At 35.9% G+C, this 288,358-nt stretch overlaps 5 protein-coding genes and 1 pseudogene across 6 annotated transcripts; 4 read left to right on the forward strand and 2 right to left on the reverse strand.

Moving 5' to 3' along the window:
- Positions 1–449: 449 nt before the first annotated feature.
- NIT2 (nitrilase family member 2) lies at positions 450–29,508 on the forward strand. The gene is made up of 10 exons (XM_051985190.1): positions 450–576; positions 3,198–3,316; positions 5,662–5,782; positions 7,870–7,958; positions 10,767–10,860; positions 12,348–12,422; positions 13,830–13,908; positions 27,405–27,503; positions 28,235–28,290; positions 28,933–29,508. The coding sequence occupies exons 1-10, from the start codon at positions 549–551 to the stop codon at positions 29,022–29,024; spliced, it is 852 nt and encodes a 283-aa protein (XP_051841150.1). The 5' UTR covers positions 450–548; the 3' UTR covers positions 29,025–29,508.
- A 3,234-nt stretch (positions 29,509–32,742) lies between these two features.
- Positions 32,743–67,710, reverse strand: TOMM70 (translocase of outer mitochondrial membrane 70). Its single transcript, XM_051985189.1, has 12 exons — positions 66,998–67,710; positions 54,409–54,582; positions 54,065–54,191; positions 52,815–52,924; positions 48,457–48,605; positions 47,584–47,791; positions 44,595–44,729; positions 43,094–43,201; positions 41,452–41,568; positions 38,067–38,164; positions 36,498–36,620; positions 32,743–35,041 (listed from the first exon to the last, which is right to left on the reverse strand). Exons 1-12 carry the CDS (start codon positions 67,331–67,333, stop codon positions 34,888–34,890), a joined length of 1,839 nt encoding a protein of 612 aa, XP_051841149.1. The 5' UTR covers positions 67,334–67,710; the 3' UTR covers positions 32,743–34,887.
- A 33,037-nt stretch (positions 67,711–100,747) lies between these two features.
- LNP1 (leukemia NUP98 fusion partner 1) lies at positions 100,748–124,157 on the forward strand. Its single transcript, XM_051991194.1, has 3 exons — positions 100,748–101,133; positions 121,274–121,531; positions 123,757–124,157. The coding sequence occupies exons 1-3, from the start codon at positions 100,978–100,980 to the stop codon at positions 123,904–123,906; spliced, it is 564 nt and encodes a 187-aa protein (XP_051847154.1). The 5' UTR covers positions 100,748–100,977; the 3' UTR covers positions 123,907–124,157.
- A 3,494-nt stretch (positions 124,158–127,651) lies between these two features.
- LOC127557176 (ADP-ribosylation factor 1-like) lies at positions 127,652–137,977 on the reverse strand (annotated as a pseudogene).
- A 13,012-nt stretch (positions 137,978–150,989) lies between these two features.
- On the forward strand, positions 150,990–231,007 carry TMEM45A (transmembrane protein 45A). 2 transcript variants are annotated; one of them, XM_051985191.1, is made up of 6 exons: positions 150,990–151,343; positions 204,013–204,223; positions 208,693–208,905; positions 213,073–213,257; positions 228,067–228,212; positions 230,065–231,007. In XM_051985191.1, the coding sequence occupies exons 2-6, from the start codon at positions 204,034–204,036 to the stop codon at positions 230,156–230,158; spliced, it is 828 nt and encodes a 275-aa protein (XP_051841151.1). In that variant the 5' UTR covers positions 150,990–151,343; positions 204,013–204,033; the 3' UTR covers positions 230,159–231,007. The 2 variants fall into 2 exon arrangements, with proteins under 2 accessions (XP_051841151.1, XP_051841152.1); XM_051985192.1 differs by lacking the exon at positions 150,990–151,343 and adding an exon at positions 194,219–194,323.
- A 21,598-nt stretch (positions 231,008–252,605) lies between these two features.
- LOC127557924 (E3 ubiquitin-protein ligase arkadia-A-like) lies at positions 252,606–255,616 on the forward strand. Its single transcript, XM_051991195.1, has 2 exons — positions 252,606–252,659; positions 253,324–255,616. Exons 1-2 carry the CDS (start codon positions 252,629–252,631, stop codon positions 254,370–254,372), a joined length of 1,080 nt encoding a protein of 359 aa, XP_051847155.1. The 5' UTR covers positions 252,606–252,628; the 3' UTR covers positions 254,373–255,616.
- The last annotated feature ends 32,742 nt before the right edge of the window (positions 255,617–288,358 follow it).

Here is a 288,358-nt window from a genome sequence, read left to right on the forward strand (position 1 = left end):
TTGAGTTGGGAGCACGAGCATTTAGTAAGCACCTATTCGCAGTTCGAGGGGCTCTAGGGAGCCCACAAAAACGACTAGACTGCCCGCAAGGGGCTTACAGGTTGGCGAGAAAAATTCCGGGAAAATCTAGTCTGTCGAGAGGAGCGAGAACAGCCCGGGCAGTCCTCGGAAACCCCTGCGGGGAGCGGGCAAAGCCTGGGCCGTATTGGGGTCACTCGCAGCAACGAGCCGCAGCGAGCCCGTGGGAGGGTCCTGGAGGGAGACAGCCGATACCGAAACCGCAGCGGCTCCGCCTGCAGGGCCGGGAAGGCTGGCGAATCCTGGGGAGCCCGAGGCTGTCGTGGCCACGCCTAAAGGGAGAAAGTGAGCTCCGCCTCTCCTCCGTCCCGGCTCCCCTCTCTCCCCTCCTCGCTGTGGGCGGAGCCATCGCTTCCTGCTTCCGTTTAAGAGCTCGTGCGTCCTTCACGCTCAGGCTTCGTGCGTCAACCCTTCTGCACCTTCTGTGCGTCTCGCCGCCTCCCCTTCCTACGTGCGGGTGCATTTCTTTCATGGAACCTGGGTCGAAAATGATGGCTCGTAAGTGCGGGGACGGAATCACCCCGCCCTTGTCCCCCGGAGCGGGTCCCCGAGCCCTGGAGCGGGTCCCCGAGCCCTGGAGCAAGCGGGCTCTCGGGCAGCGGGAGCTGTCCAGAAGCCGGGACCGGGGTCGGGGTTGAGAGGCTGCTCCCGAGCCAGCCCGAGTTAGCGGGGCTGGGCCGCCCGCTCTTCTTGTCCCGCATCTCGTGCCCTAGCGTTGGGGAGAGAAAGCTCAGGAAGTGGAGCCAAGAAGATCTGGTTCAAATCCCGCTTCCCACACATATCCAATCACGTGATCCTCGGCAAACCACTTACCCTCTGGAACTCAGTTTGTGAGAAATGACGGACTTGAGCTAAAGAATCGCTCAAGTCCCTTCCAGCTTCAGAGCCGGGATTTATCCGGAATGTCAGTACTGTGGGGATCTAAGGAGAGGCGTTCGAGAATTGGGGACTGAGCCTGCGAATCCCGCCCCTCATCTTGTACAGAAGTTCCAAATCTGTGGTCCGAGGTTTTTTAAAAAGCATTTGAATAACTCAGTTATTCAGTTGCTCAGAATTGCTTTTCCTAATAATTCAGCATTTTACATTTTATCCATTGGAAAGCATTCTGAGAAGAGACCCCCCCAAGGCATCCAGGACGCCAGATTTTATCTAAAAAGGGAGACAGGTTTTTAAAGAGATCATTTATAGAAATCATTAATCTCTCTTGAGTGGGAATACAGTTTGCCCATCGGAAGTTCTCCTGAGCAGGAGACTTTCTCCTGTTTCAGGAAAGATAGAGATTTTATACCAAAATTATCAATGGGAAGGGAGGGGGAAAATGCAATCATTTTCAGGATTTGATTAAATTCCTATGACAAGCCCACAAATGCGGCACAATATGGGTGTTCTTCAATCCTGTGGGAAGGGTTCTTTCAAATCACTGGATTCTTAAGTTGGTGGGGGAACAGGCCAGAGTTCTATGACATTCTACAATCTTTGATTCACTTTACCTAACATATATGGGAGAGCTGATTTCAAACATTTATCGATGATTTCAAGCTGTTCTGTGATTTCTGATCCCAAGCCAGAAAAGGCAGCTTTGAGAGATCTAGATTTTTAATATATTCATTACACACATCATCTTGATAATTATGAAAATCAAAATTTTTCTTTAATATGTAATCCTTAATCCTAATTATTCGTTGTTTTAAGCTGCTAATTGATAACATTCCTGTCATTTCTGGATTTTGTGTTCTTTAGAAAATAATTGGAGAATCTGTCTCACTCTTCCATTTTTTCTTTCCCTCCCCCCCCACCTTAAAAACTTCCAGTTTCCCTAAAGTACTCTTTGATAGATGATGTATTTTTTGTCAAAACCTGAAGATGTGGGGAGCTTTGTGTTCTGAACTGTGTATTTTGGGAGGATATAACTAAGCTCATGCTATCACTACTTTACTATGATTCTTTTAGGCCAGATTTTCTCTCAGTTATCATTTATAGATTTGTTTGAGGGATACATTTTAAAATGATTTACAATTGTGTTCTTCAGAAAAAAATGTCTAAAAAATCAACAGTCAACTAAAAATAAATGTACACACATACTCTTAAATTTAATCTACGTTATCAACACTTAAGTTTAACAATCAACAAAACAAAACAAGAATATAGCTCAAGCTGCTTGAGGACTTGATACCCCAACTGCTAGTGTCTTCCATCTCAAACTACTTTGTATTTTTCATTACTTTTGTATATACTTGTATATACACATACAAGTTATTTTATTTATATAAACTATATAACATATATAAATATATTTTTATATATTTATAAAGATATTTGTGTATCTTCCCCATTAGAATGTAAACTCCTTGCAAGGAGCAATTGTTTCATTCTATATTGATAGATCTTCAGTATCTTGCACAGGGCCTGATGCAAAGTAGGTACTTCATAAATTCAAACTGGACCTTTGCTAATCTTTTACAAAAGGCATTGTTGTGTAATGTTAAGACTTGGAGCTGAACTTTAGGAGATCTGAATGCTAGTCTTGACTGCTGATAATTTAATTCGGAGTAGTTTCCTGTATGTAGAATCAGGGTCTGGGTTCAAGTGGTAGTACTTCTGTTTACTATCTGTATGATTTGAAGCAAATCACTTAATATCTTTGACATCACTTGGTTTTTTTAGAAACTTTTTTTTTCAATGATCAGAAATCTGTTTTCTTTCCCTTCTGTCCTCTGGTTCTTGAAAAATGAAAGCTGAAAGTAAAGCCTTTGTAACTCATAGGCATGGTCAGACAAAACAAGTTCCTGCATTGACCATGTTCAAAAAAATAGGGCTTGTTTGCATTCTGAGTCTTTCAGTTCTCTGTCAGGTAGTAGGTAGGATGCTTTATCATAAGGCAATTGAAATTATGGTTGAGCTACATTAATCAGAATTTTAAAATCTTTCAAAGTTGTTTGTCTTACAATGTTGTTATATAAATTGTTTTTCTGAGGGTGAGGAAGGGAAGTTGTCCCACAGTTTTTCAGAGCACTTGATGTTTATGCCCTCCACTTCTATCTAGAAGTTTTTTGTATGCTTTACATGTATAGTAAATGTTGCCTTCCTTAGTATTCATTTTCCTTTACCTGTGTTCTTAGAATTTCGTTTGGCCCTCATCCAGCTTCGTGTGTCTTCTGTCAAGGCAGATAATCTCACTCGAGCTGCTGAGTTTATCAAGAAGGCTGCAAGTCAAGGAGCCAAAATTATAAGTCTTCCTGTAAGTATAAAGGGAACATACCTAATCAAATTCTGACTCTCATCACACAATTCAGCTCCAGTCCTAGAAGACCTAGGGGAAGGGTATCAGAATATTATTTAGATTGATTCTGCTTATTCACCAGTATTATCCTATATCTTTTACAAGTTATTCACTTAAAAAATTCTTTTATAAAATCTCATTGCCCCTCTAGTGATCAAATCCAGTGGCTTTTTCTCTTCACCTTGACCACTGTAGGCTACCCCTTGACACAGATAATTTTTTTTTTTTTGGCCACTACTACACTTACTTAATTCTTTTTAACTTTCCTGTCTCTTCCTAGACCTTCAATGTGATTGTTCCCCAAAAGTTTATCTGTGTTCTTATTTTTACAATCTCTCCTTTGCTTATCACCTTTGTAAATTTAACCCCCTGCCATTAATTTCCAAATCTGTTTTCAGCCTTAAGATTTCCATTCCCTACAGACCTGTTCTTATTTTCCCCTACTCCTTACTCTCTCCTCCCCCTTCCCTCCAGCCTCTAGATCTGGGCCTTCTTATTTTAGGCTCAGTCATTCACCCTATCTTTCATGTTCACACATCAAGTTTAATACATCCCTTTTTGACATTTCTCATAAACAATCCATTGCCAAGTGCTGATGCTTCTGCCTCCTCACCTTGAGCACATCTGACTTTTTCCTTCTGTTGCTGCTCTCACATTTGTAAAGCAGGCCACATTCACCACCTTTTATGTTACTGTTACAGCCTCTGAAGAGGTTTTTTTATTTCTACCTTTTCATTTACTATTTACCTCTCAAGTTGCCAGGAAAATCTTTCTCACTCATACAATCTGGTTATACCCCTTCTTTGCTCAAAGATCTTCCATGTCCTTTTTATCTGTCAAGCACTCCTTTTTTTTTTTCCTTGACAAAGCCCTTTACATTAAAGAGTTATCTCTCTCTCCTTACTAGCCCATAAGCTTCCTGAAGCAGGAGATGTTTTAGCTACACTGGTATCTGAATTACTTGGAATAAAAAAAGGCAAAAAATCAAGTCAGCAAGTCTTTAATAAACTCTTAAATGTGCCACACCTACACTGTATTAAATGCTAGACAAATTATGAATTTGTTAATTAATGCAATAAATCTTTTTTTTTAATTAAAGCTTTTTATTTTCAAAATATACACATGGATAATTTTTAGCATTTATTGATACAAAATTTTGAATTCTAAATTTTTTCCCTCTCTTCTCTCCACACCCTCCCCTAGACAGCAATTAATTCAATATATGTTAAGTATGTTATATGTTAAACATGTAAATCTTACAACTTTTTATATTTTTAAGAAACTTTAATATACAGTATATCCTTTGGCTACAGTCACTTATTTTACGTGATTTGGCATTGACAAGATCTGATACGTGTTAATTCTTATTTATTAAGTCACACTTTTATCACATTGGATATTAAGTGTACCTTGCACAATCAATTTTTTTTGTTTTTTTTTTTTTTGAAGTCTAGTCCTTATAGCAAAAAATACTTTGCATGATACTGTTCAGTCCTGTCCCTCTGTAGTCACTCAGCAAATGCTTGGCAAAAAAAAAAAAAAAATTCTTCTCGAGACAAGTTTAGAACATGCCTGATTTTTAAGAACAGATCATTGAAGACTGGCTCTTAGTTGTGAAAGGAAAAAAAAAAAAGACATGAGGTAAATTCTCAGCACTGTTCCATCTCCCTCTCTTAGAGTTATGTCATATTTATATAGATATTTGCCTATGTCAGTATTTATGTAAGCAGCTGTGGAAAAGAACAGATAGAAGGGAATTTTCAGCAAATTATGAGAGTAGTTTTTATTTCTAGAAACATAAAATCACAGATGTTCACTCTGTTCTAAAGATCACCTAGTTCAATTTTCTCATTTTTTTAGATCACCAGAAAGAAGAACAAAGAGGTGGCTTATGGTATAGTTAGTTGTTCAATCTTTTGTACTTCTTTATAATCCTGGGTATCTCAGTCCATATGTGTGGAGACTGTAATGTCCTAAGTCCCAAAGATTGATGATATCAGCAACAAGTCTGTAAACCTCTCTTAGACCCCTATGGCTTTCCTTTAAGATAGAACTCTGATGAGATAGGAGCTGAATCTGTCTCTTGGTCAGCAAGGTAAGGCCTGGGCCCATAAGGCTCGCCTCATTGGGAATGGGTGGCATCCTCTGTTTCAGGGCTGCTGTGGCCCTGAAGGGCCATGTGGGAGCCGACCCTGTTCTAGAAGACACTGTTCTCTTCAAGTGTTCCAGAAGAAGGCTTTTAACATCTTCCCCCTTCTCCCCTCTCCTCCCCCCCCCCCCCCCCTTTTCTCCTTCACTTCTAGGAGTGTTTTAATTCTCCTTATGGCGCAAACTTCTTTCCTGAATATGCAGAGCCAATCCCGGGTGAATGCACAAGAAGACTTTCTGATTTAGCCAAAGAATGTCAAGTTTATCTCATTGGAGGTAGCTTTCTGGGGCCCCAGAGTTATATATTTTTGTAAAAATTTGTTTGGTGGGATTCAAGTTCATGTCCATGTGGGTGTGCCACACCTGGAAGTAGTTCTTATGGGACATTTGCTTTTAATCATTTTTGTTTTCTGGTGTTAAAAATTTTTTTCTGATTTGGAATTTTTCCTGTCCTCCCCTATTGTCAACAAACTAATGTTGAAGACATACTTTTCCATACTGTAGGTTTTCTCAATAAACATTTTCCTAAGCAATACAAAAATGATTTTCTGAAAATGTTTGCTATTTGGCATATTTATCAGAAAGAGATGAAATATAAATCATATCAACATGTGTTCAGTATATTTGTATTGTGGGGTCTCTAATGTGAGGGGTAAAGAAACTTCTCTCTTGGAGACACATAAGTAAGCTCAACATTAACTTAGGTTAATTTAGGGAGATTCTTTTGAAAGAAATTTTTTAAAAATTATATTTATTGTGATAAAAGCTTTTGCCACTCCCTTGTGAATGTGTTATTGTATAGTTCTATTGTTTGATGTTGTGTATATTATATTTGTTACATATGATGAAAGTAGCTCAAGAAAGACAAATATGGATATATTGTAATTTGCATATGGGAGGGAATTCCCACTTTTATGAGTCACAAATTCATCTGAATGTGTGACATGTAGATACCTTCATTTTGCAGGTAAGGAAACTGACTCCTAAGGAGGTTAAACAATTTACCTAAATTTACACAAAATGTGGCAGAGCCAAAACTGGTATAAAAAATCCCATTGCTTTTTTCCATTTTATCATTATAACATACTGATCTACTTTGCTTTAAAAATTAGAATAAGCAGTTAAGATTAAATCCAACAGTTTTAAAAAAATGCTTTGTTTTGCTCAGTTAAGCTTAAGAGGCAGAAATGAGAGAAAAGCATGGAAACACAGTGCTGGTGATTATATGGAGGAATAGGTACATTTATTTATTAGTGGCAAAATAACAAATTTGCACAATTTTTTTTGGAGAGCAGTCTGGCAGTAAAAGTTACAAAAACAGTAGTACCCTTTGATTAACCTTTCACTGTTGGCAGTGTGCCCTGATGTGTTATTTAAAAAACAACAGAAAATTTATCTGTTGAAAAATTTTCATAGCATTATATGTGTGTATGTGTGTGTAACTGGAAAAAAAAAACTGGTAATGATATAAATTCCCCACACTGGGGTTAAAGAAATTGTGGTTATGGAAAATAATACTATCAACATTGATGAGGAATGCAAAAAAATCTTAGGATCATATATTTAGTGTTGAAGAATAGAAGCAAAACAAATCTGGAAAAACCTTTATGAAAGTTATGCCAGGTTTTAAAAAATGGTAGAACCAGAAGACTGAAATTTATACTAACTATAACCTTACACTAAAAGTGAATGAGAATAAACAAAAGATTTCTTATAGGAACTTTAAAAAAGTAAGTAAAAAATTGTTAGGCTTTATAGGTTGAAATTAATTTAAGTAAAATAAGTTAATAGAAAATTTTAACTAGTTGTATTGACATTCAAAATTTAAAAAAAAATTTCACTTAAAAAAAAAAAGAAGTAGAGATGGAAAATAAACTCTGGAAATCAGACTTTTGTCACATTGCCATCTTGTGGTCTTTTGGGATATTGCTACCAAAAACTTAAAAATTTTGTTTCATTTGAAGACTTCAAGACCTCAATGAAAATAATTTCTCTTTATGTTTGTCCTATAAGCCAAATGAAAATTGAGAGCTGGAGGTTTTCTATCTCTGATATAAAGTTATAGATTAGTGTCTAATTGCTTAAGGGTAATATTTACATTAGGGAACATTTGGATTCTTTTAAACCTGTTTTTGTTATTTGCCTTAATACTATTTCTCATACAAATGGGAACTTATTTCTAGAAGTATATATAGTGAGAAATAACACTTTGGAAAGTATGTGATCAAATAGTCTTATTTTGGGCACATCAGAAAACATTGATAAACCATTAAATCACTTTACACATGAGAATTGAAGTCTGATATGCTGCATTCAGAAAAATATTGATGTTATATGTGTTTTTTTTTCCCTTTTAATGAAAGGTTCCATTCCTGAAGAAGATAATGGAAAATTTTACAATACTTGTACTGTGTTTGGTCCTGATGGAGCTCTCCTGACAAAGCACAGAAAGGTAAAGGATGTGATTAAGTCTCATTTGTCCTTTTTGGTGGACTTCCTCCATTTTTGTCTTTGTGTGTTCCATCCCTTGCACCTAGAAGATTCTTAATAAATGGTGATTAAGTTTAATTTAAATACCTATAGGTAAAGATATCTAGTAGTCAGTGAAGTGGGATTGGAGTTCAAGAGAGAGAGGTAAAAGGTAAATTTGGGAGTAATCTTTTTGGATGTGTTATATAAATCTATGGAAGAAAGAGAGATCATTGATGGAGAAAGTATAAAGAAAGAAGAACTTCTGGAATAGATTATCCTTACTTAAAGGGATGAGAGAACAATGATGATTTGTCAGGGAGATTGAGCAGGAATGGTCAGAGAGACAGCAAGGAGATCTGGAAAAAAACCTACTACAGAAGTCAAGGCAGGACAGATCTCTAGGAAGAGAGGAAGTCAAGAACAGGAAGAGCTGAGGATTTAGCAAGGAAGGGAAGATTTCAGAATTTTGGGAAGATAAGTGCCAGAGGTTAGAAGACAGCTTAGAAGCCAGCAGTTGATAGTTGCCAGTATCTTAGTTTGACAAGAAAATTTAGTTCAATTTATTAAGTGTCTTTGTCATATTAAGTTGAAGGGCTATAAAGATAAAAGAATGATGGTTCTTGTCTCCTCTAGGTATTTACCTTGTACTAGGACCAATTAAATATAGGAAATATACAAAATAATTACAAAGTATATAGGGAGCTGGGGTTAACAAGAGATAGTGAGGAGAGGGAGAACATTTCAGGCATTGAGGCAAGCATTTTAGAAAGGGCTGTAAGTTCCAAACAGGAGTTTGCATTTTATTTTAGAGTGAGGAGAAAGTTACTAAAGTTTCTTCAGCAGGCAAATGAAACATTTAGGCCATTGCTTTAGAATTCTTAGTTGACTAGGTCTTTGGAGAATAGATGTGGAGAGGAGGAATTGAAAACAAGGAGATCAGTCTCTTAAACTTGAATTGTACTGGGGGAAAAAATCCAATATAAAAAGATATGCCTGGAAACAGCTAAGATAATAAAAAATGTGTGTGATGGATGGGTGTGGAAGTGGTAGAATTCAGATGAGCGAAAAGTGTAAATAATTGAGAATGCCTGCCTGAAAAAGATGGAGTGTTTCAAATATGTTTCATTTCCTTAGAAAGGAGAAGCAACATGTCAGGGAGTTGTATCAGCAAAGCTGAGGATCCATTTTGTGGATTTTGTTTAGTGCTGGACTAAGAAGTTTTTATTCCAGAGTCATTAGGAAGATGCTGAAAGTTGTTGAGCAGAAGAGTCCTAGATGGAGATTGTTTTGGCAGCCAGGGAGAGGAGAGCTTGGAAAGGGTATCTGAGCTATGTGGTGAAAGAAGAGGAGGACACGAGATGTTAGTGTAGAGGAAGCAAGAATGAGACTTGAAGGTGAGGACAAAAAAATTGACCAGGTCACAAAATTTGAGAGTAGGAAGAGGTTATCTATTGAACCCTCATACACAAGGATTCTCCATTCTAACATACCTGAGAAGTGTCATTGCCCTCGTTTTAAACATAGAGCTCATTGCTTTTCTAGGCATCCCATTCCACTTTTGGTCAGCTTTGATGACCAGGAAGCTTTTTCTCACCTTCTACCTAAATTTGTTTCTTTCCAACTTCCACCAGATTTTCCAGATTTTGACCTGTGGGATCAAATAGAATAGTCTAATTCCTCCTTCACATGATTGACCTTCAAATAATTGTAGACAGCTGTTATGTCTTGTGAATTTTCTACAAGTTAAACACCACAACTTCCTTCAACCAATTCTTATTTGGCCTGGACTCATGGGTTCAAAATTCAGGGGCTAGGGAGGATGGTGATGATCTAAAGGGAAGAGTAAGTTTAGGAGGATTAATAGGGATATAATTCAGGAAGGGCATTGAGGGTGGACATATAAATTTGAGACCAATTTGTGTAAAGACATTACTCAAACTCAGCATTGGTGATAAGATCATGGAAGAGGAGAATGGAGAGAAAAGTGAAGAGGGGTGGAGTATGTGGTGTATACATACAGGCTTGAGGAATGGTGATAGCTGATGGTCACACAATGGATCTAAGAAATGGTTTAAAAAGTAGGAGTCTTCCCAGGAGAGAATAATTTCATAGAAGCAAAGGTAAGAAAGAATGAAGAGTTGACCACATCAGGGTTATTAGAAAGATCAAGGCGGAAAAGGACCGAGTAGAAATCATCAGGTTTAGCAGTTTAAAAAGATTTTGGTAACTTTGGATAAGGTATTTTCAATTAAGGATCCTCTGTATGGTGAGGGGTTGAGAAATGGGTGAGATGCAAAAATAGAAATGAAACAGTTTCTGCCCCAAGGAAGCATATTTTCTACTAGGAAGGGATGGGGGGAACAGTACAATATATGTACAAATAAATAGGAAGTTTTATCTAAAGTGATGCAAAGTAGTTTTTTTTTTTTCTCCCATTGCAAAGTAATTTCTAGAGAGTAAGAGTAAGACTGAGAGTGAGAGTTGTGTGAATGTAAATCTGTGGACAGTTCAAAGTGATCAGCAAAATCTCTGGGTCATACCAGGCACTAGGATTGTACTTTGAAATGAAGGCTATAGGAGCCGAGGGAAAGAAGAAAGAAGATTCCCAACATGGGATGGCTACTGATACCTTCAAGGCATCAGAGTCAGAGATTCAGTGCTCAGGGAAAGCTACCAGATCTATTAGACAAGAACAAGAAATAGAACTGGGAAGGGGGATGTGTAAAATACTAATTTTTGAGGACTTGTGAACATTATTTGGTAACCATATCAATTATTTTTGAGACAGCTTCACTTGTTTGACATTGATATTCCTGGAAGGATTCGATTCCAAGAATCAGAAACGTTGAGTGCTGGTGACAGTCTCTCCATTTTTGAAACCCGTATGTACCAGAATTAAGTGTGGCCTTATGGCCTTGATCTTTGGGTTGCTTCTTTCTCACCCACTTGCCAATGAAGAATAGCAGGCTTTCCCCCTACCTGGGTTTAGTTTTGATGTGACTCAGTGCTTCTTTTACTTAGTCAGCTAATTTTCCCAACCCTACCCTGAACTGTAAGAGCTTAGAGTTAGCCTAGTCCAATGCCTTCATTTTACCAATGAGATCCCCAGACCTAGAAAAAGCGATTTTCCCAGAATTACAAAGCTAATAGAGTTATCAACATTTTAACCTAGATCTTCTTACTCCAAATCTAATCAGATTTTTCCTTACACCAAAGCAATTTATTTTGCAAAACTTGTTATAGGTATGTGGCTAGCACAGGCAACCCAGGATAGTAGTGAGAGAACTGGTCTGAGAAGCAGGCAGGCCTGGGTTCAGCTCCTGCCTTTACATATACTGCTTTGTGACCCCAGGCAAGTCTCCTGGGGCCTCAGGGTACCTTAAAAATATGAATGAACCAACAGCTGCTTTCTGGTTTACATTAGGATTTTCTTCTACCAGTGAAATCACAAGAGTGGAACAAAAATATCCCAAAAGTCCCATCTGCTTCTCCCTTAGAAGGGCTGGCCCATATTAATAAGTACTTATTGACCAACCATCTGACATACCCTGGGTAATAGAATAAGTATGGAATGAAAAAATTCCTCAGAGGAACTGGACACTGAGTTGCTTGTTTGCCTGCTGTTTACTTCAATCTTCCCTCCAGCCAGGTCCTCCCTCCAGAAAGGTATAATTTAGGAAAAATGAGGAGAGCAAAATTAAAATCATTTTGCTCTTTATGTACCATCTCCATTTTTTTTAAACTAAAACAGCTAAATATTTTCAGATTCTAGCATAGTTCTTGGGAATCTGAAGGCTATTTTGTGTCCTTATCCATATCCATATTCTAAATTGAATGGATCAGTTAAGAAGCATTTATTCAATTTTTACTAATGTGCTAAGAATCTTATTAGATATTGAGATGACAAATTTAGAAATGAAATAGCGCTTGTACCCTCTGCACTTATGTTCTTTCAGAAGATTTAGGTTGTCCAGGATTCTGTAGACTAGGGGTTCTTAACTTTTTTTGTAGCCTGAACCCCTTTGGCACTTTGCTGAAGGCTCTGGGCCTTCTCAGCAATGATTTTAAGTGCATAAAATAAAATGAAATCATCATAGAGTAAAATCAGTTATATTGAAATGCAATCATCAAAAGATTAAAAAAAAAAAAAAAACCACCTAGGCTATAGGCTGTAGTTAAAAACCCTCACTGTAAGCCAAGCTGGGCTATATCTGGGTTAAGGAGGGCCTGAACCTGGGCTCCAAGTCCTCTTCTCTTACTGAAAACTCAAAAAAACTCCCTCTCAATGTCACTGTTGTGTTTATTGTTACATTTTCCTTTGCTTAATGACACTGACTTTTTGTCTGTATCTCATTTTTCCGAGAAACAGCTTACTGCAAAGTGGGCGTGGGGATTTGCTATGACATTCGCTTTGCTGAACTTGCACAAATCTACTCTCAGAGAGGTGAGGACATTTTGTTATGACTATTAAACTACTTAAAAAGCCTTGAGTTTTGGCTTTGGAGTTGGTTAAGCCTGAGTAAGTCCCTGGTCAGTTAATAAGTAGAGGGAAAGCACTGGATCATTTTGACATTGGGGAATGGAAATGCATAAGAATCAAGTCATCAAGCACTTATTCAGTATCACCATGTGCTGGCCATTGTGCTGAGTTCTGGGGATAAAAGGTGAAAAACAAACCTTTTCCTGCTATCGGGGAGCTCACAGTCTAATGAGGGAGAAAACAAGCAGATAGCATGTACAAACAATAGATTGAACAATTTGGAGATAATCACCTTTGTAGCATGCTGGACATATTCATCTAATCTTTGCCTGAAGGTGTTCATCAGCCAAACCACTGCCTCCTTAGGCAGCACCTTCCACTCTTGGACATGGCATATTCATGGCAAATTCATGGGGCATACCTTCAGAATTGGTCTTCCCAGAAGCCTGGTTCCCTCCACTCAAAAATACCTTTACTCTTCAAAATTTCCCTTGAGCACTTAGTCCAGCTCTCTCTTTTATTACTCAGTTGTGCTGACCTGTTTTTATAGTGAACATTCCTGGTAAGTTCCTTGAGGACAAGTCTTTTTTCATTTCTTTTATTCCTACTACCAATTAGGGAGTCTAAACAAAGACCCTTAAAAACTACATTTAATTGGGATGGGAAAGGGAATAAACATTTACTGTGTCAGGCACTCTGCTAAGGATTTACAGTTATTATCTCATTTGATCCTCACAGTGACCCTGGGAGATAGGTGCTGTTATTATCACCATTTTACAGTTGAGGAAACTGAGGCAAGTGATTCTTTTCAGGGTCACACAATTGGTAGGGGTCTGAGGCTGGAGTTGAACGTAGGTCTTCTTGACACTAGACCCTCTATCCCCTGAGCCACCAGCTGCCTCAAAAATTGGCATGCATTTATTGAATTTATTATGTATTTATTGAATGTCTATTATGTGTTCAATGCTGTGAACTTTTGGCAAAAATAGTGGTAACTGGGTAATTCTTAATGTCCTCCATGAACTTGTCAGGAGTCACAACCTCATATCATGAAGCAATAGAAAATGATGAATTTCTTGCCCACAAGCAATTTACAATTAACATTCAGATTGAAATCCATCATTTAGAGTTGAGAGAGTTTGGCTTAAATTGCAAATGGTTCCCTTCACTTTTCTGTGGAGCATCAAACTGTAGGTGGTGATTACAAAAATAGGGGATTTGCTTTTGAAGAGTTTTGTGTCCACTGCTTGTGTGCTGACCCAATTGGTGTTTTCTCAAGGTTTGGGACTGTGAGGTGTGCCTGGTGAGGAGCAATGACTTGTTCCGCACTGACCTCAGACCAATACCAGCTCTCATATCTCTCTCTTTAAGGTTGCCAGTTACTGGTGTACCCTGGTGCTTTTAATCTGACCACTGGACCAGCACATTGGGAGCTGCTTCAGCGAGGCCGGTAAGATCAGACTCTTTTTAAGAGCTTTTTCCTCCTGAAAAAATTTCCATCTTGGTAGATCGCTGACCCATCAGGATGACACCAAGGAACCCCCACCCTGAGTTTGGTTGCAGGGGGCAGATCCAGCAGGGAATGTTCCTCCTTGTTGGTCCCTATGTGACTGCTCCACTTCCCCCCTGCTGTGATGCTGCGATGCTGCCTGGGCTTGGGACTGGCATCCAGGATCTAGTTTCTTAAGGCATCATGGCCTGTGGGGCATTGGCCTTGGAATATCTGCATTCAAATCCCACCGCAGAACATCTACTGTGACTTGGGCAAGTCCTTTAACTTCGGTCTGCTTTAGCTTCCTTATCTGTAAAATTGTGGCAATAACAGTACCTGCTTCACAGGGTCATTGTGAACTTCAGGTGAGATAACATACATAAACTATTTAGCATAATTTAGCATAAACATAATTTAGCAAACTTTAAATTATTAGAAAAATTTCAGCTATTTTAAAGTCTGTTTTTGTTCTTTGGAGAAAATGGATAAAATGCTTTGTCCCCTGTCTTCTATCCACATATTTATTCGTGGTTGGAGAACTGATAACCAACTCTCATTCTTATAATGATAATGCTTTAAAATGTATTAATAACCATATTTTTTTTAAATTAGAAATTTGTGGTTTCAATGGTGTTGGAAACTTTTGGTGAGAAAATTCTCTCTTTCCCAATGCCCTGGAACTGAGTTTGAATGAGTTGCTAGACATAGAAAAATTAACTGACTTGCCCCAGCGTTATACAGCTGGTGTGGGGAGCACAGGACTCATACCCAGAGCTTTAGGGTTCGAAGGACTCGGAGGCCAGCTCTATAACACTCATGCAGTGCTGCTTTCAGTAACTATAATAATTAGATTTTCTTTTTTTTATACTTTGCATTTTTAATGGCATTTCAGTTTTCCAAATACATGTAAAGTTTTCAATATTACCCTTCACAAAACCTTGTGTTCGAAATTCCCTCCACAGACAGTAAGCTGTCTGATAAGAGATTAAATGTGTTCAGTTGTTCTAAATATATTTCCATATTCATCTTGCTGAAATTTTTTTTTAAATCAGATCAAAAGGGAAAAAAACACAAAAAAACAAGTAAAACAAACAACAACAAATAGGGTGAAAATACTGTATTTTGATCCATATTCAATCTCCATCATTCTCCCTTTGAATGCAAATGATACTTTCCATCCCAAGTCTATTGGAATTGCCTTGAATCACTGGATTTCATTAATTCCCTTGAAATTCTTGACCTTTTTGTCTTCCAAATTCGTCCAAATTGGAGTATTTGGTCTAATAATTTTATTATTTTTTTCTACCTCTATAAAGTAATTTCTTGACAGTTTGATATAGTATTACTAAGTAGATTAATTTAGGTAGAATTGTCATTTTTGTTATATAGCTCAGCCTACCCATGATCATATTATAGTATTCTCTTGGATGAAATTATCAATTGTTTCTATGATTTTGTTTTACCCACTTATTCTTTTAGGATTAGATTATTTAGTTTCCAATTAATTTTTGGTCTATTTTTCAATGGCCCTTTTTTACACTTAATTTTTATTCCATCATGATCTGAAAAGAATGCATTTACTATTTCTGCCTTTCTGCATTTTATTGTGAGGTCTTTATGCCCTAATACATGGTCATTTTTTATGTGCATGCAGTGTACCTCAGAAAAAAATGTATATTCCTTTCTATCCCCATTCAAATTTCTCCAAAGGTCTATCATACTTAACTTTTCTAAAACTCTCTTCATCTCCTTAACTTCTTTCTTGTTTACTTTGTGGTTAGATTTATCTAATTCTGATAAAGGGAGGTTGAGATCTCCCACTAGTATAGTTTTGCTGTCCATTTCTCCTTGCAACTCACGTAACTTCTCTAGGAATTTGGATGCTATATTACTTGGTGCATATATGTTTAGTATGGTATCTTTTAGCAAGATGTAGTCTCCTTCCTACTCTCTTTTAATTATTTTGCTTTTGCTCGATTTTGAGATCAGGATTGCTATCCTGCTTTTTTTTACTTTAGGTGAATTATAATAAATTCTGCTCTAGCCTTTTATTTGTACTTGGTAGATGTACTCTGCTTCAAATGTGTTTCTTGTAACCAATATATTGTAGGATTCTGGCTTTTAATTCATTCGGTTATCCACTTCCATTTTATGGAGAGTTCATCCCATTCACATTCACAGTTAAGATTACTAACTGTATTTCTTGCCATTCTATTTTTTCGATGTTATATTTTTTTCTCTCCTTTCACCCTTTCCCTCCTCACCAGTCTATTGCTTATAACCATCACATCCTTCAGTTTGCCCTCCCTTTTTCCATCCCCACTCTTCTTATTCCTTTCTCCTTCTACTTCTGCTCTCACCCCCTTTTCTTTTCCTTTTCCTTTCCTATTATCCTATAGGGTGAGAAAAGTTTCTATACCAAATTAAGTATGTATATTATTCCCTCTTTGAGCCAAATCTGATGAGATTAAGATTCAAACAAGGTTTGCCTCCCTCCCTTCTTTCCTTCATTTGTAACAGGTCTTTTGTATCTCTTCATGTGATGTAATTTACCCCAGTGATCTCCCCTTTCCTCTTCTCCAGTACAGTCTGTTTTCTACCTGTAATTTCTTCTTTTATATCATCACATTAAAATCAACTTATACCTACGCCTTCCAAGTATACCTCTCCTAACTGCCCTGACAAAGATAGTTTTCAAGAGTTACATGTATCATCTTACCCTGTAGGAATGTAAATATTTTAATCTTTAAAAAAACAATTTTTTTCCCTTTTTTTTTTTTTTTTTTGCCTTATGCTTCTTTTGAGTCTTATGATTGGGGTTCAAATTTTCTGTTCAGATCTGGTCTTTTCATCAAAAATGATTGAAAATCCTTATTTCATTGAATGTCCATATTTTCCTCTGAAAGATAATGCTTCTTTGCTGGATAGTTGATTCTTGATTGTATTCCAAGTTCCTTTGCCTTTCAGAATATCATATACCAGGCCCTTCAATCCTTTTAAGTGGGAGCTACTAGGTCTTGGGTGATCCTGATTGTGGCTACTTGATATTTGAATTGTTTCTTCCTGGCTACTTGGAGTATTTTCTCCTTCATCTGATAATTCTGGAATTTAGTGACAATATTTCTTGGAGTTTTCATTTGGAGATTTCTTTCAGGGGGTGATTGTTGGATTCTTTCAATGACTTTTTTTACCATCTAGTTCTAGGATGTCAAGGAAGTTTTCCTTGATAATTTCTTGAAAGACATTATCTAAGCTTTATTTTTCATTGTGGCTTTCAAGTATTCCAATAATTCTTAGATTCTTTCTTGTGGATCTGTTTTCCAGGTCAGTTTTTTCAATGAGATCTTTTACATTTTCTTCTATTTTTTCATTTTTTTGATTTTGTTTGACTGATTCTTGATGTCTCATTGAGTCATTCATTTCCATTTGTCCAAATCTAATTTTTAGTGAATTATTTACCTCCTTTTTGCATTTGGCCAATTGTACTTTTAAAGGAATTGTTTTGTTTATTGGATTTTTCACCAATTATATTTTTTAAGAAATTATTTTCTTTTTCCATTTTCACTAAATTTATTTTTGACATTTTATTTCAGTATATATTTTTCCATTTCATTAAATTTATTTTTAAAGTTATTCTCTTCAGTCAATTTTGTGTGCTTCCTTTTCTAAGATGTTGGCTTCTCCCCACAAAAAAAACCTTTTATAACGCTTCTGTAAAGCTCTCATTTCCCCACCCCCCGCCCCCATTTTTCTTCCATCTCTCTTTTAAAGATCCCTTTTGAATTCTTCCTAAAGAGGCTGTGAAGCCAGTTCATATCCTTCTTTGAGGTTTTACCTGAAAACATTTTGCCTTTGCTGTCCTCTTCTGGTTTTGTGTTCTGATCTTCTTCTCCGTTTCCATAGTAGCTCTCTATAGTCAGAGCTCTTTTTGCATTTTTGTCTACTTTTAAAGGTTAAGGTTTGCTTTTAGGATCCAAGAGAGATTGTCCCTAGTTTCCTCTGCAGGATTACAGGGGTTTCTTACTGACTGCGCTATGGCCAATGGTGCAGCAAGCTTCTCTCCTGAGGTAGGTGGGCCCAGTCAAATTCTGCCTGTTATGTTTCTGAAGTTGTGTTGGATATCTCAGTTGTTCTGCTGATCCACTGGCCTTCGGTGTATTTGGCTAAGAGCCTTCCGTTAGAATCCCTACATTGGGCTTCCTTGTGTTGGGCTGTGTCCCCCCTTGCCCAACAGACTTTCCTGAAGTCTTTCCAAGATATCTTAAACTGAAAAACTATTACACTCCCAATGTTTGTGGGTTCTATCGCTCCAAAATCTGTTCAGAGGCTTGATCCTGAGGAAAGCTGTGGAGTGCTCAAGCAATGTCTTGTCTACTCTCACCTGTCATCTAATCAGAGACCTCAGTCCATCTCTCCTAACCTGATTATTTTACAGATGAGGAAGCTAAGGCCCAAATTTGCCTGTAGATACATTGTTGATTCCTACATTCCTAAGTTCCTTTTGCCAGTTTATGAGCATGGGGTTAGAAAGAGAGATAGTGGGAATTGTGGATGGTTGGTGTGTGATGGGTCTGGATGGCAAAGACTGCTAGAGGAGCAAAAAAGTGTCAGCTCCTGAAGGGCAGGATCTGTTTTACATTTTGTCTTCATACCCCTAGGGCCTTCTGTAGTAAGTACTTATTACAATATTTTGGGGTAAAACTTCTTAAATTGTTTTGTGAGCCCTTCTGGGGTCTTAGAACTGAATGTGGGAGTCATGAAATTATGATTTATTTTCAGTAAATGCTTGATATGTATACATATTTTATATATCCACATAATGTAAACATTTCTTGGGAGAAAAGGGGTCATGCATGGAAAAAGTTTAAGAAGCTTTGAGCTAGGGGATCTTTGGTCTCATACAGGAGAATTTCTCTCAAACTTCACATATCTAAACTGATCCAGGACTGTATGCCTTGTGAAATGTTCATCTCTACTAATAAGGGGTGAGAGAGAGATGCCCACTTAATAAACTGGTATCTTTTCTTAGGTTTTCTTGAAATCACGAGGAATGACTGACTACAGAAATAGGGGGTTGTGAAATCCGGGTTAGCTCCTTGGAGGCCTCAGAATCAGCCGGAATCAGGATAAGCAAAAGTTCTTGGTCTTTAGGGGGAGAAGTGAAGGGGATCGACAAAACTGCCACAAGCTCTCCACCAACCTCCCTTCTCCTAGTTCCCCTCTAAAGTGAGTCTGGCTTGTCTCACTCCACTCTCTAATCCCTCCTACGATTATCTGTATATGCCAAAAGATCGAGTCAGCATGGAATAATGAGAAGGGCCATTTTTCCAAGCATATGCTAATAGAGTTACTGTCCAATAGGTGATTTAGCCTTAAGTGCTCGATTGTCTGATTCCAGTGCACCTATTCAGAGTTTCAGCCCTTTATATCCCACTTTCTTTTGTTTTAGAACACAGGTGGTCATGCCATTCCTGACTTCTCAGGGAGGTGAGAACCCCAAAAAGGAGGGGATCACGCCCCCCACTGACATCTCAGGAAGGGAGATGAAAAGCACCAAAGAGAAGTGGGGGTTGCTAGTGGGTTTCTGGGCTGATAGGTCTTATTTGAAACAGGTATGCACAAACCCATCAGAATGGGAGGTATTACACAAGCACACAGCAATAACACAGAGGCTATTAGTGGTGACTTTCCCCACAGTCAGTACAGACTCAATGTGGTGCAACAGACATGAATTGTATATGCAAGTAGTGATATAACAAATAATATAAATCAATATGGTATTATAAGAGATTTCCAGAAGTTCATACACCTTCTTCAACAGCCAAGAAATAGTCCAAAACCAATCTATTGTCCATTGCTTCATGTGTCAGGGAATCCAATAATCTCTGCAAATTTTTGAAGTCCTGCAACAGTCTTTTTATGTGTTAGGGAATCCAATGATTCCTGTAGATTTTGAAGTCCTGCAACAGTTTTATCATTTCTCAGAAAATCCAATGATTCCTGAGGGTTTTCAAGTCCAACAATTTTTGATGTCCATGAGTCAAACCCCATATGCTCTTTCAATGGTGGGCACAGTCAGCAATGGAACCAACCAATGTTTTTTGGGTCTTGTCCTTTGTTTCAAGGGTCTGCTCCATCTCTCTCTGATGGACAAGACGAATACAGCTCATTGGCACCCATCTGATTCCTTCTCCATCTGTAGAGATACAAGCAAACCTTCTCCCCCAAAGCAGTTAACTTCTCTGGTCCCTTCCATTCACCACTTTCTGGGTATCTCCACATCACCAGGCGATTATCTAAAGATAATGAAGCCACTCGTACTGGACACTGCCCTTCCGGTGGGTTATAAAACCTGTCTGCCGGAGCCAGTGCATCATTGTCAAAAATCAAGAAGCTAATAGTATAAAGAGCTAAATTTAGAAGTTCTCTAGGGTTACCTGTGGCTCCCCCTTTCTTTTGTTTTTGGAGGAGCATCTTGTCTCTGTTTCTCCTCTCTACTATTGCCTGTCCTTGAGGATTAAAGAGTATGCCAGTGGTGTGTAAAATCTTATACTGTGCACAAAAGTGTGCATAATGTTTAGAAGTATATGCAGGTCCATTGTCTGTTTTTATGGCCTGTGGCACACCCATAATTGCAAATGCTTGGATAAGGAATTCAGTGACCACTTGGGCTGTCTCTTTTGCTGCTGGTATTGCAAAAGTGAATCCTGAAAAGGTGTCTACCACAACATGGATAAAAGACAGATGACCAAAAGATTTATAATAGGTCACATCCATTTGCCAAATTTCATTGGCAAATTATGTGGTCTTAAACCACAAGGGTTCTTCCCTGGAGGCAGTGTAGGAGCATGGAAAGGAAGGCAAGCTGTACAGCCTTTTACTATGCTCCTAGCTTTCTCTCTTGTTATTCCAAAGTGCAAATGTAAAGCTTGAACAGTCTGATGATATTTAAAATGAGATTCTTGGACTTCTTGAAATAAAGGAGTATTGGCCAGCATAGTTAGAAGGCTATCTGCCTTTGAATTACCATCAAAAATAGGACCTGGAAGTCCACTATGAGAGTGGACATGCAAGCTATAAATCTTACCTGGATGCTTTCTTACTTGCTCTTGAAGTTCCTTAAAGAGCTGATATATATTGGAAGCTACAAATTTTATTTGGGCTGTGGCGATTCTTTGTACCACACCTACTGAATAGGCTGAATCAGATATTATATTTATGTCTCCTGGATAATGAGTTAAGAACTAGAATGATTGCATATAATTCATTCTGCTGAGTGGACTGAAAAGGAGTTTTGACTACTCTCTTTATCGTTAAGTCACAAGAGTATACAGCACAAATGTTATGTTTGGATGCATCTGTAAAGATAGTTGGTTCTTTAAGAGGAACTTTAGAAACCTTTTCTTCAAGAATCCATGGCCAATTATGTAATAGTCAAGTTATCTTTAATGGAGACTCATGTGTAAAATTTGCCACTCTGGGATGGTTTCACAGTATACATTAATTTGTGCATTAGTATAAACAGTGTATATCTTGTCAGGTCTTATCCCAGATAATTGTACTGCTCACTTAATGGCCTTTAATAAAATTCTAGCCACAAGCACTGGGTAAGGAGTAAAGCTTTGTTCTGGTTGTGCTGGGAAGTTCACCCACTCTATCATACTGTCTCCTTGATGAAGGACTGCTGTAGGTGCCTCTTTTGTAGCAAAAACTGATATTTCCAAGGATTTTTGAGTGTTTTTTCAACTTCATTGGATAAAGCCAGTTCAAGCCTCTTGAGTTCTTTTATAAGCTGGCATAGTGAGTTTAAAGCACTCTCTCCCCTTAAAATGTCATATAATGGTTGCAATTGATAGGTAGTCAAGCCTAACACTGGTCGCATCCATTGGATATCTCCTATCAATTTCTGAAAATCATTTAAGGTGTTTAACATCTCTGTTCTTTTTTTTTTTAAATAACTTTTTATTGATAGAACTCATGCCAGGGTAATTTTTACAGCATTATCCCTTGCATTCACTTCTGTTCCGATTTTTCCCCTCCCTCCCTCCACCCCCTCTCCCAGATGGCAAGCAGTCCTTTACATGTTGAATAGGTTACAGTATATCCTAGATACGATATATGTGTGCAGAACCGAACAGTTTTCTTGCTGCACAGGGAGAATTGAATTCAGAAGGTATAAATAATCCGGGAAGAAAAACAAAAATGCAAACAGTTTATATTCATTTCCCAGTGTTCTTTCTTTGGGTGTAGCTGCTTCTGCCTATCTTTGATCAATTGAAACTGAATTGGATTTTCTCTTTGTTGAAGAGATCCACTTCCATCAGAATACATCCTCAAACAGTATCATTGTTGAGGTATATAATGATCTCCTGGTTCTGCTCATTTCACTTAGCATCAGTTCATGTAAGTCTTGCCAGTCCTCTCTGTATTCATCCTGCTGGTCATTCCTTACAGAACAATAATATCCCATAACGTTCATATACCACAATTTACCCAGCCATTCTCCAATTGATGGGCATCCCTTCATTTTCCAGCTTCTAGCCACTACAAACAGGGCTGCTACAAACATTTTGGCACATACAGGTCCCTTTCCTTTCTTTAGTATCTCTTTGAGGTATAAGCCCAGTAGAAAAACTGCTGGATCAAAGGGTATACACAGTTTGATAACTTTTTGAGCATAGCTCCAAATTGCTCTCCAGAATGACTGGATGTGTTCACAATTCCACCAACGATGTATCAGTGTCCCTGTTTTCCCACATCCCCTCCAGCATTCCACATTATCTTTCCCTGTCTTTCTAGCCAATCTGACAGGTGTGTAGTGGTATCTCAGAGTTGTCTTAATTTGCATTTCTCTGATTAATAATGATTTGGAGCATATTTTCATATGTCTATAAATAGTTTCAATTTCTTCGTCTGAGAATCATTGTCTGTTCATATCCTTTGACCATTTATCAATTGGAGAATGGTTTGATTTCTTATAAATTAGAGTCAATTCTCTATATATTTTGGAAATGAGGCCTTTATCAGAACCTTTGATTGTAAAAATGTTTTCCCAGTTTATTGTTTCCTTTCTAATCTTGTCTGCATTTGTTTTGTTTGCACAAAAACTTTTCAATTTGATATAATCAAAATTTTCTATTTTGTGGTCAATAGTGACCTCTAATTCTTCTTTGGTCATAAATTCCTCCCTCTTCCACAGGTCTGAGAGGTAAACTATCCTATGCTCTTCCAATTTATTTATAATCTCATTCTTTATGCCTAGGTCATGAACCCATTTAGACCTTATCTTGGTGTACGGTATTAAGTGTGGGTCAATGCCTAGTTTCTGCCATACTAATTTCCAGTTTTCCCAGTTCAGTAAGAAATGACCAACAGGATGATTTCAGAAAGGCCTGGAGAGAGTTACACGAACTGATGCTGAGTGAAACGAGCAGGGCCAGGAGATCATTATATATTTCAACAATACTATATGATGACCAATCCTGATCGACCTGGCCATCCTCAGAGTTCGATTCTTTTTGTACAGCAAAATAATGGTTTGGTCATGTATACTTATTGTGTATCTAATTTATATTTTAATATATTTAACATCTACTGGTCATCCTGCCATCTGGGGGAAGGGAGGAGATGGGAGGAAGGAGGGGAAAAATTGGAACAAGAGGTTTGGCAATTGTCAATGCTGTAAAGTTACCCATACATATAACCTGTAAATAAAAGGCTATTAAAATAAAAGGGAAAAAAAGGAAAACAAATTTTAAAAAATAATTATAACTTTTTATTGACAGAATCCATGCCTGGGTAATTTTTTTTTACAACATTATCCCTTGCACTCATTTCTGTTCCGATTTTTCCCCTTCCTCCCTCTCTCCCTCCACCCCCTCCCCCAGATGGCAAGCAGTCCCAATATATGGGTCCCAATATATGTCCCAATATATCCTAGATACAATATATGTGTGCAGAACCGAACAGTTCTCTTGTTGTTGTAGGAAGAATTTAATTCAGAAGGTAAAAATAACCCATCTTCCCCACAGATTGATGGGGATTTTTTCAACTATAAAAGGAGTAAAAACTACTCTTTTGCCTTCAAAAGTTCATCTCAAAGGGGTAGCACTAATGTCAGCTGCTATTGATCCTCCTATGCCAGACATGTAGGTGTCTGCTTTAATTTTGTCCAGTGACCGGGCACCTCTAATGACTGTACGATCTGCACCAGTGTCTGCTAATCCTTATAATTGTATGCCATTTATATAGATAGTGAGTATGGGTCAATCAGCTGTCACAGCTGCTGTCCAGTATTTTCTTGGATTTTGTTGCTTAGAGTCAGAATCTGGGCGACTATCACCAGGTTGCTTATTAGGAGTCTGGATCAGTAAATCTGATGCTACTACTTCTCCTGGTTGATAAGTCACACATTGTCTACCCGTATTAGTGACTGGGATATTATCTACACATTCCCCAGTTTCCCACATCAGTGTGTAGATGGACACTGTTTTGTACGTACTCTCAGGAGGTGAAATGGTCAAGCCTACTATGCCTGGAGGCAAGGGATCCATAGGCTGGAGAGGAACAGATTTCACCTCTTCAGAGGATATCTCAGTAGTTCCAGCTGCATACAACTCTATTCTCCCCAATTGTAATCCCTTTCTCCCATCAGGTTGCTTCCTAACTGATTGGTCATGTCTGGGTACTAGACTTCTAGGCACCCTCTGGGTATAGCATTGGCTGCCATCATGCCCCAAGTATTCTTTGCCTGGGGCCCTGGAGCTGGGCCCCTCATCCCATTTCTCCAAGTCAGTCTACATTCTAAGGCTTAGGAAGCCTCTGTTGCATTTTGGACATGGGGTATTGGGTCTTCTCCCACCTTGTTTTCTCACTCTGTCTCTGTGCCAACATTGAGCTTTCAGATGCACTACTTTACCACATTGAAAGCATTGACAAGTCTCTCTGGAAGTCTCTTGCCAAAAGGGACCCTGTCTTCCTATGTTTGGATCTTGGGAAGTCTGCATCATAGCCTGGATATAAAAGGCATTTGTGCCCACTGTGGCACAATATTTGATCTCCTCTAAAAGAGCATCCTTGCGTAGTCCTAGTATAATTCTTCTACGAACCTCATTAGCATTTTCTTTAGCAAGTTGCCTTATCATAATTTCTGTTACTGCGTTTTCACTAATAGTTCATATGACAGTGTCTGCAGATGGCCCATAAAATCAGTAAAAGGTTCATTTGGCCCTTGTGCTATTTTTGTGAAGGGCTCTCTGTCCTGTTCACCTGGGATAAAACCCCATACTTTGACAGCAGCAGCAGTAATTTGCTCATATGCTGCTATGGGGTAATTACTCTGTACTGAAATGTCTGCATAAGAACCTACACCTGTTAGTTGGCCACAAGTGATTGGAGGATTAACTCCACTTTGACTATTTTGTTGGGTTTGTATCCTACAGAGCTCAATATATTCAGAAAGCCACAAGTTTTGTCCAGGTTCTAACCATGTCTCTGCTATAGATTTCCAGTCCCTAGGAGTTAAGCCTTCATAAGCCAAATTCTGTAATAACATCTTAACATAAGCTGATATAGCCCCATAAAGAGTGCCACCCTTTTTCAGGTCTTTGAGGATTTCTAGATCAAAAGGAGCATATCTTCTACTTTCTCGACCTGAAGAGTTAAACTGTTGAATCACAGGATACATTTCTATTCTCATATCAGCTATATTCTCCTCTTCTGTGGCTTTAAGTAGTACCTTCTGCAATCTAGTCATAGGAGGGGGTGATTGCTGGGTGGGGAGGTGCTGGTGATATCACTGCCCCTCCTACTTCTCCTCCCTTTACCCCAAAAGGTGAAGTTGATGGGGGGACATCAAGAGTCAGCTCTGGTATAGGCAGGGTTGAAGCTAGGTTGTGAGAGTGAGAATCACCACACTCTTCAAGTTCACTTAAGCCCTCATACCCTCTGGTGATACTGCCATTAATCTGTCCTTTGTCTTCCTCTTTCTCCTCACACTTCCTCATCTGGCTTTTCTTAAAACTTTTTTTTCTAAAACTTGCAGGATTCTTTAAGGCCAGTTGTATTATGTTGTATACATAGAATATTTCCTTGGAAATTGAATCAGGATCTTTATCATTATAGTAGTCATATAGTTGATCTCCTACTAGTTTCCAGTTATCTACCTCCATTTCTTCTTCCTTGAAGAACCAAGGGGATGTGCGGTCTAATGTACCCAAGAGTCCACTGATCTCCTCCCAAGTTATAAGCAAACCCTGTCTCTTGAGCAACTTAAGTATGCTTTCTATAGCTCCCTCTCTGGGAGGGGATGGGGATGGAGCTGAGGATGGGGGAGAATTTTTTCCTAACATCTACTCTATTTCAGTTAGAAAAGGTTACTAGCTTAGCCTTTAACAAAGTAAGTTCCCTGTTTGTCTATTAAAATATTCACCCTATTCCCTGGTCACTGGGGACTTCTTCAGTGAAATTAGGGTCCTTGGTTCACACGTTGGGCACCAAAATGTGAAGTCCGGATCAGCTCCCTGGAGCCTCAGAATCAGCCAGAGTCAGGATAAACAAAAGTCCTTGGTCTTTAGGGGGAGAAGTGAAGAGGATGGACAAAACTGCCACATGCTCTCCACCAACCTTCCTTCTCCTCTTCCTCCTCCAAAGTGACTCTGGCTTTTCTTACTCCACCCCTCTAATCCCTCCTATAATTCTCTGTATACACAAAAAGATCGAGCCAGCACAGAATAGTGAGAAGGGCCATTTTTCCAAGCATATGCTAATAGAGTTATTATCCAATAGGTGATTTAGCCTTAAGTGCTCAGTTGTCTGATTCCAGTGTACCTATTCAGCCCTTTACAGGTAATGTGCCCCAACAATCAGAGACTAAAAATAAGCTTGAGAGACACAAATATAGCCTGGCATCGTACTATTGCTCCTGCCCAAAGTCTTATTCATACGTGGAGGCTTGCTTTCCCAAAATCCTGTTTTATTCAATATTATTCAAAGTCTAGTCATGGAAGCCATGTCTGTCTTCACAAGCAAAGGAAAAGTGGCTGTGGCAAGGCCAGGCCATTTACACTTGTTCCCCAGGTGACTGTCAGTGATTATGGGCCATATTGTGGATGTCTGGAATTGTATCAGTTTGTCCTTGCCTTCAGTTCTTCCACATTTTCTTTGGCTAACTAGTCTCTTGATATTTTGTCCCTGAGAAACTCTTCCATCTTGTTCAGCCAAAAAGGTACTTGCTGGAGTGTCCTCTCTTGGAGGAGTATTGGAAAGTATTAGCAGTCATTCAACATTTATTAAGTGCTGCTAAGCATTGGTGAGAGACAAAAGATAGTTCCTGCTGTCAACAAGCTTACAGTCTAGAGGAAAGACAATACATATAAGCATCTGGGGCAGGAAGTTTGCAATATGATGAGATTTCTCATGATGGGACTACTTTTTTTCTCATCTTTTCATTCTAGTGCTGTAGACAACCAAGTGTTTGTAGCCACCGCCTCCCCAGCCAGGGATGTGGAGTCCTCCTATGTTGCCTGGGGACATAGCACTGTGGTGAGTCCTTGGTAAGTGTCTTTTGTTCTGAGTCCTCTGACACTAGTTTATTGTACTTGTGTTCAGAACACCCAACAGGAAAGATGCAAGGGAGATCTCATAAACTGATGAGGGAAGAGCAATGATTTTGGAGTCAGAGAATCTGAGGTCAAATCCATCTTTTAAATTCTCTGGGCTTCAGATTGCCTTCTTTATAAAATAAGGTACGATGAGATGATTTTTAAGACCTCTTCCATTTTTAAATATAGCATTCTATTTGTTCTTTTGTGATATAATCTCGGGCCAAGAATCCCTTTCAAGTTTTCTCTAGCATTTTGCCAGTTTTATCTGTGCATGGTGGGTGTTTTTTTTTACAGAAGGGGCCTGGGGAGCTCATGTACATAGCAGAGTAGTAAGCTTCAGAGGTAGGATTTGAATCCAGATTCTCTCACTTCAGACTCCCATCAGCCCAGTGGCAGAACAGTTAAGTGGAATTTTAATTTTCCTTTTTCTATAATTCTTCCTTTCCAAACAGTGAACTAGAGTTCTAGGAGACATTTTAGGGTATGTATGTTTAGGTGTGTTTGGGTTATAATGTAAATCTGATTTTTTTAGTCAGGTCAGATGTGCAGGATGTGCATTTTGTCCAATTTGTCTACAAAACACAGCTAAGGAGATTTCAGATCTGTGCTCTTGCTCTTTCAGCTGCACCACCAGTACGGCTACTAAACACATCTTTTTCCTGTGTTGGCTCCTTTTACAGGGGAGAAATCCTGGCCCAAGCTGACACTGATGAAAGCATTGTGTATGCAAACATAGGTGAGACTTACTAACTTGCACGGCTACATTACTTTGCTTTTCCAAACTGTGACTCACCAATTATGACTTCATTATAGTGGTGATGTGCTGCCTCCTAGGAAAGAGCTGGTAACCAGGGGATAGAAGCCTAGAGGGTGAGAAACTGAAACCATCCAGCTCTACCAACCCACAAAAGGGACCACCAGCCTTAGTAACAAATGGTGATCAAGATATCAATTATTTCTCTTAGGAAGTATTTTCCTGACATCCATCTTGGTACCTTGCACCCATTGCTCTTGGTTCTGCCCTTCTTCTCCATGACAACATTTCAGTTTTCACATGATACCGAGGCGTATCTCCTCCCAGTTGAGCAGATTGCGGCATGCATTCAGAAAAGGCCAGTCTGCTGGTTTGTTTCTGGATTGTTTCACTTGACTATTTATTAAAAGGAGTAGGGCAGGATCTTTGGGAAGTGACAGTAACATAATAAAAATAATCAACAAAACCCTTAAATACCAACTAACCATCTCCTTGAAAGACTGGAATATGGCACCTCTTGGCTTCTGACCCTGGGACTTCCTCCAGGAGCCTCCTGTAATGAGATGTTGCTCCCAGAAAAGCCCAGAGGCTGAATTTTAGTAACAGAACTTGCTCTTTTTGCAGACCTGAAGAAGTTGCTTGAAGTTCGCCAACAAATCCCTGTTCTCAGCCAGAAGAGGGCAGATCTTTATGCTGTGGAGTGGAAAAAGGTCTGAGGGACCAGGGTTGCTGCAAAAGAGGGGCTTCAATATCCAGATCTTTGAATCCTTTTAGATTTCAACCTTTTTCTAGTGGTGAAGGGTAAAGAAATTAATGTAACAATTGACCACACACATTTGAGTCCTAAAGAAGATTTTTGTCATCAGTCATTGATCTTGCTATGCAGACCAATCAGAATAACAACAAAGTAGCAAAATAAAGTCTCAAGATTCTGATGATTAGGGGCAAAATTCACATAAGATCAAGGTGCCTATGGGCACCACTTCATTTCATGGAATTGAAAGTTTTTTATCCAAAAAGCTGTTTTATTATATTGCCCCACAAGTGCCTAAGATTTCAGATCTGGCTAATGTTTTGAATTATTTTGCTTGATTATACTTGTATATTAAAAAGGAGAATTTTTTATCTTGTGGCAAAAGGGGCTGGGTGTTGTTGCTGCCTAATGATGAAATGGGGGAAAAAATAAAGTTTAGAAATGGGGCAGTTTTGTGATGGGTTAAATTTATTATGTTTCTTTTTTAAATGTTTATGTTAAGTATTTAATTAAAAAAAACTTTTTAAAGATACTTAACAAACATTACATTTCCATTAAAATTAAGAATTCCCCAACCCCTTCCTTATCTCATCTAATTACTTCTCCTTTATGAGCAGAATTGTTTTCACCAATCAAATCTCTCAGATTATCAGTGAATCTACATATCAGGCTATTTCCTATTAATCTCTCTGACAGTTTAAGTTACCTTCCACAATGTAAGTGAAAATGACAAACTTTAAGAGCCTTCCTTGCAGCCTAACATCTGGAGAGGGAGTTTCTATACAATGTAAATGTGAGCACTTCTTTGCTTAATTAAAAAGTGTGAATTAGCAGTATTACACAAAATTCCAACCTCAACTTTTTAAAAACATTTTAAGAACCCCAAAGTGACTTTCTTCCCACGTGTTGCTGGGATTACCTGTCTCGTTTTACCTTTTGTTTTTCGCAAGGAAAAACAAAAGGTATCATTTCTTTTCCCATATATTTTAAGTATTGACTTTACAAGAAGCTGCCTTAACTTCAGGTAATAAGTAAAAACAAGGCAAAACAAAAACTTACTCCATACCTTTACACCATCTTTTTCTGGAACTTTTCAAGGAACTCATATGGACTCATTACAAGATCCCCGAATCTATCTTCCCTCTAATAATATTTTTCCCCTCTTTCCACCTGTATCACAGTTAAAAGCATCCCAATATCAAACTAATTACATGTATATATTCATATGTGTATGTATATATACACACACACCAGTTTAGATGCAATGTAATTCAAGTCACATTCTCTCCTTTCATATTTATATGTATTTGCATGCCTATATGCGATTGCCCATTCCCTTCCTTCCCAACCTTTCCTTCTTAAAGGATTGCCAATACAACAAAACTCTAGGTCTTAGGTTTCATTTGACTACAGCTGACCTTGAATATTAAGATTCTGTAAAAACCCTTTTTATCACCCTCCACTAGAATAAACATTTCATCCATGATAGATTTAATTGTTCACCTGTATATGTCTCTTTAATTTTTCTCGACTCTCCTATTTTTAAAAAAATCCTATTTTACTGAAGTAATTTCTTCCTTGTAGAATTACACTCAATTTTACAAGTTACTCGAGACTGATACTTGCCTTTGAAAAATTTGATTCTATATCTCTTTTAAAATGATAGTTGCTAAAGAGCCTGATTTCCTCATTCTTTTGAGTTTTTTTTTTTTTTAATCTGGAAACTATTCAAACAATTACATTCTTAGGAGTTTCCATTTTGAGGTTTCTATCAGGTGATTGATAAATTCTTCCTATTTTCACATTGCCTTCTTGTTTAATATATTTGAGCACGTTTCTTGATAGAACCAGTTCCCCCAGCTGGGGGATGGGAGTTCCCTCACCTGGGGAATGGAGAGATAAATTATTTTTATTAACTTTCCTTGTTTCCCAGGATTGGTTGTTTTTGGTGAACCATCATTTATTTTTGTCCATTTTTTTGATTTTAATAATTCATGTCTTGTGGAATCATAAACTTTTATTTGGTTCATTCTGATTTTTATGGATCTTATTACCGATAGTTTTGTGCCTTGTGTTCTTTCTTTTTCCCTTTCTTCCATTTCCTTTAATGTCACTTTAAATCTCATGAATCATTTCAAAAATTCTAATTATTATTTATTATGGGCTGCCCAACCAACCACCTTTGGAATTTTGTGCCAAGTTTGTGTCTTAGAAGAGTCTTTTAAAAAATCTTTCTATTCATTTTTGTTGCTGAGGCCTTAGTTGAGTTCTAGGTTCTTTGAGAGCAGGGCAAACTGAGGACTCCAAAGAACTTTCTTTAAATGGACTCCCCCTTTCCTCATGAGTGAAAATGAGTTAGGGCTAATTCTTTTTGGTCCATGCTTATTTTTCTTCACTATAGATGTCAAAACCATCTCTTCTTTTTGTGTCAGGACTTAGACTTTCCTTGGAAAAGGCAGAGAGGATTTTCCTCTTCTGGTAAAACAGACTTAGTTTAAAGGCCTTTTAGGAGAAGGAAAGAAAACTTATTTTTAATTACCTCATTAAGTTGAGACACATTTTTTCCAGAACTGGCTATGGCCCACTTCACCCCTTCTTTCCTCTAAAAGCAACAGGTGTTATTTGCCAAGATCTTTCTACTGAAATCTTTCACTGTCATTCGTCCCTGGGTTTGTTTCTTCACTATAAAGTCTTTCACTTAGACCTTCTAAGAGATCCACTTATCTTAGAAGTGTGCAGTGATGAGGGAAAGCTGTTTATGATTTATCTAGTATAGTGAAACACTTATTGAATTTCAATTTTCAGGATATCATAGTAGCAAAACTTGGTTTCAGATATGAAATTTAAAAGTCTTTGATTTTTAAATCATTTGAATGATGCTCTAAAAATAAAGGTGGTTTGCTAGTTTTTGCAGGGTCAACAGTTCTATTGAAGTTTTTTTTTTTTTTTTAAAGGAAATGTTGGGGGGTTTGGCGGAGGAAGAAAAACTGGGCTAGGAACTGGAATTATTCTAAGGAAGTAACCAAAACTCCCTACCTTTTCAGAAGACCAATAATGGGCAAATGCCTTAAAAACCATTAATGATAAAAATCCTCATATATTTATAACAATGCTTTTCAAAAGTAGCATAAAACTAAGAACAAAGCAGAAACCACCCAAATGAAGTTATGATGAAACAAATAGAATTTGAATGTGATGTAAGAATTGAATAGTGATGACAAATGAAGGCAAAATGGAGCAGTAAGTTGAATGAGGAAACACTATACGTGAAAAGAAAAAAAAATGTTTCCTAACATCAAATGTTCAAATAACACATCCAAATAAAATAATTTACTTTGTTTCCTATTCTCATCACCCTATACTATTAAAGAAACAAAACTACTGATGATTACTATAGTTTGTCACTCTCCACAATGTCAGTTGCTATATTGTTTCACATAATTTCTTCTACTCTTCTCATAGGATCCATGGGTTTAAGTGTTATGTTAAAAGCCAGTTTGCTGACCTCTGCTTTTAAAGAAACATTTTTGGCTTATTTTATCCTTCTGTATAGATCATTTTGTTCTAATACCTAAAACTGCTGACATTTTCTAACAACTACCATTACTTGTATAGCAGTAGGCTGCTACTATTTGGTAATCCCTTATCTACTGTTCTAGCTTTAAAAAATGAAGTTAAGATAAACTTGAATGTAATATTTATTTGGTGAATTTACATGTGAATTCATTTACAAAAGAAAAGTTACAGACAAATGTAGCTTTCAGTGCAGTTTCAAATATTTTAAGAACAGGCAACAGTCCGTGAAGATTTGGAATGATAATATTGAACGGCACATGCGTCATTTTCCTTTGTGTGGTTTTTTCCTACCGCTCCTCAGGGGGGAGGAAGGGAGAAGAGTAGAAGAAAATGTCAGTGTCTGTGAAAATAAGGCCATGCAAATAAAAACCCTTTTAAAGAATCAGAAGAATTTTAAGTTGGGGATAAGCAACCCCTCCTGAAGTCAGCAGTGGTTGTCTTGGAAGGTACATAATTTAAAGACTAAAAATGGAGAGAGAGCCCTTAGATCTGAATTGTCATTATCCTGGTTGTCAAAAAATTTTCACTTCCCAATTTGCTACCTTTAGACCCATGATCTCCTAAAGTCAGAAGTTACCCCTACTGTGAAAGAGGAACCAATCTTACAGGTACTAAAAAGGTAGTGTTCACACCTACAAAGTTTATTTGGTTTCAGAAATATAAGCACCCAGTGAACGCTGACCCTTTGGATAAGCAGTCCCCTTACCCCAGGCCCTGTACACTAACAAGATTTTATTTTCCCAAAAGGATGGCAGAAGGCCCTATCATACTGTGGCATGTATTTTCTAAAGCTCAAATTTAGTGAGACACTATGTGATGGCCCACTGCTTAAAAAACAAAAACAAAAACAAAACCCACACAACAAAACAGGACACTCTGCTAGTTAAATTAGGATTATAACCACCCCCCCCCCCAAAAAAAACCCAATCTGAATAAAATAACTAGAAATTAAATATGAGTTGCAGATTAAATGAGGATAAAAATGTAAACAGATGGTCAGGTTTCCTAAATTATCAACAAATTCCTAGATATTGGCACTCAGGACCTCACAACAAAGGGCTCACTGAATTAGGCATCCCACACATACTTTTACATAAAAAGTAATGCCTCAGAAAAGGTACTTTTTCTAACTCTGTTACTATAACTTGGTGAAACACTCAAGCATTTGCCACTTGACATAGTAGGCTCTTGGCAATAACATTTAAGTCTTTAATAAATTGCACATTGCTTTACCAAATTTTTTTTACTAGCTATTTTAAATCAAATGTTTCCATGTATCACACTCATTCCATTTTTATTTAGATTACATACATAAGCCATCATTTGAATTTCTTTAAAAAGTGTACACCATTAAATCTAGCAGTACCAAGTTCAATAAATAGCATTAAGCCTTTTAAAAAACCCACCTCATTTTACATCTTGAGTGCTTTATTCCCTCAACAGTAGCAATGCTCTTAAAGTCATATTCTAAGTCTGTCAGCTTCAAAGCAACAGATTTTTGTTTCTGTATAGTTTGCTATAGCAGTTTGTGGTTGCTTTAGATTTGAAGCTATGTTTCTCATCATTTATTATTGTCTCTGTGGGAAATGATCAAATTGATTGGTAGCTGCCACCAGGTTCTTCCTAGAGTTATGCAGAAGGCAAAGGCACTGTGCCTTTCATCACATTAAGGTTCTCTCTCAATTTAGCTTTAAGAAACAAAACCAAAAAAATTCTCAAAACAAAAACATACTTTTTTCTTTGAAAAACAAATAATCAACCCATAGGGATTAATTGTATATAAAAGAAATCTATTTTACTAGTACTCGCCATATTATTTTAAAAACCAACATGCTGTAAAATGTTTATATATATATACACACACACACACACACACATATATCTGTGTGTTTGTGTATGTGTGTATATGTACTATAAACAAAATCATCCAAAACATAATCACTTCCCTCCTCCCCCCAATGAACAAATCAGTTTTTATTTGCATGGCCAAAATATCCTTTGTTCCCTTTGCAACATTGTTTTGGATATCCCCCTCTGTTGCATTAGGAAATAAGCTTCAACACTGCAAACTTCCTTGAACAGCCACTCCCACAACACCTAAACATTAAACAGATGTAACAAATGACAAACACCACAAACGGAAAAACTAAGTTCCACCATTCACCACGGTCTGTGATCTCATCTGTAGAGCTTGGTTGAAGTGTGGGCATATGTCTAAAAAGTGGGTCATTTTTCCTTTCCCAGCTGTTTTACAACGTAGGAGGTTTTAATCCGTATTTCTTTGCAACTTCTGTCTGAGCATAGGCAGCATCACAAAGTGAATAGAGGTGTGCCATTTCCATTTCAGATTTGGCCAGATTAATTGCCTTGTTGAACATGTCAATGGCTTTATCCATGTTTCCCCTGAAAGGACAACAATCAAAGTCAAAACAACAGCATAAATTTTATAACTAGAAAGGGAAGGGATAGGATAGTAATGTAAGCAAAATGATAGAGACCTAACTACTAAATTTAAAATGAAATTAGTTGTTTTGTATTTGAAACCTTATTAGTGGGTATTATTCTGGACAATACTAGAGAAGGGGGAATGAATTTTTGTTCATGAGATATCATTTTAAATATTATTATCAAATTTTTACATAGGTTATTTTATCATCAAAATAAAAAATAGAATCTCTTATCAGTCATAAAAAATGTGCTAGGCAAACAGTCCAGATCGACAACATTTTTCAGGACAGTAAATTTTAGTTTTTTTAAATGGGGTTTAATAGCCATAGTAGTTGTTTCCTTTAAGTATAAGATGAAGTACTCAAGCAAAAGTCCCATTAAAACATCAAAACTACTTTATACTTAAATCGTTTTACTGCACTAATTCAAGGTTGGTTTATTTTGGACACAGAACTCAAATCTATTCAATGAACAGCAAAATCAGGGATTCAACTTGCATCTCTCTATACAAATTTTACCTACTGCTCCATCAAGTCTGCCACCATTTTGGCTCTGCCCTCAGAACAGAGTAGGTTAAAGGAGCATGTGTTTGAGGATCCTGGCATATCTATGCATCACTTCTACCTGACCTGCAAATTCTAACCTTCATAAATTCTGGTTTCTGCCTTAGCAGTATTAAACAAGCAAGTGAATGTGAAATTAGAAAGATTAACTTGCTAAATGTCACACATCTAATGTATAGCCTTGATTCATTCTATTATTACCCTGATGTGTTTCTAATAAATAGGATGGAGAAAAATCTGCTGACCAACAAAGGTCAGTTTATTTATTATGGATTTGGGAATGTGTTTGGGAAATGATCCTTAATTTTTTACCTAAGTGACTACATATACTGACTTAAGTATTCATGGAAAAAAAAAGACAATAGACTTCTAAAGCACTAGGCTCTTATTACCAACAAAACTAGTTGAACACTATCAGGGCTGATACATAAGAAATGAGGAAATTTCAAGCTTATCTAAATTTGGGTTTAAATATAAGTGATTGTTGTATGCCTGCAAAATCCCTGGGATATTTGAAAAGGTGGAGACAGAAAAGTGGAGTGAGCTGCTTTAAAAGCAGATTGCCCTCCTTGGAGGTTTTAAAAGGCTGGATGACCACTTGTCTATTGCGTTAATAGTCGAGATTCCTTTTGGATCAAACTTGGACAAGATGACCATTTAAGTCCCTTTCAGCTCTCAAAATTCTATGATTTACAAAGTCGTTAAAATTCCAGTAAAATTAATTATTTTATTAATCACTGATTGGGCTTTGTTGTCCAGCGATACTGTGAAGAGGAGTAAAAAATTTAAGAAGTACTTTCCTCCTCCAATTTTTTAGAAGTATATTCAACAATGTTAATTATTTTTACCTCTGCACTTCAATAGTTCCCATTGTTTCATATGCAAAATCACACTTGTTGTCAATTTCAATGGCTTTGCTAATAAGTTCCAAGCCTTTATCTAGATCTTGCTTCCACTGAAGCTGAAGCAAACTGGAAAAAGAAAAGAAGGTTCAAAGTCAGTGAGGTATTTCCTAAATTATATACCCACCCCAGTCAAAGAACTTTGGTAAATATAAAATTAATTGGAGAGACAAAAGTAACACAAAATGGTGCATTCAAATTAATAACAAATTTTATAGAGTAAGTGCTATTAAGAGCATGGATGGCATCAACAAGAAAATCTTCCTAGAAGGTATAGGATTTGAGGCAAGCCCTGAAAACTGGTCACATTTGATGAGGAAGAAGAAGGATGAGAGTGGAGTAGCGTGGGAGAAAGCAAAGTAAAAAAGAGTAAGGGTAGAAATCAGGGTGGAAGGGCAAAAAAGGCGGCTATCTAACTGGAAACTCACTTTAGGGTCTATTAATCAATATACTTTCCCTTTGTCAATATATTTGACTCTTCTTATAGAAATTAATTTAAATACCTAGAGAGAATAGGGTAGTATACAAAATGAGTTGTAAAAGGGTTTTCCTTTCTGGGGCTCTCTTTCCATTATATACTTATAAAGAACTCCCATTCCTTTCACCATAGACTTGTGCCACCAACACTGGGGGAGTGATGTCTTCTGATAGATCAACAAATTCTGGTGCAGAGAGAACTACAGGTACAGAAACAATTCTAGGATAAAAGCTGGGGAATAGGAGCTAACTTAGAGAAACATTCAACTAATTCTGCTAACAACAAAAACAAAAGACAACCATCTTTGATATGATCATAATTTTATAATGAGCACTTGACATTTTCAGAATCTATAGCTGCATGTCAACAAGCTCTAAGAACTAAATTACATAGATTAAGATTATTCATCAATCATGAAATTATATGTTCTTCCCATCACTTACTGTCATTTCTCTATAAGGAAGATGTATTAGACAGCTAAGGTTTTTTGAAAACTGAGTTAGCTTGACAGCAGTGGTGTGCTAAGTGCACTGGTTGAGATATTGGTGGTCTGCAGTCATGAAGATCCATGTTCCCAAGCATAAATCTGGCCTTAGACACTTCCTAGTGTGATCTTGGGAATGTCATTTAATCCCATTTGTCTCATCTGTAAAATGAACTGGAGGAAAGAAATGGAAACCACTCCAAAATCTTTGCCAAGAAAACTCCAAATGGAATCATGAAGACTCAGAGAAGACCGAAGAGACTCAACAACAAAAAATGGTGGGTTAACAACACTCCCTGGCTTTTACCTTTACGTTTAACTATAGTCACGTGTGTGGGAATACATCAGTATTAAAATAAGAAGGGTTATTTTATTATTCATAACACTATGCCCTTCATCTTTTAAGCCATATTACATTTGAAAATTAATGAAATATTTAAGGGTTATTTGCTGTGGGAAACTTTTGACTTAAAATTTTTATTTTTTCACCCCCATACAAACCAATTAACTATGGAAAAATGGTGAAATGAACAGAAACCACAAAAATACATACCCTTTATGAACATACGTTGTGGCATTGTCTGGTTCCAAGTCAATACATTTATCATACATTTCATCTGCTTTACCAAACTGTTGCTGATCTGTTAGTGCCTGTGAGGTGACATTTCATTGAAATTGAGTAACTTGAGTCACTCAATACAATTTAAAATTATAATTGTTTAGATATCACTGGCTGGTTGTTTTAATTCTCTACATTTCAATCATTCGTTTCTATGAATTCCCTTGACGGTAGAATTCCTTTTGGGTTTAATGCTAAGGTTACACAGAAGAGCAATCATGGATTTCATTTGTATCCATAAAAGCAACCAGTTTCAATCACAATTCTGATGCCAAACTCTTAACCAAAAATATTTTACATCTTAATAGTTTTATACTTTAAAAAGGTCAGCACTATTTGCTCTCTTCTCTGCATCACAGTATTTTAAAACCCTTTTCCTACAAGCACATGTTGGAGCTTTCATGATAGACAAACAATGATCAATTCTTATCAGTGGTAATTTTAACAAGGACCTTGCACCTTACCTTTAAAATACATTTAAAAACACCATGATGAGGCATTAAGCAAACAGAATACAAGAAGCCTTCAACTTCCATTCATAATGCTTAACCAAATTATCAATATATGTAAGTGGTTTTATTAAGTAGGAAAGACACAAACTTAAGATTTTTATGTCTTCACATCTTCTATATCTTTAAGGCAATGACAAAAGGAAGGAAACAGAACATGTTTGAACTGGACTTCCTCCTGTCTTTGCTTTTATCTACCCAACAGAATACCCTATATCCCCCGCCTCCAGTTGCTAATCTTACGTATAAACTGAATTCCTACCCATCTTTTAAAGCAAAATTCAAAAGCCAACTTTTGCAAAAAGCTACCCCTGATTTTCCAGTCAGTAGTCAGTCAATAAACACTTCTTAAGCTCCTACTATGTTCTCTGGCTAAACTCTGGCAAAAAAAAGTTTCTACTCTCAAGCTCAGTTTAATGGGGAGACAACATGCAAAAATGATATGCAAATCAGACACAGGAAAGTTAAGACCATAAATGGTCATATACAACAGCACTCCTAAGTGGAATGGGGAAGGAGGGAAGAGGAGAGGGATATGGAAAGCCTTCTTGTAGGTGAAATTTTAGCTGGGATTTGAAGGAAGCTAGGATGCAGAGATATAGAAGAAGAGCATTCCAAGGATGGGAGACAGCCAAGGAAAACACCTGGGAGTCTACAGATGGAGGATCTTATTTAAGGAACAGCAAGGAGATCAGTGTCACTGATTTGCAGAGTATATACGGAGAACTGTATGGCAAGGTTATTGCAGATAAGTGGTTAAAGGATATAACAAACAGTTCTCAAATAATCACTGCAAGCTAAGAACAATTATATAAGAGAAAAGGAACTATAAGGTTTCAAGTCACAACCAGCAAATGGTGAAGATGAGAATACAGTAAGTCAATGCTGCTTGAAGGGTTGTGGAAAGAGGGACACAATAATGTAAATGCTGGTAGAGCTGCAAATTTGTGTAACCCATTTTGGAAGACAATTTGGAATAATAATACAAATAAAGTGGCTAAAAATATCCATAACCTTTGACCCACAGATTCCACTATTATATATACTCCATATGGTCAACAACAAAAAGTTAAGGCATATATTTATTTATAGTAGCACTTTTTGTAGTAGCAAAAAAGTAGAGAAAATAAAGATCTACTGTGGAATGACTAAAAAAGTTGTAGCATATTAATGTAAAGAATTATTTACTGTGTCCTAAAGAAAAACAAACAAATACAGAAGTATTTATAAGACTAATTCAAAATAAAGCAAAGAAAACAACATATACAACTATTACATCAATATAACTGGAAACAACCTCCATGAAACAAAGATGAAAATTACAAAAACATAAAGAACAAGTGTGGCCCCAAGGAAGAGATAAGACAGAACACCTTTCTGAGTCTTAGCACCTCTGCAGAGCTGAGAGGTTCAGAGACGTGGAACAATACTGCATATAATGTCAAGATTTTTAGAGGTTTTGATAAGTTTTGCTGAGTTATCATCCCTTTTCTTCTTTTTTCAAAATTTCTATTACAAGGGATGGCTCTTGGGGATTGAAAAATATAGAGGAAATGTGTCTCAAGAATAAAAATCAATTTTTTAAAAGAGGTGATGGGGACCTGATCTAAAGTATGGAAGGATTACAGAGAAGGGAATAGGTTGGAAAGATGTGGTTGCACAATACTCAAAACATGACAACTAATATAGGTGGAAAGCGAATGAAGGACAATAATGAGGCTGTGACCTAGGGTGACAAAAAATAAACCAATAGACCAACAACAAGAGACATTTGAAATATTCAAAAGGCATATAGTGATGTGGAACTGCAATTGATAATAAATATTAAGAGTAATGAGATCAATAAGAAACAATTAGGACAGGGCACTGGGGTATCCAATAGCTAGGGTGGGAATGAGGCTAGTTCTCCATGAGAAGCTAGCAAAGGAGACTAACACTAAGTGGCGATACAAGTAGGAGAATCAAGAGATAAAAGAGATATTAAAAAAACCCTCAGAGATGAGAGTATCTAGGAGGAGGATGATCATTGTCAAATACTAGAGAAGACAGGAAAGATATGGACTGGATAAAGCAATGTGAGTGTTAATCATTTAAGAAAGCCATTACTTGTTACTTGCCTTTGAAGTAGAAAAATAAATTTTTTTTTTAAAAACTGCTATAATATATGGCAGTGGTTAAAGGACAATGATTTAATTATTAGAAAGTACAGAAGGTGGGAGTTGGGGGTGAGAGATGAGATAGCACAAGGGTTGTTAGTCAATTAGATCATTTTAGAACTCAGATCAGGTCTCCAAATTCAACTCAAATGTTCAAATAAGATGGGTGCTGAGCTGCTAACATATATTTTTAATCACTTGTATTTAGGAGTAAGCTATTGCTTCAAGAGGAAACTATTGGATAATTTTAAGGTCCAACATATGGTCTATTTTTCCACATCTGAGGACTACTGTCTGCATCTAAAGCAGTGTTCCTAACTATTTTTGTGTCATGGACCTCTTTTCAGAAAAATGTTTTTTAAAATATTTTAAGTACATGGGATTACACAGAAAGCCAGTTATACTGAAATAGTTAACAAAATATTTAACAAAATAACCAAGTTAAGAAGCCTTGATCTAACACAGAATAAATTAGTGGTTACATAGATCCAAACATATTACATTACTTCAACAGAGATTTGATTATTACATCTTTCTATTCTAAATTACCAGAATTCAGAATTTAGTTAGAATTGATTAGAGGATTTTAGTGGGAATTTTTTTAGCACAACTAATTAAATTAACAAGATTAATAAAATGTTTACCATCACTTACCTGGGCATACAATGCATAGCCTTCAGCACATCTTGGAAATTTCTTTATGACATCCTCGAAGCCTTTCATAGCTGCCTGAACTTGTGTAGAATTGTTTCCTGTGTAAGCTTGCCGATACTGTTTTGAAAACAAACAAAATACACAAATCATAGCAGCTCTGTCAAACCAGGAACCCTCAAATCATGACAGGCAGCAGTAAAGAGACACAAAATGGTATATGTGTTCTTTAGAATTTTTAGTTGTATAAAACGTTTTGAGTTCTGACCATTCCAAAGAAATATTCTAAGCAAAGAGGATTAATTGGAAATTCTAATATTGACCAGCCCTCATTCCTTTTTTTTTTTAATAGCTTTTTATATACAAAACATATGCATAGGTAACTTTTCAACACTGACCCTTGCCAAAACTTCTGTTTCAACTTTTCCCCTCCCCTAGATGGCAGGTAGTCCCATACATGTTAAATACTACACACACATACACATTTATACAGTTATCTTGTTGCACAAGAAAGATCAGATTTAGAAAGAAGGTAAAAATAATCTGAGAAGAAAAAATAAAAATGCAAGCAAACAATAGAAAGAGTAGGAATGTTATGTTGTGGTCCATATTCATTTCCTAGTATTCTCTGGGTGTAGCTGGTTCTGTTCATTTCAGATCAACTGGAACTGATTTCAGCCCCTCATTCTTAATAATACATAATTTCATTAAGATATTTACTTGCAATAGGAAACAAATGTAAATAAATTGGAAGATTTCCAAGTCTTTGCTATGTAGCAACATTTTTTATTAGTAGTCATTGTCATAATGGTGCTCTTTCTGAAAAGAAAATTCATAGCCTCATAAAGTTACAGTTTCCAAAAGTTTACTTACCTATAAAACATATCCACCATTTAAAAGGAATAATTCCTTTTAAATAATTTCGTTTCACAGACAGGACAACCTCAGAATCAGAGAAAAATGAACTCATCACATCTCAGCCAAAAGTTTTGTAATTTGAACACATAAGCCATTAGACTTATACCATTTTGAAAGGAAAATTCTTATCCATCTGAACATTAACAATTGATAGTACTATAAATTACATATATGTATGTGTGTGTGTGCGTGTGTGTGTGTGTGTGTGTGTGTGTGTGTGTGTATATATGTGCATGGACACACACACATACGCCCTAAGTAAAATGTTTAAAGAACTATTATTAGTTAAAGCTCACTGAATGAAGAAGCAGCAGAATGCCTACGTTTGAGAATGGGAACATAGTTGTAGAGATAAAAAAGGGCCTTATAGTTTACCTAATCCAGGGCTCTTATTTTACAGCTGAGGAACCCAGGGCCCAAGAAGGTTAGGTGATTTGCTAAAAGTGATACAGCTAGCCAATATCAATAGCAGGATATAAATTCAGTTCTTCCAACTCTAGAGTAAGTATGTTACATAGGATCATGGGATATTAACTATGGTCCTAAGCTTGGCAGGATCGAACATCTACAAGATGAAGAATAATAAAAATATCAAAGTAATGGTACAGATAATAGTCCTTAATAGGACTTTTTTCATATACAAATATCCCTTATAAAACAATGATAAATTAAGTGATGAAATAAAACCAATTTCAGTAACATTTATATTTAAGGAAGAAATGCATACCAGTGCAAAACACTTTTGAGCTTGAGCTAGGGCTGAATCAGGTCGTAATCTAATACATTCATCAAAGTCTGCTACTGCTTCTTCAACTTGATCAAGAAGAATCTTTAACTAAGGAAAAAAAAATAAAAATTAATTCTCATTCCCAAATAATTCTATTAAAAGTAAGCACTAGCACCAATGTGGAAAAAATGCATTTTATGTAAGACTCATTATTAGCACAATGCTGAACAATACTAGTTGAAGATTTGCCATCAGGAAATACTGATTTAAAATATCTCAAAGAACTACTAGAAAGTGAAGTTAGCATTTTTACACTCTAATTTTTTTTTCCTGATTAAATCTCTTTCTCTTAGTAGAAATGTGTGATAAATACAATCCAAAGAAGTTTCCATTAGTGTTTTAAAGCACAGGTGAGCATTCCACAAAATGAGCCACCACCACAAATACTCTCTCTCCTTTCCCAAGAAATTAAATAAATAGGCAATAGTACTCTAATATTTACACCAATTTTCCCTTTAATCCATATGCTTTTTGCTAATTTCTTCCTATTGAATAAGATTTTTTAAATTAAAGAAATCTGAAATTTCCTATTTCACAAGCAACAGAAAAATCTGTTCATCCTTGAAACAATCATGTAATTAAAAAAATAAATAAATAACTGAGACTGAATGCCTAGCCAAAGTCTTCAAAGGAATCTGATATGAAAATATCAAAAAATTAAAAGACAACTGCTACAGAATTCAAGTGCTTTATATTAAAAAAAAAATTAGAACATATTTCTTGTCCTATAAAACTGGCCTAATGTGTGCTACAGTACTGTAGATGGCATAGAGGAAAATCCAGAGTATACAAAGAACATAAAAAGTTAACATAAAGGTTAATAGCTGTAATATGTTTGCTCCTATTATACACACAAAGCTATTCTTTTCTGGCAACTTAATAAATTTATGGTGCTCATGTTAAAGGTAAAAAGCTTTTTTTTTTTTTTTTGGCTTCACCTTCCTTCTTTGGAACAGAAGGATCACAATAGATCCAGAGCCAAAAGAAGCTAAAAGTCATCTAATCTTATTCCTACATTTTATAGAAGAGGAAAACAGATCTTAGAAGGTGAAGTATACAAGTGTAGCTGTATATATTATATTATCCTGTATTATTAGCTGTATATATTATCCCAAATAAAGCTCTCTATTTATTGCTTCTAAATACCCAGCACGTTATCCTTCATTAGAAAGCAAGAGTAATCTTGGTCTTTAGTGTTTACTTCTTTAAAAACAACAAAAAGTACCAAATAAGAGGACAGACCTAAAACTGCTTGGTGTCACGAATATGGGACTACATCCCTAACACTTCTGACTCTGAAGGCTTTGTTGGCATGAGAGAGGCAAACACATATATGTAAACAAATGAAGGCATCATAAATTGAGATATTAGTAAAAAAAAAAATCTCTAGAAAATGTAAGATTATTTCCAAAAGTCAGAATGTTAAAGAGAAAATTTTTACCTGTCCTCGGTGGTGGTAGACATCTGCATTTTGAGGATCAATATCAGCAGCCATATTAAAATCCTGAGTAGAGAGCAAAGGCTGCTGTTGTTGCATATACATGCTGCCTCTTTTAATCAGGGCATTTGCACGAAGCTGTAGATTCAAATAAATTAAAGATTTAAAACATCCAGTGTTACCAACACCATTCTTTGAACTCTTAACACCAATCTTTCTTATGGTACTTATTATATTTTACATTGTGTCATAGCTATTTATTCAGTTCTCTCTACTCTTACATTGCAGTCTAATGGCCACTGGATAGAAAGATCAGCTTCAGAAAGCCTCAAGAAGATTAGAGTTCAAAGTCCTACTTCTCACACTTTCTGGTTTATGTGTCTCTGGCAAGTCAATGAACTTCCTAGTATCCCAGGAAACACTTCAACACTTTAAAAAGTTTGCTACTTGTCCTCTTTGTAGTGGTCAGAAACTGGAAACTGAGTGGATGCCTATCAATTGGAGAATGGCTGAATAAATTGTGGTATGTGAATATTATGGAATATTATTGTTCAGTAAGAAATGAGCAACATTTCAGTTGGCCTGTAGTGTAGTTTATATATTATATTTCAGAAGATCTGGAGAGAAATGAGCAGAACCAGGAGATTATATACTTCAACAACAATACTATATGATGATCAATTCTGATGGATCTGGCCATCTTCAGCAATGAGATGAACCAATTCAGTTCTAATGGAGCAGTAATGAACTGAACCAGTTACACCCAGTGAAAGAACTCTGGGAGCTAACGAAAAACCATTACATTGAATTGCCAATCCCTATATTTTTGTCTGTCTGCATTTTTGATTTCCTTCACAGGCTAATTGTACAATATTTCAGAGTCTGCTTCTTTTGGGACATGTATACTTATTTTGCATTTAATTTATACTTTAATATATTTAACATGTATTGATCATCCTGCCATCTAGGGGAGGGGGTGGGGGGAAGGAGGGGAAAAATTGGAACAAAAGGTTTGGCAATTGTCAATGCTGTAAAATTAGCCATGCATATAACTTGTAAATAAAAAGCTATTAAAATTTAAAAATAAAATAATAGAAGCATTTAAAAAAAAGTTTGCTTCTCAATTTGGAACTATGCTCAAAAAGTTATCAAACTGTGCATACCCTTTGATCCAGCAGTGTTACTACTGGGCTTATATCCCAAAGAGATCTTAAAGAAGGGAAAGGAATCTGTAAGTGCAAGAATGTTTATGGCAGCCCTCTTTGTAGGGGCCAGAAACTGGAAGTTGAGTAGATGCCCATCAATTGGAGAATGGCAGAATGAATTATGGTATATGAATATTATGGAATATTATTGTTGGGTAAGAAATGTCCAACAGGATGATTTCAGAGAAGCCTGGAGAGACTTATACGAACTGATGCTGAGTGAAATGAGCAGGACCAGGAGATCATTACATACTTCAACAACAATACTATTGATGATCAAATCTGATGGACCTGGCCCTCTTCAGCAATGAGATGAACCAAATCAGTTCCAATGGAGCGGTAATGAACTGAACCAGCTACACCCAGCGAAAAAAACTCTGGGAGATGAATTCCCACTACATAGAATTCCCAATCCCTCTGTTTTTGTCCACCTGCATTTTTGATTTCCTTCACAGGTTAATTATACAATATTTCAGAGTCCGCTTCTTTTTGGACATGTATACTTATTTTGTATTTAATTTATACTTTAACATATTTAATTAACATGTATTGGTCATCCTGCCATCTAGGGGAGGGGGTTGGGGGAAAGGAGGGGAAAAATTGGAACAAAAGATTTGGCAATTGTCAATGCTGTAAAATTACCCATGCTTATAACTTGTAAATAAAAAACTATTAAAATTTTTTTTAAAAAGTTTGCGACTGGGAGTGGAAGAGTCAATTTCTACTGGAATCCCCTTCCCTCCTGATGAATTACAGCAATTCTAGTTCCAAGTCCTATTCTAAAACACTGAACAGTTAACTCCTTGGGAGTATGGCTTCTAACAAACATATCAATTTCTTTCAAAAAACTAGTTAAACATCTCATCCTCTTATTGGATAGTTAACATTATATAAAAAGTAAGCACTTAATTATCTGGGTATTTTCTCCTAGAGAATTTACTACTTAAATACTTTATAAGCTAATGCTGATCAACACCAACATCCTTTCTATTCAGCTTTTCAGTAGAAGCACTTTAGGGATTAATCATTTTATAAAGAATCTGTGACATGGGAAGCTTTAATAAATTACTAAAGCTACTAACTAGTGGTAAAACACCCCTCCCCTCCTGCAAATTTAAAGTAACTTTTCTGCATTAAATATCCTAAAACTAATGTGTGAAAATTTATACATTGGAATGCCCTTATAAATTTGTATTACTGGATGATCTATTACCCAAAAAGATCTCCCCAAAAAGTAAAGCAATTAAATCTGCACACAAGCTGAGGAAAGAAAACTGATAATACTCTGTAGCAGAATAAAAAAAAAAACTTTTCCTGGGAAAAATCATTGATGTTTTGTTTCATTCCATTCATTCCAACATTACTGGAGCATTTTACTTCTAGAAGAAATATCCTTATAATGAATGTTTTGGGATACTATATGAGGGCAATTAATGGAGCTAGACTCAGGCTTCAGACACTTTACAGCTGTGTGATCCTAGGCAAGTCACTTAATCCTGCTTGCCTCAGTTTCCTCATTATCAGAGTTCAAATCTAGCCTCATTTACCCCATTTGCCTACTCATCTGTAAAATAAATAGGAGAAGAAAATGACAAACTACTCCAGCATCTTTGCCAAGAAAACCCAAATGGGGTCAAGAAGAGTCAGACATGACTGAAAAACAATTGAACAAGATGGACACTATTACAAAGCAAACCTTTAAACAATTGTTTCCTTTCCCACAATACTATGATATTTCAAATAGGGGTGGGGGAAAGAGAAGGACAAAGAAAAGTCAGTTTGCTTACCTTCACATTAGCATCTTCCATGCTGATGACCTGATCTAAATCTGGCTTAGCTGCATTGGCATTGCCAATAAGCAAGTAGAAGGTGGCTCGTAGCAACAAGGCTTCGGCTGTGTATTTACCTCGCGCATCTATTTCTTTTGTGCACTCACTTATGATCTTATCATAGTTTTCTTCTTCCATATACTGCTTGGCCTTTAAATATCCAGAACTGGAAATGTCAATAGAGAGAACTATTCTTTAACTATGTAATTATACCTGACCATAATCAGTATGTGTCAGAGTAAACAAATGGCAGCTTCCTCAAAATATAAATCTGGCCTGGTAAAAAGACCAGAATGGCAGAGTAGGGGACATAATATGACATAACATAATCTAATTTCCTGTTCATAGTATTTTCTTCAAACACCTCTAAAAATCTTCAGATGTTTTTAACGACACAAAATAACCCATTCCATTTGGAGGCAACACTAATTAATTGATCTTCCTTATATAGAGGGTGTCCTAAAATCCTGAATTTTGGGACAATCCTTTATTGTGTCAAAATCTGCCTCTTTCTAACCTTGCCAAATCTAGTTTCTGTTTCCATGTTATCCAATTAATTCTCCAAATGCTGAAAATTACATTTTATGTGATGAGCAGCATACTTTCTAAAACTCTAAGTAACTGCTGTTGTCATATGGACAAGCAAGGCAGACAGCATAGTAAGAATAAACTATAAGCAAATGCTGTACTTTTAACACACTCTTGATGTAGGATTCATATTTCTTTTGAGAAACCAAAAGGTACCAGCAGTTTGCCTAATATTTTGGAAGCTGAAATATGGTTTAAAAAAACCAACCAAACAAACAAAACCACAGACTTTGGCATACTTACTTTTCTCTTACTTCTAATGCTTCTCCTTCCTTGTCTTTATCTTCATCGGACTTCTCTCCTTTAAGCATAGGCTGAGAGATGATGTCATCAGTGAAGGAACTAAAGTAAGATTTAATGAACTGTGGAGATGGCATCAGAGGTTCACGATTCTGCAATTTAATTACATGATAAAATGTTAAAATGGGGGAAAAATGCATATACATTTTTAGGATACAGAAAAAGAAAATTCAAACTGTACGTTTCCCAAATATATTGATAGAAATGAGCATAAATCCAAATTAAAGCACATTCAATGTGGTTTTTTTAGTTCTACATTTTGTTTCTCAGGAGAGTAAGTTTTTGCTGTGAATTACTTATTTTTATGTCCTTTCTGTTAATGCTTATTGAAAAGGACAAAGTTCTCTTACCTGAAAGAATCAAGTTATTTCTAGTTTTGAATTAGTCTTACTTGCTAACTACACTCACTCCCAATGTAGATAATAATATATATCATCTAATTCTTTATTTTTGCAATTCTTGTCTATATTGTAATGATTTTACCATACATGATCTACCCAATAAACTTTGGGGTTCCCCAACAGGAATAACCATTTTTTAAAGCCTACAATGTGCCAGGCACTGTACAAGAAGCCGGAGGGCTATAGACACAAAAGTGAAACATTATATTAGGAGAAGCAAACACACAGACAAAAATGCAAAGGATATACAAAGTAACTGAGAGAATGGGGGAAAGAAGACTGGGGAGAAGAGGGCAGGAAGTAAGGTTAACTGTGCTGGGAAATTAAGTGGCCAAGTTGAAGCTGAGCATTCTGGATATAGAACCCAGACTATTAAAAGGCAGAGACAGGCAAAGGATACAGACAATTTTCAGATAAAGAAATTAAAGCCATTTATAGTCATATGTAAAATACTCTAAATCAGTACTGCTTAGAAAAACACAAATTAAGACAACTCTGAGGTACCACCTTATACCTCTCAAACTGGAAAAGATGATGGGAAAAGATAATAAATATGGGAGAGGATGTGGGAAAACTGGGACACTAAATGCACTGTTGGTAGAATAGTGAAATGGAACTGTGACCAAAGGGCTACCAAACTATGCATATACCCTTTGATCCAGCAGTGCCACTATTGGGTTGACATTCCAAAGAAGTCATAAAAAACGAAAAGAACTCACATGTGTAAAAATGTTTGTAGTCCCCTTTGTAAAAGACCTGGAAATTAAGTGGATGCCAATCAACTGGGAAATGGCTAAATAAGTTATGATATATGAATGTAATGGAATATTCTTTTTTCTATCAGAAATTATGAGCAGGCCGATTTTCAGAAAAAAAAACCTGGAAAGACTTAGAAGAACTGATGTTGAATTAAGTGAGCAGAACCAAGACAACCATTGTACACAGTAACAACAGTATGTGATGATGAACTGTGATGGGCTTGGCTCTTTTCCACAAGGTGGTGATTCAAGGCAATACCAAGACTTGGGATGGAAAATGCCATTTACATCTAGAATTATGGAGACTAAATAGGGATTGGAGCATAGTATTTTCACTTTTCCTTTTGGTCTATTTTTTCCTTTCTCGTCCCCTCCCTGCCCCCATCCTCCCCCTGGTCTGATTTTTCTCACAAAACAAGACAAATATGAAAATATGTTTAAAACAATTGCATATATTTAATTTCTATCAGATTACTTATTGTCTTGGAGGGGGGGATAGGCAAGGAAGAGAGAGAAGATTTGGAACACAAAGTCTTACAAAAATGAAATGTTGAAAACTATCTTTACATGAATTTGGGAAATTTATTAATTTAAAAAAAAAAAAAAGACAAAGAGACAGGCTATAAAGGCTTGTTGATCTGCAACAACTCTCACAAGCCTTGATATGGGCTGAAAAGTTTGGGGACAAGTTTAAGATTGTGAATCTAGTTAACTTCAAGGACAGTGTTGTCTCTGATAAAAATAGTGAAAGGGAAAAAGAAATGGTTCAGAGGAAAAACCAGCAAGTTCAGAATTGTTGTTGTTGGTGATACTCTCAGAGGGTATATTTGAAGTCCAGTCTTGGAACACAGGAGACCCGCAAGGATAGAATACAAGTCAATTACTTCAGGGGTGGAGAACATCTGGTCTGTGAATTTATTTGCTAAGGCAACTGCAAGCAGTGGTGAGCTGATTATTTTGTAAGATCCAAGAATGATATTATAAATATCCAAATAACCCTTGGCCCAAAAAAGGATTCCTCACTCCTGATCTATAGGGATAACTGAGTCCAGGGGGAGCTGATAAAATCACTATACTCCATGAAAGGTATTGTGAAAGAAGAGAAGAAAGCCTAGAATAGACATAGTTGGGATATACATTGGAGTGAACTTTTCAACAAATGCAAGATCATCTTTTAACTTTACCTGCATCGTTAATATCTTCTCCACCATCTTAAGTCTCAACAATCAATAAAACCCTAATCTGTACCATTTATTATTTCCAAGGTTTAAATAAATGTTCACATGGAAAATGTAACAATCAGGTCTAGCATACTCCTATATAATTCCCTCCCCTCCCCAAGTCAGGAACTGGACATAATAATCAATCAAAAGACATTGAAAAGGAAGACAGGCAAGTGGAGAGGAATTACAAGAGATGGCTGCAAATGCTAAAATAAAGATTTTTAAAATGTCATCACAATTCCAAAGAACTCATGATGAAAAGTGCCATCCACTTCCAAAAAAAGAACTTATGGAGTCTGAATACAAACTGAAGCATACTAATTTTCTGTGTGTGTGTGTGTGTGTGTGTGTGTGTGTGTGTGTAGGGGAGAAGTTTGTGTTTTCTTTTAACATAACTAACATGGAAATAGGCTTTGCATGATAAACAACTGTATATGGGTTATATGTGTTATCACTTCAGGAGGGGGGAAGAGTAGGAAAAAGGGAAATTATTTGGAACTCAAAAAAAAAAAATCAAAAATTGCTTTTACATACAATAATAAAAATCATTTTAAAAAGGAGAAACTATCAAAGATAAAAAGGGGAAAAAAAAGAATATGTCATCAAATATGGCAATTAATAGGCTACTAGTCACAGCAGAGGGAATACTTTTTGAGTTAAGTGATGAAACCATTAAAGAGCTCCAGCTCCATAAAATTCTAATAGTCTAAACAAGGTCCAAGTGCTAAATGGCTAATGCCCTATGGGGAATTATTAACAAATTTCTCTAATTTAATTAATCATCTCTGAACATACAAATAAATTCAATGCCTACAAAGTAACAAGTAATTCAGGCGAACTGGCCTGAATAAAAGGGCTTTCAAATTTTTACAGATTTAATATTCTTTAAAAACAAAATAAAGACATACTTTAAAAATTTTTTATTATTCCATTACTTTTTATTCTTGAGTATCCATAATAATGCTAGGTTGCTGTTGCTTAATTTCAGTTGTATTCAACTCTTCTTGACCCTTTTGGGGGTGTTCTTGGCAAAGATACCAATTTTTCATTTCCTTCTCTGGCTCATTTTACAGATGAGGAGACTGAGGCAAACAGGGTTAAATGACTTGCCCAGGGTTGTACAGCTAATTTGTGTCTGAGGTTTGTCAGACCTCTTAACTTCTGCCCCAACATCCAATTCAATGAGTCGTCTAACTGCTCTCATATGTGGATAAATGAAATTAAAATAAACGAATGAATAAATAGATAAAAGATTGCTGGGAAGGGCAAAAATGAGAACAAGCTACAAATGACCAAATCACCTACCACTTCCCTATGTGTAGAAGGTATATGCAAAAAATTATTAATGACAGCTAGCACTTAAATAGTGATTTAGGGTTTACAAAGTACTTTACAGATATTAATCTACTTGATGCTCACAATAACATTGGCAGGTAGATGCTATTTGATCTTCATTTTAGAGATGAGGAAAAGGACACAGAAAGGCCAAATGACTTTTTCAGGGTAAGTAGATTAGTACTTATTTTGTTCTCTAGCAAGATTTGAACTCAGATATTCTTGGCTTCAAGTCCTGAGCTCTAATCAATTTACATAACTCAGTTATCTAATTAGCTACACATTCCATTTAAAAAAAAAATCTTCTGTAAAATATGTTTTTAAAAAACATGTTTATGTTACACTCATTTTCCCAAACCTTTTAAAAATCAATTAAATTAGAAAGCATGGAACATCAAAACCACTGAAAACCTCAACCATCCAGCTAACAAAACAAAATGATCAGTCGCACAAAAGAACTATATAATCCAAAACTAATTCTTATTTTAGACCTTCATTGCACACATCTCAAGTTTAAGATATATAGCTGAGCGGATCCTTTCACACATTTATTGAATAATCTTTCTGAACAAAATAGAGTTTACCTTGTATTTCTCTTTGGCCTTTTCTTTTCCAAGAAGTTTAAGAACTTTATCGGCTAACAACATGCTTTGTTGGTTCTGGAAACCTTCTAAAATACAAACTGCTGTGACATCTAGGAATAGAAAGAAAAACAGGAATCCTTATCCATTAAACTATCATGACAATTGAAATACCAGCATCAATTTTACAATGAAAAGAAAATTTAAAAAACAGAAATGTGAACGTTAGGAAGTAGTCACTTAAACTAAGAAATTACTCCCTACAAATCTAATTAATTATATCCTATAGCTAAATAGGAAACAAATAAGACTTATGAACTGCTTTCCAAAGTACTCGACAACCAGTATGGCCAACTTCCTTCATGTTGGGCCTCACCTGTCAAGTTAGAGGGATTCTTAACCAGGAGTCCATGCATAGATTTCAGGGTGTCTGTGAACTTGGATGAGAAAAAAAAAATCACATTTTTATTTCAATATAATTGGTTTCCTTTACAATATAATGCAGTTTAAAACATTATTCTGAGAAGGGCTCCATAAGTTTCATTAGTGTACAAAAGAGGATCCAAATCCCTTGACTAGAAAGGATCCTTTCCTGCTGTAAAATTCTATGAATAGTTTATGGATTAGAGTGTATGTGTAAGCGCGCACGCGTGAGAAAAAGAGAGAGAGAGAGAGAGAGAGAGAGAGAGCGAGCGAGCGAGCACGTGCTCTGTGGAAGTCTGGACTCCTCAGAATGTCCTTAAATGGATAAAGAACACAGAATTATGAAGGAAACCAATTATACTAAAATAAAGATGTAATTTTCCCCTCATCTAAGTTCCAAGAATCTAACTATCTATGGATTGAAATCTATATATGGACTACAAGGGGTTAATGAATCCCAGGTTAAGATTCATTGGAATTCATTTCCTTTCTAGATAAATTAACAAGCTATCACTTGTACCTTATTCGCTAACATGGCCCAAATCACAAACCCACTGACTCTCATGTTTTTCACTTTCACATTTTTTATAACATCATATGTTCACATTTTTTCATACTAATTTTTATCTGCCCCCATGAGCTTCTGTTTATTCATTCTACCTCCTTCCTGACAATCTTTTAAAAAATTTATATATGGTTCAATATTTCGCAATTCTAAAAGAAATGAAGCAAAAACTCAGATCTATTTAGGGAAGAAAAAACTAATAATCTGATAATAGAGACTTTTTAATCTACAGCAATTTAATAAACTAATATAAAGATGCACTCACCTTCTAAACATTCTTTCTTATTGTCTAGTTTCTCATGGGCTTTTGCACGTCTAAAGAGAGCTTTCACATATCTGGGATTAAGCTCAACAGCTTTTGTACAATCTTGTGCCACCTCTTTCCACTTTTGCTGCAATTTAAAGCAAAAACACCATCCCAAAGGAATAAACTTTTGACAAAGTACCAACTTTGATTTCATCAAATTACAAAAAACTTATTGTAAATATATTAATCTGGAAATAACCCCCAAAGGATTAAATCAATTTATTAGATTTGAGTAAATAGCAATAAATTTCAGTTTAATAGATACAATATCACAAATTAATAGAGAAAAGTTTAGGACATACCAATTGCTCAAATGCAGCAGCTCTGTTCTGATAAAATGTAGAAAGGTCAGCTTTTTTCTCTGTAGGACATAAACTGATGGCCTCTGTATAGCACTGAATGGCTTGTTCATACTTTCCTGCTTTAAAATACTTGTTGCCTTTGTTCTTGGCTGCTTGGGCTCTATCAAGAGGACTCTGCAAAGAAGATTAATTAGTATCCACTAAATAAGAGGAACAATCTTATATCCAAAATAACCAAAAGACATGATTTTATATATGACCAATAGTATAACAATTTAGTAGATCTAATAAAGATCATCTTAACAAATGAATATTTGTTAAGATGCTCATTTCTACAATTGTACCAGTGAGCAAAATTTTAAAATTCCCAACTAAGTACAAAATGTGAAAAAATAACCACAATAAAATGGACTTAGAAATGATAGAAATCTCAAAACTAAAGCTTTCATCAGAGAAAAAAAACAAGTTTTCCTGTTTTATTTTATATCTTCCCATGCTATTGAATGAGCAGTACCAGTGTGAAGAACATTGAATCTTGAAACTCTTGTCATAAATTGTCAACTCATATTACAATAATTCACTCTTTATTCAACAGATTAATGTCTCCCTAACTGGTACAAGCTATATAATTACACCTATTTTAATGGAAAAATTGTGTTTAATAAGCCCCCAAATTAATATATTTAAAATCATATTTCAATTCCACATATGAATTATTAGTACTGCAATGTGCCATAATGAATGAAATCCCAACTCTGCTACTTATGACTTGTGAGACTTCCCTTCAATTTTTTGATTTGAAAATGATGGGGCTGAACTAGTCATTCTTTGAGGTCAACTTTAAAACCACAAGCCTATGAATAGTAACTAGTCTTAGATATTAAAAGGGAAGAGTTTTGCACTTTTCCTTGTAAATTAGTAAAATTTAATAGAAAAAAGTTATGACATCAAAAGAATAAAAACCAAAAGCAAAAGCTATTTAAAAATGGAAGTCTGTTTTTTGCATTGTACTAAATTTAAGTATGAACATGGCAACTAAGTTAGTAATTTACCACCTTGCTATTTAAGACAGATTCTTTTATTAAATAGAAATAACCAGAAAGAGATCAAATTATCTATTATATTATTAAAGAGAAACCAGAAGAGATAGAATTAGACAAAAAGACCATTTCTAGTCAGGGCTAATGTGCTTCAAGTGTTCAATTGATGAGTTATCAAAACATGAAGGAATCATTCAAAAGGCTCAAAAATAGTTTATATCCTAATTTAGTAGAAATCAACTTTTCCAAGTCACAGGTGACAGTCTTCTTCCTACAAAAATATCATATAATCCAACTTATTTATCAATACTATCTGCCCAAGAGGTGTACTTTTAAGCAAATGGCTCAAAGCATACCCGAGCTCTGTGTAGTCAATATAAAAGTTAGTCCTAATCCCTTTAAAGAACTGATCTAAATCATGTTATAGGCAAATTGGCACCAGAGCAGGATAAGTTTTATAACCTAAATCATCTCCATCATCTCTTTTTCTACTTCCTCTGTCTAGTAAAAGTTCTTACTATTATCTAGTGTACAGCAAAGGACTCTTGGTTGGGTCTTCTTTAGTCCATCGGCTCCCTTTTCTGGTTAATCCTAATGCATTGGATCTGATCATGGCATTTTTCAGCTCAATACTTTAGTGATCCTTTTTTGAATAAAATGTATATTCCTTTGTATGGTATTCAAGGTACTCTATGACTTGGCAACATCCCATTTTCAAATGTTAAGTCAAAATGATTCTTCTACATATGAACTGTGTTGGACTTCTCTGGTCTCTCATAAACATTGGGTAACATAAATGGCAAGGGAGAGAGATATGTGATGGGGACAGGTGGACTTTTTCCTGATTAAAAGAGTGTTAAGTGGAAGATCATGAAAATTTTTTTTTAATCAGACTGATTTAGGCTTGTGTATCAGGGAAAGTAGCTTTATATTTGGGAAACTGCATTCCAACTCATTCTTTTCCTCCTATTCCAATAGCTGCCTATTGGACAAGAGTCATGGAAAAAAAAAAAAAAAAAAAAAAAAGAAAGAAAAGAGAAAGAAAAAACTATGAAAGGAGTATGACCCAAAAAACATAAGGAAACTTTTAAGTTATTCATACACTAAGAATAAAAAATAACTAGCTAATGAATAGCTGAAAGACTAAATTAATACTTATGGGATGTTAAAAGACCTAAAAGAACATAGAGAGAGGATGCCAAGAATCGTACCCTATAAGAGAAGATGTGAATAAATTGCTATATGCCCCAATGGAGATGATTATATTTAGCAATTAGACCATGTCAAGTTATGAAGAATATTTTTTCCAGGAACTTTACTAGGCGGTTCTTGCAATAAAAAAAAAAGGGCAATTCTTATCTTCAAGGAACTTATCTAATATGGGTTTCTCCATATTAAAAAAAAAAAAAACTTCCCATTTTTTTTTATACTAATGAGTTGTTGAAAATATGGGCTAAGCAAAAGAATGACAAACTGTAAAGTCAACTTTCAAAATGACTTATCAGTTTGTATTTTGTTTGGCTTTCAAACATCTATTTTCTTCCTGAGGCAACTGGGGTTGGAATGACTTGCCCAGGGTCACAGAACTAGAAAGTGTTAAGTGTCTGAGGCCACATTTGAACTCGGGTCCTCCTGACTTCAGGGCTAGTGCTCTATACATTGTGCCACCTAGCTGCCCCATCTTCTAAATATTTAACTAAAATGAGTTGTTTTTTTTTTTAAAAGAACACAAAACAGGAAACCTCTCCATTTTCCTCAACAAAATTTTCAATGTTCTTCAGTCTGTAAATGAGATTAAAAAAAAAAAAAAAAAGCTAGGTACTAATCCCTTTATGTAAGGTATGATTTTGCACTTTAGTTGTACATAAATAGGATAATCTATATTTTTGTTTCAATGTAAATTATTAAAGTGGCTAAAGTTTGTGACATGTGAAAAGAAAAAGCTGACTTAAAAACTAGTACCATCTCTAAGAACTGATGTTAAAACAACAAAAGCAACCTTGTGTCTTGAATTTTACTTAAATTAGGCTGTTATTCTCACCTGCTTTCAATTTTTTTCAACAAGCTTCTTCAAGTCACCGGAGTACAAAGTTATAGATAGAATGACAACCTGAATCCCTTCTTTTCTTACTATATTCTTTTTTCTATACTAACCCTCCCCAAATCAACATAATTATTATCAGTCTCTCCAATTCCACCAGGATAGGATTTTATAACCTTAAATTCTATATATTAAAAAATGAACTCATCCCCATCAGGGAAAGAGAAATCTGTTCCTTCTCCCAAATTTCAAATTTCTAATGATGGCAATAACACCCCTTTGCCATTTAGAAATAATCAAATCTGTTAAACTCTTCCCTCTCTTTTCCTGTAGTCAACTATGTAGGTTGCCAATCCTGTTAATTCTAACCTCCACAACATCCTATTAATAAACAAACATTTATTAAGTACCAGATTCTTGAGGTGCAATATGGGGATGCAAAATCAAAAAATAAAAAATAAATCATGTTTTTTATATTCTCTTAGTTGGGCCAACATATGCACAAGTATTTGGAGAACATAGCACAAGTACAAAAAGACACGGGAATTTGGGAGTGTATGTATGTACTTTACAAGGACAAAAAAAATTTCTTCTTGTAGAAAGTGATATTTGATGTACATCTGGAAGAGGGATTCTATGGAGTAAAAATGAGGAAAGAGAATATTTTGGATGTGGGAGATAACCATAGAGCATAAAATCATAAAGGAGAGCTATGATAACCATTATGAATGAATAAGCATTGATTATACCAAGCCCAGACACAAAAAGCCAAGATAGTTTCTGTCCTTAAGGAATATGTATCTAATTGAAGAGACCGTATATAAAAGGGAGCGGCAGTCAGGTAAGAAACACTTTTGGTCTGGGAAAATTATAGGAATATAGAGCAGACTTACAGAAGAGATTGCCAAACCCCACTGATATAGCACCAGTGTAAATTTGCATGGTTCATATTTGATTTGATCATAGTTCATGATTCCTGAAAGTGAAAGTATACAAAGTAAAGTGAAGCATGGCAAAATGGAGTACTCTACAATGTATGATACTGAAAAGGCAGATCAGGACCAAGTAGTGAATTATTTTAAACTTCAGAAGTTTATATTTGATCCTTAGGATGAATTCTTAACTTGTAGTCCATGAACTTCTTTTCAAAAACAACAAAACCAGAAATATTTCAATAACTGTATTTTAATATAATAGGTTTTCTCTGGAATCCTTTGTATTTTATTTTATGCGTTTAAAAACAGTTTGAGTAGAGGCCCAGATTACACTAGCCTGCTAAAAAGTGCATCACATGCATCACACACACACACACACACACACACACACACACACACACGTACACGTTTTAAAGATTTCCTGCTGTAGAGGAAATAGAAAGTCACTGAAATTTATTAAATAGGAGAGCTAAGATCAGACCTGCAATTAAAACAAAATAAAAAACTACTACCCTTAAGGAAATTACTTAGGCAGCTGTGTGGAGGATGGACTAATGGGAAGAAGCTTGAGGCAAGGAGATCAATTAGGAAATTATTAAAATGGTCCAGGCCAAGAGTAGTGAAAAAGGGGCACGTGTAAAAAAAACCGCCTGCCTGTATTTAATGGCTTACTGGATATGATGTAGATGTGGGAGATTCAAGAATACTGCCTATATTGGGAACCTGGGAAATCTTGTTTCCACAGCAACAGGGAATTTCAAGAAAAGGAATGGATTGTTTTTATGGGAGATGGAGAAAGGAAGAAAATGACATTTTTTCATGGACATGCTCAGATTGAAATGTTCAATAAGGGAACTAGTTATGTGAGAATGAAGTTCTCTTCTGAAGCGGCATATATATATAGTCGTGGAAAGAGTATTTATAAAGCTAAAGGAATTGATGAAGTCACTGACAGAGATAAAGTAGAGAGTACAGGATAGAGCTTTGTGGTACACCTAGATAGTGGATATGATATGAAGACTGAGGAGTAGGCAAACAGGTAAGAACCAGGGGAACCCAAAAAAGGGAATATTTGGGAAGAGACTGTAACCAACAACATTAAGTGCTGTAGAAAAATCAAGCTTGAAGACTAAGAAAAAGCAACACATTTGGCAATTAAGGATGGAAGGCCATGTATGTAGACAGCTTTTTCTGGGAATTTGCCTGAGAAAGGAAAAGAGCTTGTAGAGGATGGTGAGAGACTGTAGTAGGGTATCCCTAGTAAAGATCTGTTTAAATTTGAGAGAGAAGTGATTGTGTTTGTAAAGGTGGGAGGACAATCTGCTAAAAAAAAGATGAAAGGACAGAATGGCCAGGTGGAATCTGACATGTCATTATTAGAGTCTATGAAGTTCCAACATTTAATAGATTCTGCAAGAAAAAAACCCTCATATCTCTAAATTTTTAGGAATTAAAGATTATGATTTTACTTTCCACATTCTAATCTCCCAGAAGCAGTAAAACTCTAGGACTTCATAGAATTTTATACTAAAATCTACACAGAGCAAAACACTGAAATTTACATACACATTAGGGAAAGCATTTTTGTGAGCCCTCCACCTAATAATTAAAGGCCAAAGAATCACAGTAGAAAATTATCATGCTTTTACAATGTCACCATCAAGTAAACAACTGCTTTCCAGGTGGCAATATGAAGGAACGTACTGAGGCATCAACAAATTTATATAACCATAATTGCCTGTTACATGCAAAATATTTCATCTAGCACCATGGAAAGTACAAAAGACAATAGCATGGCCCCTACATCAAGGAGTTCAAAATCTACTCTGGGGAAAAATATTACACATGGGTACAAATGGAGCAGAAATAATGGGGTGGAGGAATGAAGCTGTCTTTATGTTAATGTTAGGGAAGACTTCTTGAAAGAAGGGACCCTTTAACAAAATAATCAGAAGAAATATGACCAACTATAACATGTAAAAATGAAAAGGATAAGTTTAATTGTAACAGAAAAGGAATCAGTCCCAAGAAATAAAGTTAAGGTTGGTAATTTCTGTTTTTGACAGACTTGCTAGGTTAAGTACTTCAGTGAAATGTTCTATTCGTAGCTTACAATTTTAGCAAAGAATTTGACAAAGTTTCTCATAAAATGGACACATGAGAGAAGTGAGCTTTTGAACTGTTAAAATTAGGTAGGACAAGAATTGTTTAGATGGCCAGACCCTAAAAAGTAATTAATAAAGGTTTCATGTCCGCATGGAAGATTTCCAGAATACTCCCAAGAAACTGTACTTACTTGGTCCTGTGCTATTTAACATTTTAATCAATGCAAATTCAGCAAGCATTAATGAAGAGTGTCAAACACACAGGTTGGTGTAGAAACACATCAACTCAAAAGGGAAAAAAGCAAGGGTAGGGAGAGAGAACAATATCCAGGAGGGAGGGAATAGTAATAAGCAAAAGAAACTTCTTGCTCCTGAAAGGGAGACAGGATTGGAGTAAAACAAAGAGCTAGAATCTAAGCCAGTACCTCAGACTGCCTCTCCTACAAATGACTTAACAAGTGATACATGATGTAGTAGGATATTAATACAAAATAGAAAATGATAATTTCTCAGAATCTTTGATAGTACATACTGATTGCAGAACTAAGTGAATAGAAGCAGGAGACCAATTTTTACAAACAGCAACACTGTAAAGAAAAATAACTTTAAAAGACTTAAGTCTAATCCATGCAAATATCTCCAGGAGCTATGATGAAGGTGATAGTCACAAAGTGCAAAGATGTACATTTATTGTTTTCTGTCTCTAATGGGGGAGGGAAGATAACAATCACGATCTCTCCTACCCATCCCAAAAGGCCGATGTAATATTTTAAAACATGAAAAAAATTTTTTTAATATGCAAAGAGAACAAAAGGATCCACAATCAAGCAGGAAAGTTCAGAAAGCAATATGTATAATTACAATATTTTTTTAAAAGCAAGAGGCATGAAATGGATATCCAAGTTTCATATAGATCCACTCTTCTATGCTATAATGTATTATAGAAATACTCTTTAGGGAGTGGAGGGTATTTAAGTTTAGAATTTAAAAATAAATCAGGAGAGGTAGGAGAAACATAAAAGCACAGAGATAGATTTAATGTCACGTACAGCATTGTAAATAGATCAATATGGCTAGATTGAGATAGTTGAAGATTTTAAATGCCAAAGAAATTTGCATTTCAACACAAAGACCATAAGAGAGAAATTTCTTAAGAGAAGAGTGGCATGGGTAAACCTGTACTTTGGGATATCAATTTGGCATTTCAAATTACTAATTTGGCAACAATGTGTAAGAAGAACTGTCACAGAAATATTAAAGTACAGCAATAATTCAGGTGTGAAATATTGAGACTTTGAGCAATAAGTTAGTGCAATTTATTTTAACTCATGCTTCAACAAAATACTATGCAGGGCATATTTAGGACAACTTAGCAATTGTTTTCATTAAAGAACTTTTCCAACTTCATTCCCCAAACCACATTTTTTCCTTCTTCCAAATGCCACCAAGATAAGCCAAACATTAATTTCTGTTGTATGATATTAACTAGTTATTAAAAATATTTTCAGATGGCTCAGGGTTACTTACTGAAATTTAAAAGGCCAGTCTTTAACAAGGAAGGCTTCACCACTAGATAGTAAAATGTGCACATGATAGATCAAACAGTTTTATGCTTATTTCTAAGTCTACCCTAAAATAACTTAGCCTATATTCATACTGAACGATTTAGTAAGCTACACTCTACCTCCCTCTCCATCCCCCAAAAAAGCCTAAATTTAAGTATGGCCAGATTTTTTGAAGATATTGAACATAACATTTTGCATATATAAACTATTTTAGGAGCACAAAGCTAAACAGTAATAAGCAACTTCTGTTTCTTTTTAAATTTTATATAGTCTTTTCCTCTCAGAAATAAGATTAGTACTTCAGGTTGCTATTATTAAATGGTATCAAATAGAGTATTTAGATTGTAGCTAATTATCTACTTCACCAGATCTCCTGAGCACTTTCCCAACTGATTAATATTAGAAAACTAAAATAATATAAATGCCATTTATTTTTGAGTTATAGGTCTACAATTCCCAAAATAAGTGACTGGTACAGTCTACCCACACATGAAAAATTTAAGATTTGACGGATTAAGAAGCTAAAACTCCTTTAGTTCATAGTTATATTCAGCAATATATTCTAACAGTTACATGGATAAACCAAGATTATCTTTCTCCTTAAGCCTATTCTTTCTTCTAACTTTTGACATTTGTCACTGGCACCACCATTCATTCACTGAGTCCCCTAAGCTGGAAATCTTTTGTTTAACAGACTCTTCCCCTATACCTCATATGTTACACAATCAATTACAAAGTCCTGTCAATTCTACTTTAAAATATTTCTTATGGATACTTTTCTCTTCTTTATCCCTATCAATTCCAACTAAGACCAACCCTCATCACTACCCTCTGGAACCAGGATTATCAGATTTTGTACTACAAGATAAGGAGGGAAGAGGGATGTTATTTTTTTCATTTCTTCAATAGCTCTGACCTCATAATAGCTATTTACAATTCACTCTTCCTTTTGGAAGAGAATCATTGACATCAGCAGGGAGATGTCTCGGTGAATTAGATTTTAGTGAAGCAGAGCTGTACAAAGCAGTCATCAGAATCCATTGCCAAGACAATGGTCAAGCCAACTCAAATTCCCCCATATCCAGTGACCATGACATTTCTTAGCTCAAGAAGCTTCAGTGACTTCTTTCTGCATCTCAGATGAAACACAAACTCCTATCTGGCACATGAAAATCTACAATAATTTCAACCTACCTTTCTAAAATGGTATTCTTCTGCCTTGGTACTTTCTATTGAGAACTTAACTAATCTAACATAATTCTCACAATATTCTGTTTTGTGCTACACATTCTATATAGTAAAGGGAGACAAGAAAAATTTTAGGTTTCAGCTTCAAGTCAAATGGATAGGTCTCAAAGGACTTAACATGCATTCTTTAATGTTATATCCACAAATCCTATATTGATTTCTACTGAACTATTCAACAGTGCCAGGGACTTTAAAGGTTAAGAATTTTCTTGATCAAGATCAGAATGGTTAGAGACCCGAGTCTTTAGAATTAGAATGTACCTTTTGACTCCAAATTTAATACTTTTTATTTACTATGGTACTCAGCTGTCCAATTTATAGTGTTATAAGTGTAACAATACAACATAAACATAAAGCAATTGAAGAGGAAAGCCCAAAATAAAAGGCATATTGAACCGTTTCTGAACACGTGCATACCTTCAATCTCAAAAATCGTCAAAACAAAGCATTAATATAGTTAAGTGTATTGAGTTATTTGTTTTTGTGTCTTATCTCTCAACTTTAGACCGTAAACTTTGTAAGCAAAGAGTCAGACTAACTCTAAGCTTTAAAAAATGTCTGAATTGAATTTTTCCACATTTACATAAACCAGAGCACAAAAAACACCTAAATTTTTCACCCTAATTAAAGCAATAAAGACATCACATGTTTGGGAAGACAAAATTTCTCAAACTGACCCAATCTAATTTTGGAGATCCAACTATACTCTAGAGGAGAGGACACAACAAAACAATGCAACAATTCCTCATAATTAAAAAAAAAACAACACCTCATTTTCTATTCTCAGAAATGTACTCTAAACTAAAGTTTAGAGCAATGTTTTTTCAATACCTGAAAAGTAGCTAATATTCTTCATCCTGAAATCTCTTAACTTTGGAAAAGAGAAAAGCAAGATTAACTATAATGCTAATTACCTCAAGAGAAATATGAAAATTATGAAAAAAGTCCTTTTCAGCATTTCTAACATTCTTGTAAGATAAATAAAACAATCCATGATAGGCAAACACATATTTAACATATCCTTAACAATTTCTTAATCTGTCTTTATTTCTCCCTCCTTCTATCAAGTTCATTTTTAAAAAGCTAGGACAATACCCATCTTTTCTATCATATCAAAGCAGTTCTTTATTTTTATCAGCAGACATACAGTTTCCGATGATATTGTCAAAAAGGCAAACCTCTGAAATTACATGTAAGTGCTTGCTTTTTCACCAATACTTACTTAGCCTAAGCCAAATTTTAAGAATTTATAGCAGTCGAAAAATATACAAATAATTCAGGAGATAAAAATATGATTCTCAACCAGTACCATTAAATGAATGAGAAAATACAAAATACAATGTTACTGAAGAGACAAGATACGTTTAAGCTGAAGAAATATTACCCCACTATAGGAAAAAAAGTATAAAGTTTCGAAATGTTCCAGCAATGTTTAGTCAGATGCCAAAAAGAATTCAGGGGTGGGGATGTGGGATGGGACTTAAAAACTGTAATTAAAGTCTTAAATTTTATCAAAGAAAAAAAATTGTCAAAATTAAAAAAAAAAAAACAAAAAACCAAACCATTCCTCAAAAACTAAGAAAATTCTTAACATTCACTTCATTATCCTTTCACTCCTACTTGAAAAGAATTAATCATCCCTCTAATTTTAAAATACTGATATGTGAGAGCTACTTCAAATGACAACTTACTCATTTTTCAATTAGGTAGAATCAAAGAACTTCAGTTCTTTTAGGGCTGGAAGTAGCTGCAAGGAGCTCATTAATCTAATACGCTCAAAGATATGAGAAGTAAGGTTTAGGAATTAACTGACTTGCCTTCTCACATATCTAATAAATAGAAGAAAAACAAGTAAGAACTTCTGATTCACTGCAGAATTCTTTCCCTTTAATCCCCCCACTTTTAGTAATGCAAATGAAAGACATCTTTACCATTTTAAAATGAGCTCTACCAAGGATTACATAGAGTTGAAAGGAACCTAAAAGATCATGCAATACAATCCTCATTTTACAGATAAGGAATCCAAGGTTCAAAGAGGAAGTGACTTACTCAAGGTCACAATGGTAGTAAATGACACCTCTCAGATGTGAGCCCAAGCTATCTCCAATTTATTGCACTTTCTGCACCACACTGCCTCTCTACAGTGACTATGGATGTCCAAAAATGGGCATACGGCCATTAAGGTGCTGACCGGTTTGATTATTTAAGATATAAAAGGATTTTATTATAACATTTTCAAGCAAGGTATTGCAGTAAGAAGAAATACTATGGGTTATTGCCACTAAGATTGACAAGAGTCAGTTAAGAACATAATTTGTTCTTTACAGTGTAGCTAAATCCGCATAGCTACCTGATGCCAAAAGGCAAAACACACTAAGACACCCTGTACTGACAACAGAAAATTCGTGATAGTGCAGAGACCTAAGACACTGGATTTGGAAGCCTGGTTCAAATCCTAGATTTGCTATTCACTGTGAGATATTGGACAAGTCATTTAATCTTAGCAGTCTCCGTTAGGTACAAAATGAGCAAATGGAAATACCCTCTTTCAACTTTAAATTTATGATCTGTATCTTGTATTTGACTATTTTATACTTACTTGCATTTATTAACTTTATATTTATTTTTATGCCTGTCTTACCCATTAGACTATTAAAACTCCTTGTGAATGAGGACAATTAAAACTTCTTATCCCAAAAGAACTAGCAAAGTGCCTAATATGTGGCAGATATCTAACAAATGTTTGCCGATTTAGGTAGGGCCTCATATATGGATCTGTTATTTGCAATGAAAAAGAAAAAGGGAGTTTCAGTATGCCCAAAGGACGTTTAAACCCACTCAAAAAACAGTGCTATCCACTCCACTTTCAGATATATAGTATCTAAAATATAATCTAATTAGTCATTTCCACTGTCTAATCTAGAGTAACATTGTTGACATCATATTCTTTCTTTAATCAGAAAATTTAAAAAGGGGGAAGGGCGCGCTATCATTCTTTATTACAATTAAAGTTAAATCAGGATAACTTCAAAAAGAAGTATGCAAAGAGTGAGCCATTTGTTGAAAGAACAATGGACATGGCCGGGACCTGTACGTGGAAACTGTGTGACCTTGGGCAATGTGATTAATCTTTTGGGGCCTCAGTTTCCTTACCTTTAAAGCTGAAGGATTTGGACAAAATAATTTGGAAAGGCCCTTCCAACTTTAACAGGTGATGAATGATGACCCTTTGCTACATCTCTAAAAAACAAACAAACCGGGCTAAGATCTATTAAAGTGAAGAAGACACAAGACTTCTTGTATAGTAACTCCCTACGCCTGAACCTTCTGCCACCAAATGCTGTGTCACAGTGAGGACAGAGGAAAAAGCATCCAAAGAGAGTTTTCTCCAAAGAAAGTCCCCCCGTTTTGTTAGGCGGGGTGGGGTGGGAGGTGGGGAAAGACACACCGAAAAACACACCATTTCGCCCCTCGATAGCTATTCCCCCCCAACCATCGCACACCCTTTACAACCCTCAGCGGCCTCCCCCTCCCAAGCCAGTCCCCGAGATCCTCAGACCCACGTGGGGACCGTGCCGGGTGCCAGGCTGCCGAGGGCTGCGACGGCGGGGCGGGGGCGGCGGCGTCCCCGAACCCTCCCACGTTGGTCCCTCACCATCTCCTCGTGGGCGCCTGTGCCGTCCTGGTGGCCGCTGCCCACTCCGGCTGGGGCCGGGCTGGCTCTGCCCTCCGGGGTTTTCCTCTCGCTGTTCCGTTTGAGGCCTCCGGCCCCGGTATCGCCCCGGCCGCCGCTGCCCGTGTCCCGCCTTCGTCGCTGCCGGCTCCACAGGTACACGGCGCCCGCGCCCAGGATGAGCGGCGCCCCGACAGCCAGCGCCAGCTGCCAGCGAGGCAGGCCCCCCACGCCGGGACCAGCAGCCCCGCTCCCCACCCCGCTCCCGGCGCTGGGGACCGCCGCCACCGCCGCCTCCAGGGGCTTAGAGGCGGCCATGACGACCTGCCCACTCCTCAGCCGCCGCCCCTTCCCGGCCGCCCCAGTCCTGGAGCGAGCACGCCAGCCAGCGAGAGCAGCAGGGAGAGCGGGCGACAGAAAAGGGCCAGAGGGCACCGGAAACCCGGGGCATGCCGGGCCAATCTTCCGGTCTCTTCGCCATCTCGAGGAGGCGTGAACGAGAGGCGATCACTTCCTGTCACGTGACCACCCCAGATTGGGTTACGAGCTTTCCACCGTCAAGTTCCTTGGGCTGTGCTAAATGGAAGAGTTCCTTCTGGGTTTCTTTCCTCAGCCTTGAAGAGGCGGGAAGTCGAGATGTGAATGGAACGAGCATATACTGATTTTGTTAAGGGAGGGAGATGTTTGTGATAAAACTCCAATGAGATAAAGATGTTTAGAGGTTTGCTAATCTTCGAATGTTATTTAAACGTCCATCCGTTAGTCGGAGGGAGAAAGGAAAAGGGGTGGGGCGGAGAGTTGCACGCCATTGCTATTGGCCTTCGAGAGTAGTGGTGGGCGGAGCCGAGCATGCTCCGCCCGCTCATTGGCGGGATTTCTTCGCCCGGGGCGGGGTTCTCAGTGTATTCCTGTACCTGTGGCTGATGGGCAGCTGCGTGCGGTCTGTTTCCTGCATGCTCTGTGCAGATCTGTTCTTCCAGAATTGCTCAGCCTGAATCTTCTCGTGGTGAACATGCACTTCAGTAGCTTTAGTGAGCTTGAAGTTATTGTGAGCAACGGAAACATACCAGAAAAAGATTATACTTTTGTTCAAGGCTTGCAGCACTGCTTCCTTCTCCCCAGGATCCCTCCAAACAGAAGTGATAGACTCTGCGAAGGTCAATCTCTAACCAAGTTCTTTTTCTCTCTAGCTCCCTAAATATTCCCAATCCTGTGATTGCTTGGAACTTCATGCACTACACCATGATTGGGACTCCCTTCTCCCTAGTGCTACATACACATATCCTCTCTTCTCTTACAACCTACTCCTATGTCTCTTCTGCCTTTATAATCTGTTCCACCTGAAATTCTATTGCTGCCAGTTCTACGGGACCTAACTTCTTCAGCTCAAAGTCTTGCTAGAAAGTGTGTCTAAATAACGCGTTATTATACTTAGCATTCACTTAAATTCATCTTTAAGTCTCCACTGCTGTCTACAACTAACTTTGTTAGAATTTTGTTATTAAATTACATTAGAAGTAGGTTCTCATTTATAAATTATAATGGTAAAATATTTAAATTATCTCAAACTGCTCTTGTGAGGAAACCTGGTTTAGTGGATAAAAACTAGCCTTGGATTCAGTAACAATTCTCACTCTACCATACCTCACCAATCCAATCCTGGAATTCACATACTGAAAATACTCCCTGTTTCTTCAGCCTTTCCCTCTGATTACATGGCATCCAAACTAGCCATGCCTTATTCCTAGGCTGCACTGGAATTTTTCTACCACGTCCCCAGCCATTTGTTGGGAGCCTTCTCCCCCAACACTTTTAAGCTTTTTTTAATGTGTTGTCTTCCCCAATTAGAATGTAAGCTACTTGAGGACAGCTTCTTTCTACTAATACTTTTATTTCCAGAGCTTAACACAGTGCCTGGCATATTGTGAGTGCTTAATAAATGCTTTTTGATTGATTGAAGACATGAAATCAAGTTCTACTTCATTAAATATTGACTGTGCAACTCTCTTGATGATTACTTTAACTTGTCAGTGCCCCAGGGAACTCTCAAAGCTATAAATTCTTGAGCTTTAGTCAGTCAGCTTTGTTAGGAATTATTCCACTTAGGGTTCCCTATGATGATCAAAAGACTGTTTAGCCATATTAAATGGAATAACCAAAAGAAGAATCATGATAATAATTCAACAAATATTTATTAAGAACCAGGCTATATCTCTGGAGATATAAATACAAAAGTAAAACAGTTCCTGACCTCATTGAATTTACAATCCACCTAGAAGATAAGACATCTTCATAAATAAGTAAATGCAGGATGTATGCAAAACAAATAAATACACAGTGATGAAAGAGTACTAACTACTAGGGAAATCCATAAAGTTCTTTTGGAAGAGATTAGTCTTATCCTAATAGTCGAATTTAAATGTATGTTCAATCTCCCTGCTCCTCTTTCCCAAATTCCACAATAATAATAATAATAATTCACTTAATATAGCTGTTAATAACTCCCAAGGCAGTGAAAAAAGTGCTGGACTTTGAAGTCAAAATACCTGAGTTCAAATCCCTACTTATTTCCTATATGATTTGGGGTAAGTTACATATTCTCTCTGAGCTTCAGTTTTCCTGAATAGAGTGAGAAGATTGTGTCAGATAACTTACAAGATTCCTTCTAGTTTTTAAGCTGTGACCACATGAATTTATGGGCTTATAGTGTTTGTTGCCTAATACTAAGGATGATATACTTGCCCATAGTCACACAAATGGTAGCATAAACAAGATTGGAAGCTCCTAGTTCTTCTTAATTCCAAGGCCAACACTCAATATATTAAAACAATCAGCTTCTTGTGTTGATTATAATCTTCATTTTATTGATGAAGAAAGTGAGTATTATGGTTGAGTGACTTGCTAATGGTTTCACAGCAAGCTAGTCTCAGAAATAGGCCAATTGATTCCCTTTTTTGGGGGGTGATGCAGACTGTGATTTTATCAGTGTATTTGGAACTCCATACACTCCTGCAACTATTTTGTAGCTTATAATCATATTGAGTTTCCTTGTATACTCACTGAAAGCTCCTGACCATATAGCTATTATGTGTCAGATGTGTTAAAGCAGGACTTAGACACAGATTTTAGGTGTATAGCTGGTACAGTGAATAGAGTACCATAACTATGAGTTCAAGTACAGCCTCAGACACTTGCTAACTGTGTGATCCTGTGCAAGTCCCTTAATCTTGTCTGCTTTAGGTCCTCATCTAAAAAATGAACTGGAAAAAGAAAAGCCAACCCACCTGAGTATTCTTGCCAAGAAAAGCCCAAATGAGGTCACAAAGAGTTGGACACAATTCAACAAAAATAAAAACTAAGGTTTTCCTAACGGATGCCAGGAAAACTCTGGACTGAGATATTATGCCTTTCCATTTTACCACTGAGCAAAGCATTTTTTTCCATATAAACAGTATACAAGAAGATAATAGCTGGCTATAAGGTTTGCAAATAAATACCATAGGTATTATACCCATATTAGAGACTATCAAATTGAGGCTCAAAGACACAAAAGAATTTATTTTCAGACATACAATTAAAAAGTCGAAGATAGATTTAAACCGAGGTCTCAAAACTAACTCTTGCAATCCAAAATAAATAGATGATATTCTAAAAGGTCACTTTTAATAACTCAGTAACTACAGGAAGTAGATAGACCCAAGTGTTAATGGCTTTACATCATAGATCAGGGCTGGGGAACTTTTTTCTACCAAGCACCATTTGGATATTTATAACATGATTTGTGTGCCAAAAAGAATTATCAATTAAAAATTCAAGACTATTGTACCTAGCTTTCAGTTCATCATTGCCTGAGTTATCTTGAGAGGGCCAAACCAAATGATTTTGAAGGCCTTATATGGCTCATGGATGGGGCATTTGCCACCTCTGTTATAGATGGAGAAAGCTTAGGTACAGAATCAATAGTGTAACTTGAGCTAGAATCTAGATTTGACTACCTGTTCTAGTACCCTGCTTTGTAGGTCCTTTGGACTTGTAAACATTAACCATTCACTTTCTAGTTGCCAGGTTATTTTCAAGGTACTAGTAGCAGCAAGAGTACTAATAACTAAAATTTGAAATTGGATTAATTGGCAGCAATAGAGCCTTATTAATTAAATTAGGATGACATAATTTGAAATAGATTCAGATCTTTAATACTGTAAGTAGATCCTCATTAGTAAATTGCTTTGAGGCAATGGAGTGTTTCTTAGCAACAGAACTCAGAGGGGAGCTAAAAATAATAGCAATGGAAATCTGAGTGCTTGGATAAAGAAGGTTCCAGGCACTATTTCCCTCAAGCTTATATTATAACAAGTGTCACTGGACTTCAGTATTCTTTCCTCTTGGGAAATAAACAGATGGCATTTACACAGCAAAGTAAAATAACATTAGCAACTAGTAATTGCTTTAAAAGTATAAAATACTTTATGCTTTTCAGACCATTTTCATATGCTATCTCCTATAATATCACAGCCTTCTTAGAGACAGATCAGGCAAATCATATAATTCCCCTTTTACAGAGAGTGAAGTCAAGACACAGAATGATAACATGATTTTCCCAAGGTCAATATCAAAAAAAAAAGGAGGCTAGACCCTAGAATTTCTGATTTCTAGTCTGTTCCTTCTACACTCAATCTACGAAACACTGACTGTATTTTAACTATTTGCTTCAATGTGTTTACCTCATAATGACCACAGTAAGGTTTGGGTTGTCTTCCAACTTTTTTTCTTCCTAGTTACAAAAACTGGAATTTCTTTAATCAATTTAAAGAGAAAAATATCATTTTCTCTATCCATTAAACTTCTGAGTTGGTGTGGTATGTTTAAATCCCATGACCTCAGCACATTTATTCAAGGGGATCTCCAGATTGCTTCTCTTAGTAAACTGAGTACATGACCTCTTTTTGTTATCTAAAGAGTGAAGGTATTTATGAAGGAATAGTTGAAATTACTGAGTACTTTAAGTTTTCAATTTCTAAATTTGCTTTGAAGTGTTCAGTCATGTGAATCATAATTCTTTGGTAGATTTTTTCATACAATTTTCTTTTTTTAATAGCATTTCCTTTTTTCCACATAGAATTATTGTAAGTTGTCTTTTAAGAATTCTGCAAGGAGAAAATTAATGCTGAATGTGCTTTGCTGACTCCATTGTTATTGATTAATCATGCTGGTGTTCACTGGTGAGATCGCCAGTTTTGAGTCTGTTTGTTCTTCATTGCATTTAAGAGATAAGAGCTGACCTTATAAAGTTTACATGAAAACCTAATTAAATGATCCACTATTCACCTTAGGATATTCAAGGAGAATGTGTTACAGATAATTAAAATTAACTCAGAAGTAGTTTGTATTATTATCTTGGCTTTGGCATCCTGATTCTGTCCTTGAATATTTTCATCTTAACGATTGTGTTTCTGTATTAAATTGAAATGGTGAATCTAATGGAGCAAGAGTTATTTTTATTCATGTAATCTTACAAGCTCAAAATTGCTAGATATTCTTTCCCTCTAATTTTATTGTAAATAGACATTTAAAATATGTTTCTTTCTTTTCTGAATATTATGGAGAAACTTCTTTAGCAGCAGTAGTCAACCCTAGGAATGTGACCAAGTCAGACCAATTTCCTAATTCCTTTCCTTTGCCCACAGACAAGTGGAGCCCTGGTTAAATTTCTCTAAAAAATGTTAACCAATCTGTATCTTTACTTGTACACATTTTTAATTTTCTGGAACCAGTAACTTTTAAAAATAGGTTAAATTCTGTTTGGACACATATGCATATATTGTATTTAACTTGTACTTTAACATATTTAACATGTATTGGTCAACCTGCCATCTGGGGGAAGGGGTGGGGAGGAGGGAAAAAGTTGGAACAAAAGGTTTTGCAATTGTCAATGCTGAAAAATTACCCATGCATATATCTTGTAAATAAAAAGCTATAATAAATAAATAAATAAATAAACTTTGCCCCTTGACTAGGAAGAAAAAAATAGGTTAAATTGTAGCTTTTATAGTTTGATGAACTATTTTTATGTCTCTCCAAAATCCACTGTAGTTTAAGGTATTAAAGACATAGAACTTGTAAGCATAGAAAAATGGACAGGATGATTTGAAGAGTAAATGGAGAGCACCTGGATCGGGGCAGATTCCTGTAGGAGATGTCACATGACTTGAGACTTGAAAGAAATCATTAATTCTTGAGTCAGAAGTAGTAGTATATGGTAGCCTGTACAAAGGCATGGAACCTGAAGATAGTATACCAACTACTTGGGAACAACAGGATGGTCAATTTTATTGGATCAGAAAGTTTCTTCAATTGTAAAATGGGGAATAATGGCTCCTACCTTACAGAAGAGAGAAATAAGATAATATTGTTGTGAGAAATAAGATTATAGTTGTGAAGATTTTAGCATAGTGCCTAACATAGATGGTGCTATATACATGTTCATTCTCTTTCCCCTTAAAGTAGTTAATAGGAAATAATAAGCCTGGAAAAGTAGGCTGGAACAAGGTTGAGAAGGGCTTTGAGAGCCAAACTAAGGAGTTTGTACTTTCTCTCTTAAAATGTTAAGATACTTGGGGGCAGAGATTTTTGTCTTTGTTTTTATATCCCTAGCACCTAGCATATCACCTAGTACCCAGCACTTTCATGATAAATGTCTGTTATTTGTTTGGTTGAGGAAATGGGGAGTCATTAAAGGTTCTTAAAACATCTAAGTAGTGCAATATAGAGAGCACCAAATCTGGAGTTGAGAAGACGATTTCAAATGTGGCCTCAGAAACCTATTAGCTGTGTAATTTCAAGCAAGATCTTTATCACTTCCTACCTAAACTATTACAATAGCCTAATGGTTTATCTCCCTGATTCAAGTCCCTCCCCACTTCAGTCTATTCTTCATTTAGTTATAAAATCTTCCTAAGCACAGGTTGAATAGTGAAACCCTCCCTCCCCCAAACTCCAGTGATTCCTTTTTACTTCCAGGTTCAAATATAAAGTTCTCTGATATTTAAAGCCTTTCATAACCTTTCCTACCTTTCTAACTCTTCTACCATCCGTTTTCTTTCATGTACATTGTGACACTTGCTTCTTGCTGTTTGGCACTCTAGTCCCCAATCGTAGACAATTTCATTGTCCCTTAGACCTGGAACTTGGATCCCCTTACTCATTTTTGCTTTCTAGTTTCCCTGGTCTTCAAGTCTCAGCAAAAGTACTATCTTTTGCAAGGACTCTTACTTAGTCCTTTTTAGTTTAGTGCTCAGTGTTTGGGAGACTGCAAAAGAAAGTATGGGAGAGAAGGGGAATTGGGCCACCTACCAAAATGAAGTACAGAGCTGTTGTGCTAACCTCAATGTCATAGGGCCTTTGAAACAAGGCCATGCCAGAAAACTGAACTGTTTCCACTTAATTATCTTAAGAATATTCTGAAGATCACCTGGTAGGATAAGTTAATTGATCTTGAGGTCCTTTCTCAGGTTGAATTGCCAAGTATTCCATCTTCACTGCAGAGAGCACAATTCTGATGGGTCAGTCATATTGTTCCAATGCCAAATACAAGTTTGCCTAAAAGATTGTTTTAATAGAGAACTTCCACAAGGCAAGTGCTCACATTAAGGTCCGAAGAAAAGATAAAGGGCCATATAAGTTCTTTCTCACAAACGTTAGTATTGATTGTGAAATGAGAGACACTGTCACAAGCCCAACAAACATGGTATGCCCATATCAAAGAAGGCATCGTACTACATAAGAAAAGCAGAACTGCAGTAGCTCAAAAGAAACGAGATGTGCAAATTCAGAACTAATTGTACTCTTCAGGTTTTAACAGTTTTGTCCGACCTGTAAGAAAGCCTTCTGAACTTATAAGGGATTGATCAATCCCAACCAAACACACTATATACCTGACCCCAACATTGGGATGTCATTGTTCCTCTTTGAAGATGAAGAATAACAGCTTAGTCCTATGAGACTCTCTAATTTATCCTGTGTCTTGTTTATACATAGTTGTTTTCATGTTGTCTTCCTAATTAAACACAAACTCCTCGAGATCAGAAATTATCTTTTTGCTGTTTATCACATAACCTGCAGTTAATGTAGTGCCTGCCCATAATAAGCTCTTAACAAATGCTTGTTTAGTTTATTTTTATTTCTGTTCATTTTGGTTTCCTCATCTGTAAAATGGGGATGATAACAGTAATGGGAAACATTTATATAACATTTGCTACATGAAAAGAATAATGCTAAGCATTTTTCAGTGACCTCATTTGATGTTCACAATGACTTTGTGAAGTAGGTGCTCTTAGGATCTCCATTTTACAGATCCAAATTGAGATTAAGTGACTTGCCTGGAATCCCACAGGTAGCAAAGTATATGAGGCACTATTTGAACTCTGGTCTTTCTGATGCTATGCCTGGCATTCTATCCACCATGCCACCTAGTTGGCCCATAGCACTGCTTTTCCAGAGTTGTCATGAGGATAAAAGGAGAGAATAGTTGCAGAGCAATTTATGAATACTTGATATTATCATTATTGAGAGGGAAGGACCCGAATCAAACTTCTACTTGGTTATTTTGGAAGCTGTATGGAGGAGTGAGATAGAAGAGGTGAAAAACTGGAACTTAAGAGTCTAGAGTAGTAATGATTGAATGTCTTCTGGAATCATGATTAGTCATTGCTGTGATCAGAGAACTTCAGTGTTTCACAGTTGTTTGTCTTTATTGTTGTCACATAAAAAATAAATGTCACTTCTCACTGCATTAGTTCATGCAAGTTATTCCAGATTTCTCGGAATCAGTCCTTTCCATAATTCTTATACTATGTTTTCATTACATGAAGATGCCATAATTTGTCCAGCTATTTCCCCAACTTCCTCCCATCTTAGTCTTCAATTCTTTGCCACTGCAAAAAGAACTATTGTAAATATTTTGGTACACATGGGTTCTTTTTCTTTTATTTCTTTGGGAATTCAGAGGAATTGCAATGGGGAGCTCCTGTGACTTGATGAATTCTTACCTCAGCCTCTAACTGACACTGTTCTGGCCATGCATTCAGCTCAGGTAAGTTAGATTGGTTTCTTGTCTCTTAAGGCACAGTAAGGGAAGTGCCAATTAATTGAGAGATTTGACATTTAACTTGAAGTCGAAGATTCCAAATATTAAATTGGCCAGAGGAGAAGTAGGATAGAACTCAGTTCTAATCTCACTTCCTGTAACAGAACTTCCCTGATCCTGCCACCTGCCAATGCCCACTCAAGCTATCTTAGATTTACTTTGTATCTGTTTTATATAAACTTGTATGTGTATGTATTGTTTTACTTGATAGAATGTAAACTCCTTATAGGCAAAGTCTGTTTCATTTTTGTCCTTGTGGCCCCAGCACCTGGCACAGGGTCTGGCTTAGAGGAACTGCTTAATAAATATTAGTCATTTGTATATACGTTTGCAGTGCCTGGCACACAGTTGGTTCTTAATAAATGCTTGTCGATTATTGGATATATTGGAATATATTTAATGGATTATGATATATTAATGGTGATATAGATATATTCCAATAGACAGCTTGGAAAATACCTTTCAATTCCATCTCTTCACTCCAGTTCACCTCAGTTGTATTTACATTTCCAAAAAGCTCAAAGCCAATTATTTCCTCTTCTCAAGGCAAATATCACTGTTGAATTTAGTACCTTTTGGGGAAATAAAAGCTTTCAACTCATTTAAAAACTTTTAATATTATAATTATATCACATTTACATTATTCTTTATAACAGATGCTTTCAAATTTCCACAAAGATATGCCTAAGTTATGTTGCAGGTAGAGTGGAGTTAAAACTTAATACATTTTGCTTAGGAGGGAGTTAGGTTCCAAAATCAGTACAAGTGAATCACCAAAATTATACTTGAAATTTCCCCCTTTATTATTCATCAAGCACAGTAAAATATCTTTAAACAATCATAATAGTGACAGGGCCAGGTTCTCCTTAAAAGAAGACAGTCTGTTTTAGAGAGCAGAAAAATCTGGGGAAGTTTGATATAGAAAAATTGAATATTTTTCATTAAATCCAGCTAAGGTATTGATCAAAAAAGAATCAGAAACCAGGACTTTTACTCAAATAGAAAACAAAAACAAGTAAGACTTCACTGTCAGGAACTACTGCTTAGAGGGGAAAGTATTTGCCCCTTATTAAATCTTTTTTGGAATTACATGTAAAAAAATTCTTTTAAAAAATGTTTTGAGTTCCAAGTTCTCTTCTTTTATTGAGAAGGAAAACAACTTGATATAAGTTATACATATGCAGCCATATAGGATATTATTTCCATATTAGTCATGTGAAAGAAATACCCCTCTCCCAAAAAACCAAACTCCCAAACCACAAGAAAAAAAACAAAGTGAAAAATAGTATGCTTCAGTCGGCATTCAGATTCCATCATTTTCCATTATGAATCCTTTAGAATTGTTTTGGATCATTGTATTGCTGAGAATAGTTAAGTCATTCACATCATCATACAATCTTACTACTATACAGCATTCTGGTTCTGCACACTTCATTTTGCATCAGTTTATACAAATCTTTCCAGATTTTTCTGAAATCATTTGGATTCTCATTTCTTATAGTGTAATAGTATTCCATTACAATCTGTTGGAATCTTTACAAACTGCTAAGGCATTAGAGTTGATGTTTTGGGTCAAAACCTGAAACAAGGTACTAAGTAGAACTAATTAATACAATGCTTGTGTTTACACCTTTACTCATTGGAATTCACAAGTATGGGAGATTCACAAAGTAAACTTTGTAACTTTGTGAATTCACACCTGCCTTGAAGCTCTTAGGGCCAGAGAGCACTATGGGAGAAAACCCACAATCCCTCTCTCTGGTATATAAGAAGAAAGCAGAGACCCAGTGTGGGGAATTCAGCCAAATTACACGGAGAGGGGAGCATCAAGTCAGAAGAAGCCATGAGTCAGAGTTGAGATAGAGCCAGGAGAGAATTACTTCGGAAGGTAAGAGAGACAGATTCATCTTTGTGCTGGCTGGAGGCTGAAGGGAGCAGAGGCAAAGGACAAAGCTGCAGGAACTCTCAGAACCAAGCAGAAAGAAAGGCTTCTAAGACTCTAACTATCCGGGCCCAAGGAAAGAGACAAGACTTGGAAGGAGAAATAAACATTTATATTTTTACCAGCTGGCTGCATTTGGGGCAATTATTGATCTGAACTGATACTAAGGCTGCCTCCAGAAAATCTCCTTGAGAAACCTGGTCTCCCCCAGAAAGAACCTTCTTATATTATTTTAAAAGAAGAACAAGAACCCAATAACAATCCTATATTATATAGCTTGTTCAGTCATTCTTCAATTGATGGACATCCCTTTACTTTCTAGTTCTTTGCCATCATGAAAAGAGATTTCATATATATATATATATATATATATATATATATATATATATATATATATATATACATACATATATATATATATATGTATATTATATATATGTATTTACAAATAGATCATTCTCCTCCATCCCTATTTTTCATTTATAGAAAATTACTTTCTCAAAGACTTCACACATATATGATCATTTTAGAATTATAGCATCATGTAATACTTTATCATGTGAAAAAGAACTCAAGGAAATTTAAGGGAACATATCAGGGGCCATCTAGCTGATGGGAAGTCTAGGAAGGCCAACTCAGATTGTTGCTGCAATTAACTTTATAACCAAACTAGAATGAATAGAGTGTAAGTGTGATAAAAAGGAGATTCTAAAATTCTACTCAGCAGCATGAAGTGCTTACTCTGTAAGAGGAAGCTGGAATTGATCACATCTCAGTAAATTCACATTTTCCAGGTCATGCAAAATATGGGAGAATAAACTCATTGAATGAAACATATAGCTAAGTTACTGATATTTAAGTTGCCATCTTTTCCCCCCAGGGCCAAACAGGCAGAGTTAAATTCAAATAAGTAAAAATCCTTCATGATGCTATTCCTTAGTACTGACATCATCATATAAAACTGGGCATACTTTAGAGAATTTTTCTATTCAGTCTTCCCACTGGTAACAAGATATGAAGGCCAATAGAAGTACAAAACCATCATTATGTTCTGGCTGGGTTATATGTTAAGGACCATGCTTAGGTGAAGGAGTCAGGTCAATTCTCCAAGTGCCTTCACAGCTGTGGATCATAACATAGGAGTTGCAAAGCAGCCTTTACTGACACAGGTATTGCTTGTAAACTGGGAATGAAATAAATTGGAGGCAGAGGGAAAAGGAGAGAGGTCGGAGAATGCAATGGCCTCTCAGAGAGGTCAGGGAATAGCAACTGCCTTTCAGTGGAGAGATCAAAGAACAACAACTGCCTCTCAGTCTCCTTGTATCATCATCATTCTCTCACATGAAGAGATCCATTCTACAGTCTGAGTTAGACCTCCAGCAGCCACTGACAGGTGGCTCCCAATTCACAATATATGGAGCCTGACTGTGGGCATAAGAATTCTGTTTGTGAATAGGATCCTCCCACAATTCCTTTGGAAACCTGTGGGGAAGGAAAGGGAGAAGAGAACCGGCAAGACTTTTTTAGTTGGGGTAATTAAATAGGACAACATATCAAAAGGCCGAGCCAGGAGACTAATGAGAGACTTAAATCCCTGTTCTTACTACATTCCTCTTCTCCATTTGAAAGTTTGCCTCCATGACATCTCACAAGAACAACAACTGCTATTGTATTTTACCCTACAACCATCCAGAGGCTATAGCGCTGATTGCATTCCTCAGTGTGCGGACTCAGATAACAGCAAATGCACAAACTTACTAACCATGCTGGTGGGAAGGAGGGGAAGGGAGGGGAGAAGGAATATCCTTCAACAAAAAACGGGGAATTGTTAAGGGCCATGCCTAGGTGAAGGGGCAGGTCAATTCTCGGAGAGCCTCCACAGCTGCGGATCATAACATTTGAAGGAGTTATAAAGCAGTCTTTACTGACACAGGTGTTGCTTGTGGACTAGGAATGAGATAAATTGGAGGCAGAGGGAAGAGGAGAGAGATCAGAGAACAGCAACTGCCTCTCAGTCTCTAGTATCACCATCATCATCTGCTCACATGAAGAGATCCATTCTACAGGTCTGAGTTAGACCTCCAGCAGCCACTGGCAGGTGGCTCTTGTATCACAATAGTTATAACTTTTATTTCTTCTAAATGGTTCTTTCCTGGGAAGGGAAAAAAAAACCCAAAAACAAACAACCCCACTCCCCAAAAAACACAACTTTCTTCCAAATTCCTAAGTTTCTTTTCCTCTAGGATTGAATGAAATTTATGGAAATCCCTCAAAATAATTTTAAGGATGTTTATTAGTTACTTTTTTTGTTGTTGAGTGACAATAATAAGACTGTTATATTCATTTGTTAGATGTGGAATCATTTGCAAAAGGCAATACAAAAAACTAATAAGGAGAAAATTTGCCTTAAAAAGCAAAATTGGCTAAATAGAAAAAAGAGATACAAAAGCTCACTGAAGAAAATAATTCCTTAAAAATTAGAATTGAGCAAATGGAAGCTAATGACTTTATGAAAAATTAGAACACAATAAAACAAAACCAAAAGAATGAAAACATAGATGATAATGTGAAACATGTCATTGGGAAAAACAACTGACCTGAAAATAGATCCAGGAGAGATAATTTAAAAATTATTAGTCTACTTCAAAGTCATGATCAAAAAAAGAGCCTGAACATCATCTTTCAAGAAATTATCAAGTAAAACTGTCCTGGTATTCTAGAACCAGAAAGTAAAATGGAAATCGAAAGAGTCCACTAATTACCTCCTGGAAGAAATTTCCAAATGAAACTCCCAGGAATACTATAGTCAAATTCTGGAACTCCCAAATCAAGTTTTAGCAGCTTCTACATTAAAAACTAGAAGACTTAGCATATGATATTTCAGAGAACAGAGGAACTAGGATTATAACCAAGAATGATCTATCCAGCAAAATTGATCCTTCAAGGGAAAAGGTGGGAATTCAATGAAATAGAGGACTTTCAATAATTCTGTGATGAAAAGACCAGAGTTGAAAATTCAAATACAGGAATCAGGAGAACCATAAGGAGGTAATAGGAAAGGGAAATCTTAAGGGACTTATTAAGGTTTATCTGTTTACATTCTTACATGGGAAGATGATATTTGTAATTCATTAGAACTTTCTCCTTATTATGGCAGTTAGAAGGACTATAGATAGATAGAAGGCACAGGTATGAGTTGAATATGAAGGGATAAGATATAAAAAAACAAAGTTAAGGGGTGAGGGAGGAGTGTACCAGGAGAATGGGAAAGGGAGAAGTGGAATAATATAAATGATGTGCTATAAAAGAGGCCAGAAAAAAAAAATTTATAATGGAAGGAAAGAGGAGAATGGGAGGAAATGACATACACACTCAATATGGGTATAGAAATCCATCTTATCCTTCAGGAAAGAAAAAAGGGAAGGGCGTGGGAATGGGAGAGGGTAATATAAGAGAGTGCATATTGGGGAAGGGAGTGGTCAGTAGTAAAACACTTTTGAGGGGGACAAGGTGAAAGGAGAGAATAAAATAAATTGGGGAAATACAGATAACAATGGTAAATGTGAAAATAATTTTGAAGCAAGTTTCTTTGATAAGACCTCATTTCTTAACCATATAGGTGTGGTATTCTTCTTTTAAAAAAATATGATGGTTTTCTCTGAGAGCAGGTTTCTCGGGGAGGTTCTCTGGAGGCAGCCTTAGTTTCAGTTCAACATAATGATCACCCCAAATGCAATCAGCTGATAAAAGTTCAAATCTTTTATCGTCTCTTCCAAAATAACCCGGTTAGTTTTCTTAGGAGGCCTATCTCCCTCTTTGGTTCCAAGAGCTCTTGCAGCTTGTCTTTTAGCTCTTCTAGCTTCTGTCTCTAGCTCAACTCCGACTCATGATTTCTCAGTCTCCAACTGACCTCCCCTCTCAATCTTTTCAACTGAACTCTCCTGACTGAGCTCAGCTGTTTTTATGCTCTTTTAGAGATGTAAACTCAAAGGTTGACTCCTCCTCTGAGAGTGGGATTATGGGAGGTGTGAATTTGGATATCTCATACTGAAGCCTGAAATCTCCCAAATGTGTGAACTAATGTGTGAGCTTATGTGTGAACTCTCAAAGGTGTTAACTTAAGCATTGTTTCTATCAATTCCATTGAGTTATCATCTTATTTCAAATTCTGGCTCATAACAATAGGGAACTGAGTCAAATTTATAAAAAGATAAGAGCCATGCCTCAATCGATAAATAATCAAAAAATATGAACTCTGCCCAAAGGGCTATAAAATCATACATATCCTTTGATCTAAAAATACCACTATTAGGTATGAATACCAAAAGATATTTTAAAAAAACAAAACAAAGAGAAAGGACTTATATGTAAGTCTCTCTTCTCAGGGCAAAAATAAAATTGGAAATAGAGGGGATGCCTATCAATTGGGGAATGGTTGAATAAATTATGGCATGTGATTATGATGGAATATTATTGTTCTATGGGAAATGATGAGCAGGATGCTCCCAGAAAAACTTGTAAACTTCTCCATAAACTCAAAGTGAAATGTATTGTGTACAAAGTAATAGCAGTGTTCCAGGATGATTAATTGTGAATGACTTTGCTATGATCAGCAATACAATGATTACAACTACTCTGAAGGACTTATGATGAAAACCCCTATCCATACTCAGAGAAAGAACTGATTGTGTCTGAATGCAGATTGAAGCATATGCTCTCTCTTTTTTTTACTTTATTTTTCTTCAAGTTTTTTTTTTGGGGGGGAGAGGAAGATCTATGTTTTCTTTCACAATATGACTTTGAAGGAAGTTTTGCATAACTTCATATGTGCTTTCTTAATGGGGAGTAAAGGCAGGGATAAGGGACAGAATCAGGAAATCAATGTGTTTAAAACAAATGTAAAAAATTGTTTTAAATGCAATTTAAAAAATAATTGTTATGTAATTCCTAAATGTAATTTAGGAAAAATTAAAATATATGAATAATTTTTTAAAGGATATTGAATCATCAGCCCCCCCCCTTTTTTTTTTTTTTACAAAAATGGGAATTGAAAAGAAGTGGCAATTACCATTTCTTCTTATAATTCTCTTGATTTATTATTACTATTCAGTGGAGCAGTAAAATAAGTTTCCATTTTTTACTTTGCCTAAGAATCACCCTCCCTTACAAAAAATGATTATTTTCTTAATATGTTAATAAGCAGTTTTATATGTGGGACTCAAAGATCTTTTTGATTATTAAAAGTCAGTTATTAATTAGTTATCAATAGGATTTTTTTTTCTCTTTTTTATTTCTTCATTCAAAACTTAGCCCTTGATTAGATCAGGCTGACAATGAGATATTCTCCTTAAACTTGGGCTGGACCTTACCAAACTAGGAAAATTTATTTCTGATTCAAGGGTAAAAAGAATCAAATCTAGATGAATTATGGACTACTGTATTCAACTTTAGTGGTCTAGGTGGAATTGAATCTTTTCATATCAGACAGGATCAAAATCAAATGCTTAGCTCCTCAATGGAGAAAGCTCACCTCATAATATACATTCTTTCAATTGTTAACCAATCAGAATTGATTTTCACTCTCAGGAACACCCCCTTTTCTAAGAGTATTTAAATAATAGCTTTTATGCAGGGTCTTTGATTTCTGAGAGAACCACTGACCTCAATTTATTGATTATCTGTTAGCCTAATAAATTGATTATTAACTACTAAGTTCATATTGTTCATTCATTTCACCCTGTATTGGGGCTCCCAAATAGGAATAGACCAAGTCCTCTATTAAAATATCTGTTCCATTAATATATTCACGATGAGGCAATCCCTCATCAAATGCCCCATTTGTTCTTAACAGTTTATTGACAAGTGAATAGGATCAGTTTTGCTTCAGTCACATTTCTACCATATTTTCCATTATTAACTCTCTCCTAAATTTAGTAAAGATATATGAAATTAAATAAGATCCAGAGACAATGACTCTAAAGAAGTGTTGGTCATTTTGTTTTCCTTAGTGTTATATTATTTTAAACGGCTTTGGGTGTTTAGATTTACTATATATAACATACTATATTTTACTCCATATAGTGAATTTCTTCTCATGAAATGCTAAGAGCTCACAGGATTCCTTGAAGGAACCCAGAAGCATTAAGTCCATCAGTTCCTCCAGGGAAAGGAACTATTAATTTGGAGTAATCTTCTTGTCATTTTGCTGGATCCCCTTTTATAGTCTTACACAATTTCTGGGACTCTGTGATTTAGACTTCTTCTGAAATATAAATATTATTGAAAATAAATATTATTAAAATTATATTGTTATATAAATAACAATAGACCTCCCCCTTCTCATCCTAATAGAGCTATCCCTAAGTAACTAACTTTACCAATTAAGACACTGCTCAGAAATGATATAATTGGTTTTTTTCTTCCAAGGGAAAGTATATATCAGAAAATTTCCAGGAGATTTGTTGCCTTAATTATTGAACTTAGGAACTCTAAAATATGGGGTTATCCCTAGGACAATCCACAAAACTGGTACTTTCCAGCATAGTTTCCTTTTTTGCTAGAAGTCTAGATTCTGACTTCAAAGTAATTTGATGATTTTAAATCTTTGTTAGAAGATGGAGTTCATTCAGGATTTCTCTGCTCTTCTGATTTTAGGCAGTTTCCAGGTTTTTTTCCTTTCTATTTTAAAAAATTGGAACTATATTTTTTACTTTTTTACTATTTTCCATAAGCTTTAAAAGCTCATTTGTGGACTATGGCTTAACTACATATATCAGTTCTTTCAGTATTCTAGAGTTAGTTTATATAAATTAAAAAATGAAAAGTACTCCAAAGCAGTGTGATGTTCATTTACAATCTGCCTAGTTAATTTGCATATCAGCTGCCAATTAGCAATTTTGTTCTGTTTTTTTTTCTGATGCAAAGATTATTCTCTTTGACAGAAAAAAAAAATGTAGCTATTTTTCTTTCATTTTTTTCTTTTGAGTCTTCTTACATTAAATGACTAATATGGAAATGTTTTACATATTTGTACATGTATATCCATATTTGGTTGCTTTGGAGGGAGGGGAAGAAGGAATAGAATTTGAAATTCAAAACTTTAAATAAAAATATTTTACAAATTGGAAAAAATCCAGATTTAGATAAAATTAACAAAAATAAATATAAAAAATGTTTTTAAAAAAGAAGCTGATACACCCAGCGAAAGAACACTGGGAAACGAATATGGACTGCTTGCATTTTTGTTTTTCTTCCCAGGTTATTTTTACCTTTCTAAATATGATTTTTCTTGTGCAACAAGAGAACTGTATAAATATGTACACATATATTGTACTTAAAAAATACTTTAACATGTTTAATATGTATGAGACTGCCTGCCATCTAGGGGAGGAGGTGGAGGGAGGGAAGGGAAAAGTTGGAATCAAAGTGTTTGCAAGGATCAGTGTTGAAAAATTATCCATGTATATGTTCTGTCAATAAAAAGCTATAATTTTAAAATAAGAATGAAAAAAATAAAAATACATTTTAAAAAGAGCTGCCTTTTTTTCATTTCTATTATTAATTATAATTATCACTCCATCTCTCCTGGAGTTCTTCCATCCTCCTTCCTCTACCCCTTCCAATATACCTAAGAACAAAATCAACTCCAATAATCTTTCTTATTGTCCTGGATTTATCTTGTCAACCACTCTCAGTTCATTCTGAGCCTTAGAATTCCTGAAACTACTCTTACAAGTCCGGGTCACTCTTGTGTTTTCATCTTCTATTACCTGCCCTTATTTCTTTTTTCTATACATGACTAAAAATTTTTAAGCTGATCTACATAGATCCCCTTTCCATCCACACAATTCTCTTCTGACAACCTTTTCTTTTCACCCTCAATGGAATTATTTCTTTAAAAAACCAATACCCATTTCTTGTGATTCAACTGTCTATTTGTTGAAAAAAATTAAAAAGTGCCAAGGATTGTGTACAAGGAAGTTGTAATGCTGACCAGGAGAAGTTTGAGTCAATTTTGTTGCTAGGTGGATTGATCTAGGATGCAGCTATGAGTCCGTTGGTCAAGAAGAGTATAAAACAGCTTTTAGGATGTTGGCCAAAAACTTCTGGGAACCTCCTTTCTAATTACTTTCAAATCTCTTTGCCAAAGGCTTTTAAAAATTTATTTTTAAAAATTTTCTTAAACTTTTTAATCTCCTCTAAAAACTACTTTTACCTGAAGGGATTGGAATCTGTTTTTAATAAAAGGACTAGTTAAACCCTTTAGCTCTGAGTGATTCATTGTACCAGGTGCAGAATAAGGACCAAGAAAGTAAGAGAGATCAAGGTCAAAGGGAAAGGACCTAGAAGGCATAATCTTGAAATTGTGTCTACTTGTAACAATCAGATTAGGTCATAGGGTCCCACAGCTAAGATCTGTAATGCCAGAGAAACTGAGCAAGATAGATATTAGAGAGTATTTAATAATTTATTTAATGGGAGAGATTTACTGGGACCAATGGATCCATGTTTGGTCCCAGGGCTGAATGAGACTATCATCTTAAAGAATCCAGCAGCAAATGTCAGATACAAGATTCTTTTATAGGGTAACAAAAACAATGACATAATGGGGAAGGTACCTGGATGGGGATGACCTAAAGGGGGGAGGCAGCTAGGATGGCATAATCTACTGGAGAGGCGCCTGATATTCTAATGATGTCTAAAATGGATAAAGACCTTTATCCCATCAAACATTAAGAGGGAATGATTATAATCTGAGGCAGAGTAACTGAATAGGTCAATTAGGGAAACTGGGTCAGGACATTAAAAGGGAACTGTGGCACAACAGATCCAAGCCTGTTCCTCAATTTATCCTTAAGTGAGATGGCAGTTTTTTATCTATATGCTAAACTCTGCCAAGTAATTGTGTTGGCTTTTAATTGACAAGCTTCTGTTCACATTAATTAAAAGAACTATCTCTTTAATATGGCATGTTGGGGATTGAAGTATTTGATCAAGGCATTCCTGCCCCATTTACAATAGAAAGCCTCCCCCTTGATTCCATGATGTCTTGGACAATTTTCTCTGCTTTTTGGAGCTAAGTGAGGGAAACAATACCCTCAAATCTCTATTCAGATAGCTACAAGATGTCAATTATAAGCTATCATATTGTCAATGTTGGCTGAGTGGAATAGATTTTGCCTATTTGGTAAAACCTGAGGTCTACTTGGGGGGCTTCCAGTTAAGATGTGTTGTGCCACAGTTCCCTTTTATTGTCCTGATTCAGTTTCCCTAATGGTCCTGACTCAGTTTCCCTAAATTGTTCTGCCTACATTCCTAATTGTAATGCTCAATCCTGCAACACCACTTTTTGCTTCCTAATAATGACATCAATAGAATGTTTGATAGGGTAATGATCTTACATCTTAGATGAATTGAGGGGGTGGGGGAGAGATTTAGGTGCAAAAGTGAAATCAAGACCTGTCTGAATCTATGCTAATTAAAAGTCTAGGAAAACTAACTTCCTTTTTGTATGCAGTTATGGTTGATAGTTGATAGTTTATAACTGTCTTTTTTTTTTTTTTAAAACAACTACATCCAATACTTTGTTAATTGTTTTTTCTAATTATATATTTATTAATTTTTAAATTATTAACTTTTAAAATTAACATTTAAAATACACATTTCTTTATGAATCATGATGGGAGAGAAAAATCTGAATCAAAGGAAAAAACAGTGAGAGAGAAAAATAAAACAGAAAAAAGAAGTGAACATAGCATGTGTTGGTTTATATTCAATCTCCATAATTCTTTTTTTTGGATGTAGATATTGTTTTCTACCCAAAGTTTATTGAGATTGCCTTGAAACAACTGTTTTAACTTAGGATAATAATATAGTGGGAGAAAGCTAAGTTCCCATCAAGGTTGTCTCAGAGATTGTTGTGAAGGTCTTTAAAGATGCTAACTAGATTGGAGATAGGATGGATGAATTAACAATAGACTCTGACTTCACATTATAACACTATATGAGCAGGATTTAGGCTTCTTTCTGACAGGGGGAGAATGTAAGTCACATCACCTAGAAGTGAACCAAGAGATAATAAATGAAATAAAAGCTCTAAATGAAAAAATTGGAAGAAGAATAAGTAGTTTAGAAAAGAAAGTGTTGAAGTTCACCCAAGAAATAAAATCTCTGACCACTATAGTAGAAAAAATAGAAATCAGTGATTCCATGGGACAGAAATATTTAAATGAAATCAAAAAGTTAAAAAAAGAAGAAGAAGAAATTGTAAGCTAAATTTAAAAAATAACTCTCCTGGGAAACAAGTAAGAGATAATTTAAGAATTACTGAATTTCCTGAAAATCATGATTAAAAAAAAAAAAAGTGTATACTTTATTTCAAGAAATAGCAAAGCAACAAAAAACTGCCCAAATGCATTATGTTTGGGGCAATTGCACCTACCCAAACTGACTACTCAGGAGTCATTCCAAATGATGTACAGAAAGACTTTATTAGAATCTCGAGAAGCGGACTGTCCTGGCCTGTGGGCCCCCAAAGGACAGCAAAAATACCCACAGGAGGAGAGTCATTCACTTGAAGATGCTTACAACTTTTATACATTTCAGACAAAGAACCCCCAAAATCCCACTCTTTACAGGCTGTGATTGGTTACATAAACCTTTATCTCCCTATTTGGTCAGTGGAATGCAGTGAAAAAGGTGATATACAGCTTTGGCCACTTAATTCCTTCTTTGGACAATGGAATGACGTCCAGGTCTCATCTAAAATCACGTGACTGGGGCCTATAGGCCTGATCTATTTCAGTTAACAGTCTCTGATCAATATGTGCTTAATCTGTAAGTTCTTCACCTTTCCACACAATTAGAATTAGAGAGAAAAGTAAGAACAGAAAGAATCTACCCCCGAAAGGAACCTTAAAAAGAAAAACTCCAAAAAATGTTAGGACAAAATTCAGTTTCCACGTTAAAATACTGTAAGCATCCAGAAAATCAGTTCAAATATCAAGGAACCCTAGTCAGCATCCTGCAAGATCTGGCAGCTTCTGTATCCGTCGGTCTTTTCAGTACTCTAGGATGTAAGACCAGTAAATAAAACTCCTTCAAGGTACTGTGTGATCTCATGATTTCCCCAGTTTTCTTGCATATCAATTGCCTATTTATTAGTTGTTTTTGTCCTGTCCTTTCTAGTCCAAAGATTCAATAGAATCCAACAATTTATATTTTTTAAAAAAGCAAAAAAAGGAGGTGTTAAAACAAAATTTTCCAAAAGACAAAATGATAATACTGATTACCAAGAACAATTTACTCTGAAAAAATCCTTGTAATCCTACAAAGAGAGAAATGGAATAGATGACTTTCAAGCATTTCTGATGACGTTCAGAGTTAAGTAGGAACTTTTAAATAAAAACACTAATCCAGAGAAATAAAAAAGATAAAGTTATTTGACAAAAATTTGGAAAAGCTACCTCATGATATAAGTGGATGGGGATTTGGTTTCCACAGAGTTATGAAAATTAAATTGGAGAAATGAAACTTAAATTAGAAAATTAAAACCCACAAAAGAATGTAATCAGGGAAGGAGGATAAGAACAGGAGTCCTCAGAACTTTGGCTTCTCAGGCTATCTTTTCCCATAAGAATGTAAATTCCTTAGAGTCAGGGAGTGCCTATGTAACGAGAGGTGGAGATTCACATTCTATAATTTCTGTAATACCCAATTAACAGAGATTGGGGGAGGGACTTGCACTTCAGAAGAAGAAATAAAATACTGCCCTAACAATTCCAAAGTGTGTCTACTAATCTAGACATCTATTCTTGCAAGAATACAAAATAAATCTTTTCTGCATTCATCAGTAAGATATTTTGTTCTTAAAATGATTTTGTTTCTTACAACATTCTAAGGGGGGAGATCTACAAGTATCTCTTTAGAAACTTTAAGATATTAGACAAATAAAAAAAACAGGTTCTGTGACTAGATTGGTTTTGTTTTGAGGGTTTGATGGGGGAAAGAGAAAGGAGGGTAAAAATTATATACAAGTGGAGAAAGGAGGAAAAAAGAAGATACATTTTGCTATATTTACATAATTTATATACTCTTCTTTGTGAGAAGAATATATAAAAATTGGGGAAAGATGAAGGAACGGACATCAGAATGCATCTCATTTTTATCTGAAATATCTTCTTTTCTTTATAAAAGAAGGGTTGAACACACAGTTTAGTGTAGAAATAACATTCAATAAGAAACAAATAGAGTTAGGGGAGGGGAAGAGAGGAACAGTGAAGAAGAAGGAAAATACTAGGTAATGAATAGTAGAAAACAAAACAAACTTTTGGATCCAGAAGGGAGATTTAAAAGGAAGAGGAAAAGAAAAGAACTAAAATTTAGAGAGTGCCCTACATTACCCCTTATGACGGAGTCTCAGGTTTCTACCTGAGTTGGGCAGCATCTTTGCTTACCTGGTTGCCACTACGACCCTTCCAATCTCCGGATTACTTTGGCAAGATGGTCAGTCATCACACCTGAGGAAAGTTTCAATCTCTTTATTTGTATCACATCTTTCCCTCTCCTTCTCTTTCCCTGTCCTCTGCTTATATCCCCTTTCCCTTGTTGCCCTTTTATGCGCCCTAACAACGGTACCACCATTGGAGGGGAGTGCTTTCCCATTTGGCACATACTCATTGCGCCACTGCTCCATGTTTCCTTGACCACCTTATACATTTGGTGATTGACTGTAACAGAACCTCAGGAATGCAATCAGAAGAATACACGCCCAGGGCGCCTCTTGGATCCTCTCAGTATGTACGGTTTCCAGGCAAAGATCAAAGGCAAGGTTGGGGTTTTACAAAGGACAGAGAGATAATCCATCATATCCTTATATGTTTATAGTAACCAGAGCATAGCTAAAGCATAATTATTCTGGGGGTCCAACAATAGGGGAACCCTGAAACTGTCTCTCTCTGACTTTGGAGCAGGATGCTTGAAAAACTCCTTGAAGGAGAGTCTCCTAGAACCCTTGGAGAAGCTCTCCCCTGAGTAAGACTCATCCTGGGGGATCAAGCTAAGTAGTTTCATTCTGTTATCCTGAAGGAGACCAAATCACCCCTATTGATAACACCCACTACTGATTACACTCTTTATTAAGTTGGAGATTAGTCCAGGAACTTTCATTCAATTGGAAAATTTCTATTCAATTCACAAAGATCTCAGTCTGATTTCAACTCAAACTGCCTCCAGCCCCTAGACAAAGTTTCAAATTATAAAAAGGGGCAACTTGGGGCCCTTCCTTGCAGAGGACCAAAAGCAGGCCATCCCATGCCAAGCCAGGGAACCTCTCTCTCTCCTTGCCATAGCTGCCTGCGAGGACCCTCTGCCCGCTGAGAAGACATTCTCTTTTCAGCATTAACCCCTCTTTAACTTTCTGCCAGGATTTCTCTACACCCCTTGTTTATCTCTCTGCCAGGATTCCTCTGCTAAACTTTTACTGTTTTGTCAGAACCTTACCATGAAGGAAATCAGTCTTCCTAGCAAAGGCTGACTTCTCAGTGCCAATAAACTTCTTTTTTTGCCAGTCTAACTTTTCGGATTTGTACATTCTTTTATGAAGGATCTGTGCCGACCAGAAGGGGTTCCCACAACTCTCTGCCCTCTGCCAAACCTCGTCACTTAGACAACTGGAAAATGGTTGCACAAATTGTGGTATATGAATGGAATGGAATATTGTTGAGTCATAAGAAAGAACCAAAGAGATAATTTCAGAAAGTCATACATAGTATGAATTGAGGCAGAGTAAAATGAGCAGAACAAGGAGAACAATTTATTCAAGGTTAGCAACAACCTGTGAAACTTTGAAAGATTGAAGAACTCTGATTAGTGCATTGGAAACCCAAGCTTCCAGAGGACTTTTGATGAAGCATGTTACCTACCTCTTGACAGAGAGGTGATGATAGATACTCTCATACACCAAGTATATAAGAAAGAAGTTATCTGAAGAAAATTTTAGACAAGTTTAGATATAATAGATCTCTAGCTATTACTGATTGGGAATAGAATAGTTAAAATAAGTAGTTTCCTTTATACATAATGCCTCATATTCTTATTCTAAAGATGAAGAAATTTAAAAAATTATGGTACATATAATTTATACATTTTTCCAGCTATTCATGGCACCTTTATAAAAACTGACCATGTGCTAAGGTACAAAAAGCTCATAAATAAGTGCAAAAAAAATTTAAATGCATCCTGAACTGACCACAATACAATAAAAATTAGAATCAACAAAAGGTCTTTGAAGAAAGAATTTACAGTTAAATTGTCTAAATAGCATATTCCTAAAGAAACTGTGTCTCAAAGAACAAATAACAGAAAAATTGGTAATTTCATCAAAGAACAGGACAATAATAGTACAAGGTATCACAACTTTGGGGATAAAACTAAAATGATTATTATGAAAAAATTTATATCTCTAATACTTTCATCAGAAGGCAGGTAGGTGATTCAGTAGATTGACTGGCCTGGAGTCAGAAAGACCTGAGTTCAAATTTGACCTTAGACACTTACTAGTTGTTTTGACTCTGGCTATCTGGCTGGGCAAGTCACTTGATCTCCATTTGCCTTTAATCCACTGGAGAAAGAAGTAGCAAACTGCTTTAGTATCTTTGCCAAGAAAATTCCATATACAGCATAGTCCATGGGGTTGTGAAGAATCAATTGTCAACTCAACAACAATAGCACTTTCATTAAGAAAAAAAAGTAGAATGAATAGAGCGTGCAACTAAATAAAAACAACTAGAAAAATAACAAATCAAAACTTCCAACTAAACACAAAAATAGAAGTTTTGAAATTGAAAGAAGAAATTGAAAATGAAAAAAATAATCTTGGATTGATAAAACTAATGTAGTAGTGGATGCACTGGTGATCATGATTATTCACTCTCTTCTATTTCTCCCTCACCCTACTATGGCCACCTTCTCCAGATAAACTTACTCCTTTTCTGGGAAATAATATTTACAGATCTGTAATGTTCTTTATCCTTTTTTAAAGACAGAGACAATTAACTCTTTTGTTCCATGTAGTTTCATTTATGATCTCTGGAAAACCAGGCTTTAATAAAACCTATTGAAATTCAAATGAAGCTACTTGACCATGCCTTATAACCAAATCACTCTAACTATCTCTGATTGGCCAATAGTGTATAAATATTGTTTCTGTTCTAACCAGAAACCCTGAGGGCTTTCCGCTTTCATAATGATTTTTTTTTAAGAGTATGTAAAACAGGCCATTTTTTGGGGGGGGGGAGGGAGGGCTCATTTCATACCCAGCCTTAATCATGGATTGTGTCTTGCATAAACTGAGAACTGGGAAAGAACTTACTTAAAAAAGTCTCCTACTGCATCCATGATCCTTTTGTTCAGATCTATGTCTTATATCTGGATTCAGAAGACTCTGGAGGAGGCTAATGAGTTTGAACAGTTCTCCCTCACTCAAATCCAACTTGTATGTGCCAGTGACCCTTACCCAAATTAAAAATCAGAAACTCTAGAGATTAAAAAAAAAAAGAAAAGGATTTATTATGATCTTATGAGAAAGGGCAACTCCTAATAGACAAAATATCAGTAGAGGAGTGTAAAGCACAAACTGCAAAAACACAAGATTAAAATAGACCTTGAATACAGAAGCATCCTCCCTCTCTCTCCCACACCTCCCTCCCCCAACCAGCCATTTCTCCCATTGTCTGGGGGAGTCCAAATTTATATTCTATATGTGGAAATCTATCCCAAGAACAAAAAAAATTAGTAAATAACAATTTCTTCATTTAAATATCCCTAGAGAATTGCTATTCAAGCAGATATTCCTGGATAAGAGAATTCTGTTATGTGAATTCCCAAAGCCATCATCACCTTAAAAAGAAGTTCTTAAATGCTAATTAAGAGGTGGTGGGGAAATAGGAGGGGAAATATTCATCTAAGACAATCAAACACCTACAGATTTTTAGCTATTCCTCAACTTGTTATTGTAAAGTCTCAAGTCACAATTAGGGAATGGTTCAGGGTCACATTCCCATAAGAGTCTTCACTCAATTTATCCCATTTAAACTCATTTGCAGGTCATGATATCTCCTTCCCAATTTTTATGATCATCTTTAAGAACAAATTAAAAAAAACAAAATAAAACACCAGGTCCAGATGTATTTATATGTGAATTCTATCAAACAACAACAACAAAAAATCCCTTTCATATAAATTGTTTTCAACAATAAAGGAGCCAGAGGTAAAGCCAAAGATAAGTCTGAAAAACAAAACTATAAAATAATATTTCTAGTAATCATTCATGTAAAATATTAGCAAAAGGCCATAGTAATATTGTTTTAATAGCATATTGAAGTACTGGCTAAAGGGACAGGAATATGTTTCAAAACAGTACTTCAGTACAAGCCGTCTTGTAGGGACTGGCATTCTCATCATTGTCTACTCTAATCATAAGAACCTAGAGAACCTTCAAATTGCTTGGTACCTCTTAATAGTAGATCCCCAGAGCATAATTTTCAATTGTTAACTTTGTCATCATCTTTGTTCCCAAACATCAAAAGTCATCAAACATCAACCATCTTTCAAATATTTGTTCATCAAACATCTCTTAGCAAATACAATATTGGAAAAACTTGAATTTGACAGTAAGCTGAATTATCACCCTGAAAGAACAGTCGTTTCTTTTTTTTTTTTAAATTTTTAATAACTTTTTATTGATAGAACACATGCCAGGGTAATTTTTTACAGCATTATCTCTTGCATTCACTTCTGTTCCGATTTTTCCCCTCCCTCCTTCCCTCCACCCCTTCCCCCAGATGGCAAGAGTCCTTTACATGTTGAATGGGTTGCAGTATATCCTAGATACAATATATGTGTGCAGAACCGAACAGTTTTCTTGTTGCACAGGGAGAATTGAATTCAGAAGGTATAAATAACCTGGGAAGAAAAACAAAAATGCAAGCAGTTTATATTCATTTCCCAGGGTTCTTTCTCTGGGTGTAGCTGCTTCTGTCCATCCTTGATTAATTGAAACTGAATTAGCTCTCTTTATCGAAGAGATCCACTTCCATCAGAATACATCCTCAAACAGTATCGTTGTTGAGGTATATAATGATCTCCTGGAAGAACAGTCGTTTCTTTACCTTTGGCTCTTTTCTTTATTGGATTTTACATCCATAAAATTGATAGGTTTTAATAGATGACTTCTGAGGTCTCTTCTAGCATGAGACTTATGATCTTTTATCTTTCTATCCAAAAAATACTGCTTTCAACTATATTCACTGTAAGCACTACCACTCCTATAATCAATTATTAAGTAATCAAAATCCTATAATCAAACTTTGGGAGAATTGGAGTTCAGACTGATTTTTGGTGTACTCTATATGAAACCAGAATAGTATATGAATAGGACTTGATTACAACTTAATTCCCAAGGAACCTTGGAGTATAGGTAACTATGGCCATTCCCTTAAATCTTCCTTGTCAGTAAACCTTGCTGAAAATATATTGAGATGGAGTATTCATCTGCTTAATTTCATCATCCAGGTAATACATTGGTGGCCTGTTGGCAAATACTACTCTACTTACCTCATGTTTAATCAATCATCTCTATCACTGGTCACTGGAAATGGTGGGTAGTAAAGAAGCCTATATTGTTTAGAATGTTTCCTATTCTTGGAAATGAAAGGAACTTCTTATAGTGTGAATTGACAAAAGTGCGGGGAAAGAAAAAAAATACCAATACCATACTGCAGATATGCTAGCAGTGGTAAATCTTCTACCCATGCTACATCCTTATGGTATATAAGAGTGTTTTGGGGGGAGAGATGATGTACATGTTCATAACCCAATGGGGAAAGCTGAGCCAGAAGTAGGTATGAAGAACCCTACCCATTGCTAAGCAAATTTATCTGCAATGATGGAAACAGGAAGGAGAAGATAAAGTTCTTCAACAATATTAAACATCTACACAATCAGTTTGATTTAGCCAAATATCCAACTTTATAACATTCCTGGCATTTGGGTTTCCTGATTTCATCCTGACTCCTTTGTAGTTCTGAATTTTCTTGACACTCAAGTTGTCCAGCTCATTTCATCTGTTAGGTCTTGATGTTAAAAAAAAAAAAAAGAAAGAAACAAAAAATATCTTGATTTTTCTTTTTTTTCCAGGTAAAATTACTTTAAAAATGTATTAAGGATGCTCAATCATTATCATCATCATCATCATCATCATCGTCATCATCCTTGTTGCTGTTGTTATTTGCATCACTGTTACTTCTCACAGACTGATCCAAACCCTCTCTCCCTCATACCATAACAGAAGTTTCCTTCATAACAAATAGGTATTGTAAAGCTGAATTAATCAACACATTGGCCATGTCTGGAAATGTATGCTTCAACTTTTGTTTACTACCTTTCTGCTAAGATGTGGAAAACATGTTTCTGAAATCAGATCGATCATTGCATTGTTCAGAATTCTGAAATTTTTCAATATGGTCATTTTATGGTCATCATGTAAATTTTCTTCCTTCTTCTACTTACTTCAATCTGCATCAGATTTTAGGAGTCTTCCAAAGTTTCTCTGTTTTTTTAAACAGTTGTCATTTTTTATGGTGCCATAATATTCCATTGTGTTTATATAACATTATTTGTTTAGCCATTCCCCAACTTATAGCTCATCTTCTTTGTTACCAGTTCTTTCCTTCAACAAAACTAACTAAATATTTTTGCATAAATGTGTCTTTTTCTTTGTCTTTGGACTTCTAGTAATAGTATAGCTGAGTCAAAAGGTATGAACAATTTATAACTTTTGAGGTATAATTTCAAATTATTTTTCCTGACTTGTCAGACTAATTTATAGTTCCAGAAAAAATACATTTATAGTGATTATTTTCTCAACCCCTTCAAAATGTACATTTCTTTATTTTTTTTTTGTCATCTTTGCCAGTATAATGCAACCTTCTGTTTCTAGCTTTATTTCATATCACTCACCCATTCTACTTTCCTATGAATGGTCTATCCTTCAGCCAAATTGACTGTCCTTCGGTGCTTTCCCCTAACATCCCCCTTCTCAATACCTTGTGATTTCCTGCATCCAGGAATCTGCTCATGATGTTCCCTCTGTCTGGAATGCCCTTCTTTCTAGTCTGTACCTATTGAATTAAATACTTGTTCCTCCATGAAGTTTTCCCTAATCCTCCCTGCCAATAACAATTATTTCTGTATGACCTGGCATAATACTTCTTTTTTAACCTTTCATGTATTTCTAATATGGGTTGTGATTGCCTCTGACCTTATTGGAACCTCTCTAATGCAGCTTAAAATGCCCTATCTTGTGATAGTAGTCAATTGAAACTCCACTGGAAAGGTTCCACTAAGGGCAAATAATCCCTCCTATATTCTAATTTTGTACATGTGCTTGAATACGTGCATACATGTGAGAGAGAGAGAGAGAAAGAGAGAAAGAGAGAGAGACAGAGACAGAGACAGAGAGAAACACACAGAGAGAAATCCTTCTACAAGACTGTTAGTTGCATTAGGCAATGATATTATCTTGACTGGTGTTTTTTTTTCTTCCCCCAGTTCCTTGCACAATGTTCTGCATGAAATAGTTTGAAATGTTTGAGTGGAATCTGTGATTTTATTAAGAGATTCCCAGTGAGGAAGCTTCCTCTGTCAATAAAGATCAGTATCTGCTCCACATCTCATAGTCTTAGAGTATTACTTGTAGAATTGTGAGTTCAAATGTTTTACTCAGGGCCACAGAGCTAATATTTGTCAGAGACAGAGTCTGAACCCAGCTTTTACTGAATTTGAGGTTCAGATTTTCTATTAAATATTCCAAGTGCTTCTCTAGTTCAGAGTAGTCAATCAATAAACATTTATTAAATGCCTACTTTGTGTCAAGCACTGTAGGCAATTAATAATATTTACTATTGTTTTTATGACCTACCTCAATAATACAAATTAGATGATCATAGGGATTTAAGAAAATTAGGTTGTTGCATAAGAATTTAAATAAAAGTAGAAAACAAGTCTTGGTAGAGGACTTGGCATGGACTTGAACTTGATGTTATTTGTCATAGGTATAATAATGATACTAGTATGTGTGATGACATCTGCATGAAAGACACTGCTAAGTATCAAAACTGCAACTATCATCAAATAGTTAAAAAAAACTCAAGAAAAAAAAAAAGGAATCCAATCATGGTACCACCTATTTCAGGGAAACCATCTGCAAATTCAATAAATTATATTTGAAATGTTATGAGTATTGAAAGTTTTTTTGTTTCTATATAACACTCAGTCCCACAATTTTCTTTTAAGTTTTTAAGTCATCCATTTCTTTCAAGTTCTTAATTCCTTGAGAGAAAATTGGTATGTGGTTAGAGTCTGAATGGGTAAAGTGGAAGGAGGCAATGGAGACCAAATAAGAATTAGAATAAAGAAGCTAACTCTAGAAAAAGAGGATTCTTCCCTTATATGCCTCATTTTTCCCAGGTCTCAGGTATGAATATTATCCAAATAATCTGTCTAGAGGATCTATAAACAGAAGGACTTCTCCATTGAACTTGTGTATTTTTTCTAGGAAAAATCCTTTTCAAATTATTTATGTGGACATAGAATCTAAATTTAGGATGTAGATGAGTTAGACTAATAAAAGTTTTTGCAGTCTATTTTTTTTTTTTTTACAGTGTGGCAATCAATCAGCATTTATTTATTTATAATAGCTTTTTATTTACAAGTTATATGCATGGGTAATTTTACAGCATTGACAACTGCCAACCTTTTGTTCCAATTTTTCCCCTCCTTCCTCCCATCCCCTCCCCTAGATGGCAGGATGACCAATACATGTTAAATATATTAAAGTATAAATTAAATACAATATAAGTATACACATCCAAACAGTTATTTTGCTGTACAAAAAGAATCGGACTCTGAAATATTGTACAATTAGCCTGTGAAGGAAATCAAAAATGTAGGCGGACAAAAATATAGGATTGGGAATTCTATGTGGTGGTTCATAGTCATCTCCCAGAGTTCTTTCGCTGGGTGTAGCTGGTTCAGTTCATTATGCAGTCTATTTTTGATAGTATTTGAAATATTCCACATTCATTGTCCCTTACCTCTTTATATATGTTTATAGACTCACTGGCTTACAGAGTTGGAAGAAAGTACCTTGATATGTCATATAGTTAATAGAGATGGTTCTAATCAAGTCTATGCCTAATCCATCTTTGACAGGATAAATATCTACAGTTTTTGTAAGGCTACCCAATGAAGGAGGGATGCCCATGGTATCTCTTAGTGGTCTATTCAAACATCTAATAGCCATGACTGTTATTATGTTTTTCCCTATATCTAACCTCTCTCAATCAAAAAACATAAATGTCAATTATGTGCCAGAAACTATGTTAGATATTAGGGATATAAAGGGGAAAAAGGAAATGATTTCTGTCTTCAAGGAGATTTCAGTCTATTAGGGAAGTACTTGAACAGAATAAAATATATTGAAAATAAATACAATGTAAATTTTTTCCTGGAAAGGATCAGTACAAGTTTCATTCAGGAATGTTGCTTAAATGGAAACAAGATTTCTAAGCGGCATAATAGAAAGCATATCAGTCATGAGAGACTCGCAGGTGTAAGGGTACACAAAAGATGTAGGGTCATAAGTGAGAAGCAGTTATCTGGTTGGTTTGGCTGGAGAATTGAATGCATGAAAGAAGGTAAGGTATGATATACATACTTGGAGAGATAGGTTGGGACTGAGTTGTGAAGGATTCCCAAAACCAAAAAGGAGTTTATATTTCTGCCCTGAAGCAAGGCTCCTTCATGTTGAAGCTAAAAGGGGAGTCTTTTTTCCTGAGGTGATTCTTGTGCTCTTGTATATCTATTTACAAAGAACAACAACAACAACTATAGTACCAGTGCCTTGGAACTTAGGAATTTATCCTTCAGTTGTAACCATCGTGCTTTTCAAAGATTCTTGCTTCTGAGAATTTATCTTCCCTTCCCTTTATGTTTTTAAAGATTTTGGGTACAAGGAGTAGGGAAGGAGGGAAATAAGATTCTAATTTTTCATTACTAAGTCACAGATAAAATTCTCTTTGTGGAACACGTTTCCCTCCCCTTCATTCTGAGAAAATTAATGTAGAACCCTTTCCGAGAAGATCTTGATTTTATCTTATAAAGTTTCTATTGAGGAAAACCTTTTACAAAGGCTTATACATGAATTATTATAATTATTTGCATTATTTGCATTAGCCAGAATCTCTCTTTTGTTTTATTTTATTTTATTTTATTTTTTTGGTGATAGGGAACAGGAATCGAATGATTTCCTGGGCCATGATTGCCCATAGCTGTTCTTCTTTCAGGTCTAGATCAATACATCCATTCCTATACTTTCGAACCATGGCCCCATTTCCAAGCTATCCTCCACCTTCCAGGCATGTTTTAGCTGGTTGCATTCCAATGTTATTGACAGCTGGAGATGCATTAAATAACTGAGTGCATAGGAAAACAAGCTAGTGGACTGGGCTTCCCACCCTTAAGGCTATGTAGCATAAGCATCCCTGTAATGAAAAGATTAAAAAGCCTCTTGTTTTGAAAAGGGGGAGGGAGAAGGGGGAGCAGGTTAACTTATAAATAGACACTGCCTGAAGCTCTCCATGATGCATGTCATTATTTTATAAATCTTTTTTTTTTTTTTTTTTGAGGATCTCATTATCAGAGACCAATTGGAAACTCCACTCTCTTCATGTTTTGGAGAGATCTTCTTGGAGATCTATTTTAAAATATTTTCTTCTATCATACTGAGTAACAAACTCTGCTGTTTTGAATCGTCTGTACATGGAATATGAAGATGATGATGATGTATCTTTTGCCAAATGGATGAGCAGCTTCTGGGGCCACAGCTGGACTGATGAAAATGAGAAAGAATTAAGAAACCACAGGGAACGCCGAGCCCAGAAAATCAGAGATCGAAGAACCTCCCTGCCTTGTCCAGTAAGTTATTGCTGCAGAACAGAAGTGGGGAAATAAAGGAAAGGAGTTGGTCAACAGTTATTTTTAAAGACTTCGTTGATGTGGCCAAGTTTACATGGCCTTAAATGAATTTAATTTAATCTGTTTTTCTTTCCCTGAACTCATTTGAGCTTTTACTGGAGAGAGACAGCCCAATCTTCCTACTCTGAGACAGGAAACCAGCAATGTTTTCTGCATGAACACAGTGCCTTAGGAACAAAGCCGTGACTAAGAAGTTATTGAAGGGAAATAGTTGAGTGTGGTCACTTTGAAGCTCAAAGATAAATAGAAGAAGCAGTTTTTGTTTTCAGAATGACAGTAGTCTCCAATTTTTGCTGGGAGTATTACTATTAATTATATACTGGTATAGGTATACAGTTCTTTATGTTATCTCTTGTGCGCCAAGTAGCCCTTCATTCTAAGTTTCTTCAAGGCCAGATGTTGGAGATGTATTGGGCTATGTGTGTGGAGGGCTGGTGGAAAGAGGATGAACTTTTTTTTACTTTTAGTCCTGGGTTCCCCTGAATATGTTTTAAGGAATTTAAGCTTATTTTCCTCTTCTATTCTTAGGAAATGTGAAGAATACCTAATCCATTCAAGTATCTTTTAGACCTGTATCATTTATCAGATAGTGACCATGACAAATTTACTTAATTCTTCTAGGCATCAGTTTTCTTATTTGTAAAAACTGAGGAGATCAGACTGGATGATTTCCAAGTTCCTTTACAGCTCTATCATTCTTTGATTCTGTGAATCTAAGCTGAAAAAGTATTTTACTTTTGTAAATTAACATATTCAACCTTGGTTACAGTGGAGGCAGTTATCACAGTTTACATTAAAAAAAAAAAAACCCTCCTTTTTATTTTTTGTGAACTTGATGACATTAACAAATATGAACATCTCTTTATACAAAGAACTAAAAAAGAGTATTGTGTAAGAAGGCATGAATATATGGATCTTGTTACATACTTTAGCTGCAATACTCAGATTTTTCTAAGATTCTTGACTTTGAGAATACATCTTTCTTTTCCTTTATTTATTTATTTTTTTAATTGCAGTGATAGGGAGTAGGGAGGCTAGAAAGGAAGGAGATTCGAATTTTTTGGTATTTTTATTTCATATTCTTCAATTTTAGCATGCTAGTTGCAACACTGGCATATATAGTTATGTCCTTTTCTGAACATCCTTTTATTCTCTCTCCCTTTTTAATGATCCATCAATTAGATTGTGGTGTAAACTATTCTTAATGTCCTGTTTTAGCCTTTTGACTAGTATATTATCAATATTTTATGTGTTACTTTTCATTAGAGATAATGGTCTATAGGTTCCTTTCTTTGTCTCTCCCTGATTTAAGCAATAGAATCATCTTAGATTCAAAGCAGGAGGTTGAGAGGATTCTTTCCTTCTCTATTTTTGCAAACAATTTATGAAATACTATAAATAATTATTCTTTTAAAGTTTGATGGAATTTACTTGTGAATCCATCTGGTCCAGAAATTTTTTTCCTCTCTTACTCTTCGGTAGTTTGTTCAATTATGTATATAATATAATCATTTTATTATTAGTTTCTATTTTTCTCTTCATTTATTGTAAATTATTCTTTTTAACTTTTTTATATTGACAACTAGATTTTTTAAATTAATAAGTTAATGACTTACCTATTTTTGTGAGTTTTTAAAAAATGAATCCCTAGATTCATTAGCAATTCTTTTTTTCCCCCAATTTGGCTTATCTCATTTGATTTCAAGAAATTTTATTTTTCTATTTGACTATGGTTTTGTTTTATTGCTTTTATAATTATTTTTAGTTGCATACCTAATTCGTTGTTGTTGTTGTTGTTGTTGTTGTTGTTGTTGTTTCTGTTGTGGGTTTTTTAAAAATGAAAATGTTGAGAGATATATATTTTCTCATCAAGACTATCCTGTCTATATCCCAAAATCTTTAGTATATTTTCTCTTTATTTCATTTTATTTGAAGAAATTGCTTATTGCTTCTATGATATATTCTGGAATCCTTTTTCAAAGGCCTTTTAAAATTATTATAAATTTAAAAAAATTATGATGTTTCTTGTATTGCCATCAGTGTTGAATACTTCTGCTTTTCAGAGTTTGTTTATGAGATCTTTATATCCTAATACAGTCAATTTTTGTAGAGGAAAATATCTATATTTCTTTTTATTCTCATTCAATAATCATCAGGGATCTATTATATCTAACTTTCCTAAGATTCTATTCAGATTTTCAATTTCTTTAATATTTATTTTTGATAGATTTTTCTAGGTCTAAAGAAGGTACCATCTATTCTTCTTTCTCTATTTGTTTCTCCTTATAATTCAATTAACTTTTAAGTACACAGATTGCTATGTCATTTATTGCATATATGTTAGATATTGATTTGATTTTATTATCTGTGATACCTTAAAGCATATTATCCCTGCTTATCTCTTGTAATCAAGGCTATTTTATTATTTCTTTCCAGAGAGAATGATTGTCATTCCTTTCATTCACTTGAAGGAAAAAAAATTCTGATTCCACTTCTTCTTTTAGTCCTGTGTGAATTTTTAAATTTCAAGTTTGTTTCTTATTGGATTCTTATTTTTAAACCAGTTTCCTGACCTCCTCCAAATTAGAAGTGGTTTCATCCCATTCTAATTCATAGTTACTATTGTTAATCAGTTATTTCTTTTCATCGCAACTACTTATATATTTTCCTTTTTTTTTCTCCTCCATCTGACCCCCTCTTTATAAAGAAGACAGCATTGAACAAAGAAAAGGAAGCTAGTATCTATAATTGAAATGGCTTACTTCTAGTTCTCTGCCCTTTCTTTGTTCACCAAGTCCAGACCTCTACCTTTAACTCTTATACTTTCTTTTTAAATCTACTTTTTATGTTTACTACCCTATCCTCCTCACTGGTGAAATTTATTTTATTTGTGATTATTCCCTTATTATCCCTTTTATACTTGTGACAAATGATCATGAGACTTTATTTCTGGATAATTAATAACTTTTATTAATTATGTCTAGTGAATCATTAATAAAAGGATGGGCATTTGGCTATCTCAAAAATCAAAGAAAAATTTTGGGGGCTTCTGAATGCTTATAAATTAGTTTTTGGGAAAAGGGAGGTGTATCTGAGGGTGGAAATCAATACTGATTGATTAATAATCAATGACATATGGCTGTCTCTGCAAAAGAAGACATCCTTATGTAGACCTTGCTCATTGCTTTTTTCTTTCATAAACTAGATAATTCTAATTTCCAAGGGAAATTTCCAAGGTCAAATTGGAGTTTATTTCCTAAAGGCAAAATCTTGCTTAGACTGGATTTCTGTTTGTAAAATCACTTAGTTGGGTGGAGTTCCATCTGAGATCGAAGAGCATGTACCCTCGAGGATTTGAGCAATCTCTTCTATCAGCAATGTCCTTCAGAGGCTGGCTGAATAATTTACAAAGGGTTGATTTCTGAAAAAGGAAATAGAAAAGAGGAAATCTTAATCTCAATTATAATTGGTTATTAATATGAGAGAAGTAATTATTTCTCTCATACGTCATTCTTTCCTTTCCCTGTCTCTGTCCATTTCCCTCTTGAGTTTAATGTATTTTTAAACCCAATTCTGTATGTGATGGGTGTTCAACCATTCTTTATCTAGTTCATATAAAAATGAATTCATCAGGTATCTGTTCTCACTAACCCTTCCTCCAATGTTTGTTTCCTTTTCTTCTCAAGCATTTCATTTACATGAAATAGTCAATTCTCCCCCTTTCCTTCTTATTTTTCTAATATCTTTTTTTCTTGCTCCCTTTCTTTTCTTTTTTAAGATTAACAAAATAGGACAATACCACACCAAGTCCTATATTTGACTTTTTAAAAATCCTTCTGTTATCCTTAAAGACATTAAAATTTCGAAGGTATATATATATATATATATATATATATATATATATATATATATATATGTATATATATATATATATATATATTTTTTTTCCCCCTCACTAGAAGATCAGCACTTGATTATCCTTCCCATTGCTCAAATGTATTTGCTTTTCTAGGTTTCTTTTGAATTTTGTATTTGTCCTTAAAAATTTCTACTTAGCTATGGTCTTTGCATCAGGAATTGCCAAGTATGATGATCTTTTCTTAGTCCTTATCCTTCCCATTTGACAATGGAAACCACATCCTTAATCTCTCCTCTTGGAGTTTTCATTCTCCTCTTACCTGTGGGACAGCTCTTTCACAATCTCCTTTGCCATCTCATCATATTTATCACATTCCTCCCTACCCCCACTCTCACACAACTGGTTGTTATTTCAAGGTTCTCTCTATTCTCTTCCTCTACACTTTCAATTGTTGACACTATACAGCCCCTGCCTCTCCCCAAGGATTCAGCTTTGCATTATCTATTGCCTAGCCAACATTTTCACTAAATGTCTGAAAATATCATAAAATTAACATGTCTAACACTGAACTAATTATCTTTCCTTCTAACCCTTCCCCACTTTCAAACTTCTTTATTTCTGTCAGAGGCACAATCATTCAAAAAATCACAAAAGAAAACTAACCAGATCTATTAGAATCATAAAATATTGTGGGGGAGGAAAGAGGGAGAAAGAATGCACTAATCACCTCGTGAAAGAGAAACCAAATTGAAGTCACCCAATAATGCTCTCCCAGTTTCCCAGGATCCTAATCTGAGGATTTGCCATTTCTACTTTCACAATATTACTTCTCAACTCAATAAACTCTAAACTCCAATGGCTTCTTCTTATTTGTAACATACAATATAAAATCCCTTTTAGTTTTTAACATTTTACAAAGCCTGTTCCCAATTTATCTTTTTAACCTCTTTATACATTACTCTCTCTCCTGTGCTTTACAATCTAGGAAAACTAGTCTCTTGGTTTCTCACATACAATGCTTTATCTTCAGGCTGTCTGACATGCTTGGAAGTTACTACCTCCTTCAATTTTAATTCTGCCTCATAAAATCCTTTTTTCTTTTGAGATGCAATTCAAACATCATTTTCTGGATGAAAACTTTCCTGATCTTTCCAACAGTTAACACCCTCCTTTGTTAACCACTGTGTGGTTCAGAAATGGTGAGGGGTCACTATTTAATAAAAAAAAAGTTGGAGAGATCTCTAGAAGCAAAGCAAAGCTTATTATATATTTTCGGAGAAGGGCTTCCCACCCTTGGATCAGGCAATCGAAAGGAGGAAGCACCTCCTGTGGACAGGTGCTTTAATCCCTAACGCAAATACCCCTTCCCACCACTGACTCTCATCCTCATTGGCTGAGGATCTCACATTCTAAACTCGGAAACTACCCAAGAAATTGAACTTGACCAATAAGTACATAGTTGCCATATTTGATTGAAATTGGGAGAAAATAATGTCATGGGAGGATAACAGGAAGAGGACTTAGATCAATGGTCCTTGGATCAATGCTCAAAGTCCTTCAGGCCTACTCAAACTCTGAAGTAGATGAAACCTTACTCAATTTTCACAACTATCTTGAAAGCTCTCACCTCATCTAGTTCACTATTATACATTTAATTACTTTCGATATATTTGTATTTATGTACCTTATACATTATAAATTTATATATGTACTTATTTCTGCAAGTAAAATGTAAGCTTGAATATTTTCCATTTAGTAAAATCTATCATTCCTTTTGTAGGATTATATATTTTTTCATGATAAATTATTCTTTTTTTTTAAGTTTTTATCTTTTGCCCTTTAATATATTGTATTCTAAGATTTTTCTCTTCTTTGTAATTATTGCTGCTAAGTCTTATATACTTTGGTCTATGGCTTATGGTACTTAAACTTTTTCTTTCTTGGCCAATTTTAGTATTTTTTTTTAAAGACTTGGAAACTTTGGATTTTTAGCATTATTGGATGACTTAAATTTGGTTTCTCTTTCAGGACGTGATTAGTGCATTCTTTCTCCTTCTCCCTCCCACAATTTTTTTTTTATGATTTTAATAGAGCTGGTTAATTTTCTTTTATGATTTCTTGAAATATATTTTATTTCATTTTCTGTTTGGTCATTTTTTTTTTTTCAGGAAGTCTGATGATTCTTATATTGTTTCTCTTTAACTAGTTTTCTGAGTCTATTGTTCTTGATTGTAGACATATTTTCTTCTAATTTTTTTTTCAATCTTTTGACTTTGTTTTAATATTTCTTATTGTCTCATACATTTATTAAGTTGTTTGTTCCTTTTTATTTTTTTAATGAGTCAACTACCTGAATAAGGTTCTTTTTTTTCTCCTAAATACTCATTTTCTAATTTTAGTTTTTAATCTCTTGTTTTATTTCTTTCAGACACTCTTTTAGTCCTTGTAGTTAAGCCATTTTTCCTCTCCTGAGACCCTGCTTGTAGCTGTTAAGGAATTACTTTCATCTACTGGGTTTACCTTTGAGGCAGTTAAGGTGGCACAATGGATAGAATGCTGGGCTTAGAGTTAGGCAAACCTGAGTTGAAATCTGGTCTCAGATACTTGTTAGCTTTCTAACCCTGGGAAAGCCACTTAATCACTGCCTGACTCAGTTTCCCCAACTGTGAAATGGAGATAATAGCAGCATCTACCTACCAGCGTTATTATAAGGAGTAAACAAGATACTCTCTGTAAAACAGTACAGTGTCTGGAACATAGTAGGTGTTTCTTTTTTTTTTTTCCCCCTCTTCTTTTTTTTTTTTTTTTTAAATAACTTTTTATTGACAGAATCTATTTCAAGGTAATTTTTTACAGCATTATCCCTTGCACTCACTTCTGTTCCGATTTTTTCCCTCCCTCCCTCCACCCTCTCCCCCAGATGGCAAGCAGTCTTTTACATGTTGAATAGGTTACAGTATTTCCTAGATACAATATATGTGTGCAGAACCGAACAGTTTTCTTGTTGCACAGGGAGAATTGAATTCAGAAGGTATAAATAACCTGGGAAGGAAAACAAACATGCAAGCAGTTTATATTCATTTCCCAGTGTTCTTTCTTTGGGTGTAGCTGCTTCTGTTCACCCTTGATCAATTGAAACTGAATTAGCTCTCTTTATCGAAGAGATCCACTTCCATGAGAATACATCCTCAAACAGTATCCTTGTTGAGGTATATAATGATCTCCTGGTTCTGCTCATTTCACTTAGCATCAGTTCATTTAAGTCTTGCCAGTCCTCTCTGTATTCATCCCGCTGGTCATTCCTTACAGAACAATAATATTCCATAACGTTCATATACTACAATTTACTCAACCATTCTCCAATTGATGGACATCCATTCATTTTCCAGTTTCTAGCCACTACAAACAGGGCTGCCACAAACATTTTGGCACATACAGGTCCCTTTCCCTTTTGTAGTATCTCTTTGGGGTATAAGCCCAGTAGAAACACATAGTAGGTGTTTCTTTCTTTCTTTTTCTCTCCTAGTTTGTGGGCTTTTCCAAATTCAAAATATTTCTTTATTTTATTTTACTTTTTTAAGCATATGTTCTTGGCTTTGAATTTTGTGCTTGGGATATTTACCCTATGATGCTTTGGGACAGGCTGAATGGGACAAGTAATCTGGATGCTGTGGCTTCTATCTTCCTCAATGGGGTGGCCTGTAGTAGACCTTGTCTTTCTTATCTTTTCTCTTATAGTGGTCCACAACAAGCTCTGGCCAGAGCTGACCTGGCTCTGTCTCTTATTGGAAAGTACTCTCCTAGTACTCTGAGACATACACACTAGGTTATATACCTTGCTCAATGGCCCGTAGGTCCTGGTTTTATCCTTTCTTCTATTTTTGACTAGCCAGGATTAGAATATAGCTCCAGTTTCCCTCTTTAGTGGCACTTGACCTGACTTGCCACCTGCCTCCCCACTTTCCCCCTTCTTCTGCTTTTGGTTCCAATATAGAATCAGTTCTCTAAGGGATCTTGTGTTGTTTTTTTCTGTCTTACCTCCCCGCCTCAGCTCCAGGGATTTCTACATTTACCTGAATTTGAACTAGGTTCCCTGGCTTTGTTTCTCTCTGTCAACCTTCACAGCTTGCATTTATATGGCTGTGTTCTTTTTATGTAGTCTGGTCGATATCATATTGGACTTCCTCAGTTTCCTTTTTTTTTTTTTTTTTGTAAAATTTGTAAAATGTTGTAAACTTTGTAAAATTGGGAATGATAATAGCATTAGTCTTAAATTTCCTATTCTGAGGATCAAATGAGATAATATATTTAAGTGCTTTGCAAATCTTAAAGCTCTATATAAATGTGAGATATTATTATGATTATTCTTTTTTCTCATCTTATATTTTTTGAGGTTCAAAATGGAAATGGTTTTGAGACAAATTACTATGCTACTATTACTATTTTATGTCTTGTGTCTGATAGACTACTAATTTTTTTAATTGAATAAATATATGGGTTATAAAGTCTTGCTTAAATCATCTTCAAGACAACTCCAGTAGCCGACCAGACAATAGGTATGTAATTTATCCCATTCCCTTGGGGTTTTTTATTTTTTCATTAGATCTCTAGTTTGAGAGCTTTTCATTCCATAGACTTTGGAAGTTATATGGGTTTGGTTTGGCAACATCTATTGTAAATGTTCCTAAATTTTTATAAGTCGACATTATTTGGGCAATTTGCAATAATTTGGTCTGTAATCATGAGCTGTCTATTGCTCTCAGTGATATTTTAGGGTTTTCTTCTTTTTTTGCAGTATAGGAATCTGTTTTCTGCTATATTATGCGGTCTATTGATCATTTCTTTCAAGATAGTTAATAGGGCAGAAATTTTTACAACCTGCAGTGATATATGTTATTCAATTTCTACTACTTCCTTGCAAAACTTGCACAGAACAAATCTGAGTTTCTTTTTTCTTTTTTCTTTTTTCTTTTGCTGAGGCAATCGGGGTTAAGCAACTTGCCTAAAGTCACACAGCTAGGGAGTGTTAAGAACCTGAGAGCATATTTGAACTCAGGTCCTCCTGACTTTAGGGCTGGTGCTCTATCCACTGCACCACCTAACTGCCCCTAAATCTGGGTTCTTAATAATGAACTTTTAATTTCTGATAGCAATGTTTTTATAAACAAATCTATATGACAACCATTTAAATCTGTTTCTTTGTTGACATATTGTTGGTTGAGTGCATATAGATGTTACCCAAAAAGAGCATTTTGATTCCATTTTTGGATATTACTTGTTTCCTCGGCTTCACCTAGAAGCAAACTAATATCAGACATAATTAATAAACCAAGTAGCATATACCTATTGTTAGCCTTTACTATTGAGAAGTGGTGTCCATTTATTTCAGAAGTATTTCTGAAATAACATCTATCAGTCTTCTTTCTCTTTAAAAAAAATTTTTTTTTTAGCATGCTAAGGGGCTGGCCACTGAGTAATCCATTCACAAAGTGATGCTAATTCAATTTCTAAGTGGAAGATACTAGGAGTCTGTTTCTGAGAAAGTGATAGTTTATAGCAAGTGCATTAGAGAGATTGTGGAGTATGTAAAGAACTTCTGAAAATGGTTCTGTCTGCTAATCATATGATAAACAAGAGCCATTTTGAATGACTGGGGTAGTATACAAAAAGTTCAAATGAGCAAAGCTGTTTTGACTTTTCTTTGATTTCTTGATGGATAGCACCTTATAAGAGAAAAAACTGTCTAGAAGAGGTCTCAGTACTTCTCCCCAGCCAAGGCTATCATATGGCTTCATAAATATAGTCCTCAGTTCTTCATTTGCCTTGGAATTTCTCTTTCCTTCTCTTTTTTCTTTCCTTCTTTTCCCCCCTTCATTCCTTCGTTCTTTTGCTCATTCATTCCTTCATTCCTTTCTTTCTCTCTCCCTCCCTCTCTCTCTCTCTCCCTTTTTCCTTCCTTACTTTTCCTCCCTCCCTCTTTTCCCTCTTTCTCTTTCTTCTTTCCTGCTCTTCCTTCTTTCCCTCCCTCCCACCCTCCTTTCCCTTTCTCACTCCTACTCTCCTTTCCCTTTCTCCCTTCCCTCCCTTCTTTCTGGCTCTTCCTTCCTCCCTTCCCTCCCTCATTTCCCTTTCTCTTTCCCACCCTCCTTTCACTCCTTACTCCCTCTCTCCTTCTCTCCCTTCCTCCTTCCCACCCTTGTTGAAATATACGGGAGCCACCTGACAATGGCTGCTGGAGATCCAACCCAGAATGGATCTCCTCTTGTGAGAGGATGATACAAAGAGACTGAGAGGCCATTTGCATTCTCTGACCTCTCTCCTCTTCCCCTGCCTCCAGTTTATCTCATTCCCAGTCTGCAACACCTGGGTCAGCAAAGGCTGCCCTGCAACTCCTTCAAGTGTTATGATTCACAGCTGTGGAGGCTTTCAGAGAATTGACCTTTCCCTTAACACTGCCTTCCTTCTTTCCTTCCTCCCTCCCTTCCCTCCTTCCCTCCCTCCCTCTCTTCCTTCCTTCCTTCCTTTCCTCCTCTCCCTCCCTTCCTTCCTCCCTTCCTTCCTTCTTCCCTTCTCCTTCCTTTCCTTTCTTCTTTTCTTCCTCCCTCCCTCTCTCTTTCCTTCCTTCTCTTCTCCTTCCTTCCTTCCTCCCTCCCTCCCCCTTCCTTCCTTCCTTCCTTCCTTCCTTCCTTCCTTCCTTCCTTCCTTCCTTCCTTCCTTCCTTCCTTCCTTCCTTCCTTCCTCCCTTCCTTCCTTCCTTCCTTCCTTCCTCCTCTCCCTCCCTTCCTTCCTTCCTTCTTCCCTCCCATCCCTCTTTTCCTGCCTCCCTTCCTCCTTCCCTCCCCCTTCCTTCCTTTCTCCCTTCTTCCCTCCTTCCTTCCCTCCTCTATCCCTCCCTTCCTTCTTCCCTCTCCCTCCTTCTCTTCCTTCCTCCCTCCCTTATTCCTTCCTCCTCCCTCCCTCCCTTCCTTCCTCCCTCCTTTCCTTCCTCCCTCCTTCCCTTCCTCCCTTCTCCCCCCCCTTTCCTTCCTTCCTCCTTTTCCCTTCTTCCCTCCCATCCCTCTTTTCCTGCCTCCCTTCCTCCTTTCCTTTCTCTATCTTTCTTTTTCTTTCTTTCTTAGATGAAGGAAGTAGTGGGCAACATTTTTGTGAATTTGAAAAGGTCATGATTGTGAGCCAGTTGAGAGTCTAGAAATCTAAGAGAGACCAATCAATGCCAGGTGGCATTGATGCCTCAAGGATTAAGGAATGACCTTCAGGACCCAGCTTAGGGGTAGCTGAAATGTAAACTCATACAACAGCAATGCTGATTTTGGATCTGAACTCAGTGGAACTACTATTATGTAGAAATTACCAAGTCTGAACACATTCCCTAGAGATTGTAAGGGTAAAAGCAAGACTGTGCCCTTATGCCCCTGAGGAGTTAGGGTGAAATGGTTGTACTTCTGTTTTTTCTCTATCTTTGAAATAAATATCCCTTTGTAAAAGCTAATTGATTGAGGCAGCTAGGTAGCATAGTGGATAGATTTCCTGGCCTGACCATCTAACCCTATTTGTCTCAGTTTCCTCATCTGTCAAGTGAGCTTGAGAAGGAAATGGCAAACTACTTCAGTATCTGTGCCAAGAAAACCCCACAAGGAATCATGAAGAGGTAGATAGAACTGAAATGACAGAACAGCAACAACAAAAAGCAAATTGAAGTTAACTGGTTACTAGACTTTTAAAGTACTAAGCAATGGTAGCTAACAGAGGATGAGGAACTTTCCTGGAATGTTCAGGCTGATAGTATTAAAGACACCCATCTCCTCATGCATCCCCCAGAACCCTGATGGAGAGATGTAATCTACCCTCCTCCAAAAGAGTGAAGATGAAGAGAAAAACTTATGAAATATGGGGATTATTAGGAAAATATCACATTATATTGTGCATGTTCATTTGTACATATTTTGATGTCTTAGTTATAGTCAATAGTTCAGTCATTGCAATTATGATAGACAAAAATGTGACATGAATCCTGCTTCAGGTATTTACAACACACATGAAATTAATATATTTGGCTTTTAATAGACAACACTAAATTCTGTAATTAGTAGGCAAAATGGATTTTTTTTTTTAAAGTGATTTAACCAAGTAAAATAGGAATCCATGGCATACATATAATGACCTAAAGCATTTTAGGAAACATGGTCTCAATAGAGAGAGAAAAAAAAAATCTTTTCTGGAATGTATTCAAACTTATCCTTCATTATTTCTTTTTTACTTAATTAATTTATATTTAACAAGTTAATCAATGTCTTCCCTCCCCTCACTGGATTAATATTACCTACTTCTTTCTTGCTTACCAGAGATGTTGTAAGAAGAAATGAAACTTCTGTGGGCTAAAGGTTTTGTATTTCTTGTGAAAAGGAACTCAACAAATCAATCAACTAATTAATTAATATTATCCCCATTTCCTATAACTTTATCTTTTCCCAGAATTGATCCATTTGAGGTACAAAGGATATTTGATTTAGAACCTGCAGGGATTTAGAAAAAGCCATCTACTCTTTTTTCTTCTTTTTCTGTTCCTTTCCCCCACCCCCTCGCTATTTCCTTTCCTAAGTGTTCTTTCTAGCATTTGATTATATTTCTCTCTGTTCTTAGGAAATTTTGTTTGTTTTTCCTTTATGGAGAAGGAAACTGAGGTCAAAGAGATAAAGTAATTTGCTTAAGGTTATGCAACTAGTAAACGGCAAAGCCAGAATGTGAACCTAGAATCTCTGAATCCAAATGCTTTATTTCCAGACTCTTCCTCCTTTAAACTATAAATAACTTGCCATCTGCTTCATCACATACAAAGGAAGAATTTGCTATCAGCGATCCATTTACATGTTGCATACTTCTATCTAAAGCAAAAGTCTTAAAGCTTTATGAGCCTCATAAGCTATCCTAAACCATTGTAATAGATTGAGTATATTTAGCATGCAAGGACATGTAATACCTTGGGCAGTCATTGGTTACCCTTAGGAAACCCTACTCTCTGGCAGAACTCATTGTAATCTGCAATTGCAGCCAAAACGAACAAAGAAATTTTACTTCACAGGCTTGGTGACCTTTATGAAATCAGAACAAAGGAATATGAAGCTCACTTCCCTATTTGTCTGCTTCCGCCCTACCCAGTGACATACTATTGAATTGAGAGAAACCATAGAATGGATCAAGAAAATAGAATCAAAAGAGTTTAATCATTTCTGCAAACTAGCAGTATTTCTATTCATTCTTTTATATCTATAGTCATGTCATTTTAGAGTTAGCAAAATCATTGGTAAAGAAATTTAAAATTTCCACCAAAAACCACATTTTAAATCATTCTGTATTGATTTGTGGTTCTCAGACTTAGTGGCATCATGCATTATGCCAGATGAAAATTCTGATTTGGGGTAGAAATATTGAACTCTTTTATTTGTAATTTTTCTGGATATATAATACTTTTCAGTAACTGATTTAGAAGTTGGTAAACAGAATTATGTATTTTAAGGAAATTTTCCTGCTCTGTTGTCAGTAGGAAAAAGTAATTTTAAAAAAAACATCATACCCTTTTGGACTAAGGAAATTGAGGATACTAGAACAGCAAGTGGAAGTGATAATTGAGTGAACCACACTGACTGCATCTTGTGATTCAGTTTTGAAGTTAGCTCAGTTTCCTTTCCATTCAATTATGCTTTTAGGTCAATTTCTGTTTTGTGAGAAAAAAACTATTCAATTGTGGGAATTGTGGAAGGACTTTTTTTTTGCATTATTTGAACTTATTCCTTTGTGGTTGGGAAACTGGACTACCTTTACCTGCTGCTTAGGCTAAGCATCTAGGTTATGCTAACCAGAAACCCAGTCAGATCTGAAGATTGATGCAAGAAATTTTCTTATAATTCTACATCTCAAGCAACACACACACACACACACACACACACACACACACACACACACACACACACACATAGGTGTGTGTGTGTCTTATTTGAAAATTGGCCTTATACTGATCAATCAGTTATTGTTTCAATGCTCCTTTGATTGAATACAAACATCTCTTTTTCCTATTTCGAGTGATTACACTTGTTTGTTCTCCCCTTCCCAACTTGAAAAGTCCCTAATTTTTTCTCCAATTAGATATCAGAAAACTTAATTTTGTATTCTGGTTAATGGTTTACTTTTAATTAATTGGTCTTATTTAATTAGTTGCTTTTAATACATAAAAATCTGTCTCCCCTGTATCTAGGGTCCTGCCCTAAGCTTAGGAGGTCTTATCTTAATTTGTTATTCAGCTGACATGTATTGTTTAATAAATTGATAGGCTTACAAGTTCAAACCTTTATTTCCTCAGTCATTTCATCTTTTACCCGCTACAGTATGCATATTCAATTCTGCCTCAACAGACAATTTAAAAGCTTTGTTTTACCAACAGTAAAGGAGAGAAAATAGTTACAGAATCTATGCCCACACTTTGAAGTAAAAGAGTTTTCATTTTCTCCAGCTGGAAGCTGGTTATTCCAAGCATTCATGTAGTTTTGGCACAAGACAGAAAAAACTGCACATTCTCTAGGGATTGAACTCCTCCTCTTGGCTAGTTCCTCCTTACACATTATTTTCCAAAGGGAATTCAGCTTAGAGGGATCCTATCCTTTAAAAAATAGGCCTACAGACTTCTGGGGACAGAGCCAAGATGGTGGAGTAGAAAAAGCATTCAACTGAGCTCTCCCAACATTTCTCTACAAACAACTTTGAAATAATATCTCACAAACTGAATTCTGGAGTAGAAGAGACAACAAAAGATCAGAGTGAGACATTCTTTCAGCCTAATGCAATGCAAGAGGTTGGAAAGAGAGCTTTATGACATGTGGAAGGAGGCTGGTCTGGAGCTCACATGGATGAAACCCCAGTGGAGGATTAAGTGGTGGTAACAGAAGCAAGAGCAGCTTTGGGAACTCGCCAGCCAGAGATGGTAAGAAGACTTGGCAATTGGTCACAGATTACAAAAGACCCAGGTGCTAGCACTTTATACTGGACCAGATACTGTTTGGCAACTCCATTGCCTATACCCACTTCAGAGTCATAGTTCATGGCAGAGAGGAGAATTCTGGTCAAGAGGGAGTGGGAGCTCTGAGGGAATTTCCAGTCCCAAAGGATTAGAGATACCGAGAAATAGTATCATCTCCAGTCCCAAGGTAGCAGAGGCCCTTCCTTGGTAAGGATTAGATAATACAGATCAGGAAAGTAGTGACCACCCTTCTCCCCAGATCACACTTTTATCAGAAGCACCAAAAATTTATATCACTTTCTCACTCCCCCCGCAAAAAAAAAAAAAAATCCACCTAGTTATGAAAAAAAGTAGTGTGAAAAAACCTGAAGCTTATGACAGTATCACTGTGAACAGAACCCAACATTAACATAAAATCACATATGTGTGGGGAAATGAATAAACCAACAAAAAAGAACCCCACCATAGAAATCTAATTTGGAGACAGAGAAGATCACAAGTTCGGAAGAAGATAAATAGTCAAAACATCTGCAAACAAAGCCTCAAAAAAAAAAAAAAAAAAAGTGAATTGGACACAAGCCCAGCATGAATTCCTAAAAGAAAATGATTTTCAACATAAAATAATAGCTGGGGAGGAAAAGTTAAATAAAGAAATGAAAGCAAAGGAAAAAAATTATGAAAAGACTATGAACAACTTTGTAAAAGAGGGACCAAAAATATTGAAGGAAACAACACATTAAAAATAGAATTGGTCAAATGAAAAAAGAAACAAAAAAGCTCACTGAAAAAAAATAATTCCTAAGATAATGAGTTCATAAGACATCAAGAAACAACAAAACAACAAACCAAAAGAACGAAAAGTAGAAGAAAATGCGAAATATCTCATCAGGGAAAAAAAAAAAAAAACTGACCTGGAAAATGGACCAAGGAGAAAGAATTTAAGAATTATTGGATTACCTGAAAGTCATGATCACAGAAAAAGCTGAGACATATTTCGTGAAATCATCAAAGACAACTTCCACAGTAGCTTAGATCTAGGGGATAAACCACAAATTGAAAGAATTCACCAATCATCCAGAAAGAGATCTCCAAATAAAAAGTCCTGAGAATCTTATGAGCAAATTCCAGAATTTCCAGGTCAAAGAGAAAATACTTCAAATAGTCAGAAAGAAATCATTTAAATTCCAGAATTTCCAGGTCAAAGAGAAAATACTTCAAATAGTCAGAAAGAAATCATTAAAATTTCAAAATTAAAAATTTGAAAATTGAGTCACACTCAAGATCACAAAAGATTTAGCAATTGCCACATTGAAAAGAGCAAAAAGTTTGAAATATGATATTCCAAAAGGCAAAAGAACTGGAATTACAATCAAGAATAACCTGTGCAGCAATCCTAAGTATAATCTTTCAAGGGAAAAAATAATTTAACGTAATAGAGGACTTTGAAACAATACTGATGAAAAGATTAGAGTTGAGTAGAATATTTGATTTACAAATACCAGACTCAAAAGAGGCATAAAAAGGTAAACATGAAGAAAATAATTGATAAGATACCTTTTTATATGAGAAGATGATATGTCTTCTAAAAGCTTTATCATTGTTAGGGAAGTTGAAAGGATTCTACATAGAAAGAAGATGCAGATGTGAGTTGATTATGTTGGGATGATGAAAAAAATTGATAAGCAAGAAAGGTATGCTCTGGGAGAAAGGGAAGAGAGAAGAATAATGGGGAAAATTATCTGACAAAAGAGGCATACCTTTAGGAAGAACTTTTACAATGGAGGGGGAATGATGGGAGAGATGGGCAATGCTTAAACCTCACATTTAAATTGGGTTGAAAAAGGAAAATATATATTCATATTTAATTGGTAATAAAAATCTATCTTCACAGAGATGTAAGAGAAGATAAGAGATGCTGAGTGTGTGTGTGTGTGTGTGTGTGTGTGTGTGTGTGTGTGTGTGTGATAAAAAGGAAGTCAGATTAAAAAAAAGTAGCGATCAGAACAGATTTAGAAGTGAGGATAAAAAGAGAGAAAAAAGATAAATAGAAGAAAATAGGATGGATGGAAATGCATAGTTAGTAAAAACTGTGAATATGAATGGGATGAACTCATTCATAAAATGGAAGCAAATAGCAGAATGGATTTGAAATCAGACTCCAATATTTGTACAAGAAACATACCTAAAACAGAAAGACACACACAGAATCAAAATAAGGAGCTGAAGCAGAATTTATTATATTTCAGCTGAAGTGAAAAAGACAGGTATCAATTATGATCTGAAACAAAGCAAAAATAAAAATAGACCTATTTAAAAGGGATAAATAGGGAAACTACATCTTGCTAAAAAATCACCATAGACAATGAAGTAATATCAGTACTGATCATATATGCACCAAATGACATAACATCCAAATTCTTAAAAGTTAAATAAATTATAGGAGGAAATAGATAATAAAACTATACTAGTTTCATAGGTAGGCTGAATAATATAATAAAAGGGACAATTCTACCTAAGTTATTTATTTAGTACCATATCAAACATCAAAATTTATTTTATAGAGCTAGAAAGAGTTGTAACAAAATTAATCTGGAAGAACAAAAGGTCAAGAATATCAAGAGAATCAGTGAAAAAAATATTAAGACAGCCTGACAAATCCAGATTTCAAACTATATTACAAAATAGTAATCATCAAAACAATTTTGTACTAACTAAGGAATAGAGTGGTGGATCTTTGGAATAAACTAGGCACATAAAAAATATGTAAATAAGTATGTATAGTAGTAAATATAAAGTACTTAGCATGGGAAGGGTTTAATAATTTCTTATTCCCTCCCCCTCTTCTATAATCTATCTTTTTGAATGCTTCATCTGCCTAATGTACACTTCAGATCACATCACTCCTACTCTGTACACTTAGGTGATTTCCTCACTGCTTGGTGAATAATGCATAAATTTATTATTCTGGTATTCAAATCCCAGCATAATGCCTTTTATTTTTTTCATACTGTCTCAATTCACTGTGTCCTTGCTTCGTGGTTTCAATGAAACAGAACTTAGTTTAAAAAAGCCAAGGTCTCCTATTGCATCTAGGTCATCTTCAGTCGTTTCAATCTATATCTGACCACTGGACCAGATGGTTCTGAAGGGGAAAATGAGGCAGTAACCTTGCATTTTCCTCATTCACTTGCATGTCATCAACTACCTAATCTCATGGTCCTCCTTGAAGACAAAAGGCAAATAATAACAGCAACAAATGACCATTATAATCTAATGTATGAAAAATTTATACATCCAAGCTTTGGGAGGTAAAAACTCAATATTTCACAAAAATTGCTTAGGAGAACTAGAAAGCAGTTTGGTAGAAACTGCATACCCAAGCATCTCAAGGTGACCTTATCTCAAGATATGGTCAAAACAGACAAATGATTTAGACATAGAGTAATATCATAAATTAACTAGAGGAACATAGAAAACTGTAGCTGTCAGATTTATAGATGGGGAAGAGTTAGAAGAAAATTGAGAGTTAAAGAGGATTTTAAGAAGTAAAAGAGATAATATTGATTACATAAAATTAAAAAGTTACAAAAAATAAGAGCCATTCTCCAGTTAATAAATGGTCAAATGATGTGAATAGGCAATTTTTGGAAGAAGAAATCAAAATGATCAATAGTTATATAAAAATGCTCTGAATTACTACTGATTAGAGAAATATGAATTAAAACAACTCTGAGATACCACCTCATATATATCAGATTGGTTATCATGACAGAAAAGATTTTTCTGACAAATGCTGGATCAGTTGAAGAAAAATTGGGATATTAATAGATAATTTGAGTTGTGAACTAGTTTAGTTATTCTGGAAAATCATTTGGAATTATGGCCAAAGGGCTATACAACTGTGCATACCCTTTGAGCCAGCAATATGACTCTAGGCTTATATCTCAAAGAAATCAAATATAAGGGAAAAGAATATCTATGTATAAAAAATATTGAAAGCAAGTCTTTTTGTAGTAGCAAAGAATTGGAAATTGAGGGGATACACATTAATTGGGGAATGGCTGAACAAGTAGTGATATATGATTGTGATGGATTATCATTTAAGAAATGATGTGAGTTGGTTTCAGAAAAATCTGGGATGTCTTATATGAACTGATACAAAGTGAAGTGAACAGAAGTAGGATAATATTAAGCCCAATAATAGCAATATTGTAAGGATGATCAGATGGGAAAGGCTTAGCTACTCTGATCAAGATAATGATTTAAGACAATTCCATGGGACCAATGGTGAAAAATGCTATCCACCTCCAGAGAGAGAACTGATGAACTCTGAATGCAAATTGAAGCATCCTTAAACAAAACAAAACAAAAAAACCCTTTCCTTATTTTTATTTTTTAATTTTATTGTGTTTTCTTTTCAATATGGCTAATATGGAATTGTTTTTCATCTCTTCACATGTATAATTGATATTAAATTGCTTGCCTTTTCAAGGAGGGAGGAGTGGGAAGAGGAAAAGAATTTGGAACTCAAATTTTAAAAAAATGATTGTTAAAAAATTTTACATATGATTGGGTAATATTTAATAAAATAACTAAAATGTTTTAAAATATAGGTACAATAATAATCAATAGTAATTGTTGATATTTACATAATGTTTTAATATTTATAAAAAGGCTTATTTTTGTTATCTCATTTTATCTCAATTATGCAAAATAACTAAAATTAGTAGCTTTTTCTCCCCCTAATCAGTTGAGTCATTCTTCTGTACTCCTGAAACCAAATCTAGCAATTCAATAACAACATAAACAAAGTTATCGAATCTAGGGTGATATTTAATACTCTTTTTTTTAAGTCCTTATCAAAACTCTCATTATTTAGACTTTTTATGTTGTTCATTAGAAAGATGTGCATTGGTGAACACGTAGCTTCACTCCCCAAAGCTAAAACTTGTTGGACTAGATTTTCCCATTACCAAGGTCAGTCTTGAGAAACTGCTTTTTCATATTCTACTAATAAAAAAGAATAAAGGCTGAATGACAATTCTTGGATATCCAGCCTAATTCCTGAAATAACTTACAACTATGCTTCCTCACTGTGGAATGAAATTTTTACTGAAGTGTAAGTTGTTTCAGAGTGAATTTTGTTGAGCTGAAAACCATTATAGATATTTTGCTTCTGAATTAATATAGAATATTCTCTCTCCTTTCTTTAGACACAGATTGCTTCCCTTCCCATGTCCAATATTCATGGACCCCCCACAGTTGTTCCAGTTTCTGGCCAACCCAGAAGACATTCTCATGAGGACCATGGATTCCGAGGCCATCATCATATGAGGGCAGGCAAAATGTGCTCTCAGAGCAGTGCATTCCAGGGGCAAATGAAACCCAAAGGCAGATCACATTCCATCCAAGAATTTTCAGAAGACTTTGAGCAGCAACTCTGCATTAGAACCAAAAGATCAGTCTCGTTAGTAAGTAAACAGGCATTATTTGATATTTGGAAACTTATTCACTGAAAACTAGATCTAAAATCAACTTACTTCTGTTTACCATTGATTAATAATGGGATTCTGAATGAAGGAATGAATGAGAAAGCATTTATTAACTGCCACCTATGTCTAAAGCACCATTCAATTCTATATTAAATATTAATAGTAAGTGATTATCTTGATGATTACAGGTTTTTAACAGTAAGATGGAAATTTAAGAATAGCTTGAAAAACCAAATTTTGTCAACGAATGTCAGTCACTTTAAAAAAATACATATTAGGCAAAAAAAATATAGATAGGATGAAAATTTTCATGTCAAGATAAAGTTATATAAAATTTTACATCACATGCCTAGTTCTTCTACTGTTAAATGATTCCTTAAAGAAATAGTGATCGCTGGAAACTATAAACAGCAATATTTTAGGCATTTTTTTTTGCCCATTATCATCATAAACAGTAAGCCTCTCCTTTGCCCTCCACTAAGTATCTACTGGACACTCCTCTACTATAATTGGTTTGCTCATTTCTACTTTTTACAACATGAGGAGAGAAGAAAATTCTCACTTTGTTCCTCTCTGGGATTCAGTCCTAATAGTTAGCAATCCATATTAGATTTTGGCTGTTGATCCTTTTCTCTGTGTTTCTAAAATATTGATGCACAAAGCATTTAGGGACTATTAATTGGAGACTAAGGAACATCTGAGATGTTTCTGAACTACTTGAAAGAGATTAAAAAATACAGAGGACAGAAGATATGGGAGATAAGACATTCCCTTTGTGGATTTGCATGAATCTAAATTAATAATAATGTCAACAATTAATTATAATTAACTTGTATTAATTAATAAAATTAACAAGAATGGCAATAATTAATTTTAATAATTAATAGTAATGTTACTAATTACTCCAATGAATTTATAATATCATGTTAACATTCCCTTTAATGATACAGGTTGCAATTGTTCATTCCTACTAGTTCTGTGTAAATCTCATTCATCTCTCAGAAGTTCACCTTAGGAAAATCTACTGAATATGCTGAAAGTCTTTTTAAATTTTTTTTTTGAACTACATAAATATCAGTGGAACACATTTTCCCCCCCTAACAACATGACAACCCATAATTATTTTACATTTTTCCCCCTCATGAACTTGACAAACATAAAAGAACAAAGATATTATCTTATACAATGAAGATTAGGAAAGAGAACTGTATAAAAAGAATGTGACACATTTTAGGGTGTATTGTTATATCTATATGTTGAGATTGCACAAGAAAGAGAGCCTTTGGGGAATCATTACTTTGTTGCATAGTATTGACATTCAGAGGTTCACATTTCCTTATCAGAGAGGGGCCCAACCTTCTCTCTGCCGTAACCTTCTCTCATGGACTCCCACCAATTATATTTTCACATAAGTGGATTGATTCTTTTGCTACTATGGTATATTTCTCCTATGCCATCTTTCCTCCTATAATAATAATAGATATTATCGATATGTTGATTTAAAGTTTGCAAGTCACTTTACAAGTATTTTCTCATTTCTTCCTCTCAAAAACCCTGTAAAATGGAGAAACTGAAGCATGTAGAAGGTAAAAAGACTTGCTTAGCATCACACAGTTAGAAAGAATCTGAGAATAGATATAAACTCCAGGAACAGTAGTTTCTGTTCTATCTAGCTGCCTGCACTATCTAGCTGCCAGCAAAATCTCTTTGGATCAGGCTACCCTCTGTCATGATATAATTGCATTGTGATCAGACTGTCCTTTGTACCTCATTTCTCTTTACCTATCTGAATTTGTCCTAGGTTTCAGGATTACTGATTACAGTTCTAGTCAGAAAGAAAAGTAGGGTGAATTAGGTCACATATGCACTGGGCTAACACATAACAAGCTCCCTTTCACTGTTTTAAGATATTTAATCATTATTTTTTCATATGTGCTTAAAATACTATTATATAAATATGTAAATATATTTATATTATTTATATATTATGTAAATATATTATATAAATAAAGATTATAAAATAACTTTTATAATAATCTTAGTTTTAGGATGATTTGTTATGAAAGCGTTCAGATTTGGAGCCTGATGCATAAGGACTGTTTTGTTTATTTTTTTTTACCATATCTGGTTGCAATGATAGGAGAAATACCAAACATTGTCAGCTGTTGTGGTGACTTTATACCTCTCTGATCCTTCTTTTACAGGAATCTGAGGATAGAAAGGAAAGAAAAGATAGAGAATGCCTGAGAAGCAGGACAGAAGCCCATCAGAAAGCAAGGGAAAGAAGGAGATCAAAGGAAAAGGAAGAGGAAGAAGCTAGCATGGCAATCCTGAGCACAAAGAGCCATGAGTAGTTCATTGTTTTCACATGATAACTATATATAGAGTAGATGAACCTTGTTTGGTGAATATTTTGGTTGAGACTGGAGAGTAGTATCTATAAAAGAAGGTAATTACATGGCATTCAGAGTTGGAACCCGGGATAAAAACAAAATAAACCAAAAGCCTCAAATTTTTGTCCACATTTATCATTCAGCATGTTTTCCCTCTGATATGTTAGTAATCAATCTCCTTTGTTTCTCTTTCAGGAAGAAGGGTACCAATGTAATTTTAATAGAGTCGATTAATTCTTGAAAATAGAAATAAAGATATTTAAAGAAATACTAACACCATCTCCATTTAATTGTCTCTCTCATTTCCTCTAATCCTAAATGGGAATCATATGTATGATTTTAAAGCTGAATGCTTATTGCCTTATTTTTGCTTTAAGGATTAAATCCTGAGTGTGTAAATGAATACAGGATTGTAAGTTTTAATTATATTACAGGATGTGGGTTTGTGGGTCAAAAAATACACAACTGAAGGTATTTAGTGACGTGGAAGTGGTCTTGGAGAGTGTTTCTACTACCTGCATCCTAAAATAGAGAAGAGAGAAGTAGTATTCAGTTTTCCTAAACTGAAAAGGAAGGATCAGCTGTTCTATAGAGAAGCCTGCTTAGTCACTCAAGTGTGCCTTTGGTGGTCAGGGCAAACCTGATTAACCTGATTAGCAAAATACACGGAAATATATTTACTACCCCAGGGTCATATTGATCCTGGCTTTCTCATTTAAGAGTGTAAATACTTCCTCGGAAAAGACATGCTGTAGGAGAAGGATGTCAGTTCCAGAGATCATCCAATGGAGGCAGGAGAAGCAGTTGTAGATGGAAAGGACAAATGCCAGGTGGAGTAGCATTGTAGGGTGGCAAGGGGCTCCTAGTCACCGCAGAAGAGTTCATAATTCAAGCCAGTCCCTGCTACCCATTTTCCAGTACAGTTTGTCAAAGATAGAATGGCTGATATCTCAGAACCCCTTCCAGACACTTGACTTTGTCTTGTGCTAACATGTTAATAAAGTTAATATCAATCCCATTTTGTTTAGTCACCTCCAACCCACTTGTGTACTTCCCAATTGGCAAAGGGTAAACATCATAAACTTTCAAGCTCTCTACCTCTAACCCTGAGGCTACGTGGAGGCAAGGTTTCACTATTACCAATTTAACTCCTTATTTTCATTTTTTTTTTTCTTTCTTCTTTCCTTCTCCACTCCCTTTCTCTCATTTGGGGTTAAGTAATTTGCCCAAGATCTCACAGCTAATGACTAAGGCTAGATTTAAACTCAGGTCCTTCTGATGCTAGGAGCAGTGCTCTATTCATTGTATCACCTAGCTGCCCCTAACTCAAATCACTTGCCACTTTGTCCTATTACCTATTATACTTTGAGACCCTCCCCCCAACTTTGGATGACTCCCATCAGTCTCCTCCATCCCTGCTCTTTACATGCTGCTGAATGGAGCTGGAAATAGTCTGGAAATCACCTAACTGGCTCCACCCCAGATTTATAGTTTTAACTATATTTTCATTGCAGCAAGGCAATCCTTGCACTCTTCCATTTCACTACAGCACAGTTTCCTCTCTCTTTCTGCAAGCCTCTCACAGCATCCTTTTCCCTAACTTCTCAGCTGAGGACTCTATCTCATACTTGACTGGAATAAATCGAATCTATTTGCTAACAGTTTTCTCACATCCTTCAGATAGGCTTTATTATACCTTCATTCCAATCTTTGATGAAGTAGTTTTTCTCCTGACCAGAGCAATCCCTTTCCATGTAATGTTTTTTAAAATAGTTCAGAGATTTTATTCTAATAGCTTTGATTATAGTGCTTGATTATTTAAATAAAGACGGGAAACATTTGGCTACTTATTTTGTATCAAAAGCTGCAAGTCTTTCTGCAATACCAAACAAACCAGCTCTGAATTTTGCCTTAGAGATAAAAGTTTAACAGCTCTGGCTTTTTCAGTGTTTATCAAATTACAAAAGAAAAAAAGAAGTAAAGGGTTTTTTAAATGGCAAATCTGACTTGTGTTATGAAAAGTACTAAAGAACATTTCATACAAATACAGAGTGATTGTTCCAAAATGGGACTAAATATTTTTATTTTATTTTTTTTTAATTTAATTTTATTTAATACTAACTTTGTATTGACAGAATCCATGCCAGGATAATTTTTACACAGCATTATCCCTTGCAATCACCACCCCCCCAAGATGGCAAGCAGTCCTATATATGTTAAATATGTTGCAGTATATCCTAGATACAATACACATTTGCAGAACCGAACAGTTCTCCCTCTGCACAAGGAGAATTGGATTCAGAAGGTAAAAATAACTCAGGAAGAAAATCAAAAATCAAATAGTTCACATTCATTTCCCAGTATTCCTTCTTTGGGTGTAGCTGTTTCTGTCCATCATTTATCCAATGAAACTCAGTTAAGTCTCTTTGTCAGAGAAATCCACTTCCATCAGAATACATCCTCATACAATATCGTTGTCGAAGTGTATAATGATCTCCTGGTTCTGCTCATCTCACTTAGCATCAGTCCATGTAGGTCTCTCCAAGCTTCTCTGTATTCATCCTGCTGGTCATTCCTTACAGAGCAATAATATTCCATAACATTCATATACCACAATTTACCCAGCCATTCTCCAACTGATGGGCATCCATTCATTTTCCAGTTTCTAGCCACTACAAACAGGGCTGCTACAAACATTTTGGCACATACAGGTCCCTTTCCCTTTTTTAGTATCTCTTTGGGGTATAAGCCCAATAGAAACACTGCTGGATCAAAGGGTATGCACAGTTTGATAACTTTTTGGGCATAATTCCAGATTGCTCTCCAGAATGGTTGGATTCGTTCACAACTCCACCAACAATGCATCAGTGTGGGACTAAATATTTTTAGAATGGAATAATTCCCCTAACTCTAATTCAATATATTTTCTTTATGTGGGGCTCACATAGGCTATGCTTATTGTAGAGAGGCTTCTGGAGTGGCTTCAAACAGAAGCACCACACATACCCAAAATTCAAAGATGTTTTTTGTTTTCAAAATGTGTCAAAAAATTCTTTTTAATGTTTATAACTGTATCCTTTTAAAGAGTTATTTAAGTATGATGGAAAAATAAGCACAGCCTGGCCTGAACTGCAGTATAGTTATAAACAGTTTATTATTGAAAATCTAATCATCTCAATGTACAGCATGTTCTAAACTATAATATCAAAGTTTTTTTTTTCCTTAAGAAGCATCCATATGAGTACAAATGCACTATAAAATACTTAAAGATACAAAGGCATAGTATTTCTTGGATCTCCATTTTAACCATGCAACATTTATCACTTGTTTGATTTTTATCATCATTTCTCAAGTTTCAAAAGAGAAATTACAATTAAAATGATGTTTTCAAGTTGTTACTACAAAACCTACACTAAGCATATTTTTAACTATTAAAAATGCACCAAGTTCAAAATAAAAACCAACCACCAAAATGGATATTTATACAGATCTTGTAAGCTAGAAGGAATAGCATTTGGTTCTGCTTTTCCATGTTAACTCCCAGCAGTCCAAGTGTCACTATATATAAAATACTTTTCTAGTACTAAACAGTAAGTCAATTTTTTTAGCAATAAAAAAAGCTGAATAATATCACATAGGAGTGTCAGAAGAGGATGAGAAAGAAAAGAGGGAGGAGGAACATTTGTTTTTCATTTTGGTTTTGGCATTATTTGGACAACTAGTCAAATCCTTCATAGAGCCCATTTCTACTATGGTGACATGGGTGGCTTGGATGGACTAGTTTCTGTGATGAAGAGAATGCAGTCTAAGTTATCAGGAATTTCAGCTGCATTCTGGCATAGAGAATATCTTGTTTGTAAGCAAACACTAATAAAATGACATCTTTGAGCTCATCTTCTGCCAAAATTCTCATTAGTTCTTCTAGGGTCTCATTCATTCATTCTTTGTCTTTAGTCAACCATTAAAAAATTTAACCCTTGTGTATTCTGGAACTACTGGTGCTATGGTGGTCCTGGCTACCTAAATCCCTCACTTTGAAGCTAATGTTTTTATATTCTATGGTTTCTACATTGAAACCTATTAGGAATAGTAATTACTATTTCACCCAGCTTTAGTTTGTACAAGAGAATTGTTTCCTGCAGGATTCAGATCAACCATTAGAATCTACATTTCTGTTTTTTTGAAGAATCCTTTGAAGAGGTTAGCAAAGATAGTTCTCTTCTTCCAAGTGTGATGTGTTGAACATTAGTGAAAGAAACCTCTTCATTCATGTACTTCAGGCTTCAGCTCCTGACAGCATCTATATCATTGCCAGGGCATTGATGCACTTATTGTCAATCTCATTCTTCCTGTCCTCTCCAGGAGATTGTGACCTCTATCACCTCTACTTTCTAATTTTCAATCTTTATCTGATGGCTCCTTCCTTGCTTCTTATTAACTTACCCATTTCTTCACCAACTTAACAAATTCTCACTTTATCCTACTATCCCTGTAAACTATCATCATATATTTTTTCCTATCCTCAGCTAAAATTGTTGAAAAAGCTGTCTATACTCACATGTCCGCTTCTCTCATGTTTTTCTAAACTTTTTGCAATCTGGTTTACATTAAATTCAAATTTCTCTCTCTAAAGTTACCAATGGCTTCTTAAGAAGGATACGGTTTTTGTTAAAATGCCCTCACATTTGTTAATTAACACTAAAAGGATCAAAATTTTAAAATGTCTTGAAGGACCAAGCTGCTGTCAAATTTATGGAGTGCATTTTTTGGGCAGCAGTGAAATTGTTGGTCACCTTTCCCTCCTAGAATAAGATCTGAACTCTCTTCTCTCTGAATCTTGAAGCATAACTCCTTCCTGGTTCTTCTCTCTGGATGACTACCCTTTCACCATCTCTTTTGCTTTTTCTTCATCTATATCATGCTACTGTTGATGTTCCTAAGTCTCTGTCCTGGGTCCTCATTTTGTGATCATCATCAGCATCTATGGGCTTAGTATCTCTTAGCAATCCATCTCTCACTCTCTCATCACACACTTCAAATGAGATCATAAGAAAAAGTAAACTTATTAAAAACATATTAAGTCAAAACTTTTCACATTGGCCATGTCAAAAAAAAGTTTTTCTCATTCTGCACTCTGAGTTCTGCTTCCCTCTACTGGGCAGTGTGTGACATGTTATATTATCACTTCTCTGAAATTATGTTTAGTCATTAAATTTATCGGAGTTTAACAAATCATATTCCATAATGTTTTATGAGCTATAACTTATTTATCAATTCTCCGGTTTATAGGCAATTCCTTAGATCCCTATTTTTACTAACTCAAAAAAGAGCTATAAAAATATTTTTATCCATCATTAGAGTTTGCTTAGGACTAATCCCTCCCTTAATCTATCTCCTTCTAATCTTCATTCCCAAGTATCCTCTTTTCCTCTTATCCTGATTGAGTGAAATATATTTTTGTACCCAATATTTCTCTCTCTTTGTCTCTGCCTTTGTCTCTCTATTTCCTATGTACGTTCTTCCTTCCTTTGATCAGTTCAGATGAGAGTGAAGTTCAAATATCAAGCACTCATCTTTTTCTCCTTGTTTGTATAAATATGCACTCTAATTATGTGAGTTCATTTCCCCAAACCTCCCTTTCCCTTCTACTCCAGTGCAATCCTTTTCCTCTTATACTTAATATCCCATCAAGACATAACAGGACTACTTAGACTCCCTTTATCACCCCTAATAATGTTAGGTTCAGAGGGGATAGATATATTATTTTCTCATATTGAATGTAATTTATTCTTGTTTAATTCTATATAATTATTTATTCATGTTTACTTTTTTTTGTACTTTTCTTCACTCCTATGTTTGAACTTTAACGTTCCTATACAGTGCTGATCTTTTCATCAGAGTGTGTGGAAGTCTATTTCTTTGAAGGTTTACTTCCCTCCCTGTAGTATTATACTCAGTTTTTCTGAGTAAATTGTTCTTGGATGTACCTTAATAGCCTTTGCCTCCTGGAATATTGTATTCCAAGTTCTCCTCTCTTTTATAGTGGTAGCAGCTAAATCACATGCACTCTTAATTGTGGCTCTTCAATAACTGAATTCTTTCTGGCTGCTTACAGTATTTTTTTTTCCCTTTGATCTGGAAATTTTGAATTTTGGCTAAGATGTTTCTGGGAGTTTTCATTTGGGGATTTCTTTTAGGAGGTAATGTGGATTCTTTCCACTTTAACTTTGTCTTTTAAGAATCCTGGGCAATTTTCTTTTAAGATCTCTGAAAACAAGGTCTCTAAATTCTATTTTGGTTATAGTATTCAGATCGTCTAGAGATTTTTAATTGATTTCTATTTAGTTTGTCCTAGTTTTTTGAGATGATAATTTTTCCTCCACCATGGAGGTGAAACTATGGAACACTTAAAGCTTAATGAGACATCAAAGATTCCAAACAGTCATCCATTAGATCGTAAGCCATTGCTAGTCATCCTGACTATTGTCCTGCCACTGAACTAGATGACTCGGGAAGAATGAGCTTGGCAACTCTGTGCTCATAAGCAAGTCAAGACATCATCCCATGATGCCAATGGTTCTCTTTGAAAATACAGGATAAACATCATTAAATACCTACTATATGGCAGACACTGTGTTCAGCACTGGGTGTACAAAGAAAAGTATGTAAAATCAGTCATTGATATATAGTCATTCTGAAGTGTCCTCATATTTTAATATTGCTTGACTTTTTTGGGGGGGGTGAGGGGGAGAGGAGGCAGTTGTCCAGGAGAGGATAGCTTTTATCATAACTTTTTTAGTGATAATCCAATGATAATCGCATCTCATTATGACTCCCAGCTACCATTTGAGTTCCTTGCATGCTTATTTGCCCCACCTCCTCATTAAAATTGTGGATCAATCAGAATATTTAGGAAGGAACTGAAGAGGCATTAATACTACCTTTTCACAACCACACGGTCCAATCAAAATACCTTTGCCTTATATGAAAACCACATAGTTTTGTCTTTAAAAGCAGTGCCTAGTTTGACAATCTAGTTGGCTTAAAAGCAGACCCACTGATAGTTTTCTGCCTTGTAATAAAAAGCTCCATTTAAGCTTTCTCTTCTAAACTTTCTCTTCCTGAATTTTATTTCTTTAGTGAGGAAGATGACCTGAACATAGAATTTTTCATTTAACAAAGGCAAAAACTAGCCTTTGTTATTAAGGAGCTCTTAGTCTAATGGGAGACAACATGGAAACAATTAGGTATAATCATAATATTTGTAGTTTGCTCATTTTAAAAAATCACGTCTGACTTTTTGTGCTTCTTGGATATTGCAGTCATTTGCCACTTCCTTTTCCAGCTCATTTTACAGATGATTAAATTGAAACAAACAAGTTAAGTGATTTGACCAGGACTGAACAACTAGTAAGTGTCTGAAAGCAGATTTGAACTCACTAAGATGAGTCTTCTTGGCTCCATGCCTGCCACTTTATCCATTGTATCACTTTATTGCCCTTTATAAATATAAAGAAGACATATGCAGGATAAATTCAAGGTTCTCTCAGAAAGAGAAAGGACCCTAAGATTAAAGAAGATGGGGAAGGGCTTCTTGCAGAAGGGAAGACCTTAGCTGAGGTTTGAAGGAAGCTAGAAAAGCCAGGAAGCAGGAGATGAAACAGGAGAGAATTTCAGGCATGGGGAACATTCAGTCAATTATTTGGATTCTGAAGGTGGAATGTCTCATTCAAGGAGCAGCATGGAGTCCAATGTGTTCTGGTTTATTTTCTGGAGGTCTCTGGGGCAGCTTTCTTTTCAGTAAGAAAGAAAGTTTTTTGTTTTGTTTTGTTTTGTTTTTTTTTAATGGGTGTTTCGGGAATACCATAATTAATTAAATCTGGGAAAGGTGGATTGGCTTTTCCCAGGCTGTGGATGATCTTGCCCCCTGACAATTAAGGAATATTAATTGCTTTATGAGCTTCAACTATCTCTAGTATCTTGGCTAGAAAATCATATCACCCTAATCAGGATCACTTAGGGGGAGATCAAACTGCCCATAATTTCACAAGTTGAGATCAAGGCAGAATTGTCTTTTGGGGAGAGGCTAGCCTAACCTGATTTTTGTTTACAAGCAACAAAACGGATCTCCCAAGTTAAATTGATTAGCAAGCAAATGTCCCAAGGGGTTATTGAAAGGGAAGGATGTAATCATGTTATCATGTTGTGTATATAATATATAATACCAACATGATAACATCCTTCCCTTTCAAGCAAGTATTTCAACCAATACTGATTGGAAGAGACCACATTCTTGAGCAAATCAATTCAGGCAGAGACTAACCATTATAAAAATTAATATAGAATAAAACCAATTACATTCTAAAATCAATAGAGTAGACAGCAGAGGTAATGTTAACCTTTATTTCTCACAGTAGGTAAAAGAAAGTTGGCAAGGCAGATCTGTAATTTCTGGATAAGGATTGGCTTTAAGGGGTGAGTCAGTAGGACTGAGATGCAAAATGATATTGAGTATGTGCTTTGGCCAGAAAAGGCTCCACTAACCAGTGCTTCAATGCTCCTTGTTGCCAGCTTTCTGTCTTTGTTTCTCTCCTCTTCCTTTCTTCCTTTTTTCCTCTATCCTCTTTCTTTTTGTCTCTGTCTTTGTTGCACACTTATGAAATCTAGAGGACACTGACAATACTATTCTTTATCAGAAAAAATGAACTTAGCACCTAATTAGCAAGAATTATTAATTAAAATAAGAATCTCTAGTAGTTTTGTCTCGATTGACTGCATCACCCACAAACCAATGCAATAAGCCAGACAATGGCCTTTTTTATATCCCAGGATTTCTGTCCCCTAAGCACAAAAACTCCTATTTACATTTTGGCCACTTAGTATATTTTGGATTTTGGTCTACTTGGGAGCTGTCCATTTGTACAAGCAGTGGGAAAGGGTGGTGATATAACAGCCCCACCTACTGGCTGACCTCTGAATAGCTGATGTGCTCTCTCTACTCCTCAGTCCTAAATTATAGTTGGAAAGAAATTTATCCTGACAGTGGTGGGGCCCTGCAATAGTGCTATGACTCAGTCAGTTAATCTAGCTCAGGGCAACAATCTGGGTTGGGAAGACAAAGGCTCATTGCCATTCTTAATAAGATAGAAATCTGAGTTATGTGCAAGAAAACTTGTTGCCTTTTGGTGATTTCTTTAGTCAACATTTATTAAGTATCCAATGTGTAATAAATACTATGCTAAGCACTTTATCATCAAGGCTGTGACTGATGTTTTTTGAAATTGATTTTGCAAGCATGATAAATGTGGAAATATGTTTAGAATTACCCATGTTTAACCAATATATTGAATTACTTGCTGTCTATGGGAGGGAGTGAGAGGAGAGAGGGAGAAAACTTTGGGACACAAAATTTTGCAAGGGTGAATGTTGGAAACTATCTTTGCATATATTTTGAAAATAAAAATCTATTTTAAAAACTTAAAAAAATTCATTTGTACAAAAACATTATGCAAAGGAGAAGATGCAGGCTTGGGATGGGGAAGAAAGACAGGTACAAAGTGTGATTGTTATCAGTCTCTACCTTGAAAATAAGGCATGGTTTTTATTGTGCTTGAAGGGCTCACTCAATCATGGGTGAAATAAGATTTTTAACCACAATTACAGAGCAAGATAATATGTAATAACAAAGTGCTAAACTGTAATACTACAAGTGTAAACTACATTAGTAGTTATAAACTACAAGTGTTATATAAATAAATAAATCCAACAAAAATATTAAGCATCTAACATGTTCAAGATATCATATTAGGCACAAGGGATATAAGAGACAAAATATCTTATCAAGAATTCCACTGACTCACTGATGAATGCAGGAAAACTTAATTTTAAGATGAGTAGACATACCTTTGAAACTCCAAAGGCAGCATTTTATTTCCCATCTTGAAGCACATGTTCCTCCCTAGTTCCCCATTAATTGTATATTATAGAAGTTACAAGATATGAATCTTCATCCCTCATTACATAACTAGTCCCTGCCCCAAAGGAGCTTAGATTCTAAAAAGAAAAGGTAATAGAGGAGGGCTGGGTCAAAGAACAAAAGATTCTTTTCAAATCTCAGGTCACCACCCCTAATTACAAAAATCAGTCCCTGCCCCCAAGGAGCTTACATTTTTTTGGGAGGAAGATAATTGACTTCCACCTGTTGGAATCCTTACAAAGTGTTAAGTCATTAGAATTGATAGAGACAATAGTTATCTAATTTAGCATGGTTCAGTATGATTGATCTGATCCTACAAGGAGATGTTATGGGCCAGAACTTGAAACAAGGTACTAAGTGAAACTGAGGAGACAGTGGTTAAATCTAATTTATTTTTTTATTTTTATTTTTTTATTATTATTTTTTAAATTTAATTTTATTTAATAATAACTTTGTATTGACAGAATCCATGCCAGAATAATTTTTACACCACATTATCCCTTGCAATCACTTATGTTTCGTTTTTTTCCCCTCCCTCCCTCCTCCCCCCTGCCCCCCAAGATGGCAAGCAGTCCTATATATGTTAAATATGTTGCAGTATATCCTAGATACAATACATATTTGCAGAACCGAACAGTTCTCCCACTGCACAGGGAGAATTGGGGTTAAATCTAATTTAGCATTGATTTAATCCTACCACAAATTATGGTTTCCCAGTGATATAATGATTGGTGTGTACTCAGTGTATAGCATATAAGCAAGAAACTATCAGGGCCAAAGAGCACTCTGGGAGACACAGAAGTCCACTCTCGGAGGTGGAGACAGATTCATTCCATATTCCACTTTTGTGCTGGCTGCAGACATTCTGAGGGAGCTAGGGGCTGAAGCTCAAGACTTTGAAGGGCAAATAAAGGACTGGATTTTAACTCCTGGCTATAAGGCTGCCTCCGGAAAACCTGCTCACAGAGAATCATTATATTTTAAAGAAGAGAATATACCACATGCATCCTTGATTATTCTTTGATAACCTTATGGGTTTCAATTTTCTAATTTGTTTCATTTTTCCAATTTAATTTTTCTAACTGTGGAAAATGAATAAATGCCTATATGTTTTTCATAAGAATATAAAGATAAGATTCTTGCTCTCAAGGAATTTCCATTCTATTGGCAAATACCATATATAAAAAGATAAGTAAATATGATATCATGTGTGAGTTATTATTCAATATTTTGGATACATAATATATGTATACATAGGAGAATACAACAATACCTTTTGTTGTAAGGAGGTCCAAGCATTTGGGAAAGCTAAGTTTATGTGCATATGCTGTAGGTAATACCTTTCTTCCAATATTATGCTCCATAAAAGCAGAGTGGGGCAGCTAGGATGATGCAATGGGTAGAGTGCTGGATCTGGAGGCAGGAAGACTTATTTTCCTAAGTTTAAATCTGGCCTCAGATACTTACTTTCTGTGTCATTTAAACCTATTTGTCTCAGTTTTCTCATCTGTAAAATGAGCTGAAGAAGGAAATGGTAAACCACTTCAGTATCTTTGCCAAGAAAAACCCAAATAGGGTCATGAAGATTTGGATACAACTGAAAAACAAAAGCATAAAATTTTAGAGTTTGATGAAACCTTCTAGACATTTCTATTGTGATCTCATAATTGGAAGACAAGTTTAAATTCTATACATTGGAATATATTTGACTCACAGTTTTATTATTTAAAATGTTCTTTGAACAAGATGCCATTAGTATGTTGATAGTATGATTGACTTAGATTTGCATAAACTCTGATACTTTCTCAGACATCTCTGAAAAGGAATTATTTGCATAAGACAATGATTATGAGATTTTCCATGTTTAAACTGGGTAGTGGGTTATAAATTGTTAATGTAATCAACAATTCTACTTTTCTGAGTGTCAGGTTTCAGAAAAATTATTACAGACACCATTTTTTGCACATATGCAGATTTTTTCTTTTCACTGTGTAGATCAGCTAGGTAGCACAGTGGATACCATGTCAGACCTGGAGTTAGGAAGACTTGAATTCAAATCCTATCTCAGATATTTTTGATTGCTTCTCATTGTAATTAAGGGAAAGTGCTTAATTTTTATCAGTTTCAGTTTCCTGGTTTGTAAGATGGGGATAATAATAGTACTTATTTCATAGGTTTTTTTATGAGGATCTACTAAGATGATGTATAAAAAGCATTTTGAAAATATTAAATAATCATAAAATAAACTTGGAAAATCTCATAATCATCATTTTATGCAAAACAGTCTTTTCCAAAATTCTCTAAATTACTATTGCTCAGAGAAATGCAAATTAAGATGACTTTGAGGTACCACTTCACACCTCTCAGATTGGCTAAGATGATAGGAACAGATAATGATAAATGTTAGAGGGGATGTGAGAAAACTGAGACATTAACATATTGTTGGTGGAATTGAGAACTGCTTCAACCATTCTGGAGAATGGTTTGGAACAATGCCCAAAGAGCTATAAAAAATCTATAAAAAAAGCATGCCCTTTGATCCAGAAGAGTCACTACAGGGTCTGTATCCCAAAAAGACCATAAAAAAGGAAAAGGACCCATATATGCAAAACTGTCTGTAGCAGTCCTTTTTGTAGTGGCAAGGAACTGGAAATGTTGATGGATGCCCATCAATTGGAGATGTTGTGGAATATTATTATTCTATAAGAAACGATCAGCAGGATGATTACAGGGAGATCTGGAGAGTCTTACAAGAACTGATGTTAAGTGAACTGAGTAGAACCAAGAAAACATTGTACACAGCAACCGCAAGATAATGTGATGATCAATTCTGATGGATGTGGCTTTTTTCAGTGGTGAAGGGATTCAATGGTAAAGTCCCAATGGACTTATGATGGAGAGAGCCATTTGCAACCAGACAGAGAACTATGGGGACTGAATGTGGATCACAACATAGTGTTTTCACCTTTTTTGGTGTTGTTTGCTTGATTTTTTTCTTTCTCATTTTTTTTTCTTTTTCATCTGCTTTTTTTTGTGCAACATGATGATAAATGGAAATATGTGTGGAAGAATTATATATGCTTGACATACTGGATTGCTTGCTGTCTGGGGGAGAAATTGGGGGAAGGAAGGGAGAAAAATTTGGAAAACAAGGGTTTGCAAGGGTGAATGTTTAAATCTATCTTTGCATATATTTTGGGAAAAAAAAGCTATTAAGAAAAACAAAATACTTTTCAGAGGTGTTTGAGAAGGCATCAGAGTTTATGCAAGTTTATGCAAGTTGATCATTCTATCAATATACTAGTGGTATCTTGTTCAAAGAGCACTTTAAATAATAGAAACTGTGAGTCAATTATATTCCAGTGTGTACGTGTATGACCTATATCAGATTGCTTGCTGCCTTGGGAAGAAGGGAAGTAAAGCAGTCAGGGAAGAAAAATTTGGAATACAAAATTTTATAAAAATGAATGCTGCAAAATGTCTTTACATGTATTTGGAACAATAAAATACTATTGACAAATATATCACAATACATAGAATTTGAATTTCTATACCAGTTTATGAGATTATAATTGATCTGTAAGATTCCATCAAACTTTAAAATTCTATGTTTTTATTGTTTAGTTGTGTCCAACTTTTCATGACTCTATTTGGGGTTTTCTTGGCAATGAATTAAATAATTTTTGCAAAAGAAATTGCAAACATCAAAGTGTTACATAAATTCTGGTTATTATTATTATTTTCTCTCACCACTAAGTTCTCCAACTATTATTTTGGTTATGTCTTGAGTGAAAGAGAGAGATTTCAGAGGGCCTGTATCAAGTCCACAGCAGGAATTGATTCTGAGACTTAGTCACCATTTAATTCCCTGTAGCATTTTCTAGTCTCAGGTGCTCTAACAGCTTATGGGAATGTACTTCATCCTTAGGGAAATACATAAACACAGGATGTTTATTGCCTTCTGGTTGTCTTCTCCAGATAAGACTATACCTTCAGGACACAAGGAAGGGGAGGCACCTGTGGGTTCCGGCACACGGGGACATGGGGTTTGGACATGTAATGAGGTCTGTCTGCCTTCTTTCTTTGCTCCCATTCATTCTAAAGTGGCGGATTCATGAAGACCAATCATGTCTCTGCTCCTATCTGATTTAACAGCTTAATTGAAACTCCAGGCAGTGTGTAAACAGTGAGGTTTCCCCCCTTGGTTCTAGCAGGTGCAATTGCTCCCTTGCCTACCCCACCCAGGTAAGTACTACTGCTGTTTTGTGTGGGTAACACCCTCTGCAGAGGGATGTCTAGTCCATATTCTATCCTGTGTCTTGGCTCATGAGCCAATTTGCCCCTCCCAGATGAAGGGAAACACTGATGGACATGTTGTATTCACTTTACCAAGGAGAGGCAGTGTGTCTCAGTGGAAAATGTGCTGGAGGGAAGTCAAAGAACCCAAGTTTAAATATCTCCTCTGCTGTAGTGATGGGCAGGTTTTCTGCCTCAGTTTCTTCTTTTGTGAAAAGAAGGATTTGGAATGAAGGAAGAGATGAATAATAGTGTTTGAAGATTCTCAGGAAACTATATGTCAAGCTGGCCCAAGCCCAAACAGTCTTTCGTTATCACTCCCTCCCATCTCCCCACCATCATCATCATCATCACTTATTAAATATTTAGTATATTCCAGGCATAGTTAAGGACTGAAGACATAAAGAAAGATAAAAGCATATTCACTTCTCTCATTTCCAGCCTTATTGGACAGTATTTCTCCTTCCACAATTTGTGATCCAGTTCAACTAATCTCTATGTTCTTCACAATGGATATTCTATTTCCTCTCTCTATGTCTTTATATTGTGATACAGGAGCCATCTGCCAATGGCTGCTGGAAATCTAATTCAGACCTGTAGAATGGATCGCTTCACATGAAAGAAGGAGGAGAAGGAGAAGGAGGAGGAAGAGGGAGAGGAGGGAGAGGAGGAGGATGATATAAGGAGATTGAGAGGCAGTTACTGTTCTCTGACCTCTCTCCTCTTCCCTCTGCCTCCAATTTATTTCATTCTCAAGCAACACCTGTGTCAGTAAAGGCTGCTTTGCAACTCCTTCAAGTTTATGATTCACAGCTGTGGAGGCTCTCAGAGAATTGACCTGCCCCTTCACTTAGACATAGTCCTTAAAACCTTTACACTGTGTATCTCATATGCATGCAAAGGACTCCCTCTGTCTCACAGAATGTCAGTCTTCTTTAGCGATCTAGCTGCTGCAGCAATGGCAAGATTGTGCAACGATCAATTCTGAAGGATCTGTCCCTTTTCAACTGCAAGGTGATTCAGGTTAATTCCAATGGCCTTGTGGTGGACAGAGTTATTTGCATTGTGGGGACTGACTATGGATCATAACATAGTTTTTTTCTTTTTAAAAAAATTTTTGTTTGCTTGCATTTTGTTTTTTTTCTCATCTTTTTCCTTTTTGATCTGATTTTTCTTATGCAGCATGATGGTTGTGAAGGTATATGTAGAGGAATTGTACATGTTTGACATGTATTGGTTTGCTTGCCATCTGGGGCAGGGGGTGGAGGGAGAGTTGGGGGAAAAACGTTTGGACCGTGAGGTTTTGCAAGGGTGGATAGGAAGAAGATAGGCGGAGGTGTGGTGCTTTCATTAGTATTGCTGATTGATGATAGAGGATTCATAAAAGAGAAGCAGATCTTAAAAGTTAATACAAGGCTAAGAAGATATTTGAGAAGGAGATCTGGACTTCTGGACTATGGGTTAAAATATAGGAATAATGGACTCATGGCCAGATTTGGAATGCGTGTAACACGAGATGATAAAAATATTTCCCTAGGATCTTATGAATTTTATTTAGGGTTTTAAACTGAAAGAAAGAAGGCAGGTTTAGTTTTTATTATAATTAAAACTGACAAGCCTGCTAACAAAGGAAATAGCAGGTACAATGTAAAAAAACTAAAAAACATAAATCACCAAAAGCAGTATCCAAGAACAGATACAATTGCTCACATGTGATCTACATCCCTAATTAGAAATTCTGAAGTTCTCTTATCTGACTGATACTTCTAATCATTCTATCTGTCCTTATGTCCCACCCTTCCTTAAACCTGTTTTTTGTGCACTTGAGCACCTCAGTGCCTTCATCCCGCAGTACTTTCCCAGGTATTCATTACCCTAATTCTTATTTCACTATCCTCTTTCTCAAATCTCAACCCAACAGTTTTTTCAACTCTACACAGTCCTCTGCCCTTGAATCCCTTGCCCCTCTGCACTTTTCTCTTGTCAAACTTTAGCCTTAGATTACTTCCACTATCCATCTCTTCTTTTCCTACTCTCAAGTCACTGAGTATAGCCAGAGGAAGTCTCACAACCTTGCCAATTGGTTATCCATTTGAGTATCCACTCTCAGCTGGGTCCTCTTTATAGCAAGGCAGATTTTTTATCTCCTCTAATTGAATTTCTATCTCACTCCTCACAGTAGCTATATAAACCTTGTCTTTTTTTTTTTTTTTAATAATTTTTTATTGACAGAACCCATGCCAGGGTAATGTTTTACAGCATTATCCCTTGCACTCACTTCTGTTCCAATTTTTCTCCTCCTTCCCTCCACCCCCTCCCCAAATGGCAAGCAGTCCTTTACATGTTAAATAGGTTACAGTATATCCTAGATACAATATGTGTGTGCAGAACCGAACAGTTCTCTTGTTGCACAGGGAGAATTGGATTCAGAAGGTAAAAATAACCTGGGAAGAAAAACAAAAATGCAAGCAGTTTATATTCATTTCCCAGTGTTCTTTCTTTGGGTGTAGCTGCTTCAGTCCATCCTTGATCAATTGAAACTGAATAGCTCTCTTTATCGAAGAGATCCACTTCCATCAGAATGCATCCTCAAATAGTATAAACCCTTGTCTTTCCTCCTCAAACTCTCTACCCAACTATGCCCTCCTCTGCCCACTCTTTCTCCTATTCTACTGCCCCTGTGCACTTCTACCTTACCTCAGGACTTTCTGACTTTAAATTTACTGAAAAAAAATTGGGACCATTTGATGTCAGTTTTTTCTGCTATTCTCCTCATCACAAAACCTCTTGCCATCATCTCCCATCCTCTCTTCTTTTTCTTTAATCTGTAACAATGGAATGGTCCTTTTCTATGTCAAGATCTCCTCTGCTGTACTTGATTCCATCATTTCTCATATTTTCTTGCATATTGCATCCTAAATCACATCCCTTCTAGCTTATCTTTAACTTCTCATTAGCCGGTTCCTTTCCAACTACCTCCAAATATTGCCAAATGTCTTGATCTTTATAAAACCTTCTCTTAGAGCTCATCTTCTCCTCAATATCTCTCCTCCATCTCTCAGCCAAATTCCTTGAAAAAATTAGTTATTCTTAGTTACGGTCTCTATTTCTCTCTCCTCATTCATTTATTCCTCAACTGTTTTCAATTTAACTCATTACTCAATTGAAATTGCTCTCTCCAAAGTTATCAGTGATCCCTTAATTTCCAAATTGATGGTCTTTTTTCAGTCCTAATCCTTCTTGATGCATATGCTGCATTTGACAGTACTGATCATTCTCCTTTTGGTACTTTCTCAACTCTGAGTTTTTGGTGATAGTCCACTATCTCAGTTTGCTTTCTTTCCATCTGACCACTCCTCATTTTATTTTGCTGGGTCATCATTTACATCATTTCTATGATTATGGACACTCCTCCAAATTCTATCCTAAATTTTTTTTCCTTTCTTTCTCTATATTTTCTTTTGGTAACTTCATAAGTTTCCATGGGTTTAACTATCATTTCTACATAGGAAACTTCCAATTTTACATATAAAACATCAATATTTCCTCTGAGTTTCAGTCCCACATTAAACACTTCAAATTGCATATCCTGGAAATATTTTGAACTCAACATGTCTAAAATTAAAACTCATTATCATTCTTCTTAAACTTTCCTTTCTTCTTAATTTTTCTTTTTTCTATTAAAATTACCACAGTACTTCCACTCTCAAAGGTTTGTAATCTCAGTATAATTCTTGACTCTCCTCTCCACATAGAAATTTTATTATTTCTACCTTCAAACCATTTCCTTCATTGAACTCCTCTCTACCCATATAATTAACTTTTTGTTAGTTCATTGAGGCTATTGCAATAGCCTTATAATAGCAGTCCCTGCCTCAGTTCTCTTTTTTGCTCAGTCCATCCTATACACTATTATCAAAGTTATTTTTCTTACGCTCACATGACTGATCATGTGATTACCTTATTTAATAAGTTTCTATGGTGACCTATTGCCTCTAGCATCAAATATAATCTTTGTTCAACCTTTAAAGCCATATTCAACCTGGCCCCAACCTATCATTCCAGCTTCATTGGACATTATATTTCCTCCCACACTCTATGATGCAGCCAATCTAGCTTTTTCTCTGTTTCTTATACTTGAAACTTCATCTCTAATCTCTAGGACCTTTGGTACTAGCTGACCCCCATGCTTGGAATTTGTTGCCTCCTTACCTACCTTATCTCTGAATCAAGAGAATCCTTCTTCCTTTGAAATGCAGCTTAAGCAGCATCTTTTGCATGAAGCTTTTCCTAACTACCACTATCTCAACTAATAATGCCCTTCTTCTCTAATTAGTATTTATTTAGTTATTTTCCATCTATTTGTAGCTATTCACTTCATAGTTCTCTTGTATACATTTTTATATGCACTTATATCTCTTCTCCTTCCTCCATTAGCAGTAAAATTTATTTTTTTGAGGGTACAGATTATTTTACTTTGTACTTATCTTTGTATTTATATCAAACAGTTTAGAGAAGAGAAAGGGAGGATAGAATGTCTTAATGTTTTGTAGGAATCAGCCTAAAAAGAGAGAATCTGAAAAATGAAAGACATGACATGAAAGAAATGATTCAATGAGGAAGAAAAAAGGGAATTCCCTAAAGAGAATGATGTAGATTTGAGGTGCTCTGACTTAGAGCCTATGGAAGTCTGTAAATCCTAAAATATTTGTTAATTGCTGATGGTTGAAAAGAGTTAATAATAAAATCCATGACTTCATATTTCAACATAAAATATATACATGTGAATAATAAGCATGGTGACCTAGAGATACTAACATAAAGGAAAATTTGGCCTTGTATTGTTTATTGAGATTTTGTGGGATGAAATTCATTTTTTTACTAAAGCTTTTTATTTTCAAAACATATGCATAAATAATTTTCAGTATTCACCCTTGAAAAACCTTGTGTTTCATTTTTTTCTCCCTCCCTCCCTAGATATCGAGTAACTTGTCAAATATGCACAATTCTTCTATATATATTTCTACAATGACCATGCCACACAAGAAAAATCAGATGAAAAAAAGAAAAAAAAATGAGAAAGAAAACAAAATGTGAGCAAACTACAATAAAAATGTGAAAACACTATGTTGTGATCCACATTCAGTCCCCATAGACCTCTCTCTGGGTGCAGATGGCTCTCTCCAACACAAGACATTGGAACTGGTCTGAATTATCTTGCTGTTGAAGAGCCACGTCCATCAGAATTGATCATCCTATGATCTTCTTGTTGCCATGTATAATGATCTCCTGGTTCTACTCACTTCACTCAGCATAAGTTCATGTAAGTCTCTCCAGGGCTTTCTGAAATCAGTTTGCTTATCATTTCCTATAGAACAATAATATTCCATTACATTCATATACCACAATTTATTCAGCCATTCTCCAATTGATGGGCATCCACTCAGTTTTTAGTTTCTAGCCACTACAAAAAGGGCTGCCACAAACATTTTTGCACATGTGGGTCTTTTCCCCCTTTTTATAATTTCTTTGGGATACAGTACTGGAGAGACACTGCTGGATCAAAGGGTATGAACAATTTAATGGCTCTTTGAGCATAGTTGGGATGAAACTCATTACTGATATTTGGCATAAAAAAATTAATTCCAATATTTCCTAGCAACATGATCTTGAGCAAATCACGTAACCTCTGCCTCAGTTTTTCTGTTCCTTTCACAGAACATTCCTTCTCATAGCTCCATGTTTGCATTGCTATTCTCTCCCTCTTTATTTTTGCCTCAGGTTTCTTGGCTTCCTTTATGACTTCAGCTCAGACCCCACCTTCTATAAGAAACCTTTCCTGAAAGACTTGCGTGAACTGATGCTAAGTGAAGTGAGCAGAATCAAGAGAACATTGTACATAGCAACAAGAAAATTATGTGATGATCAAATGTGATGGATTTGTCTCTGTTCAACAATGAGATGATTCAAAGCAATTCCAATAGACTTCTGACAGAAAGTGCCATCCACATCCAGAGAACTATGAAGATTGAACGTGGATTGAAGCACAGTATTCTCACCTTTTGTTGTTGTGGTAGTGATTTATCAGTTTACTTTTTTCTTGTGTTTTTTTTTCACCTTTTGTTCTGATTTTTCCTATGCAGCATAATGGAAATATGTTTAGAAGAATGGTACATTTTAACTTATATTGTATTACTTGCTATCTACGGGAAGGGGTGGGGAAGAGAGGAGAAAAATTTGGAACACAAGGTTTTGCAAACGTGAATGTTGAAAACTATCTTTTTGTATATTTGGAAAAAAACTATTAAATTGTGTATATTTAGTTATTTATATGCTATCTGTGCATTAAAGTGTCAGCCCCTTTAGAGAAGAGCTTGTTTTGTTTTTCTTACATTTTTCAGTAGTGTCTAACTCTTTCTTGGCAGAGTTACTGTAGTGGTTTGACATTTCCTTCTCTAGTTCATTTTTATAAATGAGGAAACTGAGGCAAACAGGGTGACTTGCCTAGTGTCACACAGCTAGTAAGTGTCTGAAGTCACATTTGAGTTGAGGGAGTTCAGGGAGATCAGTCTTCCTGATTCCAGTCTCCACATCATAGTAGGAAAAGTGGAGCTAACTGGGAATAGTCCTAAGGACATGTGTCAAATATTACCATGGAAGAAGTGGTTAGAAAAAATTACTGAAGAACTGGGAAGAGACATTGGGAAGTAGAGTTGCCTCTGGATTCAAATGTTCCCTTATTATTTGTATGAAGGGGCTAGTGAAAGGAAAAAGCATTTTAAAAGTATGTACTATGTTTGAGAGAGAGAGAGAGAGAGAGAGAAAGAGACAGAGAGAGAGAGAGAGAGAGAGAGAGAGAGAGAGAGAGAGAGAGAGAGAGAGAGAGAGAGAGAAGAGAGAGAGAGAAGAGAGAGAGAGAGAGAGAGAGAGAGAGAGAGAGAGAGAGAGAGAAGAGAGAGAGAGAAAGAGAGAGAGGAGAAGAAGGAGGAGGAGGAGGGAAGGAAGAAGGGATGGAGAGAGGGAGAGAGAGAGATACTGAAAGAAAGAAAAAAATAAAGCAATAGAGAAAGACAGAGACACAAAGAGAGACAGACTGACACAGAGACAGAGACAGAGAGAGAACATCCCTGAAGGAGAAAGTGGAAAATTTCTGGTCGTCTATTTGGTCAAATATCTGGTCAAGTATTTAGTCAACAGAGATGCAAATTGGATCAAACACCAAATAGAAAACCAATTGTTCATCTTATGAACAATACAAAGGTTATATGAAAAAAAAAGACAGGTAACAAGCTTTGGGATCTGCAAAATTGGAAAGCAGGAGGTCTAGAGAGGTGTAATTCTTGTCTCCAACAGTTTATAACAGTTTATAAAGGCATATGAATTATGAGAAGAACAATTTGCCAGCTTCCTTTCTCATAGAAGTCTGATGCTATCCTTCTAAAAAAGAAATAATTACAAATTTATTTAAAAATAACTAATTTTTTACAAAAAATTTCCCTAACATTTCTCCTCTTCCTCTTCTCAGAAGGCATTTCCATATAATAAATGATATTTTTATTTAATATTTTATTTTTTCCGATTACATATAAAAACAATTTTAACATTTTCCCCCCAAATTTTGAGTTCCAAATTTTCTTCCTCCCTCAATTGAGAAAGCAGTCAAACACATAATATTTTTAAAGACACTCTCTCCATGCAAAAGAAAGAAGATGAGAAAAAAGCCCTAGAAAAATTGATCAATACACTTTGGCACATAATAACTGTGAAGTCAGAACCTCTCAGAGCCCCAGGCAGTTTTCTAATACAATAAGTTACAAATAGTGTCCAATTTGCAATAATAGAGTGAGTTTCTATATCAGAAGCTTCCAATATTAATGAAATCAAAAGTCTAGATCTTTAATACCAATGCTGATATCGATAACTCATATGTGTATAGTGTTTCTATTCTTTTTCTTTTTTTTACATGAAAAAAAATTTTTAATGCAAAACATTTCCATAAAAATCATGTTGTGAAATAAAATATAGATCTCCCACCCTAATAAAAAAACTTCAAAACAAATAAAATTAAAAAAAGAAAGAGTATGATTCAATCTGTATTCAAATACTATCATTTCTTCTCTGGGTAAGAATAGGATTTTTCATCATAAGTCCTTTTGAATAGTTGTGGATCATTGTATTACTGAGAATAGCAAAGTCATTTTTAGCTGATCATCCCAGAACATTAGAATTACTTTGTACACAGTACATTTCACTTTGCTTGAGTTCATAAAGAACTTTCCAGGTTTTTTTTTTTTCTGAGAGCATTTTGCTCATCATTTCCCATGAATAATATTCTATCATAATCATACTACAATTTATTCAGCCATTTTCCAATTGATGGGCATCCCCTCAATTTCCAGTTCTTTGTCTTGAGAAGAAAGCTGTTACAAATATTTTTGTACTTATAGGTCTTTTCCCCTCTTTTAAAAATTTCTTTTGGTATTTATGCCCAGTAGTGGTATTGTTAGGTCAAAGGATATGCATGAATTTATAGCCCTTTGGGTATAGATCATATCTTTTGATCTTTTATCGATTAGAGCATGGCTCTTACTTTTTGTAAATTTGACTCAGTTTCCTCTATGTTGGAGAAATAAGACATGACATTTTCTTACCTATTATTCTAGCAACTGTCAAAAACATCTTTGAAAGATAGCTAGAATTTGAATAAATAGAGGAGGAAGAAAATCAATTGTAGGCAGAGTGAATAGATTCATCAAAGATGGGAATGGTCATATAGTTCATTGAGCCAAATATTTTTATATGCATTTCCCATAATTCACATTCATTAATCCATTTGATGTTCAAAATATTCCTTTGGGATGTACAAGACAGCTATAATTATCTCGGTTTTTTAAATGAGGAAACTGAGGCTCAGAGACTTTCTGAAATTGCTAGGATCACAAGCTAATTAGAGCTGAGACTAAAACCTAGGTTTAGAATCTGGCCGTCAATTTTATAGGAACAATGCTATAATTTGTATGGGGCAACTGGCCAAATTATTTATGGAGGAATTTGGGGATATTATTTATTATTGGTGGTGTTTGGTTATGATGCATTGGTGTTACTGGAAAATTATGTTGTTTGGGACAATGTTGTATAGGGTATATTTGAATGATAATCATAGATTTGGAAAAATAGTTCAGAGCTGCTAAAATTGTAAACTCCTTGTGGGTGAGGCCTATATAAATTGTAAACTTTTCAAGTGCAGGGTGCTACTTTTTGGTATCCTCCACAATGTTTCTAGCAAACTGCTATATTAAATAAGGCATTTAATAAATTTTGGCTCACAGTAGAGCTTATTTATTTATTTTTTTAAATTAAAGCTTTTTATTTTCAAAATATATACATGGATAATTTTCAACATTCACCCCTATAAAACCTCGTGTTCTCATTTTCCCCTTCCTTTCCCCCCACCTCCTCCCCTAGATGGCAAATAATCATTTTCCCCATCATTCTATTTATTCATTATGCTTCTAATTTCTTATAGAACAACAATAACCAATTACTCTCAATTACTCTCATAATTAAAAATACGTTTTATGGAAATTAATATGGCATTTGTGCCAGTGGGCAAGATCTTTATGATTATGGGTGAGTCCATGTCTTGGTCATAGCAGTAGAGGTAGGGTGATTCTATGTGGTATGAATCTGAGCAGCAGAATGTAATTGGTTTTCTTTCAGAGAATACAAAAATGTTTAAGAAAAAATCTTAAGGCTCAATTAATGACCAATCTTGTTATTTTATAAGTAAAATCACACTCCCTAGCTGCTAAATTGTCATGAATAGTCAGTTTTCAGAGGAAGAAATGCAAGCTATCAATAGCCATGTGAAAAAAATGCTTTTCTAATAATTAGAGAAATGAAAATTAAAACAACTTTGAAGTACCATTTCACATCAATCAAATTAGATAAGATGATAAAACAGAAAATTACAAATACTGGAGGGAATGTGTGAATATAGGTATAGCACCGTTGGTGGAAATGTGAAACAATCCAACCATTCTGGAGAATAATTTGGAAACATTCAAGAACCTCTACATACATAAATATTTATAACAGTTCTTTTTATAATGGCAAAGGATTGGAAACTGAGAGGATAACCATCAACTGGGAAATAGCTCAATAAGTAACGATATGTGATTTTTAATGGCATATTATTGTGCTGGAAGAAATGATATTGGGAAGAGGATCCCTGTCCCCAAGAAACTTATTCTTTTTTCACTAAACCTTAGAGCAAGATTGGTAGTTTCTGCTGGATTTTCTAGGGGAAAACCAGTTGGGCAATAAACATTTTTTAAGTAGTTAAGTAGTTACCAGGCATAGAGCTAAGTACTGGGGTTACAAAGGAAGAAAAAAAGAGCCCTTATTTTAAAAGATCTCATAGTGTAATTTTGTTGTTCAGTCATGTCTGACTTTGTGACTCCTTTTCCAGTTTTCTTGGCAAAGATAATAGAGTAGTTTGCCATTTTTTTTTCCAGCTCATTCTCTGGATGAGGAAACTTAGGCAATTAGGATTAATTGACTTGTCTAAGGTCACACAGCTAGTAAGTGTCTGAGGTCAGATTTGAATTCAAGAAAATGAGTGTTCCTGACTCCTGGCTCTATCAGCTCTATTCCCCAATTCACTTATTGCCTTCATATTGTCTGTCACAGGGGAGAAAATATGTGAATAGATATAAACAAATGATATAAACAGGATAAATTAGAGAAAATCACAAGACAGAATATTAGCATTAAAGGAGATTGGCAAAGATTATTATTATTGTTATTCTTGCACACAATAAGATTTTAGTTGGGACTTGAAGTCACTGAAACTAGGGGACAGCCTAGAGTGAGGAGATGGATTTTTTTTTTTCGGTTACAGTATATCTTAGATAAAAAATATGTGTGCAGAACTGAACAGTTTTCTTGTTGCACAGGGAGAATTGGATTCAGAAGGTATAAATAACCCGGGAGGAAAAACAAAAATGCAAGCAGTTTATATTCATTTCCCAGTGTTCTTTCTTTGGGTGTAGCTACTTCTGTCCATCTTTGATCTGAATTAACTCTCTTTATCGAAGAGATCCACTTCCATCAAATATGTATTGTATCTAGGATATACTGCTACATATTTAACATATATAGGACTGCTTGCCATCTTGGGGGGGGGAGGAGGGAGGGGAAAAAAACGAAACATAAATGATTGCAAGGGATAATGCTGTGTAAAAATTATCCTGGCATGGATTCTGTCAATACAAAGTTATTATTAAATAAAATTAAATTAAAAAAAAAAGAATATATCCTCAAAGAGGAGATGGATTCTTATATGGGGAAAACAAAAAGAGCAGTATCACAGTTTTAAAGGGTAGCTGGAAAGATAGGAAGGAAGTGATGTTATGAAAGCCTAAAAGCTAAACAAGGATTTATATTTGAAACTGAGAGTGATAGGGAGCCACTGGTGTTTATTGACTAGAGTTATGTGGCCAGACCTAGGCTTTACTAAATTCAGTTCAGCAGATGAATGGAGGATAGATTGGAATGGGGGGAAACCAATAATCCAGATGTGAGATCATAAGGACCTCAATAGGGCAGTGATAGTGTCAGATGAAGGAAGTAGTGAAGAAGAGATGTTTTGAAGGTAGAATAGACAGGACTTGGCAAGAGTTGGGATTAATTTTGAAGAGGGGAGGGAGGAGTTTAGTTTTTGGGCGTGTTGTTTGATATCTACAGGACATTTAGTTTGAGATTCCATTAGGCAGTTGGAAGTGAGAGTTAGAAGATAGTTCAGAATTATATAAGGGGTCGTTAAGTGGCTCAATGGATAGGGCGTTAGGCTAGGAATACACATCTTCCTGAGCTACAATCTGGCATCGGATACTTACTAGCTGTGTGACTGGGCAAATAACTATTGCTTCAGTTTCCCATTCTATAAAACGAGCTGAACAACAAATTATCAGCTTAGATATTCAAACCCAGGGGAGTTGACGAAATAAGCGAAATAATCTAGAGGGAGAAGAGTCTCACTTCACCCACGTTAGTTTAGGAGGAAGATTCAGGAAAGGAGAGAAACCTTTAAGATGAACCCTTCTTTAATCCCACCGAATTTCTCTCCTCTTCCCCGTGCGCCCCTTCCCCATAAACTTTGCCCCTCCTGGATAGGAACCGAAGGATTATGAGAAACGGGGTTCCCTGAGCAGGTGGGCCTTGAGCATTCTCCGTGCTAAGGAGCCAGAGGACTTACCCAGGAAAGTGACCTGGGACCTTGGGTGAGATTGTTTTAGGGCTGCTTTGGGTGGTAAAGAGTGGAGAGATGGATGGCTTGTGGTGCCCGGGTATCCACCTCTTGTCTCTGCCCAGGGGTGGGACTGAAAACATCCAGTCCAAACAAACTGGTTTGCAAACTTCCAAAGCTGCCTAACAGGGTGTGTAAAGAAGTATCGGCAAGGGAGAAGCGTTTAAAGACTGGCCAGGTCTCACTTTCACCTCCGTCCGCTCCTCCCCGGGGCTGTCCCCCAGCTAGATCCCCTCACCACCCTCTCGGCGCCGCTTTCCCATTCCCATCCCGGGCCCCGCCTCCCCGCCCTGCTGTTCAGTGCCACATCACTGGTCGCGCCTGCAGCGCCCGCTCTCCGTCTATAGAGGGAGGCAGGAAAGACTGGGTCTAGCGGAGGGATGGAGATGGAGTGACGGGGAGAGTAGCCAACCAGAAAGCAGAGAACAGCGTAGCCACCAATGAGCTTGGGTTGCTGCCAGCCGCGGCAGCCCGAGTCCCGTCCAGGGGTGCGGGCAAATGAAGCACATCTGGACAGTTGCGCGACTTTGCTTGAGGGTTGTTCATTTCCCCTTGGTTAGTTTCCGACTTATTCAGCTTTCTCTCCTTCTGGCCGTTTAGTGGCTTATTGCCTTCCCCAAAGAAGAAATCCGAAGACCCAGATTCAAAACTTTTCCCAGAGAAATGGGACCAAGTACCTAATCTAATTTTCTTGAGGTTTTTAGAGCAATCGGAACAAAACAGCCCCATCAACAAAAGCCCATCTCTTGTCTGGTTTTGAATTGGCTATTGCAACCAAGTAGCGAAGACTGAGTCGTAAAGAAACTGACAAGCTAGGTAAGTTTTTTTTTTTTTGGGGGGGGGGGGTGAATTGGGGGGTGGGTGAGAGTTGTTGTGTACTTTGGATATTGTACGTCTAATGCTACATTTTAGTTATAAGTAGTGGCCGCTATATTCTCACTAGCGCTTTCCCTGGTTGATGAAGGGATGAAAAACACTGCTTTGTGCCAGAAACTGCACAAACTTTTTCCTCTTCTTTTTGTTTCTTATTTGCTTAATATCCTTTCTCTGTTCCCCACTTCTACCCCAATCTACTAGGTCTCCCCCCCTCATATTGAGAAGAAAAACAAACGTCTAATTAGTATTTTGCAGTAAATCACCGCTAACTCTGAAATTGAATATACTGTATTTTTTTTTTTAAACAGAGAATGGAGTTTTCCCATTTAATTATACTTCTGCTGTCCTTTTTTTTTAAAGGCTGTAATTTCCAGCAGTGCCTGCCCCATAGAAGGAAGTTGGTAAATGTTTGTTGACTGACTCATTGATGTATTTCTTCTTGGAGAATTGAAGCAATTATATAAATAGCACAATAGACAAGATTTTTGCTTTAATTATCTGGATAGTCCCGATTAAAGTGCTTTTAACTTTAATCATCTAAATAATTGCTGTGATTTCCCATCACATTTCAGTGTAGATACAACCTGAAGATTTTCCCTAGCCTGCTGTTTCTTTTTGAATACATTCATACATTTAACAGAAGAAAGCACATAGTATTCATCAGTATCCTTTAAAAGGAAGTTTAAAGATGGGATGCTATAAAAATAATGATTAAACTTTACTTATAAATACTTATGATTGCACATAACTCATATTGAAGTATTTAGTATTTTCCTAATACTAAATTTCCTATCACTGTCTGATTTGAACAAATTGAGGCCTATTCTCTTTAAGACACATGGAATGATAGCTTTTTTTTCCCCCTGCTTGTAATATTCAGTTTCTTATATGGGATAGTTTTTGTTTAATAGGCTTAGAAGTCTGACTTGTAATTCCTGAGTGTAAATAAAGTAAGAAGGGATTTTTATACCATGACAGCAAGTGTGTTTTTGTTAACCCTTCTCCCCCCAAAAAAGATAGATTAAAAAAGAATGGAACAACTCAGGTGGACAGTTCAAGGAAGAGATGTCACTCATGATCCCTCCTCATCTGTCATTGTCACCTCCATATCCTTCCTGCCATTATATAATCATCACTGAAACCACCCCTTCCTTCCAAATTGCTGCATCCTTCTACTTTCTATTCTGTTTATTTGTCTGTTTATTTGTTTTTCCTCCTTTCCATCCTTAAAAGAATTCAGGGCAGGGCTAGAAAGGAAAGGCTGGGCACTGATTCAGGCTGCTGTATTATTTGCATACTCTCTCCTGGAAACTCCACTTAGTGACCTGTTCTCAAGACAAGTTGCCCTGTATACTTTATGGAAACATTTCACAAAATACCAGCCCTGAAAGGTACCTTGAAGATAAACTAATGGTTCAATTTCCCCATCAGTCTACCTTCTGCCCCTCCCCATGCTTGATAAATGAAGACTGTGGAGTCCAGAAATTTGAATAAGGACAACACACATGGCTACACCTTGATTTAGTGATGGTTAAGAAATAGCTCCTCTTAGCCATGTTTGAAAGATTCACATATTGATTAAATGTTGCTTTTCGGTTGTTTTAAAATACAATGTCCTTTAAATCTTTATAATATAAAGTTTCATTTAAAATAAGTTTTTATTTTGAATTTTCTTGTATCTTTTCTAGTTGAGCTCATGGAGGAAGCTCCTTTCCTCCAATTCTTCCTACTTCTTACCAATCATTCAGTAGAATTAATTAGCAAAGACAGTTAGCATATCCAGCTTTTAATAATAGTTTTAGAAGCCCATTTTAGCTGGAGCACAGGATCTGTGGAAGGTGGTAATAGGAAACAAGATGGGGCAGATAGGGTGGTGCCAGATTGTGGAAAACCTTGAAGATCAGATAAAAGATTTTCAATTTAGACAATTATAGAGAGCCACTAAAGAGTTCTGAGTAGATGAATAATATGTGAAAAGGGGGATAATTACAATAACAATACTATTAGCTAGTATTTTTTGTATTACCTACTATGTGCTAAGCACTGTAATAAGGACTTTACAACTATTATCTCATTTGATCCTTGAAACTGCTTTGGGAGGTAGGTACTATTATTACTTTCCTTTTATAGATGAGGAAACTGAGGTAAATAGATGTTAAATGATTTGCCCATGGTAGTACAGCTAATAAGTATCTGAGGCTACATTTGAACGCAGGTCTTTCTGACTCCAGGCCTAGTACTCTATCCACTGAGCATTCCTCTCAATGCACAAAGAAGAATAATTTAGAAGTGGTTTGAAGGATAGATTGGAGGGGGAGAAAGCAGACGGTTTTTAGACTAGGTCAAACAGGCCATAATGAGGTGCTATCCTAAGGTGATGGCAATGGTAACAGATCACAGGATGTATGTAAGAAGTAGAACCTGCAGGATGTGGTAACTGGCTTTGTGAGGTGAGTAAGAAGGAAGATCTGGAGCACCAGAAAGAGTAAATAATGGGACATAGACAGAAAAGAGTGAAACCAGGAGATTCAGATTCAGGGGGAAAGATAATGAGCCCATTCTTGGAGTTTTTGCTGAGCTTGAGTACTAGGGCACTTGAGTAGCATTGAAGATTAAAAGCTTGTAGATTTTAGAGCCAGCCTAGAAATCATCCTCTGACTGAACTCAGGTTTCCAATCTCTTAAGTCCAGCTCTCTTTCCTCAGTGCCAGATGTAGATATAGAATTCAGAAGAGAGGTCAGAAGTGAGAGAGAGATTTGGAAGCCAGCAGCAGTGAGTCATTTTGTGGTTAACAACAGAATCAGTGGTCATTTTATTAATTATTAGGTACTTACAGTGCACTAGGCATGTAAATACATGTGTTTAGATAACTTTCTTTCTATTTTAGCACTCTGAGCTCATATCAGTGCTTTCCTTGTACACAGAAGCTGGTGGAGATAAGCTTTCCCCACCATCCTCTCTACCACCATCACTTCTCAGGCTCAGGCTCTTGAGTGATAGAGACCATTCTGGGTGATAACATTTGGAAAATGAGCCTTCTTGGCTGCCTTGGAACAGTTATCTGCCATTCTCATTAGCTTGATTGATTTCACCCTTCTGGCTAAATGGTAACTACAGAAACCAAGTGGAGCTCTTTGGGGAGGCAAGAAAATGAATAATGTATTTACTTATTTCTGGTTTATAGGATCAAAGATTTAGAACTGGAAAGGACCTTGGAAATCATCTAGTTCAATCCTCCACTCTCCCTTGTTACATATGAGGAGAAATTAAGTGATTTGAGTAAAGCTTTTCAAATCTAGGACCTATAAATCTGCATTTTCCTCTATACCATCCATTTATCATTTATTCAATAAATTAAACATCTGTTATGTTCAAGGGACTAATAATACAAAGAAAAAAATTAAGCAGCCCCTACTCTCCAGGAGCTCACATTCTACTTTTGTACACTGATAAGTGAGGGAAAAATATATGGGTATATATCCATAGCTCTAAACAGTGTATGAATGTACCTTTTTCTCCCTACAGCCTCTCTAGTGTTTATTATTTTTCTTTTTTATCAGTTTTGTCATTATGATGGCTATGAAGTGATACCTCAGTGTAGCTGCTTTTCTTCCATATGTGCAAAATAGTAGAGGAATAGGAGAGAACCAGCAAGTTCATCAATTATGGTGAATCTTATAGTTACAATTACAATGAATCTTATAATTATGTAAGAACCAATATTCTTGGTTCTCAAAGAGCTTATAGTCAAGCATGATTTTACTTTTATTATTATAACACTGAGTTTTCCTTCCTCCTACTATTCAGATTTGACTCAATTTCTAGTGTTTATTTTGTGATTTAAATTTTTTAATAATGTATTTTTATTTTCAAAATATTTACAAAAATAGTTTTCAACATTTACCCTTGCAGAACTTTGTATTCAAGATTTTTCTCCCTCTCTTCCCCCCATCCTCTTCCCATAGACAGCAAGTAGTATATAATAATATAGGTTAATAATGTGCACTTCTTTTAAACATATTTCCACATTTATCATGCTACACAAGAAAAATCAAATCAAAGAGGGAAAAAATGAGAAAATAAAGCAAGCAAATAGCAACAAAAAAGGTGAAAATACTATGTTGTGATCCACATTCAGTCCCCATAGTCCTCTATCTGGATGCAGATGGCTTTCTCCATCCCAAGTCTATTGAAATTGTTTTGAATCACCTCATTCAAAAGAGCCATGTCCATCAGAATTGATCATCATATAATCTTATTGTCACTGTGTACAATGTTCTCTTGGCTCTACTCATTTCACTCAGCATCGCTTCATGTAAATCTTTTCAGGCTTTTCTGAAATCATTGTTTCTTATAAGAACAAAAATATTCTATAACATTCATTTACCATAATTTATTCAGCCCTTCCCCAATTGATGGACATCCACTCACTTTCCAGTTCCTTGCTATTACAAAAAGGGTTGCCACAAACATTTTTGCACATGGAGGTTCTTTTCCCTTTTTTATGATCTCTTTGGGATACAGACTCAGTAGAGACACTACTGGACCAAAGAGTGTGCACAGTTTGATAGCCATTTGGGCATTCAACTTCTAGTGTTAAGAAAATCCAGTTTTTTTTGGGGGGGTCTTGGGGTTATAACTACAATAATGAATGAATTGGAGAAGACATCTTCCTCTTAGTACTTACATGGATTCCCATAGTCGTATGAGATGAGATAACCAGGCTATCTTTAGTGCTGAATAATATTCTTGTAGGATGTATGGATCTAAGTATTTCTACTCCTCCTTAATGGCCTGGAAGAATTAATTAGGCCACAAGAGGCTGGGATGTCACAAATCTGTGCATAGAAACTTGAGTGTGAGAAAATTTAGCTTCTTTTCCCTTTTAGGAGTGAGCTGCTAGGTGGTATCATAGTGCACAGAGCACAGGCTTCGAGTCAATAAAATTCATCTTTCTGAGTTTAAATGTGATCTCCTCAGACACTTAGTAGCTGTGTGACTCTGGGCAAGTCACTTAACTTTGCCTGCCTCGATTTCCTCATCTGTAAAATGAACTGGAGAAGGAAATGGCAAACCACTACAATATCACTGCCAAAAAAAAACACCAAAAGGAGTCAAGAAGAGTTGGATGCAACTGAACACCAACCCCTATAGGATTAAATAGTGGAGACATTTCTACTGGTCACATTGAAGAAGGTTTTGTTCTATATTCCCCAAGGCTATGGTATTAAGAGTCAAGAGTGTTAAATGGGGGACATCAAAACTCAAAATTGGTGAGTGGATAAGAGAGAACTCTGCCTAGGTATTTTGTATATTTTATTTAGTAATAAGTTTTTTAAAAAGAGAATGGTATCACACTGATCAGGATGAAAACTGATATTACAAGTAATAGCTTAAAAGAATTCATAGGATCATAGAACCAGAGGTGAAAGGGATTTCAGATGCCATCTAGTTCAACTCTCATTTTACAAATAGGGAAAGTGAGGTCCATAGAGGTTATATCACTGTCAGGAGCAGGATTTGAACTCATTTCTTCTGATTATAGAGCCAGTGCTCCTTTTCCTGTACTAGGTATCGAGTATGTTAATTGAAAAAAAATTTATTTATACATATATACATATACACTTTTAATTTTGGATGTGAGAAAATGGAGGTCAATAGAAGAAAAAAAGATTCTCCAGAGCCAGTTGAGAAGATTGAGATCAATGTTTCTGGGTAATTGCCTAACTTAATAAGCCAACTTTTAGAAGGGGTCCTTTTGTTGCATCAGCTTTGATTTTTTTTTTTTTTACCTCTTTGCAGTACTCAACTCATGTGAAGCCATTTTAAGAGGCATTCTAGGTTCAGTGGCACAGAGGACAGACTTGGGAAGTGTAGTGATAATTTCTATTTATGGAATATTTTAATGGTTACAAAGTGTTTTCTTCACAACACTTTGAGGTAGGCACTGCAAGTATTATTATCCTCAGTGTCTAGATGGGGAAACTGAAGCCAGTTGGGGTGAGAAATGACTAAATCTTTGTTTTTGTCTCAGTCAAATTTCTTATCTTTTTGGCCAGGTTTGTTTCAGGCAGAGTGAGCCCTGTAGTGTAGTCACTGGGTCACTTGAGCATAGTTATTTTTTTAAATACAATTTTATTTTTATTTTATTTTCAGTTCTGAATTCTCTTTCACTTTCCCAAGAGATATCACTAGTAAGTTTATATTCCAAAGAGATAAAAAAGATATACAAATATTTATAGCAGTTCTTTTCATCATTGCAAAGACTTACAAAGTGTCTGCTATAACTGAGAGTAAGCATTTATTGGGTGCCAGCTGCAACCAGTAGCAAGTATTTATTGGGTGCCTGATACAATCAGCAGCAAGCATTTATTGGTGCCTGCTGTAATCATCAGCAAGCTTTTCTTGTGTGACTGGTGCAAGTCACTGTGGTAGGAAGTAGAATGACTGATATGGCTTGACATTTGATGTTCTTCCAATTTGCCAGGTTGGCAACACATTTTGAATAATAAAGATGTTTCCCCAAATACATGTTGTTCTTTTAATAAGACAATGCCCTTCCCTTGTACCAACTCTATTCCTGTGATTTTTGTTAAATACCAAGGTCAGTAGTCCCAGGATAGAGTGATCAATAGTGTAAGAAGCTGCCCAGAGATCAATGAGAATGAGCATTGAGAAAAGACGGTTGGATTTGGCAACTAAGAGATCATTAACAACTTTGAAGAAAGCAGTTTTGATGGAATGATAAGGTTGGAAGCCAGAATGTAAGAGGAAAAACAGTGGAGGCACTTTTGAAGAGTTTAACTCCAAAGGGATAGAAAAGAAATAGTCTGATGACAGGGATGGAAGGATCAAATGAGAAAGCTTTTTTTTTTTTCTTCAGAATTGGTGAGACATTAGCATGTTTGTAAGAAGTAGGAAATGATTCAATAGACAAAGATTGAAAACTAGAGAAAAGATGGGGATGACAGAGAAAGCAATCTATTGGAGAAAATAAGATGGAATGGGATCATTTGAATAAATAGAAAGGTTAGCTTTGGTTAAGGTAGAACCACATCATCAAATGAAACCTGGGTAAAGGAGGAGACTATGGCAGAAAGCATTAAAGGGATAAGAGATGAGGAAGAGGGGAGAAGAGGGAATTCATGGTGAATACCTTTAATTTTTTCCCTGTGACATTTGAGGTAAGGTTCTCCACTAAGAGAAAGCAAATAAAACATGATTGGAATTTGTGTAAAACTGGGAATAAATGGAAATCATTGGAATAAGAATTTTAGGTATGAAATCTATTATAAACTTTTTTTCTGTAGTAAGATCAGAGTTGAAAACATGGTTGCCATATCTTTCTAATGCACTGATAGTTCCTATAGAGAATATTACTATTGTTTCCAATTGATCTAGGTATATGTTTCTTCTCCATCACTTTGAATTAGGAATGTGAGTGTGACTTGAAATGATCTAATATGGCATCTTTGCCTATTTACTGCTGAATTCCATCCCTGGTCCATTCTATCACTCATTTTTGGCTTTGGGGCCCTCGTGTGTCATGATTCTCTGACATTGCAGCTTAAATACTTTCCATTAAGCCTTATATATACACCATCCTGAACGGGGGGGGGGGGGTGGCTGGGAGGAGGAGTTATGCTCTATCCTTAGACTGGAAACACAAGCTATGTCACTGCCTCTCATCTCTAAAAACACTCATGCATGGACTATCCTTATAGAATGTTACTTTTTGGAGGATGACATTTTAATGAATTAAAACTGTGGCTATTCATTTTCAGTTTGGATTGGAATACTCATTTCTGAATGCTTCAGATTGGTTCCCTGTATTTTTAAATATCCATCTGTGGCTAAATTCTAGATTCTAGATTCTAGAATCAGGATTTCAAACTGGAAGAGATATTAAAGAAATCCCTTCATTTTATAGAGGAAAAGACTAAGATCCCAAAGGAAATATTCTAGTAACCTTCAGACTTTTGGAATCACTTTGTATTACATATTGTGAAGATATGAAACAACTTGAAACATTTAGAAATCCTATGATTTAAAAAATGAATAGAGAACGGCTCATGGAAGAAGGAATATTTTAGGGGAGCTGAAAACAGTGTACCTAGGAAGGGAGAGGAAATGTTTTTCCTCTTATCATAGCCTCAGTCTGTCCCATGACTACACTGTTGTGGTTAGCAGAGGAATGTTCTCTCTCCTTCCCTCTCCCTCTCTTCTCTTCTCTTCTCTTCTCTTCTCTTCTCTTCTCTTCTCTTCTCTTCTCTTCTCTTCTCTTCTTCTCTTCTCTTCTCTTCTCTTCTCTTCTCTTCTCTTCTCTTCTCTTCTCTTCTCTTCTCTCTCTCTCTCTCTTCTCTCTCTCTCTCTCTCTCTCTCTCTTTCTCTCTCTCTCTCTGTCTTTCTGTCTCTATCTCTTTTTCTCTCTGTTTCTCTGTTTCTCTTTCTCTGTGTCTCTCTTTTCTCTTTGTCTCTCTCTTTCTGTCTGTCTCTTTCTCTCTGTCTCTCCCTCTCCCTTCCCTCTCTCTGTCTCTCTCTCTTTCTCCTTTCTTCTTCCCTTCTCTTCCCACCTTTCTCTCCCTCCCCATCTGTTTATCTGTCTGTTGTAAACTTAAATCAAGAAATTCTAAATTCCTCTGGCTATCATGTAATCCCCCCATCCCCCAATCATTTCTTAGGGAATGAAGAACAGTTTAAAAGATAGTAATGAGACACACGATCAGATGAGATGGATGTCACAAATTGTGATTTGGAAAGGTCACTCCTTTGGAATGAAATTGATGTTTGTGAAAACAGAAATATGCATAACAGTTTTTTAATGCTTCAATTTGTATTCAGACAGCATCAGTTCTTTCTGTGGGGATGGATAACATTTTTCATCAGAAGTCCTTCGGCATTGTCGTAAATCATTGCATTGCTGTGAATAGCTGTCCTTTGCAACTGATCATCTTGCAATATTGCTGTTACTTTGTATACTGTACATGTCACTTTGCATCAGCTCATGCAAGTCTTTCCAGGGTTTTCTGAGAGCATCCTGTTCATACTTTCTTATAGCACAACAATTACATATCACAATTTGTTCATCCATTCCTCAATTTATGGGCATCCCCTTGATTTCCAATTCTTTGTCACCAGAAAAGAGTTGCTATAAATATTTTTGTACACATAGGTCCTTTTTCATTTTGTGTTTTATTTCTTTTGGGATGCAGGCCTAATAGTGGTGTTGCTAGGTCAAAGCGTATATTCATAACAATTAATAGGCACTTCCTCCCAGGGGCGTATGATATCTCTCAAAGTGTTTGCTTCTCGTTCTGAGCCATACTGGTTTTTACTTTACCTCATTAGTTGAGGTTGTAATTTAGATCTACATGTGCTTTTAAATACAGCTTGAGTAGATGATGGCAATTTATTTTAGAAAATATGGCAAACTTGAAAGATAGAATTGAGATCATAAGAGATCTTGCAGAAACAAAAAGAAAGGGAATCTGAAAAGTTTTCATAACTTTAATGAGATATTTTGCTTTTAAAAGTCATAGACGATAATAACAACTTGCATTTATAGAGCACTTTAAGGTTTACAAAGCAATTTCCTTACCACATGTCTATGCCCTGTTTTATAGATGAGGAAATTGAGAATAAGAGAAGTTGTTTGACTTGTCCAGAGTTATATAGCTCCTAAGCGTCAGAGCCAGGAACATGTCTAGGTTTCTCCTAACTCCAAGTCTAATTTTTTTGGGGGAGGGTGGGAGAGAATTATGTGTTTGTGTGTGTGTGTGTGTGTGTGTGTGTATAATTTTTTTTCTTTTGCTAAAGCAATTGGGGTTAAGTGACTTGCCTAGAGTCACACAGCTAGGAACTATTAAGTGTCTGAGTCCAGATTTGAACTCAGTTCCTCCTGACTTCAGGACTGGTGCTCTAGCTGCCCCATACATTTCTTCTTCTTCTTCTTCTTCTTCTTCTTCTTCTTCTTCTTCTTCTTCTTCTTCTTCTTCTTCTTCTTCTTCTTCTTCTTCTTCTTCTCTTCTTCTTCTTCTTCTTCTTCTTCTTCTTCTTCTTCTTCTTCTTCTTCTTCTTCTTCTTCTTCTTCTTCTTCTCTTCTTCTTCTTCTTCTTCTTCTTCTTCTTCTTCTTCTTCTTTTTTTAACCAAATACATGTAAAACAATTTTTAGTATTCACTTTAAATTTGTTTGAGTTTCAAATTCTCTCCCTCCTTCTCTCCCCACTCCCTCTCTATGTGGATGGTAAATAATTTGATATGTTATATATGTGCAGTCATGTAAAACATATTTGTATATTAGTCATATCATGAAAGAGAACAGACTCCTACTAAAAATAAAGTAAAAAATTGTGTACTTTGATCTTTATTAAGACTACCTCACTTCTTTCCCTGGAAGTGGATATAGCATTTTTTATCATGAGTCCTTTGTGATGGAAAATTTACCATTGTATTTCTGAAAATAGCTGTTATTCATAATTCTTCATCATATAATATTGCTATTCTCCTTTCACTTTATATCATTTCATGTAAATCTTTCCAAGTTTTTCTGAAATCATCCTGTTCATCATTTCTTATAGTACAATAGTATCTCATCACAAGCATATACTACAACTTGTTGAGCCATGCCCTAATTGATGGGCATTCTCTCAATTTCTAATTCTTTGCCACCATGAAAATAGATGCTATAAATATTTTTGTATAAATAGGTCCTTCCTTCTCCCCACTTTAAAAAAATCTCTTTAGGATATAGATTTAGAAGTGGTATTATTGGGTCAAAGAATATACACGGATTTATAGCACTTTAGACATAGCTCCAAATTGCTCTCCAGAACAGTTGGATCAACTCCAACTTCTTCAACAATGCATTAATATCCTAATTTTTCTACATCTCCTCCAACATTTATCTTTTCCCATTTCTGCAAATATAACATTCTTGTAATCACACCATTCTGCCTCTCTAACAGAAATCATTGTAGTATCCAGATTGGCCTTAAATTGAGGTTTCAGAAAGGGGAGACAAGAGAATTAGACAAGACCTTTTTCTGGAAAGAATAATATTGTCCTGGGATCTAGATTGGACCCCAGTTAAGTTCCCCTGTGTGTCTGTGCTTTCTTTTAATGTGTGTATAGAATCATATCTTGTTCACTGGGCTATCCTATAAGCTGCCTGAGGATATGGGTCATGGGGTTGTGACTGTCTCACACAACAAGGTCAGATACAGCTGTACTAGTTATTTCTCTTACAATACTTAATTGATGCTTTATAAAAAAGCACTACTTCCCAATGATTTTTCTAACCTTAGTAAAGCTCTCCCTTATAACAAAAAAAGTACAATCAGACAGAATGTTATGTTCTTGACAATACCTTTTGAGCTCAACCTTGTCCTCTTGGGAATGTTTGTATCAGAAGCCATTAGCCACTAGTGTGACATGATTTTGACTTTTCCAAAGGAAACATCAGTTTGGAAGGTATTATAATTGTGGTGTAAGCTTGGTGGAATAATTATAGCAAGTCAGCACTGAGAGGAATGGAGTAATAACCTGGGCATTGCTTATATCTTCCCATATCTTCTCTTGCCAGGTTATAGTCTGAGCCCCTGATTCCATCCTTTCCTATTTTGGAGGTGACAGGAGGAAGAGACATTAGCCTTTCTTGAGAAGTACCAGTTTGTCTTTTTGATTCAGCCCCCTACATTTACATCAGATTAGACTTTGGTACCATTTAATATATGGAAATAGAAAAATTTGCCCATGACTGGGCAGGGTCCTTGAAAGAAAAAGGAAATACTTTGCTAGAGAGGAGGAAGATTTGTTTCCAGAGTCTTAAGTCTAGAGTAAGATGCTGTATTTTCAGTGTTGGATGTAGGCAGGTGACTTAGGGGATGTTTGTTGAATATGTGAGTGTGAGGCTTGTGGACTGTGAGCCATGATAGAGGTAGATCCTATAGCAGGCATTGCACACATAAGTGAATTTCACTAGTGATGTCCATTTGGTTTTGGGAGGGGATTTTTAAAAGAAAAAAGGTTTAAATGAGGAATTGGCCGATTGCTAGACAAGGACATTTTGAGCCCCAACTAATGTGATCTAATATTAACAAGTTAGGCCACAAGCATTCAAGAGGTTATGAAAAACCAGGAACTGTCCTAAACACTGGGGATTGAAAAAACAAAGCAAAAACCATTCCGTACCCCTAAGAAGCTCATTGTTTATTGGGAGAGATAATAAGCAAATAACTATGTAGGAGCAAAATATGCAGAAAATAAAATTGAAGATGAGCTCAGAGGAAAGGCATTAGCATTAAGGCTTCTTGTAGAAGACAGGATTTTCACAGAGACTTGAAGGAATCAGGAAACAGAAAAGAATTTCTGGCTTTTTTTTTTTTTTTTTGAGAATCCATAGACAGAGAAAATACCTAATCTGGGGATAGAGTGTCTTATTTAAGAAATAGCAAGGAAGCTGGTACTATTGGATCTCAGACTACATGGGAATAATAAGGTAAAGAAGACTGGAAAGGTGGTTGTGTGGGGGGCAGATTATAAAGGGTCTTAAATGCACCAAAAAGGATTTTATATTTAATCTGAGACATGATAGGGAGACAATGGAGTTTATGGAGTCAGCATTGGAGGGGGGAAGTGACATGGTCAGACTTAAGTTTTAGGAAAATCATTCTGGTAGTTGAATGGAGGATGGTCTGAAATGGGGAGCAACTTGTGGCAGGTAGACCAATTAGGTGGCTATTGAAATAGATGAGGTTAATGGATAAAAGAACAGAAAGGGAGCTGAAGAAAGGAATCTGAGACAAACATTTTTGGGATGATCTTGAGATGGTATGATTGCACTGAGCCAGTGGAATTGTGAATTAGCTAACAATGTTAAGGTGCTTATGGACAGCAATCCTAGCTCTTGATGGCCTGTGACACCCTTGGCCATTAATGGGTCTGGTTTTGGGACAATGAAAAGGAACTCTACAGAATGTAGGAGTGAGTTAAAACTAATCTCAAGTGAATCAGAGATGCTTAGTCCTCCAAGATGTGGCTGTGTGAGGCTTTTGTGTAATTGTTTTCAGTAAGGTAGTAGTCCTGGTCACTTACTTCTTGGTTCAGGCTACAGGATCTCCATCTTTTTTTGATAGTATTTTTTCCAATTACATATAAAGACAATTTTAAAACAATTTTGAGTTCCAAATTTTCTCCCTTTTCTCCCTCTCCTCTCCTTAAGCAATTTGATATAGATTATATATATGCAATGATGCAAAATATTTCCATATGGTGTTATGTCGTGAAAAAAGAAACAGACCCAAAAGGAAAAAAATCACAAAAAGATAAAGAAAGTGAAAATCACATGCTTTTATCTTCATTCAGACACCACCAATTGTTTTTCTGGTTATGAATAGCATTTTTTCATCAAGAGCCCTTTGCAATTATCTTGGATCATTGTATTGCTAAGAGTTAAGACATTCATAATTGATCATTGCACAATGTTACTATTACTGTGTACTGTGTTCCTGGTTTTGCCCTCTTCACTTTGTATCAGTTCATATTAGTCTTTCTAGGTTTTTCTGAATTCACATACTTATTTCTTATAGCACAATAGTATTTCGTCCATTTCATTCATATGCCATAATTTGTTCAGCCATTCACCTATCAATATGCACCCTTTAATTTCCAGTTTTTTGCCACCAAAAAGTGAGTGCTCTAAATATTTTTTAAATAAATAAATAGGTCCCCTCTTTTTTAGTTTCTTCCAGATGACCTAGAACCTACTACTGATCTACTACTGACTTAGTAGTGGTAATGCTGGATCAAAGGGTGTAGCACCTCCATTTTGACTATATATCAGAGCAGTGAACCTCCTTCAGATGAGTCTATTTCCTTCCTTCTCTACTCCTCTATTAGGCTCTACTATAACAAAAAAGAACCTTATTCCACAATCACTTCATTGACAGGAGTTGGAAGTTATCAAAATTCAGAGGAAGATCTGAAGTAAATCAGAACCAGCCTTTCCCATGACCTCAAGAATATTTATGTATTTATTTTTTAATATTTTTTTTAAATTTTATTTAATAATAACTTTATATTGATAGAACTCATGCCAGGGTAATTTTTTTACAACATTATCCCTTGCACTCACTTCTGTTTCGATTTTTCCCCTCCCTCCCTCCACCCCCTCCCTTAGATGGCAAGCAGTCCTTTACATGTTAAATAGGTTACAGTATATCCTAGATACAATATATGTTTGCAGAACCGAACAGTTCTCTTATTGCACAGGGAGAATTGGATTCAGAAGGTAAAAATAACCCGGGAAGAAAAACAAAAATGCAAATAATTTACATCCATTTCCCAGTGTTCTTTCTTTGGGTGTAGCTGCTTCTGTCCATCATTTATCAATTGAAACTCAGTTAGGTCTCTTTGTCAAAGAAATCCACTTCCATCAGAATACATCCTCAAACAGTATTGTTGTTGAGGTATATAATGATCTCCTGGTTCTGCTCACTTTACTTAGCATCAGTTCATGTAAGTCTCTCCAAGCCTCTCTGTATCATCCTGCTGGTCATTTCTTACAGAACAATAATATTCCATAACATTCATATAGCACAATTTACCCAACCATTCTCCAATTGATGGGCATCCATTCAATTTCCAGTTTCTAGCCATTACAAACAGGGCTGCCACAAACATGACCTCAAGAATATTTAGCCAAGAGACTTTGGGGAGACATGCTTTCTGCCTCCAGGCAGAGACCATAGAAAGAGAAGGCAGCAGCAAAAGAACCAAGAATTTACTCATTTTCATAGTACCTTGAAAATACAAGAGGGGATAATTTAAATAGCTCTTAGGAGAAAGGCAAGATAGAAGACTGGCCAGAATAAAAATCATTGCAGAACAGTTACTTTGAGCTAGATCTTACAGGTCTTTATATATGGAGAAGCAGTAGAGGCAGCAGTTTCAGAGCAATGTGTATGGAGAATCCTTTACAGCACTACATAGTTCCCTCTCCCCAGGGGCAAGAGGCTCTATAGGGGGAGGATACTGTTATCACAATCTTTTGAGGAAAGGTAGTTGATCTATGGGGACAGTAAGGTAGCAGGTGCTACTAATAACTAATGAGGACCTAACTTTCTACCTGTTGTTGTTCAACTCCTCATGACCCCATTTGGGGTTTTCTTAGCAAGGATACTGGAGCAGTTTGCCATTTCCTTCTCCAGTTCATGGATGATGAAGAAATTGAGGCAAACAGAATTAAGTGACTTGCCCAGGGTCACACAGCTAGTTACTGTCCAAGGCCAGATTTGAACTCAGAAAGATGAATCTTCCTGATTCCAGAGCCAGTATTTTATCCACTGCCACCTAGGTGCTTGCTTCTACTTGTAGGTAGTTTATAACAGTATATTGAGCTAAAAACCTGCTTCTGATTATTCAGGCTCACCATTTTTCCTCAGGGATAGAGCTAGGTATGTTGAATGGAGGAAGAACAAGACAGTCAGATGAGATAATTTCACAGGATCATGAATATTAGGTCTATAAGAGACCTTCTGCCTTTTTTATGTGAGAAAAAAAAATTTCCATTGTACTTCTCCCTTTCCCCTTCTCTCAGTGAATCTCTCTTCCCTCCCTCTTTTTTTTTGGGGGGGGGAATTCATTTCAACGTAATTAATTCATATTCATGCCCTCTGTCTATATAAACTTCTTTTAACTACCCCCCCAAGTGATAAAATTCTTAGAAGTTACATGTATTATCTTCCATATAGGATTGTAAACAACTTTTTTACTTTTAACAGTTGATCATCACATAATCTTGTTGCTATGTAAATGTTTTTTTGGTTCTGCTCATTTCACTTAGCATCAATTCATGTAAGTCTTTCCAGGCTTTACTGAAATCAGCCTGCTCATCATTTCTTATAGAACAATTATATTCCATTAAATTAATATATCATAACTTATTTAGCCATTCCCTAATGATGAGCATTCATTCAATTTCCAGTTCCTTGCTACTACAAAAAAGGCTGCTGTAAACAGTTTTTGCACACATGTGTCTTTTCCCCCTCTTTTATATCTTTGGAATACAGACCCAATAGGGATACTGCTGGATCAAAGTGTATGAAGTTTGATAGCTCTTTGCGCATAGTTCCATATTGCTCTCCAGAATGGTTGTGTCATTTTAAAACTTTACCAACCATGCATTAGTGTCCCAGTTTTCCTACATCCCTTTCAACATTTATCATTATTTTTTCCTGTCAGCCAATCTGAGAGATGTGAAGTGATACCTTAGAAATGTCTTAATTTGCATTTTTCTAATCAATAGTGATGTAGAACATTTTTATCATATGACTAGAAATGGCTTTAATTTCTTCATCAGAAAAATTTTCATATCCTTTGACCATTTATCAATTGGGGAATTAGTCCAATAATTCTTAAATTAGCTTTCCTGGATCTAATTTCCAGATTAGTTGTTTTTCTGGTGAGATGTTTCATTTTCCTTTCCATTTTATTATCTTTTTATACTGTTTTTGAGTCTTGAATTTGAGTCATATTTTCATCAGCAATTCTTCAAAGTTTTCTGTTTTGTTAAATATACATTTTCCACCTGAAGAATTACACTCCATTTTGCTGAATAGGTGATTCTTGGTTGTAATCCTAGCCCTTTTGCTCTCCAGAATATATATTCCAAGCCTCTCCAATCCTTAAATGTAGGAACTGCTAAATTTTGTGTTATCCTGACTGTGGGTCCATACTTGAAATGCTTCTTGGAGTATTTTCTCCTTACTTGGGAGCTCTGAAATTTTACTGTAGTATTCTTGGGGTTTTTATTTTGGGATCTCTTTCAGGAGCTGATTGGTAGCTTCTTTCCATTTCTGTTTTATCCTTTGGTTCTAGAATATTAAGGCAGTTTCCTCAATAATTTCTTGAAATATGATGTCTAAGCTCTCTCTTTGATCATGATTTTAGGACTGTCCAATTCTTAAATTATTTTTTTCCAGGTCAGTTAAATTTTTGGTGAGATATTTCACATTTTCTTCTACTTTTTTTTTTTATTCTTTTGACTTTGATTTATTTTTTCCTGATGTCTCATGGAGTCATTAGCTTCTTCTTGTCCAATTCTAGTTTTTAAGGGATTATTTTCTTCATTGACCTTTTGTACCTCCTTTTCTATTTGACCTGTTCTTTTTAAGGAGTCTTTTCTTCAATGAATTTTTTGTGCCCCGCTCCTTTTTTTTTTTTTTTTTTTACCATTAGGCCAATTATGTTTTTAAAGATTTTTCTTTATTATTTTTGTGCCTTTTTTCTTTACTTAATAGTATTTTTAAAAATTACATGTAAAGATAATTTTCAATGTCCATCTTTGTATGATTTTTGAGCTCCAATTTTTTCTTCCATCTTTCCTTCCCTCTGCCCTCCCTAAGGCAGCAAGCAATCCAATATAGATTATATATATACAATCATAAACATATTTCTACATCAGTTATGTTATGCAAGAAGACTCAGAACAAAAAGGAAAAACCACAAAAAAGAAAAAACAAAAAACAAAGAAAATGTTATGCTTCCATTTACATTCAGACTCCATAGTTCTTTCTCTGGATATATCCAGCATTTTCTATCACAAGTTTCTTGAAATTGTCTTGAATCATTTTATTGCTGAGAAGATTTGTGCCTCTTTTACCAAGCTCTTAATTCCCTTTTTAAAATTTTCTTTAATCACTCATTTCTTTTCCCTTTTTCTCCTTTTATCATTCTTATCTCCTTTAACTCTTCCAGGGATTCTTGTTTGGTTTGTGCCTAATTAGTATTTTTTTTAAAAAGGTTTTCATTGTAACTGTTTTCACTTTTTTTCCCCCGAGTTTATGTCTTGGTTTTCCCTGTAGTTTTATATGATCAGATTTTTTTTTTTTTGCAATTGTTGTTTATTTTTCCAATCTATCTTTCCAACTTTTTCTTTCTTTCTTTTTTAAATTTAATTTAATTTTGTAATAACTTTATATTGACAGAATCCCTGCCAGGGTAATTTTTTTTACAACACTATCCCTTGTACTTGCTTCTGTTCTGATTTTTCCCCTCCCTCCCTCCACCCCCGCCCCTAGCTGGCAAGCAGTCCTATACATGTTAAATAGGTTACAGTATATCCTAGATACAATATATGTTTGCAGAACCGAACAGTTCTCTTGTTGCACAGGGAGAATTGGATTCAGAAGGTAAAAGTAACCCGGGAAGAAAAACAAAAATGCAAGCAGTTTATATTGATTTCCCAGTGTTCTTTCTTTGGGTATCATCCTTGATCAATTGAAACTGAGTTAGATCTCTTTATCGAAGAGATCCACTTCCATCAGAATACATCCTCATAAAGTATCGTTGTTGAGGTATATAATGATCTCCTGGTTCTGCTCATTTCACTTAGCATCACTTCATGTAAGTCTCTCCAAGCCTCTCTGTATTCATCCTGCTGGTCATTTCTTACAGAGCAATAATATTCCATAACGTTCATATACCACAATTTACCCAACCATTCTCCAATTGATGGACATCCATTCAATTTCCAGTTTCTAGCCACTACAAACAGGGCTGTCACAAACATTTTGACACATACAGGTCCCTTTCCTTTCTTTAGTATCTCTTTGGGATATAAGCCCAGAAGTAGCACCGCTGGATCAAAGGGTATGCACAGTTTGATAACTTTTTGGGCATAATTCCAGATTGCTCTCCAGAACAGTTGGATTCGTTCCCAACTCTACCAACAATGCATCAGTGTTCCAGTTTTCCCGCATCTTTCCAATTTTTTCTAAGCAATTGTCTGCCCCCTTTACTGTCTTAAACTGAGAGCTCCTGAAGTTACTGCTGCTCCTTCAGCCTGTGTTGCTGCCAAGGCATGTGTGGGCTCCAAACAGACTTCCATCAGGCCTTCTCAGACTTCTCCTCCCTACCTCTTATATTTTCTTAGGTTGGAAAAATATCTCACCCTGACTTCTTGTTGACTCTGCCACTCTAAAATGTAATTAGAAGTATTTTAAAGATGTTTAAAGGGGAAATTTCCCTTCTCTTTTCTTTTGAGGGTGTCTTTACGAGAGTTCTTTAAATATGACAAGATAAAGGAAAGGATCTTAAAGCACAGGACCTACCATTTAGTTCCAGTTGGGACTTCTTAATCTGGGCTCTGTGAACTTAAACTTTTTTTAAAAAAATAATTATTTCAATATAATTGATTTCTTTATAAAAATCTTTAAATTAAAAGAAAAACCTTTGTATTTATTTTATGCATTTAAAAATATTATTCTGAGATAAGGTCCATGCATTTTATCAGATTGCCAAAAGAATCTGTGACATAAAAAAGGTGTTTAAATTAGAAGGTAGTCAGTGAGCTGACATGCATTTATTAAATGTTTGCTATGTCCTAGGCACTGAGGATGCAAACAGAGGCAAAAAAAATCATGATCCCATCTCAAGGAGCTCACAGTCTAGGGGGAGGGACATCATGCAACAACTATGTACAAACAAAATATATACAGGGTAAGTCAGAATGAAGGCCCTAGCATTGAGAGAAACCCAGAAAGGTATTGCCAAAGGTGAGATTGGTTTTGTGGGTTAGAGTTAGAGTTAGGGTTAGGATTAGGGTAGGGTTTAGGGTTAGGGTTAGAGTTAGGATTTGGTAGATGGTGAAGGTGGAGAACTAACAATTAAAGGAAGTTATGGAAAAGCCAAATGGGAAATGAAAGAGGGGTATATCTTACAAGATTTACTAGTTTTCCAAGGGAAACAAATTTATTTATCTTACTTCATTTATATAAATGTTCTCTATGTTTTTGTGCCTAGTTTTAAGGGGTTTTAGCTGTATTTCTAGGCTGGTGAGTAGGAAGGTCCTATAAAAGTAGGTGGGGGGGAGTCCATTCAGGCAATTTAAACTGGCAGTAGATGGTTACGACAGTCTTTAACTTTTGAAACTCTAGCTAATTTAGCCCTTGGATCCCCACCCAGCAAGCCAAGACTGGGCTCAGTGAATTTTATACAAACTTTGTACAGAGACATATGATTTGTATAAACATTGTACAGTGTTACGTAAGATAGGAAAAACCCATCCTTTTCTCTCCATCTATATCTGGGGAATCAATAAGAGCTCTTTTCTTGTGCATTCAGAGGCTATAAGACCAGGCTTGAGAAATAGGGTAGGGAGATATAAAGGAGCATCACTCATATTGTGTAACAGTTTTCAGTTCCTTCAAGGACTAAATTTCAAATGAGTTGAACTTCAGGTGTCCTCTTTAGCCACGACAGAGCTGAAAATAGCCTTATAGAGCTCCATCATTGATTCTAGATAGGGCTGAGAAGGATGAAAATGTTTCAGGAATATAGGACAGCTGCTTTACATGATCCGGATGAACAGTCAAGGCTGAATTGCAGAAACTTCCAAAGTGGAAGGCAGTTGAAGATCCAGGGGGCAGTTATGCACAATAAAATGAGGGGGGAAACAGTGTATTTCTTTCTTCCTTCATCTTTCCACTAATTGTAGAAGATGCAAGTCGTTTAAGTCAGTTGACTATTTGATAAAAATAGTTTTTTTCTTAACCCTGGAGAAGAATCAAGAAAATGCACTTCCTTCACTTCTTAGGAGAGCTGGAGGGCTATGTATACAGATTATTCATTGCATGTACTGTAAGACACTATCAATGGTTAGTTTGCAAAACTGTTTCTCCCTGCCCTGTTTTTATTTTTTTTCTTAGGGAGAGCTTGTTATATAGGGTAGGAAGGAGGGATTTATTTGGAAATGAATGTAATGTAACAAAAGACGTAGATAAAATTTTTTATAAAAAGGTCTTTCCATCTTCCTTTTTTTCAGTGTACTCAATTAACATATAATCTTTTAAGGTAATTCTTAATGGCTTTTTTTTTTCTTCTCCAAAACAGTTCCTAAACTGGTTCATGATACACATTTAAATAAATGAGTCAGCCATGAGCTAATAATCATTGTAAAATAAACTGTTTCTTGAATATAATGTTTTCAGTTTTCTACAATAATGAGGCATATCTTCGTGTACTTAAAAGCATGCCCCATACCTGGTCAAATCTTGGTTCTTGCTTAAGAAATAATACAAAACAATCATTCATGGTAGATTGCAAACAGCCAAAGCAAAGCGTTAAGACGTCTGTAACCTTTTATTGCATGCAAATATCTCTGTGACAGCCACACCTGAAAGGCTTAGAGGGTGTCATTAAAACATGCAACTTCTATGGTCTTTTTGATGCAATCATTATCACTCAGCCCTTAATGTTTTCCGATTTTTGATGCCTCATAATGTAGACATCCCAATATACAAAATTTTCCATACAACTTGGGAGAGTACAGATTCATCAAGAAAAAGGTTCTTTTAGGTTACCCAACCTCCATAAACATATTGCAATTTTGTAAAGAGAGCTTTTCCTGGTTTTTATTTTCTAGCAAGTATGGCTCAATGCAGTGTATAGTTCTTTCTTTGTAATATTTATTTAATATTTTATTTTTCCCAATTACATGTAAAACCAATTTTTAACATGTACTTTCTGAATTTTTGATTTCCAAAATTTCTCCTTCCCTCCACGCCCCCCACATTGAGAATACAAGTAATTTTTTTTGGTATATGTATATATTTTTAATAATTATAGCTTTTTATTGACAGTATATATGTATGGGTAACTTTTTACAACATTGTCCCTTGCACTCACTTCTGTTCCGATTTTTCCCCTCCCTCCCTCCACCCCCTCCTGTAGATGGCAGGCAGCCTTATACATGTTAAATAGGTTATAGTATATCTTAGATACAATATACATGTGCAGAATCGAACAGTTCTCTTGTTGCATAGGAAGAATTGGATTCAGAAGGTAAAAATAACCCGGGAAGAAAAACAAAAATGCAAGCAGTTTACATTCATTTCCCAGTGTTCTTTCTTTAGGTGTAGCTGCTTCTGTCCATCCTTGATCAATTGAAACTGAGTTAGATCTTCTCTTGGTTGAGGAAATCCACTTCCATCAGAATACATCCTCAAACAGTATTGTTGTTAAGGTATATAATGATCTCCTGATTCTGCTCATTTCGTTTAGCATCAGTTCATGTCTCTCCAAGTTTCTCTGTATTCATCCTGCTGGTCATTTCTTTTCTTTTTTTCTTTTTCATAATTATAACTTTTTATTGACAGTACATATGTATGGGTAATTTTTTACAACATTATCCCTTGCACTCACTTCTGTTCCGATTCTTCCCTTTCCTCCCTCACCCCCTCCCCCAGATGGCAGGCAGCCTTATACATGTTAAATATGTCACAGTATAGATACAATATATGTGTGCAGAACTGAACAGTTCTCTTGTTGCACAGGGAGAATTGGAGTCAAAAGGTATAAATAACCCGGGAAGAAAAACAAAAATGCAAACAGTTTGCATTCATTTCTCAGTGTTCTTTCTTTGGGTGTCTGCTGGTCATTTCTTACAGAACAATAATATTCCATAACATTCATATACACAATTTACCCAGCCATTCTCCAATTGATGGGCATCCATTCATTTTCCATTTTCTAGCCACTACAAACAGGGCTGCCACAAACATTTTGGCACATACAGGTCCCTTTCCCTTCTTTAGTATCTCTTTGAGATATAAGCCCAGAAGTAACACTGTTGGATTAAAGGTATGCACAGTTTGATAACTTTGTGGGCATAATTCCAGATTGCTCTCCAGAATGGTTGGATTCGTTCACAACTCCACCAACAATGCATCAGTGTCCCAGTTTTCCCGCATCCCTTCCAACATTCCGCATTATCTTTTCCTGTCATCTTAGCCAATCTGACAGGTGTGTAGTGGTATCTCAGAGTTGTCTTAATTTGCATTTCTCTGATCAATAGTGATTTGGAACACTTTCCATATGAGTGGAAATAGTTTCAATTTCATCATCTGAAAATTGTCTGTTCATAAAATTTGATCATTTATCAATTGGAGAATGGCTTGATTTCTTATAAATTAGAGTCAATTCTCTATATATTTTGGAAATGAGGCCTTTATCAGAACCTTTAACTGTAAAAATGTTTTCCCAGTTTGTTGCTTCCCTTCTAATCTTGTTTGCATTAATTTTGTTTGTACAAAGGCTTTTTAAAGAGAATACAAGCAATTTGATATAGATTATAAATATGCAGTCATGTAAGACATTTTTCCATATTAGTCTTGTTGTGAAAAAAAATAGACCAGTTTAAAAACTCAAACAAACCCAATCCAGCAAAAAGAGAAAAAGAAAATATTAGAAAGTATGCTGTGATCTGCATTCAAACTCCATCAGTTTTCTCTGAACATGGATAACGTTTTTCATTATAAATCCTTTGGAATTATCTTGGATCTTTGTATTCCTGAGAATAGTTAAGTCATTCATAGTTGATCAGTGTATAATATTGCTGTTAATTTGTACAGTGTCCTCTTAGTGCTCCTCACTTAACTTTGCATCAACTTGTATAAGTCTTTCCGGCTTTTCCTGAAATCATCCTGCTCTTCATTTCTTATAGTATAATAGTATGCCATTATAATCATATACCATAACTCATCCAGCCATTCTTCAATTGATGGGCATATCCTCAATTTCCAACTCTTTGCTACCACAAAAAGAGCTTCTGTAAATATTTTTATATAAATAAGCCCTCTCCCTGCCTTTAAAAAAATTCTCTTTGGCATATGGACTTAATATTATCAGATCATTGGGAATGCATGGTTTTGTAGCCTTTTGGGCATAGTTCCAAATCACTTCCTAATTCTACCAACAGTGTATTAGTGTCTCAATTTTTCCACCTCCTCTCCAATGTTTGTCATTTTCCTTGTCTGTCATATTAACCAATTTGATAGGTGTGGGGGTGATAACTCAGAGTTATTTTAATTTATAATTTTCTAACCAATAGTGATTTAGAACATTTTTCATGATTATATGACTATAGATAGCTATGATTACTTCATTTGAGAACTCCCTTTTCATATCTTTTGAACATTTATCAATAGAGGAATGGCTCTTTTGAAAATAAATTTAACTCGATTCTCTATATATTTGAGAAGTGAGACCTTTATCTGAGAAGCTTGTTGTAAATGTTATGTAAAAGTTATAACTATGTATTTCCCTTTATCATATTTCCCTCATTTATTCTTTTCTCTTTCTCCTTTTATCTTGTCCATATTGAAAAGTTTTGTTTTTGATTGTAACCTCTCCAAATCTGCCCTTCCTTTTATTAGCCTACATCCATCTCCTATTCCCTTCCCTTCCTACTTTCTTGTAGAGTAATATATTTTTATATCCAAATGATTGTGGATATTATAACTCTTTGAGCCAATTTCCCTGATTGCAGCCCACCAGAAGGAGCACTGATGGTGGACTCTGAGTTCACCTTCTACCTTGAATACTTATTAGCTCTATGAGCCTGAGAAAGTCACTTAACTGGCACCAGCCTCAATTTTCTTACCTATAAAATAAAAATAATTTTATCTGGTGTTCTTATTTCACTGGGCTGTTGTGAGGATCAAGTAAAAAGAAATGTTTGTTAAATGCTTTGCAAACTATAAATAGTACCATAAATGCCATGTTATTATAATAATTGTTCTAATTGTACTAATAATACTTTTTTGGGTGGTGGTAGTAGTAGTAATCTCATTGGTATACCAGAGGCAAATCTTTCCATAACTTGAATAAACAACTGTGCTGCAATTTATATATAGTCCTAAAGAGTTACAAAAGGGAGGGCACTGACAGGTTGAGTCAATTGCCCAGGGATATACAGCCAGTCTATGTAATAGGCAGATTTGAGGTCATACCTTACTGATTTTTGGCTGCCTCTCTTTTGTTATTTTTGTATTATCATTGTTTTTTGTGGTGGTTGTTATTTTTATTTATTTATTTATTTTTGTTTGGACTCTAATCCACATCTTCTGACTACATATTCCATCCTCTTTCTTCTGTGTCTTGCTTCTTGGTCCCAAGCCTGTCCCTTCTTGCTGTCTTTTGGGTGGTCATTCAATGAAATGGTCAAATCAATTATACCTGCCAGATTCCCAGGCTTAGGATGACAATCAAATTAATATTATTTTGGCCACAACAAAGGGTGTGATAGTCTGCTGTCCTGGGGCTTTGGGTTAGGATCCTTGTGATTCTGAGACCTGAGCTGCATGGACTGCAGGCTCCCTTCTCTGCCTGCCACTGCCCCCTGTTAGTCCCCGTCCTTCCCTAAGTCCATCTCTCTCTAGCTACTCTTCCATTGTTCTCTTTGATACTCCCATTCTGTTGTTAATTCTTCTTCATATTAGGTCAGAGCCTTCCCACTCCAGAAATTACTTTGTATATATTTTATATTTAAATCCGTACTTAAGTAGCTATGGAAGTTGGATAGAGGAATAACCAGAATTCCCTAAAACAATGTAGTTAATGGCCTCTTAAATTTCTGCAGCTTGGGAACATTCATAGTTGCCCTGATCTAGTTATGGCTCTGCCTTCCAGAGCCTTAGTCTTAAAATGCAAAAACGCAGCACACAGTGGACTAAGAAGGATGCTTTCCTATTGCTTCTGGAAGGGGAGGAAGGGAAAGTGGAGAAACAATGATTGGCTCAGCACTGCTGAAAGGGGCATTGCTGGTAGTTACCTTGGTCCCCTGTCTAGGACTTTTCTGCTATATGGCAATCTTGGCAAGCAGCTGCTTGCAGCTGAAGAATAGATGCTTTAGCCTTGTACTGCCTTTATCAGACCTGCTAGTTTATAGAAGGAGCAGTGCAGAGTGCTGGACCTAGAGTCAGGAAGGCTTATCTTTGTGAGTTCAAATCTGACCTCAGACACTTACTAACTGTGTGACCCTGAGCAAGTCACTTAACCTCAGTTTCCTCTCTTCTGTAAAATGAGCTGAGGAAGGAAATGACAAACCACTTCAGTATCTTTGCTGAGAAAATCTCTCCTCCTCTCCTCCCCAAATCCCCAAAGTCTGACACAAGGCACATTCCCAGGAGAATCGGGAATGGCTCAAGAATTGTTATCAAGGGATCAGCTGTTTTTAAGCATCAGACAAAGTCCTTGTTTATGCCTAAGGACCTTGACAAGCCTGTGGCTTCATCTCTGCACACAAATGTTTCTCAGGATCATATACAACAAAGAGGGACACAGTCACGTAAGGACATAGGAATAACAGACTCATCCAGAGCCATGAAGATGCATCATCTGCTTTTCTTACTCTTAGTCTTTCTATTATTGCACCCGTGGTTTACTAAACTAGACTAAGGACTATTCCAGATTTTCAGATTCTGGATACTTTTATATGCTGGCCATACTGCCTCCTTCCTTCCTTCCTCCCTCCCTCCCTCCTTTCTCCCTCTCTCTCTCTTCCTTCCTTCCTTCCTTCCTTCCTTCCTTCCTTCCTTTCCTTCCTTCCTTCCTTCCTTCCTTCCTTCCTTCCTTCCTTTCTTCCTTCCTTCCTTCCTTCCTTCCTTCTTTTCCTTCTTCCTCCCTTTCTTCCTTCCTTCCTTCCTTCCTTCCTTCCTTCTTCCTTCCTTCCTTCCTTCCTTTGTTTCCTTCCTTCCTTTGTTTCCTCCCTTCCTTCCTTCCTTCCTTCCTTCTTTTCCTTCTTTTCCTTCTTTTCCTTCCTTCCTTCCTTCTTTTCCTTCCTTCCTTCCTTCCTTCCTTCCTTCCTTCCTTCCTTCCTTCCTTCCTTTCTTCCTTCCTTCCCTGTCTCTCTCTCTCCCTCCCCTCTCCATTTCTCCTTTCCTCTTTCTTTTTCTTGCTCACCTCCTTCTCCCTCCTCTGTCCTCCTCCTTCTTCCTCCTCTCCTCCTCTTCCTCCTCCTCTTCCTCTCTTCTCCTCCTTCCCTCCTCCTCCTCTTCTTCCTCTTCCTTTTCCTTCTTCTTTCTCTTCCTCCTCCTTCTCCTCTTCCTCTTCCTCTCTCCTCCTCCTCTTCTCTCCTTCTCTTTCCTCTTCCTCCTCCTCCTCCTCCTCTTCTTCCTCCTCTCCCCTCCTCCTCTTCTTTCCTCCTCTTTCCTCTTCCTCTTTCTCCTCCTCCTCTCTCTCTTCACTCCTCTCCTCCTCCTTTTCTATCTCTTTTATCTTTTCTTTACATATTCTAAGAACACAACCTAGTACTTCATCCTGAGTAGGGTTACTAATCACTTGCTAAGTGGAATCTCTATTGACTTCCTTACAATGAAGTTTGGCATAAATGAGCTATTTGTGTGTCTCTGAGATTCTTTTACATGTTAAAGTACCATATCAATCAATCAATGAACGAGTATTTATTTAACTGTGTCAGATATTCTGCTAGGTACTGGGGAATACGAAGTATAAAGAATGAAACCACCCCTACTCACAGTGAACTTATGTTCTAATGGAGGGGAGAACAAGTATATATAAAACATATACCACATAAATATAAAGTAAACAAACAGAAATATGTAAAAAAGTAGTGAATAATAGTTTGAGAGGATGTCTCTAGTAATTGGGGAGGATCAGGAAAGGCTTCATGAAAACATAAGGTGATGTTTGAGCTGCATCTTAAAAGGTATTTAATGTAAATATGTCATGTTCATGAGACTCCATCCCTGCTTCAGGCACAGTCTATAATCAGTCTCATAGATGTGTACCAGTAAATTCAAGGCAGACACAGAGAGAAAATGTGTGAAGGTGGCAGGATAAATGTAGGCAATATCTACCATCCCAATGGAGAAACTGTACCGAGTATGGCAAGTCAATAGTATCTACTTTGTATACAAAGGACAGTAAATGCTGATAAGCTGGAGGCATGGTTCCAACAAAACTAGTTGAATGCCGGATTGGTAGAGTCTTATGACAGTAACTGGTGGGTGCCTATTAAATGAGATATTATAAGCTGGGTGGAGACTGGTAGTAGTGACTGCAGCCCCTAGAGGGAAGAGAAGTGAGTGGGAAGGTGAAAAGTGATTTCTTTGGTGTTGTCACAAGATTGATGTTGTTGTAATATGCAGGTCTTTCCAGATGATCCAGCAACATTTGCCAGGAGCAGGAGCTGCTCTCAGGCACGTCTTCTATTACTGATGACTAATTTGTGGTGAATTTTGGCAAAATCATATCTTGGGATGATGATAAAGAGTCTAGTTGGGTGTTGAATTTTATTATGGTACATTTCTTCTCAGAGGTGCTTGTATGGGATGAGGTTTCATCTAATGAATTTACCACATTTGAGGAAAGTTTTATTTATTTATTTTTATTTTTTTTTAATAACTTTTTATTGATAGAACCCATGCCAGGGTAATTTTTTACAGCATTATCCCTTGCATTCACTTCTGTTCCGATTTTTCCCCTCCCTCCCTTCCCCCCCTCCCTCAGATGGCAAGGAATCCTTTACATGTTGAAGAGGTTACAGTATATCCTAGATACAATATATGTGTGCAGAACCGAACAGTTTTCTTGTTGCACAGGGAGAATTGGATTCAGAAAGTATAAATAACCAGGAAGAAAAACAAAAATGCAAGCAGTTTATATTCATTTCCCAATGTTCTTTCTTTAGGTATAGCCGCTTCTGTCCATCCTTGATCAATTGAAACTGAATTAGCTCTCCTTATCGAAGAGATCCACTTCCATCAGAATACATCCTCAAACAGCATTATTGTTGAGGTATATAATGATCTCCTGGTTCTGCTCATTTCCCTCAGCATCAGTTCATTTAAGTCTCTCCAAGCCTCTCTGTATTCATCCCGCTGGTCATTCTTTACAGAACAATAATATTCCATAACGTTCATATACCACAATTTACTCAACCATTCTCCAATTGATGGGCATCCATTCATTTTCCAGTTTCTAGCCACTACAAACAGGGCTGCTACAAACATTTTGACACATACAGGTCCCTTTCCCTTCTTTAGTATCTCTTTAGGGTATAAGCCCAGTAGAAACACTGCTGGATCAAAGGGTATGCACAGTTTGATAACTTTTTGAGCATAGTTCCAAATTGCTCTCCAGAATGGCTGGATGTGTTCACAATTCCACCAACAATGTATCAGTGTCCCTGTTTTCCCACATCCCCTCCAACATTCCCCATTATCTTTCCCTGTCATTCTAGCCAATCTGACAGGTGTGTAGTGGTATCTCTGAGTTGTCTTAATTTGCATTTCTCTGATTAATAATGATTTGGAGCATATTTTCATATTCTATAAATGGTTTCAATTTCTTCGTCTGAGAATTGTCTGTTCATATCCTTTGACCATTTATCAATTGGAGAATGGTTTGATTTCTTATAAATTAGAGTCAATTCTCTATATATTTTGCAAATGAGGCCTTTATCAGAACCTTTGATTGTAAAAATGTTTTCCCAGTTTATTGTTTCCCTTCTAATCTTGTCTGCATTTGTTTTGTTTGTACAAAAACTTTTCAATTTGATATAATCAAAATTTTCTATTTTGTGGTCAATAATGATCTCTAGTTCTTCTTTGGTCATAAATTTTTGAGGAAAGTTTCAAACATGCAACTAGAGACCAAAACTTAGTTTCAACCCCCTTCTCTGATACCCCTCTTGTTCTGCTCTGTACATTCTTTTCTCATAGAAATCAAGAAGAGGCAAAGGTATAATAGGAGAGAAGTGGTCAGCAGGTTTGGATTACCTTGAGAGTAATATGGCATTTCTAAGATAATCTGCAGCTGTCAAACTGGTCCAATAGAAGGAGGGATAGCAGAGGCCTCTCATCCTCAGATACCAAGCGTCAAGGCTCTTTGTCCATTGTACTTTTAGAATGTCACTCAATACTAGATAAAAGCTGAAATATTTCAGATTTCTTTGATACTAAGTTGGAGTGATAATCACTTCTTCCCAATGTCTATTTTAATATACCATATTGACCTAGAAGTCATTGTGACAAGATGGAACTTTGATGGATGATGGATACAGGTAAATAGACAAATGTGTATTTCTTAAATAATAAAATGTAGTTTAAACCTCTGTAGGTGCCTTTTGATGAGAGAAGGGGGGTGAAGATATGTCCATGCCTTCTTGGCTGAAACTACAATATGTTCAGTTATTTACTGTTCCTGTCTAACACAAGTCCAGAAATGATGAGACAGAAGGAAACAATGGCAAAGTTTTGTAGGGACAATCTACTATAGGAATCCTCAAAAAATTGAAGGAAGACTTTTGTCTCCAACCTCCCTGGCTTAAAAATCCATTTTGTTTTCCAGACTGGAGTCATTATGAGGATAGTTACTCAGGTGAACATGTGATATGTACTGAAGTGAGGAGGGGATTGACTTGGGATTCAGAAAACTTGAATCCAAACTTTGGGTCTGTCCCTTGCTACCTTTGTTATCTTGCACAAGTACAATATTTCTCAGCCTTAATTTTTTTTTCAACTCTTCAGATAATGAAGTTGAACCAAATCAATTTGAAAATCCCTTGCATCTCCAAATCTATAGTCGTAGATTTAAAAAATCTATAGTCGTATCTTATGTTTTTATATATTTTTTCTTCAAATGTATCCTTCTTCCTAAGAATTAAAAAAAGAAAAAAGGCAATTGAGTATAACTTCACATGAACAGTTTCTGAGTGTTCTATATCCACAGCTATCCTGCATTTTTTTTCTGACCTTCAAAGATGAGAAGGAGTTATATCTTCTCCCTTATTTAGCACAAAGATTCATGGTCCTCATAATCACAACACTCATTTTTATCTTTTTGTTTTTTATTCATATTGTGATCACCATTCATATTGTTTTCATATTCCTTTCTGCTTTATTCTGCATCAATTAATATAAATCTTTTTCTTTTTGAGCTGGATGACCACTGATATCTCCTCCAGTTCTGTTATTACATGATCAGTGTAGGCACTGGAGGACCATTGTGAGGGAAGTTTCAATAAAGAGATATGACCAAGATCAACCCTGAGAACTCCTCTACATAGATCTAAAAAACTCCTGACTGAGTCTTCAGAAAATCCAAGATAAAAAATCACTCTGAGTTATTTTTTCAACTCCAGTCAACAATGGAAGAGAGAGATCTAGATACTGGGGATGGGACTGACTAAGAACAATCATAATACAAAGCATTCTAACATAGGGAAGGACAGTGCATAAAGCTAAGAAGAAGTCTCAGATCCAACACATAGAGGCCTGAATTGTTCATGATGCAGGAATAGATTCTTATTGGCAGCTTTGTCATTCGCTACACAGTTCCAGGCTCAAGTCCAGAATCAGCTGAGGAGGGGACCTAGGTTAAGCATGGTTTTTCAGGATGAGAAACAATTATGTTCTTGAAACTATGTACCAAGCAAAGAGCAAGTTGAGAAGTGAGTAGTAGCTATATGGCTCTGATTCCAGGAACAAAGTAAGAGACTCAGTTGTAGCCTCCAGTACAATTTGAAGTCTACAGTGAAATAGTGGGAATCATACCAAAGGAGAGCCTGGAATTCTATCATTCTAAATTAGCAGAGCTTTGTAGCTGATTAACAGTGACTGAATCTAGTAGCAGTCTTCTGAAACTCCAATTAGGGGCAAAACCCACAAGTGTATTGCTCAAATACAAAGCCACATCTGGAACTTGCAGAACTCAGATTAGGGGGAGAATAATCAGACTTTTTACTCTAGATCAGACCACTTTGTGAGCACTTTAGTTTCCCAGTCTGATCTTTGATATCCTGAAATAATGCAATATAATACTGCAATAAAATAGCAGCAGGACCTCATAGGACAAAAATTTTACTCAGAAATTCTCTCCAGCAGAGAGAGCTCTACCATAATATCAAATCCAAAGTCAGGAAGTAGTCTGGAAGAATGAACAAACAACAAAAATAATTCCACCATAAAAACTATTATGGTGACAAGAAAGCTTAAGACCCAAAGCTAGAAGAAGAGATTGGCTCCAAAGCATCTACAAGCAAAGCCTCAAAAGGATTTCAGGAATAGATTAGACTGGTGGCCCAGAGCTTTCAGATCAAAGAAAAATATTGCCAGCAGTCAGAAGGAAGAATTTAATACCAAAGGGCCATAGACAAGATCATTCATGATTTAGCAGACATCCCTATAAAGGAGATGAAAGCTTAGAATACAATATTTCAGAAGATAAAGGATATGAGTTTACAATCAAGAATAATTTATCCTGAAAAACTGAATGTAATCCTATGGGGGAAAATGGATTTTGAATTAAATGGAGAACAACTATGCATTCCTAATGAGACAACCAGAACCTCATAGAAAATTTGAAAGACAGGAAGCATGAGAAACATAAAAAGGTAAACACAAGGAAACAATCATAAGGGACTAAACAAGGATGAACTGTTTACATGGTAATATGAGGAGATGATGCAGTTGTCTTCTCAGAACCCTATCATCATCTGGAGTAATAGAAGACATTTAATTAGACAGAGAGCCTGGGAGTGGTTTTATTATGTTTTGATGAACTTAAAGGAAGAATGTAAAGGGAAGGGAAGAAGAACACATTGGAGGGAAGGGAGAAAGAATGAGAAAGGATGGGAAAAATTATCTTAATTGTAGTGAGCTAGTAGAATTCTATACAAACAAGGAGGAAGAATTGGGGAGAGCAGGCAACAATTGAACCCCACTTTCATTTTAGTTGGTCAAAGGAAAGAAGAATACATATAGCCGAATACAGAAATACATTACATTAAACAGGGAGTAGGGTTGAATGGGGAAGGATGATATAGATTGATATAGATACATATATGCATACATCACATAATATATGTATAGGTTACATTATTTTATATAAATGTATATGTTATACAAATGTTATGTAACATACGTGGATATATGCACATATATGTGTGTCTGTATATATACATAATACATACATGTATCTATGTGTATATTTGGACCTGACCAGTGCAACAAATTATTTTATTTGAGTATACATGCTTGTAACAGGGGGTTTCATCTTTTTTGACTGAGCAAAGGAAGTAGAAAAGTAAAAAAGTATTTTCACTGATTAAAAAAAATAAGAAAATAATGAAGGAATAGGGAGAAAGTGAGGAAGAGAGAGGGGGAGAGAGAGAAAAAGGAGAGAGGAAAAGAAGGACATAGGAAGAGAATGGGGAAGGGAAAGAAAGAATGTTTATGAGTTAGAAAGTAATTAGAGGTATGATTAACAAAGGTTAATCTCAGTATTAATACTGGTTTTGTGTTTCTGGGCAAGTTATTTAATCTTTCAATATTCTAGACAACTCTAACACTTGAAGTTATAGAACAGGTACTTATTTGCATTGGTGTGGAGTGAGTTTCCTCATCTGGGAATTTCCTATATTAATTGAATCATGGATCTACTGCTAATTACATATTTCCTAGCGTGGTAATATGTAGGATGGATAATGTAAGATGGGAGAAGTACCTGAAAGTGGATAGAGAAATTAAAAGATGAAGTAATCTGGAAAACATTGCTGGTTTTCTAGGACTATACTTGCTTGTGACAGCCTATCTGTTCTATTTTCTCCTGCCTAGCACTCCAACTTGCTTCTCTTTAATTTTCTGTGCCTAGAACCTTCAATGCCCCGTAAAATTTTTGTAATTATCCCCTCTTGTAGAGGGTCACAGAGAGTGAGGGAACTCAGGGTTAGGTATAAGACCCTTCAGCCTAGAGGGAACCTGCTGACAATATTTGGTTTGGCTCCCCATCTCCCTTTGGTGCCCTCACCCTTCCTGAGAAGTCAGGGAGGGTGTAACCACCTGTGTTCTACTTGAAGCAAGGGATACTTAGAGTAAGATTATTTACATATCAATAGCAGGGTGCTTATAGTTAGAACTTGCTCGGTGTGCTGTGGTGATGTAATGGTTTTCTAGTTGACACATATTCATTGTGCTGTAATGATGCAATCATACTAAGGTATTTAAGGGCTGAGAGGACTTGAAATAAGGGACTCCATCTTTGACCATCCTCGTGGGTCTCCTGCCTTCTTAACTCCTTCACTAAGACCAAGGTTGGTCCCAAGATCCTCCAGAGAGCTAGTCCGGATGGTATATTTTGGCACCCCAGAATGGGGGCTCTGGAAAGCACACTACACCCTCTTTCAGTGATATCAGAGGTGGAGTGTTTCTAGATCAGAAACAGAGTTTGCAGATAATTAATAATCAATTTATTGATTAGGCCAACCTATAGTCAATACATTGATGGTGAGTGATTTCTCTCAGTAATCGAAGATGACAAAGGAGACTCTGGAAGATCTTAAATCCTTTTACTTTCTTTTTTTTGGCAAGACACTTCAGGTCAAGTGATTTGCCCTGAGTTACACTGCTAGTAAGTGTCAACTGTTTCAGGTCCTCCTGATTCCAGGGCTGGTGCTCTATATACTTCACTACCTAGCTGTCTCTCTTAAATCTCTTCTGAAAGGGTACTCCCCCTGAGAAATGAAATTCAACTCTGATTGGTGAACATTTAATGATGAAGAGGAACTAAAAGTTCATCTTTTCCTGCTGAGAATATGGCTTGATCATGAGACTCCACCTGGACAGAGGAAGCCATTCCCATCTGGGACTTCTCTAGTTTTTTCCTTCATGAGTTGGAGTTGCTCTAAACTCTGATGGAGAGGATCAAGGACAGGGCTTCCTCCCCCAGTAAATTCTTGCCACAGAAATTAGATTCCGAGTTGAGTGAAGTCTTGTCCAAACTGTTAATTAGCATGTGCCTGGGAGCTAGTAATCTCATCACTCAGGCCTGCTTGTCAGACTTGGGTTTTAACAAAAATAAAAGGGAAAGGGTGAATCATTAATTAACAATTGGTTATTTATATTAAATAATTATAATTAATATATCAATAACTAACATAATGTCATAATAATTTCTTCAGTTTGTTTTTGGACTCCATTGTCAATTTGGGAGAGTCCTTTGCAGAATAATTTTAATTGAAGGAAAGACCAAATTTCAGTCAGAGGTTAAAGAAAATAAAACATATATTTCTTTCTCATTCAAGTTCCCAAGACCCTCTTAATCTTCTTTGCTGAATTGCTCTAATGCTTAGAGTGACATGAGACACTGTCATTCTATTTGTTGAACTTTCAAGAGTTTGTGGAGGCTTAGTTGCTTGGAAATTCCAAGCCCAGATAATGATCTTGTAAAGATCTATGCACTTCTTCCACTTGCCTTAGCCTGTAGACCATTTTGCTCAAAGCTCTAATAGCATCTCTGATTGTATCCCTGCTCTGTTCTGTCCCACTCTGCTTTGGAAATGACATTAGGGTTTTTTTGTGTGTGGGGGAGGGAGAGGTACCATCCTAGCTGTATTCTTCCCTTGTGATACCTGCTTCCCTATCTGTGTGCCCACGGCTGACATTCCCCCATCTCTTCCCTTAAATCTCACATTTTTCCTTGTGCAAATTAAGGTATTTCTAATAAGGGCTTTTTGCTTTTAGCCAGACTATTCTATTAAATTCCTTTTAAACTTCAGGGAAACTGTTATGGACTGAGGGAGTAGGCTATTATAGGAGTCCAGAAGGGAGATAACAAAGCTTTCATTGGGATGGTAGTAATAAGAATGGAAAAGAAAAAATGGGATCCATAGTGATCATAGCCCAGGTCCCACCAGAAGCAGCAAGGCAAAGTAGGTAGGGCTGCCCTTCTGCTTTCTATGCATATCTCCCACCTTTCATGTTGCCCTTTCTAATTTTGGAATCCATTGTGAGATATGGAAGACACTGGCACAGAATCTCCCAGCATGGCATGTCCACATCAAATTGCAGAATCTCAATCAAAGGAAATGTGAGATCCACAAATTTAGAAACTCTTCACTCTAAATGTTTATATGGACTATTCTGTACCTGATAAGTGATAGAACCTTGTGAGCTCATTTGGGTCTGATCAAACATAGAAACACTGCACCTCCCTGATATAATGATGTCTTCTAGTTCTCTTCAAGCACAAAGAATAACAAACCAACCATTTTAATAATAACTTTTTGTCTTCACTGTTCTTTGAGTCTTAGGGACAATGTCAATCGAGAGTTGGAATATTCTTTGGAGATTTTCTAGTCCCCCGCTTTTACTTAGCCAGCAAAACATCTCTATTCAGCAAACATCAAGCCAACCTCTAGGTCTTTGTTCATATATTTTTAGCTTCAAGATACGCTGTCTCATAAAGCAGTCCATTCTCTTTCTTGATAGTTCTTATTGTCAGACCTTTATTTATACTGAGCTGAAATCTGTTTCTCATCAACTTCATTGGTTCTACTTCCTTTTGGGGGAAGAAAAAACTCTCATCTGACAGCCTTCAAATTCTTGAAAATTGCAGTCACCATTTAACCCAGTATTCAACACATTGTGCTTTAAAAAAGCTGTTTAATTCATTCATGATATTTCCCCTGAATAGTTTCTTCTTCAAGTTAAACATCCCTTTTTTTTTTTTAAAGTTTTATTTGATATGATTTCAAGCCTTTCCATATCTTGGTCTCTTACTCTGTCTGCTTTTTCAATGACACGCCTTAAAATGAACATACTGTTATAGTAGAACTGAATCTCTTAATTCATATGTAATCCAACCACGTTCCTGTGGGGGAGTTATGACATAGTTCCACTGTCTTTATTTTTTTCTCAACAGTACATTACACTCACAGTTCTATTGCATTCCTGGAAGTTCCCAGGGGACTGGCTAGCATTTCAGAAGGTTAGTGTGGAATCTGGCAAGTGTTTAAATAAAAGCTTTCTTTATTAGACTCAGGGCCAATACGTGATCCACTCTGCTATGGTTGGCTTCAGTTAGAACATCATGGGTTGTTCCCCTGAAGTGTGTTAGATGGAATTTGCAGAATGTTTGAGTATCCTGTCACTGGTCCACCAGCCATTCCTTGGTCTTTTTCTGCCATAGTTTGTTGCGGATGACTGAATAAAAAATCTTACTGGCAAAAAAAATTAGTCTCGCTGTTATTATGTCTTTCAGATGAGATAAGTCATTATTTTTCTCTCATTAATAATCAATTATTGAATTAGGACCAGGATTTTTTTTCAGAAGCTGTAGGTTGTTCAGTCTCCAAAGAACATTGCTAAAATAAGACTGAATGAACTTTCTCCTTAATTAAGTTCAGAACCCTCCCAGAAAGAGGAAAACCATTATGGTCTACCTAGGTATGGGTAGAAATAAGTTCTTTGATTATATTGCTCAAGACTGAGCAGTTTAGAAGTCAATGACATTATTGGCCACATTCTCCCAGCCTCTCAATAAAACAGATCTTCTCTCATTGTAATATTCATTCTCTCATTAATTGTTAACCAATCAGAGTTGATTGCCAACCTCAGGAATACCCACTCTTCGAGGGGCTTATAAGTCCATTACCATGATTCATCCTTGGAATTCCAGAGTGTCATTGGTTCATTTTATTGAAAATATGCTAGTATAGTAATAAAGTGATTAATTACTTAGAAATTATGTCTTTCAAATTTTTTCAACGTTACATGGGGAATACTTGCCATAGCCAGAGCTGTGTAAGTAAACTGAGGAGTGCAAGACCAAGAATAAATTTAAAAGGAAAATTCCTTTTTTGTTTTCCTTTGTTGAAGTCTGGGTACTGGTTATCTTTCTTTCTTTCTTTTTTTTTTTCTGGGGAGGGGGCAGTTTACTGTATCTTTGGTTAAATGATCAGTGTGACCTTAGATGTTAGGAATTCATTAAGTGTGCATACATTCCTAACACCTTGAGATGCATTGGGTAGAGTGAAGGAAGTTCTGGGTTCACTTCTTACCTCTGAGCTTCACTAGTAGTATGATCATAGGCGAGTTACTTACCTACTAACAACCTTAGTTTCCTTAGTTCTTGAATCATCCATTCATCTTGGGCAGAAGTATATAGGAGGAGAAAGTTAAATTCACTTTGGAAAGCATTGAGTCCTTGAATTTCAATTTATTTTTAAAAAATTATTTTTTTCTCCCCACTTATTTATAAAAACAATTTTAAACATTAAAAAAAAGTTTTGAGCTCCAAATTCTGTCTTCTTCTTTTCCCTGAGATGGTAAGCAATCTGATCTGTTATACATGTGCCATTATGTAAAATATTTCCATATTAGTCATTTTTGTGAGAAAACTTGAACAAAAAAAAGAAAGAAAATGAAAAATAGTATAATGCAGTCTGTATTCAAACAATATCAATTCTTTCTCTGAAAGGAGATAGTGCACTTCATCATGAGTCCTTTGGGATTGTCTTGCATCACTGGATTGTTGAGATGAGCTAAGCTGTTCATAATTCTTCATCATACAGTATTGTTGTTGCTATGTATGATATTCTCCTAATTCTTCTCTACTTCACTTAGTATCATTTCATGTAAGTGTGTATAGGTTTTTCTGAAACTATCTTGCTTATCATTTCTTTTTTTTCCCCCCTGAGGCAATTGGGGTTAAGTGACTTGCCCAGGGTCACACAGCTAGAAAATGTTAAGTGTCTGAGGTCAGATTTGAACTCAGGTCCTTCTGACTTCAGGGCTGGTGTTCTATCCACTGAACCAGCTAGCTGCCCTGTGCTTATCATTTCTTATGGCACAATAATATTCCATCACTTTCATATACCACAGCTTCCCTAATTGATGGACATCCCCTCAAATTCCAATTCTTAGCCACCATAAACAAAGAACTACTATAAATATTTTTGTACAAATAAGTTCTTTTCTCTGTCTCTGTCTCTGTGTGTCTACACCTTTCTCTCTCTCTCTCTCTCTCTCTCTCTCTCTCTCTCATTTCTTTCTTATTTCTGTGGAATACAACCAGCAGTGGTATTGCTGGAACAAAGGATATACACAGTTTATAGCCCTTTGGTCATAGTTCCAAATTCTTCTCCAGAATGGCTGAATCAGTTCACAGCTCCATCAACAATGAATTAAGTGTCCTAGTTTTCCCACATCTCCTCCAACTTTTATCATTTTTCTTTTCTATTATATTAGCCATATTAGAATAATATTCTATTAATTATATTATATTTTCTTTTCTATTATATTATATTATAATATTCTATTATATTATATAGGTATGAGGTGGTATTTTGGAGTTGTTTCAAGTTACATTTTTCTAAACAATAATGATTTAGAACATTTTTCATATGTCTATAGATTGCTTTGACTTCTTTGTCTGAAAACTGCATGTTCCTATCCTTTAACTATTTATCAATTGGGGAACGACTTGTATTCTTATAAATTTGACTCAGTTTTCTCTCTTTATTTGAGAAATGAGGCCTTTATCAGAGAGGCTTGCTGTAAAATTTTTTTTCCTGACTTTCTGCTTTTGATTTTCAACTTCTGATATAAATCAAAAGAAATTTGATTTGGGAGATTTCCTGGCACCAGAGGAATGGAAGGAACATTTGAGACAGAAGTTTAGCAAGAGAACAAACATTTTTAGTGAATGAGTTGCCCTGTAAAGATGGGATGCCTCAATCACTTATTGCTAATAGGTAAAATAGTTATAAACTCCACATGAGATAAATTGAGATGATGAATATTTTTCTTGGAGGACTCTAAACCAAAGAGACCATTTGTGACTCATATAAAGTCTGTCTGATTCAAACAGTTCAGAAGCAGATATATCAAAGGAAGAAGACTTTGTATACTGCACCTCAAGAACTAAATATAGTACTAGGTTGTCTGAATCCTCCATAATCTCAGATTTTAAATGTCAGGATTATAAATCAGGACACTGAGGATCTACTAGCACTGATAGGTGCTGGTACCTAGCACTTAGTACAGGGTAGGTAAGTTAGTAGATCCAAAAAAAAAAAAAAAAAAAACAAAACAAAAAAAAAAAAAACAAGGGCATCTGGATGGGTGAGCAGCTTAACTTTATGATGTCCTAGAGAAAACTGGGAAAACAGTTACTCCCTTGCTACTCATATTGCTTTTCTCTCTTGTACCTTCATTTGGTTTGTATCAGCATCATGCATGTGTTGTATTATTTGTTAACTATGCTTAAATTGCTATTAGGAAACTAATATGGCCATTTTGCATTGCCTACCAGTGGGCCAAGATGAAGAAGATGATATGAAGAAGAACTAGGCTGAGGAAAGTCACAAGAAAAGTTCATCTGTCTCCCTAACTTCCCCTTCTGTCCATCTGTCTATCCACAAACATTATAATCTGCTATTTTATTACCTAATGTTTCCAAAAAATTGAATTTTGACCCAACCTCAGAGACCAGTGATGACCTAAAAGATAGAAACTTTAGGCAGAGAACCAAACCTCTGTCTAAATGTTAGGAATTTTTCCTGAGGCTTTGGAATGATTGTAACTGAACTTAAAACTTTTGATTTAAAATAAACTTCCTGAAGCTGAATAGAAGGAAATGAAGTGAATCCTAGGGACCATCATATTGTCCCCTACATGTAAAGTGAGCTAGTTATTGCAATATGATGTTACACTTCAAACACGTGTTTCATCTCTTACTGGTGAAGATTTCCTATCTCACTTTCTTTGAGGAGCCTGGTCTCAGATACACCTAGACTGGGTCTAGAAGTCAATCCTTGATCCTCTGACCATCGATGCTGGCTAGCCCATAAATCTAAACTTTTGGCTTTTTGGATTTTGGATTCCTGTCTCAGGGAGGAGTCATTCCTCCTCCTTTTTATATACCCAAGCTTGTTACCTCTAATATCTTTAGTTTGGCACAAAAGAACTCTAAAGCCAAAAGAGTCAAAGCCCAGGGTCTCATGTTGGACTTGGGTGGAGAGAGTTACTGCATCTCTCCTTGTAGCATTATTTTGAAGGATTCTATTCTGGAGAAGAGATCTTGCCAAAAGAGAGAGGAAGAGGTGGAGGGATACTAAGACCTTTTGAAGATACCTTGATTTCCAGATCTGCAACTGCAGCCAGTTTAAGAAGCTATTGTCTACTCATAGTTAACAGACCAGAAGCCAGCTACAGAATATCTACACATGTTCAAAAGTCTTTCCAATGTACTTCTATTACTTCACGAATTATCTGGACATAATCTCTTCAACATCTTCCATATGAGAAGTTGTATCAGTAGCATTTTGTGCATGCTTATAGAGATTAAATTTATTGATTAATCCCATTATACATTTTAAAAAAGGAAAAATTCAGAATCTGAGTGACACTATCATTCCCTAGCATTGAATGCAGTCACTAATATTAGTGTTAATATCAATGTTAGTTATCTTATTGTAACTTTTTATGGTTGCAACTTTGGGTGGGTCATTTAAACTCATGGGCTTCAGTTTCTTCAATAGTAAAATAACAGGGTTAGACTAGATGAACTCCAAGATCTTGTATAGGTTTAAATCTACCATCCTATGATAGTATGTGAATCAATGCTTTTCTTTACAACTTTCTTTACAGCAAGAAAATTGCATCACTGTATGGTCTTTCAGCGATTTCAGATTATTATCTTTGCCTCGTGAATGGATAATAGCACTCAATCCTATCTCCACAAACACAATAGTAGCTTGTTTCATCAAGTTGTCTGTATATGTAATATTATTGTTAGTATTCATATTTACAAAATTGTAATTGTTCTTTTGGTTCTGCTCACTTAGCTTACACAAGTCATCTTAGGTTGTTCTTATATCATTACCTTCATCATTTCTTATGGCACTTATAGATACTTATAGTATTGTATCACTTTCATATAGTATAATTTGTCTAGCCATTCTCCAACTGATAGGTATCCAATTCTTTTCCACCATGAAAAGAGTTGTTATAAATCTTTTTTGTACACATAGAACCTTTTTCTCTTTCTTTGGTCTCTTTGTGGGCAAAGATCTAATAAGGGTCAGAAAGTATGCACAATTAAATAGTCTTTTGATCATAATTCCAAATTGTTTTCTTGACTGGCTAGATCAGTTCATAATTCCTCCAATAGTGCATTAATATATTTGTTTACTCACATTTTCTCCAGCATTTAACATATCTCTTTTGGGATCAGTTTTGCCAATCTCATAAGTTCCTCACTAAATTAAAAAAAAAATGATGAACCATTGCACTTGCAAATATGTTTATACATTTCAGTGGCTCCGTCTTCTAACTTAAATTGTAAAGTTCTGGAGAGCAGATGCTATTCAATCTCGAGTATCCTCAGAAACCTAGATTTTTTTTCTGAGTAGTATATGTATCATTACTCAGAGCAACTGACATCTTGGAGTGGGTGGGTCTGATTGTTGGATCCATTGCTGTCTGTTTTTGCTTCCTGAAACTCCCTTACATCCTGTCCCCAAGTTAGGGAAGTTAGATTTTACACTGGATAGAGCACTAGGTCTGGAGTCAGGAAACCTTCAGTTCAAATCCCACTTTAGAGATTTAAAAGCTCTGTGACTCTGACCAAATCACTTACTCTGTTTGTCTCAGTTTCCTTATTCATAAAATAAACCAGAAAAGGAAATGGCAACCCACTCCATTATCTTTGCCAAGAAAACCTCAAATAAGGTCATGAAGAAGCAGACATGACTGAAACAAATGAACAACAACAACTTAACTCCTCAGGTTCAGTATCTACTATCCACGAAACCTGGATAGTTTAGCCCTTTATGTGAAGCTGGATTCTCTCTTAGGAAAGAATTTATTTTAAATCATAATATCATTTATAATTGTTTTATTTTGTTATTTTTATTGCCTCTATTCATTGATATTTATGCAATCAGTCACCTGGCAGAGACACTTTCCAGGTCAGTCTGTACTCTCGGCTTAATTTTCGGGATTAATGATTGTTGCTCAGAGTCTTACAGGGTTGAATATGATTAGAAGGATGGGTTTGATTTAGAGCCGAGTTTTGGCACAGATAGTTTAAACATAAATGAACATGTTTCAAGGGTTGTGCTCATAAGCTCAGCACTGGGACACATTCTAAAGATTTATCTGTTAACTTCTTGTTTGAAAGATAGACTTCATTTCAGCCAAAGAGAAATCAAAGTTGGTTATTTCAGAATTAGTGTTGGTTATCTTTTGTTTTCACTTCTTATCACTGATGCTATTTCCAGCTCTTCGAAGGAGAAAAGCAGCAAGTTGAAATCCACTTGGCAGGAAAATTGAAGGTAAGATTTGACAAAAGAATCCTGCTAACCTTTAAAAATGGTGAAGGCATAAAGGATAGAATGGCCAGGGGCAGTAAGTGTGGAAGAATGAAGTGAGTAAGCGAAGCAGAAATTCCCTCCCCACCAAAAATCCCCAAATCCCAATCTCCTCCCTCAAAAATACTTATTTAAAATTGCATGTGCTTGTCTCATTTTGGTTTTGAATTGTATGCTATTAGGATAATGAATTACAAGGAACTGTCCAAAGTGTTTTGTTGTTGCAAGTGTTCATTGAATGAATACTACTTGTTGATAAAGTTCTATTTTTTTTTCCATCGTGAAGTTGTGGGGAGAGAGAGGAGGTTGAAGGTTGGAGAGAAGGAACTTGTATCACTTAGCATTTGTCATAATGGAATTTGTTTTGTAATACAACTTGTGGTTGAGAGATTTGAATTTGTTACCAAGGAAAATAGTTGGAAGCAATGGGTATAAATTGTAGAGAGGAATTTTTTGGCTTAGCCTAAGAGAATACTTTTGAATGAGAGCTGTCTAAAAGCAGAGTAGAGTGCTTATAAAGGTAGTGGATTTTCTCCTAGAGAAAGTTTTTATGCGGAGATTGAATGACTAATTTTTAGATGATCTAGATTCTAGACTAGAATTTTTCTGCCAAGAGTCATTTGAATAGTTATAACATCATTTGTGGGCCAAACAAAATTGTCAGCTTATAAAACTCAATTAATGGGAGGTTGAAATACCTAGCTTTCAGCTCATCATAGCCTGTAGTTGCCTTAATAAATGATTTTGCTGACCTTATAAGTCCTGTGGGCTAGATGTTCCTCATTTCTGGTCCAGAGGGTAATTCTGTTAAATGAGAGACTAGAGTAGTTAATTTTTTGGATCTCTTTTAACTGAAATTCTGTGAATCTCTTTTCTCTAGAGATGGGCCCTGAAACATTGAGATGGTTTAAGTTCATCCCTGCCTTGATAAATGCTTGGCATATATTAGGCACTTAAATGCTTGTTTTTTTCCATTGAAACGGAGGGATGAAGTAAATGATCTATGATTATGCAGAGGGAGCAGTATTCAAAATCAGGCATTATCCATGCATTTACTAGTAAGAGGTAAAAAATCAGTTCTCTTACTTGAGTAAGAATTTATGGTTTTCTCCAAGATCTTGTTTAATTAATATAGATTTTAAGTTACATTTCTTTAGATGTCATATCAATGAGAAAAAATGTGAAAGCTGAAACAAAGAATTGGTATAGGTCTCTAACTCTTAACTTACCTTTTCTTATTTTTTATTTTTGCAAAGCATGTTAAGTGACTTGCCCAGGGTCACACAAGCTAGGAAATGTTAAGTGTCTGAGATCATATCTGAACTCAGGTCCTTCTGACTTCAGGGCCAGGACCCTACCTACTTCGCCATCTAGCTGCCCCTTTTTACTGATCATTAACCTCATCCCCAATATATTGACTTTAACCTATGCCCCATATGATCCTAGTTTTTTTTTTTTAACATTTAAAAAAGGTATTGTGTGGATGAACTAACTGCTGTTATTTTTAATTACTTGAAGTCAAGGTACAATATATTCTAAACAGTTCCTCTTAATTGCTGGCATTTTAACTTACTTGCTGCTAGGAATGTATACTTACATAGATGTACGTATATATGTGTATGTACATATCTATATTCTGGTTTATAAAGTTTGTATCTTTTGACTATCAGTCATTTGGTCAATGGTCTTATTCTTATAATCTTATAACTTTATATCAGTTCTTTATAGAGTTTGTAAATGAGACTTTTTATATTTAAAAAAAACCCAAAACCCTCATCCTAAAGCTTTTTTTTTCCTGTTACCTGCTTGCCTCCCACTTCAGCTGACCTTCTCTTCTTTACACACAAATTTCATCTGTCTTTCCTGTGCCTTTGTGTAGAAGTTGGAAAAGTGCCACCTTTTCACAGCAGGCAAAACTTCCCAGTGTTGTCAGAATCAAAATGAAATGTAGTTGGGGAGTTAGTCATATTTATATTGCTTTAGATGCATGTTTACATATGTGTGTGTGTCTGGGTATATGTGGGTATATATGTATGTAAGTATATGTATGTGTATATATAGATATATGCATATGCATGGGTATATAGATATGTATGAATATATATATGTAAAGGTATATATGTTTATATATGCATATATCTGTGCTTTACTGTAGCCTGCTTGGGGAAAGTGGGGAGGAAATGAAAGGGGAGAAAAAGAATAAAGTAAAAATTGCACAGCAGAGAAAAAAGAATAATCTACAAAGAAGCAAAGAAAAGATAGATACTTATGAATACATTTTCTTCTATGATTATATATGACTATCTTGAAATGGAAATAAATTATTATATATTTTGAATTCTCCCTGATGTTCAGCTGGGAACATGACAGTGTTTTATTTTTATTTTCCTTTATTTTCTTATTTTGTATTTAATTTTAAAATAATATTAAAAAATGTTGAATTGGGGAATATTTAACAAAACAAACACACAATACAACTTTGACAAGTATGACACAACTGACTAGCCCAACTCTCTTATTTTAAGATGAAGAAGCTGAGGACAGACTGTGAAGGGACTTGTCCAGACAAGAATAGTGTTTAAGAAGAGATTTTAGAAACTTAAATATTGTACAAATTATAATAGCTTAAATTATATCTATGACCAAAGTAAAAAAAAAGCAAAACAAAAAAACCCCAAAACAACATAATGATGATGATGATAGCTACTATTTATATGGTCCTTTAAGGCTTGCATTTGTAATGATTTTTTAATCTTGATGCTTATTAAATGTGGTAGCTCATCCTCTGTATTTAATAAGTTTCTTTTCCCACTCATTTCAAAGTAGCCTCTCTACTCTCCTTATGGACAAAGATGCAGATAAAATGTGGGAACAGTTTGGACATGGCATTAGAAACTGTTGTCATCAAGAAAAAGGAGGTGGAAAAATCTCTCTTTCTAAGGAAGCTGTTTTCAACTTTTTTTTTTTTTTTTTTTGCAAATAAAGTTTTGAGAATAGATTTGACTATGAGGCATTTGGGTAGAGCTCTGGAATTGGAGGGAGGAAGACACTATATTCAAAATCATCTACAAGTACTAGCTTAATGATTTTGGTTGAGCCACTTAATCTCTTTCAGCCTCAGTTTTCTCATCTGTCAAATGGGGATGATAGACCTTCCAATTTTTTTTTTTTGTGAAAAATCAAATTAAATAGCTTGGCAAAACCTTAACGTACCATATAAATGCTAGCTGCTACTATTATTATCAGTAAGAATGATATCTTGAGAGAAAAATTAAATGATATCAAACTTTCCAGAGAAGTGAAATCAATGGGCATTATCTTGAGGGTTTGATTATAGCTGAAATATTGTAAGTAATTATATATTCCATAGATTCACAGATCTTCAGTGGAACAGGTTAGGTTCACAAGACACAATAGTCAGTGACTAGAGTATTTTAGTGCTTGATAAACCCAAAGATTCTGGGATAAGAATTCACTATTTGACAAAAATTGCTGGGGAAATTGGAAATTAGTATGGTAGAAACTAGGAATTGACCCACACCTAACACCCTATACCAAGAATTAAAATGGGCTCATGATTTAGACATGTTTATTATCAATATCATTAGTAAATAAATAATATCTATTTACTAATTCTAATATTTATTTAAATATAGATATGAGTTATTGTTATTGGGAAAGAGAAGGTATCTCTAAGTTGTTAATCTATTAACATTTAATGAACTGGAATGGAAATTTGAGCTGAATAATTACCTATTAACTTGTTTGTTCAAAATTATCACAACATATCCCTAGATCACTACAGGGCTCAGGAGAAAAATTAAATACATAGAAACCAATCAAATGGCAAGCTGGTTGATTTATAATGTGAAGTGGCATTTCAGAACCCATATTACATTGCTACCTGTAATGTGTTTGTGGAGGGATCATGCTCCTTCCTTTTAATTTTGTTACACTTTCATCTAAGTCATCAATAAAAATATGAAACAGAATAGGATCCCAGAATAGAACTCCATGGCACTCTATTAAAAATATATACCTAGATTGGGGCAAATCCATTCATTAATAACCATATTTGGGTTCTCATTATTCAATAGGTGCTGTTTTTTTAAAATCCATATCATTTTTATTTTGTATATAAGAAAAATGAAAATTTTTAGCAAATACTTTGTTAAAGATAAGCTATGTGTGGATTTTCCCTGATCTTGTAAACCTGTCCAAAAAAAAAAAAAGAAATGAAGGTATTATAAACCATTCTTTTAATATAGGTTTTAGCAGTTCAGGACAGTAGGCTATAAAATGTGAGAAAATCATGAATGATTATGAAATGAATCTTATCAGTATGTAATTGCTTCTAGATACTCAGCAGGGATGTTGATGAGTCAGATAACATCTTAAGAAGGTGTATATAATAACAATCGCCTACTCTTCTAAATGTTCCCTCTTTTTGTCCAGCTTACTAACTTTGTCAAGTTCTTTGTCACCCCTGGCCTAGTTTATTGCAGTAGGATCTTGTGATTTCTCTTTTGTACCAGTCTGTCTTACATCTTGCTGAAAGATGTTATCTTCTTAATACATGGATCTGATAATCTTATATCACAGTTCAAAAACTGTCTGAGTTTCTAGTTGGTTTTTTAAAGTGGATAAAGTTTAAATTCTTTAGGTTAGCATTCAGACTTTGTTACAATCTTGTTCTAACCTCTTTCCAACCTTATTTCTCAAGAGACTAATTTCAAATATTCCCTCAGATATTCACTACCTGACAGACATTGGATATGTTACTTACTTTCTTTGCCTACATAACTCTGCCAACCTCATGGGATTGTTGAGATGTGATCAAATTAGGTAATATATGCATAGTGCTTTGCAAACCTTTTTTTTTTTTTTTTACTAGCACTTCATATAATTAGTTCTTCAGTCAAAAGTAGACTACTCAACTGAACATGTCCTACATTTTCCCATCTCCATGCTTTTATTAACTCCTTCTTTGCCTCTGACTATGGAAAGACACTTTTCAAAAAAACAGCTCAAATCTCATCTTCTAACAAAGCCTTACCTGATGAATGCCATTGCAAGTTATCCTTTCCTTCTTGTTCACTCTGATGCAAACTCAAATGCAATTCAAATCAGCAACTGTTTATTAATTGTCTGTGGTAGACCAGATGGCTGTCTGAAAGGAAGCAAACTGACCAGCTCTTCCTTATGTCTATTATTTACAATTGGAGATATTGGCAACCTCCAATCACCCGCATCCAGTGCTTGAGGAATACTAATTTGGGCAAGATTCAGAACAGGACTTCAAGGTCCCAAGCACTCTGTACTGAGAAGCTAGAGTGGGCCCTGAAGACCAATCACTACAAAACTCAAAGATCCTGTAGATGTGGATGTGAGTGCAGGAGGAGGTCAGCAGGTAATTCTGGGTGAACTAGATAGAAATCAAACAGGACTAACCATCTTACTCAAAAACACATAATAAGGTGGGACTTGGCCCTAGCATAAAGTATCAATTAGGGAACTAAAGGTAGAGATATAAGTAAGCCAAAGAAGATCTCAAGTAGTATAATAAATTATTAAAGATCCAGAGATCCTTCCCAAAACGGCTTTGAAGAAGAGAGTAATTATATAATTATAATTATATATAAAAAAAAAATGTTGAATTGGGGAATATTTAACAAAATAAACACACAATACAACTTTGATAAGTTAGACACAACTGACTAGCCCAACTCTCTTATTTTAAGATGAAGAAGCTGGGGACAGACTGTGAAGGGACTTGCCCATATATTCTCTCTCTCTCTCTCTCTCTCTCTCTCTCTCTCTCTCTCTCTCTCTCTCTCTCTCTCTCTGTCTCTCTCTCTCTGTCTCTCTCTCTCTGTCTCTCTGTAGCAGCAGACATCTTTTAACAGGAATCTTAAAAGTCCCAGGAACCCCATAGCCAAAATCCAGACTTTCTGCATCAAAGAAAAAATTAGTCTTAATATCCAGAAAGGAGTTCATATATTAACAAACTCTAACCAGGTCATACAACAGGGAAGTTTCTACCAAAAAAGAGATATAGCAATACTGTACTCCATAACACAAAAAAGATATAGGCTTGTAGGGCAATTTTACTTGCTTTTTCAAAGTTGAGTAAAATCCTTTAGGGAAAAAAATGTGGACCTTTAATGGAGAGAGAACGTTCTAGGATTTCTGAGGAAAAGACCAGATTTAAATAGAAACTTTGAAATGCAAACACAGGAGTCAAGAAAAAATTGGAAAGGTAAATTTGTTTGAGCATTTGGAAAATGTATGACAATGCCATTCTAGCATTGTCATAAGATTAAAAAAAGTGTCTCTTTAGAACTTTAATATCTATTGGATATGGTGAGAGTTAAATAAAATAAAGAAAGGGCAGAGGAATAATTCTGTTCTAAAGATCTTAAGAGGAAAGAAAGTAAAAAATAAACCATATATAGAAAGGAGAGATAAGATGAAACTTGTTATTTCTCATGATTATAGGGTATGACAAGAAGAGTGTACTAATATGTAGAAAAGGATATAGAGAGGGGACATCACATGAACTTCATTCTTATCTGAACTGGATAAAAGATAATTGACTACACACACATTTTAGTGGAGAAATACATCCTATTCAAAGGGAAACAAATGGAAATAGAGAAGAGGAGGTTAAGAGCAAAATAATATTGGGGAGAGATGGGTCAGATGCAAAACAAATTTCATGATTCTAAAAGGGGAAAAATGGAATGCTATGATACCATATGAAATCAGGATAGTGATGATTTCAGACAATCCTGGGAATTATGAACTGATGCAGAGTGAAATGAGCAGAACCAGTAGAAAAATTTATACTAGCATAGCTTTGCAATGAAAAATAACTCTGAAGGACTTAAGACTGAATTGATCAGTGCAATGGCTCACCAGGATTCCAGAAGACCTACCATGAAGCATGTTACCCACTTCCTAGCAGAGAAATGATGGACTCAAGGTTCAGAAAGAGACCTACATTTTTGGACATGGCCATTGCATAGATTCACTTTATTTGGTTATGTTTATTTTTAATGAGTGTTTTCTTTTAAGTTTTTATTAAGAAGTTTCAGAGGAAGAGTGAGGCAAACATTAGCAAAAGTGATATAAAAAAAGAGGACCATTGAAACATTTCTAGAAATAAGCAAAACAACAAAAAGCAACTCAGAAAGATGTACAGGCAAGCCAAATAATTTTGAAGATAATGTATGGAATTTGTTTTGGACTTAAAAATTAGTGGTATGAAATGAAGGGTCACAGTTTCATGTGTAATTCTCTTTTTGTGACTTTATATATCATATACATATATATGTTATATACTCTTTTTGGTGTTTATTTTGGTATCTATATTTAAAAAATATAATTTATAAAGTATTGGGCATACAAAGATGAAAAATGAATCTTCCTTTGCAGAACTTACAATTTAATTGTGGGGATGCGGCTTTTCCATAGATTTATTGTGATACAAGTTAGAAATAAATGGTAAACTATTCCAGAATCTTTACCAAGAAAACCCAAGAAGTTCATCTGACATCCCCTCCCTGTATCCTTTTCAGATACATCTGTACACTCTTTTTGTCATATCCTAAATCATGAGAAATATCAAGTTTCAGCTTTTTATCTCTCCTTTCTATATGTGGGGGATTTTTATTTTCTCTTAAAAAAATGAAGATTCAAATACAACTTTGACAATTGAACAACAACACACATAGGTTGAAACCAGATACTTTCCAGTGGAGGAAGAAGGAATTATGTATATGACTGGTTGGAATCAGAAAATCTTCATATCAAATATGGTATCAGAACTAAAAAAGAAAAGAATGAATCCAACAAAGATGTGAAAGAGTTCATTCCAGATTTGAGAAATGATGTCCACAAATGGTAGGAGGTAGAAGAGGACTGAATGAGATGAAAGAACATCTGATGATCTGATTAGGATAAAAATTCTTAGAATTTCTTTGAAAGAACACAGAATTTGGAATCAAATGGCCTGGGTTTGAATTCTGTTTCTTCCACTTAAAACCTTTGTCACTTTTTGCAAATCACATCCTTTTTGGACCTCAATTTACTCATCTTATGGAAAGTTACTAAAGGTTTTTGAGGAGGAAAGTAATATGATAATAGCAATTATATTTCTTATATTTATTTTTCATTCTAATTTGAAGTCTAGAATTTCTGTCCTTAGCTTATCTTTTATTAGATTATTAATGTCTTGAGAATAAGGACCATGTCTTTGTGCCTAGCTTCTTGTTGTTGTTGTTTTACATTTGGTAGCTAGGTGTTTAATGGATATTGTTACATAAATGAATAAAAAAATCATTTTCTTTGGTGGGTATGGGAGAGAAATCACTATATGCAGAACACTTTGCAAAGTATGCAAGTGATACAAATGGAATAGAAAAATAGAATACAAATAGAAACAGAAAAGGAAGGTAGTATTTTAGTTAAGAAGCTTTTGTCCTAATGTTGGGAGCATATTGTAATAGATAGGGATAGAACACCTGACCTCGAGTCAGGAAGACTCATCTTCTTGAGTTCAAATCTGACCTCAGACACTTACAAGTTGTATGACCCTGAGCAAGTCACTTAACCCAGTTTGCCTTAGTTTCCTCATCTGTAAAATATGCTGGAGAAGGAAATGGCAAATCACTTCAGTGTCTTTGCCAAGAAAACCCCAAATGGAGACACAAAGAGTCGGAAACACCTTAGACAACTGAACAATAGCACACATAGAAGTTTCAGCTGCAAATCAGATGGGAAATCACAGTGGTTCCTGATAACATTAGAATGATGAAAATTTATTATTGATCTTTGTTGCCTTCAAATGTCCAATGTCTTAATATAAAAGAAGAAACAATTAAATTTCTGAAGAGTTTTTTCAAGGTATTATTAAACTTTTAAGTTAGATATTTTGAGGAAAGGTTTTAGTATCAGAGGATTTGAGAGCTTTAAGGAACCTAAAGTCATCTAGTCTGGTGGTGTCAAGTTCAAGTAGAAATGGGGACCATAAAATCATATATAAGGCTTCCTATGTACCTCATAGTGGCTCTTTGTTCTTTAGTCATTTCAGTTATATCTGACTCTGTGACCCCATTTGGGGTTTTCATGGCAAAGATAGTAGAAATGTTAAAAGATTTGGATCTATGTCTTCTGTCCCCAAATCCAGTGCTTGACTTTGATCGTATTTTACCTCAATGGGTTGTGATGAGCAAAGTGTTTTGTTAATTGTAATGTATTATGTAAATATGAGGTGGATTTAGTTCCACCCTGAGTAAGAGTTACAAAATTCCTATGACACAATTTCAAAACTCATTGTTCAGAGTAGGTGGTTTACTCAGTCAACAAGTGTTTAAGCATCTATTCTATCAGGCACTGTGCTAAGTGCCATTACCCTTGAACTGTATGTGATGTAGTCACAAAAAGTATTAATAAAAATGTGTACTTAAATCTTAAAAACAACAATAACTAATGGCTCACAAGAGTTCCATGGTAGCAAAATATTCTTCTGACAGGGAAACTCCTGGATTTTCATGAGCCACATGATCCAATTCACTCATCTTTTACAGTAATGGATGATACCTGAAATCCTTCTAGAAATGGCATAAATGTTGTTTTTCTTTTTCTCCTAGGTTCTGCTGTACTAGAATACAATGGGAAGTTTCAGAGGTCATGCCGTCCCTGGGAGCTTTTTCCTTTTCTTTGGCTTTTGGTGGAGTGTGAAGTACATAATGAAATATGTCTGCAAAAAAAACAAGAGGACCTGTTTCCTTGGATCCAGAGCAGGATTTCAACGTTTGGAAATTATTGAGGGCCTGATCAAAGTCTCCATGTCTTTAATTGGTAAATTGGTTATTTCTTAGATTCCCATTTTTTTCCATTTAGGTGGCCAGATTCTGGATTGGATTCAAGAGAATGTGGATATGTTATTGTTATTATTATTATTGTAAAAGGATTAGCATTTTCTTTTAATTGCTCATTCTTAGCATTGTTGAAACAAACTTTGAATGGCAACTTATAGTTTTTAATTGTTACAGTTTGAGTATGAAAGTTCAGATCATCCCTTCAGCTGTGAGATCTTCCACTCTGACCCCTCTTCCCTCCCCCCCCTCCCATCCTGTTCCCTCCAGTCCCATAATTGATACATTCACAAACTAGACAAGTCAACTTATAAGTTAAGGAAAAGGGGCTGATTTGTATTGGAGGATGGATTGTCCTTATGTTAGAGCTCCCAACACTGATAAATTTGTAATTAGGTGTAGGGACAGGAAGGAGACTTCTGATACTGATAGTTTAATCTATTTTCTGTTGATTCTTGTTTAGTTTTCATTGTAATGCCAGAGAAACTGAGGCAAGATAGAGATTAGAAAGTTTTTAATATTTTATTTGGATTTCTGACAGGGATTTCTGGGACCAAAAGGATCTTTTTTGGTCTCAGGACTGAATCAGACTTTTGTCTCAAAGAATCCATCAGCCAACATGAAGTTTCCATGAAATATATATACACATGGCTCTAAGCTCGAGTAGATAAAGGCGGGGGTGGGGTAGGGGTGGAGTCCAAATTCTGGTGAGCGGGAATTTCCAAGAAGGGGACCATCAATCCATTTCTGACTCGTTGGGGGGTAGGACCATAAATTCTTGATAACTTAGAAGGAGTTAGGAGCCAGGAAGTCTGAACTCCCCCTTATATTGAGTTTATACATTTACAATTTATAACCTTAGAGTAGCCAGCCCTAAGTTATATCAGTCCTAATGATCAGGAGGGTTGCAAACAGGGGTATTGAGGCAGAACAATTTAGGGAAACTGAGGCAGGACAATAAAAGAGAACTGTGGCACAACATAATGCCTTTAGTGGATAACATTTCTAATACACAAATTCTGTGATACTCTTTTTTTGGGACCTCATATTACTTTTCCACAGATTTATTGTGCTCTGACTGAAGTACCATCTGAAATTATCACAGTAATATTATGAGAGAAGCAGAACAGATTTTTTACTGTACTCAGTTTGAAGATGAAGAAGCTAAAGCCCAGAGAAGTGACCTGCTCAATTGTAATATTAGTAGTTTTTAATCCCATAAAAAGCAAATCAGACCCCAAACAAATTGTCAAAATGATCCATAAAATTAGCTTATTAAAAAAAAAATCAAACCAATAACATAGATTAGACCATTAGTTAATTTGATTTTTTTAAAGAACGAAAAACCAAATTGCTGATATCATAAATGAAAAGGGTAAATTCATGAATGAAAAGAAAGTAAAAAAAATCATTAAAAATCATTTTGTTCAATTATTTGTTACAAAACTGATAAATGAAATGAATGACTCTCTACAAATATAAAATACTCAGATACACAAAACAAGAGAGAGAAATTTTATTAATCAAATCTCAAAAAAAAAAAAAAGAAAGAAAGAAGAGGAAAAAGCCCTAAAGAAACTTTCAAAGGGAAAAACTCTAGGACTGGAAACATTTGCAGGTTATTTTATCAAATATTCATCAACCATAATTCCAATATTACATATATTATTTATAAAAATGATGGGGGGAAGATTTTGTCAACTTATTCTTTAAAACAAGTGTGGTCTTGATACCTAAACCAAGGAGAGAGAAATCAGAGAAAGAAAATAAAGATCACTATCTCTAGTGAATACCAAGGTAAAAAATTCAATACAATATTAACAAAGAGGCTATAACAACATATTAAAAATATTAAACACTGTGATCCAGATGAATTTATTCCAGAAATGCAAAGTTGGTTTAAAAAAAAAAACTATAAACATGAAAATGAAAGACAAAATGGCTTAGTGGATAAAGAACTGGCCTTGAAGCTAGAAAAATCTGGATAAGTTATATGTTCTCTTTATTGCTTCGGGTAATTCCTTAAGACTATAAATTGCAGGAAATGTGTTGACTTTTATTAGTAGAAACAATTTCCTCACTTACAATGAAATCAACAGAACTTCTTAATATCCAAGTCCCTATAAACATCATAGACCATATTAATGATAAAACAAATTACATGATTATATCAATGGACTAAAAAAAGGCTTTTGATATAATGTAATAGCCATTTATCCATAAATTAAAAAAGAATTGAAATAAAATAACCATTTTAAAACAGTAAATATTATCTGCCTAAAACAGGGAAAACTAGCATATTTGTAATGGAGAAATATTAAAACACATATTATAAAAATGAAATTATGGATTTTTTTTCAACAAACAAAAATCTTTTTTTCTACCTTTAGCTTATCTTTTGTCTTATTTTTCATCTTTGTCCCCATTGAAAAAAAAGGAAAACAAAATTCTTATGGCAGATGCATAGTCAAGTAAAATAAATTCCTATATCAACTGTGTCCAAAAGATATATTTCTTATTCTACACCCCAACTCCTTCATTTCTTGGTCAGGAGGTCCTTAGCAGGCTGCTTATTTAGTCAGTGTTCTTAGATCAGTGTTCTTAAATCTTTTAAAGTTATTTAACTTTATATATAAACTGTTCTCCTGGCTCTTCTCACTTCAGTCTATCAGTTCATACAAGTTTTCACTGGTTTCTACTAGAAGCTTTTCCTGTAAGATCAGAGTAAAGCCATGATGTCTATTATTAACAGTATTATTTGATAAAATTCTAGAAATGCAAGTTATATGACTAAGACAAGAAAAAGAAATTGAGATAATAAAAATAGATCAGAAGAAACAAAATGATTACTTTTTATAGATGACTTGCTTCTTTACTTAGAAAGCCATAGAAATTCAACTAAAATTAATTGAAACAATTAATACTTTTAGATAAGTATAGGATATGAAATAAACCCTATCAGCTTTTCTCTGTATTACCAACATAACTCAAAAAAAGATAAAAAATCTGTATAATATAGTATGAAATATCTTTGAGTACACATATAAAGATTCTCATGGGAATCATATGAATTCCAATTATAAAATTCTTTTTAATAGAAATATATATCTAAATTATGAGAGGCATTAATTTTCATGGTTGAGGATATATTAATATAATAAAAATGATAATAGTATCTAAGTTAATTTAAAGATTCATTGCCACATCAAATGACCAAAAGGTTATTTTTACCATAGTAGAAAATATACCAAAATTCATTTGGAGAAAAAAATCAATAATCTTCAGGGGAATAATGAAAAAATGTGAGAAGGAGGGGGACTTACCAGTATCAGATTTCAAGCTATGAGCTGACTATTTGATGACTAAATTTGTAATCATCAAAACTATTTGGAACTGCTTAGAAAATAGAGCTTTTTATCAGAGGAATAGATTAGTTACACATATACTGAAGCAAACAAAATCTATTGGTTCAGAATTAAATAAACCCAAAGATACAAGCCACACATCCTTTGATCAAAACTGTTAGAAAGTAGTCCAGAAGTGACCTGGCAGATAATAGTTTTAAACCAACATTTCACTTAATGTACTAAGATAAGCTTCAAATAGATATATAATCTAGATTCAAAGATCACATCATAAACAAATTAGAAGAACAAGGAGAAAAAAATATTATCTTTTATATCAGTAAGGGAAGAGAACATAGGATGGAAAAAAGAAAAAAAAAGTGCTTGTTAAATGAAAAAAATTAACAACAAAAAGGGACATTTCCATATCTGGCCAAGATATAGTCTAGTTTTGTGTGACTATACTTACTTCTTGTTAAGAAGGACTTTTTGTGGGAGAGAGTTGGGGTGCAATAAAGGTCAGTGATAGTAATGCTAAAAAAGAAAGGAAGAAAAGAAAGCCTGTGGATGAATTATTTAAAAAAAACTAGAGAAAAGCTGAAGTTCAGATGGGAATACTGGACAGTGTTTGAACTATGTTAAATTTGAAATCTACACTAAATGCCAAAGTGTACATAGTGGAAATTAATAACTTCTTTTTCTGACTTCAATGAGAGAGTCTGCTTATTTGACATTTCTAGTTTAGCATTGTAAAGATGAGGAAATTGTGAGAGACTAAATGCCTTATCCAAAGTCAGCAAGGTATGCTCTCTTTCATGTTGGAGCATTATTATTTGCTGGATGGAGTCATCCTCATCATACTTTGTAATCAAGAGAGCCTGGATCCACACTCTTGGTTTTTAGAAATCAATTTTAAATCCTTTCCTTCCTTGCATAGTAATGAGATTCCTAGAAGGGGAAATACCAGTGAAGAACTATTGCCTTGTCCATCTCAAAAGGCAGAATTGATAAAGACAAGGTGTGGGACTTATGAATTGGTATTGCCTTATTATAGGCAAGGTCAAAGAAAGGACCTTTAATTTTTGTTTGTTTGTTTGCTCCCATGTAGGCATGACAGCAGAACAGTTTGTTCCTGATGGACCCCACCTGAACCTATACAATTATGAAGAGAAACACTGGGATCACCTCATGGGTTGGCAACACTCAACCATGTATTTCTTCTTTGGACTCTCGGGATTGGTTGACATCTTGTGCTTTACCACCCATGCACTGCCAGTTTCCTTAAGCAAGATGATGCTCTCAAATGCCTTTTTTGTGGAAGGTAAGCCTGAGAGGGTTTTTTCCTTCATCCAAACTCATTATTAGGAATTATATACACATATGTGTGTGTGTATATGTATATTATACACACACACATATGTATATGTGAGTATATACACTTATATACAATCATATATTAAAACTGGAAGAGCTCTCTAACTTCTTAATTTTATAGATGAGGAAATACTTTGCCCTCAAGGAGAGTTATAGTTGATTTCTCAGTGCAGTCCTATGAGATAGGATGGCATTATTCAGTCCTACCTTTAGAGCTAGAAAGGGACCATATTTTGGTCTAATTCTCTCTTTTTATTTATGAGAAAACTGGCTCAGAGGTTACTTGTCCAAGGGCACATAGGGAGGAAATAATCAAATCAGGATTTGAACTCATGTGTCCTGATTCCACATTTAACTTTCTTTTAATTGCTATTGCTTCTTAATAATAGCTTTTGATTTTCAAAATATATGCAAATATAGTTTTCAATATTTACCCCTGAAAAACCTTGTGTTCCAAATTTTTTCCTTTCCTTCCCTTCCCCCCTTCCCTAGACCACAAGTAATCCAATATATGTTAAACATGTGTAATTCTTTTATATATTTCCATATTAATTGCTATTGCTTCTTTTTCATTTTTATTATTTTTTTTGAAGTGCTAATGTTACCTTTTTTGTATCAGTTATTTCCTGATAGGCACATATCTATTCAGTCATCCACTAGCAAACATCTATTAAACAACAACTTTGTGCTGTAGAAAAAAGATTAAAAATCAAACTTTTCTAATCCTGGAAGAGCTTCTGTTCTATCAGGATGGAAAAAAAAAACCAAACATGTACACATATAAGTGAACAAGAAATATTTATACACTGAACACATTTCTGGTAAGGAGGAGGAGGAGGAATGTGAATGAAGGAAAATTAGGAAAATGCTTTGTCTACTAGGCAGCCCTTGAGCTAACTCCTTTGGCTGGGAGTTAGTGATTCTAAGAAGTCCAGGTAAGGAGGGAGATACGTACAAGCTTGAAGGGAGGGTGGAGACTAGGCAATCTGAACCAAGAATGCTGTGTATGCAATAGAAGTCCAGTGTCAATCCTTCTTAGTAACTATGACAGTTAAATTGAATCAGTTAATCCATTTAGCACATGTGATGCCGTGGGAACCATTCTGTACCCATAGAGCTCCAACTTTCTACAAAGGGGAGAAAAGTGGTTTTTAAAAAAAATTACATGTTATCCTAGACTAGTATTAGAACATTGAAGTTCATCAGCAGATGCCTTTCTCAGTAACATTTTCATTTACATTATTGCCCTTGTTACATTACATTATTGCATTATTCTTTTAGACTGCTCTACTTGGTATTCAAAGCTTTCATAACCCGGCATCCTTCTATCTTTCCAGTTTTCTTACACTTTCCTCTATCATGATCTCTGATCCAGTGGAATTGACCTCTTGGTTGTTTCGATTGCCTTAAATACTTTCTCTCCTCTTCTCTGTCTACCAGCTTTCCTGGCTTCCTTTAAGCTTCAACTATTTTTTATTAATAACTTTTTATTGACAGAACCCATGCCAGGGTAAATTTTTACAGCATTATCCCTTGCATTCACTTCTGTTCCTATTTTTCTCCTCCCTCCCTCCACCCCCTCCCCCAGATGGCAAGCAGTCCTTTACATGTTGAATAGGTTACAGTATATCCTAGATACAATATACGTGTGCAGAACCAAACAGTTCTCTTGTTACACAGGAAGAATTGGATTCAGAAGGTATAAATAACCTGGGAAGAAAAACAAAAATGCAAGCAGTTTATATTCATTTCCCAGTGTTCTTTCTTTGGGTGTAGCTGCTTCTGTCCATCCTTGATCAATTGAAACTGAGTTAGGTCTCTTTATCGAAGAGATCCACTTCCATCAGAATACATCCTCAAACAGTATCATTGTTGAGGTATATAATGATCTCCTGGTCCTGCTCATTTCACTTAGCATCACTTCATGTAAGTCTCGCCAGTTCTCTCTGGATTCATCCTGCTGGTCATTTCTTACAGAACAATAATATTCCATAACATTCATATACCACAATTTACCCAGCCATTCTCCAATTGATGGGCATCCATTCATTTTCCAATTTCTAGCCACTACAAACAGGGCTGCCACAAACATTTTGGCACATACAGGTCCCTTTCCCTTCGTTAGTATCTCTTTGGGGTATAAGCCCAGTAGAAACACTGCTGGATCAAAGGGTATGCACAGTTTGATAGCTTTTTGAGCATAGTACCAAATTTAAGTTTCAACTAAAATCCCATCTTCTTCAGGAAACCTTCCTCAAGTCCTCAATTCCAGTTTCTTCAGTCTGTTTCATTACTTTCTATTTATCTTGGATGATCAGTTGGTAGTACCAGTGGCTAGAGTAATGAGCCTGGAATTAGAAAGACTCATCTTTGTGAGTTCAAATCCCCCCTTCAAGTATTTGCTCCCTATGTGATTCTGGGCAAGTCACTTAACCCTGTTTACCTCAGTTTCTTTTCTATAAAATGAGCTGGAAAAGGAAATGGTAAACTGCTTTAGTATTTTTGCCGAGAAAATCCCAAATGGAGTCACAAAGAATTGGACATAACTGATATGACTGAACAACAACATTTATACTGGATTTAGCTTGCGTTGCATATATTTGTTTGCATGTTGTCTTCCTATCACATTGTAAGCTCTTGGAGGATAGGGACTATCTTTCTTCTATTTTTTGGTGGGGCAAATCCAGTGCCATTGTTTTCATTGAATTGTGCTATCTTTCAGATTCATGCAAGCCTTCCCAGGTTCTCCTTAATTCATTATTGTCTATAAGACAAGAATATTCCCTTGCATTGATGTCATCTTTTTTTTTTCCATTCCCTCGTTGACAGATACTCACTTTATCTCCAATTTTGACTACCTTAAAAAACAAACAAAAACACCCCAAACCCACAAAAAACCTAAACCCAAACCCCAAACCAAAAAATCAAACAAAAATAAAAACACTGATAATAGTTTTGTACATCTTTCTTCTTCTCTTTCCCTTCTCTTCTTCCTCCTCTTTTTCTTTTTCCTCCCCCTTCTCCTTCTCTTCCTCCTCTTTTTCTACCTCGCTGAAAGTAATGAAGCATTTCAGCCTTTAGTAGAACCATAAAAAATCAGTGGTGTTCCACATGCCTTTTTTCCATCTCTTTGAGAAACACCTGAAATGAATGTGTCTGGAAGGCGGGGAAATTAGTCTCATTTATCTTGGAATCTCCCTCAATCACCAAACTTAGTTCTTTGCATGTACTTGTGACTTGTTTGCTAACTATAGCACTTTAGTTTTGCCCTGATATTATTATTATTATATCTATTTTTAGAGATAACATGAAGATGAAAAGAACTAATCAATAGTTACTACTCATAGCATCAAAGTTACAAGGGACCTTTTACTAGTCTCTTAGTCTACTGAGCTTTGGAGATTTTCTTTTATCTTAATTTTTGGAACTAGAATTTTCTTCCATTATCATATAATTGAAAAGGTAAAGAATTTTCTTTTCTAGATAGGATTTTTTTTTAAGTATAGGGAGTCAGAGTCAGCATCAGTGAAGTCAAAGTGTGGTCAATGAACTATTTCTTGATGAGACAAGACGGAAAAAAAAGGAATAAAAAGAAAGCATCATTAGATTTTAAAAATCCAGTATGAATGTATATGGCAGTGGACTGGAAATATAGCACACGAAGGTTGGATGGTGCATATGTGAAGTCAAGCTTCAAAAATACTTAGGGATTACCCCTGGCAACTCCTAATTCAGGTTCATCATATTTCAGGGCTGTTCTGTTTCTGCCATTTGACAATATCCAAAACTGGTTAAATGTGTATAAATTTACATAAGGGTTGAGTAAGTGTGTGTGTGAGTATTTATAAGAGACAGAAAGATACAGACATACATAATAGTGGCAAGAATGATAATGATGGTAATAATAACTGGCATTTATATTGCACTTTGAGGTCTGCAAAGTACTTTACACATGTGACTTAATTGTCACAACAATCCTGTGAGGTAAGCTCTCTCTGTCTCTATTTTTCTTTGTCTCTGTCTCTGTCTCACACACAAACCCCTTTGGTGGTAAAGCATTAACATGAGTTTTGGCTTCAATTCAAATGAGAAATGTCTTTCTTTCATTCATCAGGTTTTATCTTCTATTTCCACACGCATGGCCGGGCCATGCTAGACATATACATCCATCAGCTGCTTTTCCTGTCCGTCATTGGTGCAGCAATCTGTATATTCATGGAATTCTTCTTCCGGAGCAACATAGTTCTAGAGCTCCTCCGATCAAGCTTTGTCTTGCTTCAAGGAAGCTGGTTTTGGCAGGTAAGCCAGTGCTTTTATTTGCCAGAGGCAATATTTGCATATGGAAAAGGATGTCCTTAATGCAGAGAGAAACAAACCCCTTAGGGAACCTTGCCAGGTCAGGAAGAAACCCCTTCCTGGGGATTTACAGGGTTTCAGTTGGTATGCCCAAAGAGCTATAAAACTGTGTATACTCTTTGAACCAGCAGTGTCACTACTGGGTCTGTGTCCCAAAAAGAGCATAAGAGAGGGAAAAGCACCCTCATGTACAAAAATCTGATTTTTAGCAGATCTTTTTTTTGTGGCAAGGAATTGTTGAGTGGATATATATCAATTGAGGAATGGCTGAATAAGTTAAAATATTTGAATATAATGGAATATTACTGTTCTGTAAGAAACAATGAGCAGGCTGATTTCAGAAAAGCCTGGAAAGACTTACATGAATTGATACTGAGTGAAGTAAGCAGAACCAAGAGAATATTGCACACTGTAACAGCAAGATTATGTGATGAAAAACAGAATAGAGAAAAGAAAAACAGAAAAGGAAAACAAAACAAAGTAAAACATTGTTATATGCCCAGCAAAACATCAGGAAGGATTCAAAATATATAACAATAAATTATCCATTCAAGAAAGGATATATAATGGTAGAAAAAATTATATTCATGTGTGTCCATCTCTTCTTTACTTCTTTATAGGTTGTTATTTTGTTCTCTGCTATGAACTTTTTTTACTTTATTCTTTTTTACCTGTCATTCCCCTCTCTCAAGCAAGTTAGAGTTAACTACAAATATATTTATATATACATATACATATACATTTCACACCCATCCATAGACCTACACACATATAAAACACATCTATTTGTATAAATACATAGAGTAACATGTATACATATTTATATATACACATTTATCCATATGTAAACATTCATCTAAAACAATATTAGTGTGATTGACATATAATGTAGATTTGTCTCTGTAATGCCAGAGAAACTGAGGCAAAAAAAGAGATTAGAGAGTTTGTAATATTTTATTTGCGAGGGAGAGATTGTTCTGGGGGCATGCTGCCCCGAGGGCTGATGTCCAAAGCATCCAGCAGCTAATGGGTGCTTCCCATGAAGTATATTTGCACGTGGCTCCAAGCTACCAGGAGGTAGTCTGAGGCAAGGGCAGAGTCAGAGCACTAAGAGCAGGAAGGGACCATCAATCCAGTTCTGAGTGGGTGGGCGGTAAAACCATAAATTCTTGATGACTTAGGAGGAGTTAGGAGCCGGAAAGTCTGAACTCCCCCTTATCTTGAGTTTACATATTGACAATTTATAACCTTAGAGTAACTAGCCCTGAGGTATATATCAATCTTAATGAGCCAGAGGTGGGGGGTTGCAACTAAGGGGATTGAGGCAGAACAATTCAGGGAAATTGAGTCAGGACAATAAAAGGGAATTGTGGCATAACATCTCTTGATTAAAACTTTTTATTTTGACTTTAAGATCAATGATTGCTAAATACAGTTTTTTCCTAATAAATTCTTCTCCTGATCCCTGTTGTAGTGTCTGTGTGTGTCTCTTCTTTCTTCTCCCTGCTAACTCTTCTGCTTTAATTCTGTTCCTTAACTTGCCTTGCTATTACTTAATCTCCCCCTACCAGGAATCCCTCCCTTGTTTTCTTCCTTTAATTTCTGCTTCCCCCTCCATCCATCTCTCTCTTCCATTATTTCTTTTTTTTTTTTTATTTGAGAAAATGGTTTTTTTTTTTTAAAGTATAGCCTTTTATTTACAAGTTATATGCATGGGTAATTTTTCAGCATTGACCCTTGCAAAACCTTTTGTTCCAATTTTTCTCTTCCTCCCCCCACCCCTCCTCCAAATGGCAGATAGACTAATACATGTTAAATATATTAAAGTATATGTTAAATACAATATATGTATATATGTCCATGCAGTTATTTTGCTGCACAAGAAGAATCGGACTTTAAAATAATGTACAATTAATCTGTGAAGGAAAATAAAAATGCAAGCAGACAAAAACAGAGGGATTGGAAATGCTATGTAGTGGTTCACACTCATTTCCCAGAGTTCTTTCATTGGGTATAGCTGGTTCTATTCATTATTGAACAAATTCCATTATTTCTTAATAAATTTTGGGGGTGTTATACCCTTTATGATATATATATGTAATGTTGCCTATTTAAGCTATTCCTGATGTGAGTGCGTTTTCAGAACCATGAGTCCTCTTCCCCCCATTAATGCCTCTGTGTCTATTCTTCCTCTTCATCTCATTTGTATAACATGAATCCTATTTTTACCTTTTTGACTAGGTAGTTTTGCTTTTTAGAATCAGATCATACTCAACCTTGCCTCAATCTTTCTTTTAAGCTACCTAGTTGTTCATGTCAATCTTAAACATTTCCATTTCCATGTTAAAAAAACCCCACAATTTATCTGTTTTAAGTTTCTTGAAATTGATATTGGCTCTTATATACTTAATTTTCTATTGAGTTCAAATTTTGTTGAAAGTCCTGAAATCTGAAAGTTTGTTGGATGTCCATTTTTTTTCATTCAACATTGTGGATAATTTTGTTGGATACGATATTTTTGGTTGCAGGCCCAGTTATTTTGCTTACTGGTATTTATGATTCCAGGATCTGTGCTCTTTTATTGTGGTTGCTGCTAAGCAGTGTACAATTCTAATTGTAGCTCCAACATATTTGAATTTTTTTTCTAGTTAATTTCAAAATTTTCTCTTTGATCTGGAGGTTTTGAAATTTGGCAACAGTATTCCTATGTGTTTTCCACAAAGGATCTCTTTGAGATGGTGATTGCTGAATTTTTTCTGTTTCTGCTTTTCCCTTTTGATCTATCATTCTAGGACAGTTTTATTGGATTATTTCTTGCATTACTGATTCTTATTTTTTTTGGTCACAACTTTCAGACAGTTTATTATTTTTATATTTTCTTTCCTTAATCTGTTCTCCATATCTGTTGTTTTTCTTATAAAATGTTTTACGTTCTTCTATTTTTTTCATTCTTTATAATCTGTTTTGTTATTTCTTTGTCTTTTATAGCTTCACTGGCTTTTCCTTGCCCAATTCTAATTTTCAAAGAGTTATTTTCATCTTTAAGACTCTGTATCTCCTTTTTTAGTTGTTAACTCCCCCCCCCCCATAACTTTGTTTTTCTTGGTTGTTTTTTATTTTTATTTTTTTAGTTTTTCCTTAATGATTCTCATTTCACTTTTAAATTCTTTTTTGAGTTCTATAAATTCTCTCTGGGCAGGGAGCCATTTCATTTTTTTTTTTTTTTTTTTTTTTGGCTAAGGCAGTTGGGCTTAAGTGACTTGCCCAGGTCACACAACCAGGAAGTGTTAAGTGTCTAAGACCAAATTTGAACTCTGGTTCTCCCGACTTCAGGGCTGGTACTCTATCCACCACACCACCTAGCTGCCCTGCCAGTTCATTTTTTTAAAAAACAAGAAGTATTAGAATAAGCTCCTCTAATTGTGGAGTGGGAGGATAGTACTTCTAGCTTCATTTCAGCTCTCCCCACTGCCTTGGGAACCCCAAACGAAGAGCTTCCTCCTCCTGCAAATACTTCATTTTTCCTCTGCTTCTGCACTCACCAAATGTGCTGGTGCCTTCTTGTCCAGGGATACATCTCAGTATCACGACTAGGTCTGGCATTTCTAATCAGTAGAGATTCCCTCAGGCTTCCAAGACTCCTAAATCTGCCGACAGTCTCAGAGAGGTGAAAGTTTCTCTGGTTCCTGCTGAGGCTTCAACCAAACCCAGTTATCCCCAGAGGTCCTCACTTGGTGTTTGTGTGGAGCTAGCCTGAAATTTTTGCACTTTATACTAGTGAATCCCTGGCCTGGAGACTTTCTTGGGATCTTTTAGGTTGTGCCTGGAGTGCACTGTTCTGCCTAAAGTCTTTGATTTTCACCAGTCTGCATTCTTCCTGAGGCACAGATTTGTTCTGTTTGTGGGAGAAATCTGAAGGACTCTGTTCTGCCTAAAGTCTTTGATTTTCACCAGTCTGCATTCTTCCTGAAGCACAAATTTGTTCTGTTTGTGGGAGAAATCTGGAGAGCTTGAAATTTGCTGATTTTAATCTGCCATCTTCCTAGAAATCTCCAATTCAAGACCATTCTAATAGAGTTGAGGTAGAAAATGCCATCCACATGCAGAAAGAGAATTATGGAGACTGAATGCTGATGGAAGCATACTATTTTCACCTTTTTTGTTTGTTTGTTTGCATTTTTTTCTCATAGTTTTTTCCTTTTGTCTGATTTTTCTTTCACAATATGACTGATATGGGAAATGAATTATATATATATATATAACTTGCTGTCTTGGGGAGGAGGAGAAAAAAAGTTGAAACTCAAAATCTTACAAAAATGAATGTTGAAAATATCAATACATGTAATTGGAAAAATAAAATTCTGTTGAAATTTAAAAAAAATAAAAAGAAAGCAGTTCCTATTTATAAGGAATTTACAATTTAATAGAAGAATGAAAAAGTCCAGGTGATTATTTCTTTGTATTCTGAAAACCAATTTAACTAACTTCAGAAAAAGTTCCTCATCAGACTGATCATTAGGTGACAAATTTTTCAGGTAGACAAACTTTTAAAAAGATTATTGATTTTTGTTGTTTTCATGTCATCTTCATTTCAGAATATTGTTATTCTGTTATTCAGCAAAATATTCTTATAACATGTATTTTTAAAAAAATAATTATAACTTTTTATTGAGAGTACATATCATGGGTAATTTTTTACAGTATTATCCCTTGCACTCCTGTTCTGATTTTTCCCTTCCCTCCCACCACCCCCTCCCCTAGATGGCAGGCAGTCTTATACATGTTAAATATGTTATAGTATATCTTAGATGCAATATATGTGTGCAGATCTGTACAGTTCTCTTATTGCACAAGAAGAATTGGATTCAGAAGATAAAAATGATTTGGGAAGAAAAACAAAACCGCAAACAGTTGGGAAATACATCATTTCCCAGTGTTCCTTCTCTGGGTGTAGCTGATTCTGTCCATCATTGATCAATTGGAACTGAATTAACATGTATTTTTAAAAGCAATTGAGTCTTAGTATATATAATATTCTATACTTTAAACTCCTCACCTCTGTAAAGAGGACCTCTTGAAGATAGAATACTAAGTTGGAACAGAATTGAGATTTGTATAGAGTAAGTACTCATAATGACAAAATTAGAAATGATATAGATATGCATATATAATAAAGAACACATTAATGACTAACATACCTACACATAATTACAGGGAGGTGGAAAAATGATACATAAATCTGAACTAATTAAGGGAAGAATTCCTGGACTGCATTTAATTTACAGAAATTACTGATATGGGCCGAAAGATGCAGACAAAAGTCAATTCACTGAAAACTTTATGGTTGAGTTATGAGTTTCAGTTTTACGAGTGATAAATAATAAGCAAATATGGGAGACTTTGGGAGCAGGTAGATGGTACTGTTAAGTCAACAAGAAGAATGTGACAATTTGGACAGAAAAGTCTGTTGATTGAGAGGTGGAGGAAGTAGAGACTGGGAAGAAAAATACTAGAGTTAGTGTTATTCTGAAGGAAAAAAATCAGTCATTCAAATCTGTCACTAGTAAGCATTTATTAATTAAAACCAACAAAAACCATCCCTGCCCTCAAGGAATTTACATTCTTCTCAGTGGAGAAATGTACATGTATAATTACATATAAATCATATACAAAATAAATATAGGATAATTTTTTAGGGGTGTGGGAGGTAGCAATAGAGCTGGACTTTGAAGGAAGTTTGAGAGAAAAAGATAAGAAGAAGGCAGGAATGAAGTGCTGTCCCAACTAGATAGTGTAGTCATAGAGCACCAGTTCTTTTTGAGAGATCCTAATTCAAATCAGGCCTCAGACACTTACAAGCTGTGTGATCTTGGGGCAAGTAAATTTTAAATCTTGCCTCCCTCAGTTTTTTCAATTGTAAAATGGGGATCATAATATCACCTATGTCCCAGAGTTGATATGAAGATCAAATGAAATAATAATTATAAAGCACTTACCATAGAACCAGGTATATGGTAAACATTATATAAAAGTTAGCTATAATAATTAGAGGAGGAGAAGGAAGAGGATTATTATTATAGGGGTAGTAATAGCACTTACCTCCCTGTGAGGATCAAATGAAACAATATTTGTAAAGAGTTTAGCACAGCACCTCGTACATACTAGGTGCTTAATAAATGCTTACTCTTTTCCCTCCCTCAGATAATTGAGTGTTGGTGAATTTTTTCAGCTTAATTGGCAGTGTGTTTTCGCCAGGAAACTTAAATACAGGAATTTTAGAGATGGAATATAATGTAAACAAATATTGTATCAACTAAATGATTAAGTTTGGAAAAGAGTGAATACTGGACTAATTTTAAGTCTTCTGCCAATCAGCAAAGGCAGACTGTATCCTTTTGATGTTTATTATTAGTAAAAAGTTGTTTGACTTTCCGATGCAACAGGAAATTTTTTCAGGTTTATTATGGATGTATTCACTTTCCTTATGCTATTCTTCATTTCTTTCAGTGATTTTTATTAACTTTAAAAACAAATACTTTTATTGAGTCATAGTCTCATCTTCCTGCCAAAATAGATATAAACACTGTCCCTTTGTTCCTCTGCCCAATCCAGAAGTGTCCTGGAGCTTCTGCCCCTCTCAGGCATGTGGTAGAAAAGTTTGTTGGCTATAAATAGCAATGCAAGTGTATTTCTGTATTGGTAGAGAGAGTTTTCTCATCCAGAGTTCCCTCTGCCAATGAAGCCACAAGGCTGCCCTTTCCTCTCCCACATATGGATTACAGAAATTTTGTTTTCATTAGTAGTAAAAATATAGACATTCTCCATTACAGCACTGGTTCCCTAGAAAGGATGATTCTTTTTTCTTCCTTTTTTCCTCTTCTCCTCTCCTTCCTTCTCTTTTCTTTCCCTTCCTTCCTTCCTTCCTTTGTTCCTTCATTCCTTCGTTCCTTCATTCCTTCTTTTCTTTCTCCCTCCCTCTCTTTCTTTTTTCTCTTCCTTCCTTTTCTTTTCTTTTTTTCTTCCTTCCTTTCCTCTTCTTTTCTTCCTTCCTTTCCTCTTCTTTTCTTCCTTCCTTTTCTCTTTCTTTCTTTTTCTTTCTTTCTTTCTTTCTTTCTTTCTTTCTTTCTTTCTTTCTTTCTTTCTTTCTTTCTTTCTTTCTTTCTTTCTTTCTTTCTTTCTTTCTTTCTTTCTTTCTTTCTTTCTTTCTTTTTTCTTTCTTTCTTACATTTAGAAGTATCAGCATCTAATACAGTATTTCTGTTGATTGTTATGATTGTCATATTCTTGTTATGCTCTGTTATGCTTACTAATTGATTAAAATGCTTCTTCAGGATAACTCCACTTCTTTCCTCATCCTCTATTTCCTCAGCTTTTTCCATATTATAAAAATTTCCATATTATAAGCTAAGTTCTAACAACTCCCTGAATATATTATATTTCAAGCATATACATTTGAAATGATCTTTTGGAGTAAGACCTCTCTGTGAAGCAAGGCAGCAGAGAATACTAAAAACAAAGCTTATAAATCTTAAAGTGCTATATAAATGCTAGCTATTATTATTCCACTTGTAAATAATTGGGAATTGATTTTGGAGAATAGATTTATGTCTATGTTGGCAGGAAGAATACAATTCAATTGTGTTTTCCTAAAGGAAAAAAAAAGAACTTGTATTCTGCTTTCCTATAGAGAACATGTCATCTGAATTTTGTAGAATAGCACAGGGACAAAGATGTAAGACACTTGCTAAACTGTACCTTATCTTTGATTGTAATGACTTTGCCTCCTACAGTTCCATGACTTTAAACTTATGGACATCTTTAAAATAAAGAGACAAGAAAAGGGAGTTCTTTTAGCATTTTTATTGTAGCTTTGTATTAGTACCGCCAATGGGAAGGAAATATCTATAAGACCATTGGTTCTATTAACAGACTTAGAAAAGCACAGGTGACCCATACATACTCTCCTTTGACATATAAAGGATGCATTTAATTTAATTCTGTGAACATTGACCATCCAAGAGCCACAATGGAATTACAAAGATGAAAATGAAAAAGCTCCTCCCTCAAAACAGTATTAAGATTATATTTGTTGATGAGTCCATATTTCCTGAAATTCTGCTCTTGGACCAAAGAGGAAATCTGAGATTGTTTTCAAGCATTCATGTTGTAATCTTTTAATATTTTCCTTTCCTCTACAAATGTCTAGACTGGTTTCTTTTTTTACCTGATGACCATATCAAATAATAACTTTGAAATATTTGAGGTCTTAAAAAATGCATTGCATAACCAGGACTAAAGGAAGCATGCACATTATCAGAAAATGAAGGCCTCAGCTGCAGCTTTTCTGAAAATCCACCTGTGAGAAAAATGTTCAGTTCTGGAAAATTTGTTGTTGCTTAGTTGGTACACTTTCTCTTGTATATGAATACTCTATACCAGAAGCTTTATCTTCATCATGTGCTTGCCTTAGCATCTCTGTTTTTCAAGATTCTTTTTAAGATGCCGCAGTGTCTAGGGAGTTCATGGCTATACTTGCAATCTTTACAGACAATGGTACATTCACACACATAGGACTCAGAGGTTTAGAGATTATCTAGACCAGATATTTTTAACCTTTTTGCATGTTCCAATTCCCTGCCTCCCTTGAATCATCCCATCTACCTCTGCTCCTACTGTAAAGATATAGTGATGGTTAGTGATCCTTTTTCACAATAAAATTTTAAAATCAAGTGTATACACACACACACACACACACACACACACACACACACACATATGTATATATAGGACCACAAAGGGATTTATGAATCAGGAAACTGGGCCTCTGGGCAGAGGTATTGTGTGAGTGAGTGTGTGTGTGTGTGTGTGTGTGTGTGTGTGTGTGTGTGTGTGTGTGTGAGAGAGAGAGAGAGAGAGAGAGAGAGAGAGAGACAGAGACAGAGAGAGACAGAGACAGAGACAGAGACAGAGACAGAGGGGGGGAGAAAGAGAGAGAGTGGGGGAAGATGTTAACAGGAGGTGGAGATCTTCTATGAGCTCTTCCTTCTTTTTTCTTCCTACCATTTGATAATATCCATCATCCTCCACAAAATACTTCAATAGGTCTCCATCATACATTATATAAATGGATAGGTTTGGGAAAGAAGTCGGTGGCAGATTGATGTCTATCTGATTTTCTTTATAACATAAACCTGAGATGCTATATCACATTCCTTCTTGTTGTCCTCCTTCCTCCTTTCATAGAAGGTAGTATTAGGAGGCAAATTCTCATTTTCCAGATACCAAAGACCAAACAGTTGGTGCTTTTGAGATGGGAGATGTAGATTATTGTCCATCAGATGACTTTTCTTTTTAAAATTTAATTCCTTTTCAATTATTGAATATTTATTTCTTTCCCTTTCATTTTTCCCTTAACCAGTGAATTAAAAAAGGAAAGAAAGGAAAAGGAATACATAACCTTGCATCATATAGGCATACTCGGGTTAAACAAGTTCCCACAGTGGTCACATTGAAAAAAGTGTTTCTCATTCTGTTTATTAGTTCATCATCTCTCTGTCATGGAAATTGTATTCTTTATCATCAGTCCTCTGAAATCAGATTTCCCAACTTCTTATATGGAGTCATGGGAACTGAAATCACTTGTCTTATGTGAGTTCCTATTATTAAGAGACCTGCATCTCCTTTTTAATGATGGGTGTGTTGAATCATGGGATTGAAGCCTTCCAGCTGTTCTGCTTGGTGGCTTAGGTTGATGTATTGCTTCATCAGAGTTGAGTTTCTCTGCCTTTCCTAAGCAGATACTTGATGTCATCTCTGTTACTAATTGGAATTAGAAGGATGAGGCCCTTAGATCTCTCTGTTAACTCCCTACCTCTGACACAAAGGTCTTTTCCTTCCTAGCATTATTGAGAAACACAGAATCAATGGACATAATGCCCTCTGTAAAACCAGAAAATATTTCTGATATTTTATTCCTTTTTAAAAGTGTGGTTTCTATATTATCAATTGACAAATGAAAAATTTAAATAATTTGCTGATTATTTTATCTCCATGATCCCAAATAACTGCATGGTTGAGGGTTTTTTGTTTGTTTTTGTTTTTTTCCCACTGAAGTGATTAGTTGTTGGTGACATAGACACAAACCAAAAAACAGTTATGGTGTGATGGAACAATAATGAATATGGTTTATAAGACTTGGATTCACATTCTAGCACCTGCTAGCTAATTCTGGGCAAGTCAACTATTCTTCCTGAATCTCTTTTTTTTTTAAATGGTGGATAATCTTATTCGTAATACCCACCTTACAGGATTCTAAGGAATGTACTTTTTCTTTTTCTTCCCCCCCAAACTGTTAAAGAACCACATAAATGTGATTAATTATAGTCTCAAAAGACCTGCTTCTCCATCCCTTTTTGCACTTAGTAAGAAGGAGTTTCTGAGTAGAAAGAAGGCCAAAGGCTAACATATGACTATGTCTATATGAATCTAGTGAATTGGTTCATGATGCAACTCAAAAGGTCAGTGTTGTTCACCATAGCAGTCACCCTCTCAGAACTGCCATACATAAGCAATCTTTGAGACTGCAGTCTTAAATTCTATTTATAGTGCTGGGCTCTTGTGTGTGTGTGTGTGTGTGTGTGTGTGTGTGTGTGTGTGTGTGGCAATTGGGATTAAGTGACTTGCTCAGGGTCACACAGCTAGTAAATGTTAAGTATCTGAGGCTGGATTTGAACTTAGCCCTCCTGACTCATAGGCTGGCACTCTATTCCTTACATTATCCAGCTGCCTTACTGAAGTCTTTGGATATCCATGTCTTCATGTAAGTCATGTAAGTCACAGAGAAAATTGTTTAGGTAATACAAGGGAGAGCACCCTTTACTCTGACTTAACCAGCTTAATTAGAATTCTTGGAGAACAACTGGATGAATTGTGTAGGTAAAAAGAGAGCACAAATAATGGATGCAATAGCGAACAATGTAAATGGAAACAATGATAGCAAAACTAAATTGAGTGCTATGTAGTTATAAGGACTAAGAAAGGTGGTCACAGAGAAGAGATGAGGAAAAAAGAACCTTCCTTCCTCCTTGGCAGAAATGGGCACCTGTGGGTAAAGAATGCTGCATCTCACATTATATACTTCAACAGTACTATATAATGGTCAATTCTGATGGACGTGGCCCTCTTCAGCAATGAGATGAACCAAATCAGTTCCAATAGAGCAGTAATGAATTGAACTAGTTATACCCAGGGAAAGAACTCTGGGAGATGACTATGAACTACTACATAGAATTCCCAATCCCTCTATTTTTGTCCACCTGCATTTTTTATTTCCTTCACAGGCTAATTGTACACTATTTCAGAGTCCAATTCTTTTTGTACAGCAAAATAATGGTTTGGTCATGTATACTTATTTTGTATTTAATTTATACTTTAACATATATAACACGTATTGGTCATCCTGCCATCTAGGGGAGGGGGTGGGGGGAAGGAGGAGAAAAATTGTAACAAAAGGTTTGGCAATTGTCAATGCTGAAAAATTACCCATGATATATCTTGTAAATAAAAAGATATTTTTTAAAAAAGAATAAATCACCAGTGGTCAGAATGAAAAAAAAAAAAAAGAATGCTGCATCTCCTGTCAAACGTGTTCTAACAATTTAGGGGTGTTTCCTGAATTTCTCTTTTTCTCTTTCTTATTTATTCCTTGTGATATGGAATGGTTCTCTGGGTTCAGGAGGGTGGAAGGACAAATTAGAAAATAAAGGTGACATAAAAATTGATTTAAAAATTTAAAAAAATTAAAGTTAAAAAAGGATAAAGGGGGCAAAAAAGCTAACTTAAAAGATCTGATCAGTACACTGGGAGGTTTGCTCATTAATTATCTAGACAATGATTTTTTTGTGGCTGTTTATTTTTAGATCATTCAGTTTAACCCCCTTAGTGTCCCTGGGCTCTGACTCTTCTCTCCATTCATTATTTTCCTTAGAAACCTCATCTGTAATTTAGCTTGTCTGTGTGGCTGAAACCCCAAATTCCCAGGTCCACCCATGCCTCTCTTCCTTCAAGCTGGTCTTGCATTTTCAGCTCTTGATAGGTCATCTTCATTTGATTTTTCCCATTTTCAACTCAGACTCAGTTTAGGATCCTAGGAATATAGATCTCTTTTATGGAAAAGACATCAAAGACCATCTATATTCTCCTCTCATTTTATAGAGAAGGAAATTGAGGTCTAGGGGAGTTAAATGATTATCCAGTGTCACAAATCCAAGGCTTCAAGCATGTGCTTTGATTGGGTCCTCTGATTCCAGGGTAAGGGTTCTTTTTCTTTCCTCCATCATGGCTGTCTATATCACATTATATAAAAATGAATTTATTTCCTCCCTCAGTTGACTCACCTTGCTAATTTCCTGTTATGTGTTAAGCACAGACTTAAACTTTAGAGTCATCCAATTGATTCTTCCCCCATTTTTCCTATTTCAGTTTTCTCAGGAGGCTTTCCCAAGAGAATGAGACAAACCAGTAATACATTAAACACTAGGCCTTTATTAAACTCATTGCTATAATTTTTTTAGTTTTTTAAAAATAATTTATTTAGAAAAAATAGAAAAGATATTCAGAATCATACAGGGAGACAAACAAGATATTTAAAAAAGATTTTGTCAGATTTGTAGCCACTTTTTGAAAGATGAAATAGAAATAACAAAACCTTACATTCAGCAATAGATTAGTCATCATTTTATTTCTGATTAAGAATGTTTCTGTAAATAGTTTGAATGTTTAAAAATAAGAAAATACATTTTTGAGCTTTCTTTTTTCTTATTTTTAAAATTACTATAATTTTATGATAATATTTTAAAGTTTCCTTCTAAACTTTTAACTTTCCTGTTACTTGAGGGTATTTACATCTTTGAGGGTATTTACACAATCTGTGGTCAAATCATATTATTTCCATTTTCCCAATATCTGTAAGTAGCCTAGAAGCAGTTGGGCCTGGAATCAGGGAAAACTGAATTCAAATCCAGCCTCAGAAACTTCCTAGCTCTGTGACCCTCATGTAACTACTCTGTCTCAGTCTCCTTAGCTGTAAAATAGAGATAATAATGGTACCTATTTCCCAAGGTTATTATGAGATCAAATGGAATCATATTTGTAAAGCATGAAGCACCTTGTATGTGGCATATAGGAAGCACTTGTTAATGCTTGTTTCCTTCCTTTCTCATTTATATAGCTACCACCTAATAAAGGCCCTTATTACTCCTCACTTGAACTATTACAGCAGTCTTCTCACTGATCTCTCTGCCTCAATTCTCTACATGCTCCAAAACTTCCTCCACTCTACTGCCAAAATGATTTTCCTAAAGAACAGATCTGATTAATTATTGTTATTCAGTCTTGTCTGACTTTCTATGTCCCCATTTGGGGTTTTCGTGGCAACTAGAGGAGTTTGCTATTTCCTTCTCCAGCTCATTTTTCAGATGAGGAAACTGAATTATTAGGGATTAAGGGTCACACAGGATCACACAGCTAGTAAGTAGTAATGCTCTATCCACTGTGTCATCTAGCTGCCCCCGACTATGTTATCCCTTTCCAAAACAACTCTAGTAGTTCCCTATATCTACAGGATAAAATATCGAGTCTTCCATTTGGCATTTCAAGTCCTTCTTAATCCAGTTACTTATTACTTTTGCAGTCTTATCTCTCACCCCCTTCCACATACTGTACCATCTGGCTTTCTTCTTTGGCCTGACTCCATTTCTTTGCATTGTCTGTACTTGATGCTCCTGAATGCTTTCCCCCTTTTACCTTTTTCCTCTAAGTTTCCCCAGCTTCCTTCAAGACTTATCTCAAATCCTGCCCTTGGCAGAAGACCTTTCTCAGGCCTTCTCCTCCCTTCTTCCCAGTGCTTTCCTCTTTGAATACCTTCCATATTTACTGTAGGCATCGTGTATGTACATTTTTTTGATGGTGGTTGTCTCCCCCTCAAAAAAATAAGCTTCTTGAGGGCAGAGACAATGTTTTTGCTTTTTTTTTTTTTTTGTATTCCCAGTACTTGGCACAGTGCCTGGAATATAGTATATACTTTTCAAGTGCTTGTTGAAATAATATTGTAATGACAATCAACTGTGAAAGTCTTAGCAACCCTGATCAGTGCAGTGATCCAAGAAAATTCCAAAGGACTCATTTTGAAAAATGCTATCCACCTCCAGAGAGAGAACTGATAAATTTGGAGTACAGATTGAAGCATATTTTCTCTTTTATTTTTCTTGTCCTTTTTTTTTTCTCAATATGGCTAATAGGGAAATATGTTTCCTAGGATTCCACATGTATAATGGATGTTATATTTTTTGCCTTCTATATGTTTGGGTCAGAGACTGGAGAAAATAAGAGAATATGGAACTCAAAATTTAAATAAAAATGCTTGCTGACTGACCTACAGACTTTATGAGCTGCAGTTTCTTTATATGTAAAAAGAAATTTGTAGGTGATTTCTTCTTCATTGTGGCTGTAAATCCTGGGAAGTGTGAGAGGTATCATGGTGCTGCTCCCTTACAGCACCAGCCTTTATTTATGTGCTTTAGGAAGCTTGTATGCCAAGTTATTGGGAAGAATAAAAGGCTCCTTTTTGTAAAACTGTAGCTATCAGGGTTCTAGAATGGTTGGCTTGCCATTAAGCCTGAAACTATACTTAAAACTCCACCATCCTTATTGTGGATCTTATGGCTTTTGTGATGATTACTGTTTTCCATTACAGATTGGCTTTGTATTGTATCCTCCTAATGGAAGCCCTGAATGGAATGAAGCGGATCATGGCAATATGCTGTTTCTGACCATGTGCTTTTGCTGGCATTATGCATTCACCTTTTTCATCCTGGGTGTGAATTATGCTTTTATCACCTGGTAAGTGAATCCCTAATTGATCATTAGGGATCAGTTCTATAGATTCTGAGGTATATAGAAGCTTAATGGTACTGAATTCTAATTCATTTAGAGGGCTTTTGGCATTTAAAATAAAAGTCAAGGAAAAGGAAAGCTGACCCAATATTTTTTTGCAGACAATAACATTGCTGGTTAGAAAAGGTAGAAAGGACTCATGGAAGTAAGCCTCTGGATGCCATGCTAAGGAGTTTAGACTTTTTGGTAGGCAATAGGGAGCTAAGAAAGACCACAGTTATATGGAACCCAGAAATATTTATCAGGTACACAAAATCATAAGGAGAAGAGGTCATTCCTACTCCTTTTTCCTTTAAATATTATTACTTGGCTGAGCTATCAGTTAACAATCAATCAATCAATAAACTTTTATTAAGTACTGACTGTGTGTCAGGCACTGGAGATAAAAAAAAAAGGCAAAAGTTAGTGTTTGCACAAAATTCTCTGGCACATGATTTCAGTTGATCTCTACTCATTTCTATGAATTAATACAAATTTTACTATTCTCATTTTATAATGGGAAAATTGAACCTCAGAGAGATTAAATAATTTGCTTATGATCATAAGGTCTTGAAGAATTAGAGAACTTTATATTAGGTGAGATTAATTTATATTTAGTAAAGTACTTTATTAGTAAAGTGCTTAACGCACTTTTGTTTTTGTTCAGTAGTTACAGGCATATCCTTCTCTTTATAATTCCTTTTGGGGTAAAAGTACTGGAGTGATTTACCACTTCTTTTTCCAGCTCATTTTACAGATGAGAAAACTGAGGCAAATAGAGTTAAGTGACTTGTCTAGGATCACACAGCTAGTAAGTATGGGATTTGAACTCAGAATTCCAGGTTAGGTGTTTTCTCCATTGCATCATCTAGCTGCCCTGCCTAGCACATAGTAGGTACTTAATTATTTGTTTATTGAATTGAATTGAAAAATTACACAAATAAAAAATTACACAAAAATTGACTATTGTTGGCCTTATTTCATAAAAGCTAATATATGTTTTGTGTTATTAAATTGGAAAGAAACTATTTGCTATTATAAATGTAAATAAAAGCCAATTATAAGAATTTTAACAAAGCTACTTGTATACAAGAACAGACCATAATATGGTAAGGTGCAAAGAAAACTTTACTAGATGTCAGAAAAATTGAGTTTGTGGCTCAGATCTCCCATTGATGATACCTCCCATCTTCCAATATTATTGTATGATTTTAGGAGCACCATATTATATTTGGATCACATCTAGTGTCTCTGAGCCTCATTTTCTTGATATTGTAATAGGAGGAGGCTGAGCATAATGATGCCCAAAGTCTCTTCTAGCTCTACCAATCTTTATGTATCTGTATGTTATTTATGTATGTGTAGTTATTCAGGAGATCAGGAAAAGAAAAGGGCTTGAAGTAGTTCCAAGAATAGCTTCTACCTAGAGAGGCCAGGTGAAGCATTTATATAGAAATAATAATTGAAGTTATGGGAAAAATGTGATCACCTGAGGAGACAGCATAGAAAATCAAGAGATGATCGATTACAGACCATTTTTAATGAAAAGGGGAAGAGGATGAGGAGTAAGCCAGGAAGACCCAGAATTAGAAAGATAGGTAATGAAATGACTAGAAAGGCCAGGGAGGGAAAAGCTACCACAAAGGAGGAGGTGGAAAAATAAAAATGATTTTTCAACTGTATGCTATTTTACTCTTTCAATTTGCAAAGTTAAGATTTTACTGTGTATTTAATTCTCATTTCCCTTGATATGATTCATAATTCCCCTAATTCAAACTTGTTTAGCTATGTCTAATAATGAACTATTTTTTCTTCTCAGGTTAATTAGATCAAAAATTAAGAAGACCTTTCCTTCTGACATGAGATTGCTGAAAAATGTTGAACGAGACCAAGAATCAGAAGAAGAAATATAATTTCGTTAGGTATCCCTACTTTTACAGTTAGACTTCTTACCCTTAGATTGATATCCACAGACATAGTTTATCTATGTTTGTGCTATTTTTCTTGTTCTTCCTTATGTGACTAGCCTTGTAAAGGGCAATCTCCAAGATAGTTTATCTTGTCCTTTTATACAACTGATCCTGTAAGGGTCTCATCATCTTCATCCATCGTGCTATATTCTCTCACCTTGCTAAAGAATCTACATGTGATATTTTTAAGCCCAGGTGTACATTTGGAGAATGGTTCACTTTGCACTTTAATCATGGAATTAGAGGATTGAGTGGATTTCCCTAATGTTTGATATTGTACGTGAAAAAAAGATGCAAGTTATTTTTCCTTGACATGGGCTTAGATTATCTGAATTATAACTTTTAAATATTTGTAACTTATTAAATATAGGATTTAGAGGAAAAATGGTATAGTGGGTTATGTACTGGCCTTATAACTTTGAACAAAGTCACTTAACCCCTGGGTGCCATAGGAAATTCTCTAAGGCTGTGATAGATAGTGCTTGGTAGAGGGAGCTTCCTTACCTGATAGTGTCCTATACAAATGAAATCACAGGTGGTCCAGGCACAATATGCTGTTCTTAAACTCACAATTAATATGCCTTCATGCAAATGGGGTAAATGTGTTTCAGAGTAGAGGCTTTGCATCTTTCTTGCTAGTGATCCTCCCAATTTCTTATCTGGAGTAGCACTTGATCTGGACATCTGTTGGTGGTAGCCCAGACTCAGCAAAGATAATATGACATTTCCAAATAACAACTGTACAGGCTGATTTGTTTAAATTTATATATGTGATTAAAAATATTTAGCCTACATGGTCTCTATTTTTATCTCTTTTCTTAGTAGTCTTTATCTTTAAACCAGTTGCATCAGAAGAGTGGTCTGAAAGCAATCTGAGGGTGGATAAACCTTCCTTAGTCAGTCTAGTGCTAGAGCTGGACTGTATTAACTTGTGAAGGGTTAGGTAAGCATGTTAATGAAGGAGAGATTTTACTTTTATTTAATCTTCACATTGCCATGATATTCAAGAAATGGAACCTTTACACTTCACGCCACTCCCCAAAGCATCACCTTGCCATGGAGATGTTCTCTGATTCAGGTTTTCTTTCTGGTTAGATTGATGATAGGCTCAGAAATCCATTATGGACAAGAGGAAAAATCCCATGGAGCACCTTGAAGATGTGAGCCCGGACCTTGAACCAATCTGAAAGGCAGATTGATGATCAGAACGAGCAATGACTTCAGGGTCCTGGATTCTGATCCCAGCTGTGGTGCCATAGTTGGGTGATTCCTTTCTGAGCCTCAAGTCTCTGCTCCAGAGAACGGAGGGTGAACAGACCAAGGGTGTCAGACTCCTATAGAAATGAGGGCCACAGGACCATACATAAGGATTTCTGTAGACTACATGTTGATTTAGAACACCACATATTAGCATTATGTTCTATTATATTTTTATTTTTGTGAAATAATTCCAGTTAGATTTTAATCTGATTCAAGCTGTGCTCTTCATTGTTTGATACCTTTGGACTAATGCTCTCTAAGCTTCCTTCCGGCTTCAGAACTGATTGAAGCATGTGGTGTTCTCAGGAATTATTCCTGACTGTTCTGTAGTGTTCTCATACTTGAGTTAATCAGTCAACATTTATTAAGTGTTTACTATGTTCTAGGCACGGTGCTAAGTGCTGGGGATACAAAGATAAAAGACAGTCCTTATTCTTAAGGAGCTCACAATTGTATAGGAAAGACAACATGCAAACAACTATGTACAAAATAAGGTATATACCAAATAAATAGGAAAGAATGAGCAGGTAGGAAGGCCCTTGAATTAGGCGGGATTCAGAAAGAATACCAATAGAAGGTGGGATTTCAGCTGGGACCTGAAGAAAGTCAAGGAAGCCAGGAGGCAGTGATGAGGAAGGAGAGCATTCCAGGCCTGGGTGGCAGCTGTGCCACTGGATCTCAGAGAGTGTTGAGAGATGGGGAAGCATGCAAGGTATAAGGAGACTAGAGAGGTGTAGGTAATCAGGGTTGGGGTGGGGTGCACAGATTATTGGGGTTCTTAGCTTTACTTGAAGAACTCTGTAGTGAACAAGGCTGGGGATGAGGGATTTAGGGATCATTCCAGCAGATTGTGGAGAAAAGAAAGGAGGCTTATGAACAATCCCAAGAGAAGGAAGGCATTTCATAGTATTGGTTTTTGAGTTTCAGAACTCCCAACAGGCTCAGAAGTCATAACTATATCAACTTGATGTTGGAAAATGGAGATGAGATGATTCAGGCCAGAGGATCAGACTTACTGTCAAGCTCATAAGACATTTTATTATTGAGGATTTGAAAATAATAGGCATAAATCTATATCTGTGCAATCATCTTGAGAGTTGTACCAAAAGAATTGGTCTAAGGAACAGTTGAGTGCACAAATTACAAAAAAATAAAAAATCATGCCGGCGCTCATTAGGACATTTAGAGAATCTAGTCAGAGTGGTGCTACTCTTGTGGTGTGTTACTGGGATATGGGTTTTTTTGGATCAGTCAATTCCCATGATTTTGGCATATTTAGACAAGTAAATGGGGTCTCAAATGAAGCTGTTAGGAGTTCGACTGCAATTTTGTTGATCCCAAGAATTAGAAGCATCATGATGACTCACTTATAGAGTTTCTCATCATTATCCATTTACCCCTCAGCAGTCTTCTGAAGTAATCCTGAAAATATTACAATTTCTATTTTTATAGAGAAGAAACTGAGGCACTGATTAAGTGACTTGTACCATGTCTAGTAAGTGGCAGGTTTTCTGATTCCAAGACCAGTGTTCTTTCCATGTGGCATAATGTGGCATCAAGGGATTGTACAATAAGATAATTAAGGATGGACAAGCAGTTTTTATAAATTCAAGAATGGGCCTTGAAGAACATTCAAGAATATTCAGTGCTGTGAGACTTCCTGAAAATTTCCTGGTGGAGGGAGCTGAGATGTACTTCTGAAGCCCAGAACTAGGGGGGGATCCTTGTGCTGTGGACTCTAAGTTCTAATCAAATAATAAATTCAAACTCTGCTGCAATAGTTTTGTGATAGTTGGCTAGCTTTTTAAAGAGACTATTTAATGAAATAATGATGAAAAAAACACTACAGACTTGAGCTAAAACAATATAGGTAATATTTTCCTTAGTAATATATTTGTATTTTTTAAATATATATGTTTTTTGAAATCAATAGGGGAAGAAGTCACTTCTTAAAATAACATTTTATTTTTCCAAATATATGCAAAGAGTCTTCAACATTAACCTTTGCAAAATCTTGTGTTCCAAACTTTTTTCTCTCTTCCTCCACCTCCAGAGACAGCAAGCTATACAATATAGGTTAAACATGTATTATTAAGAGGTCATTTATGATGGTCCTTTGATCATCATACGATGATAAGATTCAGGTAAGATCTGAAAGGATTTCTAAGAGTTGGAGGTCCAGTCGCCTTCATTTATTGGTGAAGACATTCTTTTGCCATCTATTTACATTTTAGCTTTTTGAAAGCAGGAACCGTGATCTCTTACATTTATGTGGTGCTCTCATTTTAGCCTCACAGCAACAATGGGTGAAAAATAGGCTGGTGCTATCCCTATTTTACAGATGAGGAAACTGAGGTTCAGAGTATCTGTGTTGCATTTAAATTCACATAAGTAGCAAATGATAGATCTGGGTTATGACCAAGATCATTTGATTTCAAATCTGGTGTTCTTTCAGCATCATGTAGTGAGGAAAATATCTGAAGTTCCTGTGTACCCCAAATGTTTGGTGTTGGATTTATTGAGCTTGCCATTACTCACTCAGTTATGTGAAATGAATGAGATACAGATTGTGCTCAACTTTAGAGCAGGCTCTATTTTTTAAATAGGTTAAACATGTGCAATTCTTTTAAACATATTTCCATATTCATCATGCTCTGCAAGAAAAATCGGATCAAAAGAAAAAAACCTCAAGAAAGAAAAAACAAACAGCAGCAAAGGTGAAAATACTATGCTTTGATCTACATTCGGTCTCCATTCTCTCTGGATGCAGATGGCACTTTCCATCACATGTCTATTGGAATTGGAGCAGGTTTTATTTGGAAAGCTCATTCGGACATCTGTTGTTTGGAACTTAATGCCTTCTGTCTAAAAATGCCATAAATGATAGTTATATGGATAACATATTGTTGCTAAAATATTACAATTTTGAATGAAAAACAATAGGAAATAATGTTACAATATTAGTAATTGAACAAAATAGAAAAACAATAAAATTGTGTCAGAAAGTGGTGTATTATCTTGAATGCTAGCGCTTGAGGATTTATCAGTGCTAATGGTAACTTTTATTTATTGGTTCTTTAAGTTTTATGAAGTGTTTTTCTTTTATAAAGTCTTGTAAGGTAGATGATAGAGAAAGGGACTAAACTTGTGATTTCATTTTCTTAGGAAACTCCCAGATGAAGAATGTTCCTTTACCCATAAAAGTTGGTACCTTCTCTTCAACTTAAATGTCTTAAGAGTCTAAAGCTGTTCAATTATGATGAAAAAGTCAGGGAGATGATATGGATTGTGAAGTTCAGTGGCTCATTGGGGGAACAAAATAAGAGTTTAATAAATGCTTATTTGACGATTGACTGACTGACCTTATTGGGAAAAGAAGGGAAAAATATTCTTTTCTCATTCTCTCCCTTCCCCCCCCCCCAATTCGGTGGTCATGTCAATAAGCATCTATCTGCTATGAGCCAGGCAATATGCTAAACTCTGGGGATCCAAAGAAAGTCTAGAACAAAATAAAATCTCAACCCCCATCCTTGCTCTCAGGAGACTCACAGTCTAGTGGGAGTGGGGCACAATGGTTGCAAACAACTATAAAGTAGAGATGATATTAGAGGGATATTCTTCCTCTTAATCATTTTCCTCTTTTTCATTGTGGGAGTGAAAATGGGAGCGAGGTCAGGGGACCTGTTCTAATTTCTTTAAGATGTATAGTGATTTTGTTAGGAAGTTACAAGTAACCACTTCTGTTTAACCCTTTTCCAAAGCCTTGTTGTAAAACTGATTTCCTTTGTAACTTGGGCCATTGTAGAACATGAAAAGTATTTCCCATCCCTAGCTTCACACAGCTCCTTTATATTTTTATTAAGTCACTTGGAGACCTCAAGCTAGTGACTCTGGTATGATGGCAGTTCAAAGTTCCAGACCATAACTCAGAGATAAAGGTTTGGAGAATTCTAGCAACAGCAGCTGAAGAAAAAAGAGATTCCTTTTGAAGAAGCTAATTTCCTTGAATGAATGTCTATCAATTGGAGAATGGTTGGGTAAATTGTGGTATGTGAATGTTATGGAATATTATTGTTCTGTAAGAAATGACCAGCAGGATGAATACAGAGAGGACTGGCGAGGCTTACATGAACTGATGCTGAGTGAAATGAGCAGAACCAGGAGATCATTATATACCGCAACAACGATACTGTATGAGAATGTATTCTGATGGAAGTGGATTTCTTTGACAAAGAGATCTAACTGAGTTTCAATTGATCAAGGATGTTCAGAAGCAGCTATACCCGAAGAAAGAACTCTGGGAAATGAATGTAAACTATTTGCATTTTTGTTTTTCTTCCCGGGTTATTTATACCTTCTGAATCCAATTCTCCTTGTGCAACAAGAAAACTGTTCAGTTCTGCACACATATATTTTATCTAGGATATATTGTGACATATTTAACATATATAGGACTGCTTGCCATCTAGGGGAGGGGGTGGAGGGAGGGAGGGGAAAAATCGGAACAGAAGCGAGTGCAAGGGATAATGTAAAAAATTACCCTGTCATGGGTTCTATCAATAAAAAGTTATTATAAAATTAAAAAAAAAAGAAGCTAATTTCCAATTGAAGAAAAGATGATGATAGCATAATGCAGTGGCAGAAGCAGTACATATTGGAAATGCCTATAAGAAAAGAGCCACACAATGTCACCAGAAGACACCAATGGCTTTGGAGCTTAGGAAGCATGAGTTACTTCGGTGATATGTGTTTCCTGGATACGTATATACCCTATTTATATCCCTTCACATGTATTTCTCTGCTCTTATTCCTTGTTTATGACTTTTTCATTGGTGGCGTGGTTACCTGTGGCAGAATATACAACTATGTTTATGGGAAAGAGAGAGGATACTTTTTTGTTTCTTATTTTGCAATTCTGTTTCATTAAACTTCTTTTGATCTGAATTAATGTGTCTTTTCATTGACCAGGAAAAAACAGATGCCTTGGTGGGGGTGAGTGAACTATGCTTTTGAGTGTTCTTTCTTGTAATGCCCTCGTCTTACAGTGTGTGTGCGTGTTTGGCAAGGAAAGGGAGATGCTGTATATTCATCAATATCCCTATAGCATCATTTTTACTTATTACAAGACATCTGTAGAATGGGGTCCATTAGGACTAGATGTTTTCAAACCTTAGCTTTAGTCATTGATTTACATGGAGTTGTGGGAAGTCATGGGTTACCAATGCTGTTTTGGAGTAGAAGCTTTTGATGGACTGTTGGCTGTTTTAGTGAAAACAAACAAAATATATGTTTGTTCACAGTAGAAAAGTGAAGGGTCAGAGGGAGAAAGAAGAAATCCAAGAGTGTTGAGTAAAATGTGCAAAGAAAAAAATAAAGTTTTGTAAAAGTAAAGTTCTATATGAATACTATCTATCAAATATAGTAAAGTATTTTGTAATCTTAAAGTGCTATGTAAATGTTTTATTATTATTATCTGAAAAAGAGAGCTTTCAATAAGTGGGAAGCTGTTATTCTGCTCAGTCTAAATACATGTTTTATTCATAACTAAAAGCCTAAAGCTTTTAATTTACAAAGAAATCAATCAGCAGCTAGGAAAAGAGGCCCTACTTCACTGAAAAAATCAAAATGCTCTGGGCTTTGAAGAATAGGGATAAATTCAGAAATGAATTGATATAAAAACGAAAGAAATTTAAAAAAATAAGAATATGGACAAAATGAAATTGAAGCTACCCTATCCGGAGCTCCTTTGACTGACTTTCTGCCATATCCAAGATGATCCCAGTGTCTTTAACCATTCTCTACTTCCCTCCTGCATTAAGTAATGTATCCTTGTCCAAGGGAGTGTTCCTGCCAGTATCTTGAATTCTGTTCCTTCCCATTGCATAGGTTCAGAGAAGTAGAGCTGGAAGATTTCAGAAGTCATCAAATCCAACTTCTTATTTCCCAGATGAGGAAACTGAGGCCTAGGAAGGTTAATAACTTGCCCAAAGTCACACAATTACTTTGTGTCTGAGGTAGGATTGGAATCTTAGGTCTTCCTGACTCCCACTAGTACTTGTCTCTCATGGCTTTTCCTACTTCCTCACAGACATCCTCGATTTTCCCCAATTTTCTAAAAAAGCTTTTCTCTAATCCTTCATTAAGTCAATTTTTCTCTTTTTTTTGGGGAGTGGGGGTGATTATAAATTTTATTGGGATTGCCTTGGATCACTGAACCACTGAGAAGAAACAAGTCTGTCATAGTTGATTATCATACAGTCTTCTTGTCATGTGTATCTAATCTATTTCACTGTTCTATCACTCTATTTCTTATCCAGTACCATATGGTTTTGACGATTGCTGCTTTGTAATAAAGTTTTAGGTCTGGTATTGCTAGGCTACCATCCTTTATATTTTTCCCCCATTCATTTTCTTGATATTCTTGATTTTTGTTCTTCCAGATGAATTTTGCCGTTTTTTTCTAAGTCTATAAAATATTTTTTCACAGTTTTATTGGTATGACACTGAACAAGTAGACTAATTTATGTAGAATTTTCATTTTTATTATGTTAGTTCAGCCTACTCATGAGTAATTGATATTTTTCCATTTGTTTAGAACTGATTTTATTTGTGTGAAGTGTTTTGTAATTGTGTTTATATAGTTCCTGGGTTTGTCTTGGCAGGTAGATATCCAAATATTTTTATCAAAAAAGTAGTTCACAGTAAATATCTTTGAACTTTTCTTATCAGTCTTTCATTCCTTGAAACCTTCTAATTTAATTTTTGTCCCTTCTAATCTATTGAAACATTATAAGAATTATGAATGCCTTCTTTTTTGCCAAGCCCATTCTTCAGGTTCCATGTCCTCCTCTTTGTAGCTTCCGTCACTCTGGCCTCACTTTTTTTCTTCAATTGCTTCTCTTTTCTTCTCCCTGCCCCTCCCCATTTTAATAGTATTATATTTTTCCAAATACATGAAAAGATAGTTTTCAACATTCACCTTTGCAAAATCTTGTATTCCAAATTTTTCTCCCTCTCTCCTCCCCTCCCCCCTACTCAAGACAGCAAGTAATCCAATCTAGGTTAAACATGTGCACTTCTTCTGAACATATTTCCATATTTGTCATGCTATGCAAAAAAAAAAAAAAAGATCAAAAAGGTACAAAACACAAGGAAAAAAAACAAGTAAACAACAACAAAGGTGAAAATGTTATTCTTTGATCCACATTCAGTCTCCATAGCTCTCTCTCTGGATGGGGATGGCACTTTCCATCACAAGTCCATTAAAATTGTTTTGAATCACCTCATTGTTGAAAAGAGCCAAATCAATCACAGTTGATCATCACCTAATCTTGTTGTTACTGTGAGCATAATAATAGAAGGCTTGTGCTATGTAGGGGAGCTTCTTTGGTGGTGGTCTAGAATAAATAGTTGGAGGCCCCTGCTGATATTCATATTATGATCTATTCTTACATTATGCTCCCTTAGGGCAGCAAAACATGGAAAGATATAAATACTGGTTACATGGGGAAACTGCATTGCTCGCATTGCATGGGTAGTTATCTCCCCCTTGTGGCTTGAGAGGAACTTGGTGAAGAGAGATTTTATCCCATTAGTTTTGTAGGCTCCTAAGTGGCAGGGATTGTTTTTTAAAAATTGTTTTTTGTAATGGGGAGATATTTGTTTTTTCACTATAAGCCTTTTTATTTAACCATAGAATTGAGTTGTTTTCTATAATTTCTTTTTTAAAATTTAAGACTAAATGTTTGCAAGAAAATGTTTGTAAGAAAAAATAGACAGAAAAGGAAAACAAAAAATATTCAAAATATGTAACAACAAATTTCCATTTAAAGAAAGCATATATAATAATATATAATAATAGACATTATAGTCATGACTTTTCCATCTTTTCTTTGCGTCTTTGTAGGTTATTCTGTATGTACACACATACAGAGACATAAATATATATATACACACACCTACATGTGCACACACATGCCCACACATATGTGCACACATACACATTTCCATATATGTTGATAAGCATCTAAAACAATATTAATATGGCTGGCATATGTCAATTTCTCTCTTGATTGAATCTTTGCTTTACTTAGTCTGAGATCATTGATTACTAGACATAATTTTTTCCTAATAAATTCTTCTCCAGATCCTTACTATATTTGTGTAGATCCCTTATTTCCTATCCCTGCTAACTCTTCTACTTTAGTTCTACTCCTTAACTTATGTTGCTATTCACCCATGGATTCCTCTCTTATCTTCTCTCCTCCAACTTTTCCCTTCCTCTTTATCTCTTTCCCATTAATCCATACACCTTATTCCACTGCCATAAATCTACATCCTCCTATATCCCTTATTTTTTTTATAGATTTTAGAAGATACTATATTCTTCATGATATCATCTATATCTATCTATCTATCCCTGATTTAAGTATTCAGAACCATCAATCCTTTCCCCTCTCTAATACCTCTGTGTCAGTTCCTCTACACCTCATTCATATAGCATAATTTCTATTTTTACCTTTTCCTTGACAGTTTTGCTTTTTAAAGTCAGATCATGCTCTGCCCCAATCTTTTTCTTTTCTTTTCTTTTGTTGATAGGGAAGATGTCTTTTCAACAATAAGCAAGGTTCCTTATACACTGTAAGCATTTATTATTTAACTATTTGTAGAACTGAGTTATTTTCCATAATGTCTTACATCTCTTTGAGTCTGATAGGCATTGGTGAAATATGTCAAGGATACTAACTAATCAATAAACACTAATTAAGGGCCTTCTATGAATCAGATACTGTGCTAAGTACTGAGGATGCAATGATTCTGAAATCTATCTGTATCTCTGTCTCTGTCTCTCAAACAGAAGAATATACTATATGTCAGATACTGTGCTTAGTACTGAGGATACAAAGAAAACTAAGATAGTCGCTGTAATGGGCTGAGGCTTGAGCCATTACAGTCCCTGCCCACAAGAATATCACAAGTTAATGGCAAGAGACAACATGCAAACAATTACTATGTGCTATCCACAGAATAAATTGGAAACAATCAACAAAGAGAACATACTAGCATTAAGAGGGGTCAGAAAAGACTTTGTAAAAGGTAGGATTTTTGACAAAGTTTGAAAGAAGCCATGGAAACCAGTAGGCAGAATGAAGAGGGAGAACATTTCAGGTATAGGAGAACATTCCAGTGAAAGTGGGTCAGGATACATTGTTGGTGGAATTGTGAACACATCCAACTATTCTGGAGAATGATTTGGAACTATACTCAAAAAGTTATCAAACTATGCATACCCAACAGTGTTTCTACTGGGCTTATATCCCAAAGAGACCTTAAAGAAGGGAAAAGGACCTGCATGTGTAAGAACATTTATGGCAGCCCTTCTTATAGTGGCCAGAAACTGGAACTGAGTGGATGCCTATCAATTGGAGAATGGCTGGGTAAATTGTGGTATATGAATGTTATAGAATATTATTGTTCTGTAAGGAATGACCAGCAGGATGATTTCAGAAAGTCCTGGAGAGACTTACACGAACTGATGCTGAGTGAAATGAGCAGGACCAGGAGATCATTATATACTTCAACAACAATACTATATGATGATCAATTCTGATGGACATGGCCATCTCCAACAATGAGATGAACCAAGTCGGTTCCAATAGAGCAATAATGAACTGAACCAGCTACACCCAGGGAAAGAACTCTGGGAGATGACTATGAAACACTACATAGAATTCCCAATCCCCTCCATTTTTCTCCACCTGCATTTTTGGTTTCCTTCACAGGCTAATTGTACACTATTTCAAAGTCCGATTCTTTTTGTACAGCAAAATAACTGTCTGGACGTGTATACATATATTGTATTTAACTTATATTTTAACATATTTTACATGTATTGGTCAACTTGCCATCTGGGGGAGGGAGTGGGGGGAAGGAGGGAAAAATTGGAACAAAAGGTTTTGCAACTGTCAATGTTGAAAAATTACCCATGCATATATCTTGTAAATAAAAAACTATAATAATAAAAAAAGAAAGTAAAGAATAAGAAAAATTAATAAAAAAAAGAAAGTGGGTCAGGAGATAAGAGTGTTTATCTGAGGAATAGCCAGGGTCATTGGATATCAGAGTATCTGGTAGAATGGAGAGTAGAAAATGCAAGAAGACTGGAAAGACAGGATCAACCATATTATGAAGTGCTTTGGATGCTAAATTGCTTTTTTTTATTTGATTCTGGATGTGATAGAGAGCCATAGGAGTTTATTGAGTAGGAGGGTAACATTACAGACCTTTGATTGTGTTGTTATCTGCCATTCACTGTTCTTCCTTCCTTCCTTCCTTCCTTTTTCCCTTTCCCTTTTCCTTTTCCTTTCCCTTTCCCCTTTCCTTTCCTTTTTCCTTTCTGTTCCTCTTTCCTTTCCTTTCCTCTTTCCTTTCTTCTTTCCTTTCCTTTCCTTCCTTCCTTCTTTTCTTTTTTCTTTCTTTTCTTTCTTTCTTCTTTCTTTCCTTTCTTCTTGTTCTTGTTTTTGTGCTTGTTCTTGTTCTCATTCTTCCTCTCCTCCTCCTCTTTCTGCTCTTTCTCTTCTTCCTCTTCTTCTTCCTTCTCCTCTTCCTCCTCTTCCTCCTCCTCTTCCTTCTCTTTTTCCTCCTCTTCCTTCTCCTCTTTCTCCTCTTCTTTCTCTTCCTCCTCCTCCTCCTTCTTTTCCTCCTCCTCTTCTTCTTCCTCCTCTTCCTCCTTCTCTTCTCTTCTCTTCTTTTTCTCTTACTCCTCTCCTCTTCTTCCTCTTCCTTCTCCTCCTCTTCCTTTTACTCTTCCTCTTCTTTTTATTCCACTTCCTCCTCCTCTCCCTCTCTCCCTCTCTCCCCCTTCCCCTATTGATTTCATTAATAGACAACAGCATTTATTCAAAAACAGAGGTAAAGTAGAAAAAATGCTACATCTGGATTTAAAGGACTTGAGTTCAAATTCTGGGTCTTCCAGTTACAATTTATTGTGACCTTGGGAAAATCACTTAGCATTACAGGGCCTCAGTTCTTTCAACTGTAAAATGAGCGTGTTGGGCAGGATGATTGTGTGGTAGCCTTCTGTCTCCAAATCTATGAATTTCTGTGTTGAAACCACTGTACTAAGTGAGTGATACATGACCAGAAAAGCAAACAGTCCCCACTCTTGTGAAACTTAACATTTTACTTATGTTCATTACTTACATGCACATGCTTTGTGTATTCCCCTAATTATAATAATTGTAAACCATAATTAACCTACACCTTTCCATTCTGTAAGGTACTTCTGCCCCGCCAGGGGACCTGTGAATCTTCTCAGGGTCTTACATGGATACTTGATGTTACATGAATACTAATGGAGCACTTGAGCTGTCTGATTATTTCTTTCTACATAACAAGGAAAGGCAATGGAACAAGCATTTCTTAGAGACCCTACTTATGTTAGGTAAGGTGTTAAGTGCTTTAAAATATTATCTAATTTGATCCTCACAACAATCCTTCATATTCAGACTATCCGACTCTTTCTTCTTCTCAACTAGAAAGAGAATACATTGAATCAAATCATTCCTTGAAGTATTTAAGGATGAAACCATCAGGGTAACACTGGTTGAATACTAGAAAATGTTTATTATAGAAAGTTTATTAAGTGTCTTATATGTAGCACTTGGTGCTATGGATACATTTTAAAAAGAAAAAAGCAATTATTAAAAATGAAAAAAAAACTTTCATAAGGAATTTATCAAAACCTTTTTGCCATTTATAACAAAGAGCTCATGACATTAGAACCTAAAGATTATATTCTTCCAATATGCTGCTTGAAAAGATTTTAAAATGGTGCTAGAGAAAACAAAGATGAGATTCTGGGAAGCCAAGTGAGCTGAGAGTCCGCTTTGTGATTGTTTGATCAAATTGGATTCCTTGGATCACCCAAGTGAAAACTTGTGCCACTTTATCACAAGTCCTTAGGAATTATCATTGGCTATTGTGTTGGAGCTTTCAAGTTTTCTTTTATGGGTGTGCATGTGTGTGTGTGAATATATGCACATATACATACATAAAGATATACATATATATTATACAGACACTTTTTTTTAATCAGTCAAAGTCTTCTTTCTGTCCCTCCCACTCCACTCTCCCTTTTCCCACTAAGAATACACACACACACACACACACACACACACACACACAAACCCAAAGCCCATCATACACATGTATAGTCAATCAAAACAAATTTCCACATCAACTATGTTGTACACAATAATTGTTCTCGTTCTGCATTCCGAGACCTTCCCTTCTCTATCTGGAAGTAGGTGACATGTTTCATCATTAATCTTTTGGAATGCTGAAGAGTCATCATACTGGTAATAGTTCAGTACAATAGTATTCCTACATATCTATATTCCATATCTTGTTAATCCATTCTCCAATTTATGGGCACCCCCTCATATTTCAGTTCTTTAGGTATTATTATAAGTAATAATTATTACTTATAATCTTTTGATTGATGTTATTGATGTTCAATAACTCCTCTGTAATATTTTGGGCTAGGTGAATTAGATTACGCATTATCGGAAGAAATATCCCTTATGGAGAAGGGGCTAACCATGTCCACCAACTGCCACCAACTGTCACCTGGAGACAGATAAGTGAGTGACAAGATTGCTGAGAGGGAGGGGGTAACATTGCCCAGGGAAGTCAAGGCAGCACCAGCTCTCTTCAGACTTCAATGAAGATGAAAGACCCTGAACCCAGTTGCTCTGGAATAGTTGTCTCTCTTCCTTCCCCCAAGAGAATCAGCTCTGCTTTCAGCGTGGGGTCTCATGGCCATCTTGGAGGGGCTCAATCACTTTAGGGAAGGGGCCTACATTCCTCACCACCACCAATAACCATTAGCTAACTGCCACCAACTGCCAGGTAAGCTCTAATGTCCTGCCAAGGGTGTCACCCTCCAGGCCAATAGCATCAGAAATAAATGTGATTTTCTTCCCACCCCCAGTAGAAATGGCATTACAGAAGAGGTATCACCGTTTGCTTTGGTACAGCACTCTTTCTGTTTTCCAACTAAAATTTTCTATACACATTCTCTTCCCAGTTTCTTGAAAACAGGGAGTATCTTTTCTATTTGTATCTGCAGTGCTTGGCACAGTGTTTTGTGCTAAGAATTTAAGAAATGCCTTTGTATTCACTTCTTCCTCCCAGGAATTCCTTCCTTCCTCCCTTCCTTCCTTCCTTCTTTCTTTCCCTCTCTTCCTCTCTCCCTTCCCTTCCTCTCTCCCTTCACTTCCTCTCTCCTTTTCTTCCCTCTCTCCTTCCCTCCTTCCTTCTTTCCTTCCCTCCTTCCTTCCTCATTTCCTATCTCTCTTCCTCCTCCTAAATCTTTCCATCCTTTCCCTTTTTCTCCCCTCCCCTCTCCTCTCCTTTCCTTCCTTCCATTTCTTCTGTTCCCATCCTAGACTCTCAGCATTCAAAGGTGTTCTGTGACTGTTTCCCATAGATTTAATGTTCTGGGAAGAAAAAAAACCCCTTAATTAGCTGCAGAGATGGACTTGTTTTGACATACAGAATAGTTTAGTAGAAAAAAAAAATTTTTTTTCCTTTCTCCCATAGGACTCAAGATGATCCTACAAGTGTGGGGAATGTCTAATGTGCCCCGATGAACATAAGATATACCACTGATTATTTACTTCTTTGTGTTGTTATTTTCTGCTCTCAGGTGAATTAGGGTTGAGACAAAACAGACTAGGGTGTGACTCTGGAAGACTCAGAGAGATGGAAGAATTGTCAGAGGTGCTGACACTGAGCCATCCCAAAGGAGAGATCTCTTGGATCCATTTCAAAAGTGGATTGACTGAAGCTGTTCCCTGAGACAAAGGATTGATTGACTTCCATCAGCTGTGCAGAACCTTTGAAATGAATTCTTTGCAAATGAATAACTGAAGAAACAGATGAATGAATGGAATGTCCAGAAGCAGGTGGAATCATTTGTTGGAGAGTTTCCTTCATGGATGCATGCTGCTTTTATATATATATTTCAAGAATCTCATGAATTTGGAATCTTTTAGCTTTGGCAGTTAAATATGCTAGCAGATTATAGCCCATTCTGCAAAATTTATTTATTTTTTTAACAGAAGTATAGGGTTTTTTTTAGCAGTAAACATTTATTAAGCATATAGAATCATATTTTGATTTTTTTTGGACCTCTGATTTCATTGGCATAGAATGGGCTTTCCAATGGAAGGACCATCTTAACCAAAGTAATTCAGCACCTGCTTTGTAATTTAGAGTTTTAGTAAGTTGCTTGGGACACTGAGGTATTTAAATGGCCTGCTTGGGGAGAAAGTGGGTTTCAGAAGCATGACTTCAAGTAATTCAGTTCTCATCCTGACTCAAAGCTGACTCTATCCACTATGTTGCCTTTGGCTGCCTCTGATTGGGGAAATTGTAGCTCAAAGCCAAATATTCGTAATTTTAATCAGAAGGGAATTAGCATAATCAGATATCTGCTTGGCAATAACAATTTAGCTTTAATAATTTCTAAAATTAAGTCATACATACTATAGTTGAATGGAGAATACTTGTGCAGAAGGGAGAGGAATAAGGTTAAGGTTCATGAGAGGAAGGAGACACACCCACAAATAGAATGTTGGTGTCAGATGTTTTGGGGGTAGTTTGTAGGGAAAGTACTTCAGGGAAGATGGGACAGAGGAATAAGAAAGTCATGCCATGGGTCTATTCTGCCTCAATTATGTCTGGGCACTCCTAATGAGAAGGAAAGAAACAAGAAAGTTTCTGAGTATCTCAGCACTCAGAAGAAAAAATGAAATTGCTCCAGGCACTCAAGGAGCATGGATTAAGTATTTTTTGAATTCCTCTCTAAGGAAAGCAAAGAAAAAATGACTTAGGAAATTGCCTTTAAGAAAGCAAGATGCAGCAATAGCTAAGGAGAGAAAATGGGAAAAAACCCTATCCCATATATTTATACATATATAATGTCTCCTTTTCTTTTTTTAACTTAACCAGTATTCTTTCATATCACTTTTGAAAATGAGGAGGAAAAATAACCCTTGCAACAAATAGGCCTCATTAAGCAAAACAAATTCCCTCAGTGGCTTTGTGTTAAAATGTGTATACCTAATTTGCATTTTGAGTCTATATTTCTCTGTTAGGAAGTGGGTAGAAGACTCCATCACTGGTCTTCTGGAATCTATTTGTATCTCTGGGTCTGTTTCTGAAATGGAAGAACATATATATTTCACGACCACTACTTAATCTGCAATGAAAGGGATTTATATAGTAGTATTCTTTCCTCCAGCATGGGATAGACACTGGACTTGTGATTTCATTGGTGTAGGAAACTTTCTATGAAGAAACTTCCCTTGGAGTAGCTAGATGGTAGTGATAGAGAACTGGGCCTGGAATCAGGAAGACCTGAGTTCAAATCTTACTTCAGACACTCAACACTTCCTCTTCAAGGGCCTGTATCATTCACTATAGAAGGTCAGGGAGTAAGATGGTACCTTAGGAAATTGATTTACTATAGATGGTATTCTGCTGAGTTTTGGCCTGTGAATCACAGAATTATTCTGCATTGCTTTTTTTTTTTTTTTTTTTTTTTTTTTTGGAACATCTTAATATTTATTTAATGCTGGATAAAGTTTGGTTCAAGAATTGTCAATTCATATTCTATGTCTTTACACTAATCAAGCAGAGTCATGCATAGCTCAATGACTAGTCAAGTTGGTGTTGGGGTAATGGTGGGCACTACTCCTTTCAAAAGAGGAAAAACTGTTTTGTTTTTGTTGTCCCCCTCCCATAAAAGCTTGACCCATATCCTTTTGTGGAGTAGTATTCTCTATTTCTTCCTATATATCTACTTTAGACAGATTTACTATTCAGATATGGCAACAGAATCATTATTATAACTTCCATATGTCTTTTTTGTTTTCTAATCTAAGAAAGGAGAGATGATTAACTATATACGCAGCCACCAAGAAATGGTAAATACATAATGTCAAGAGAGGCCTATGAGATGTAAGTTTAATTATATGGATTAATTTCAAGCATGGAGAGCTTTCATTAATAGATGGAATATTATCCTTTATCAGGAAAGATTCAAAAGGTAGTGAGAAGCCTTTATCAGATGCTGGAAATACAAGTTCTGGATAAAGTGATGAAGCAGGAACAATCTTAACTAGATAAGATGACATTCCCTGAACATTTATCTGGGCAGTCATAGTTACCTGGGCCTCTGACCGTCCATATCTCTGCTGCTGTGGTCTCTGTGGTTAGCACAGTCAGGCTGCTTGAATTTCTCCCTCATCTTTCTCCTCTTTCCACATTCCCTTCTTATTCCACTTGTTTCTTATGGAGTAGAAATTAACAAGATGCCATTTAGACTGAGAGTTTTAGGATGTCTTTGAGGAGCACTCCAGTCAAACAGCCTGCTACATATGTGTCTTGCTAGGGTTGGACTCCAATGGGCTCAAATTCCTTAGTGTCCCACAGAGAAGACATGTTTGGGAGGGTATTGTTATGTAGAAGCCTGAAGTCCTAATGGCTTTGTGAGTTGCTTCCAGAATCTGTGAATTACATCATAACAGATTTAGATTCAGAAGGGATTTTATAGGTAATCATCTTAGACCAGCCTCACTTTGTACAAGCACATGACTCAGAAAGGTTAAATGACTCTCCCAACCAATAAGGTTGCCAAAGAATAAGGGAAAAAAAGAAAAAAGAAAGGAAAAGAATTATTGAAGCATTTTTTAAATGCATAGAAAAAAAAGGGAAAGTCAGAATGAAACATAAACAGGACAGCTTTGAAATTTGCATGTGAGTTTGTTTTTACACCCAATCATATATAATGTATTTTTTACAAGGAAAATTACATTAGAAAAATACATACTAGAAATTTACAGTTTCATGTAAAAACAAATACTGAATTCTCTGTAGAAAGAGTTTATGGTAGAATCTAATGAGTAGAAAAGTAACAGGGAACAAATAGCATTTGATACAGCTTAAAAGAAGACTGTTGCTTAAATTAACACAGTCTCAAAAGTTATCTTTTATCTCTTGAGTTTCTTGGTGCTTCCCTAGAGACAAGTTGTATGGTTCTGAATGTAAGAAGACAAAGATCAACTTGTGCTTTATGATGTCAGGGCATCCTTAGATTCTCTTTCAGGGACAGAAAAATCCAGTTCTTCTATAGACATCTATAGAAGCTTATCTGTTTTCTCTGTATCGCAAAACATAGTTCTCTGAGGAGAGAATCTGTTTCTCTGTACTATTTTACCCCTGATTATTTTGGGGTTTTTGGAGACTTGGTCTCATAGTCTTCCACTATGGGAGAAATTTGTAGTAATCAAGACCACAAGTTAGAATTGAACAGTCTGTTTCTTGATCTTAGAGCATTTGAACAAAAAATTTTTATCTTCTCAGGGTTCTTATTGGTGTGTGGTCTAGTATGGGCATGGTAGCATCTCTCCAACATGTGGGAAAAATCAGGGTGGTTAGGGACAGTTAAGGGGACAAGACTGGGAAAGGCAAAGAGCTAAAAGCATGTGCAGTCCTCAGAAAGACACAGTTGTCATTCAACCCTTGAGTGCCAGTTCTTAGAGCTGCAAATCAGATCCTTTTTGATTTCTTCTGCAAGTCAGGCTCAGGGAGTCTAAGTTGGATCTCTTTACTGGAAGGAAAGTGGAAAGAAAGCTTGGGAGGTTTTAAAGAGAAAAAAGGGCTATGTGCTCTAGACCAATGACTGCTAAACATAGTTGTGATGTTCTTAATTGGCTTCAGGTTAACTTGAGAAACTGCCCAAGACATTTTTCAACAACTCATTAAAAAGCACATGTAGCTTTATGTACCTTGAGGAGGATTTGAGGAATTGACTTAGACTGGGTCACAAAATGAAACAAGGATAAGGCAATCCAAATTAGAAGAGTTGTCCCTTACTGCTGTTGTCCATTACAATTAGTAATTGTAATTCATTTACAATTAATAAGTATTATAATTTCAATACTTATAGTAAATTCATCAAGTTTGACAAACATTTCTTGAAAACTGCAAAGCAGAAAGTATATGAAAAATTGGTTTTGGAGCCTATGTTTGATTTTCATAATCTTGGGTATTAGCTACATTATCCAGGAATTGTATCCTTGATTACTGTTAAGCAGTAGCAGAAGTAGCAGAAATCATTTTTGTCATAATTTATTCATAGAGGACTTTCTATTAGAACAGGGGTTTATAATCCATGGTACATGGACTTGTGTTTTATGAAATATTTTGATAACTATTTCAATATACTTGATTTCCTTCCTATGTATTTTATATATTGAAAAACATTATTCTTGCACATGTTTAACTTAGATCACTTACTGTCTAGGGGGGATAGGGAGAAACATTTGGAAAACAAGGTTTTGCAAAAGTGGATGTTGAAAACTATCTTTGCATGAATTTGGAAAAATAAAATACTATGAAAGTTTTCAATTCTAAAAAAAGAAACATTATTCTGAGAAAAAGTCCTAATATTTCACCAGACTGACAAAGGAATTCATGACACATAAAAAATTATGAAGCCCTTATTGCAAGTATTTTGACTAAAGAGTTGGTGGAAGACTTTGTCTTTTTACTTTGTCCTTTTACCCTGTATGTTTCTTGGATATAACCTATTTACTTATTTACATGCTTTATTCCCAATTAGTGTGTAAGATCCTTGAGGACAAGGACAATTTTTTTTGTCTGTCTTTTGTATCCTCAGTGCTCAGTATAGTGCCTGGCATTTTGTAAACACTTAATAAATGCTTGGTGATTGATTGACTCTTGGTCCCACAGACTCTCACAAATACAAGATGAATATAGAATGGGATCATCTATCAGTGTCATTACTGCTTTTCTATTGCTTTCTAAGCATTTTAAAAATTTTAATAGTTATCTTTTGTTTTTTATAGCATCATAGTTTCCCCCAATATTTCTTATCCTCTCCTTCGCAGCAAGTCATCAAAAAAAGTAAGATAAGAAAACGAGGGAAAGAATCATATAATTGATTAAATACATTTGAAAAAAAATCTGAAACCCCACAAATGGCCACCACTTGTGGCATTTGAAGGAGTGGTTTGGGCTTGCTCTCATCTCTTTTTTATTTTTCATGCTTTTTAATCATAATTTTGATAGTCTATTTTTAGGGGGGATAGTGGTTGTTCTTTTGCATTGTGGTAGTCATTTTGTGTATTGTTTCCTTTCTTGAAACACTTTTATAATTATAATCTGTGTTCCAGCTGGGTAAATTTTATATATTGAGTACTTTCCAGATAAGATCATAATGGGGAAATTTCATTTTGGGCTGTTCCTACAGGATTTATTTTTCTGCAGACCTGCAAGTGCTACAGCATTTTTTCCTTATTCAAATGGAAATTTGGTTATAAGTTTGTCTATTTGTATAAAAATTATTGAGGACCTACTTTTGAATGCAAATTGAACCAGATTTTCTAAAACTTTTTCTTTTAAAAAATATGACAAGAGTAAGTTGTTTGGTTCTGTAGCAGATAAATGCTTAAAAAAAAAAAAAAAAGATAGTGCCTTGACAAACATTATTAGGTAGAAAGAAGTTCAAGTAACAGGATGTCATGTTTTGTGATTGTCAAGAGAAATGTCATGTTGAAATGTATAAGGTGATGTAATTATTTGGAAAGGATAAACAAAAAGGTTATGTTTAATTAGATTCATGTCTTTTTTGTGACTCTAAAAGGAGAAAGAAAATAAGATAAAGGGTAATTTTTAAACTTTTTCCCTTACCAAGTGGCTTCAGGTGTATAGTAGACATTTGGTGCTCTGTGATGTCAAGATGACTTCAGCACTCGTGGTTCTATTCAAGCAGTCATATGGTTGAAATGTCCTTGGGATGTAGTCCTCTAAGGGGGAGCCATTGTTAGAAGAGATTGATTTATTTTTTTTTAATTTGGTTAGTTTCTACTGTGAACTTAATCTCTTGTCTCCACTAGTCAGAGAAATTTCTAAGCCACCAAGGTCATTGGAAATTAGACTAAAACCATGTCCTGACTTTAGGACATTTGAAATCCCTTTTTTCTGTTCTTAGAATTCCTATCAGTGAGACACACTTTGCTGTGGGGTGAACTGTGATATGTGGGATCACCAATATGACCCTGTAGAGGGTAGAAAGGGAGAAAAGCAGGATTTAGAGAAGTGAATTGGGGTAGCTAAGTGAACTAGTGGATAGAATACCAGTTTGGAGTCAAGAGGACTTGAGTTCAAATCTGGCCTCAGACGTTTGACACTTAACTAGTTATGTGACCCTGGCCAAGTCAGTTAACTCTGACTGCCTTGCCAAAAAAAAAAAAAGAAAAAAAAAAAAGACTGGGCTGGCTGACATAAATTATCATTTCTCTGCCCAAGTTTATGATAATCCAGTTTGTTTCCAATTTCTTAAGTAGTATCACAAAATATTCCATTCAAAATATTTTGAATTAGCTATTAAAATTCAAAAGCATATTAGAAGACTCTTTTAGGAGGAGGGAAGGAATACTATTGGTATAACTTGAGTTTGAAGGAGTCTTTTGCAAAGTCAAGTGTTTTAGACCTGGTTTTGGGCAACTTGTAAGTTATGGGAGCTGAGAAAAAATGTTTTGTCAAGGAAATTTCACTGAAATCAATGAATGATTGTTGAAATTTCACCCCTATAGAATTTAATTCTTTTATATTTTTAGGCTTCAATTGGGATAAGGTAGTTCTTTATATTCTCATTTCATATCTTTATTGAAATGAGTTTGTCATTATCTTTGACTAAGGTTTAATAAAGGCATTGAGGAGACTATAAGATGGATGGTGTGACCAAAACTGGAAAGGAATAATTTGCTCTATTTATTGATCAGATTCTATTGAGGTTAGTCTTGGGTTAAGGATAAATATTATATGTGCATACATACATACATATGTGTGTGTATATATATATATATGTGTGTGTGTGTGTATTACATAACAATGATTCAGAATGAGGACAATAAGAAATGATTAAAAAGACAAGAAAGCTAAAAGAGAATTTAATTATTGATTAATAACATATATGGGAATAACTGGAACCAGACTTCCTCATTTTTTTATGTGTATTAATATATCATTTTATCAAGGAAATCCTTCAGTGGAAGAATGGTGAGAAAATACAAGCTATTTCCAGAAGGTGAGAACTTTGGTTTTCTTAAATGGGCCCCCCATTACCTGTTTCTTGATTAGTAGTTCTCATTCCAATCTGGGAATTTGCAAAACTGATATGGTTTAATGGAAAATCTTGGGTTCAAATTTGGCTTTTGACCCACCTGCATGATCTCAGTAATCACTGAATCTCCTTCCATGGCCTCAGTTTTATCATGTGTAAGATGATAGGAGTTGGACTAGATGGCCTCTGAACTACTTTTCAGCTTCACATCTCTGAGCAGGATCTGAGAATCAGGACACCTGGGTTCTAGTCTTGTTCACTTTGGCCTTGGGCAAGCCATTTCTCTTTCCTTTTGCCTCAGCTTTTATCATTTATAAAATGGCAATATCTACTGTATCTGCACTGTCTGGTGCTTGGCAAAATGTCAAACAGCACCATAATATAAATGTGTCCTATTTCCTTATCTATCCAATAGGGATGATAATAACTAAATGAATTTACTAAATAGACTAAATGAGGCAATATATGTAAAAACACTTTGAATACTTGTAAAGTCTGAAGGCTCTACTGTTAGCATCCTGTCCTGACCATCCCTCTTCCCTCTGTCCCCTATTCCACAATTCCCTTCCCATACCTACAACATACGTGTATTTCCTTAACCTCACTCACATGGTCTCTTTTTTATCAGCATCCCTGGTCCAGTTGCCTCCAAAAGATTTTTGTCAACAATCCAAGTTTGTGCTGTTACCATGTCCTCCTCATAGGATAGCACCATTGTGGGATCAAGGTCACCCATCCAGGGCTGAGCAGGGATTACTCAAACAACAGGCCCCAACCACCAGATCATCACCCCTACCTTACCGGAGAGCTGCATCTGCACAGTTAGCCTGCCCCAGTGAACACCAGTGCCACCTCCACCACCACCTTTACCACAGATCAACAGCAATACCATTATCTGATTTAAAGAATTACAAACCATCTTCATGCCCTAAACAAAATTCTAGTGCCTCAGTATCACATTTACCTTGCTCTTATTTCAAGGCAAGGTCAGATGCCATAGCTGCTAAATCTTCTGATTCTGAAACTCTTCTGGACCCTGATCACAATCCTAAGGATTCACTGAACCCTTGTTTTTGGGCACAGACTCCTTCAGTCATTGGCTACATTCCCAAGATTTTAAACAGCCATGGCCATTCAGGGCTATCATACTTCAGCCATCAGCTTCCACCTTCATTTCTGTCTCTCCCCTTACACCTATGTCCATCATCATCATCTATGTCTTCACCACCTAAATCTTCTCCACCACTACAACCATCATCCCCCCCAAAGCAGTCTCAGTCTCGGCTTCAGCCCCAACCTCAGTCTCCACCTTTATGTTTTCATTTACCTTTGCCTCAACCTGTACCTTCAAAGCCACCTCCATCTTTCACTGATCGGAGGATCAAGAAACAGGCTAAACTTCCTGCTCATGTAGAACGTAGGGCCAAGACAGCATCTTTAATAACCGCATTGCGCCCAGTTTGTCCCCAAAGTGCCTCAGTTGTGAGAGGAAGCCACCCTAATAATCAAGCTAAAACCCCACCACTTCAAGGGCATCAAACGAAGACTTCTGCCCTTGTAGGATGTCTCCACCTACAACATAAAGGCAGGATTTTGTCACCTTCACCTGAACATCATTCTAGGCTCAAAGCTTTGAAAACAACCAACTTGTCCAAGAACAAAACTTCCAAGGCATAACATCCTGACCCTTTTCCTGAGGATACAGCTACAATGTTAGGATTCTTAGACCATACTCATGGGCTTCAAAATCAGACACAAGTGACAAAGATGCATAGAAGAGCAACCGCTTCATGCTTCATCACTGCATCTTCGTTACTTCACAAATACTCTACCAGGGTCACAAATGCATGTGCACCATACTCCATCTACTGTGTTCTAGATAGGCACAGGTCATCTAATCATCTTACCATCAGGCTAGAGCAGCAGCTATACCATCACCAGACTGAACCATGGAACCTTTAATTATTAGTATCCATGCCTGGAATATGGGGCCAAGGTTAACTTGACACTTTTCATAGTTTCAACTCGTAATGGTTAAGGCTCCATTATGGCCTGATTATAATGCCAGCTATGAAACTGAGCCATAACAATACCCTGATCACCAAGTTGTACCTCAACTAGTCCTGGCCATTGAACTGAAGTTTTCATGGAGTTCAACCACCAAACCCTAATAATATCAATAGACTCGGGCATTTGGCTAGAAGCAATTGCAGTCTCAAAAGCCCAAGCCATAACATTAACCGAGTCTAAATAGGATTTTGAGTAATGCAAGGCTTTGCTGAATCTAGATAACAGGTCAAGGGACCCGATAATTTGATATTACTCTATTAATTTTATCAACATAACTCATTTGGACATAGGCCAAAAAACTGAGCTTGCTCTGGACACTAAAAATTGAGACCATATAAAAAATGGGGCTGGGAAGTGGGGCAAAAAAATCCCTTTTGTTTTGGTGACTGGAACTGTCCTTTCATTGAGTCCCCCACATTAGATTCAGACTGATTGGGACAGTGACTCAGGCCATATCTCTATGAGACCTGGATGAACTGGAGAGGCTATATAGAGTCCCAATTGCCAGGGTACAGTGATACAGTGCCAGCACTGCCATGCCACACACCTTTACTAGGTCCTAAATATTTGGACAAATTGCCACCAGAATTAGGCCAGCAAGCTGAGAGTACTCAGGATTCTGTCTTCTGGATGTTGCCTCCACTAGATCCTGAGCATCAAGTTAAAGAGTCCTTTGAACTACCAATTCCCAGAATGCAGATTCACTGGACCTGGATTACTGGAACAAGGCTGCATAGGGTCATTCAGGCCACAAAGCTCTGCCCTTCCCAGGCCAAGATTTAAATAAAGACCATGCCTACCACAAAGTGTTCTGCACAGCTGACAGATATTTCTCCAGGCTTAGATGTACTCTAGTTCACATTTCCTGAATCACCAAGATATTTAATAGGTCTTGAGTATGAGGTTGAATTGTTTTGACATCAACAGGAAATACCTTTTATGGTCCTAAACTAGTGCATTTTTTTTTTTTTTGGGCTGAGGTAATTGGGGTTAAGTGACTTGCCCAGGGTCACACAGCTAGAAGTGTTAAGTGTTTGAGATCAGATTTGGACTCAGATCCTCCTGACTTCAGGGCTGGTGCTCTATCCACTGCACCACCTAGCTGCCCCTAGTGCATGATTTTAAGGTTTCTACACTGGGGGAAATTGCCACCAAACCCAAGATTTCTTGATCACACCTCTGTTCAACCCAGATACTAGAATATCTTGAGCCTGCCCTGATATGTGTTTTAATGCCTAGGCCACACTTCTAACATGCCTGTGTGACTAGGAAACAATGCTACCAGTTCTACACGATACCACAACATTCAATTCTATTCCCTGACACCCTATCTCTTCAAATTCTTGTCTCCTTATATCACATCCAAACAACCCATTGAAGAGATCCAATCCTAAGTGTGAATCATCAAGTGACATTTCAGGTCTACCATGTTGCTTCTCATTCCACACATTCACCTAGTCTTGATCCCCAAACTATGGATATCTTGGAATCCTATTGTATGGATTACATCTTAGCCAGTTCTAAACCACTAAGATATATAATAAGGCTCTGACTTAGATCCACAAGCTCCCAAAATCACTGGATAGTGCTACTTTGGGTTATAGATCATTGGTTACATGACTTTACCCAGTCCCAAGATGCTATATTAGTTTTTAGTGTTCAGACCATGAACCTGAAATAGATGATTGGAAAGGCATTTCAATGGGTCCTGGATCAGACTCCTCAATACTTTATCCAAACCCCGAAAGACATATTGCATCAAAGTCAATTGACTACAACAGGTTTTGATGATTGGGCAAAAGCTTTGGAGAGCCCAACTTCTAACATGTTCAGCCACCAGATTGAAGTTCTAACAGACTGTTATAACCAAGCTGAGTCTTCATTGAATTCTGACCACTGAGATGTTTTACCTTAATTTTTGACATTGGACTTATATTTTTGGAATTGCATTTATATCTCATATGACAGGGAGAGGGGTGGTGGTTAAGGGTATGGTGTTGAAGTATTTCTGTTAACTGTTAGTGATATCAATTCCATCCTCTAGGAAAGGAAAAAAAATCTTAAGAAGCAAATTCTCTTATGTCAAGATGAGGGAATGTGGTACCCATCAGTCTAGTTAATGCATAGAATTGATTTTGATAGCCTGTTTAGGTTGTATGTTTCCATGTTCAGGTAATGAAATATCCTTGTAAAGAATAATTACTGCCATACTAATCCCTTTGCCCATCTCTGAGGAAGATATAGGGATAGCGTTTTCTCCAAACTTCCCAGATAAAGACCTTCATTTTTAGTTACCCATGCTCCCATTATAGTATGCTCAAGTCTTCCCACCAATCTCTTAACCTATCATCCTTGAACTCAGATATCATAGACTCTATATCTGTAAGAGTTACTTGAATGGATATCATACCAAAGTACAGGGATAACTGTTAGTCATGGAGAGAAAAGCTCTAAACATTACCATCCACAGGCAAAAGACCCATGAAAAACAAAAGAATGGAAGCCCTCAGGAAGTATATGTGTTTGGGGATGGGTACAAAAGAGCATGAGATGGGATTCCATATTTCAGATCTCTCCTAAAGAAATAGAAATTAAGTGATGACCATTTTTTATCATTATTTGCATATTATTTTATGTAGTTAAATAAGGATACATGGAACCTACTCATTCAATTCAGTTCAGAAATATTAAACACCTGCTATGTGTCAGGCACTGTGTTGTGTTATGTGCTAAGGATACAATAAGAAAAAAGACAGTTCCTCACTAATATATTGATGGAATTGTGAACTAACCAACCATTTTGGAAAGCAATTTGGAATGATGTTCAAAGAGTTATCAAACTCTGCATACCCTCTGATCCAGCAGTATTTCTACTGGGTTTATATTTCAAAGAGATCTTAAAGGAGGGAAAGGGATCCACATGTGCAAAAACGTTTGTGGCAGCTCCAGTGCAGAAACTGGAAACTGAATGTATTCCCATCAGTTGGAGAATGGCTGAATAAGTTACAGAACAGGAATGTTATGGAATATTATTGTTCTATAAGAAATGATCAGGAGGATGATTTCAGAGGGACCTGAAGAGACTTTCATGAACTGATGCTAAGTGAAACAAATAGAATGAGGATATCATTACACATGGCAACAGCAAGATTATATGATAATCAATTTTGGCTCTTTTCAATAATGAGATGATTCAGGCCAATTCCAAAGACCTTGTGATGAAGAGAGCCATCTACACCTAGAGGACTGTGGGAACTGAGTGTGGATCAACAACATGGCATTTTCACTTCTTTTGTTGTTTGCTTGAATTTTATTTTCTTTCTCTTTTTTTTCCTTTTTGATCTGATTTTTCTTGTGCAGCAAGATAACTGTATAAATATATATACCTATATTGGATTTACACATTTTTTTAAACCAGGCTTAACATATTTTGGATTACTTGCCATTGAGGAAAGGAGATGGGGGAAGGAGTGGAAAATTTGGAACACAAGTTTTTGCAAGGATCAATGTTGAAAAATTATCCTTGCATATATTTTGAAAATAAAAAGCTTCAATAAAAATAATAATAATAAAAAAGACAGTCCCTGTCCTCAAGATTCCAATGTAAAGGATGATGGCAATACACAAAAGGAAGCAGAAAAGAGAATAGTCAAGTTGGAATCAAGCAGAGCCTCTGATGGAAGATGAGTTATCAGGGAAATTCTAAGTCCTCTGTATAGGAAAGCTTTGGGAAGAACTTATTGTTCCACCCCTTCCACTCTCCTATTAGAAGTAACTAAAGGGAGTAGACGTGGTTAAGTATCAAAAACTTAGTCAATTTGCATAATGGTAATATTTGAGCTTATCCTGAAGGAGGTATGATTTTATCTGGAATCAAAATGGAGAACTGCTGATGGAAAATGTGAGATAGCCAGTTGTGAATCCGTCATATGGTTTATGTGGTAAGGGAGAAAAACCTGCATGTTTTCCTGTTATCTCATATTCATATGAATTACAGATTTTACTCAGACCATAGTTTTAATAAAAGTCATAAATATCTTATTAAATTTGCCAGTGACACAAAGCTGGGAGGGAATAACTGACACATAAAATGACACATAAAAAAGACTAAAAACTATATTGACAGTCAAGAATATTTCACCAAAGTTATTAAGTTGAAATTAAATAGAGATATGCATAAATCTAGGGAAAAAATGTGAATTCAAGTTCTGCCTGAGTTATCTACTAGTTGTATGGTCATGAGCATCTAAATCATTTAATCTCATAGTGTCTCAGGAAAACCAAAGACTAATTCACAGATGAATTGCTGGTCTTTATCAATGAAGAAATTTCTATATCCAGAATATCTTTTTTTTCTTCATTTAAATTTTTTATTTTCAAAACATATACATAGATAGCTTTCAACATTCACCCCTGCAAAACCCTGTGTTTTCTCTTTTCTTTCTCTCTTCCTTCTCTCCAATCCCTCCCTCAGATGGCAAGTAATCCAATACATGTCAAATATGTGCAATTCCTTCACACTTATTTCCATAATTATCATGCTGCACAAGAAAAATCAGACCAAAAAAAGGGGAAAATGTAAGAAAGAAAAAAATGCACCCAAAAAATAACAAAAAGTAAAAATACTATATTGTGATCCTATAGTCCTATAGTCCTCTTTCTGGGTGCAAATGGCTCTCCCCATCACAAGACCATTGGAACTGGCCTGAATTACCTCACTGCTGAAAAGAGCTATGTTCATCAGAGTTCATCATTATATAATCTTGTTGCTGCTGTGTACAATGTTCTTCTTGTTCAACTCACTTCATGTTGCTTCAGTTCATATAAATCTCTCCAGACCTTTTTAAAACCAACCAACTGATTATTTCTTATAGAACAATAAATTCCATAACATTCATATATCACAACTTATTCAGCCATTCCCCAACCAATAGGCATTTACTCAATTTCTAATTTCTTGCCACTACAAAAGGGCTGTTATAAACATTTTTGAACATGTGGGTCCTTTTCCCTTTTTTTATGAACTTTTTGGAATACAAGCCCAGTATGGACACTGCTGGGTCAAAGTACACCTAGAATTTTTAACCCCATTGGAATCCCCTTCACTTTTCCTCTTGCAGCAGTGTTTGTAGTGATAGTAGAATCACAGTACTAGTCCTGCGATTCTGAGCAAGTAATTTAACCTTTTGTCCGCTTCACTTTCTTCATCTGTAAGATAGGGATAATAGCATCTATCTAACAGGTTTGCTGTGAAGAGCAAATGAGATAATATTTATAAAGTGCTTAGCACAGAGCTTGGCACACAATAGTAGGTGCTACATAAATGTCTATTATTTACCATTATTATTTTATTATGACTTTTTAGATTGTTGCTATTATGTTACTATTATTATGTAACTATATATTTGGGCCCCAAAATCAACTTCACCAGTGAGCAGTTCATCTGAAAAAAAAATTTAGTATACTTCAAGCTCATTAAGAGTTGAGTATCATACTTTTAGAGTTAGAGTGAGCTTTGACTGCTTTAAAAGAGACATCACATCAAGGAATAAGGAGTTCATTAGTTCTCCATCCCTAATCCCTTCTCCTCACTCTGCTATGCATTTTGTCCTCATTAGACTACACCTGGAATAGTGTGTTCAGAGCTAAACATCATGTTTTTTAAAGACCATGATAAACTGGTGAGTGTTAAAAGAAGAGCAACCAGAATAAAGGTCTTTTAGTTCATAATGTATGGGGACTGTTTAAAGGACAGTTTAGTTAACTTGAAAAATAGAAGATTGTGGGGAGGGACAATATTCTATCTTCAAGCTTTTAAAGAGTTGTCATTGTTGAGGGATTAAACATATTCTGCTATTCCTGAGGATAGAACCTGGGAATAATTTGTGGAAGCTATTGAGAGGCAGATTTAAACTTGATATAAGGTAGAACTTTTTGTGAATTAGATCTGTCCCAAAATAGAATGAGCTGCTTCAGGAAGTAGTGGATTCCTCTTCACTTGAGATCTTGAAGCAGGGAAGTGGGGGATGGGGAGAAGCTGGATGAGTGCTGCCAGGTACATTATAGAGGGGAATTAGTCTTCATGTATGGGCCTCTGAGATCCTTTCTGACTGAAATTCTGTCATTCTGTGATACAGACTGGATGGGACTCTCCATCAAACAGATAAGTGTTATTTCCTTTCTCTCTTACATTATTGTGTTTAATGATAATTCAATGAGTGTCACAGCAAATGACCTTGGCAAATGAAACCCATGGCATCCCCAAAACCTATTTGTTCTTTCTTCCTTTCTTATTTTCAAAGGAAATTATGCTCATATTTTGATACTTCATATTTGTCTTTCAAAATTTCTTCAACACACACCAATATATCTTGCTGAAGCAAAATAGATGTTCATTTCTATTAAAGTTTAAAAATTCCATCATGTGAGCAGGCTGATTTCATAAAATCCTGGAAAGACTTACATGAACTGATGCTGAGTGAAATGAGCAGAATCAGGAGAACATTGTATACAGTAACAAGATTATGTAATGATCAACTGTGATGGATGTCGCTCTTTTCAACAATGGGGTGATTTAAGGCAATTCCAATAGACTTGGAATGGAAAATGCCTTCTACATCCAGAGAAAGAACTATGGAGACTGAATGTGGATCAAACCATAGTATTCCCATCTTTTGTTGTTGTTTATTTACTTGTTTTTTTTCTTTCTTGTGTTTTTTTTCCCTTTTGATCTGATTTTTCTTGCACAACATGAGAAATATGGAAATATGTTTAAAAGAATTACACATATTTAACCTAAAAAATGCTATCATCATGTTGTAAACACTTTTGTGATGAACCTTTCCAAAATATAGCAAGATAATGAGTGCTTTGAGACTTGTCAGTTTGGTATAGGCTCAATACAAAAGGTTTGAGAACCTATGGTCATGATGTACCCTCAGAGTTAAGTGTTTCAACTGCAAGGTGGGATTGGGTAAGCAGTCAATTTTTAGGGTACTTTTTCAAGCCCTTTCATCACACATGGAGGTGAGCAGTGTATTCCTTAAAAGGTTGCTCAGACATTCAGGAGGCAGTTGAATCTTACTGCTTCCAGTGAGAAGATGACTCTATGGCTTGGACAGCCTGTATACAGGGTTGTAACTATAGTTTCCAGTGTATTGGCTTCTGCTATCTTATCACTTGCCCATCACCACCTTAGTATAGTTATTGTTTTATGAGAGATGGAAAATATAAAGGAATAACTACAACTATGAAGTTCTTTATAGATAAAATAAGTTTCCTTGTTGAGAGCCCCAAATAACATCTAGGTTATTGTATGACTCGGGTGAAATTTGTTGTGAATAAAGATGCTCACATCACTCTGATCCTTTAAAACCCTTTAGTTGCCCTTAGCATCAGCCGAAATAGTGGGCTATGTCTTCTCCACTAATCTAGAAAAAGCTGTCTACCTTTAGGTACCTCCATTTCCTCCTCTCATTCATTTTCTCACATTTCTTTCCTTTTTAGTTTCTGACCTTATCACTCATCTGTTTTCAATAACGTTATCAATAATGATGTCTTCACTGTCAAATGCAACAGCCTTTTTATTTAGTCTTCAACTTTTTTCTATATCATGACATGGTTGATTACCCTCTCTACTGGAAGCTTCTTCTTCCCTGGGTTTATGCATCTTTTAATTCCTCTTCTACCTGGCTAGCCATTCTTTCTCATTTTCCTTTGTCTGGATAATTACTCATGTCCTGGGCACTTTCTTAGTGACCTCTGCTTCCTCAAGTATAAGTTTAATCAATCATCTTTACATGGATTCTTCCCAGCAATATAATCCAGCCTTACTTTCTCTTATGTGCATCAATTCCTGTATCATTATCTACTTATTGGATATTTGTAGTCATCTCAAGCTCAGCAGGTTCAGGATAATACTCTATCTACCACTCCTCATCTCACTCCTCCTTCACTTCCCTATTTCTGTTAAGGATACCATCAACTTTCCAAATTTCCCAGATTCATGACCTCATAATCATGCCAAATTCTTCCCTTGCTTCTCCCTCATATCCAACTGGATTCTAAGTCTTGTTGATTTCATCTCCCTCAAATTTGCTCACTTTACAATTTTGCTCTCAATAACTCTGACCACTGTGGTTTTTGCCTGGTGTTGTTAAGTAGCATAGAGGTTAGGGATCTGCATTTGAAGTCAGGAACATCAGAGTTCAAATTCTGTCTCAGTTACTTAATAAGCTGTATAACCAATGGGAAAGTCCTTTAACTCCTCAGCCTCAATTTCTTGATCTGTAAAATGAGGGTAATATCACATCTGCAGCCCTTGGTTGTAAGAATCAAATGAGATAGCATATGCAAAGTGCTTTGTAAACCTTAAAATGCTATTTCAATGCTAACTGGCTCTTATGCTGAATGGATGAGTAGGTATTAGTTTCCTGTGTACAACCATAATTCTATTAGCTCAGTGATAATCTTTCCAACTACATATTCTACTGTAGGAAGCCTTATTTTACAGCAACGGCTCTCTTAAGAATACCTTTAGAATAGTCATGTTATCAGTGCTTTTGACAATGAAGAGCACATGAATTTTGTAAAGCACCTGAGGTGTTTTTCAGTTATAAATTTTATGGTTTTTTAAGTAAGTGATGGAAAGGAATACAAGAAAGCAACTAAATTTATAGGACTATAGTTTGAAAGTCAGGAAGGATGTTCAAAGTCACCGAATTTAATACTTCAGTTTTACAGATGTGGAAATGAGATTCTGATTGGTGAAGTGACGTGCCCAGTGTCACACTTGCCTTGCTGGTAAATTGGTAAGAGGATTTGAACCCAGGGTAACCGCTACACCATGCTGCCTCTCTTCAGATATTGCTCATTGGATCTTAGTGAGAGAGGCTGAGAAGTTTCTTGAGGGAAAATTAATATTTGAAGGAATGATAATAATATGGACAGAGCACTGAACTTATTATAGTCAGGAAAGTAGAGCAGTGGTTGAATATATCAGTGGTAGACAATTATGTAATTCTGAGCAAGACTTAAGCTTCTCTTTCATCATCTGCTAATTTAGCTATTATCTCTTTATTACCTCCCAGGATAGTCCTGAAGTTCAAGAAATATATGAGTGTGTATATGTGTGTGTGTGTGTATAGTACCATATAAATATCATTTAGTCTCCATGGTAAGATTGAACCCCCAGAATAGATGGTTGCTATAAAAAGATTTTGGAGCTTTTGTATGGTAATAATAATAGCTAAGATTTACCTGGTGGCTGAAAGTTTGCAAAGTGCTTCACTTAAATTATTTTGAGTCAATTCAAGTCAACAAGCAAATATATTAAACATTTACTAAATGTATTGTGCTAAGTAAGTACTAGGAATGCAAATTCTGCCCAATAGAAACACAGTCCCTGCCCTCAAGTTGTTTACTTTTTTCCTAACTAAAAGGAGAAGGAAGCAATCCCTAACTGAAGAGATTTAAGGACTTGGTTGGCATGTACTCTTTAGTTTTACTTTAAAAAACTTAATTTTTTTTCTTTTTTAATTTTAATAGTATTTTATTTTTTCAAATACATGCAAAGATAGTGTTCGATTTTCACTTTTACGAAACCTTTTGTTTCATATTTTTCTCCCTCTCCTCCTTCCTCTCCCTTCCTCAAGACAGCAAGTAATCTGATATAGGTTAAAAATATGCAGTTCTTCTAAAGATATTTCCATCTTTGTCTTACACAAAAAAATCAGGTCAAAAAGAAAAAAAAAACAAGAGAAAGGAAAAAAAACAAGCAAATAAAAAGCAGCAAAAGGTGAAAAATACTATGTTTGATCCACATTCAATCTCTATAATTCTCTTTCTAGATGTGAATGGTACTTTACATCACAAGTCTATTGGAATTGCCTTGAATTATTAAAAAAAGAAATGGATTCTTTAAAAAAAAATTGACTCCATGCCTAGTACCCTCTCCATGCTACCTATGTGCTTCTAAATAACCTTAATTGCTTTTTTGATAGTCTTCATTGTTTCAGATTGACTCCTTTGATGTGATCTTTGATGTAAGGTTTAGCCCCAAATGATGTTGTTTGAGGATCAAAATGATGGAGATGATGTAGACATCACCAGATGAGGGTAGCCAACAAAAGTTGGGGTTTGGTCAGGTGAAGAATTCACAGTGGCAAATTCTCTTTGAATTCTCTTTGGCAAAATATAGATTTATTTAGGAGAATAGGTTATAGACAAAATGAAGGGATACAATAGACACTGGGAATGGGAAATATGAAATATAAAAATGGGAAATATGAAAGAGTTGGGAAAAAATATTAAACACAAGGGACACAGCACTCCAAAAGAGTTACTTTGTTATGAGGAGAAGTGGGGTTGGGATGCATAGTGAAGTTAGGAGAGAGACCACGTGGCGTGGAGGAAAGAGAAAGGGAAAGACACCATGAAGTAGTGCTGTGTTGGACTGACCCAAAGGAAGTCAGCAATCATGGGATGGCCCATAAGCATATTTTATAGGGAAAATTTGTCTTCAAAAACATGACTAGGATTTCTGACAGGGCATGGTAAAGTGAGATTACTCTATACCTCTATAGAGAGTGGGTTTGAGGGGTTTAATGTAACTTGGATTTCAGACTGGAAGACCGCACCAGAGGGTGGGACCAATGGAGCTAAACTGATCTCAATCACTGCCTTTGCCCTGCCTGCTTCAGGACTCCATTCCTCTGCTAACCACCCCTAACATCACTTTCACATACGGAATGGATTTCAGAGTAGAGCTGGAGAAATAAGTGCTGGCCCCAAGACTATAACTAGTCATTAAAAAATATATATTGTGGTAACAGAGATGGGTGCAGCCAGATAGTGCAGTGGCTGGAGTGCTGGGCCTGGAGTCAAGAAGACTCTTCTTCCTGAGTTCAAATCCAACCTCAGGTTGTTCTTAGCTATTTGATTCAGGGCAAGCCACTTCATCCTCTTTTGCCTCCATTCTTCCTCTGTAAAATGAGCTGGAGTAGTACTCCATTTGTCATTTACTCCATTGTCATGACTCCATTGTCATTTACTAATGACAAACCTCTCTAGTATCTTTGCCAAGAAAATCCCAAATGGGTTATAAATAGTCAGGCATGACTTTAAAAAAAATGACTGAAGAAACACAAAGCAAAAATAGGAACCTCAAAGGAATATATTAGAACTGGATAGAGCAGAGATCATATCTTGGTCCTTTCTTCCCTCAAATTTTAAACCACCCTGGATTTAATATATATGATATATAATCAAACATATAACAATTGGAAGGCATTATTATCATAGTCATCTTCATTTATATTTATTCAAGAGATTAGCTTAATATTTCACACAGGAAAAAGAAAATCTAAAAAATAGATGAATATTTTCTACTGTTCTGACAATGATATGCTCTGTTGTTAGATAGGCAGCCTGTTGTGCATATCAGTGTACAGTCAGAACAAATATTGAAGAGAAAAGTGTCTCGGGTATATATGACATATATATGTCATTGTGGAACCTCTGCAATTGACTTGGAAGCAGGGAAGCAGGTATTTTAGAAGAAACTCATTCCAGAGCTGCCCTAAGAATGAGATCTATTTTCAAGTGAGAATGTTTCTAAGAACCAGAGGGCTCTATGGGACAGCTAAGACCCAAGAAGAAATAAGCTAAATAAATAGACACTGGAAGTTGCTCACTGAGAACAAGCTGAATCAAAGAGACTTTATGTTATTTGATATTGATGATAGTTTTCACTTAGTCCCTAGTCTCCTTTATATGATCATTATCCTTCCCCCACTCAAATGCATGGATGTACCCCAGGTCTCTGTCTTAGACTTTTGTCTTTTCTTTACATTATCTCTTAGTGCTCTCATTAGCTTTTGTGTATTCATCCATCACATCTATGTAGATATAACTATCACATCTCTAAAATCATCCTCAATATTTTTTCTGAACTGCGTTCCTACATTACCAACTATCTATAAGCATTTTCATCTAGGCAACTCAAACTCAACAGAATTCATTGTCTTTTCCCTCAAAATTTCTCTTCTTAAATCCTTTATTCCTCTTGAGAGTATTAGTGCCTTTCCAGTTACCCCAAGTTTGAAACCTAAAGATAATGTGACTCTCCCTTCATCTGAATAATCAATTATCATATATTATTGATTCTATCTCCAAAGTATGTTTTGAACCTGCCTTCTTTTCTACTCAAAGAGCCACCATTTTAGTTCAAGTCCACTTTACATCTGGACTATAGTAAGAGCTTCCTATTTGACTCCTTAGCCTTAGACTTCTTTCCTCTCCCATCCATTCTCTGCATAGCTGCTAAACCAATAATTCTAAAATACAAAGATCTGATCATGACATCACCCTGGCTCAATAAACTCCAGTGATTCTTATTGACTTCTAAAGAATGCAATATTTCATTTAACTTTGAAAGCCCCTCACAGTTTACTTTTTAAGGCATATTTTACATTACTCTCTTTTATGCATGGCTTTCTAGCCCAACTGGCATCTTGTTAGTTCCTCATGAATGTAACATCTCATTTCCAAGCCCAGAATGGACTTTTTTTTTTTTTACTCTTTTTACCTCTAGCTCAAGGGATCTCTAGTTTCCTTTGACATTTATTTTCTCAATAATTTAATTTTCTACATATATGTCATTTTCCTCAACAGATTTGAAGCACACTGAAGTTGGGGTCTATTTGTCTTTGTATCCCTGATTCCTAGTGGATGCCTGGCATATAGTAAACATTTAATAAATGCTTATTGAATTGAACTGAACAATTGGCATTTATATAAAGACTTTAAAAATTTCAAAGTGCATTGTGACAAATGAGGTCATTTGGATTCAGGGTTGGGAAGGAAAATGTTGAGGATAATAAGATCCATGACTTTGGACAACTCTCCTCTGTGTCTGTATTGGGAAATTGAGGTAGATTTTGAAGAGATTTAAATGAACTAGGCCAGTTCTTCTCAGTACTGGGTTTTATGGCAGTTTAGTTGACTTTCAATTGCCTGAGAGAATATTGTGACACAGAAAACAAGTATAGTGATTAGAATGCAGCTATTTCTGAATACAGCTCCAATACTCTTATCAATTATGCTGCTTTGCAGTAATAGTCTATTGAAGATGTATTTCGATCATTTGAAACTGGTAGATAGTTCATGATGATACAGCTCATTCCTCTTTTAGACTAGGGATAAAAAAAGGATAACTAGGGATACAAAGACAGCTCTCTAATGGTTAGGAAGCTCTCCTCCACCTTCTGATATCAAGCCTAAATTTGTTTTTGTGTAAAAATTCTTTGTGTCCCATTTCCCGAGATGCCTAGATGGATACATGGTTTCAACATCTTCCAAGAAGGAAAACCATATTCATCCTTGGATCAGTTGCTTTCTACTTCTTACTTAAAAGCTCCAGGGAGATGGCAATAAAATTATCCTAATTTTCCCATGACTTAAATACAAATGTATCTAAAAAAGGAGACATTGGATAGCTGAGAAGTAACATCTATCTTATAAGCAAGCTTACAAATCTCGAGTTAGAAGGACCTTAGAAACTACCTAACTGAACACTTTCATTTCAGAGAGAAACTGAGGTTCATGGCTATTAAAAAATATGTCCAACAGATATCTCTGACACATAGTGTCAGAGATAGAATTTGAACACAGATCCTTTGATTCTAGCCTGTGTTTTTTTCCAATCTTATTGCCTCAGTGCAGGTTTCAGTGCAAGGTTTCTTGTGTTCACTCTATCAGCACAGTGCCAGGAAGACATCATCCTCTATTTTTGAGTCCCTTCCCCAACTCTCCTTTGGTCTTCTCCCTATTCCCCTTTTATCATCTTCCTACCTAGTCCTAATGTCTAAGAAATTGCCTGTAGTCACTCAAAGGATAACTAGTGCTTTATGATGTCATGACATCCTTAGAGTTTTTGTCTACAGAATTTAATCAAAAGTCTAATCCTACTAAGCATCAGAGGAAACAAATCAGTTTTTTTTTTCCCTGCAAGGATATAGTCCTCTTGGGAGATACTGATATTTTTCTGAATTAGCTGATTTTACTCTTAATAGCTTATTTTTTGGGACCTTAGCTTTTATGTATTAGGGAACCTTGCAGTCACTTAGGTCAGAAACTAGAATTCCACTGATTAAGTTAATTTCGTTTCTTAGGAGCATTTGAAAAAATTTCACTTCCTGATCCTCTTGAAATTATCCCTAGTAAATAAAGGAATCAGCTTCAGGGACATCTGGGGACAAATGTGATGAAAGGCATTCTTTTGAGGCCAAAAATGAAAGAAGGAGAAAGAGTTTGAAGGGAATGGATATATAACTGGTGAGAACTATCAGATGATGCTTAATAGAGCGTCAGTCCTGGGCTTTAGTTCAGAGCATTAACATAGCCCATAGGAGAAAGGACCTCATAGGATCATAGAGAGGGAGGGTTTGAAGGGATCACAGAGAACATTTGATTCAATCTCCTTATTTTACAGATGAAGACATCAAGGAAGTGAAGTGGCTGGCTCACATTACACAAGAGATTTAAATCAAATACTGACTACAGGGAGTCAAGCATTATATAGCTCTAACTCTGAGTTCCTTGCTGTAATCCTGACTGATCTCCTAGAGATGATTACTGGGGAACAAAAGACAGCTATAATCTCAGGGCAACTTCAAGCCTTCTATTTGGGATGAGTAGCCAGAGATTTAGTCTTGTTAAGATGTACAAATCTTTTTTCTGCATTCTAGGACACAACTGGTTCCTGAAAGAGAGAAGAACAAGTTTTCTGAATATACATTATTTTTTCAGTTGCTTCCTTTCCACTGGAGAATTATTAATCTCCAACCAATTCTCTAACCAAAATACTTATAAACAACACTTGAACCTTTATTGGTTCCTTTTCTTGGGAATATTTTTCCTGCCTTTCCTTTTGGTGAGAGATCACTTTGGGATTGGGAAATAGGAGGCAACAGGTGAGGGGAAGGAGCTGTTAGCCAGGATGACTTTGCTATGTATATTTTGACAAAGTTGGATTTTGAAGAGATTTAGACTAGTGTTTCTCAGATCTGATTTTATGGTGATTCAGTTTGTTTTTACATTGTCTAAGAGAGTAGTTCAAAATTCTTCAAAAATCATCTTAAAATTAAATTCATTCAATCACACTTAAACTATGGCTACAGGTTCAAATTTCTGGACATTTCTTTGAGGAAGCAGAATTAGGAGTTGTATGTACCTGAAGGGGAATGGGGTTCATGAAAATCAAACATTATTAGATAAAGCTTATTTATGATTTTGGGAGATTGAATTCACCCCACTTAAGAAAGTAATCACCTGAAATCACTGACAGATTTTTAAAATTCCACTCTCAGCAGGAAAGTTTTTAGCTAAATAAAGTTTTAAATTACCACTAAAATGACTTAGGTAGGTAACTATTTTTTCTCTATTCTATTCTTAAACCTTCATGAGAATGAAGTTGTTGATTACCTGGATAGAATATATTATAATAAAGACAAGCAAAGAAGAACCTCAAGACAATGATTAATTATAAAGAGAAGACTTTAAATTTATATTACTCAATCCCAATTATGAATTGGAGGCCTTAGGGAATTAGGAAATCCTCCAACCAGGGGAGGACAAGACTAGCTGTAACTATGATGAATCAGTCATTTGATTACAGTTGGGCAATTTTAATTCTTCATTTGTTTGTTAACATGTTCTCAAGGACAACCTTCAGGAGAAATATGGAGAAAAAACAAAGACGTTTTCCAAAAGGTGAGGCATTTAGTTTTTAGGCATTCAAAAAGCTCCCATCCCATCTTTCTGGAGTCACTAAGTATTCCTCCTACAAGCTACGGTTCCTTTTTGTTTGTTTGAGGCCTTTGTAGTTTTGTAGGCCTTCAAAGATTATATGAGGTAGTTGAAGGAGTGCTGTTCTTGGTAATGATACATGGGTTTCAGCTCTGACTTTAATGCTGGAACTTTGTAAATCATTTCACATTTTCTCAACTTCTGTTTTTTGAGTAATCATTTGAATATATGCTTCAGCAAATCACTTGCTAACTTTATGTTTAATTAAGACTGACAGATAACATAGTAGTAGTACCCTCCTGAGGTTGTTGGAGAGATCATATAAGCTAATAATGTTTTGTGAAAGTGTTTTGAAAACTAGATTCTTATATAAATATTACTATTCTCAAAGTCCTGTAACCCTTCCTTACTCCTGTCATTCCCTATTCTACAGTTGTCTTTCCCATCCATGTTGTATCTTAGTCTCTTTCACACAGTCATCTTCTTCATCACCATTCTGCCCTAGGTCCCTACCAAAGGCCACTGTCATCAGGCCAAGTTGCCTGGCTTGCCTCAACAGATTGCTCCATTAAGCAAAGAAGAACAAATCAGGTCCAGAGCTGAGCAGATGGTCCATCTCCATCATCATACCAGAACCAAGCTCTCAACCCTTCCTGATCACAGTCCCACACCTCTCCCCTTGTCACTATGCCTAAAACATAGGGTAACAGCTACCAAGATACCCCCTTCCAGCACGGAAACAGTGACTCCACCTTTACCTAAACTTGAGCATCCTAGGACAATAGCTCAACCATGTAAGTCTCAAAAACACAATTCCAGGGTTAGAATTCTGCCCAACTTTTGCCCTGAGCACAGGGCCAAAGTTACTCCCAACGACTGGGTCACATCTACGCCTTCCCTGTCCTCACAGAGCAAAGTAATGGTAAAGTCATCATCATGCCCCAAGATCCTGGCCAGGGCTACAGCTGCCTCAGCAGTGAACCACAGACCCTGGGCCAAAGCCCCTGTTCATTTTAAGCCCCACCCAATTCACTGGGACAAGAACATCTCTTTGCCCTTTCTATACTCTGACCATAGATCTAGATCATCACCTCGCCCTAACCATCAAACTGTTTCTTTGCCATATGTCAGCAATAGGGCTAAATTTTCTAAGGGCCTTTCTCATCAGGTTAGGAATCCATTAGTTTTTGCTCACTGGAGAGAGGAACTCCCATGTATTAATTGTCAGGCCACACCTCAAACAGAGGCTTCTGGGGGTCCGACACATCAGGATGAGTCTGTCCCAGGCTATAGTTGCCAAACTCCATCTCTACCAAGCCTTAACCATCCAATCACAATTCCCTCAATCCTGGACCATAAGATTAAATCTTCTCTGGGTCCTGTCCACCCAACCACTCTTCGACCTGGCCAGGATAATTGGACAGATGTTCCACTGGACCCTGATCACCAGTATACAACTCCACAGGGTCTGGACTATTGGACTGAGGCTAAACTTAACCACTGGGCCAAGGACATGACCCAGAAGGTAATACCAAATCCAGAAGTTACCCTGAACACCAGCCCTAACACAATGTCTCCATCAGGATGGGAATGCTTGGCCATATCTTCAATAGGCCTTGGACACCAAAATCCCACTGACCATAATTATTGTCACCAAGCTGAGAAGGCCATATTAGACTCTAGTGTACAGGGGACATCTCTACTAGCCCCATGCCCTGAGAAAATAATACCTCTGGAACCAAGCCACCAGGCCACACATTACTTCGGCACTGATTATTGGGCTGAGGCTACAGCAAACTCCAAAGCCCCGATCACACTTAGATCAGTTGTGTGCCATCAGGAATCAAAGACACTGGGACCCAAAAACCAGAGCAAATATTCAGAAGAACGGGAAAAACGGACATTTCCAATGGGTCATGATTTTCAAGCTGAGAAGGATGTTCTGGGCCTTAATGGTCAGGGTGCATCTTCAGTTGCCCTGGACCTCAAGAAAACTATGTCACTGGGCTCAGATCACAAAGTTACACATTACCTTGGCACTGATTGCCAGAGTCAAACTGTAGCAGACCTTCATTCCCAGCCCATTGTTCTGCACCCCCTGGAATTAAGGTCTCTGGGTTCTGACTTCCAGATCAAATATTCAGAGGAACAAGAAAACCAGGCAGCACCCCAAATAAGCCCCAATCCCCAGGCTGAGGAGATTGTACCAGACCCAAACACGCAGAAAACATCTCCACCAGTTCCAGACATTGAGAAAACAATGCCATTAGTCTCAGGCCCCCAGGCTTCCCTACAGAACAGGCCTGGCCAACAAGTTCAACCTGCAGAAGGCCCCAGTATAACTCATTCCATACCTGTAACTGGCTTGGAACTTGGTACAGAATCACTACAGTGCCCAGGATCTTGGGCTGTATTTCTACCAACACATATTTCCAAGGTCAAATCTCCCACTAGCTGCGACACTTCAATTAAGATTAAAATGAATTGTAATGATCAAGCTGAGGCTCAATCAGGGTTCCAAGACCAGCTGCAGAATAGAGATGCTCTATGTTCTAATAGCATTGAGCCAGTCATCATTGAGAGGGGAATAGTCCCTGCTAGAATTATAAATGCCATCATCAATTCTATATCTTTGGGAAAAATAAAAATAGACATTTATAAGCAAATCATTCTACAGCAAAAGAGTCAAGGTCCTAATAATTGGCCCAATCAACTCATATCATCCAATTATAAAGTCTGTTTAATTTGTGCTTCATGGATCCCAAATGGTTGTCCTCATGTTCAGCAAATGGAACATCTTTCTCAAGCACAATTACTGGCCATACCAACACCTTTCCCTGGTTGTGAGGAAGTGGGGATAAAATTTGTACTCCGAATGCCCCAGAAGAGAAAAGCTTGTTCTAGCCTTAGCTTCCCATACAACCATTTTGGTAAACTTAGACCTTCACACCATTTAATTCTGTTATCATCTCATTCTGATCCTAAGTCATCCATTCATCAACAGCTCCCCACAAAGGTCTCTCGACCTGGCTATGTGCTTGGCAATGATCACCAACCAAAGAGAGAAAACATCTCTGGTAGGTTACAGTCATTCAAAGGGGAGCTGCACATGAAAGGTGATGACAGCAAGAAAGAAAAGTCAAAGACACATGGGAAATTTTCCAAATTTATTCTAGGAAGATTTCAAAAAAGAAAAAAATAAATTATCTTTTCTCTTTTTAAGAAATTGATCCTCGTGTAACTTTGATATTTGTCTTTGATTTTGTGTCCCATTTGGTATTTTTTACAGTCAGACAGGAAAATAATGAGGATTTTTTTTTTTTTTGGATTCATGAGCAACTCTAGAACTTTTCTGGATGTATTAGGAGGAGCAGTTTCCCTGCTTGTAATTCTGTTTTCACACAGTCACAGACTGTTGGGAGGTTAAGTGCTATGATTATCTACACTTTACAGTTGTGGAAATTATGCCAAAAAAAAGTTAAATAATTTGCCTAGGGTCATACAAAGTAGTGAGAAAAACAACTTATGAAAGTCTCTAGAACTCTGATGATGGAGTGACCTCAGAAGTAAAATATTCCTCTGGCCTCTATGCAAAGAGATAGCAAACTATGAGCATAAAGTACATGTTTTTAGAGATGATTTATTTTGCTAAATTGTACATATTTATTGTAAGGGGCTTGAGGGGGGAAAAGGAAGAATTATTCTCTGGTTTGGGGGCAATTTATAACTGAACAAGAGAGAGATAGATAAAAAACCCTCAGTATTATTTAAAATTAAAATGCTTTTTCATGAAATAAGTCAATGTGACTAGGATAAGAAAATCTGTAGATGAATTTTTTAAAAATCTGCCTTAAATATCTCTAATAAAGGTTTGCTCTTCTAGATTTTTAAGTAATTGATATAAAATCACAGGATAAAGAGCTATTTCTCAAAAACAAATGGTCAAAAGATGCAAAATTTTCAGAAGAAGAAAAAAAAACCTGATAGGGTGCCAAGACAGTTCTTATTTATACTATTTGATAAGAAATATTTACTACTACTACTACTACTACTACTACTACTACTACTACACACACACACACACACACACACACACGCATATTATAGTGCTGCTTTATGCAATATTTAATGGAATCTGATTGGCCAATGAGAAACTAGACTTTATAAGAAGAAACAATATTCTTAGCCTAATGCAATCCTTTATGTAGACTCTGGACTACATGCAAGTATTCTATAGCTATTTCCTGAATTGTGGTGATGAAAGTGCTTCTTTTATTGTCTGTTAAGCCAGAATTAGCTTTTCATGTTGATGATAGGGACTAGGCTCTCATTGCTCAGATCCATTAAATATACAAATCACTTTCCTGATGATAACTCAAATTTTTATAAGTAAGGAAATCAATCTCTTTATTTCCATATAGATTTTGTTAGAGATGGCACCAATGTTGGGAAGAAAAGAGATGGTTGTAAACTTCCTTAATAAAAGGAGGTTCATTTTGTTCTCACACAGCAAAATTGGGCAAGGATTCAATGGCACTTAGCTTCTCAGGAAAAGCTACCCACTTCTCCCCACCTCACCTTATTTTCATATGGAAACTCATTTGGTTGTTAGGGAAAGATGTGGTAAAAGATGGGTTGGCTTCTATGTTCTTCAGAAATCTATCAAATAGGAGAAACTCCCATTGAATATAGATTGAGACTCTATACCTTTTGGTGACTAGGAATCTAATCATTCATCTAAGTAGGATTTAAGGTCAAATTCAAATTCAGATTTTCCTGATTCTCAGTCTAGTCCAACATCTATTGTACCACCTAAATGAAAAACTAGTATCAACACAGAATTAATCTCTTTTCATATTTGAAAAAAATGTCCCATATCTCCTTATCTCTTTGTTGGAAATGCTGTTCTTTATGTTTTTTTTTTCCCTTGAAGACTAATTGGCTGCCACCTGTTTTTCTCCTTCATGATTATTATTAAGCAATAACAAGTTTTGCTAAATTGTTATTTAGCAAATAACAAGTCAAGAGACTCAAGTTAGAGAACTGTAGGTAGCAAGTGGTATGTAGATGATTTAGGGGCTTCTGGCTTGGATTGAGAAGAAGTGGAAAGGGTGGTAAAGGGCATGCTGGGCTGAGTGTAGCATATTTATTTTGTGGAGTACTAAACTGAAGTAGGTGTTGTGTTGAGGGCACATAAAAACAAATTTCAATCTTATATTCTTGGAATAGATGAGAGGTATCAGAATAGCCACCAATTGTGCTAAACAAGAATATTCTCTACTAAGTACAATGTGTCAGCTCTTTGGGAGACAGGAGATACAACTAAGACTCTCTAGAAACCTTGGTCTTTTGGAAATGTGATGTGGATCCACTTTGTTTTCCAGTGTCTAAGACTCATTAAAGTTGGCCAGACCTTAAGATTGACTTGAATCATGAATGAGATATTCTCTCATTTTCTGAAGGAGACTATAATGACAGGTATCATTTAAAAATTGTTTCTTGAAGGATGGAAATGAAAAATGAGGGAATGAACAAAAGTCTGGGTAAAACCATTGTTCTCCTAAGACAACCTAAAAAGATCACAGGGAAGACGTGACCACCTGGGGCAGAGCTTCCTACGGCAATGAAGTACAAACACCTCCAGGTCAACTCTTCAGCTGAAGAATTTAGGTTCAAATTCTCTCCAATGTTATGTTTATGACTTTGAATAATTAATCATGCACATTAATTAAATTAATCTAATAAATTGATTTGTTAACATAATTAATAAATTGATTTATTAAACACATGTTATATGCTAGGCACTGAGATTATAGATTCAAAGAATGAATTAATTCTTGCCTGCAAGGAACTTAAATTCTAAAGTAAAATATGGATGGAAATCTAATGTCTATATTTAGAATAATCATATTATGCCTATATATATAGGACCCAATATATAATATTTATAAATAATAAATTATATTATTATTCTACTATTTATGTGCCCTGATTGGGATCTGGTCTACTCTATTTTCATGGGAGACTGTAATTCACACCTTTGGAGAAAACAGGAGCAGAACCATGCCTGCAAATACAGAGGCCTGTTGGGGAGGAGCAAACAATTAGGATCCAGTATAGCTGTGGTTTATCTATCAACCCTTTGCTCTCCCATCTCCAAAATGAATATCAGGTTAGAAATCTATCATCTATCTGTCTATTATCTATCATACTTCAAATATTTGTATTCTAGGGATATGATTCTTTTGGGATTCAGGATAAATGCCATGATCTTTGGTTTTTCTAAAGAGATTTAGCATATAGTTTATTGACACAATTTTATCTCTTCTAGGCCTCCTCAGGTGTTTAGTTCACAAAGAGCAACTTTAGATAAGTCTCTTAAAGTAAACAGCAAACAGAACCTGGAAGGTTACATATATTATATTAATTAATAGAGTATGTCAGAGTAAATGAGCTCTTTCACTTAGAATAGAGCGGAAGAAAATCTCAGCTTGACTTAGTAGAGTTCAGGGAAGCACACTCTTAGCATTCTCCAAAGTTGCAAGTACAAGAAGTCAAGGGCTTCCTTGGACCAGCTGCCCTACTTGTCTAAGGATTTAGAGAGCTGTCCTGTCTGTCTTTTAAAAGTCTTTTGCTTGCTTCTCTTGTTCTTGCTTTCTCGAATTCCTCTTTTCTAGATTTTACCAAAATTCATAGCATCCTGATTCAAAAAATCTCTAAGGAATCATGATTGATTGGACATGATGAGGACTGTATTCCAGACATGGAGGATGGTCATTGCCAAGGCAAAGAAAAAGGAGATAGAACATCTTATGTGAGTAATAGAGAGGATAGTTTGGATGAGTTGAAGAGTACATTTGGGGAAGTAATGACAAGGCAGGACTTTTTTGTTTAGGACCTTAAAAGCTAAACAGAGGAGTTAACAGTTTTCCAGAAGTAATAGGAAGCCATTGGAGTTAAATAGGAAAGCCGTAGTCAGATATGTGCTGAAGGAAAATTATTTAGGTAATAATGTGTAGAATAGATTCAAGTGGTGAGAAATTTGAGTCAGTTGAAACTTGAATAATCTAAGTGAGCAGTGATGAGGGCCTGGACTACCAAGGTAGTTGTGTGGTGGAAAAAGGGCTCAGATGAGAGAGGTTCACTAAGGTCAAAATGGTGAGAACTGGCAATTAATTGGATATATGAAGTGCGGAAGAGGGAGAAGGATAATAATGCCAAGCTTACCTTCCCAAGAACCCAAAAGAATAATTCTGCTTTTGGCATACATAAGGATGTTTGGGAGAGGGGAGGATTTAAGGGGAAAGAATGACGAGTTTGATTTTGGACACAAGTTTAATATGTCTCCAAAAATGCTACTCCTTGGTCTCAAGTTTCCTTATCTATAAAACAAGAGAATTTGACTAAATGATTTCTGAGGTCCCTTCCAGGGATAAGTGAATAATCTTGTGAACCTAAGTCTGTCATTAATAACTTTAGTGGAGAAAATTCTTCCTATAGTGATGTATGGAACTTAAAACTGCATAGACTGAGTCTGATATCAGAACCTAGTCTGGTACCTTAACTTTAGTCACTCTCAGTCAAGAGACTTCAAATGGTTGAAAGTTCTAATCCTGAGACTGCATACTGGTAGAGATATGGTCTGGTGCTTGGGACCCTGTGAAAATCTTGAATGTTTTTTTCAGGTTGGTGACATATCTTCTGAAGCCATAATGGTAGTTGGGGCCATAGCATTGTAACAGTTTGAAAGAGATCTCTTTCAATAAACTCTAGTTTTAAAATGAGATGATCAGTTTCTCCTATCCATCGCAATTTCCTTTTGGGCAGCAAGGATCCTCTAAATGACAGAATGACAGATTATACAGTAAATCAATATTCAACCAGGTTGGGAAAAAAGAAAAGTATTTACTTAGACCTTATATGTGCCTGTGCTAAGCACTGGGGATACTGATATAAGCAAGATAGTGCCTGCTTTTGAGCAGTTTGTGTTCCTAAAGGGGAATCAGGGTTTCATTTCCCCCCAGCCCATGTAAGGAAATATATTTAATTTTAAGATTTTTTTACAACTCAATTGTATTTTATTGAAGAATCTTCATTCTTTAAGCCACTGGTGTCCTTAGATTCTATTTTGAGAAATGGCTTATTTTATCTAATTTCCACTCCAGTTATCATTCTCTATTTCATATTCCCACTTTATAATTATAGAACTAATCAATTGCCAAGTCTTATCAATTCCTCTTCTATGGCATCTCTTGCATGCATCCTTTTCTCTTCACTTACATGGTCCCCCTGCTCTCAGTCTGTCCTGTTTTGAATCCATCTTCCAAAAAGTTACTAAAAATCATGAAATGTCCAATTATATTACTCATCTGCTCAAGAACTCTCAATGAATCCCTTCGGCCCCTAATTCAAAATAACTTTCATGTTTGGTATTTTAAAGCCCTTCACAGTCTGGCTCCAATTCAACATTCCAGACTTATTTCATCCATCTAGGTTTTGGCCAAACTGGACTACTTGCTATTGCTTGAACTAGACAATGGATGCCATTTCAGGTTGTCCTCGAAGCCCAGAATGTACTCTTTCCTCGTCTCTGCCTTTTAGAATCCTTAGTTTACTTCAAGTATCAGCTCATGTGCTACCTCCTTTTCTTATCTCCTCCCTGACACTGACTCACTATTAATGATTTTTTTCTTTTCCTCAAATTATATTATTTTTACTCTTCTGTATATAACCATGTCCCTGTGAGATAAAGTAGAAAAGTTTGCTTGAGCTGCTGCAGGAAAGATAGGTTTCTCATTTTTCCTATGACTTCCACACTCTTTCCCTCTTCTCCCAACAGACATGACTAACTAACTCTTTAGTCAATGGCCTCAGATCTACCCAGGGTGGAACAGGGATGAAACTGGTGAACATTCATGGAGTAGAATGATAGAGAAAATAACATGACCACAGAGGGCAGCCCAGCCTCCCCACCAGAGAGCAGCTGTCTTGTTAATTTGGAATTTTGCTTGGGGAAAAAAGGGGAGCCAGATTCATCCTTGTTGTTTTTAGCCCTGTTTTTGAAAAATGTATAAAATAGAAATTACTAAATTTCTAAATTACAAAAATTCTCTCTCATTGTGAGGCCCCCATGAGGAACCAAATCCCAATATAGGTGGGGCCATTTTCTCTTTGCCTATCTCTGATCTTCCTTCTGGCTTCTTACTTATGATAAAGTAGCATACAAATTAGTTGCTATGACTGATCAAAACTATTTTAAGCTGGCATTCCATATTAATTAAACAAATATAAACAAATTTTAAAGAGATTTAGGATTTAATAGAAGCCTTCTAGGACAGGACATGGGAAAACAGGAAACTATTTGTATATTACTATTTGTATAATTTTTTTTCAAATGAACAGTTCCTAGTGATGATAATTATATTCCAAAAATGTTTCTCATGTTGGCAGAGATAGCAGCAATGGAGCACTGTTGTGATTACTCAAAACAAGATGTGTCCTGACCTCTTCCCAATTCAGTCCTCCTGTTCCAATCTTTATCTCCCTTCCTTGATTATCTGGAATTGTGAATCATTGTCTCTGTTGGCCTCTGTGCTCCTATGTCAACCTCTTATGAAATTTCTCCCCCCATTGTCCTTTCTGGAAGAAAGAAGAAACAAACTCTCTCCAAAACTGCCCAATTTGAGTTTGCTAGAAGCTCACATACACTTGGAGATTTTTCTTGTGTCAGAAAAAAACTCATTTTCAGAGGGTTTCCTATGTTTTTCTCCAGGGTAAGGAATCTTGCAATCTCTTGCAAAGATAGCTGTAGTATAGTTGATATCTGAAATAATACATCACAGGATCAAAATTATTCCAGTAATTTAAAATTATTTAATACTTAAATATTGACTTAATAATAAAATAATAAAACAATTAAATTAGATTTATTAAGGATAATTAGCCCATGGTAATAATAAACATTACAACAAATATGGAAACAATAGCAATTGCATCCACTTCCATACAAACAGGTAATGTAAAACAGTATCACAGTAATAATGATTTAATAAGAAGAATTTTATGGAAAGGCAATATATTGAGCATAGTGAAGGCAACATTTTGAGAACCTGAAAACACAACTATAAGACAAGAGCTAAACAAAAATACCAGCTAGAACCAATATTAATAACAAAAATCATTCTGAAAATATCTGGGAGAAAGAACAATAAAACAACATAAACAGAAACAAAAGTATATTTCAAAAGGAAAAGAAAATTGCATATCAAAATTATAAATCCAATAAGCAGCATATTAAAATTATGAAATTCCATAAAGAAGCTTTCCCCAAAGCAATAAAATATTGAATAAAATTCAATTCAACACAAAACAATAAAAGAGGAAAATCATATAATGTAAAATTTAAATTAAAAAAATCACATACACGTTATCTTTCATACATCAACAATATGGCAAATTTTACTTAAAAGAAAACAGGAAAAACTATTTAGCTGAGTATGCAAACTCTCAAAGTAGAAAAAAACCCACTAAAGTTAAAAATAAATATCGAAGACAAGTTCCCTATATGTAACAGTATACTTCTGAGGCAAGTAGTTTGTATAAGGTAGCAACACTTACCAATTGAATTGAAGAAGATTCTTATTCCTTCTCTAAGTCTTGTCTTGTGGAATCCTCTTCTTTCCAGACTCTTTTACTGTCCCCAGGAAGCAGGACTTACTCTCCAGTCATTATATTCAAATATTGCCTTAAAAGTATGGCCTTAACCCAGTCATTTAAGTTGTCTCAGACTCAGTTTCTTCACTTGTACAATAACAGAGTTAAACTAGATTGTCTCTTAAGGTACCTTCTCTTCCCCCATATGGGTGAATGGGAGGGTTGGGGTAGGAACTGTGAAAGCATGTGGACTGGAAGAATGTGGAAAACAATATGATATAAAACAATAGTCCAATATCCCCAATTGAGAGTAAGTCGTTTTAGGCTTACACTTTGCTTCTTTTATTTAAATATCTCATTTGAAAAGTTTATAAAATATAAAAATCAATAATATTCTTTCTTTTGTTGCATAATAGAGAGTCAGCAGGATTTGAAGTGACCTTGTATTCAAATCTCACTTCTGTTGGGTTTAGCTGTGTGATTTTGGGCAATCCACTTAACCTATCTGTGTCTTAGTTTCCTCATTTTGTAAAATGAGGGATTGGATTTGAGGGCTTATATAATCCCTTCCAGCTTCAAATTTATGATCCTCCAACACACTGATAGTTCTGACAGAGGGAATCTCTGTCATCTATCCCATGTCTTTCCTGTCTACATACTTTTCTAGTTACTATTCTTCTCTTCCCATTCCCATTTATGAAGCCCACAAATCTTACTGAAGATGCTATAAGCAGTCAAAATTTTATTTTTAGCTTGCTTTTCATTCTAATTAAAAAGAAATGTAGGCAAGCATTAAAGGAGATATTGGAGATGGTTAGAGAGAGGGGAATAGCAGAAGAGGCAAAAAAAGAGGGGGGAAAAAACTATCAATGGATAGTACCACAAACATCAGTCAGCCCAGATATGCCATCCTTCTAGGTTGAGGTGTTGCCAAGAAAGGGCAGATGCTCAAAGAAAACTATTGCACTACCCTCTCTCCATTCCCACTTCCACTTAACATCCTTTCATTTGTCTGTCTTGTCTGTTTGACTGACTACGGACTTTCTTCAAAAGTGTGCTCAGGAATTCTGCTCACTACCCTGTTCTTCTTCACATTGGGATTTTCAGAGATCTCCCTTCCCTTTGGGAGAAGAAACAAACTCTCTTTTCAATTTAACCTTGCTTTTCCAGAGGCTCCTGAAGGGGATTTTTCTTCTGTCAGTAGACCTTGATCTTTAAGGCCTTGCTACATAGGTAAATGTATAGTCCTTTTTCCCTTAGTAGAATGTAAGCTCCTTGAGGACAAGAACTATGGTTTTTGTTTTTTGTAGCCTCTGTTCTAAGGACAGCTCCTGACACATAGTAGATCCTTTACAAATGCCATTTGTATTAATCAAAGGAAAACTGTTTTCCCTCCTGTGAATGACAATTGACCTGTAGATGTTTTAATCTGTATATCTCCCAGGATTAAGTGTATGATTTTTCATCTGTCACATGAAAATAAGTTCTACATTATTTTGTATTTTTTCCTGGTGAGGCAACTGATTGCTTCATGAACAATTCCAGTGGAGAAAATCTTCATGTCCCCACTGAATGGATTAATGCTATTCAAACTCTATGGAGATTCCTTTTTTTATAGTGTCTAGTCTGGTGTTGAGTCCAGATTGACCCTTATCCAAATAGTCAGAACCAAGTGTAGCCTCAGCCTTATGTTCTAAGCTATTTGGGACCTCATCCTGGTGACAGGAACTATTTCTTACACATCTAAATCTATTGAAAAATCCCTTTTTCCTAGGACCAATTGGGGTCTGAATTATGTTCAGCCTCATGGCCAGCATTAGCTGTATATGCTACCTGAGAATGAAGGCTGTGGGGAGCCTAGTATTCTCAGATTAATCACTTAATAGCCAATTATCTAGAGGATGAGTGAAGCTTATTAATAACAAGATCACATTGGAGTGTAGCACTGTTAGGAGGCATTGGCTAGGGGGAGATTTGACGTGGGGTTTTAGGGTAGATGGAAATGTGATGATCTGCAGCCACTGATAACATGTCTTGGTGGTTGAATTAAATTCTGCAAATTCAGATAGGTTTATATAATTTCACTTGATGATCAAGACTTATGAAGTAGCATCTGAGGGATCAGAGTTTGTTTTAAGGACATATGTGGGGGGCAATTTTGGAGACACTGTTGCTCAGCATTTTTAAAGTATTGCCTGTGAAATGGTGTCCTTTGAAACATCAACCTGGTGGTCAGGATGTGTTGGAGGTATAACCTGGCGTTTTTTTGTCAAATATGGTCTGGAGAGTCTGGCTTGGTGCAGCATCTTTCTACTGCTTGTAGAAACTTGGCCTAGAGGGTTGGGTGGACCTTAAGTCAAGTGAATGAGGAAGCGCAGAGATAGGGTTTGAAGTTCAGAATCTCATATGTCCATGTTCCAGTGGTCCAGGACCAGTGGATCTGTGGCTTAGAGTTGAGGCTCAGGGGATTCTTGACCCAGTAGTACATGCTATTTGGAAGAATGGCTAAGGTATTGTGATTCACTATCATTTTGGCCAGGCAATTGACACCCAATTGAGTGATGGCTCAGGGCCCAGTGTATCTTCCCCCTGCTGGTCTAGGTCTGTTGAAATTCAAGACCTCATAGAGATGGGGCCTATTTGTCATGGCCTTATGTCCCTGCAGAATAGCTTTAAGGACTCTAATTGAATGTTTAGGATGCTAGCAAATGACCCAATGGCCAACTTGGTCCTAGTCCCTCAGTCCTAGTTCAGGGCAGCCTCAGCCAGATGGCGCACAGCCTAAGTGCAGCCAGTGGAGGCCAAGGGAGCTCTTTGCCCCATTGCTTAAACCTAGTGAATCTGTCTGCACCTATGTTTCCTTCTCTGTAAAAGAAGGGGGTTAGATAAGATGACCTCTAGGGTTCCTTTCAGCTCTAAATCTATAAACATGTAATCTCAGATGCATTGAGGGGCCCATAGTACCTCTAATCTTTTGGTCCTGGTCCAATATAATCCCAGACTGATATTTCAGACCTAATGTAGGTTAGATCTAGATAATTCCAGTAGATAATGGATGGTATACAGGGTTTGGTGCAGTCTTGGTTTATTCTTCAAGTCTTAATGTCATTGAAGTTTGACATTGGAGTTCAGGAAATCCTTGACCTAAAGTTTGGGTTATAAGCTGAAGTCTTGTTGCCAGGATCTATTGAAGTTGCCATTTGGGGTGTGGTTCAATAAGCTATGCTTAATGAAACCTTAAGGTTGTCATGGTCTTCATTTTAAGCTCAGGTAAACCTCAGATCAGAAGTTCAAATCCCATGGAATAATCACTCAGTGATCCATATGTGGGAAAAATGGGAGCCTCAACCCAAGGCATGGGGCCCTGGTAAACTGGCATCTTGGTCAATACCTAATGAGAATTTGTCCTGGTAGGAGCAATAGACAGCCTCAACTTGGCAGGTTAGTCCTGACAGATTGTTGGCCTGATGATTGGGATATGATTGAGGTATGAGCCATCATTAAGATAAAGTTTGTCATGTTGTTGATGTCTAATAAAATTGTTGCTCACTGATTTAGGCCGGTAGAACTTCAAGGTGGCTGATCTGGATGTTGTGATGAACTAGATATATTCCTAGCTTCGTAATCAGAGCCCATTGGACTCTCAATTGGGTAGCCAAGGCACAGAAAATAGGCAACTATTCCCTTGGCCCAGTGGTCCAGACATGGTGAAGGATTAGCTGTAGCTCTGGTTCTTACATCACAGGAATAGTTATTCAGGCCTCATGGTTGGGCCAACTAGAGCACATTTGGAGCATCCAATCCCTATGTTAGGGCATAGGGACCGTGAAGATGAAAGCCCTGGCTCCCAAATTGGGATGTCATGAAATGGCAATCCAAATAGTCATCAGTGGTCAGGGCACTGTAACAGTGAAGCTGTTGTCCTAGAACAGTGATTCGAACAAAATAAGAGGGCAAATATAGCCCTCTTTCAATATAGCCTTGTACAGGATTCAATCATGCTAGTCCTGTCCTAATCCTGGCTTTGGTGGAGTGTGATCTGGTGACAAGGATAGGTTAATGATCCTGCAAGGGCCTTGGATATCTGGTATTTGAAGCCCCCAGTCCTTCCTTTAAATCTTAAATCTGCCCGCTATCTAAGGGGCAATACTGAAATCTGTATTTCCAGGATAGATTTGATATCTATATCTCGAGAGAAGCTGTAGTAGGTCTACTTGGTATGCAGACAAACATTAAAACGACTGGAGTATAGGAATGACAGTTGGTAGCTAAGTTCTATGACTGTTGAAGCTAGGAGATTATTGCAGGTTCCTTTAGGAGCACAAGCACACTAAAAGAAATTTTAGTTCTCATTATTCACAATTTTGTCTTTTTCAGATAAAGAGAAAGGATCAGATTCCAGCCTTCTAAGAATTTCACCCCCAATTTAAAGAGTTTCTTTAAGGAATGATTGTTAATTCTCATTTTTATGTGTAAGAAATCAGCAAGAATGCAGAGAAAAGAAAGACTGATCAACACCCAAATGTAAAAATGATACAGAAACGAATATGAAAGGGATATGAAGCAAAGCATTTTAGACATTTGGATGGTATTTTGCTTTTCTTCTGGCCTTAGATTTCTGCTTTCTCCCTTTATAGAAACAGGAAATTTTGGAATGTAAGGTTTATAAGCTTTTGTCCCTTGTGGTACACATTATAAACCAAGAGCAGGTATAAGTTCGTTCCCCCACTCCCACCCCTTGATACCCTATTATCCCTGAACCTGAGTTTACTCCTCTCTCTAATTTACTCCCCAAACTGTATTTTTCTTCCCAAGCTTGCTTCAAAATTAAGAAGGTGACATTTCTTTTGCACCAAGGATGTCATACTGTCTGAACTGCAGTGAGTGGACAAGGGGAAGTGAATCCCACTTTGCAGACTTTTTTTTTTTTTTAATACTCGTTTCTTAACCCAGTCCCTTTTAACTAAGTTAATTTGAGCACTTCCTGAGCAGCTGTTTGTGCCTATGGTATTTTCTGGTTCACAATGTAAGATAAGAGCCCAGTTTATACACTACAAATTCACAGATTTAGATCTCAAACCAGAGATTTAGACAATTGATTTAGAGCTTACCGGAATCCAAAAAGCTATCGAATCCAAAGCTCTCCCTCCCCCTTTTTTTTTGTAGATGGAGAACCTGAGTAACACAAAGATTAATTTGCCCTGTATTAATATTTAGCAAAGTGTCTTCAGTTGATATTTGAATCCAGATCCTTTCTAACCCTAAATCCAATGCCTTATCTATCATATATGCTGCCTCTAGTTAGACATTGAAATATATACGGCTATTCATGGTCAATGATGTGAGGCACTTATATAATTACTTTATTCTCTGAAATGCACAACCTGACATTGTTATAAGTCCCTGATCTCTAATATCGAATCCTTGGTGTTTCTGTCCTTTCTGATTTGCATCCAGTGTTCATCCTTCTGACAAATATTGATGGCAGGCCTTTTCTGTGGAAAATCCATACAGGAATAAAAGTCTTTCCGGGTGGTGTTGTATAGAGGAACATTAGATTTTTGGTCAGAGAATCTTGATTTAAATCCTATCTCTGCTGCATTTAATCCATATATCCACTGGAAATTAATTTAAACTCATTCAACCTTAGTTTTCTTCTCTATAAATGAATGGTTGTGTTAGAACACCTTTAAGGTCCTTCTCATTTCTAAATCTTCTGAGTAAAGGAAAGATAATATGTTTATACAAAGGTCCATGAGAAATGAATATGGGCTTATGAGATCTTTATATGCCAATTGTGTACTCCTCTGAGAGGTTAATATCAAGTTTCTGGACCCAGGGATCCAAGTCATTAGACTATACTCATGAGTGTTAGGAGCGTCAACTAGTGTCAACTTGAATCTGCTAAAAGAAGCCTACTATTAAATTTTCAGTGTGAAAGTTTATACATCAGAAATGAGCAAATACTACAAATTAGAGTTTGAATGAGGTTTTGTTGATTTTCTAGATTTAAGTAATAAAGAAAATGTTAATAATGAAAATTAAACTAAGAAAGTTCAAAAAGTATATCATATATATATATATATATATATATATATATATATATATCCCCTTCCCCCCAAAAAACTGGTTGTCAAATACCAGCATACTACTCCACAAGTGTTTCAACTTCAAATGTGATCACTTTATCAGTAACATACAATTAAAGACAGGATGCACTTTCTTTTTTTGGCTGAGGCAATTAGGGTTAAGTGACTTGCCCAGGGTCATACAGCTAGGAAGTGTTAAGTGTTTGAGAGCAGATTTGACCTCAGGTCCTCCTGACTTCAGAGCTGCTACTCTATCCACTGTGCCACCTAGCTGCCCCAACAGAATGCACTTTTTAAAAAGATAAGAAAATTTGGCCATTAAAGAAGATATCATGTTACTTTTATATTAATGGATACAAAAAGAATTATTTAAAAATAAAACTGTACATTTATTAATTTAAACTAGGAATCTCTATGTCATGAATATTTCAATAGTCATATACATGAATATGGAAATTCTTTCCTACTTTTGAAGTACCCTGGAATGTGAATAATGATTTGATTATTAACAAATATAATTTGGAAATATTTTGTGTGATTTCATTCATAAAATGGGTATTATGCATATTTTCAATGGGTGGGAAAGATATAATTTAAAATTAAAAAATTCCCAAAGCCAAAAGATACAAAAAGAACTTTAGCAAATACATAATCAGATTCAAGAGGTGTTGAATATTGCCATTATATAATGTCACCTTTATTCCTGGGATAAACCTGCCTTATACATATAAATGATTTCTTTTAAGTCATGGCCAAATCTTCTCATACTCTCTCAGCCAAGAACTTAGTCTCATATTTTACTGAAAAAAATTGAAAACTTTTGTCAAGAATTCCTCCTTCACATCTCATATTACTCTGATATTTTCTGCCATTGACTTCTTCTTCACCTCTGTCTCACCTGAGGAGACATGGTCCTTTTCCTTGCTGAAGCAAATAGTTCTACATGGTTATGTGATTACAACTCCTTCAGTAAATTGCTCCCTCTATCACTTCCACTCTCTCAATATTCTTCAATCTTTTCCTGTTGGTGCTTCCCCATTGCAA

This window comes from Antechinus flavipes, chromosome 3 (assembly GCF_016432865.1).
Source record: "Antechinus flavipes isolate AdamAnt ecotype Samford, QLD, Australia chromosome 3, AdamAnt_v2, whole genome shotgun sequence".
In the NCBI taxonomy this organism is placed as follows: Eukaryota; Metazoa; Chordata; class Mammalia; order Dasyuromorphia; family Dasyuridae; genus Antechinus; species Antechinus flavipes.

What these genes read in the sequence shown, in the direction of transcription:
- NIT2 (XM_051985190.1), top strand. Translation starts at nt 549, where the DNA reads ATGGAACCTGGGTCGAAAATGATGGCTC. An exon ending in CCAAAATTATAAGTCTTCCT is followed by an intron (nt 3,317 to 5,661) that starts GTAAGTATAAAG and finishes CTTCACTTCTAG; the next exon opens with GAGTGTTTTAATTCTCCTTA. An exon ending in TCTCTCCATTTTTGAAACCC is followed by an intron (nt 10,861 to 12,347) that starts GTATGTACCAGA and finishes TCCGAGAAACAG; the next exon opens with CTTACTGCAAAGTGGGCGTG.
- TOMM70 (XM_051985189.1), bottom strand. Translation starts at nt 67,333, where the DNA reads ATGGCCGCCTCTAAGCCCCTGGAGGCGGCGGTGGCGGCGGTCCCCAGC. An exon ending in CAGGCGCCCACGAGGAGATG is followed by an intron (nt 54,583 to 66,997) that starts GTGAGGGACCAA and finishes TCTTCTTTGCAG; the next exon opens with AGTCCTCTTGATAGAGCCCA. An exon ending in TAAGAAAGAATGTTTAGAAG is followed by an intron (nt 52,925 to 54,064) that starts GTGAGTGCATCT and finishes TTCTATTCCTAG; the next exon opens with ATGTCACAGCAGTTTGTATT.
- LNP1 (XM_051991194.1), top strand. Translation starts at nt 100,978, where the DNA reads ATGGAATATGAAGATGATGATGATGTATCTTTTGCCAAATGGATGAGC. An exon ending in GAACCTCCCTGCCTTGTCCA is followed by an intron (nt 101,134 to 121,273) that starts GTAAGTTATTGC and finishes TCCTTTCTTTAG; the next exon opens with ACACAGATTGCTTCCCTTCC. An exon ending in CCAAAAGATCAGTCTCGTTA is followed by an intron (nt 121,532 to 123,756) that starts GTAAGTAAACAG and finishes CTTCTTTTACAG; the next exon opens with GAATCTGAGGATAGAAAGGA.
- TMEM45A (XM_051985191.1), top strand. Translation starts at nt 204,034, where the DNA reads ATGGGAAGTTTCAGAGGTCATGCCGTCCCTGGGAGCTTTTTCCTTTTC. An exon ending in AGTCTCCATGTCTTTAATTG is followed by an intron (nt 204,224 to 208,692) that starts GTAAATTGGTTA and finishes GCTCCCATGTAG; the next exon opens with GCATGACAGCAGAACAGTTT. An exon ending in AAATGCCTTTTTTGTGGAAG is followed by an intron (nt 208,906 to 213,072) that starts GTAAGCCTGAGA and finishes TTCATTCATCAG; the next exon opens with GTTTTATCTTCTATTTCCAC.
- LOC127557924 (XM_051991195.1), top strand. Translation starts at nt 252,629, where the DNA reads ATGGTGAGAAAATACAAGCTATTTCCAGAAG. An exon ending in ATACAAGCTATTTCCAGAAG is followed by an intron (nt 252,660 to 253,323) that starts GTGAGAACTTTG and finishes CTTTTTTATCAG; the next exon opens with CATCCCTGGTCCAGTTGCCT.